This window comes from Diadema setosum, chromosome 19 (assembly GCF_964275005.1).
Source record: "Diadema setosum chromosome 19, eeDiaSeto1, whole genome shotgun sequence".
NCBI classification, from domain to species: domain Eukaryota; kingdom Metazoa; phylum Echinodermata; class Echinoidea; order Diadematoida; family Diadematidae; genus Diadema; species Diadema setosum.
In genome coordinates, this window is record NC_092703.1 from 2,663,899 (window position 1) to 2,882,642 (window position 218,744).

The 218,744-nt window shown below is 39.0% G+C and overlaps 4 protein-coding genes and 1 long non-coding RNA gene across 5 annotated transcripts in view; 1 reads left to right on the plus strand and 4 right to left on the minus strand.

The window, feature by feature from the left end:
* LOC140243025 (uncharacterized) overlaps positions 1–2,472 on the minus strand; it is a 4,373-nt gene extending 1,901 nt beyond the window's left edge. Inside the window, exon 1 of the long non-coding RNA XR_011902158.1 lies at positions 2,129–2,472. This is a non-coding gene — a long non-coding RNA (uncharacterized lncRNA). The remainder of the gene's footprint in view (positions 1–2,128) is intronic.
* Positions 2,473–6,433: 3,961 nt separating this feature from the next.
* On the plus strand, positions 6,434–17,172 carry LOC140242890 (uncharacterized). Its single transcript, XM_072322637.1, has 3 exons — positions 6,434–6,455; positions 8,460–9,664; positions 17,092–17,172. The coding sequence occupies exons 1-3, from the start codon at positions 6,434–6,436 to the stop codon at positions 17,170–17,172; spliced, it is 1,308 nt and encodes a 435-aa protein (XP_072178738.1).
* A 10,402-nt stretch (positions 17,173–27,574) lies between these two features.
* On the minus strand, positions 27,575–51,511 carry LOC140242891 (uncharacterized). Its single transcript, XM_072322638.1, has 23 exons — positions 51,263–51,511; positions 44,866–45,037; positions 43,382–43,461; positions 42,489–42,704; positions 41,801–42,010; positions 41,505–41,598; positions 40,434–40,698; positions 39,625–39,826; positions 38,927–39,018; positions 37,821–37,967; positions 37,060–37,180; positions 36,446–36,585; positions 35,527–35,648; positions 35,014–35,154; positions 34,368–34,723; positions 33,365–33,685; positions 32,486–32,623; positions 31,333–31,441; positions 30,522–30,613; positions 30,012–30,239; positions 29,346–29,414; positions 28,505–28,693; positions 27,575–27,832 (listed from the first exon to the last, which is right to left on the minus strand). The coding sequence occupies exons 1-23, from the start codon at positions 51,509–51,511 to the stop codon at positions 27,575–27,577; spliced, it is 4,011 nt and encodes a 1,336-aa protein (XP_072178739.1).
* An 8,512-nt stretch (positions 51,512–60,023) lies between these two features.
* LOC140242892 (transient receptor potential cation channel subfamily A member 1-like) lies at positions 60,024–155,767 on the minus strand. Its single transcript, XM_072322639.1, has 23 exons — positions 155,256–155,767; positions 142,920–143,091; positions 142,105–142,184; positions 141,156–141,380; positions 140,571–140,780; positions 125,458–125,551; positions 124,687–124,894; positions 124,079–124,280; positions 123,628–123,719; positions 123,026–123,172; positions 119,868–119,988; positions 118,913–119,078; positions 117,474–117,674; positions 106,613–106,756; positions 106,103–106,320; positions 83,384–83,704; positions 77,357–77,494; positions 72,147–72,255; positions 67,950–68,041; positions 66,404–66,631; positions 65,213–65,281; positions 62,034–62,222; positions 60,024–61,297 (listed from the first exon to the last, which is right to left on the minus strand). The coding sequence occupies exons 1-23, from the start codon at positions 155,445–155,447 to the stop codon at positions 61,040–61,042; spliced, it is 3,876 nt and encodes a 1,291-aa protein (XP_072178740.1). The 5' UTR covers positions 155,448–155,767; the 3' UTR covers positions 60,024–61,039.
* A 172-nt stretch (positions 155,768–155,939) lies between these two features.
* On the minus strand, positions 155,940–213,928 carry LOC140242893 (transient receptor potential cation channel subfamily A member 1-like). The gene is made up of 23 exons (XM_072322640.1): positions 213,740–213,928; positions 198,933–199,104; positions 194,984–195,063; positions 193,544–193,726; positions 189,647–189,856; positions 189,102–189,219; positions 186,840–187,065; positions 184,797–184,998; positions 183,527–183,618; positions 182,920–183,066; positions 179,104–179,224; positions 177,272–177,411; positions 169,163–169,284; positions 168,645–168,800; positions 167,561–167,865; positions 166,717–167,037; positions 165,222–165,362; positions 162,430–162,538; positions 161,300–161,391; positions 159,798–160,025; positions 159,000–159,068; positions 157,808–157,981; positions 155,940–156,575 (listed from the first exon to the last, which is right to left on the minus strand). Exons 1-23 carry the CDS (start codon positions 213,926–213,928, stop codon positions 155,940–155,942), a joined length of 4,233 nt encoding a protein of 1,410 aa, XP_072178741.1.
* Between the last annotated feature and the right edge of the window lie 4,816 nt (positions 213,929–218,744).

Sequence of the window (218,744 nt, forward strand, 5' to 3'; positions counted from 1 at the left end):
TGCTGTTCGTACTTGATGCATATTCAAATTGTCTCTTCATTTACACATTTTACTGATGTAAGATATTATGTTTAGCACTTGGTATGTCTCATGTAGAAATTGAATCATCATTCACATGAATATAAATCTACATGTATTTGTAAACAAGGCATTGCATTGAAATAGCTGAATATTACTACATGTACCTGCATTTGGGAACAGTCTATGACAATCAAACCTGTTTCTTATCAGAGACTGTAACATCTTAATTAGACCTAGACTCTACATTATCATTCAGCTTTTAAAGGTATTAACCATTCATCTATAAAACACTGGCATTGTCATGTGCATCATATTTCTTTGATACTGCACATATTTTCATGAAGTCTGCACAAGAATGCAAATGAAACACGTCTGCTGTTTGGTATTTATGAAAAAAAAAATCACTAACCTGGAAGTCCTTGGCCTTAGAAATAACACGTGGCGAGTTAGTAGGAATTGACGTTAAAATAGAATAAGAATAGATCTACTAAATAGGCCTTTGCCTCATGAATGTCTGGTCTAATTATAGACTAAGTGAAGTCTAGACCTTTCACTTTTAAGTTACCAGTGGTTCACAAAATTTATATCATAGATCTAGACTACATCTAGATCTAGACATCTAATACTATTAGATCTTGGCAACTTTTGTCTTTGTGACACGAAATTAACACGTCACGGATGATATTGCGGCGATATCCAACAGGATGACAGTACCACTATTACTGACTCAGTAAGTTGACATAGATAACTAACATCAACTTGTTAACGTACGTTAGAGATGGCACCATATACAAAAGCCGGTGACACTGACACTGACAGATCGAACGACTACGTTTAGACTAACGTTAAAGAGTTAGACTCGCCATCTCAGTAAGTCGGCCAAAGACAAAGTCAATACAGGGCTAAGTCAGTGTTACTGTTATGTTAGGCCTAACAAATGTTAACGGTTACTCGGTTAGGTTAGGTTTACCAGAACTCAAGAGTCCTGGTTAAATCAGTCGAGGGACATTTCTTAGAAGTCCTTCGATTCCAAGAATAAAAAGTGTGAAAGAACAAAGGGAAATAAGGAAAGAAGAAAGGACAAAAGATTATGTATGGCTGCTGTGGAAATCGACAGCGCCACTGTATCACTATCAATCAAGCGTAAATATATAAACGCCATTTGGTTGGGCCACATTCACAAGTTTTAGGGGAAAAAAGCCCCACCGCTGTGCTTAGGTACTCCACTCGAACTAACGTTAGACATACACTACACACAGTACGGTACTAGGGCTGAATTCACAAGTATACTTTAACACTGCACTGTACAGGAAAGCCACCTAACCTGTAGAGTACTCGTAGTGTTTAGGTAGTATCACTAGACCACATACTGTCATAGATGACATCTACACCAACGCTGCACACTGGCACTGGTCCGACGGTCCCTGACCAGGAAAAATCACTGTTGGACACTGACCAGTAACTTTTTCAGGAATGGACCAGTAAAGATTGGGGGAAAAAATGGGTGGACTCTACCTACTATTACCACTAGTCTAGATGTAGATCTAGAGCTAGACTACCGTGTACCGGTATGGCTCTGAACTGTGTTAATTTGACTTGGTCTTAGACTTCAGCTGATCTTAGTTTTAGTAACTGGTACCGGTATTACAAGTAAAGTCTTAACTTAGACTTAATAGTTAGACTTGAAAGTAAAAGTCTAACATGTCTAACTTTATTCTTTACTCTTCCTTTGAGTTTTACTGTTAGACTTTTTTTTTTTTTTTGTTTAGTACGCCTACTTTGTCAATCTCATGATTTCATTTTCAACTCAAAAGTCAAGGCTTTAAATAGTGTCTTCGAGACTTTGAAATCTTGCAATCTGCATGTCTTGCACACAGACGTTACGACTACAGTACTCATTAGTCTCAGAAGTAACGACATAAGTTGAAAAGAAACAATAAATAATATGATTTGGGATCTAATTTGAAATTGTATGGCGTTTACAGACTAGGCTTCATAAGCATCACGCGATTGAATACATGGGACTACACACTACCGCAATTAATGGTTATGGTAGTCCAACTGAAACTGTTATTTTGAGCATGATTTTAATAGGATTACAGCTTACCATTCACTTCACTCGTGGACAGTGGGCTGGCTTAGGCCGTCATTCATCTTTCAGAAGGTTTGGTTCTCACTCTGAGATCTGGATTAGGGCCAAAACCTAATTCTAGGCCAGTAAGTTGAACAAAGCTCAAAGTAACGCAACTGCGACAGTTCGTGAAACCCGCATTGCTCTTCACCGTAGCAATTCGGGTTTTACGAACCGGCGTATCTTTCGTGCGTCGGTTCGTGAAACTCCTTTTTCTCAATTTCTCGATATTTCGAGTACCGTCGTTTTTTTCTTTCTTTGATAAAATTAAGAATAATTAATTTTGTGATCTAAAATTTTGGGATTCGGTAGAGTTTTGAAAGCACTTTCATTTGGTACCAATATCTCGATTTTGAAAATTTTGACCAAAATCGAAATAGCGTCAGTTCGTGAAAACGCCGACGACTTATGAAAATTCACACCACTCGTCAAAATACATAGGGCTTCATCTATGCTTGTAACATTTCAGAAGAAAGATTAATGAAACAGGATTTTTAGCTTTAGAAAAATGGGTTTCTTCAGCGCTTACACGACACATGTTGTTTTGCAAGCGAGTATACGTGAGTCGGGCTTCAGTGCACTGGTACAAGGCTCACACGGGTTATATAAACCCCATAGAGACTTGTGTTAAAATTCAAAATTCAAAAAAAAAAAAGAATATGTAAAATAGCTGGGAGAAATGAGGTGTTTCATCTTCACTCCGGATAAATTTGTTTTACCCTGTCATCCATCAAATTTCCAAGGCGGGTTCTTCAGCTCAAACTCTGTCCAAGGGTCCGCAAAGCCAGACTACGAGTTCTTTTCACTCAAAAATCACTTATTTTCTGTACATGCACCCAATGAAATACAGTCCCTTTAGATTCCAAGAGAATAGCTTTCATCTTCAAACCAAAGTGCAGTTTGTACAGGAATTCATACTCAATATCTGTAGCTATTCAGTTTTATTTGAAAGTGCATTATTGATTTTTGATTATTTTTTTTTCTTCATTTATTTTGGTAAATTTGGTACGATGTTTGTGACGGGGTCTGGGGCATTCCATTTTATTTACAGGTGTGAGCCCTTTAATGGAGGTCATAATTTTTTATTGAGTTTTTACTATCATAAATGTGTTTTTGATGATATTTTCAACTACATCATATGAGAAATTTGACATTGAAGGGTTGTAAAGCTTCTCAAAGGGACACTTTTGAATATGACCCCGTTTACAGTGCGAGGCGAGGCCGCGGCTCGGCCGCGGCCGAGCCCGCCTTCATTTCAGCGTAAACGCGCGAAAGGCCAAATGCGGGGCCAAAATTGGCCGCGCATTTGGCCACGCTCTGGAGGTGGTCTCGGCCGCGGCCGAGCAGCGGCCGAGCCCGGCCTTTTCCCAGTGTAAACGCAAACTGGGCCAAATGCGCGGCCAATTTTAGTCTGGCTTCCAAACCCTCTGCCCGTACTATTTCGCTATTCAGGATATTAACCCCCTCAACGTCGAAAACTAGTATAGTTTAAGGTGGTTTTGTCCTGCAAAGGATTTTTCCTTCGGCAAAGGCCTTTGCACGAACGGCGACTTCGTCGCCACGGAATCCAGTTGGCAAAGGGTCTGAAAACCAGACTATACCAAAGTGCGTTTGTTTACGAGCAGAGCGCCACTACGTCATAATATTGAAAGGTTTTAATTAAAAGCGCGGCCGAGGCCGGCAGCGAATATTTTTTCCGTACATGGAAACGCTACAGGACATGAATTATTCATAAGTTGAGCTGAAAGAATGAAATGCGCATGCGCACGGACTTGCGACAATGAACGCCACATGCACATGATGCTGCAGCGAGCTAGCTAGCTGCTACTAGTACATGTGTATGAGTGTGTGTGTGTGTGTGTGTGTGTGTTGCGCACAATGGTTGCGCATGTATTGACGTATACGCTCGTGCGTAAACATGTCACTGCACTCACGAGGTGCGTACGATCGACCAATATCTGCTGCAGCTGCAGAAGGAAACTGCACTGTCGCTTGGTATTGCGATCCAACTCATAAGTGTGTCATTTTAATTGCACACACGTAGCACTCTGTACATTGGATACAATCACGCTCACATATAACTTCTAATTGACTAATATTGGTTTGAAAACGTAGACCTAGACTCTACTCAAGTTCGATCTACTATTATTAGTTTACATATGGATTGGTCATGATCTTATCGTTGTACATGAATTTCGAAAGTACACTCGCGATGCTCGAGTCACTGGCATGGCATCACTGAGAAGTCGATTGTGAATGCACATTCGCTTCATAGGCAAGTACGATCTAGGCTTACTGTTCTGTGGTAGCGGTTTATTTATCGACAAAAAAGGCGTGCGAAAGATTTCGGAAGAACTCTTATTTGGCCATTTATGCATGTACGAATAGTGGTAATGTGGCATCAATTCCAAGCCTATGGCTGTAGTTTAGGTTGTAGCTTGTAAAGCTGTTCATTTCACGCGAGCTGCGTATTGGGTGTACCTGCTTCCAACAATCGACTGCGCTTTCTTCGAACCCTGCATGCTCGCTCATGCTCGCCACGCCGGCTGCCCTGGCTGCGCTGACAATCACGATGCTGTCCGCTCCCCGCATATTTACCAGCGGGGTTACGTAGGGCGCTCATAAGATTTGCGTTTCTTCTTTTTTAGTGTTTTCATAGCAAATGGCACTTAATCCCACGCGTACATTTCGTTCTTTACGCAAACAGCCATGATACGCAGGGTGCCGATGTCAAGGTACCCTGCCGATAGGTGATACCCTTACCATACTCAGTACACTGTATGTATGTACAGTATGCGAGTCCGTTCATTCGTGTACAAATTGGCCGAGCTATGCGAGTCCGTTCATTCGTGTACAAATTGGCCGAGCTATGCGAGTCCGTTCATTCGTGTACAAATTGGCCGAGCTATGCGAGTCCGTTCATTCGTGTACAAATTGGCCGAGCTATAGAATTGTGAAGTCCACGCGCTTGCGCACTTCAAAATTTCAGCTCAACTTATGAATAATTCATGTCCTGTAGCGTTTCCATGTACGGAAAAAATATTCGCAGCCCGGCAGTGTAAACGACAAAATTGCGCGGCTCGGCCCAGCCCCGCACTGTAAACGGGGTCATGGATGCCCTTTGGGTGTTTGGTGTTTTTTGTTGTTTTTTCGGAAAAAAATAAATCTTGGAGTTTTTATTAGTTTTTGATAAGATGATAACATAGATGCAGGCAGTAATCCTCGACAAAGGGGGTGTCATCATCACCTTATTGCTTACAATGTACTGTAAAACACTGATTTATCAAACAGATTAACATTTTATGTGTTTCGAGCTGTTTTATTGGTAGTCCAAGCAAAGAAATACGTTAAGATGCCACAACAATTCAAGTTTATGTGATACTGATGACTATTAACTATCTACCAAGATCTATAGTACCACAAGAGCATAAAAAGAAAACAAATTGTAGTTACACACAGTTAGGGGGTAGATGGAGGAAGGGGGTAGAGGATGGGGGTATATAGTGGGGAGGGGGTGAGGGAGGGAGGGATTTGACATAATAGATGAACATAAACTTGCAGAGCTTGTATGGGATGAATACTTCCCATAGACTTGTGCGCATTGCGTGCATTCTCTATAGGGCTCACACGTGTAAATAATTCCCCATAGAGACGTGTGTTAAAATTCAAATTTCAAAAAATTCTGTAAAATAGCTGGGAGAAATGAGGTGTTTCTTCACTAACCCGGATAAATGGGCTATACCCTGTCATCCATCAAATTTCCAAGGCGGGTTCTTCAGCTCAAACTCTGTCCAAGGGTCCGCAAAGCCAGTCAACAAATTCTTTTCACTTAAAAAATCACCTATTTTCTGTACATGCACCCAATAAAATATAGTCCCTTCAAATTCCATGAAAAATGCTTTCATCTTCAAACCAAAATGCAGTTTGTAGAGGAATTCATACTCAATATCTGTAGCTATTCAGTTTCATTTGAAAGTGCATTATTGATTTTTATTTAATTTTTTCTTCATTTATTTTGGTATCTTTGGTACGAATTTGTGACGGGGTCTGGGACATTTACAGGTGTGAGCCTTACAATGCGGGGTACAAAAGCGGCTGCGTCGGTTTCAAAAACACAACGGCCGCGCCATTGGCCTAGCGATGGCCAAGCGATGAGTGGCCTATCTGTCAATCCCTGGTCCACTGCCTGGACTGTCTTCGCCCTGCTTTTTCCACACAGTACAGTCGATAAGAAACCAAAACAATAATAATAATTATTTCGTCGTTGTTGGTGTTGTAGGGATGCCGGCCTATGGAGGCAGCGGTTTGTCGACTCGCCATGCGAAGGCTTCGATCTACCGGTCAATGCGGGCGAAAATCAAGGGAAAATTGAAAAAAATACAAATAAAAAGAGGAGTTCCGAATCGGAACTAGTATATCACCAATAAGGACCATAACCCGATTACGGAATCGATCAACCGATTGCATTATCTGAGGCCCCTTTCCACGATACATCACCATGAAAGTGTCTGAAGATTTGGACGCCCGGTTCTCAACTTCTCTTATTATCATAAATAATAATTATGCCCTCACTGCGCTTCGGAAAATTGCGGGCAGTTTTTTTTTTTTTTTCCAACATGTAGCACATGTTGTAGCACATCGTTTAAATAGATGCAACTGGAAAATCTCAGGAGGTGCAGCTCTTAAAATGTTTGAATTAGTTTCTTTTCCTATACAATGACAACAGTCTTCGCAAATCGAAAAAGTACACATGTCGCTGTTTTGCAATTTCTCGCATAATTCCTACTAATAAAATTCAACAAAACATCACGAGTTAGAAATAATAATTGGAATTCCCAAACATAAAGGTTTCGCAGTCATGTTTGGAAAATGGGTCAACTTCAAATACGATATCTCGAAATGTCATTCTTACTTGTAAATTGCATACTGTATACAACGGTACGAATGAACGCCGACGAAATATCGGAATAAGTTTACAACTAAGCAATGAGTATATCATGCTTTGAATTTGCACCACATGCCCATTTTTATGCAAGAGCCAAACTTCTTTTTTTATTCTTTTACTTAGTGGACTCTTCAGTGTCGATGGAATATGGGAATAGTTACTTCAAGCTAGAGGGGTGCATCAATTTTGACCTTGGTGTTTGAATGGCTATTATCTTAAAGGCGACTATTGATGTCGGTCAAATTGATTCCAATATCGTCAATATTGACTGAAGTCTGAAAAGTTACTACCTTGAATCGAATGTTGGAATATGCTTCATCTGAAGGCTCGAGAATTTCTTCCTGCAGAGTTAATCCCACTAGGTTAAAGGACAAGTCCACCTATAATACATTTGTATTTGGAATATTTTGGGTTGCGTGCGCCTTGTGGATGCCCGCCCACACTGCTCTTGCTTTTGTCTTATATTTTGCTGATTTTGTATTATGTTTGTGCTTGTGCTGTGTACCATCTGGTTTCTGTTCGTGTAGAGAATCAACTAGAAAAATTTGTGGCTCTGGTAAGCTGATTTTGTTACAGTCCTCACTGAATTATTTGAGGGTTGCCTTACTCTACATGCATAGCTTGTACAGCCATGTTGTGTGCATTGCACATGTAGCTACTGGTGCCTTGCTGTTCAGTCAAGCTCGAAGTATTTTCACTGATCCTGTCACTGTTCAGTGTTATTGTTAATTTACTGAGTACCAGCTGTATGCCATTCACAATGAAGCCAGTCACCTCTATAGCCTTTGTACTTACTGTGATCCTGTTGTGCTATTGCTGTCAAGGGTACTGCTTTAATAGATGCATGTACGCCTAATATCTGCCTTCATAATGTTAGTGTACATTATGCACAAGCCTATCCATCAAAGGGGAAATATGTTGGTACCCCTGTACGCTATTATGCCAACTCAGCGGCCACATTTCAGAGTATGTTGTTGATATCTGGAGATATAAATCCGAATCCTAGCCCTGAGAGTGGTGGACTGCATTTGTCGACAATCGAAAACTCATCGAATTCAAGACATTATCATATGACACACAAACCCTTCGTTTATTTGATTCAAACCATAGTTCAACTAGATGGCGCGATGATAACCCCACTGTCTGGAGTCGGATTGTCTCTCTCTCTGTATTAACAGAAGGCGGAAGACACATAGGGGAAAACGAGGTGGTCACTTTTGTTTTGATAACAATCTAAGTTAGGTGTTTTAAATGCCCGTTCCCTACGTAATGAATCTTCGGTATCCCAAGATTTTGTTACCGATCACCGTTTAGACTTCACATGTATCTGCGAAACCTGGTTGTCCTCGTCTGGTGATGCAGCTATTGCCGATCTTCGTCCGAGCGGCTATACCTTCCATCACTGTCCCAGGGTCTCCAAGCGCGGAGGCGGAGTTGGGTTTCTCTACAAGGACAATCTTCAAGTTGTCATAAACCCATCACGGAAATACACTACCTTCGAGTCAATGCATGGAACTGTTTCAAATGCACACTCCTGTGTGGACATCGTCGTTGTGTATAGACCTCCTGGAAATCACTCTTTCTCAACATTTCTCGACGAGTTCTCACAGTTTCTTGATGAGACTATGTACAGACCATCACCTTTGGTGATCACGGGGGATCTGAACATCTATTTTGACAATACTTCATCCCCAAATACGCTGAGGTTTAATGATCTCATCAGTGGTCATGGCATTTCCCAGCTCGTCTCATCTCCTACCCATGATAAGGGTCATATTCTTGATATCATCATGGTGCGAAACTCCGATGATGTTGTCTACTCCAGCCCCAAGGTCTTTTCCGGTATCTCAGACCATTCTGCAGTTTCCTGCTTGCTCAAGTTTGTAAAGCCTTCTCGTGTCATGTCTGAATTCACCTGCCGCAATATCAAGAAAATCAACAGGACAGCATTCGCCGAGGATATTGTCAGCTGCAAATTGATGCCTTCCCCAACTGACAGTGTGGACTGCGTTGAAGAAAATTACAACTCAGCGCTTAGCAGACTCCTCAATATACATGCTCCTGCGAAGACTCGAAAGATCAGGAAACGCACTGACTGTCCTTGGTACAACTCTGTCATTGCGGCGGCGAAGCGGAAACGTAGGAGACTCGAGCGCAAATGGCTTTCCAACGGTAAAAGTGAAATTGACAGGAAATTATTGTGTGCTCAGAAGAATGTGGTAAACTCCCTGCTGAAGAAGGCCAAACGAGCTTATTACGTGGGCCTCATCGAAGACTGTGGCGAAGATTCCAAACGGCTCTTCTCCGTTGCCAACCGCCTTCTCAATCGAAAGCAATCTTCACCATTACCATCCCACACGGACAGTTCTGCAATGGCCGAGACTTTCATTGATTACTTTCGGAAGAAGGTAGAGACTATCAGTAACAGTCTCTGTCCAGACGAATCGGCGCAGGAGCCCCTCACGACAGCTTCCCTTGAAACCCTGAAGCCCACTGATCCCGACGAGGTCCAATCTCTTCTTCGCAGATTACCTCCCAAGTCATGTTCTTTAGATCCAGTCCCCACTGTATTGATAAAAGATTGTTCATCCATTTTCGCTCCTATTATTTCAATGATTGTGAACCTAAGTATTGATCAGTGTTACGTCCCCTCATGTTTGAAATGTGCATATATAACACCCAGTATAACCTTCCTTAGACACAGATTCACTCCTAAATTACCGCCCCGTGTGTAACCTTCCATTTTTGTTTAGAATTCTTGAAAGGATTGTTTTCTCCAAACTTACAGATTATCTCTTGGTTAATAATTTATTCGATCCTTTTCAATCCGCACATCGTCCTTACCACAGCGTAACACCCTTCTCCTTATTGTGTCAAATTTTATTCTACAGGAAATTGATCGTGGAAATGTTACTGCTTTGATTTTACTTGATTTGTCCTCCGCCTTCGATACTGTTAACCATGCAATTTTGTTAAACACCCTCCAGTCTCTTGGTGTAAAAGGTGAGGCATACGAATGGTTTAAATCTTACCTTTCATGCCATTCACAGGCAGTGTGTGTCAACAGTTGTAAATCAAATGCTATGCCTCTCAAATGCGGTGTTCCACAGGGCTCTGTGGGCGGGCCCACCTTGTTTTCCATTTATCTTATTAGCCTGGGACACATATTGCGTCAGCACAAAATTAATTATCACATAATATACGCTGATGACATCCAATTTTATTTGTCTTTCAAACTTAACCAGGCCGATGCCTTACATGCTTTGAGTCAGCTTGAGAATGCAATGAACGATGTTTATTCATGGCTGAACTCACATTCTTTGAAATTGAATACGGATAAATCTGAGTTTTTAATGTTTGGCTCGAAGACACAATTAGGTAAACTTGACATAAATTTCATCTCCTTTTCCGGCATGTCAATTAGTGTGTCCCAAACCTGTCGCAACATGGTTGTAATGCTAGATTGTAATATGACTATGTCTCATCAAGTTTTTAGCATTTGTAGATCTGTAAGATACCAACTTCGCAATATCGGCTTCATTAGAAAATATTTGAACCGATCTTCTACCGAAAAATTAGTCCATGCTTTGATATCCTCTAGGCTCGATTTTGGAAACTCTGTCTTATTTAACTTACCACAAACTCAGCTCTCCATGCTAAAGAGGCTTCAAAATGCGGCAGCACGCATCATTACACTATCCAAGAAGCACACTCACATCACCCCTATTTTGAGATCACTTCATTGGTTACCAGTCAGAGATCGCATTATTTTTAAGATTTTACTTCTGACTTTTCATTGCATTCAGGGCGCTGCTCCTCAGTATAACATTGACTTACTCCATAATTACATCCCTGCTAGATCTCTACGCTCATCCAACTCCGGTTCTCTAATAATTCCAAGATTCACTACAATATGGGGCACACGTGCCTTTGGCCATGCTGCGCCCACCTTATGGAATAACTTACCTTCAGCCGTAAAAAATTGTTCTTCATCAGACTCCTTTAAAAGCAGTCTAAAAACTCACTTGTTTAAAGCCTCACTTTGATTACTCATTACATGTATTTGACATTTGTATGTCCTTTATCTCCTTCACTTTCTCTTCCTTCCGCGCCTAGAGCACTCTGCAGAGTGGATTTGGCGCTATATAGATCATATCAATTATTAATTATTATTATTTGTATGAATGAATGCAGCCATATTGGTACAACGCAGGCAGTGAAATCTTGGGGAAAATCAGACAATCAATTCGAAAGATATGATTTTTTAAAGTATCTGCTGGACGAGAAGACTACTACAGTGTATGATGTCACATGCTTAGAACGATGCACAAAATATAGAGAATTTCACTTTTTTTTTTTGAAAAAAAAAATAAAATGCACATTTCCTCGACTTGTCACGGACGTATATTAAGGGTAATGTAGTTCCCCTTCCTTCAAAAAGAGGCAAGTCAAGTGTTCTTTTATAAAGCGAGGAAAATAAGAATATGTTGGATTTTCTTCTTCCTTTTTTTTTTCTTCTTCGTATCGTTCTACACATATGACATCACAAGCTGCAGTAGTCTTGTCATCCAGAACGACTGAGCAGAAAGTAACTTTTGAACGGATTGTCCGATTTTCCTCAAACTCTCACTGATGTGCTCTACTAACATTACTGCATTCACTCAATGCACATGTCTATGTTTTATATTGTTTTTACCGCTTAAGTTGCGACCTATGAACAGAAGTTATTACTGTAAAACGAAGAGTCTTTGCATGCATTTTAATTTTACGAATTTGGCGCCAGCCAAATTTCGCAGAATTACTAAGCAAGCAGAAGTTCTTGCCTATACTATAATATAGTAATTTTGCAATGAATGGCAGCGGCAATTAGAAAATTTTTCACGCCCTGAAGAAGGCTGCCGGCTCCAATACGCGAAAATTTCATGCAGCGAAGATATCGTGTTTCTCAGTAGGCCTACCCCAAATTACTTCCATGATCCATCGGGAATAAAAAATGAATCCATATTCAAAAACACAAAGTGTCAAGGGCATTCATACCAAGTATAAAGTCATACAAGTACAGTACTCCTTAATACTTCACTCAACGTCTCGACACAAAATGTTTTTATTCATGTATCGTGTGTGAGAGTTTACATACATTAAGATTTGAAGATATTTAGACCGACTTCACATGACACTTTTATTTTCATAAATACAATGTTAAATAGAAGAAGGACGAATTTTAAAAGACTAAATGAAGCCAATTGCCGTGTAAAGTCATTACAAAAATGTCGGAACTCGGTAATTTGACTATTAGTATGACCTTCGGACTTAAAGTTATCATTTGGCGATGTAATGGTAAAATTCTGAAATCAAAATCGTCATTAAGCCGTTGGTGCCTATTTGCGATGTAACGAGGCTTGAATAAGGAAGTCTTGTAGATGGTACATCACGCACTCTCCTGGTGTGCATTTCTGATATACGACAAAAGTAGCTTTCACATCGTTTTCAAAAGTAAATATCAATTTGATGATTTTAGTATGCAAAGGTGAAACCATCTACCATATGCTTTTGGTGATCTATGGAATAATACACTCAGTGACATTTTTGCCATGGCTGGATTGCTGGAAATCTGTCATGTTTACGTTGGCTACACTACAATAGATTATTACCTTATAGGCTGCAGTGCGACGTAGAAAAAAAAAATGCTTAAACTTCATCAAGTAATTAATGAACACGTGATCACTTCTGCTTTTTGTCCCCGCCGAACGAGTTCGAGCAGGGGACTATGAAACGGGCTCCGTACGTGTGTGTGTCCGTGTGTCCGTCCGTGCGTCCGTCCGTGCGTCCGTGTGTGATCAAAATGTTCAAAATGCTACTCCTTCGCCATTTCTAACCCGATTTTGATTCTGATTGCTTTATATGATAGCACTACATGGGAGCTTTGAAACTTCTATAAAGAATTTCAGTTGTGACCTTTGACCTTGACCTTTGACCTATATTGTACATTTTGCTTCAAAATGCTACTCCTTCGCCATTTCTAACCCGATTTTGATTCCGTTTGCTTTATATGATGGCACTAGGTGAGGGCTTCAAAACTTCTACACAGAATTTTGACCTTTGACTTCTTTGACCTTTGACCTTGATTTTTTGCCTATATTGTACATTGGCTACAAAATGCTACTCCTTCGCCATTTCTAACCCGATTTCGATTCCGTTTGCTTTATATGATGGCACTAGGTGAGGGCTTCAAAACTTCTACACAGAATTTTGACCTTTGACTTCTTTGACCTTTGACCTTGATTTTTGACCTAAATTGTACATTTTGCTACAAAATGCTACTCCTTCGCCATTTGTAACCCGATTTCAATTCCGTTTGCTTTAAGTGATGGCACTTGGTGAGGGCTTCAAAACTTCTACACAGAATTTTGACCTTTGACTTCTTTGACCTCTGACCTTGATTTTTGACCTGTATTGTACATTTTGCTATTAAATGCTACTCCTTCGCCATTTCTAACCCGATTTCGATTCCGTTTGCTTTATGTGATGGCACTAGGTGAGGGCTTCAAAACTTCTACACAGAATTTTGTCCTTTGACTTCTCTGGCCTTTGACCTTGATTTTTTACCTATATTGTACATTGGCTACAAAATGCTACTCCTTCGCCATTTCTAACCCGATTTCGATTCCGTTTGCTTTATGTGATGGCACTAGGTGAGGGCTTCAAAACTTCTACATAGAATTTTGACCTTTGACTTCTTTGACCTTTGACCTTGATCTTTTTACCTATATTGTACATTTTGCTACTAAATGCTACTTCTGGCGGGGACATATATTACGCACCGCGTAATTTCTACTTTTCCTTGTTCATGTGTGAAATAAAGATATTTTGTGGGGATTGAACACAACATCCAAATATTTGGATTTCACTTTATCCAAACATTGCAGTAATGTCGGGAAGATAACTTCACAAGAAGAATGACAAGTGTTTGAGACAGTAAAAAAAAAGAGATTCGGGGAAATTGCTGAATTTTTTTATCATTGGGTAATAGGGTTCCGCAGAATCTTTTGGTCAGCGAGATCTAGCATTGCGAGGTGGCGAACGCTCTAGCTTAGTCGGGAATCGTATATGATAGAACAGCAACGATTCGTTTACCTCTCTGTACTTCAAAACTCTCTTTTGAAATCTGTAGCCTTAATTGACTGTAGAAATGTTGCATCTATTAAATTGTCACCAAAAAAAAAGGTTTAAATCAAGACAGTACTGGCTACTTTAGGGTCTTTAGAAAAAAAAATTGTTTATGATATTTCTTGCTTTGAACTACCGCGTATGGAGAAATAGACACTTTGTTCTTTATAACAAGACGAGCGCAAATGTGATGATGGCACAATACCTACAATGTATATTCCTGCAGATGAAGGATCATTTCTACTCGCATAAAGGCGTAATGTGAAGCTTCAGTTTCGTACAGAGTCAGTCACATTCAGGATGTCCGTTCAGTTCGAGACAATGCAACCCCCACCCTGTGCATTATATAAAAACGTTCATGACCCTGAGATACAAAAGTGTTGTGGATCCTTCGGGGTCATCCAACGAGACCGACATCGAAAATAGGTGTATTAGTCATACAGCCCATGAGTCATACGGCTCACGAGTCATACAGCCCCGACACTACACATATAAAGCTCACGAGACCGACACTAAGCATAGAAAGCCCACGAGACCGACACTACACAACAAATGCTCACGAGACCGGCAATACGCAAAAGAGGCTTACGAGACCGATATTAGACAAGTAAGGCCTACAAGACCGACATTAGGCAAAGAAGGCTCACGAGACCGACACTAAGCAAAGGAAACCCACGAGACCGACACTAGGCAAAGAAGACTCACGAGACCGACACTAGGCAAAGAAAGCCCACGAGACCGACACAATGTAAAGAAGGCTCACGAGACCGACAGGATAAACAGCGCCATCTACATTGTCAATTACAAATATGTACCCTTACAGGGTGTTCCATTAAGGGGAAAATATATTACATACTGGCGGGTGCAATTTTGTCACGCTGCCGAGCGAGAGATTTTAATTAATTGAACAGCACCAACTAGGTATCAACAACATTAAGTATGTATTTCTACACGTGTGGCTTTTAGGGGGCAGTTTTGTCACGTCACGGGGAGCAACATTGTTATAAATACTTTCTTTTTTTAATAAGATTGTCCTCATGGGACCCCTCCCCCCCCCCCCAGAAAAGTATGAAAATAGTAGACAAGAACGATGTATGGTTTGATTTTCGATGCCATCATGCTACTTTTAAAAGGCTTTCCTAATTTCTAGCTAGACGGTGGACAGGATCTAAGTTGTTTTTTTTTTTTCGTCCTCTTCTCTCTCACTTTACAAGTTATGTAGGCCTTATGAGATATCCTATCGGCCTGCCCACACCCACCTGATTACAGTAATACATTTGCGATTTTCTCTGTAACGATAATGTATGAAATTCAAGGGATGAAAACGTTTTATATCGCAGCGATTTACCTCGATTTGTGGCTTGTCTTTGTGAAATTATTCTCAAAAAGATACATATTTTCATGAAATATAATAGTATTTTTCATGGATGCATCTTCTTTTTTTCCGAGTTCTTCACGCTACCATAATAGACGATTACATTATTTTCTGTGAATTTATACTAAATCAACACCTTCGCATATGACTACCCTCCCCCCCCCCCCCCATAATCATGTAAAGCCGGTGTGCAATGCAACATTGACCATTTTGTGAATTTTTTTCTTGTAGTGAACTAACTTCATTTCATACCTGGGTAATTTTCTAGTTGGTTGATCTGAATGCCCACATCAGTTTTCTTTCTTTTTCTAAGTAGGTGTATACCGGTATGGGCTTTGCGGTAAGGGAAACGGAGGTGCATTCGCATTTTCGAAGTTAATGTTGAAACATCTTGTGCACTTTTATTGAATTTTGTTTATAATTTCACAAACATTCAAATACGCAAACACAGTCAAAGATCTTGAACCGTTCAGGACGTGAAGGAGGGCAATTGACGAGGTAATACCCTAGCAACTCTCCTTTTCCATCTCGTATATCGTCCTTATGCCATTATCTGGACACCCTATTCAATTAATTGGTCTATAGGTGGCGCTGTTCGTCCTGTCGGTCTCGTGGGCCTTCCTTGCTTAGTGTCGGTCTCGTGACCCTTTTATGCGTAGCGTCGAACTCATGGGATGTATAACTCGTGGGCTTATTTTCCTTGATGTCGAACTCGTGGGCTTTATTTACTCAGTGTCGAACTCATGGGCTGTATTGATGGGCTGTATGACTTGTGAGCTGTGTGACTCGTGGGCTGTATGACTTGTGGGCTGTATGACCCTTGGGTGTCGGTCTCGTGACGCGCACCCGATCCTTCTACACCCATGTATAAATACAAAAGCTATTTAAACCCTCTGGGAACCCTTTGGGGAACCCTGCAACAAAATTCATCATACATTTGTAGTCCCCTCAAATTAGGTGGTGACTCATCATGACCTTTCCTTTTGTTTCATGATGTTCATTTTGGAATGAAAATAGGATGTAGGCCTATGTGTACACTTTCTACTCTGCTTGTGCACACTGCTTATTAATCCAACATATACAATTTTCAGATTTGTGCCTGTAACATTGGGAAGTGAGAAAGAGTCTATTCTGCCGAGCAAATCTTCATTCTTTACTTTGTATGGAAACAAAGCTTAATCCTTTCGAGTGGAAAAGCTCGGGCTTGAGCTCAAGTCTATAGCCATTCACAGTTTGTAGTATTGTAGGATCTGAAGTTAACTATTCCCAATTACGAGCATGAAGCCTCAGTTGACCTCCAACTGGATGGTCATTTACACATGTATTGGTTAGTCTAGATTATCTATAATGGAGAGGCAGCTCTATGTTCTAGAGTGGAGCTAAGTGCATCATGGTCAGTTACTGGCATGTCAAAGAAGCAATCTGTTGAATCATTGTCTCCTACCTCTTCAGAGGAGAGCTGCTGGGTTACTTGGTGTGCAGAGTCTTGCCTCTGACCTGTGGATGAACTGTGCTCTACGGCCTCCTGGCTGATGTTTGGAAAAGCGACTAACTGCGAGGGAACGATTGAACGCAAGGCTGAGCGGCGCAGCTAGGAGGCATTTTGGAACCTGATATGAATTTCTCATCTTGAACCTTGTTTCTTGTCGATTGTGCAACCAAAAAGGTAGCGGCAAATCAGCGACCGCATTGCTCGCAATAACGTCGCATCTAAACATGCATGTCGGCGGCTTGCTCATCCGCAACGCTCCGTAAATCCTGCATGCGTTGGCGAGTGATTCATTAGCATGCCAACTACGGGTTGACTCATGAGGCGTTTTCACATCAGCCCGATAAAAATCCAAGCTCGAAATATTTTCCGCGACTGCGAATTAGAGCGCTTTTTCATTTCTTATTCACATCAGCCCGAAGAGGGGGTAGCCCGAATAGTTAGAAATTTTAAAATCGCTCATTCGACAGCTGAGTATGTGCAAACAGCATCAGTAATGTGTGTGCCCTCTCAAAAATTCCTCATGATTTGTGTCACTGTGCAGTGTGTCTCGATCGATCGGGTCACACATGCTATGCATGATGGGATTCATCGCGCTAATTTCTCGAGTCGTTTTCACATTATCAAATAGCGCCCTACTATCCCGCTATTTCAGAAAATTCCCGAGTTGGAGTCTAGAAATTTTCTCGATCAGAGCGATACATTTAGCGCGCTAATTTGTGTTCACATTATCAAATAGCACGCTATTTCGAAACATCGGGCTGATGTGAAAACGCCTATGAATACATAAATGATAATTCATGTTCGAGTGCGTCGCGAAACATTGAACGTATTTCAAATATAATGCATTTTTTATTATTATTTTTCAAGAACATTAAGGCTTACAATCAGCAGGTTTTAACAAGTAAAATTTCATATACAGCAGCCTGATGACAGAATAGATAGGTATGTTGATTTGAACAATTCAGAATAGAGGAATAAACGTTGATCTAACTGATTTAGGGTAGAATGATTTTGGCGGGACTGGAACGCAGGAAGCTGTCGTTATAAATATAATAGGCAAATGACTTGAAGAGACGACAGCCTGAAGAAAAGAAAAAAATGAAGCAAGGGTATCAGATATTCCGGAGTTGCATTGCCTTGTGATAATGTTAAAATTGGTGGAGTGAGAGAAGTGAATGCTGATGCTGTATAGATAAACTTCTCTTTAGCATGTGAGATAAATGAATTGAATGAGTGCGTTACGACATGCCCTATTCTGACTAAAGGCGTGGAGTTTGCTGCATGGTTTGATTTTGCATACATTCATTGAATGTGACCCGAAATATCAAATGCATCAAGCATTTGATACATGAGATAATCGGGTGTTGCCTAATCCTTCCAGTTTGATATGCTTCTTCATGGTAGCTTTGAAAGAAAAACAAAAGTGTTGTTTTGATTTGTTCCGGCAGGGTTTTCCATAACTGGTTCGTGTATCGGTTAGATTTATGGATGAGGAGTAGCTTCGGATTATTTAAATGAAAGTCTTTGCAATGACATGCGGGACAGGAGTGAGATATTGCAATTTGGGATGAATGTATATCGTGGAAGAAAGGTAGTAATATGTTGATATGTTTCAACATAGCAGACTGGTAGGTACGGAGGTCATGCATTTTCAAGGTTCTTAGATGTTTGAATAAAGGAGTGGCATGAACTAAATAGACAGAATGTGTACACATTCCAATGACCTCTTCTGCAAGTAGAATAACAAATAATTCTGGATTTTTTTTCAGTTACCCCATACAATATCACAAAAGTTGGGGCAGGATGAAGCAAAAGAGTAATACATCATTAGGAGGATTTTTTTTTTTTTTTGTCAATGTACTACAATGTTTCAATTTTAATTGATTGAAAATTGCCCTATACATCGACGTAATTAATCAGTGTTTAGTAAATCAATCGAATTAATCAGTGTTTAGTAAAAGCCATGATTAAAAAAGAAATAGTCAAAGATATACATACTTGAGCAGGATTCGAACTTACAACCTCCTTATCACCGGGCAGGCATCTTTCCACTAGCATTGACTAGACCATCGAGTGCTGGTTCTAATCACTTTAATACCAAGAGGCCAAATATATTTGCACCTGTGCCTACAAAAGTAACATCACTACATTTCTCCCCAGCTGCCAAATCTTCTGGAGATCACATTTGGAGTTTTTGTCAGTAAAGATTCGGGGGACGTTAACAGCTCGGACTCGGATTGTGAGGAAATCGAGAAGAAAAAAAAAATGTCAATAGAAGAGTCTCCACCATTCGCAAGCAATCTCACTCGATAATTTGTGAGACTTTTCTCTGCATCGTGGTTCGCTGCAAGTACTATCGTACATCTTGTGATATTCCATTCATATAACTAGTAAATCAGATTACAAGTGTATTAGGATGTCGAAAGCTTAATCTATTTACAGTTTTTACGCCCTCGCCAGAAAGTGGTGCCGGAGGCATTATGTTTCTGGTTGTCCGTCCTTCCGTCTTTCCGTCCGTCCGTCCGTCCTTCCGTCCTTCCGTCCTTCCGTCCGTAATCAATTTTGTGGACAGCATAACAAAAAAAAAAAAACCTTTCGAGGCATCCTAATGAAACTTGTATTGAAGCATGTATGAGGGGAAGAAGTTGTGCCTATCAACTTTTGGGTGCACATGCTCAAGGTCAAAGGTCAAAAGGTCAATGTCAAATGCTCAAAATTTCACTATTTTCCCCATATACATGCATTGCATCAAGGTATTTTCTTCAAACTTAGTGTATACATGTACTACCGAAATAGATTTTCCAGAGAGTGTTTTGGGTCGTGTGGTCAAAGATCAAAGATCAAAGGTCAAAGGTAAAGTGAAAATGTTAAAATTTCTCTTTTTCCTCCATATCTCACATGGTTCATGGTATCTTCATTGAACTTAGTACATATTTACTGACAGCTAACATGTATACAGCAGTGATTATTTAGGGAATTTAGGGGTCGTGGTTAAAGGTCAGGGTCAACTCCTCAAAATTTCGCTACTTCCCTCTTACCTATGCAATACCTGCAGGATTTTTCTTGAAACTTAGTGCATGCATGTATTAACCAATAGTGATTCTCTTTGAAGTTTCTTGCCAAAAGGTCAAAGGTCAAAAGGTAAACAGTCACGTGAAAGGGCTATTAAAATTCCACTTCTTCCTTAAACTAATAAAAGAGTGAAAAGTCAAGTACAAATCCTCAAATCCCCTAATACCTGCACTCTTAGACAATTTAGTCATTCATCTAATTAAACCTAGTTCAAGGAAAGTGGTAAACATGCAACACATTTGTTACAAACCTGTCGTTTTGATAGTTTGTTTATTATGTGAAAATGTCATTACATATTGTCAGGACATCGTAGTGTAGATCTATTAGGAGAACCATGGATTATGGCGGAGGCATACCAGTCGCCATAGCGACATTTCTAGTTTTTCTTTTCTTCATTGAACTAAAATTCCCTTTGTCATCTTTGGATCCTCTTTTTGTGTTATTTTTTCTTTTCAATACTGAGATATGTTTGTCAAAATAACAGAGATATAGTATTTCAGAATGTTTAAAAAAAAACAATATTTTTGTCCGTGAAAAATGATAAATTATCTCATGTGTCGGTGATTAAATCACCCTTCAATAATGATTGATTATGTTATATAACGTCAATAAGATTTGCGCTTTATCTCATGTTTTGTTAGTTTAGTAAAGGAATATTGCAGTCGTCATAAATTGAAAATAGGTAGATGATCAGAAAAGTTAGTTAAAACATAATCATTCAATGTTGGTGAGTGGATTCTCGATGGGTCATCAATATCATAGCGGTGCAAAAATGTACTTGCTCAATATTCGCATAGTTAATTCTTATAAATATTTCATATATTCCAAAGTTCAATATTAGAATCGTTCATCAATTATACATCTTTTTTTTTTTTCTCAAGTGATTGGGACAAATTTAACGGGCCTGTAAGCTAGAGGACAATTTATTCAGCAAATATATATGCGTAGTGCAAACATCCAGCTTGATGAACGATGCTAACCACACAGTTCAACAGCTACTGTAAACAAGAAGGGATTAAGGGTAAGAGTGACTTCTCACGTGCTTGGGTTCAGAATGTGTGTGAGTTGGTCTATATAGCGGTGTGCATGAAGGCCTTATATGATCGAGATCACATTGACTACACACAGTACCCTGTATCAAGAATTATAGTAGTTCATCGACAAGTGCCATGAACATGGCACACACACCGGATGGTTGCAAATTTTGACAAGATGTGTAGTACAGTTTTGCTTCGATCCTATGCTATCAAAATCCACGTGAGATTACCTAGTACAGAATCTCTTCCACTGCTGTGGCACATTCGGTCCTACACCAGGATATTTGATCTGTCATTCCGAGGAGGTATTACAAGGCAGTTTCAAGAATGGAATATAAAAACGATATTTTATTCCCTTTGATCCCATGTTCGATACCGCTAATCAAAAACATTATGAAACATGTGCCAAACTGGAGCACCGCACAGATAAAAAGACAATAACACTTTGACTCATGTGTCATGGCGTAATGAACAGCCACTTTCTAAGATATGTCTTTGTGATGGAAATAAGTTTTCACCGTTCCTTCGTAAGATATATGAGTTGTATATTACTGGTACAGACACGGGAATGCGCGAAGAAATGCGCAAAAATTGTTTAAATAGAACAATTAATATCAGACATGATAATTATGGTGTTGGAACGCGTTTTGGCGGTGATGGCCAACCATACACGGCTAGTGGTCTGATCGTGCGAATGGGAAGGTATTTAACCACTTCGGCTAAGAGGTTTTCGAGCTTGTCTAAGCGCGAATTAACGTTCTGGGAGCTTGAAGCACGATCCTCAGAAGGTTCTTTAGAGGCCGTATAGCGTATTTTCTTCGGAATTTTCTTCATCTTCTTCCTGAATCTGGAGACGCGACCCACGTGTTGTACGTATATACGGATCGTGCTGGTCTTTCGAGCTCATCTTATCAAAGTATAGCTTGAAACTTGATCCAAACAGTCCCCAGAATGGTAGTTGACCATATAAAAAAAAAAAAAAAAAGATGCAAGGAAAGTACAAATCCGCCAAATGAAAACAATCCAGAAAAGGGAAACCGCGTAGCTCAAAAGAGTTACACTCTTAAAATATTGGGTAAATTTGGTTGGGTAATTGTTGGTTGGTTAAAAAAAAAGCAAACAAACAAACAAACAAACAAAAACATAATTCTGGGCAATTATCGCCCAATTGAGCTTTTAGGTGATTAAACCAACACTGGGCAATTGTTTTTACTTAAATATTGGGCAAATATTTACCAACAAAATTGGTAATGTAGAGCTGGGTACTTTTTGCCCCGCTGTTGTACAAGTGACGCATTCCCTTTGCGTGTTGGGTAATTTTTGGGGGGCAACTGATACTTGGGTAGAAATTCGCCTTATATAATTTAGCAACATTATTTTGCATATTAAGCCTGGGTATTTCTTACCAGTACTTGGGTAATTTTGTTACGTTTCATTCTAAGTTGGTAAATTTTCATGGGCCAGTAAAAAGAGTCTGTGCGTGTACGCGTGTATGTGTGTATGTATGTGACGGTGTGTGTGTGTGTGGTATAGGCCTACGTATGGAAGGATGGCCGAACCTTACGATTTTGTAGGGGGTACCAAAAATTACTATAGGGTGTTCTCCGTTTTAGGAATGGGGGGAGGGGGGAGGACAACACACACACACAGACACGGTATTGTCTCTCTCTCTCTATATATATATATATATATATATATATATAAGCAAGAGCTACATTGTGGACGTATTTTGACATAATTTCCTTACGTTTCCCTTTATGCCGTCAACACCGGAGGGGTTAACAAAATCAACATTTTGGGAGTATCTGTCCGTGGGAGCGAACTACAGGATACTCCTACAATATTGCTAGTTTGTGTTTTTAGTGTGTTTGTGTGTGTGTGTATGTGTGTGTGTGTGTGTGTGTACATGCATGTGTGTGTCGGTTTAAATAATAATAATAGTAGGCATTTTTAGAGCGCCTTTCCCACTGGATACAAAGCGCTATGAGATGTCATCCCTGGTCGCCATAGGAGATAAAATATATACAAATTACCAGGCAGCGACAGTACAAGTCCAGTGCACATATAGGGACATCAAAATAAGTAAGTCTTCATGTTTTGTTTGAAATGATCAAGTGTTGGTGATGATTTGAAAAGAGGAGGGAGCTTATTCCACAGCCTAGGAGCAGAAGAAGAGAAAGCTGCATCGCCAGCTAGTTTTTTTCGTTTGTGTTTGAGTGAAGGTAACGGATGATGAAAGACGAGTGCGCCTAGAGTGAGAGTGTCGTACCAGATACTCCCCAATGTACACTGGAGCTCTATTGTTGACTACTTTGTAGACCAGTAGGAATAGCTTGAAGGATATTCTTGCTTTGACTGGCAGCCGTGGGTGGAGTTGACGTATGAGAGGAGTGGCATGAGAACGTGAACGAACATGGTACACCAGTCTAGAGGCAGCATTCTGAACTCTCTGTAAGCGATCCACATCAGCCTGACTGATTCCGCCAAGAAGAGCAATACAGTAGTCGAGTCGCGATAAGAATGCACCGACTGCTGTGTGACAAGTAGAAGCATCAATAAATGTTCTGATCCTCCACAGATTTCTGATGTAGTAGTTAGCTAACTTACAGATCTGTGAAACATGCGTGCTCATCTTTGCATCAGAGGAAAAGATAACTCCAAGTTTGTGTGCAAATAGTTAGATGACACAATTTGAAACCCATTTACCTGACTGGACTTGCTTACCACTTCATTCCACATTAAAACCCAGTAACTAAAACATTGAAATTTTCATACCAGCTGATACCAGTTGGTTTCTATTGGTTTCTACTGTTTGTTTGTTTGTTTGTTGTTGTTTTTTTTTTTGCTTATGAATATTCCTAAGCTATTCAAATTCTCTTTGTGAAAAAGATAAAATATTGTTCAATTTAATGGTTTTTTTTAATGATTTCGATAAACTCTGAAACGTCTGAAATGTATAAGAAATTTATTGAATATTATTGCCGTGATATTCCCAATTTCAACTTGTACCTTTGATGAGGCATTTTCATATTTTTATAATAAAAGTGTAATCAACATGTTAACCAATGTCTTAAAGCCTTACAACTAAATGGCCCTATATATATGAATGAAATATCCCTAGTACTAACTAGGTCTAGGATGTAGGCTAAGCCTAGATGTACTTGTAGGTATAGGCTTTACGACTAACTGTAGGATTATGATAGGCTAGATATGAACAATGTCGTGACATACACATGTTCTGGTAAACACCCATACATCAAATAATTCAACACAAAATTTTTGATGAACTAAAATTCAACTTACTAAACAGTTGGACAAATGGAAGTTGGGCAATATCTAATTGGGTAAATTTGGTTGGGCAAATGATTACCCGACTCAAAATATAACCAACAGTTGGGAAATTGCAAAGTTGGGTAAAGTCTGATTGGTAAACAGCTGATGGGCAATTCAATTTGCCCACCCACATAGCAAACTCATAACCCAACATCAGTTGGGCAGATTTTAACCAATAGTTGCGTGGACAGTATTTTGCCCAGTGTTGGTTAAAAGTTGGGCATTTTTTTTTTTGCCCGACTATTTTAAGAGTGTACTCATACCCCTTTCAGTAACCCTCTTGGCTCGGACCAGGACTGCAAAGTCTAAAAGTTTTGAGTTTATGAATGGGTCGGGCCAAAGTGACCCGCGTCAGGAGCGGGCCAGGAGCGGGCTATATTAGCGCTGCTGCAGCTAGCACCAGGCGCGGACCAGGCGCGGATCAGGCGCGGGCCTGGCGCTGATCGAAGAGTTTATGAACGATAGCAGCGCCAGGCGCGGGCCAAAATTCCTTACACGGCCTAAGGTCACAGATTCCGCTGCTTAGCATAAGCGCGCTTCACGCACATCAAATATCGCGCGAAAATGCACTTCCGCTCTGTCCATGACGTGTTCAGTTACCATGACAGTTATCCCTTACGTTACCGAGTTTATGAATGTATCATCGTTAAAGTAGCGCGGCTCTGCTAAATAGTTACTGAAAGCAATTTTTACTGCTTGGCGCGGGCTAATTTAGCTCGGACAAGGAGCGGGCCAAAATGTATGAGTTACTGAAAGCGGTATCAGACCTGATGGTTGGAACGAACGCGAACGCATTGCTTGATCACGCGTGCGGACTCTCCTATTATTACTCATTATGCAATGTACATCGTAGTCTCTTTCGAGACTTTCGAAATAAGATAAAACATTCTTAGCCCAAATTTTATCAAAAGGTGTCAAGAATTAAAGAATTAAAACATCTTTGTCTTTCTCCTGAAATGTGAAATTAGATGACATATGTCAGTGATACATCTAGATTGCAGTCCCACATTATTCCGTCTTTCAGTAATGATTTGAAAGCACAAAGCCTCCATTCACACACACACACACACACACACACACACACATAATAATAAAGAGGTAATTCAGAATAAAGCAATACACTTATATGATCATGACTACATTTTCACAGGTAGCCAAGTATCATCAAATTAGATGCACGACCACATTGAAAATAAGGTCATTTTCTTTGTCAAGATGAACTCGATTTTAATCCAATTTCGTTTTTCCTCTGAATATCTGCCCCTGCTTTACTTTTGACCATAGCGCGGTACGAGGATAATTCGAACCGAAACCAAATATAACACTCCGTATTGATGTAATGCAGTTAGAATTTCGGGGAAATATAAAACTGTATGACAGCTCGGTGTAAACTGCATTTGTTCTCATGTACATGATTACCGATGTTTGTCTCAGGATATGCATACAATGAAATAAGAAACAGCATTCAGGCAGTAGAGAAGAAAGATATAACAGAGAAAAAAAAAAATACATATTCCCTGTCAGAAAAACGTAATTTGATGATCGTGAAGATATAGTAAATGGCATAGAAAATGATAAAGTTCTTACTAGGCATAAGCTTTGAATTTCTGCTCCGTAAGTGCTTTACTGTCACAAAACTTCATCAATGTAACATAACTTGCAAAATTACAAAATTGCAAAATTCTAGCGCCCGGTTAACTTTCACTAAAAGGTTTGATTCCATATCATCAATTCTTCCTTCTTTACATTGGCTGCCAGTTGGAAAAAAAAAAGATTATTTTTTAAGATTCTGTTATTAATACATCATTCAGTTGACTCTCTTTCCCCTGCATACCTGCGAGACTCTATTCCCTAGTACAACCCGACACGAGGTCTACGTTCGTCATCAGATACACTGTTACTTCAAACGACAAAATAAAAACATGGAAACATTAAGCTTTCTCAGTTATAGGACCAAAACTCTGGAATCAATTACCTATTCAGTTGCGCCAACTGTCATCTACAGAAACATTCAAATCCAAATTGCAAACGTATTTGTTCCTCTCACATTGAGGATTGCATAACTGCAATCCATAACGTTGTGTTTCTTATCTGGTATGTGTTTGCTTGTTGTTTCTTCTTTTCTTCCCTCTAATCATTTTTTTTTTTGTACACGTAATTATTATTATGTATATAATTTTTTTTCGCATATATGCACCAAAAGGTTGACCAGTGTGCTATACAAGTATCCACTGTAATTATTTTTTTTATGTAACTATAATTATCATTCTCATTACTGCACACCGACATTTTCTCTACAGATAGTTTTGCAAATGAGCAACAGAACTTCAACATTATAAAGGGAGAAATGATATAACCAAAAGTATTTACCCAGTTACATCGTATGGTGGCTAGCAAAAATTGCACAATGTAGCCAATAATTATATTATTTCGTTCCTATTGTTTATTCAAAACATTATAAGATTATGTACTCGAAATGTACCTAGTACTCGAAATAAGTAAATCTTTTACTTGTTCATAACGAGTATATAAAATTGTTAAGGGCATTTGATACCACAGTTACTGATACAACTTTATACACAATTGTCATACAAGTCTACAGTGATCGAATAGATAACTTTTGCGTGCACTCCCTTTATAACAAACAGGTTTATATCGACATTTTGTTCTAAACAAGTAATAAGTCATGTCCTATAATTATCATGTATATCTTTATCCACTTCATTTTGTTCGGCTGTAAAGAAATTAGATATAACGAAAGAAAACTGCATGTCCCGAGGACTTCGTTATAACGGGGGCGGCCTGGAGTTATTGTGATAAGCAGATTTTAATTACATCAACTTAAATCAAGCGCACGCTCAAAAAGACACACATGCACACGCACACGCGCATGCGCGCACACAAACACACACACACACACACACATACGTACACAAAGCATGCACATAGTAATGGAACTCATTAAGATTGGACGCAGTGATCGAGTCAATTTAAATCGATCTTACGATTCTTCGTCTAACTTTACCCCGCCATGTTTAAGCAACGCGTCTATCTTCTTCTCCATCCGATCAAATCGATCCTTCAAACTCTTCTGTTCCGATCGCACGTGCGATATCTCTGCGTCTCTGCCGGCCTGCTTTGCGATCTCATCGTTCACAGTACCGCCAATGGCTTCTACTTTGCTATCGATCCGCTTCAGACGATATTTCAGATTAGTGAAGAGCTGATCAGTCGTAACCGTTTCATGCATGACGTCGCCCTGGATGAGAAATGTAATTTTGACGATGGTTTGTAGAATCCCACAATCGTGAAATATTCTGTAGTCTGCGTTATTATTCTGTGAAATTGAAGATTTTAAATAGTCCTTGTATAGTTTAATTTACTAATGTAAATGAATATGGAATGAATGACGTATTAAGACATATGTTCTTTCGTACTTTATAATTTTGCTTTGTCATCCGTTTTAACATTTGAAAGCATACTTGTCTCTCTTATATGTATTAACAAAACGGAATAAAAACAAAAGGTCAGTTCTACAATAGTGCTGTAAGACACGTTATATTAGTGATTACACTCCAATGAGTTGGTTTCAACGAATAAAATGTGATCAAATTATACCATGCTAATAATGAAAAATGCATAATAACCCAACAACAACAACAACAAATGGGAAACCTGGAATGTCAAAACTTGAGATATTTCTCAAGAAAGTGATACCGTCCAAGATTGAATATGCATATCTATTGGGTGTCGATGTCAGTCAACACAAGATTCTTTTAGCCCACACCTATTTCTTTTTTAAGATAAAATCTTTCACTTCAAATTGTTATAAATATGCTGGGATACTTTCTTTGCCATCTGGGATGATTGTTATGCTTTCAACATAGAGCCTACAAACCAATGACAGTGTTAACCGCCCAGCTCGACTCACCCGTGCTTGGTTCTTGATGCAGATCTTGGAAGCCTGACGTAACACATGTTTGTCACCGGTGAGGGCGCGGTACCACTTCTCTAACCAAGCGAGGCGCGCTCGATTCACGTAGAAACGTTGACGCCGGATAACGGCCGACCGCCAAATAAAGATTGGGAGAGCTTGCTGGACTTCCATCACCAATTCCACCTGTTGACGAAACCATGAATAATTACAGAAGCTCTACCGTTATAGTCTCGAATCAAGCTTTATTCATGCCACATATCTTGACATTTGCAAAAGGGATATGCTATGACCTTTAAAGCTTGGCTTTTACAATTGCTCTATAGCCATTATAGCAGAAATAGAAATCTGATGATGGCAGTCCGTTTCAGGTTTTGTATACTTCAAAGATTCTTCTTATTTTGTAAATTATCTATAGCCTTTCAAATTACTCATTACCACGATAAAAGTCATTCTTTTAGATACTCCTTTCCGCCAACAAAACCTGGCAAGTGCCGCACTTTTGGCAAAAGGGTGTATCTGCAGGTACACTATACAAAATCCCTTCTGTTGCCTGTTTTCTATAATGATTATGGCAGAAGGGTGTATCTACATATGCATCCTCTTGCCATCAAATTTTACCCCACAGTGTGAAAATGGCTCAAGATGGCTACTTTTATGTAAGAAACAATAACAGCAACAACAAAATATAAAACATATTTGAAAGATGACACTGGCCTTTGCCATGATTATCATGGTCAAGTTGTAGCGCCCGGTTCAAGTTTGAAATTCACGATGCGACTGTTTGAAAAATCAGTGACTGACGAGCAACTTTAGAAAGGAAAATGAGTATACATACCTGCATCGCAAGACGATGTAACTTGGCCTTCTCTTGGATGGCATGAATATCATCTACCGCCAGACCGACCTGAAAGATCACGTGCGTACATAATGATAACATGTTTTATCTAAAAACTAAGTAGTGTTATAATGATACTTCGAACTATACCGCCACCTGCCAGTCATGTCAGTTGTCCTGAAAACGTGACAGGGGAGAGTTGCTCTGGTTGAGACCAGGCTCGTTTTGCTCAAAACGCTTGAATTTACTCGCTCGCTCATCTCATGTGCAGTAGGGCCTATTTCTTTGCCCATCTACAGACAGACATATATGGTCAAGTGGATAAGGCTCTAGAGCCTCAGAAATGAGATCAGTGGTTAGAATCTTGCCAAGTGCTTACATCTTTGGACAAGACGTTTCACCCATGATTGCTTGTCTTAACGTAAGTGCACAATAGGTATCACTTAACTTCGGATATTAGTATAATACAAGACTCCTTGGAAAAACTGCTATCACTGAAGAGGCAACATTCAAATCCACGAAATAGTACAAAAAATAATAATCAATGTATCTGTATAATTATGTTTGAGCAGTCATTAATTTTCAGAGGATGAATAGAAACGGATTTATACGTATTATAGATGCCGTCTCCATGCAGCAATATCATTTTTTTTTCTCCAAACTTACCAGAAGATTCATGATGAGGATTGACATGATAACAAGAAAGAGAGTGAAAATGACGTAGGTGATGCTCTGGTAGAAGACGGAAGTCAAGAAGAAGTCTTCCTCGCCATCCGCTAACGTGTTTTCCGTGTTCAGGTAGTTCTGACTGTGGAAGATGTTCCCAAAATCCAGCTCGCCAATCATCATGACGAAAGTCTTGGCGAAAGAATATTCGATCCGATGGAATGGTTGCTACAGCGGGAGAGAAAAAAAAAAGGTTTTTATGTAGCATGTATATACAATTCTATTCTGGGCAGATGGGTATACGGACCCTGTGGGGAAGATACTTTGATAAATCTAGTGAGCACAAACAAAAAATAGGTGAAGCAAAGTACATGTAATCGTTTTATTTTGAAAACGTAAAGGCCTACATGTCCCTGTATAATGATATGGCAGGTGACATGGCATACGAGAAACATATAAAAATAATTTCGAGCGTTATTTGTCGCTGGCATATTGCCTCTCATTGGTTACCTGGTTCATCAGAAGGGTGTAAAAGGCGAGAGCGAAAGCCACGACGAAGAGAATTAGCACCAGAACGAACTTCATGAAGGTACGGACAATATCTGAAAAGAAAAAAAAAAATATCGTCTGTCATTAACAATCATAAAACATTATGATAGACTGGAAATTGAAAATATAACGCTGGTCTGAGGCATGCATTATATAAGTGATGTTCTCCAGGTTCATCTCTTCTTATTGTTATCATTTTCAAACCAAACATATTGAAAAAAAAATAACTTCATAAATCACGTCATATATATTTCGCATTGAAAGATAAATTTCACACACACACACACACACACACACACACAAATAGAGCTGTTTCGCGCAGATATGAGGAATGTTCCTTGATGTAAGAGTTTGCCGTTTTCCATGATATTCATGATGCATGAAGCTGTGTACAGAAAATGTATGTTTAATATGAATACGTATAAACAAATAAAGAATTATATGTATATGTATGTATATATATATATATATATATGTGTGTGTGTGTGTGCGCGCGCTTATATTATAGACAAAATATATGTAAAACTTTATTCATAGATAAGACCTGCTATACTTTTTGCACAAGACCTATTATGTGAGACTATTCTCTTGCCACAAAGATGCCTCTTCCGCTAAGGTCGATATTCATAGAATGATATCATGATGTAAATGCTGAGCTATCGCACGAACACTACTACTACTTCTACTATTATAACCTTACAGAAGACGAGAGTGCCAACATGCATCTTCTAAATGAATTATAATAGTACTCAATTGAGTTTCTCTTTCTCACCTATGAACATGATCACGTAGATTCCGAGCACCGAGAACCGCCGTATGAAGAGAATGAGGTTGATCCACGCAAGGAACACGGCTACCGCCCCACACTGCCACTGCCAGTCCTGTAACGTCAGAGTTGAAAATCAGAAATTATTATACTAAGTAGGACAAAGTTATGGGTGATAGCACTCAACATGGGGCTTTACTAGCACAGAAGAAGAGACACACTGTGAAATGCTTAGTTGTTCTATTTTTTTTTTTAATGCCTATAATATGCGGTATTGGATATGTAACAGTTGTGTCCTCTCTTAACCATTAACCATTAACGTGAGCATAACTGTCAGCTATCTTAAACTCTCCCGCAAGAACACATCCCCCTTTAAAGGCCCCCTGAAATCCAAATGCAAGTTGATTTGTGTTGATTTATGATACCGTCAACATTACTTTTGCGGTGAAACGAATATCTAGAAACATTCCATATATTTTAACGATTTTTTCTTCTATTTTTCTTTAAGTTATTTGGGAACTCTCACAAAAAAATCCTTCCAAACCAATATTCCTAAGATGACCTCATCTGTCAATCATTGCTAAAGTACTGAAATGTTCAACAAAAGACATTGGAATGCACCTTCCCCTCGACTCAGCATAACTTGCATGTTTCTGTGATATAAATGTGACAAACAAAAGGCATGGCGAGGAAACATGCAAGTTATACTGAGTCGAGGGGAAGGTGCATTCCAATGTCTTTTGTTAAACATTTCAGTAACTTTAGCAATGATTGACAGATAAGGTCATCTGAGGAATATTGATTTGGAAGGCTTTTTCGAGGGCGTTCCTAAGTAATCTGAAGAAAAATAGAAGACAAAATCGTTAAATATATATGGAATGTTTCTAGATATTCGTTTCACCGCAAAAGTGATGTTCAGGGTATCATAAATCAACACAAATCAACATGCATTTGGATTTCAGGGGCCCTTTAATCTTTCGTCGCTTTAGGAAAATAAAACCTTGTCGAAGTGGAAATGAATACAATCCAGATATCTGCTTCTTGATCTAAGAGCTGTTGTGACAGACAGGGTTTGTGCATGACTTTTTAAGATGTCGTTTGCCACTCTGTTTCGCCCAAAAAATCTGAAAAACGGGTACGGATTGGGAAACCCCCCTACCAGTCGTATGCTTATTCCGTTGTAGTATTGAACCCGGCTCAGAGGAAGGACGAGTAGAATGGCAAGAATGTAGAGGGACCATTCTATCAGATTACCAAAGCCAAAGTACGATCTGCGTTGAAGGAACAACTGGAAAAGCTGTTTAAAGAAGGACAAGAGAGAAAGAAATAAACTTTTTGATTTATCAAAAAAAAAAGGAAAAAATCATTACAAGGGGAAATGACGACTGGAAACATTGATATTCTCCTGCACAGAATCAAAGATCCAAGTACATTTCGAAATGATCCGATATGAAGAAAAAAGAGCAGTACTAGAACTTGACTTGTCTACGCCAATAAATGTTTGAAATGAGAGGATGTATGAACAGTCATACCATGTTCATATCTCGCAGAATGAAAACTATAAAAGTTATCGGTGCTGAACACTCCAAACGTCATTGCATTCTGCGATAACCCTCTAAAGACCAAGACCTAAAAATATCAATATCACCTTACTGTAATATAGCTCTACTCAGACAGGATGAGTTAAGCAAGGTCAGCAATCAGTGATTAGTGTATGTTCTGTGCCCACTGATTTATGTTAAAATGTTATTTCGTCAAAACACTTTCAAACAGATGCTACACACATTGCTGCGTTGTTTATGCAAGGAATCTGTATCACAACTATCCCCACAATTATGAATAACTGGTTACTGACCAGCGACTAACAATTCAACCGTTTTAATAATTTTTTTTTTAATGCGAAGCAATGTCTTTTCTTTAATATGGTACTACCGTAAAGTATAAAGGACGCTTGCACTGATGTAGCATCCAGTCATGTTTAATTCTTTGTTTTTGTAAGAGCATGGAAACGATACGATGAATCTTTTCACAAGCTTACTTCGCGAATGACATTGATGATGGCAAGTATAAGTATAATCCAGTCGCCAATACGGCCGAAAAAGAAGAGTGTGGCCTCGGAAAACTCTCCCACCCAGCGCTCCTCGCCGTTTGTGAACCACGTCACACCATCGGTGGCGTTGGCGAAGCGCACATAGTAACTTGGCGGAACGACGAGGACGTAACCCGTGAGCATGGCCACGAAGAGAAAGTAGAACACCAGAGAGGCCCAGAAGAAGAATCGTCCCACTTTGCTCCACTTGTGATTGAGGAGGCTAGCCACCAATGGGTGAGATAGCAGATTAGTCCGCTGGGCAGAGACCTGTGACGAAACATCTAAAACTTTTTAGTAAACCGATTTTAATAGCTTATGACTATTCAAAAATGTCACAGACATACACTTTTCCGAAGTACATGATATAAGATAACACCACCTTTAAAAGTGACTATGTGATGACTTTCACTCTCTGTTGATTTTGACTCTTCTTACCTGTAGCTTCAAAACACATAATATCGACATCCGTGCAATATTGTGTCGAATGGCTGTAGATCAGAGTTACCTTTAAGCTAAACAACAAATAAGCTAATAAATGTTACAACATTTAAAATGAAATCCTGAACTTTCTTAATGTGAATCGAACTGAATAGGCTAAAACAAAGTGACAAGAAATAAATCGAGCTGGGCTGCCTTGAAAAAAAATTAAACCAAACTGAACTGATCTTATAACTTGATTTAAAGTGTCCGGAATTGATATGACTGAACTAGAAGGAACCAAACTATCAAATTATATGGACAGACAGAAACTAATCAAGGCTGATTTGACGCTTGACATATTCTGTGTGACCATGAACACTCAAATTGCCCAATGTAAATTGGAACTTAGCCTGAATTTTCAGGAATTTTCGACGACTGGACGAGTTTTCATCGCAAGCTTTATCGTCATTCTGAGTCTGACGGTAGCCTGACGGCAGCCTGTCATAAACTGAGGCTTTTGATATCTCACCATAATATTGAGAGGATGACTGAGTGCAATGTCCTTGGAGATTGTCGTATACGGTGTCGCGTCGACCTTCAGATGTCCTCTGGAGTCATACTGGTCTGTCGTTGTCGACTCCTCCTTGTCATCAGATACCGAGGTGGTCTTCTTGACGTCGTCATCTGTATCGTTCGTAGTCGTTTTGCCGTTCGGTTCAGAGATAAAGGATGTCTCCGCTTGTTTAAGTTCGCCGCTGCCGATAGAATCGTCAGGGTCTACAACGAAAGCGTCGTTCTGGTGTTTCGCATCTTCCTTGTTTTCCTCATCGTCCTTTTCTTCTTCCTCTTCATCATCATCATCATCATCATCTTCGTCCTCTTCGTCTAATGGAAGATACATAATTACTGACAATGTCGACTGCGTTATCATAAGACAGTATCATCCACAGTGGGTATTTCATACGGCATGTAAGAAATAATGCTTTGTATTACTGGTCGGCATCGTTGTATAGCTGTTTCTAGAAACCTTCTAGAAGTTGGCTTGTTGGAAGTTATTGAAGTATCAAATACCATAATTATATTATTGATTTTCAGGAAATGGACATTTTGAATTTTGAAAATAATAGCCAGGAGCGTGAAGGTTCAACCAACTTGACAACATATATGTTTCTCACCGTCAGAATCCTTTGGTCTCTCCCACTTGGAGAACGAATCCTCCAGGAGCTCGTAGTAGAACTCCACCCAGTAATCGGCATCGTTCGGCCGCACCTCGGGATTTCGCCGAACGCAACGGTCCATCACTCGCTCGGCTATTTCTGTTACATTTATTTTTTGAAAGAGATAGACAAGAAAACAGATAAGACAAGTGGAACTCTACTCTCAAATAATAATTAAATTTTCTGTGGTTGAATGTCTTCAATAAATTATCACTTCTACAATATAGCACTCACTCAACAAGGTAATCGATTGTGACGTACATTATCATTGTTCAATCAGCAGCTCAGCCATTCAGCTAATTACTTTAATCGGACGTCAGTATGGTCAGTGTGAAAGGTAGCCAGCAGAATCTAGATGAAACAGGAGCAACAATTTGCATGGAAAGTCGATGGAAACCACAAGTCGCAAACTACGCCTGTCAGAATGATCATGCAACTATGAGGTAGTTTTCGATAAGGAAGAGCGTATACCTGGCATTGTTTTAATGAGTTTTCTCATAGGCGTTGTCCTCTCGCCCGTTTCCTGGTCTGAGCTGCAGACGGACATCACCTCTTGCCATTTGTCGTGACTAATCAACAGGTTGGCAATGTCCCTGATCCATGACAATAAGGGAGAAATTAGAAATACGATTTCAACGATGCTAATGATAATGGTACCTTAAATAACAATCGTGATAGAGAGAATTACCACGATAATCATCTTAAAACATTCACACATTCAATGGTTGATGTATTGAAAAAAAAACACAGCAATCACTGATACCAATTTCCTGTTATTATCCCCTCACATGTCCCTTTGTTCACCGTGGGTATGATGAACCTGTATGTTCTTAGTAGAGTCGGTCTGGGCGACCATCAGTATAACTGCTCTGAACTAGTCGAGGCCCCAGCATTACCAAAGTATCTATCTAAACCTTTTTTTGCTAATAAGACTATAGTGAGATCTACAAGACTATTATCAGGTATAATATCTTTCTTTCATTTAAGACTATTATCATACATAAGTATGATGAGTTATAGATAGCATAACACACTTTCCGAAAATTGAGAACAAGAATGTAATCTTATGAGCTGTTCAAAATTAATACCAAATTGCTCAGCGAAAGGTTGAGTAGATAATAATTTGACAATAGAAATGGCTATAGTATGAGTCCAGGGCCCGTTTAATCAAAAGATATAATCGATTGTAAATTCCCTTACAACACAGGCTGCCATAGACTTATGATAGAAATCAATAACTAATTATAACTCTTCATAAAACAGGGCCCAGGCAAGTCAGCCTACGTTTCATTACAAAGAGAATATGCCAAATTGGACAGCGATTCCGTGGTCCCGGTTAGATTGATATTTGTTACATTTGATCAAATATTATTGCTTTTCCTACACGTACTCATGCCCGTTGTCGATGGCGTGGTCGAGGCAGTTCAGCCCATGTTTGTCTCGGAGAAGAATGTCGGCATTTTCGCTGTAGACGAGGAGTTTGACCATGTCGGTGTGACCGTTTTTACACGCGAGATGAAGAGGTGTCATCTATGAAAAATATTGTAGTTCTTAGCACGTAATCATTTTCACATCAACAATTAACATATGATTTCAATTTCTTGATTATGATGACACATTTGAATGTACATTTTTTCGTAATATACAAGATATAACACGACGATTTTACACCCTCCAAATAAACAGAAAATGTAAATACAATCGCCTCACGATACCATTAGCAAAACACGAACGATTTTTTTTTAAATTAATTTCCAAAATCTCTCCTTTGTCACAGTTTTGGTACACTGAACAATACTCTGCTGAAGTTGACCTTTTCCCTGTTCCCTGAGTTAAAGGTATTCGTTAGCTAACGTCGTCAATTTTGTGCAAATTCTAATTCATAATGAAATCTGTAATTATTCAATTGATAATATAGTCGAGTGTCCTCACTTCTCTCACCTCCCCCCCCCCTCAAAAAAAAAGAGAGAAAAGAATAAAGAGGAGACAGGAAGAGTAAAATACCTTTAACATGTCGTCAGCGTTGATGTTAGCTTTTGACTTTAGGAGCAGATTTACTGTACGGATCCAGCCGTTGGCGGCAGCATAGTGAAGAGGTGTTCGTTCGTTTCCACTCTCAAAATTCCTGCAGTGAAAGATAGAATCGTGTTTAAAAACATCTGAAGCTGCAAAAGAAGTCGGATATCATCATGATATTGACTATTATTGGTAGAAGTTGCCTCCAATCCATTTTATCAGGCCGAACTTCGAGGTGGGTGAGATCGAGCATGTACGAAATGGTAAGCAGTTAATGATGCAAATAGACTATGTCATAGATTCAGTGTGTAAGATCTTGAATTTGAATCGCCACAACCCCATCTGTCAACTGAAGTTATAGTCATCTCATCTCACGATTAAAATAATGAAAAAAAAGATGACCTCATGTTCCAACAGATGCAAATCCTTGCTAAATTTAAGTTCCTCATGTTTTCTTGAAATCAGTAACTAACAATCCCGATTCGATCAAACTTGAAAGGTTAACTTTGACTACTCCCGAGGAAAATAGACATAAAATGAATCAGAATCCCGTTTCAATAACAAGGTACGGTAGTTGTTATAAGGTACTGAAATCATCGCATCTGATTGGCTGAAAGTGAATTTGTCAAACAAATGTGGCAGTACTATAACTGACAACAACTTATATGAAACGGGAATGGCAGCGTTTTTTGTTCTGTTCCTTGTTTCGAGGCTTGTATGACATTGGCATCTTGCATCTTGTCACTCACTCGTCGTTCACTCTGGCCTTTGCCTTGATGAGCTCCTGGACCGTGATGTCGTGTCCGGCTTCTGCGGCGTGATGGAGCGGAGTGTTGCCGTCATCGTCGCAGTCATCGACCACCTCCCGTTTCCATCGAATGAGAGCTACCACGGTTCTGCAGCAGAGAACGGGGAAAGAAGAATGAGGGAGGAAAAAGTGGGAAATTAGGGGTGAAGGTGATAGGCGGAGTTAGAGACACAGGAGACAGAGGAAAGATATAGAAACGGAGAGTGATGTTTAGGAGAGGGGGGGGGGAGATGGAGTGATAGATGGGAATATATAATTTATGTAGGAGAATAAAAGGTGTCCCATTAGATGATGTATAGGCGATTATACGTTAAAACTTTAACGCCTCCCTTAGGACGAGTAACGAGCATTTATTTATTTTTTCTTTTCATTTCATGTATTGGTTTCTGCAACTTTTTCATGGACGAAATCTCAGAAAGAAAATACATTTCCAAAATATGATACTAAACATGCAAAATGTACGTTTTAGATTTGTGATACAAACGATGGGATAGGCATAAAAAGAAAAAAAACGTGAAAGCAAAAAAAAAAAAAGGAAAAAATGTAGATAATCTGTGTTTACTTTCTTAATACATGAGGCGTAGGTGCATGTACATGAGGGGCTAGAGACGGGGGAGGGCGGATGGAGATTGCTTGATAATAAAGTGAGTTTTAAAGCTTTTATACTATGCTTAGGGTAAAATGTATTCAATTCGTTACATATTGATTTTATTCATAGGCTAAAGTAATATATATATTTTTTTATTTTTATTTTAAAGAAGTTAGGAGGCTTATATGCCTGAGGAAATTCTGCAAGGAGTTCAATTTGCCGGAACCGTGAAGTCTGAGGACTGTTGATGCGCTAGCAATATCCTGTGATGATTGAAGTGGATATTGTTGCATGTATGTGTTGGGTGTATATGCAAGTGATCTTTGAGTGACGAAAAATTGTAAAATGCTGAGGGAAGCATTTTTTAATGATAATAAACATAGCATAACTTTTGCTGTTTTAGTGAGCACTTATGATAATATACATTTGGTAGTAAATTTGATTCCAGTTGGACTCACTCAGTGTGTCCGTTCTTCGATGCGCCTTGGATGAATTTTGTGATGTCGTCATCGCTCATGCCATGTAGTTTGCGGCCTTGGTGAAGAAGTAGCTAAATCAAAGAGAGAAAAACGAATGCAAAGCATCTACGATTAAAGTTTTTGCCCTTTACTGCCAGAATTCGTGGAACTTTACGTATTCCAAGCGATCGAGGTATTAAAAGTATCCCAATGAAGGTCATATGCCTTATATATATCTTTTGCTGATCAGATGGATATCCTATCAATTTCTCTTCGAAGTGGCACAGAATAAAATAATAAACAAATAAGAATCCCTAAAATTGTGCAATCCCCATCTAGTACAGGGCAAATCTAAATGAAGAAAACGGAAGGAGAGTGGACTGGTGGAAAAGAAAAGAGAAAAGGAAGGCGTGATAGCGAGAGAAAAGGAGGACGGGGACAAGGGAAAAGGAAGAAAACACGGGAAAGGAAAGAAGAGGAATGTAAACAAGAACAAAGAAAAAAAAGACTTGAAATGAAGAGGCATGAGAAGAAGAAGATGTGCACGATGAAACAGAGGCAACTGTAAAGATATAGGAAAAAGAATGGGTAGAGGGGAAGTATCAGGAAAGGCACCATTGATTTGGTGAGAAAAAGTAACGAAGAAATACAATTAAGGTATTACGCTAGAAAAGCACGACAGATAACACACGACCTACCTGCAAAGTATCGGCCTTGTTCTCTTCTGCCGCCCACTTGAGTAGCTCGGCGGCGGCGTCCTGGTTGTCTTTGGCGTTCGTGCTCGTGTCCAGGTTGCGCTGGTAATCGAGCAGGGCGATAATGGTGTCAAAGCTTTTGGAGTTGGCCGCCGTCTGGAGAGGTGTCAGACCCTCGTCGTCTGCTAGGCTCATGATTGCCCCCCTGAGAGAAAGAGAGAGAAGAAAAAAATCCAAGTTACGTAATGTGTTCAAATTTTTCATAGTTCAAACGATTTTGCAATATTTGAAAGAATAAATACAATACGTCCAAAAGAATACAATCGATTTTCGCATTGATAACTTTCAAAATGATTGATTCGTCTAAATGCTATTTCAGGGAACGAAACTTCTTTCCAACATTTTGCAGTAAGCCCCAGTCAATTCGGTTAAGTAAAAGAGAATTATGGATTGTTGTAAAGCATGTCATGGGCCTGTTTCTTCCAAGTTCAGCACTCGGATGCTCTTGGAACTGTGAACACAATGGACAGAACTTGGAGGGAAGGGATTCCCGACTCGCTGTACAAATATCCTCATTCCTCTTCGACCACTGAAGCAAATCGGATGGTGTTTTGTGTAGGATGTGGGTAATAAGTTACATTGTCATACCCTGAAATTGTATTTGGATTGACGCACTATTTTCATAGTTATTGTTACAGACGATCCCGTTGTATTTTTTTAGACTTACGGTAGAAGAAAGTAAGCTTTGTTTTGCTGAAGAATGATGGACAGCATAAATCTTTCACACCTTTGGGCGGATATTCGACACTTACTTTTCGATCAAATATTCAGCAACTTGTTGATGGTTGTTTGCGCATGCAAAATGCAGTGGGGATAGATAGTCCCAGTTTTGGACGTTAATTTTCGCGCCCTTTTCACATAACATCTTGACCATTTCCAGACGGCCGACAATACAGGCTTCGTGGAGGGGAGTGTTGTCGTTTTCGCCGCCGTAGTTGAGCACATCTTCGTCATCGGAATCGGAATCGTCATCGTCCTTTTCTTCATTGTCTATTTCGTCACGCTGCCCAGTTCCCACTGTACAAAAAAAAAAGACTAACAGTTCTATTTTTTTTTTTTTTTGCTTTAGCTTTAGGAAAACATACATCGAAGCACACTCCATACGCGCATGTGCACACGCACAGATATATATATTCAACAGATATATACCTATTACATTATTATATATACCTATTCATCTTAATTGAAATGATAGGAAAGCGTCTTTCGGTCATGTCTCCGCCTGCTCTATATAGCATTAGATCAATAAGATCACATATTATTCCTTAGCAATACCGGATGCACTGCATGAGTGAAGAATGTCAGCACTGCCAGTATAAGGAAGAGAGAGGGAGATCGGATTTTTTTTTTTATTTATTCTTTAACATTTCATGTTTCACCAAATTAAATCGCTGTTTATTTATTTATTTTTTTTTTGTTCTGTCACTTAAGCTATTTTTGTAACATTGATTCGCTTTGTGCATATATTTCCCTTATTGGTTTATTATGCTTTTTTTTTTTTCAAAGTATCCCTTGCGGTTATCCAACAGCCTTCCAACATAATCCACTGAACAATATTTACTACAAACAACATAACAGCATGATAATTAAAGACACATACACATAATTAAAAAACAAGATATGAAAAGATAAAAACTAGGCCTCAATACAATCATTATAATTTTTCCCGGTGGGGAGGCAATAATTATTACTCACAGAGATATCATTTTCTATTCATATTCAAAAAAAAAATTGGCAGCAGTAACCACTGCATTTCAATTCAGAAAGAAAGAAATGAAAGGAAGAAAAAGACCTAGGGCCTGTGCCTAGTCTGTCGACCTCACCGTGTTCCAGAGCGAGTTGGACTAGGTCCTTGTGCCCATATCTCACTGCCTCGTGAATCGGCGCTACAACGTTCTGGTTGGTTTCTACCAGCAGCTGGGAGTGAAAGATAGCATGAAATTTTTCTGCTTGCAGTTATCCATGTAATTCAACAGTAGTAACCATTCTATTAATATGTTTCATACTTTAGATGTAACATACACAATGATAAATACATACATGCATATACATATATCATATATCATAAGAGATGGGGAGGGATAGAGAGTAAGAGATACAGAATTAATGACAATCTCACCTCGGACAAGCATTTTTCCTGCTTCCCCTTCTCGATGATTCTGCGAGCGACCTTTTTGTTGCCCTCCCTGAGGGCGAAATGGAGCGGGGTGTCGAAGTTGTCGTCCCACACGTTCAGTTTGGCGCCTTTGTTGATGAGCATGAGTGCGACGTCCGTCTTCCCGTAGAAGCAGGCGGCAAGGAGGGCCGTAATGCCGCGTTGGTCCTCGCACTATGATGGTGCACCGTGAGCCAGGTCGTGTGTAGAACACGTTGCAAAGTAAAAGTAAAGCTTAAGTGATAACAGAATTACTGGACAGTTATTTTTCGCAGCTTTAGCAGAGACAACGAGAGTGTTATATTTGTTGACACAAAAGCTGCTGTGGTTGTATTCGTAATGGCAGCTGAATTTACAAAACAACGTCAAAACAACGTTTGACATTGATGGTGAACACCGGAGCTTAAGAAAATTCTGAAGTAATGATGGCATTTCCGAACAGCTAAATTGTCTTTTTCTTTATCAAGGACCATGGGAATGTTAGCTATCGACACATATGCTGGACATGTGGTTGCATTCTGATAGCAGCATTCAGGCAAATCAATGCTTATTATTGTTAGGGCCTACGTTGTACACATCAAAGCTAATGTTTTATTCCTTTTTGATGTTACAGGAGGGAAAAAATTTATTAGCAAGGTTATGGCCTACATACCTCAATATCTATAGCTTCACTCTCCAGCAGATGACTCGCCGTTTCGGAGTTCCCGAGCGAAGCGGCTATATAAAGTGGAGTGCGCCCTCTGTTGTCTTGGGCATTTACTTCTGCCCCACCGTTCACGAGGATCCTCGTAACACTGTCGCTTGGCGCTTTTGACATCCTCCGCTTTGCCCCTTCTGGAAGCTTCGAGAGCCTCTTCCCGACTTCAGACTGCGAAGAGGAATGATTTTGTTAGCATAATAGTTACAGATTCGAAGTATACTTCCGGGCCTTAGATCATACGAATCATAGCTATCATCACTATTCTTATCATTAATACATCACTGGTTAGAAGCATTTTCGTTGCAATGATGATAGCAGAAGTATCATTTTCATCATCATCCCCCAAAACAACAACAACAACAACAACAACAAAACAACAACAACAACAAAACAAAAAAGCACATACGCACACACACACACAAACACACAAGAAACTGAATTTGGATATTTTTTATTATGTTTTTTTCTTTCGTGAAGAATAAGCATGTATCGATGGTCCATCACTAATGTATATTTTCGTTCCCTTTTCGTGAACAACTTTACTGCTCGCTTGCGAATGGCACAATAAGTCATTATGTGCCTTTTCGCGTCGTAATGGGAATGTAACCATAAGTGGAAATTCCTTAACGGACCAGAACGTCACACCCGTCAAAGACGTTGTGTGAATTGTAAACAGAAATTATGGTTATTCTATATATGTTTATTATTATGATAACTATAATATTGTAATTCGATGAGAAGGTACAGACTCAAAATGATAACTATGTGATGTGTTTCAAAATATAACCTAAAAACAAAATGATTAAACGAATATGTAGCTCGTACAGATCCCCCTTTAAGATTACCTTGGTTTGGTCTTTCTCCTTTCTGGCTGCTGCGGCGAAATGAAGCGGTCGTCTAGAAGCCTCGCCGATGTCATTCACGTCTAGTTTTACGAAATCATTGTTAGGATGAGTTTACTAGGTTGGCAAACAAAATCAATATTGTCATGACAAGTCAAGATATCATTGTTGATTTATAAAGACATACAGAACACGGGATCGGGACGTACAGACTACAGAGGTACAATGTACTAGTTATACTGCGACTTTTATGACCACACAAAAGCAAAGTTGTTGGAATAGGAGGACTGCTGTAACAGAAGGACTTAGAATTGGGGCTTACAGAGGTATAAATATTTTGCTATATACTGATTTATGAAATGAATAATCTTTAATTGAAAAAATATATATATATTGCTAACAGTATACGTAAAAGTGTAAGATACAGTTCAAGAAAAAGTTAAGATATTGTTTTTGCTCATCATCGCTCCAGAATAAAGACTGATGTGAACCTTGACACAAGCCATGTAGATATCATTCGTTATCTACAGAATGTAATCTAAAGAAAATGGGAAGTGTATGAAAAAATGGCAGCAACCTCAAGCTATAAGATAAACGATTTGCTCCATCTCCAAATTGGAATTGACAGATTGTGTACGAATCTGACAGACAGGATCGTAGACATCTTATATAAAAATTGGCCATAAATCTATGACAACCATGTCTTCACATGCCTGTACGAAAATTAGATAATACAGTTATTACCCTATACATGTTACTGTCCTATCGGCTCATAAGCCAAAATACTACAATACATTAAGATAGTGCCTAACTGGCAGACCAATAACATGATCGCATCGTCAACTACCGGTGATATAGACTTTGTGCACTAATGATTGTGTATTTCGTGAAATTATATTTTTATGAAATATGACCACTCTCCAACTATGTTGCTCTGTGTTCATGTGAAACTTCGTCAGATATCTTTGTTGGAAATCCATATTTTCAACAGAATCAGCCTGATCATAGAGTGCTATTTTTTAACGCATCTCTGGACTCTGACCACTTTATCTGTAGGCCCTAATTATGTATTCAAGACAAAGACTAGATGGACATGCTTAGATTCATGAAAGTTGCACAAAGTGAAATAAAAAGCACAATCATTGCACGCTAGCCAGAGAAATGTGTAACACATCTGAAAGTCAGAAATACTGTTTGGTAACAAAGAGACTCTAAAACTCTTTGACAGAAACAAAAAACAACCTACTGATCAATAACAAAAAAATCTAAAGGAATAAGAATACACTACTCATTGTAAATTATTATTGTTATTATTATTATTATTATTATTACTATTATTTTTATTACTATCATTATTATTATTATTATCATTATTATTATTATTATTATTATCATCATCATCATTATTACCATTGGAATACTAGCAATAAACGATGATTTGAGAGAATAACAAAGAGCTTAAATAGGAAAATGGGACATATAGTTACCTGCTCCCCGGTTAACCAGAAGTCTGACCATCTCCACGTTATCACTCTGAGCGGCGTAATGGAGGGCGCTGTAGTTTTTTCCGTCGTGCTCATTGATCTCGTTGTTGACATCATTGTCGTCGAGTTCATTTAGCAGGGCCTGGAGGTTTGCTAGCTGTCCAGAGCGGGCAATCTGCGGATAGGACAATGATCATGATGATGGTGCAATCAGCGAGTGCTTGGGTTTCAAGTGCAAATCTTGTACTGTATAGGCATGGAAGAAAGCCTTACATCTTATTATACTAGTATTATACATCATTACGTTCCTTTTACGTATGCCTACCTCTAACCATTGGGATTACCATTCAATTCAGGGGCAGATTCAGAAATTCCATAGAGGGGGGGGGGGGGCTTCTTTACAAAATTAAAGGGGGCAAAATAGACACTGACGCGATAGGTTATCTTGCCTCATTTCCATTATTGTGCTTCTCAAATTGTTACCCTTTGAGGGTTAGACTATGAATTGTTCTGAAAATTAAAAATATTATACGTATATTACTAGTGAGCAATCTGAATAGGCCTACTACAAGACAATTTCTTGCGTGTATGAGTGATCAATATTTTCATCAGTGGAAAACTTTCACCTTGTAGTGGTGACATCAATCTAAAGATGCATTTCAAAGTAGCTGCAGCATGCATCGTTTCTTCGTTTCATGCAGCACATGAATCATAGCATACTGTTCCGTTTGGGTGTTACTTGAAAGGGGATGCCCCGTCACTGTACAGGCATGCTAACCTGGAAACATTAAACTACACATTACTTGAATATGAGCCCATTCTGAAGCAAATAATTTTCACACAATAATAGACATATAATGTACTCTTAAATGAACCCCACAAGGATTGCAACAATCATCCCCCAGCTTCCCACTGATTCCCACTGATCATTACTAGCCATCCCCTTTAAATGTTAAGGTCTACTTCAGTCATAAGGGGGGGGGGTTCGGTAAGCCTAACAATAGTTGATTTATGAGTTGATATACAATGTAGCTTTACAGCATACTTATTTCAAAACCTATGCCTATTGAATAGTCTGTTCTTCTTATGTTGAAAGCCACCCAGTTATGCTCGGCACAAGTCACAGTGTTTTAAACAGAATGGGTCTCGGCCCCTTGATATAATAAACATGTAACTACGGTGGAGCACTGTTTCCACTGCCGAGGATTGTTATACATGCAAAATTTACACCTCTATGTTGACTTTCACCAATGGCCATAGTTATGCCCTGTGTACATTAAGTTTACGTAGGTGCAGGCCTGCCAGTATTTTGGTGAACAATGATTGTATCCGTTGCTGCATTGTGAATCAAGGGCGTCAAAAACTTTGTCCTTTCGTGCGCAACAAATGACTATACCAGGTATGCAACGGATGACACAGTTCCTTTTTTCCCCTCTCTCTCTCATTCCCACAAAAACCAACGTATATCAAATGCACATAACAATAATTATGATAATGCATTACAAAAAAAAAAAAAAAAAAACACTGGTAGTGAAGGACAAACTCAAAACACTTTGTAAGTTAAAAGTGAAACTGAAAACGCTTTGATTGAAGACCAGGCTGTGTAAAAGAAAACGAAATTTGAACTCCTCGAAGCACTAGTCAATCCCTGTCTCCGTTGTTATCTATAGATTTACACTGACCATTTTCCTTCTCTTTCCTAGAACTCACATCCTGTTTTGGTTTTGTTTTTCTGTTTTGTTTGTTCGTTCGTGTTTTTTTTTTTGTGTGTGGTCTTGTTCCAATGTCCTTTTCATCGTCACCCTCTCTTGACCATCAGCTAAACCTAGGGTGCGTTCGAGCGCTCTAAAGCGAACCAAAGCGTACTGTACCAAACCGTGCCAGTTTTGGAGCGTTCGAGCGCTCTATGTAATAAACGTAACTCACGAGTTTTTTTTAGAAAAGTTCACGCATGTTTGTAGCAAGAATGTCATCCACCTGGCGCTTGAACTACTTACACCTGTCCCGAACAAAGAGAATGATGTCTTTGCATTGTGACGTATGCGCATGCTTTACAACGAACTTTTGATACGCTTTGGTACGCTTTTGGAGCACATCAGGGGGGTGTTTCATCAACGTTTGTCAGCGCTGACAACTTGAATCACCATAGTAACAGTCAGTGACCAGAGCATCTCAGCCAATCAAAACCAAGGATTTTGCTGAAATTGGTCAGCACCGACAGTTGTCAGCGCTGACAAGCGTTGATGAAACACCCCCCTGGGGGGTGTTTCATCAACGTTTGTCAGCGCTAAAAGTTGTCATCGCTGACAATCACCATAGTAACAGTCAGTGACCAGAGCATCTCATCCAATCAAAACCGAGGATTTTGCTGAAATTGTCAGCGCTGACACTTGTCAGCGCTGACAAACGTTGATGAAACACCCCTCGGAAGTGGTCCCTTTTGGCTCGGTACAGTACGGTTCGGTGCACTTTAGGACCGTTCGACTGTTCCTCTGGCGCGGGTACGGTACGGTACGGTACAGTTCGCTTTAGGAGAGCGCTCGAACGCACCCCTAGTGTACCTGTGTTGAGCAAACCATTCCTCGGTAGGCCTATAATAGTACAGTGGAGGTTCATTGATATTGCAATGAAACCGGAACAATAACACAGTCACATGTCGCTTAAAATTAGGCCCCGTAATATACAAATTTAATGTCATTATCAAGTCTTTAGAGGAGACTTTGAGTCACGCGTAAGGAGAGTCACACCCGTTGAGTTTAGCCACTGCAATGAACTTCTCGTGAAGAACAGTATGGCGAAACTAATAGGTGCACGTCACGAGACCGACACCCACGAGTCATACAGCCCACGAGTCATACAGCTCACAAGTCATACAGCCCATGAGTTCGACACTACGCAAAGCCAACAAGGCCCACGAGACCGACACATTGCGCGCCGTGTTGTACCTGTCGAACTCGTGAGCCGTTTTACCTAGTGTCGAACTCATGGGCTTTATTTGCCTAGTGTCGAACTCGTAGGCTGTATGACTCGTGGGTGTCGGTCTAGTGGGATGACTCCAAACTAATCCTGATGAAGTGGTCACATACAGAATATAGCAAAGGCTCACTTTGATAATGTGATATTGTCGCGACCCTGGCAGACTAGGAGATTGTTGAAGAATCAATAACAATCATAATGATACAACATTAACAATAGCAGTAATATTGATGACAAAACTTTACCTGTAATATAAAAAAAAAAAACACTTCTTATTTAAACAAATATCGACATGGCTTTGGCACACTATACAATCCTTGGTTGAAAAACTCATAACATCAAAGATTCTGACATAAACACTTTGCAGGTAGAAATTCTGTACTGCAATGGGTTATTTTCAGTGGCGTTTTAAAACCTGTCACCTTCAGAAAGTAGAATTCAGTCTCAAAATTTTATTTGACTGATCAAAGTTAATGATGGAAGATAGGCTCCTACAGATCCATCCGATATACCGTCCTTACCTATAGGACAATCCTTCAATTTCTATTTAATCATGTACCACTATTCATTCTTGCAAAGTTGCCTTGAAAATAAACCTAATATTATCAACATAAAAATCACAGATCAATATTGTGTGAAATTAACGATCTCTATCATAATGAAGCATTGCTTTCGTCGGTATTGTAATATTCATTAAAAAAAAAAATGTTATAGGAAACTAATACTGGAAGCGCAAACACATTTTAACAGAGTAACTATCAAGAACGCTGTTATCTTATTTACCGGAGACTCCAAGTTCCTGGTTTCACAGACATATCAACATTCCCTGTTCGCTAGTCAGACTTGACAAAACATTTGTGTTACTCTCAATTGTCGCCCCACCCCCCCCCCATAGTCTTTTCAAAGACCGTCACGCTTTTATTTCTGATAATAATTATATTTAGGGGAGAGAGCCGCAGCCTACCACTGGGCTTCCCTCCGTCTTGCCCGTGCTGGCTTGACTGTTAGGCTGCGTTCACATAGAAGTATACTATTCGGGTATTCGGTGCTCGTTTTCGAGGGCACGCGCATAGCTTATATCGAACGACAGGATTTCCTAACACCGGTTCACATTGAAGGGCACTATTCGAAAATGCCGAATAGCATAGAATAGTATAGCATAGCGGGAATCGCGCTTGTTCGATTTTCTTGCAGCATATACCATCTCTCGTTTATGAAATAATGACAATTTGGTCTGGATTTGCCCTTTAGCAAAAATAAGCATGTACATAGACTGACATTCTGATGCAGTTTTAGAAATTATTAATAAGATTGCTGGGATGTAGGAGGAAGAAATCCTCATTGCATGGGATATGGGGAGTTGAAGATGCGGGTGATGGTGTACTGGGTGCCCGAATGGCGAATAGCGAATAACGAATAACGAATAGCGAATACCGTATACTTCTATGTGAACGCAGCCTAACGAACCTCTGCTCCCTTCACTTGCGATTACTCAGTATTACAGAGAAAGGGTCTTTGAAAAAGGCTACTCTCTCCTCTGCTGTTTATGGTGTTGCCTATGTTTAGATACCCATATACTAGTATCGGCGGTGAAATATATACAAAAGTGAGCATTAAGTTACCTTGTTTGTTTGAAAATATACAGAAATCCAATCTAATTTACCTTTTCATCTTGTTTGTTTGAAAATATGCGGTGATCGAATCAAATCAAATCAACCAGTACCAGCGTAGCGGGAAAGGAGTTACAATTGTATAAATCTTGTTTGATGTTATTACTATCGTTGTTGAGTTTTTTTTTTTTTTCTCTCTCTCTCTCTCTTCTGGGGAGGGGGACGGTGGGGTAAGCCTAGACATAAGAATTTATAATTCCGAACTTATTGAACGTCCATGTCCGAAGTTCACATATCAGTTATACGGTTTCTTGTTACATTATTGGCCATAGGTAGGGTGTAAAAAAAAATCAAAAGATACTTAGTACATCATAGGGAAAAATGGTATTCAGTAATACACACAGGAAAATAGAGCATTGTGTGGGCTGTTGTCTTTCTAACTGTATAACATGCCTACGCATACTATAACACGGATGTATACTGAGTAACAAAGGACACGAATTTTTCTTCCTTTCCGCTTGGGTGCATTTCTGATTTCAGTGAGGCCACTTTTTGGGAACTTGTAGCTAGCTGTGCTTGAGTGACCAGTGTTATACAATAATGGTGTTGTTGTATATTACGCCTCCACAACCTGCATGGCCTTCACTTCTAAGGACGAAACGAACGTAAAGGAAGTTGTGGTATCAAAACCCTTTATACACCCTACTATACGCTGTTGTTTTCGCGTACAGATATTTTCGCGAATGAGAAGGTCATAGGCATTTTCACGAGATATTTTCGCGAATTGACACCGACGCTAACGTAAATGCACTATATTATTATGCATTAAGCATACCCATCAGGCATTCTGTGCATTGGCATTGCATGGCTAGCTCAGTTCATATTGCATTACATGCACTTTGTATCTGCTATTAAAAGAGAGGGAACTATTAAAATGTAAAAAGAGCGTACAGACACATACAGATTAACTACAAAGATTGATAGACTGATAGAAAGATAGATGAAAATAACTGAATGAGAGAATCAAAAGACAGAGAGGTAGTGGGTAAATGAGTAAAAACCGATAGAGAGGTATATAGATAGTTAGATATAGATAGTTATATAGAGATAGATAGATAGAGATAGATAGATAGATAGATAGATAGATAGTATAGATAGATAAATTGAACAAAACAGTGCACGAGTTGATATTTTGATAGATGAATAATAGACAGACAGATAGACAGGCAGATTTGTAAATACGTAGGAAAACAGATAAATAAAAGAATAGATGGAAATATACTTCAAGCAGAAGACAGTTACTGAAGGTATGTAGAGAAGTGGATAGCTATACACACACTAGTCACTATATTTCCTCGTATCTTTTACAGACAAATCTCTCTTTCTTTTTTCCGAACAAATTCCAGGGGTTAATGTTCTTTATATAGGACTGAAGCGCAAAGCTGCTCAAAAATGTAAGCATCCTTCACTTCTGTTTGATTCTTTTCTTTTCTTTTTTCGTCACACCTAACCGGGAGCTGACAATAAAGGCATGCTGATACTCTGTCGGTCAAGAATTGGTTGAGTGCAAGCGATCCGCAGTTGCAGTGGCACACCCTTTTACATTATAGAATGATCAGTAAGTTTGGTGAATTTGCTGAAGACAATTCAGAATAAAGTAAAGAAACTTGACTAAAGCCTTGTATACACTTTAATCATCCATGAATATACATTTTGCATATCGCATGAAAAAGAAAAAAATCTACACGCAAAACCCGGCGTGTAATCATTCCAAAGAATAAAACGTGTGAAGATGTAATAATCTCTCAGTTTACCTGCACAATCGATTTTCGCGGTTTCGCCTTCTCTTTCTTCTTGACCGATTTCGCACGACTTGGCGTACTGTCTGCTTCTAAATCATCGCTCCAATCGGACAGATCGATGTCGGAAAGATCGCTGTCCAGCCAGCTATCGTCCAAACTATCGTCCCAGCTATCGTAGTCGTCTGCTCCCTGCGTCAGAGCAGATGTCGGTTGGGACGCTACTTTCATTGACGCCGTCTTCCATTTCGTGGTCGCTGCCATTGCGATCTCGACGTTAACCGATACTGCTGTAGGCTTCGAAAGGAAATCAGTTGCACATTTTGTAGTGCAGGTCTAATGAACAGAAGGAACTTAGTCCAGAGTAGCAGTTCCTGTCCGCCAGCAAGAGGAGCTCCTGCTCGAACAGGATTTGGGACACTTTCCGCATATCACTCCAGGCCTTTAATCGATACAGTCAGGCGAATTCAGCTGTGACGTACTTCCGACATGCCGAATTCTCCACATTTGGTCACCACAAAAATGAGGCAAAGGGAGAATTGGAACTTGTTTATTTTGTGCAGAGTGCCAGAAACGATGTGTTTGCTTGTCTGTTGTATAGTTTTTGTCTATCAAATTGTGAATTGTAGGTTTCACAGCCATACGTAAGGGGTGCTTTAGTTTGGATCGGGTTTGCTTCCCTGTACACGTCCTGCGCCAAAAAGTTTGTACTCTTTTAGGTGCGACATGCCAATGTGGATTAGTGTGTGTTCGAGTTCACATATTCTTCTCTGTAAGATTGAATGCATGTGTAATGAAGGACCTTTGCAAAAAGGTTCTGTAAAGTGACTGTATTAAGTGGCAAGCAAATGTTGTCTAACTTAGAAAGTACAATTAAAACATTTTGTTTAAAAATCTGTGTGTGTGTGTGTGTGTGTGGTTGTTAAGATATCATCAGGGCATGTTTTCTATATTGTGTTTTCGTATTCATTGACTACATTGAAGGTGGGGTGGGAGTAACGGACCGAAAAAAAAAAAAACTTCCGAGCCCACTCCCCCCCCCCCAAAAAAAAAGACGACTTTCTGCCCTGCACTTAAAGCTTTGAAATGTTAGAAGCGCATGTTCAGTGATAAATAAAGTGATGTACCCTCTCTTTCTGCTTCGCCTCCCCCTTCAAAAATTTCAAAACCCTGTCAGTGATGAAGGACTAACCACTCGTGAGGAAAATATAGAGAGGAATGAAAACAGTGAAATAAGTTTGAGGTACAAGATCATCAAAATGTGTATCATTGTTGTAATGTTGATTTCCCACAGCCATTGGACTGCGTGCAGCCTGAGAATATTCTCGACATTAGTCTTCAATTATTCGTTATGCCTCAAAGCTTATTCTAAATAAAATAATGACAACTAAGGGTTTTCCGTCTCATACAGCATTCTCTGTAAATACCTCCCCATCCCCCGAACAAGATTCACCGTAGCACAGCGGTTGTTTTTTTTTTTTTTTTGTGAATTCAATGATGCAGATGAGCCCATTTTCTAGTGCTAAGTCGGGAGAGCTGAATGCTTGCTTTCGATTATCCGTAGAATCGGTAGAAATGAAGCATAATTTCATGCAAATTTTTTCTCAGGCATGCCTTATTCATATTTGACGGGTGAGGTCCCATATGAAAGAAAAAAATATGAGTATTTGGGCTATGACCTTTGTTTTTCGAAAACATAACGTTGAAAGTCTGAAAAATTCATTTAAAGTTACCATTTGCGCGTGCAAATGAAAATTTGGTAGCACCACTGTTCATTGTTCTAGCTCAGTCATGCATAAACGATGAACATTAAGTTGTACATCAAATGAAAGAAGAAAAGTTTATCTTTCCATTGGTGTATATCTCATAAAGAAAATATACGATTTCGATAGTAAAAAGTTGCATGGAAACCCGGTTTCGGTTTTTTTTTTCTGGGACACGCTGTAGAGGCTATGTTCAATGACGTCGTGATAAGGGTGCTGTCAAAGGCATGGTATAGTTCCGTTTGAGACTTGGCTTCAGGTTTCTTACTTTTTTATGAGATAATAAGAAACCTACTTATGAAATGTGAAAGAGCATGTAGGCCTAATTTCAAGAAGAATTAAATGTTTATTTGGTGAAAATCGGTTTAAAAATGATCGAGATATCCAAATCAAAGCGATCAGAATAAATGGTGGAACCCTTCTTTTATTAGGATCATTTCGTTTTACTTTGTTTTCAGATAATATGTCAGGCATCTCAAAGCCGATTATCATCGAATAAACTTTTAATTCCTCTCAGAATCGTATGCTCTGTTACATTTCATAAGCGGTTTCTTAATATCTTTCAAAAAGTTAAAAGCTCAATCATCATCTCCATCAATACTATCTATCATAAAAGCCTTATCGATAATAAATTAATCCAACGAGTGTGTGTGGTGTATTATCACAGCCTACACTTCACTGTAGTTGTGAATGGTGTAGTCTATAACATAGACTACAGGCACTGCATAATACCAATGCCCCAACACATTTAACGTAATAAGTCAACATGCATTTGCATTCATATAATCTGCATTCACATAACTGTTGATGACTGTAGGCAATATTCAAATCCCTCCACTATAATCGTTGGCGTAATCGCTAAATCGTGGTATAGCTCGTGGACGTATTTTACTAAAGTGTTGATGTCGAGCCTTGTCCGCTATGTCTATAGCTCGTGGGCTATATAACTCGTGAGCTGAATAACTGGGGCTGTATGACTCATGCACAAGAATGACTCGTGGGTTGTATGAATCGTGGGCCGTATGACTCGATTGTATGCAGCTGTGTTTGTGTGTGTGTGGGGGGGGGGGAGGTGGGGTAGGGGTGGAGGAGTGGCTTTTTTTGCCCTTATTTACATTTCTCTCGTTATCATTGTGATACATGACCTTATCGTGATATTTCTCACCACCCCATTCTCTGCACTTTGTTATGTTTTTTGCCAGAGAGCGCTATACGTACTGATAAACTTAATCAATAGACAGCGGAGCCACACACACAGAACAAGACATAACAGATAGGATGGTATAGTAATTCAAATTTTCCCTCATTAGATACTGTTTAATGAGTTTTTGTTTTACTTCACCGGAACTGTCCAGCATATAGTACAATTTCAATTCAAAAAATTCAAGAATGCTCCCTCGTGTGAGAGGGGTCCCACCCTCCTTCCACCTGCATTTTAATACAGTACATCTAAAAAGAAAAACTATCTGGTGATTCGAACTGTCCTGAATATCAATTTTAAATGCTCAATATTGATTGAGCGTGTTTTTGTTTTGTTTTTTTTTATATTTCACCCCACACCAAAAAAAAAAAAAAGTGTGCACAAGATCGTTGATTCTTCTCTTCTAAAAATGCAATCGAAAATGAAATTGTGATCCCATTTCGTTGTCGGATTAACAAACACTCGGAATAAGAAACTTCCTTCTGGAACTTTTGAATTCCTTATAATGTTCTTACATATTGCACAATCATGATTATCCATATAATGTTATGCCAATGCAACAATCAACGTTCAAAATGTTTCCAAAGATTTTGTTTTGGTAATATATGTATATATATATATATATATATATATATAGATATATATGTATATATATAGGAATAACAATTTGACTTCATTTTTCGTTTTTATGTGAGGCTAATTTCTATTATTCAAGGACAGTATAAATGGTTCCTGTTTATTGTTCTCGTCAATATAGTACAATGGTTTCATTAGCATTGCCGTGAATAATGGTAGGCTACTAGAATCCACCTTGCACACAGTCTGTTTACGTTTGTGAAAGAATTTCATGCGCTCTTGTTCAACATTTCAAACAATTATTAATAAAAATCTTTTACTTCTGTTAGCCCAATGATATCATTGGGTGACAATAATCAACAAGTTCAACATCTTTTTTTTTTTCCTGAGGTGTGAAATATTAAACATGATTTATCTCGTTGATGGCTAGATTACCGTCACACAAGATGTCATCTTTCTTTTGCTCTTAAAGCGCTTCCATTAAAAAAATGATAAATGTTTGTTTTTACACTCATGTGACCATTATAACAGGTTTTTTTTCAGGTTACATGATGCATGCATGAGTACAAATTAAAAATGTGCTCAATTTCGTTCTCTGCTTCTGCCACACTGCATTCATCATCTTTACACCTGGTCATAAGAGCTGATGGATTTTCTTTCTTTTTTTTAAAAGAGTTGATACAGCATTAAGTTCTTCGCTTACGTTCTATTCCAGTGCACGTTTAAAGGAACACCACGACGTAAAAAATGCCTTTCAGTTCATATGAAAGAACTTAAAATTTCTTTAAAATCTGGGGAAGGATTTATCTTGAAATACTCGTAAACGTGACCATCAAATCAAGGCACATGGGTGGAAATGTTGTTAAACAAGCACCACAGCAGGCAACTATAAAACAGTATGGACAAACCGAAAGACCACTTTCTGAAAGGTAGGTTTCACTCCGCAAAGCTAGGGTTAGTAAATAAGGGAAGAGGAAAATGTATTCATATATATGTTTTAATGTATAAATATATACTGTAGTGTTAAGTTTTCCAAAGTGCAATGCTTCTCTGCTCTTCGAAAGATTACATATCAAAACAAACAAACAAAATGATTCCAGGACAAATATGTTTCATAATAGGTACATAGATATACACGGTAAGACCACCTTGATATTTGAGGATAATTTGAACAAAAACAAAATTTAACACTACACTCTGTATTGATACACAGCAAATAAACTTAATTATAGAACATTCTGTAATTACACAATTGTAACGGTGTAAACTTTGTTCCCGTCTACATGATTTAGCATGTGTGTTACAGGATATACTCACAGTATAAAAAATGCGAAATAAATCTGTCCGGACAACAGAGAAGCAAAATGTGAAAAAGGTGCACTAGAAATCAATTGTTCTTCTCTAAAATGTATCAGTTTATGGTCTTTAAGGCACGGTAAATAACAGCAGAATGAGATTTAAGAGTTTTTATATGACATACGCTTTTTTCCTCGGCGTACAACAAATTCTTAAGTACATACTTATATCATTTCAGAAAGTTCAGTTCAGTTTAGTTCATTTTTTTTTCATATTTCTATTTTCTCTAAGAAACTACATAGAATCATTGACAATATGATAATACAATTAAGAATACAAAATGTAAACAATTATGATTTTTTATTACAGCAAAACACATACACACACAACAGAACACACTGAACACACATGTTAATGCTCATATCGTGGTAATAAAGGTGTCGCAAGGACATAATAAAAATATGATGGGGCCTACAAGTTATGCACACGTCGATTAAAATTTATAGCATAAAGCAATAGAAGTGTTCGGTAAATATACTGAATCTGTTAAGTAATTTAGTCAATAGATGTATAGATTGATACTGAAGTCAAGTTTCAAGTATCAAGTACCTTGATACTTGAACTGATACTTTAAAGATTGATGTATCTGTCATTTTAATGACTAGGAGAACAATGAGACAATCAACAAAGTTTATACCAGTATTTGCTGCATAAACAAGTGTCATACAAAACAAATGGACTTGCATAGGTATAAGCCAAAAAGGCCTCTCAACAAAGCTCATGCGATGTATATTACAAACTTGTGCTATGAAGCTAGAACCTAGCTGTTATTTCGCAGTTATACAGTATTTTGTTAAGTTCTTTTACAATACCTGCGTTTTACTTCAGCTTGAATAATGGCACTTAAAAACAAACATGGACACTCATGGGGACACACACACACACCACGCACCCTCACACACACATTCTCACACATAAAGCATGCACAAAGTGATAGGGACCAAGTATAAATGGAAACTAACTTTTATACCTTAAGATCATTCGTCCAACTCAACCCCACTATGTTTAAGCAGTGCGTCTATCTTTTTCTCCTTCCGATCAAATCGATCCTTCAAACTCTTTTGTTCGCGGGATAGCTCTGCGTCTCTTTCAGCCTGCTTTGCCAGTTCGTCAGTCTGCTTCGACAGCTCGTCAGCCTGCTTTGTAAGTTCGTCGGACTGCTTTGCCAATTCGTCACCCTGCTTTGTTTGTTGGTCGGACTGTTTTGTAAGTTCGTCGTACTGTTTTTCCTGCTTGTCAGCTTGCTCGGCCAGTTCGTCAGCCTGCTTAGCCAGTTCATCAGAATGCTTTGTCAGTTTGTCGGAATGCTTTGCCATCTCATCGTTCACGGTACCACCAAAGGTTTACTTTGCTATCGATCTGCTTCAGACGATATTTCATGTCGGGGAGGAGCTGACGTGATTTATTTGCCTCCTGCTCAATGCCCCAAAGTGATTCTTTTTTCTCTATTTGTTTCTTCCTATATGTCACATGCTTATCTTTAATACCAATAATAACCTTTTCAAACTTATCATACAATATCTCCATATCAGTTTCTGCCATCATATAATCCCATAACAAAGCCGATACATCATTTTGCAGCAAATCAATATCGACCTGCTTTAAATTACGAGAAACTTTATACAGATGTCTTACATTATCGAGCATCTTTTGGAGTGCGTCTTTTCCCAAGGATACAATACACAAGATAATGATCACTGCCAATACATCCACCATGCCATCGTGGAAGATGTAGCAGATGATGTATAGATGAAGTAGGATGTGAATAAACTTGTGGATAAATGTAAGGGATCTCTGAAGTTATGGAACATTTTAAATATCTTTATATCTTTTTGGTAAGTTAAAAAGTGACGACATTATGATGTGGGCTTAAAGTATTTGCAAGTACGTTTTCCAATGTATCCTCCATAGACTGATTTCATTTCCTGAATTATTCCTTAATTCATGTATTTGATGCGAAATCATTTTGGTCTGTGATAAAAAAAAAAAAAAATCTATAAGTGGATAAACAAGAAATGAATGAAATAAAATCAAGGGAAAAGAAATACATGGGGACATAAAAGGACACCTTTTTTTTTTAATAGAAATTTCATCATGAACTTAACTATCATCAATTTGTCGTTGCCCTATCATATTAGTCACATTTATACCAAACTTGAATTCCCAAAACGAAATACCCCCTCAGAAATAAAGTAAACTGAAAGAAAAAAAGTAGAACGTAAAATCTCATCCATACATGTTTCTCCTGTACTCACAGAGGGGAAGGGACTTCCAACCCCGTCCCCGTTTTCCCTCTTGTCAAATTTTTATTCATTGTTAACGAAGCTAGTTTGAGCATAAAGAGCTCATTTCTGCAGCTGTCTAATTTCTGCAAACCCTCATTAAAACTTTAAAACAGTAAAACCAGAAAGTAGAAAAATCAAAAGACCGTCTAACCTGCAGGCAATTACGTAGAATGGACTTTCACGTTTTTAGTGCCGATGCAAAGTCAAAATTTCTTCATGTTCGTGTATTGCGAAATCAATATAGTCATTGTTATAGCCCGAATGAAATCATTATTCACATGTTTCCAAAGATTTTTCATTTTCGATATTTATTTCTATGAAATACTCATCATGGATCATTAAAATGACTTTCATTCAAAGTTAAGAATATCTCCACTTTTGATTTCTTGGAAAGTACAACTGTAAAAATTTAGAGAAGGAATATCCATGGGACCGGAAACTCAAGTTTATTTTTCACACAAGTTTGTCATATCAGTAACACACAGAGACACAGAAATTCGTTCCAATCAGTCCAAGAAGCAGTGTTCATTTTACTACGTATAACGTGTTTATTCATTCCTCTACTTTTTAGTCTTACTACCAGCTGACTACCTTATTACTTGAAAGTATTGAAATCATGATATCACTAGTGTAATAACTCTTTCTTTCTTTTTTCATGGAAAGCATTTCTACAAAGCTATATGAAAACACAAACAGCAAAATGAATTTGCAAACGTCTAAACGAAAACTGCTCGGCAACACGCTATTTATATTCACTATAAAAGAAGCATAGTCAAAACAAGCGAAATACAAATCTGATTGACATCTTGTGAATCTGCGTAATCTTCTGTTTTAACGTTCTTACCTTACTTTTAATAATGGTTCATCAGTACGAGAGTTATTATCCTATATATATATATATATATATATATATATATATATATATATTTCATGATGCACAATGGCATTCCGTTGAACAAAGCAGCAAACTCTAATTCTTTTCCTTCTAGATTTATTTTTTCTTCAGTGCATGAAATCTCACAGATGCTAATATCAGAAATTATATTGTGCATCTGTATGTAACTCCATACACTTCAGATCATATGACCAGGTCAAATGTTTATGTATTAGGAAGAGTTTGCTCGCAAAACGAGTTATTTGCATTCTTTGCATATAATTTGAGAGTAAAGAAGGTAAAAACGAAGAACAAACTAAAATGTGACTGGTTTATCATAACTTCAAAATTGTTCCTTGTTATGTAACGAGAGCTATCACTCTACAAATGTTCGATTTTGCTCTATCTGATAACTGAGTTTTGTTTGTGGAAATAATAAAAAATGGTACTTAATCCATTTTGCGATTAAAAACATTATATATTACACGTATATTTTGTTCTTTTGCAGGGCATGTGAACAAACATGAAATTTCCATCAAACTTTAAGAAGAAATCAACTTGAAATACAATGATTGTAAAAGTAAGGCACACTAAGATAAAGATTAACGATTATTGTAATGTCAAAAAAAAAAGGCTTAGTAAGCAAAGAAAGGAAAGAAAGAAGACAAGACTATGTACATAGTTACGTATCTTCAGTATTCTATGAGTATTTTGCTGCTGAATTCATATAATTAGACTATAAAATTAAAAGTTTGAAAAGTTGCTTCGTAAATCTTTTGTTTTAGTCTAAACATAACAAACACATATAAAAAAAAATCAGAAATTTAATATATTGCATGTGGTGCACAAATAGTATATCGTTAGAACACTATAATTATATGAGGATACATGAACTTATACCGCGCTTGTTGTCAACTACGTCATTATCGATGTTTGTTCAAGGAAATACACATAATATAGACGTTATAACAATGAAAAAATGAACATCAGGGAAACAGAGGAACAGAGAATAACAGAGAGCGCAAGAAAAGAATAATACTTCTTAGAAATACAGTCAACCAAGCATACCTCAAATTTGTCAAATATCATACAAAGGCAAACAATTCCCCATTTTTTTTTTCATTTGTATGTCCTCTTCTTGAAAAAAAAGAAAGAAAAAGTCGAAGTAACCCAGTCGAAGTTCAGTAATCTCGATGAGAAAGAATGCTGAACCATTTGCCATATACATGTATATCGTCATCTATTACCTACAGAAAAACCAATATGTTGTTAGCGTCCATTGATACCTGGAACTCTGGTCGTCATCAAAAAAGTAATTCAGGTAAAATATATATACTCGAAATGATCGATACCCATACGTCTTTAGCAATTACTAAATCCTCCACAGGTTGTCCTGAGTATTATCAGACTTTCTCTAGACATAATAACCCAGAGTTACCAAATATGAATTTACATTTGTGACATACAGAACAAAACAAAAAAGGAAGGATTTCTGGCAAAAATGTTAACCTCTAATAAATGGGGCCTAGAAACAATGCATAAGATAATACACATAGCAATAACCATGTGCATGTCTTGTGTGAATTTCTGTGTGTGAGTGTGCGTGCGTGTGCGTGTATTTGTGCTTAAGAAGTATCATTCAAGCTGCAGTAAAGTACAGATGTTTTAACCTAGGTTATCAAACCCAGTGATGGAGCCACCAATGTGAAGTCTGTCCTAAGACTTTCGTTACAACTTTCATTTACTTTCGTGACTATATTTAAGCAGTTCGTCTATCTTCTTCTCTATGCGATCGAATCGGTCCTTCAAGCCAGACAACTCGTCAGCCTGCTTCGCCAGTGTATCTGAATGCTTTGCCAGTTCGTCGGACTGCTTTGCCATTCCTTTGTTCACAGTACCGCCAATAGTTACTACTTTTTTTTCGATCTGCATTAGACGATACTTCATGTTGGTGAGGCGTTGATCGGTCGTTGCTGTTTCGTGCATGAGGTCGCCCTGGAACAGAAATGTCATTGTGGCAATGTTTTTAGGAACAAAAAATAGACAATTTACCACTTTCCAGTAGTCCGTTGAGAGCTTCCAGAAAATAGAAAAGTTAAGTTTATTCTTGAAATATCTCATTCGTGCTACATCAATGTCAATAACAACAATTGACGATGGAACATGTTTGTTTCCATTGTCAAAATCAATGAGCATAATAGTCTTTTCTGATTTCGAAAATGGTTAAAAACACAAAGCCGGTTTGACAATAGTGTTGATAGTGGTATCACGGTATGATTGTATCCACATTACTTGACTTCACACATGGAGTACTATCAAATAACGTGAGAATACAATACAGACAAAGAATATGAGAGCTCTTGAAAGTTAACATCTGACGTGACACCTCATGAAGGTGATATTGCTCGCAAGCAAATAATGTTCAGATGGTATGTACTAGGAATTTCGTGTCAGCTCAAAACTTTTTGAGCTTGCACGATTCTTTTTTTTTTTTTTTTTTTAGGGGGTTCCCTGTAACACTATATAAAACTAATTGCAAAACTATATATAAGAACTTAAAGAAATCTCGATCCAATTCAATTCAAATGACTCTTTCACATCAAATCACCTCAAAGTTGTAATGATTTAGCAATATTAGTTGTGCAAGCTGAGGTTCCTAGTGGGTAATTCTACTACTGCAGTGATTTTTGTAATGTTTGTGCTCAGAGACTAAAAACTAAGCTCGACTCACTCCTTCTCGGTTTTTCATACAGATTTTTACAGCCTGACGCATTCTCTCCTCGTCCCCGTTGAGGGCGCGGTACCATTTCCTCAACCACGACGTGCTTGCTTGATTCATGTAGAAATGTTTCTTCCGGATGACGGATGACCGCCATATACAAATCGGAAGACCCTGCTGGACTTCCATCACTAATTGTACCTTTCAATGACATTGAAACAAAAAAGAATGATGACAATAATAATAATAAAGATATCAAGTAAAAGATATTCCACGTCACAGTCCAATTTGTGTGTCTAAATGTTTTAATATATTATAGGGTCTAGGCCTATTCTGAATTTAAAGATTCCGAACACAAAACCAATAGTTTTGTGTTACTGTGGATGAAACGGAATTAAACATCCCTTATCTTTGACATGTTCCAGAATAGACTGGTGATTCTTTTTATGATTCGTTTACATCATGTTCCCGGCGGCATCAGCAGCCCCGTTTGGCCCGAAACATGTTGGTGCCTTGGGTTTATGGGATATTTTCCTATTTTCCCCCTCCATATTCTAGTCCTGTTACTTCCGGTCCTCGCTCTGGTGAAAATGTAACTATCAAACTATATTATGGTCAGGATAGAATATAAAATGATATTTTCCGTCCCAACTGACCACCAACCGCCGCCAAGTTTTGATGAAGCCTTTTATATGATGTCACACTTGGCTGCGTTCACCCTGTTTTATTAGGCCTACAATGTTTCTCTTTATCACCAGGACTGCCATAGCAAATGTTTTGACAGTTTAAGAATCCGACACGACATCTACGGCAATCACAGCCTCTCACATTTTCCCATCCCGTCCCAACGTCCATCCCATTTTGTCCCCGGTGGCCTGAAACATCAGTGCCGTTGAGCCGGGATGTAAACTTAACATAATTTATCTTTGGATACTCTACCGCCCATACTGTACTTAGTGGACACAAGATTTTTTTTTCTGTCATCAATTGTGCCAAATGCAGAACTTTTACAGGACAGACAGCAAAATTTGGCGATTTCTGGTTAGAAAAAAAACCCTCAATTTAGGCCATGTGTTGTTTGAATGTTTGCATGGTGTACATGGTGAAGTAAATGAGGGAGAAAGATTTACGGTGACACCATGTGTATGTAGTCCTTAACCGGATCGTTGTTTGGCAGAAGAGCCTAGAAAGAGGAGAATTGAAGAGGGAAGCGACATATGGGGGTTGTAAGGAGGGCAAAAAGTGAAGAGTGGGGAGACATTGTTAATGGGCTAGAAGTTGAAGTTGCACTAGTCAACGGTGCGAGTGGAGACGGTAGAAAAAGGAACAGAGAGAGTGGTAAGGAAGAATAGAGTGAGAATCAAGTAAGATGTTCGGACATCGTACGTTAGAAGGAGAAAGGTGAAATAGAAGGGGAGAGGAAGAGGGAGGAGTTGAATATTGGAAAATCATGGAGATATGAGAGAGAAGTGAAGATTCATGAAACCATGAAGACCGAAGTCAGCGAACAATGCGGACTATGGAATGCGGAATCAATGGAGAAATGACGAATAATCCCGCGAAGGAAAGGTAAGTCGAAGAGAGATGAAACTATGTTGAGAGAAGGGAGAGGGAGAGAGAGAGAGAGAGATAGAGGTGGGGGGGGGGAGGTGGTAGAAAACGAAGCAAAGAAGAAGAAAAAAGAAAAAATTTCTTTTTTTTTTCTTTTTCCTCCTCTTTTCTTTTTCTCCCTCTCAACATAGTTTCATCTCTCCTCGACTTACCTTTCCTTCGCGGGACTATTCGTCCTTTCTCCATTGATTCCGCATTCCATAGTCCACATTGTTCGCCGACTTCGTTCTTCTCTTAGTTTCATGAATCTTCACTTCTCTCTCGTATCTCCATGATTTTCCAACATTCAACTCCTCCATCTTCCTCTTCCCTTCTATTTCATCTTTCTCCATCTAACGATATCCGAACATCTTACTTGATTCTCACTCTATTCTTCCTTACCACTCTCTCTGTTCCTTTTTCTACCGTCTCCACTAGTGCGACTTCAACTTCTAGCCCATTAGTAATGTCCCCCACTCTTCACTTTTTGCCCTCCTTACTACCCCCATGTGTCGCTTCCCTCTTCAATTCTCCTCTTTCTAGGCTCTTCTGCCAAACAACGATCCGGTTAAAGGACAAGTTCACCTTCATTAACATAAGGATTTAGAGAATGTAGCAAAATTAGTAGAACACATCATTGAAAGTTTGAGGAAAATGGGACAATCCGTTCAAAAGTTATGAAATTTTGAAGTTTTTGAGCAGTAACCGCTGGATGAGAAGACTACTGCAATGTATGATGTCACATGCGTACAACAATATAAGGAAGATATAAAGAGAATTTCACAAAATTTCATCTTTTGAAAAAAAGTACACATTCCCTTGACTCGTTACTGACATATGTTATGGGTAATATTATTCCCATTGCCTTAAGAGGCAAGTCAAGTGCTCTTTTATTATGCGGAAAAAGTGAAAATATGTTGAATTTTCCTTACATTTTCTTTATACTGTTGTACTCATATGACATCACAAGCCTTAGTAGTCTCAGAGCTGCCAACTTTTGTAAAAGCCTTTCAGTACTATGATGGCTGAAAATCAGTAATTTGCACCTTTTTTGAGTGAAAATCAGTAATCCTTAACAGTGTTATAGAATTTATCACAGACAATGATTTCTAAAATCAGTAATTTGCTTGTAACCTTCAGTATTCTTGTCCAATTTCAGTAGAAATTACTGAAAATCAGTACTAGTTGGCAGCTCTGTAGTCTCCTCATCCAGCGGTTCCAACACAAAAATTGTAAAAATTCATAACTTTTACATCAATTGTCAAATTTTCCTCAAACTTTCACTGATGTGTTCTACTAATATTGCTGCATTCTCTCAATCCTTATGTTTATGAGGGTGAACTTGTCCTTTAAGGACTACATACACATGGTGTCACCGCAAATCTTTCTCCCTCTATTTAGGCCATTGATACAAAAGAAAGTTGAAATACGATGAATTGGCAATAAGCAGATATGGGGGGAGGGACAAACTTCACGGCTACGTTATGATAAAATATAACGTGCACTTTATTAAAAGCAAAGTGAATCAATAATTTAACGACGATGAAAGTTAAATGAGTTATTAGTGACCGGATGGCAAAGAGAGAGGAATGAATACATACCTGCATCGCGAGACTGTGTAACTTGGCCTTTTCCGTGATAGCATGAACATCATGTACAGCCAGACCGACCTGAAAGACCACGTTATATTTAAATCTAAGTGGTGTTATTCAATTTAATTCAATTCAAGTAAATAACGATAAGGTCCAACTCTTTCGTCTTGTCATTTGACATGCATGGAAACTTCCTGTGTGAGGATGCAAGGGAGAGGTCTGCCATTTGGATCAGGCTGGCTTTATTCAAAACGTTTCGATTATACCACCACGAATGTATCCATTCTTTAAATCTTTACATCTATGAAGACATCCTATCCAAAAGTTGCTGAATGTCATTTTGATGGTAAGGAGAAAAGCCTGGATTTTTATTTCACATGCTTGTTTGTTTGTTTGTTTTTTGATGAGTTCATGTCCCAAAATAGTACCCAAATATGTCATGAAAAATATGCCTCAATAAAATCTATGTGTCTCCGCCGATTTTGATTAAATAGTATTATTTTTTTCTTTTATTTCGCAGATCTATTTTAGCACGACGATGTAAAACAAGTTGTATTTTCTTGGATGACATTGTTATCTCTTTACATTTTTTCCTGTTTCTTCCATCTCTCAAAAGAATTTGTATTATATACAAGTGAAACATTTCACAGCTAATAATCAATTGATTCGAGGATCGTCTGGAAAGATTACTACTTTGAAGAATTCACTGTATGGGACTACTAAAAATGAATAGATTGCAGACACTGTCGAAAAGTCAGATTTGATAAGCAAATGATCTTTATCTGTCTATCTCTCTCTCTCTCTCTCTCTCTCTCTCTCTCACAGACACACACTCTCTCTATCTATACCTATCACAAAGACAGACATACTACGCAAAAGTGAAGAGGCTATAGATCCTCTTATATACACTAACCTGCCAAAACATCCATCCTTGGATAAAACGCTTAACCGATGATGTTTCTCTTTACGTAGATGAACAATGGGTTTCACTCAACATAAGGTAATAGTAAACCCAAGACCATTTGGAAAAACTTTAGAAAAACAAAAGGTTATATCATGCAGAAGCAGCGAGGTCAGTGAACCTATGTTAGAATCGTCCGTTTCATAAGTTTATCTAAGGGGTACGTTGTATCAATGCCTCTTTTATGCTACAATCTCTCTCTCTCTTTCTCTCTCTCTCTCTTCTTTTTTTTTTTTCACCAGAAGATTCATGATGAGGATGGACATAACAACGATGAAGAGTGTGAAAATGACGTAGGTGATGTTCTGGTAGAAGACTGAAGTCAAGAAGAAGTCTTCCTCGCCATCCGGTAGCGAGTTTTCGGTGTTCAGGTAGTTCTGACTGTGGAAGATACTGCCGAAATCCAGCTCACCAACCATCATAACGAAGGTCTTGGCGAGAGAATATTCAATTCGATGAAATGGTTCCTACAGCATGAGAAAAATGTATGCATTATTTCTATGTAATCATGTTTTGAGCAGAGGTCATATGGGGGAGTACGGATGTCGCTTGTATTACACCTCTCAGAGCCGCATTCACACGTAACAAAAAAAAATAGGGATTTACGATCCAATCCATATCTATATTTTTTTTTCTTCAAGCGTTCACACGGACAGAAATATCCCTCTAATTGGCACAGACTGCCTTTTGTCCATGCGCGTAGCAGTTGTGTAGTGAGCACGCTGTTTTGATGTGCGCTTTGAATGATTGGATTTAAAATCTCGAGATTATTTCGTCCAGCGTTTACACGGTCACAGTGGGGTAAATTATATGGATAATTCAGAAATACGCGATGCTGATCGCGATTATTGGTGGGATTATCAGTGGGATGCACGCGTACCTGAATTAGCGGTGTACAGCTTTCTAGATTTACATTGCATTCAAAATCTCGAAATTTTTGCCCCTGTGGATTCAAATTCCCACTAATCATCGCAAACCGCATCTAGAGATGTAAATCGAGAATTAAATCTCGAGAAATCTCGCGCTTATTTCTGAATTATCGCGATAATCGCGGGCAAATTATCTTAAGATTTTACATCCCAACATTCAAAGCGCACTTTTAAAACAGTATGCGCAGATTCGTTGGCAAATCATTGCGATTGCCAATTAGCGAGATATAATTATCTGTACGTGTGAACGCTTGCAAAAAGAAAAAAAAATCTCGATCTAGACTGCAATCGTTACTCTGCTTTTTTTTTTTTTTTTTTTTGTACGCGTGAATGCGGCTTTTGTGTGCACACACGGGGGAAAAAAAAATCGATAGCGATGCCAGTATAGAAATTTGTATCCTGCTAATTCGAGTAGGCCCTACGTGTCTGTTAATACAACTACATGTAATTAAATTCATAATTGACACTCAGAAATACGCTCATTACTGGGTAGGACCCTTTTCGGCTTTAGCTGAGTTTTCTGATGTTCAAATTTCTTCCGAAAAGCTTTCTATTTACGAAATATTCCTCAACTATCATGATTGCTTAAAGAGTGATATTCCTTTATACTAAGACTTCAGACTTTGCAGTAGATATAAGGCCTCAATATCTATTTGAGGAGCTTACCTGCTACGTCATCGTCGTTAATTTACTTGAAAAGTCTCCTTCAAGCATAATCAAGAAACTTATCATTAGTAGCTACGTCTCTGAATCCAAGAAGGAATCAGGAAAGCCCTCTACCCCTTTTCACTCTTCTTCTTCTTTTGTGTGTGTGCTTCTTGTACTACGTCACTTCGCAATCGTTTACATACTGTACCTGGTTCATAAGAAGGGTGTGAAAGGCGAGAGCGAAAGCCACAATGAAGAGAATTAGCACCAGCACGAACTTCATGAAAGCACGGGAAATGTCTGAAAAAAGGGATTTTTTTTTCATCATTAACAATAATTAGAACAAGGCTGCAATTACAAAACAGCTGTAGTCTGAGGCACATATTATCTTGGTTACTTTCTTTTGGAACTTCACTTTCTTGTTATGTAGTCTTTGAAAGCCGAGATATAAAAAAGAAAAAAAAACTAGCATAAATTTAATGTACTCACTGAAACGTTTCTTATGATTAGTTTGATAACATCTCAATAAACTAACAACAAAGGTAAAATTCTGAAAAAAAAAAACACTTTTCCCAGAGGAGGTTAAGCAGGGAGGTCCTGGTGAAACCTACTTGTATAATGTACAAATATACCATGCCTGAGAGGTTCTGGTTAAAATTACTGTATGTGCATGATTTCTCAATATTTTTTTTTTTTCCAGAGGGGCGCAGTCCCGAAGAAAATAGTGTTTATGAATAAATAAAGTTTAACCAGGGAGGTGGAATTCTTCAACCGGTGCTTTGAACACTGGCCTATTATCATTATTTTTTGGAGTCAAAAGGGGCATGGGCTTTCGATCCTAGCAGAATCTTCGTCAGAGGCAAAACGACAAAAAGGCAATGAAAGCAATCACACATCAACAAAGAGCTCAACAGGTAAATGGAGAGGAATTAGAGCAGGAGGGTGGACAGACAAAAGGCAGAGGAGGGTCAGTGATGATCCCGAGGACCAAGGGGGGCAACCTGTGAAGGATAAGTAGGGGCACATCAAACAAGGAACAACAGAGGGATAAAGAAAGGAAAAGAGTGAAATAGCAACAGCATGGGGGGGGGGGGGGGCTGAGGAAGCAGCGAGCCCTATGTACCAAGAGGAGGCAACAAAATGAAAGTGAGAGTCAACCAACAAATGCAAATTATCAAACACATCAAAGTATATATACAATAATAATAATAATAATAATAATAATAATAATAATAATAATAATAATAACATGACAATAATGATATTGATAATAGTAATGAAAATGATAATAAAATATTAAGAAAAAGGGGGGAAAAGCACAAAACCCAAGGGAAAGAAAAACATATTGGTATGCAAACATGAATATACATAGTAAGCACATACATGTATAAACACAAACAAATAATACAAGTGTGTGTATGTGTAGGTGGAAAAAGGCTGTATAAAAGAGACTCTGCCAAGAGGAAGGAGTCAAATGGGAATAAAAGGGTGTGCAATAGGAAAAAGCGCAAAAGAGAACCAATTTAAAAAAAAAAAAATATCAAAATTAGAAATATATATATATATATATCCGTTGGGTATATATCCGTCGGGAATATTGTTGAGGGTCGAAACCACAGGTACAGTTTTCGAAATACGTAGCGGAACAATCATCTATATATAGTCTCTGCATGGGCAATGAACGCTTCACATCACTGTGTGTTCACTCCGTGTGCCATGCACAATGTCCGAGGGGAACTTGCGTTATTGTAGTATACTAATCTGAAATTAGATAAGGTTCGTTATCAATAGATAAGGTTCGTTAATCCGACAATGAAATGTGGTTCTTATTACAACGGTTCGTTAGTCCGAAAATGATAGGAATTCCAAAAGTTCGTTAATCGGAACATTGAAAAAAAAAAGTTCCGTTAATCAAAAAGTGGAAAAGAAGAGTCCACTAATAAAACTAAGGAATTACAAACCTTATAATCGTCTTAATATAACCGAACCCTCGAAATAACTAACCTTTCTCATTTTTTTCTTTGATTTACAAACCTTCGGAATAACGAACATTGTTTCATTTTCGGATCAACAAACCTCAGTGTAGAAAACGAACAATATATTTTTATCAAAATTATGAACTTTCGGAATAACGAGTCTTTGGAAGAGCAAAGCTTCAGATGAACAAACCTTCAGAATCCCGGGAATGGTGAAACTTTGGAATAAGGAGCCTTTGGAGTATACAAACTTTAGGAAGAAACGAACTTTTGAAATATCGAACTGAACAGAATCCTAAACCATCATTTTCTATACAAGTGTGACAATGCAAACAACTGTATGCTCTCTTTTAAAGGGGATGGCTAGTAACTGATCAGTGGGAATGCTGGGGGATGATATTTAAGTGATGTGCGGTTTAATGCCCCGTCACATACAGGCATGCTAACCTGGAAACATTAAACTGCACATTACTTGAATATGAGACCATTCTGAAGCAAATAATTTCCACACAACAATAGATATATAATGTACTCTTAAATGAATCCCACAAGGATTGGAACACTCATCCCCAAGCATTCCCACCGATCAGTTACTAGCCATCCCCTTTAAATGTAATATTTAAATGAAATTAAAAAGTTACCATTCCATTTCACAAAGATTTCCAGTGTATGATGAGTATTCAAGAAACAGAATATGATATATACGTGGTTTCCTTGTTTTCGTTATATATTGCATTTGTTCGGTTATAACGAAATTTCGTTATAACGAAAGAAAACTGCCGGTCCCGAGCATTTTGTTATAACGGGAGTGCACTGTAAATATGATAAAGGGTGGTTAGTAATTTCCCTCCTTGACATTGAGGCCATGGGGTTGGATTGTGTGAAGTCGTTTCATCCAGAGCTTCTCTCTGCTGGTTCGGACTGTGTCTGGACGAGTGCCTAAAGATTCACCCTTACAAAAAAAAAAAAGTCATGAGGTACTCCTGTGGTAATTACCACAGGACAGTACCACAGGACAGTACCACAGGACGGTACCACAAGACAGTACCACAGGACAGTACCACAGGAAATGTCCTGTGGTATTTTGGGACGTACCACAGGGCAGTACCACAGGACAGTACCACAGGACAGTACCACAGGACCAGTACCACAGAACAGTACCAGTACCACAGAACAGTACCACAGGAACTGTCCTGTGGTATTTTAGGACATTACCACAGGACAGTACCACAGGTCATTACCACACAGCATTACTACAGGGCAGTACCACACAGCATTATCATGGTGCCACAGGGCAGTACCACACAGCATTTTCATGGTACCACAGGAGAGTACCACAAAGGATGGATTGAAAAAAAAAAATCTGAGAGAATCAATAGCCACATATCCAGGAATATTCGTGATAGGCGAGTAATGGATTTCAGGAAAACATGGCCCTACTTTATAACTTGTCCTACTCTTAACATATAGCCTCAAACAACAGTCTCATAACGCCTAGTGCCATTCTAGTCCTATATAGATCTATAATATAGTCATCCTATTCCTAGTTAGTCATCGATCGTATCAGTACATATATAAATTATATGGCCATCTGTCTGTAATGCATTAAGGCATGGTTACTAACTAGATAATACTTTATTATCAAGATATGAAATTACACTTTCATAACAATATTTATGATGTTGGGAATTACATGAGATTATTAGACAATCTTTAGTAAATTTCAAAGTAAATCCCATCATTAATACTTTGAATTTTTAGGTCCCGATATTATTCTCATATAAAATATGTTCTTTTGACGTATTATTGGTACGTTTACCAAATCGTCAGCGACATTTTAAATCAGTAGGCATGACAGGTGTGATTCCATTATCTTCGATGAGAATCCCACAAATCATTTGTATATCGGATCACCTAATTTGTCAGTCATGACAAATTCTCGAATCTAGTTCTCATATAAGATATGCTCTTTTGACGTATTATTGGTACGTTTGGCAAATCGTCAGCGATATATATATATATAATATAGTTCTTTTTATGTATAGTCCGACTCTGACGGGTAAAGGATTTCATGGCTGAGATATGTTTGACTCTTTTAAAATCCAATGCTCTCGACTAATCAGTGATACGCGAAAATGAAACAGAACTATGTGTAGAAAATACATCGATGCATGAATACACGTGTATGCAAAGCTACATTAATAGGACCTGCACACATATGAGTATAGCCTTTTTGTTCACAAAACTGTGAGACTAGTTCCTATTAAATTGCCATCAAAATGCATCTTAAGCTGCGGTCGATGTGGTGGAATGATAAGGTGTAACCGTTGAGGTATCACATCCATATTTCACCAATACGTATTATAATTTGTTGTTATTCGTCGCAGCATAATAATGTACTACAACTGTCGAGGGTTTTTTTTTCCCACCTATGATCATGATCACATAGATCCCGAGTACCGAGAACCGCCGTATGAAGAGAATGAGGTTGATCCACGCAAGGAACACGGCAACCGCCCCACACTGCCACTGCCAGTCCTGCAAAGTCAATATTGACAAATTGAAACGAAGTTCAAAACGGGATAGGAGTGTAAGGGGAATTTCTCGAAGTGGGAGCTTTATTTCAAACAAAAGAAGAAACCGTTATAGCACCAAGGGGTAAATGGCAAAGCAAAGTCGGAAAAGTGAACGGGTCCTTTTAAACACGTGGTTCCAGAGTAGCTGAAGGAGACTATATAAGCCACAAGCAGAGTAGCTCCAACATCAATGCTCATAGAGTAACGTCATATTTTGTCATATCTATATCCCCCTCCCCCCCCCCCCAAAAAAAAAAAAAATAAATAAATAAATAAAACCAACAGTATGTGACATTTCTGTCGACTGTCACTTTCCTCCATAAAACACACACACACACTGCACATACAATGCGAAATCCAGTTTTCTGGAAAAAAAAAAATGTAGGAAACCCATTTTCCATAACTTTAAATGCAGTATCTACTATCTCAAGTCAACTTTGAGTTTCAAGAAATTATTCAATTGCAATTATTAGAGTCCTGGTCATTCTCTGACTTGTTTTGCCGTTGCAGTGTTTAAAAAAAATTGTGAGAATGACGACAAATATTATCAATATTATCAATAAAAATCATATCAAACGAGACAAAACTGAGTATATTTATAAACATCGAGATTCCCCTTCAATGCAATTGAAATCATAGTCGTTGAAGGTCATGACAATGATGTAAATGTCCGTTGCTATGGTAACACTTGAAGTTAAAGAAACTAACGTATGGATTAGTAGTTCATTGATTTCATACTGATCTATTTAAAAAAACATAAGTGTCTACGAATGTCTTATCAAAGTTAAAACAACAGCTCGCCATCAAACTCTTTGGTCATTTAAAGTACATTTTCTCTTTAACACAGTGTTTATGGAAACGTTTTTGCAGAAATTGCGGTTGGAATAATGAGAGCATTTCAATATCAAAGCATAACACACATTACTAAGCACACATAGTTCCAACGTTGGCTGTTTACAGCAAAATTCTATGTTTTCGAGATAAAGAACATGCATGATAAGAAGTTGCTATCTCAACACGATGGACCTTTAAAGTACGTGTGCTTGGCTTACAAATAAGTGAGAATTGCATGTCCTCTAGAGTCCTTTCAGAACATCTAAAATTCAAGTTGATTATAACCCGGTATAGCTTAGCATTATCATCAAACCTAGTAGAAACTTCAATATTTGACCTCATTTGACCTTTGACCTACTTACGTTCCCAGACCCAAAGTTTTATTGAGAACTCTACAGACTTCTAAGAACCTAGTTCAATTGCCAACAAGCTTATGATTACACAGTTATTCAAGTGATTTTGTAAGCGTTCAGGATTGACGGACAAATAATGGACAGACGACGGACAGACGAAAATATCTACATTTTTTTTAATCAAAAGCTAATAAAGATATGAGAAAAAAAAATGAATTTCCTGTGTATGCCAGAATATATACACCTAGATGGACTGGACTTTACTTGGGAAAATCACAGAGAGAACATTTCATAACTCGTCCGAGTCATTTCTTCAGCTCTGACTGGTTAGTGAGCATGCACCCGTGATGGCCGGTGAATGGACAACGTTACTGCCCCTATAGTTTGTAGATCGAGCACTGTCTTTCCGGATCAACACCGATTTGTATGATGGTGAAAGGTTGTGTTGAAGTCTCCCTCCCCTGTTCAGTGAAGGATTTTCCCGTTCACATACACAGCTTCACGGACTCCTCTTTCAAAAATGGTGTCCTTGTCAATGATGTCGACTTCTTTGCCCTCAAAATGGTGAACCGTTTTCTTTAAGTTGGTGACCACGTACAACAGACTCGTTCCCACCTGATCCGGATCTGCGATGCTGGTAAAGACGTTTGTAGAGAGGTTGTTTAGTTTCACAACTGTAATTGTCTGGAAGTCTTTTTCTTGGCACTGAATCCTATATATCACCGTTTGTGTTTTGGAATTTGGTCTATATGATGTACCATTGTGTCTGTGGAAGAGTGTTGGCAGGCTTAAAGTACATAGGAATTGGTATGAGTTCAAAATCCGTTGAATTTTCTCTAACATCCCTTGGCAGAATGGATCCGAAGCTCTGTCTCCTTTGTCTCCTTGTTATGGGACAGTCCTGGTCTGGCTTCCAGACCCTTTGCTCGTACTATTTCGCTATTCAAGATATTGACGCCCACAACGTCGAAAACTAGAGTAGGTTTAGTTGATTTTGTCCTGCAGAGGCGTCGCGGAGTCCAGTTGGCAAAGGGTCTGGAAACCAGACATGTGGGGGATGTACGTGCTATCAAAGATCCTGCTGGTGCACGCAATATTGGATGTAGTGTCTCTGACGTCCCTTTTGTGAGGATGAAGGGCTTTCCCTGTGCTCCAGTTTCTGTATCCATGTATTTTCAAAATGGTGCACAGTTGTTGGTGTTCCATTCCCTTCGTCTCTTCAGAAGAAGGAAGGTAGGATGCTCTGTGAAACAGTTCTCACAACTCCAGGTTTGTGGATAAATGGGTGGTGAGAGTCAAAGAGTACTGGTCTCTCTGTGTATGGTTCTGCGGTAAAGAACGTTCAAAGTGCTGTCCCTGTTGATTGACGTGATAAAATAATGAAGGAAGGGAAGGATGAACTTGATGAACGGATCACAGTTGTCGGTGTGCTGACAGAAGCTACCCACTTCTGCAGACTATTTCTTGACCCATGTGTCGTTAACGTACCTATATATACCAGTGTTCCATGAAAGGTTAGCCAGAGCTGGATATATGAGTGAGCACATGGCACAGACTTGATTCTGTTTGGAGAAAGAATTACTGGACACAAAATACGCTTGAGGACATAGAAGTCGACATCATTGACAAGTAACCCAAATGGTGTGATAGAGGAGTTCATGATACTGTGCAAAGTGACCATGGAAAATCCTTCACTGAACATGGGAGTCATGAGAACTCCATGGAAGCCCGTGCTCAGCACCAAGGATCCGTCCTTGTTCCGCACCTGTTCATCCTCTACATATACGACACCATACAGTTTATCACATCAACAACCAGGCTGTTCGCGGATGAATGTGTTATCTACAGGTCAATCTTCAGTCCAGAAGATGAAAATGCTCTCCTGACTAATCTTAAAAATCTCTTAGAATGGTCTGACAAGTAAGGCATGAAGTTCAACCCGTCAAAGTGCAAAGTGATGAGAGTTTCCAGAAAACGTAATCCTGGTAAGACTGACTACCAGATGATGGATAGCCCTTGGAAGAAGTTAACGAGATCAAATATCTGGGAATCATCATCCAAAACATTTTAAAACGGGGTAAACAGACTAACAGTGCTGCTACCAAAGCAACTAAGATGGTCAACTTCCTGAAAAGGAATTTCTCCTCCTGCGTATAAACCGAGAAAGAAAATTTCTACAACTCCATACTTCAACCCCACCTGGAATACGCCAGCCCAGCATGGAACCCCACGTCTAAGAAACTAGGGAGCTCCTGCAGAAAGTACAGCTGAGGGCAGCAAGGTTCGTGATCGGAGACTTCACTCCTCAGTCCAATGTAACCAGAATGCTTGCAACACTCTAATGTGACAGAAAAGAGAAAAGACACCTAATCCAAAGGCTAACCACACTCCATAAGATACTCAATGCAGAACTTTACCACCAGGAGACCGTCTTTAGAAGAAGAGTCTAAGTAGTAGTCGAACACACAAGCAATTTGTTGTGTTGCAATGCTCATCAACACCATTCGCAGAATCCTTTTTTCCTGAAGCCGTGAAACTCTGGATTGATCTCCCCCAGCATACCGTGGACATCAAACGCATCTCGACCTTCAAATCTGCACTCAAAAATTAATTCAGTTTTGTCATTACATTAACTTCAATCCAGTCCATTCTCGTCGTACCCCAAGTTACAAATACTTCCAGCTATAGTCCCTAGAGGACCTTTCGGAAGTGCCGAACACAAGGTACAAAGTACTGCGATACAACTTTTTACCAACAAACAAGTCATTGGCCCGAAAAATTCCTCGACGTACAGACAATAGAGGTAGTAACATCGCCCATTCACCCATCACGGGTGAATGTTCGTCAGCCAGACAGAGCTGAAGAAGTGACTCTGACGAGTCACGAAACTGTTCTCTCCGTGATTTTCACAAGTCCAGTAGAACAGATTTGATTTGCATGTTTTTATCATACTACCCGGATGAATCAAAATCTCCATCGATATAAGCCGGCATGTATTTGACAGGATCATTCATCTGCGAATCAATGAGCATTTTTCGGACTTTTCCGTAATTGGGAATTACCTGATACCCACAGACATGACACAGGATGATTTTTATTTCCAAGTCCATTAGTTTACTGTAAATGTTATTGTTTCAAAACCGCTTGACCCTGCAGTCATCTTTTTTTTCTTGCGATCGTTTTCAGTGCGACTGGTACAAACATGCTTGGAGCTGGAACGGTTGTGTTCTCTGACTAAATATCCCTCACCAAAATATGAGCAGGATAAATGTCGTTTACCTGACACTTTGTCGCAAGAGCACTTCCCAAGTGACCTTGGAAAGCCAAAATGATTCAGAAATTATTTACATGGCGTCTGCCACGGCAGGCAGAGTTTGCGTATCACGGCTGAGACGTAATTTGTTGTTCGGTTTCCATGGTTTCGCAAAAGTAAATGGATGGATAAATGAATTTTTATTATGTATTTAAATAAGTGTATATATATATATATATATATATATATATACATATATATATTTGTATTATATATATATGAAGAGTTTGTTCGCAAAAACCGATAAGTCCATATTTGCCAAATTGAGATATTTGCGATTAAAGGTCAAGAAAAATGTAGAGAATAATAAGAAAAATTTTGCTTCTTCTGACCATAACTTCAAAAATGTACCTTTATATGTAGTGACCAATGTATCATTTAAAATGTATTATTTTGTACTTAATGACAGAGACCGTACTTCAAAATCTTCAAAAATGGACTTATCGGTTTTTGCGAACAAACTCTTCATATGTATATATATATATATATATGTATATATATGCGTGAATAAATCAATGAATGAATAAATGAATAAATAGGTACTGTGGATAAAACCCTCCTACCAGTCTAATGTATATTCCGTTGTAGTATTGAATCCGGCTCAAAGGGAGAACGAGTAGAATGGCGAGAACGTAGAGGGTCCACTCCATCAGATTGCCAAAATTGAAATATGATCTGCGTTGATAGTACATCTGGAAACCCTGTTCAGTGAAAGAAAACAGAAATGATAAAGAATACTAGCTAGTTTTTTATCAAGCGTCTTCCAGACTTGTGAAGAATTTCGAGGAGCTTCACAGACTATTATTTCCCAGTCACTGGATACAGTATTTCCAACCAGCACTGGAAAATTGCAAAGGTAATACCTCTTCATAAAAAGGGAGACAAATTAAGCCCAGATAATTATAGACCAATTTCCTTGTTACCCTGTATATCAAAATTGATGGAACGTATTATTCAATTCCAACCGGTAACCATCAATTCCAACTCATCTTTTTATTCTTCAACTTTTTAATGTCATTCATTATATCTCTTGCAGACACAAAAGTAAAAATCAATTCATTTTGAGCAGGTTATAATATTTTAGTTCTTGGTGTAGTGTTGTCAACTTGGGGTCGTTTTTGCAACAAATTTACAGCAGCGCTAGCAAAATGATTATTGAATTGTGTCCCCCCTCCCACGGTGAGAACTTTTTGCATTTTGATGTTGCAAATGGTGCAGTTTTATGCATGTTTTTGCGTGTTTTAACGAGTTGAAACAGTCCCACTTGTTTAAGGTTGCAGTATGTTTTGATGTAGATTATCATTGAACAATTTGCCTACAATATGGTATAATTAAAATACACTTCTTGTATTAATTCTTTTCACTAAATATCATGAACGAGACTGAACCCGAGCGAGCGGTCGCCCCCCCCCCCACCCCCCCCCCCCAAAAAAAAAAAAAAAAAAAAAAAGATTTGGACCGGGGATTTGGAGGTGGAAAAAAAAATGCGTGTATACTGTATGCATGCACATGAAGCGGGTCTCCTTTGCAACCTTTCATCAAATAAGATCATATTTTTTTTTGAAACTTTCGCTCAAAGTGTGTACCAGATCGTTGAATTTCAATTCAAAATATGCAAAATCTCTCGTGCAATATTCAACACTTCACAAGTATTCTTACAAACTTGCACCTCTTTTGAAAGATTTAGAAAATTATGCCGTCAGTTGAGTTATACATTTTAAACAAGTACGTATTATGATACAATGGTTATTTATTGATTGTTTGAAATTTTTAAAACTGTTTATATTGTTTTTATTTTTTCTCTTTTTTTGTCCCACTAGCCCCTTTTACGATATTTTAAACTCAGTTTTTATTTTGTTGCGTCATTACAGTAATAACACAGTTTTTTGTTTTAATAATTCACTTTGTCTATGTCGTATACTTTTATGTCAGTCTCAATGGTCTAGTATCTTTTCAAGCGTGCATTGTTTTGTGTATATGTGTTATACTTGTACGATAATTTTTTTTAATGAAGTCTATTGTACTCCAGTGTTTATCATGTATATGTACACAGGGCTCCCCTGGAAATCAGTTGAGAAACTGTTTAAATTTGACGAAATAGATAAATATATAAATTAACGCACTCAGAACAAACACTTCAGGATCGCTGATGTGCCTTTTTCAGGCGGAAATGTCTTTGAATGAACACAGATGATGAGGAGCAGCAAACCTGAGATCATGACAAATTTTGTGTCAAAAGATGGGTAATTGCTGATGCGCACATTTTCCATTTTCGCACACGCATAAGACCTTGCCTAATGGCAAGATATACCTTATCTCAATTATTACCGTCCCTTTTTGCTCTGGAATAAGCTGCGGAAAAGTGAAATATTGAGATCACAAATTACAATCACTCTGCCAAAATGTTAGCTTTCTTTTAAAAACTGCCTGCTTCTCCCAAGCGAAATTGTTCGAGGTATGATTTCCTAACATAAACCACAACTGCACATTCACTTTACTTGATTTTTGTGAGTTATTTTCTTCCATCTGCGCATATATAGTTTTAGATTTCTCGAATCTCCGTCTTGTTCTTCTCCCGGCTTGCTGGCGGTGACTCTAGTGGGATCAAAGCAGTGAAGCATGCTAAAAATGTCTCTGTGGCGCTTTTGAGATGTACGGGTGCATGAATTAATCAACGATACGATAAATATCCATGTGTATTAGGTCCATGGTCTAGCAAACGGTCTAGCTCAAGCAATTGCTTTAAAGGAGACCTCCGGATGATTTTCTGATTTTTACATTTGAACAACTATAAATCAGTTATACTGAGGACAGAGTTTCAGAATTTGTGATAATTGGGATGAAGAATAAGAATATTATCAAAATTTAGAACAATTTGCAATGAACAAGGATGATGACATGGCAGAGTCACCATAAGAATGCATGAGTTGGGGCTCATGGAAGCAGAACAAAAGGCATGCATAGATTATACACAGGTGAACTCGCAAGCAAGCGGTATTGTAATGAAATGACACTGCTACATTTCTGAAATATGTGAACCTCCTATGTCATCATCCTTGTTCAGTGTAATTTGTTTGAGGTTTTTCAAAGTATTTTTTCTCTGCTCAAGAACCACAATAAATTCCACAAATCTATACATGGAGTTGTCAATTTATGTACTACATGATGTGAAATTATGAAAATCGTCTGGAATGTCCCTTTAAGTATGGTGAACGAGAAAAAAAGGACGATATTCATAAACAAAGTGATTTATACATTTCTGGAAAGCGTAAGTCTCTAGGAATATGAATAATTAACTTTCAGAACGTAGAAACGTCTCCAGAACGATGGAGAGATGGTGTTTTGAGACCCTTTTTAGACCACCTGAACCCGATCTGACGGCGAAATTTTGGTGACCAAAATTATGATGTCACGAAATGTGCGCTGTGCTACGCACTCCATCCACACAGTGGGCTCCGTCTATGGAGGGCCGTTGCAGACGTGGTTCGTTTGGGGCATACGCAGGCCTATGGAAAGGCAGTTGTATACGTATGCCCGTTTCCATGTATGCCCCAAACGAGTTGTGTCCGAAGCGGCCTTCTTCTACCTCGCTTCTTCTACCACCCCGACTTTGTCACTGTCAATATCAGTGTTATTGCCACTGTCATCACTCAATTCACTCTCAATGTCAAACTCAAAGTCTTTCCGTACAATATAAGGTAAAAAATGGACGTTTAATTGTCTCAGCCGAGAAAGCAGAGGCGACTAAAGACAGGCCATAGTAATTTGTTAATTTTTTTTTTTTAACAGGGCAAAGATGCGGCCATGTTGGGTCCATGCCACTTTCACTGTCTGCGAAGATTTGACTTTCCAAAAGAAGTTTCACTCCTCCTTTTTGTTAGACTTTCATGAATGTACACAGAGGTCCCAGAACAATTTCGAAGAACTTAACGTGCACGTTAGATCCTGTCGCGGCAGTTGTAATTGGCGAACTTTGCAAAGATTCCCCTCGGTTTGCCGCCATTGCTGCTACCGAGCCTATGACTTCTATGAGAAAGGTGAAATCACGTGGAACTGATAAAGTCATCAATGTCCATTCAATGATACGTGCGTTCCACTTACCCCAACCCCATAGGTATAGTGGACAGGAAGTGCTTTAATGCCGCAATTGATGGAATGTAATATTCATCTCCCCTAATTTTGACAGTTAATTGAATAAACAGTTCCCTGCAAGAAGTTTTGATGAAAAAAAAGTAGCACCATAAACACGATAAGTAATTTTAAATCAATTTTCAGTTGCGTGTGTATCATTTCGATTTTCAAATTTACCGCGCTGACGTCATAATCTTATACAGGCCAACAAGATGCCATTTCTATGAGTAATTTAGCCCACAAAATTATCATTTTTTACTTAAAAAATAATCTTCTAAAGGCTATCAAAACGACTCTTTTTAAGAGTTTTCGGACCTGTAAACTTGTTAATGAAATATTTTGAAGAAAAATAAGCTTAAAATGAGTCTGAATAAAACAAAGCACTGACAGGAAGCTGTATCATTTCGATGATGACGTCGTTCTCAGCACGCTGTCAATCAATTCATCTGAGGAGAAAATGCCCGAAATTAAACTAAAAGATAAAGAAAGAAACAATCTCCTTACGTTTTGTCGAACGTCTAGCTACCTGTTGTACAATCTTTCAATCACGACACAAAAAAATTAAATAGGACACCAAACACTACCACGTCTTATCCACTGTTGTTTATGAAATAGCTACGACGCAAAATCTTCCGAGTGAGGCTGCATGTGGGATGTTCAGGGTTTTTGACGATTTTAGCTCTGATAACATTCTAATTTTTGTCACAATGAAGGCATCCATTCTGTTTCTTTGTAATTGTTTGTTCGTACAAAACTTTTACTCCACTAGTGCCTTCTCTTAAACAACGTACGTACCCATAATCCTTCAAGTGTTCCACTTACCCCAGTGTCCCAGTTACCCCACTTTACCCTATAGGCCCTACGATTTTAATTGAGTAGTGCCTAGTAAGATTTCGGGACCTAACAAAGGAGCTTAGGACCTACATGTGTAGTACTAGTAGACATAGGCTCTTGATAGATAGAGAACCTCAGTTTAGGCAGGCCCAGTCCTACACGGAGCACAGCTGTCTTATGTATGGTCCGAAAGTCGAGATGTTCTACAGAGACTCTTCCTGACAGAAGAAAAGTGCAAAGGCCCGACATTAACAAGGGAAATCCAATTGAGAATGAAAGCGTAATTCTGTTACAGTTTGAGTTACAGTGTTAGTCACTGTACATAGGATATGGATATTGATTTCCTTTGATAGTGTACAGGTTATTTGTTTACTCTAAACCTTGCTGTACGTGTTATACCAATGTGTGGTAGGCCTTTGTGGACAAACATTTTGTTTCTGCTTGTACATGAGCAATCCCTTTTTGTTGTTGTTGTTTCCTGTTCATACTGGCTGATTGAATGATAATGTATAAACTTCACATTTCACCTTTCCTAATTTAAAATAGGTCCACAAACTTTGGAGTACACATACAACTTTGTCAACTATAGGGTCTAATTCATTCAGTAAAGGGACCGGTCCAAAGGATGTTTCCAGATCGTAAATGATACCCTCCCTTGTCGAAAACCTGCTCGGTGCTGCTGATATGCAGAATGGAAGTCGTAGTGAAATATCAGATACCGCAGTTTTGCCAACTTACCGAACCCCGAGAGCTACGGTAAAGTTACCGCTATTTTAGAAGTCTCACCGTTAAAAAAAAAAAAAAAAAAAAAAAAAAATCACCGATAAATTTTCATGCAACAGAAAGTTACCGCTGATTTCCTATCTACCGCTGAAATTTTAGACTACCGCAGTGGTAAATGTTTTATGCAACGGAGCCCTGGATAGAGAGCAGCAATGAGGATAAAGTGCCTTGCTGAAGGGCAAACATATGGGCTTCTTTGGCTGTTTGGGTTCGAACCACGAATCTATACCACGCTCGTGTGAGTTAGAGACAAACGCTCTTATCCACTCGGCCACAACACCTCCATGAATAAGAGAGAATAATTAAGCAAATTTATCATGTCATGAAATAGCATATAAAGACGGAAACATTAAGGGGGTATGTTACTGAGCTGCCAGTGTTTGCTAACGTAGCAAATAATAAATTTATAGCTTTCATCCGGAATTGTATGTTCCTTAACAGTTGAAGTCAAGATTGCGAACAATTTTCATTGTTGCAGATTTTCTTGCCGCAGAGAAATTTTGAACATGTTCCAAATGTCTCTGCGACACATTGCGACAGCTGACGAGAAAACTGTTTGCGATGATAAAATGGTTCGCGAATGTGATTGCAACTCTTATGAACGCGATTGCAACTCTTTACAAATCCTAACGAAAGATTCGTTTCGTTCAAAAACATTTGCCTCTCTGTGGATATCCCCTTGTTTTCTTGCATAGATAATCAAAACTTGGGCATTACTTGAATTTTCTTACATGCCCAAAGATAGTTTGATAAGATGATGCACTATAGCATCGAGGAAAGTCTCATTTTTGTGCTTGTAAAATGTACTGCAGAATGATATGAAAGTGTTTCTACAAACTTACCTCGCGAATCACATTGATGACAGCAAGTGTAAGTATGATCCAGTTGCCAAGGCGGCCGAAAAAAAAAAGTGCGGCCTCGGAGAATTCCCCCAACCAGCGATCCTCGCCGTTCGTAAACCACGTCACACCATCGGTTGCGTTGGCAGAGCGCACATAGTAACTTGGCGGAACGATGAGGACATAGCCCGTAAGCATGATCACGAAGAGGAGGTAGAAGACCAGGGAGGTCCAGAAGAAGAATCGTCCCACTTTGTTCCACTTGTGATTGAGGAGGCTGCCCACCAGGGGGTGGGATAGGAGATTGGTCTTCTCGGCGGAGACCTGTGAAGGGACATCTTGAACTGTTTGTTGTTGTTTTTTTATTGCCTCCCCCATCGTATAACCTAATAAAAAAAAAGCTGTCACAACTAACAAATTAGTTGACCCGTCTGATTTGTGGTCGGGGGCAATTGACCACGCAATTTCGAATGAATCATGGGTATCAGAAAACAGATATTTGAACTTGGTATCTTGCGGAAGATAAGCTTGAGATTCTGCTCATACCCGTTGATTACTGCACAAAATATTGGTAAAATAGAAGCACGAGTTTCAAATTCAACGACATCATTAGATATGATTTTTAAAAATTAACAAACAATTGCAACGTGAAGATAGCCCAGACAGCTAGCTACAGCATATCAAAATCTGGGAGAAATCTGACCACGAATAAGACTTAGTGAGCTACTGTTCAACGAATACAGTCATGTCAATTTGCGTTTCGGAAAAACAAAAACAAAAAATGTACTGCCATAGAAGTAAAACGTACAATGGTCTCATTTGATAAATTAGACTACCCAGTCTACCCAAAACTGCTGGCTCTGGGAAGTTGTACAACCTGTACAAAACTAACCACGGAAATTTGAGTCTTTGACATTCATGGTTTGCCGTCGTCAACATTGTGAACTTCCTTAATTTCAAGCTTTTGTTTCTCATCAAATATCATATTCAAGTTATTATCTAGATACTTATGTATGTGATACATTTTTTGGATACTAGCAGCCTTATGAACAACAACCGTCCTGTTTTGTTTTTGTTTGTTTGTTTGTTTTGTTTTGTTTTGTTTGTTTGTTTTTTTGATAGCTTTATAAGAAGCCGGACTGGTGCATTTACTTCGTAGTTGGTAATAAAGTACATGTAAATGGTTGCAGCGGTCGCTTGCCACCTGCTGTTTGCCTTCATGCGCTTATACTCGTGTTTTACACATGTAATCATCTGGTTAATAGTGATTAAATAATGTTGTAAAGCGATGATAATGTCGCAGACTATCACAACTGCGGATTTAACCCGATTTCTGTCGCCTATACACACAATACACTTAGCGGGAAATCAAATTAAAGGCCGTGTCACACCTTTCCGGGCAAGCTACTCGGGCTTGTTGCGAGGAGGGTTTTTCCGGCACGCCGTGCTACTTATCTTCTACTTTCAGATGACTTTCGTGCATTCCGTGTGACCTGCCTGAGAGCTTTAAAACCGATCCGTTTTCTGATACGAGCTACTTACAGGTACTGAGAAGTACCTGCGTTGGAGTTGCCGGAGAGGTGCTGCCGGTAAGGGTCTTCTACTGGTGTTCTGCGTGTACCTCTGCGAGCGTACTCCCACGACTCACTCGGAACACGTTTTGAGCATGCTCAAGGTCTTGTCATACCGTACCTGGGGAAGTTTTGCGGCTTGACTTGCGGAGAAACAAATTTTCTACCCGGAGCTCTCCGCAGTTGGTCCGCGCCTGACAGTACCTAGTTGCCCGGAAGTGCTCACGCAAGTCCCATTTAACCGCAGCCAAGTTTTGAGCATGACCAAAACTTTTCCGAGTGAGTCGCGGGGATGCCCGGAGAGGTCCACGCAGTTCAGGCCACGCCAGTAGGAGGCCCTTAGCGGCAGCACCTCGCAGGCAACTCCCATGCATGTACCTCGCAGTCCCCGTATGCAGCCAAGATAATGACATTCTGTGGAACTTCTGCCATTTCTTCAGAGGAATTCCTTCACTGAGTTGTAAGCAACCACGCGACTGCTACACAGGTCACACAATATACACGCAAGTGGAATTTAAGTAGAAAGCGTTCACATGCTCTGACTCGCCCAAATCTGTGTCCGTCCTCAAAGAATGCCCGGTATGCTGGAAAATCTCCACACACAACAAGCCCGCGTAGCATGCCAAGGAAGGTGTGACAGGGCCAAAACGTGGTTGCGGGTAAACAGATTTCCATGCGCACCTCCGGGCGACTACGAGTGAGATACGTGCTAGGTACTGTCATGCGCGGGTCATCAGCGGGGACTTCCGGGTAATAAAAATTGTTCTTCACAAGTCGCACGCAAGGCTTGTCCGGAAAGGTGTGACACTGCCTTAAAACTATGTGCCGCGTTACAACCCCCATTGTAACGTGCCAAGCGTCACACACGCATTAATTCGCCCTTGCGAAATTTCCGATTGTCTGCGTGAATTAGGGCAAAAGTTTTCAATATACACATTTGCGATTATATAGACAATTTAACCTGTTCCATACCGGAACCTGGTGGAGTATGCAGTAAGTCAACTGGGATTTCGGAATTCAGTATGGAAAGGGTTAATAAGCTGCAACATAGTGAAATTTGTACGTGAAGGATAAGAAAGATACGCTTGAATGAATTTGATATCTGACGACGTCATTATGAAATAAAATTTCATGACTTTCATTTCATGCAGAAATTTAGATGTGTTTACAGATCACGACCGTGTACGTGTACTCCATGTGCACGAAGTACATTAGTAATCACAAAAGACACTTTGTATAGGCCTAGCTATATACATATATACATATATATATATATATATATATATATGTATAACCACACACCAATTGGACGAGATCGTCAATAGCGATAAAAGCCGTCATATCAGACTTGATATAATGATTTCAACATGGCTTTCCTGCAAATTGAAATAATTTCGCAAGAATGATTGTCTCAGCATAAACTTCTTGCATAATATGTGCAATACCGTATATCCCCACCTACTCAAAAAAAAAGATACAGTCGGACTTTCTATAATATAACTTTAAAAATAATGAATCAAACAAGATGCAATTTCATTGCAAACTCATTACCTACATTTTGCAGAAAACCTCATTCGATTTGAAGAGAAAGAGGGGTCTTTGTAAGTCATGTTAGAAGTCCATTTCCTCCAAGTTCGTATAAGGAGGTACGTTGTTTACTGTTATATTCACCTACTTCCGAAGCATAATAATGTTCAACACTACTAGATATTTAAAGATATGAATGTAGTGTATGCTATTTCATGAAAAAAAAAAAAATGTGACTGTGCTCGGTAATGATGTTACATAAGCCGGAGCAAAGTGTTATAATTATAAACGAAATCCAAAATTCCCAGGGGTTCGAAGTCGTTATATTGCGTTCAATAAACATTAGACCCAAAAGAATTTACATTGCGTTTATCAGGCCAAACAAACACAATAATCACATAACAAGCATACGAGGTAAGACATTGTATGTGCTGTTATAGGATACAATAATATTATATATTATTGTTATATTATTATTATTTAATATATTATAAGAATTTACTGTGTTAAAAAAAAACAATTTCCGTATTATCAAATATAGTTGATCTAAGGAAAAGAGTTACGTATGACAGCAGAAATGTATCTTCCATGAAAAAAAAGAACATAAAATGCTTCTAAGCACGCTCATACTGATGAGTTGATTTTAGAGCGTAATACAAATGTATCTTGAAAGTCAGGGATTCGTTTAAACATCATTTGAGCTCATTTCTGTTTAGCTTCCGCCATAATTTTCAAGTGTCCTATAATTACAGATGGAAAATGATTGTTATCAAATATAATACTTTGTATGATATATATATATATATATATATATATGTATATATATATATATATATATATATATATGAATAGTTTGTTCGCAAAAACCGCTAAGTCCATTTTTGAAGATTTTGAAGTACGATCTCTGTCATAAAGTACAAAATAATACCTTTTAAATAATATATTGGTCACTACATATAAAGGTACAGTTTTGAAGTTATGGTCAAAAGAAGCAAAAATTTTCTTATTTTTCTCTTTATTTTTCTTGACCTTTAATCGCAAATATCTCCATTAATTTGGCAAATATGGACTTATCGGTTTTTGCGAACAAACTCTTCATATATATATTTATATACACAGTATGTAACTTAGATATTTCAGTTCTGCTATTTCGACCTCATTCCACGTGATTTGTGCTTCCAAGAAACATTGAAGAATCCGAGGCAATAAGCAATTACCTGGGGTCTCATATTAGTGAAATCTAAACTGAAATGGATATATTATAGCTTCCTTTCTCCGAGACCACTGAAGCAAATCGAAGGATTTTTTTTTTTGTGCAAGATGTAAGTTATAAGTTATAGCTTCTCATACCCTTAAGTTGCATTTTTATTGTATTTTGGGAATATACGGTACCGCATGCACATTATGCAGGAAGTTAATGGGTAAACGACCATATACCTGCGACCATTATATCAAGTTATTTTTTGAAAATAAGATTTTAAAAGTAAGTGATCTTTATAATTATTATCTTGGTCAATTTATGTATAAATTTAGTAACAATTTATTACCTCCCATTTTTACGGGGACGTTTGTGAAGAATAATTCTTTCCACAGATACCTAACTAGTCATTCTAACGAATTTCATTTGCCTTTAACCAGGACCATATTTACTCAATCCACATTTACTTTTGTAGGACCAAAATTTTGGAATAACCTTAGTAATAATATTAAAAATAATATAAAAAAAAAGTCCCCAAGTTTGAATTGTTTTAAAGTTAAGTTGAAGAATTTCTTTTTAGATAATTACAAGAATTCATTTGAACGTCATCATTAAGAATATATTGACTTCCACTTTATGCGTATGACTTAGCGGCTCCGTTCACTCATCACTTTTCGTCTTCTCAATCGACATTTTTTTCCTTCCTATTTTCTAACCAAGTTATCAGTTCTTCTTCATCTTTCTGTCTTACTTTTCCTGTTCTATTTTCTGCGTTTCTGCATAACAGTGACCTAGTGGATTTGTCTGGGTCTTTGTCTAGGGGTAGTTAAGTTTTTATCTGTAGTTTGTGTAATTCTTTTTGTAAATTTAATCTCATTTGTTAAGTAGAAGATCAGTGATATAAGATGTTATTATATGTTTGGGGGGAATGCACCCTACAAGCATTCCTCCCCCATCTCCTGCATTTTCGCAATTTAAGAATGTTTTTGTTTTGTGTGTGTGTGTGTGTGTGTGTATGTGTGCTGTAATATTTCTTTTTCACTTTGTTATTTGTATATCTATAAACTCCACTTATCACACTTTGTAATATTCACATATATATGTATTTATATTTCATGTGGAAGGAAAAATGTACTTACAAGTTCTGTTGGAGATGGAAAAAATAAATGAAATGAAATGAAAAAAAAATGAAAAGTCTTAATAACAAGGCTCTCATCTTTTGTCGATCTCGTCCATTTGATTCTTTTTTTTTTCGTAGTTATACAAAAGTATATTTTAGTTTACTAGTCTATACTTCATGCACTGTCATGTAGTACGTACGGTCGCCGAGTCACGCTAGACATAATGTGTACATACAGCTAAATTGACAACACATTGTTTGATTCTTCGTGCGGCTTTATTAGTACCAAACACGACGATTTCTTCAAATCCTTTGACTGTATTACAAGATATTTGCGGAAGCGACTGTCTCGGGAAGGTTGGTGACTTTCATTGGCGTTTTCATGTTTAAATAAAGCAGATAGTCGTGTAAAGTATCGTCTGAACGCAACACAGTTTAGTTTTGTTTTTGTTTTTGTTTTTGTTTTTGTTGTTTTTGTTTTTGTTTTTTTTTGTTTTGTGTTTTTTTTTTACAAGGTATTCGCGTTGTGGATCGCCTCGCTGTAGCGTGGTACATTACATACATGACAGTGCACCGTATACCGTACTGTATACATCGCCTGCGCGTGTATTACTAGTAGCTGTGTGTGTGTGTGTGTGTGTATGCACCATTAACCCCGGGTCGCTCCTTGTACACAGCTTTACTGTGGGAGCTTCGCGTTTGGGCTGGTCGCAGTTACGGTGTGCCTCGAACGAATACTCAAAAGCGTGGAGTATACTTGTATTACTTGCAAGACTTAAACGTGGGTCAAAAAATCATTTCCTAATTGATGTATTTCTGCGCTATTTTTCAATGCATGGGAACAGTATCATGTGAAAGTGCTACGAATATAAAAAACTACGCGTCTTTTCGTCGCTCGGCCCGCAACGTACCTATTTAGAAATGTACTGCATGATGGATAACCCTGATAAAAGAGACTGGTAAATATCACGTTAAATTTACGTCATTTTATGTCACGAGAGACGTCATATTCACGTCATATATTTACGTCTTATAGTCGACAGTTTGCAACAGCACTAGACGTAAAATTAGACGTCATATTTTGATGTTATTATGACGTATTCGTAGACTTCATATTCACGTTATATATTTACGTGTAATTAGTCGACAGTTTGCACCAGTACAAGACGTATAATAATATTCTGAGGTCTTTATTACGTCTTATTGGTTAAAAAATGATGTTATTATGACGTCCTTACGACCAGAATTTTGCGTGCACACCGGTAAAAATCACGTCATAATCACGTCTTTTTTGGTAGTGTTGCTGTCTTGACGTCGTATATTGACTTTTTTACGTCTTCATGAACGTTATTTTCACGTCATATTCACGTGTTTTTGACGACAGTTTGCACCAGCGCAAGACGTTAAATAACAGTCTCATTCCTATCAACAACAACAACAACACCAAAAAAAAAAAAGAAAAAACACTGGTAAGTGCCACACGTCCGTTACGACTAAGTTCATATCGTTCTCCTTAGCTAGATCTATAGTGCACAACCAGTGATAACGTAATGTGACGTAAGAACTGTTGTACGTTTACTGAGTTCATCCATGAGTTCTCAGTTTTGTTAGATAGACATTCCTTGTTCACTGGGAAATTGTTCATTCTTGGTGACTTTAACATCCACTGGGAAAACCAACAATCCAATGACACTAAAGCTTTCCAGAGACTTCTCCTAGATCATAATCTGAAGCAGATTGTGGATGAGCCTACTCACGAGTCAGATCACATTTTAGATCTGATCATCACCCATATTGATGTGGAAGGCATAAATTCAGTACGTATCCAGGACTCGATATCAGATCACAGCTCTGTCCACTGTCTCCTCCAACTCGAGAAACCCAAGCCTGTGAAGAAGAAGATCACCTACCGCAAGTTGAAGACTATTGATTCGACTCAGCTTAGGTTCGACCTGAAACATTCCGGTCTGTTCTCTAACACCTGTGGTGCCGTGAATGACTCAGTCCATCAGTATAATGTGGTTCTCAGGGAATTGTTGGACAAACATGCTCCTTAAAAGACATGTGTAGTTGTGGAACAGCCGGCTGTCCCCTGGCACAGTGAGGTTATCGCTACTGCGAAACGCACGCGGCGACAGCTTGAACGCCGATGGAGGCAAACTCGTGCCCTATCTGATAAACAACTCTTCAAAGAGCAGAGAAATTGAGTCAAGCAGTTGTTCATGTGTGCCAAAGCTGCCTACTACAATAAACTAATAGTTGATTGTGGATCTGACCAAAAAGCACTCTATGCCATCATCAACAAGCTTCTGTACAGAAAGACAGAATCAGCTGTGGCACTAGGGCATCATTCCTCTCCTGGTCGTGTAGCCTCTAAATTCTCAAGGTACTTTATTGGTAAGATTGCGTCTATAAGATGCAATCTACAGTCGAACATGTCTCTTACTGTAGAGCCAGAGTCAGACAGTGATACAACAGTGATGAACATCTTACTACACTCGCTCCCACAACTCCGGCAGAAATACAGAGAGTTATCCGCAGCTCTCCTGCCAAGTCATGCTCCCTGGATCCAATCCCAACCTCAATTGTGAAAGAGAGTTATGAACTAATGACCGTTCCTATCTCAGGATAATCAATGCTTCCTTACAGGAAGGAATGTTTCCAGATGAGCTGAAGCTCGCCCATGTCACTCCTGTACTTAAGAAGACACCCTTAGATCCAGATAAGATGAGCAGCTACCGACCTATATCTAACTTGCCGTTCCTTGCCAAAGTCCTCGAGAAAGTAGTTGCCGAAAGACTAATGTCACATCTCCAGGTCTGCAAACTCTATGAGCCAATGCAGTCTGCTTATAAGAGACACTACAGCGTAGAGACAGCCCTTCTGAAAATAGCTGATGACATCTTGCGAGCAGTTGACAACAAGAAAGCAGCCATGGTACTTCTCTTGGATTTGTCAGCTGCATTTGACACAATTGATCACAAAGTCCTCATCCACAGGCTGCAGCAGGATTTCAAAGTTGGCGCCACTGCCCTTTAATGGTTCAGATCTTATCTCCATTGCCGAAGACAGTCTGTGAACATCAATGGAACTCTGTCAGAGGAGGCCTTCCTGACCTGTGGCATCCCACAAGGTTCAGTCCTCGGACCATTACTCTTTACACTATGCACTTCCCCCCTTGGGAACATAGCACGTCAGCATGGTTTAGAACCCCACTTCTATGCAGATAACACTCAACTTAATGTGACATTCGATCCAAGAGTGGCAGCTGAAGAAACAGCAGCAGCTACAAGGATGACTGAATGCCTGTCAGATATCCGACAATGGATGGTGAAGAACTTCATGAAACTCAATGACGACAAGACTGAATGCCTCATCATATCTTCTCCACAAATGAGAAACAAGATTGTCTCCATGGATTTTCAGGTCGGTGATGTGTCTGTCTCTCCTGTAGATAACGTCTGTAACCTTGGGGTCTACTTTGACCAGTCTATGAGGATGGATAGGCATGTTTCGCAGGTATGCCAGACTGCTTACTTCCAGCTTCGTAGCATCGCAGCTATTAGACCTCTGCTCACAAGGCTAGCAGCAGAAAGCATCATTCATTCACTCATAACATCAAGACTGGATTTTTGTAACAGTCTTCTAGCTGGCCTTCCATCTGCAACCTTGAACAGACTTCAAGCAGTACAGAATGCAGCAGCACGCTTGCTCACCGGGCTGAGGAAGTATGATCACATTACCTCTGTCCTGGCTGAGCTGCATTGGCTTCCCATCAACAAGAGAATTAATTGATTTCAAGATCTTACTGCTCACTTTTTAAGGCCATTCATGGTCTGGCCCCAGGATACCTGTCTTCCTTAATTGAGCGACGGCAGTCTCGCCCTGGCCTTCGTTCATCTGGCCTTACTCTCCAGGTGCCCATCACACATCTCAAGGGATACGGAGACCGGGCGTTTTACTCTCTCCTCGCCTATGGAACTCCATCCCATCTTTCCTCCGTGAAATTGACAAACTGGATCACTTCAAAGCCTCACTTAAGACTCACATTTTTAACCAGACATTTAATTGCTAACTGTCTTGGAGGAGTCTGCGCCTTTGAATGTTTCTATGACAGATATATGGCGCCATACAAATGCTGTGGATCATCCTACACATCCTAGTAATTTAGACTCTATGTCTACGTCCTATTTCTAACTACAATCAGAATGAATCAGATGGTTTATATACCACAAAAAGGGTAATGCTTGAAGGCATGTTTACTATTAAAACAAGATTCCATTATTATCAGACCAGCTGAAATATGAAAATATAACCTGAAACACTAATTGAAGTTTGAACATTGAATATCACAATAAAGTATAAATTTCTTACACATTTTAAGTTTTAAGTCAATACGAATACCTTTTAGGTTAAAGGACTTTTTTTCCCTCTACAGAGGTACTTTATTCTTTTATTTCCAAAACAATACATCGAGCGATTTCTCTTTTGAAACAATTGAATGGGCACATACTAAAAAAATACAGATTCTTCATTGGTTACTAAGTAAATAATCTCATCATGTTTGATACAATCTCAGAAACATTATCTAACAGTATTTCATTTCTAAAACTAATCCATATTTCCAAACTATTGTATGAATGTCATTGAACTAAATGCATCATGTATTGTTTATAAATTGCATACTGAGCATATATCAATATTTTATTTGTATTCGTTACATTTGGAGTCTTTAAATCCACTCCAATAATCAATAATTTCTGATTTTTTAAAAAAAAAATTTCTCTAAAAGCGAACTGAATAAAATCAGCGATCTTTTTCCAAAACAAAGGCACTTTGGGAGACTCCAGGAGAACATGACTACAGGTTTCTGTTTCAAAACAAAATGTACACAAATTGTCACTTACAACTTTCCATCTGAAAAGATTATATCTATTAAGGTAAAATACAATGTAATGTCTTGAAGAAGCATTGCTTAAAGGGGATGGCTAGTAACTGGTCAGTGGGAATGCTGGGGGTGATTGTTCCAATCCTTGTGGGATGCATTTAAGAGTACATTATTATATTGTTGTGTTGAAATTATTTGCTTCAGAATGGTATCATATTCAAATAATGTGCAGTTCAATGTTTCAAGGTTAACATGCTTGAACAGTGATGGGCGATCATTAACGGGCCATTAACGATCGCCCGTCACTGTACAAGCATGCTAACCTGGTTTATGCTAACCTTTTCAATATATGTGGACTTGGACCGATTTTCTCTTCCCAAGATTTGAACATAAACTTCCATGGCGAGTCTGGATGACAATTTTGATAATTTGCGAACCACGACAAACACAACGATTGAAATCCCAGCATGTAAATTAAACATATTCATACCACTTTTTTTTTCATTAGGATAAAGTAAAATAGATCGCTTCACTCATTCTCTCCTAGAATTCCAAAGAAAATTATAAATCAGTTTATTCAATTGCACAATGAACTTCTCTGGGAATGGTGATACTAAAGCTACATACACAAATTGTGAAATTGTCAATGGTTTGATAATTACCACTTTACCATACAATGTTAAATTTCTCATTCTCCAGAACTTTAAAATAGTTTTGACCTTTTCTAATTTTGAAAGGCAATTTAATTGTTCAGATTCGTTTCTGTTCTTTGTTAAAAATACACCCAAATATTTCACAGGGTCACTAGTCCAATTCAAATCATTTACATTATTATCTTGAAATTTCATTGTTACTGTTTTTGTTTTCATAAAATTCAAAACTGGTCCAGCAATTTACCCAAAACATTTAACTTCCCCGAGTGCTATATCAGCAGGCTCTATCGAATTAACAAAAATAACAGTATCATCAGCCAGTTGTGAGGTTTTGAATTCTTTTTGTTGGGCTGTGTTGCCGGAAATGACAGTGATACCTTTTATATGACTGTTCTGCTTAATTCTCAAAGCCATTACTTCAGCTACAAGTATAAATAATAAAGCGGAAAATGGGCAGCCCTGCCTTATTCCCCGTTTTAATTCAAACTTCTCTGTTACCCATCCACTATTTACAACACTACCTTTAACAGCAAAATAATGCTTTAATCCAAACCAATGAAATATTCTTTGAAATTCATTTTACGCAATAAATGAAAAACAAATTCATGACGAACGCAATCGAAGGCTTTTTGAAAAGGGATACCTGGTAAATCACAGCAATCACAGTATTCAGTAATGTCTTGAACTAAACGTAAATTCTGCATAGCCGAACGACGTTTGATATAACATGTCTGATCAAAAGAAACCAACTTTTCCACTACTTTCTTCAATCTTTTACACAATACCTTTGCTATAATCTTATAATCTATGTTTAATAAGGATATATTGGTATCCAATTGTCCAAACATTGTTTGTCCCCCTTCTTATACAATATTATCAAAATCGCCAGCTTCTGAGATTCAGATCATTCTTGTTTCCGAAAACCTTCATTCAAACTCTCGGTTAAAAAAGACTTGACATCATCCCTAAAACACATATAAAACTCAGTCGACAGTCCATCAGTACCTGGTGACTTATTATTTCTATAGTTAAAAGGGCTTCGTGACATTCTTTTTCAGTAATCGGTCCTTCACATAACATTGCCTCGTCATCATCAAGAGTGGGGACTTCGATTGAGGTTAGATACTCATCACACTCATCAACATCAAATTCAGACTTCTGAGAGTACAGCTCCTTATAACAAGATATTTCTTTGAGTATACTTTCTTGATTTGTAACATACTTTCCACCTCTTTTTATACAGTCTATTTGTTTTTTGTGAGCATTCCTTTTTTCAACTTGAAGGAATTATCTAGTGGATTTTTCACCATTTTGCATCCATTGCTGTCTTGACCTTATAAACGCGCCTTTACATTTTGTTTTAAAACATCATCATATTTCTTCTGAATTTCTGCTAATTTCCTTACATTTTCCTCAGACGGATTTTTATCAGTCTTCACAAAAAACTTCTCATACTCATTTTGTAACTTTCTCCCCATTTTTCCTTTTTCTCCACATCTTTGTTTCGCATAGTTTATTGCTTAATCGTGTATTCTTTAATTCGTATTTTGCACATATCCCATTTAACTTGTGCATTCATTTGACTATTTTCTAAGTTTGGCAATTACACGCGTTACATTTTCTTTATATTCATCATCTTTCAACAAAGAGTTGTTCATCTTCCATACTCCACTTCCTCTCTTATTATGCGAGGTTGTTATTCGTAAGGTAATGGCACAATGATCACTCTTTACAACTGTTTTTTTTTTTCTGTATTTGTGTATTACTTTCTGAGTGGAAAAAAAAAATGTCTCCATACATCTAGCAGCTGAAATCGCTTAAGCAATTTCTGAAACCAGTTCACTTGTTTCTATGCGTATTGATATACGCCACGAGTATCACGCGAAGGGTTCTGCACCCAATTCCAATCCCCTCCTAATATCAATAGGTCACTTTTATGTTTCACCTTCTTTAGCCATTTGAACAATTTTCTATAAAACTGCTCTTTGTCGTTACGTCTCGTAGGTGGATAAACATTAAAAACAAGATAAAAGAATTCACAACTATACAGTCGTAATGCTACAGCTCTTCCATAAAAAATAGTTTAGCATTCGAGTAGCTTGGCAAATACATTTTTACGAATAAAGACGGCTACACCTTTTGAGTGGTTTGAACCATGATTGAAATAATAATGGTAACGACTTTCTACCCTGATAACTGCTTCCAGTTCCGGTGTTAGGAATGTTTCTTGTAACGTAACAACATCTGATTTGTTATGATTTATTCAGGAAAATATTTTCTTTCTTTTGAACTTATCTCTGATTCCCCGTACATTGAGAGATTAAAAGGATATGTATTAAGTTTTTGAAAACGTCATACTATGTACTTCTTTCAAATTTCTTTTCGATTTATCATCACTACCATGGGTTTCATTATCATCATTCACTTGTTTGCTTGTTTGTTTTGTATGTTTTTCTAGTTTCGTTGACTCCCTCATTTCCCTCTGGATTTCTTGTCTTTTTTCACTTTTTTCTTTGACTTTGGAGATTTAGGTGTGGCAATTTGTTGATCGTCATCAGTGCAGGTGTCATCTGAGGAGTTTTTTTTTTTTTTTTTTTTTTTTTTCGAGTCGTCGCTTGCTTGCTCTCTCGTGCTTTCTCCAGTAGTGCGTGTTTAGGACGCAAGAAGTAGGATATATTCTGCTGGTGTGGGGTCTTCGAGCGAATCATCGCTTCGCTTGGCATCCAGCGTTGGGCCCGTCTGTACTTGTGAGTTGCTTTTATTTCCACATTCCTTGTTGTTTGTTTGTCTGGAAGAGGATTCGCGAGCTGTCATCAGGGCGTCGTTGATGACATCATTCCATTGTTGAGAAGCATGTGTGTCATTCGCGTCGGTTGCCACCGCGGTTTGGTCATGTGACTTCGATGGATTCCTCACACTGTCACGTGAGCTGCGATCAGCTGGGAAGTTACGCGACGATGTATTGGGCGTGGCAGTGTTTGTGTTTTCCATGCAGCTTGTGCTTTTGTGGCTAGTTTTGTTGCAAATTTTGCATTTGATAATGTTCGAGCACTGTGAAGGAAGGTGCCCCCTCTCTAGACATCTTGAACATGTTATGACTTTTTGTTTGTTTGTTTGTTTGTTTGTTTATTTGTTTTTTGATTGAGGGCGCTGCAAGGGAAACGGACGCGATTTTATTTGAGCTCCCACATCGTGCCAGAATTGTCTGTTGTATGCCTGTGCAGTGAACCTTTTTTTTTTAACCCGGATTCGACATTTCCAGATGCTGTTTCGTGATTATTATCATCTTTTGTGCAATTCCAGGACTAGTCTGTGGACCCGTTTGTGAAATTCTGACATTAAACTTGTATGACTCTCAGTCCAGATGTATGTCTCCAAGCCCAGATGCATGACTCTTATCTGCGACGTTACTAAACTCATCTCCAACCTAAAAGATCTACCTTATGAAATCAGACTCAGAAGACTCAACCTTACCACTCTGGAAGTCAGAAGGAAGAGGGGCGACCTCATTCAAGCGTACGGCATCATAACACAGTTAGACAACATCGACCCAAATCCCATCTTCCAGAAAACAACATATCAAGGTACTCGAGGACATTCCCAGAAACTTGCAAAGACATGCCCTAGACGGGACGTAAGAAAACACTTCTACAGCCAACGAGTGGTGGACAGCTGGAATAAACTCCCAGAAGATGTCATCCAGTCACAGACACTCCTCACCTTCAAAATGAAATTGTCTAAATTGGGTTATTAATGGGCTAAAAAGCTCCCTAAACCCTGCCCCACTTGCAATCTATCTACGTGAAGATGGAGGTGTGGCACTTCAAGGTAAATTCAATGTAAAATTCAAGATAAGATTGTGAGACCCATGTAATGATCTCGTCCTAAACAAGTGTTAAGTGTATACTGTTTGACCCATTCTGCCGTATTACTTTCACCTACATAATAACTGTGCATTTGATATGAAGTCAGAGATGGCAAAACTGAAAACGAACTCCTGGGCGAGCAGCCCAGACCTGAGGAGGGACAAACTTCAACAACTACACGACTACAGAGAAAAGCACAGCGCCTCCATGAACACCAAATCCCAGGAGTCTGATCAACGCCCGGAAATCGTCGATGTGCTTATAATTGGTGATTCCATGATGAAAGCAATCAAGCCGTCAAAACTCTCCAAAACACGCAGGATCCGGTGTAAAACCATCCCGGGAGCTAAGATCGAGAGCGCTTCAGATGTCGTTCTGTCTAATGCTTAGGTCCTAAGGAGATGATTCTGCACCTAGGGACGAACAACATCATGGACGACGGAGCCGACGAGATCATTGCCAAAATCTCGTCCCTGCCAAATGAAGTCGTCGAAAATAGTCCCTCGACGAAAATCACGGTGTCAACCATCATTCATCGCAAGAATGAATCACGAGAGATGTCTCAGAAAGTCAACGCCGTCAACAATGAGCTCAAAATTTTAGCCAATCAGCGCAAATGAGCTATCACGCAAACGACAACATCAGCCCCGATCCACATATCAACAGAGATGGCGTCCACCTGAATGCTGTTGGAACCCGCGTCTTTGCCACAAACATCATCGCGCACCTCCGGAATGAAACGCATCGGTGGAATATCACCAACACAAGGTCGCACCAACAACAGCAACAACAGCAATTCCAGCAGGATTAAATTGGCAACAGCGCCTCTCCTACGCCAACGCCGCTAGAGACCAGGATTCACATTGTCCCATCACGGGCCGTCAGTGGACGCGACCAAGAGGACGGGTATTCCCCCAGACTGGATAGACAGTTTACAAACCACTCACAGGCTGCTGAACCAAAGACCAATGCAGAAAATACCCATGGAATCTTTTCCACTGAAACAAAAGCAGAATCTGGGTCTTTATGTAAATATTTTGAGCTTGAGGAAGGATCCTTCCCTCGTATTCCTGGTTGTGGCCTTAAAATAGGACATACTAATATTAACTCTCTTCCGGCAAAGATTGATGAACTAAGACTCATTCTAAAAAAAATAAACCATTTGATATTATTGCCATAAGTGAGTCCAAATGTGATAGAACAGTTGCTGACTTTGAGATTGATATAAATGATTACACAATTATCCGTAAAGGCCGCAACTGTCGGAGGAGTAGCCATATACGTTAGTAATACTTTGGTTATTAAAAGTGTTAACAATGATGAAAGTGATATTCAAGCATTCTGTATACAAATGGTAATAAAAGGTGGTAAGCCATTGGCTGTATGTGTTGTCTATAGACCGCCAAATTCATATCCAGATCTTTTTGATTCATTGTAACTCAAATGCATAATGATGTTATTATAGTTGGTGATTTCAACTTTGATATGACCCCATCCTGGAATGATAGTACCTCAAATAATTTGCACTTGATAATGTCAGGATTTTTATTTCCTCAGTTGGTCGACATCCCAACTCGAATAACACATTCCTCTAAATCTATTATTGATTTTGATATTTTGTACTGATCCAGATAATCACAGTACAACTTCAGGAGTATTTACTATGTCATTTAGTGATCATTACTTAGTGTTCACTGTGTATGGGGACGAGAGCCCCAAATCAGTTGAAAATACCATTGTATGGAGAGATTATGAAAACTTAAACAGTGAAGAATTTCATAAGGCTCTGTCTGAGGAAAACTTCAGTATTATTTATAGTATGTGTGAAACAAATGAAGCATGGAAACTCTGGTATACCTTATTATGAGCACATTCCATATAAGAGGAAACGATTGAAAAACAATCCATGCCCTTGGATTACCGGAGAAATCATTGCCTTAATGAACCGTCGTGATCATTTTCATAAAAAATCTAGGAAAATAATCTTCCCAATCTCACTGGATTGAGTACAAATCACTGAAAAATGTAGTGAAAGGTGAACTAAAAAAGCAAATTTTCATTATACACTTGTTATATGGAAGCTCTTATAAATAGTGATCAAATTCTAACGCAATGTGGAAAGTGCTAAAGAGTATCACCAATAAACAAGGAAGCAAAAATATAACTCTGACGGTAAATGGAAAACATCTCTCCGAACCCAACGATGTTGCAGAATGTTTTAATAATCATTTTATTGATTCTGTTAATTATTTAGTACAAGAAACTAATGATGATGAAACCTCTCCATCAGTAAACTGTTGTATCATCACATCACGACAATTATGCAGAGAAAGATATCAAGTATGATTTACCCGTTGTTTCACAAGACTTTGTTGTAAAAATGATAAGTGAACATCCGTGTAAGAAAGTTACAGGATATGATGACATATCGGCCAAACTCCTGAAACAATTAATCGATGCCCCTAATGTTAGGTACACTGGTGTATAATCTATACACATTTGTACATCAAACAGCAGGAGAACCTATGAAAAATTTGATGTAACTGGGGCCAATTAAGTTTTCTAAAGACCTCCTCAGAGCAGGCTTCCCATGAACAATTCGCTATCATATATGCTGATCTTTTGTGCAGCCTGTTTAAAATATCATAGTTAGATTCTGATCTGGCAGACCATACATTGCAGCAATATAATATATGGGGTATTATGTAACCCCAGTATAATCTCATCAATTGAGAATCATTGAATCAATGTTTAATTTCACACTGTGTGTAGTACAACCGCATGTTTTAAGTTTAGCTAACAAAATAGAGTGATCTACGGTGTCAAATGCACGGCGTAAATCAATGAAAGCAATTCCGTTCATGTTCCCTTGGTCTACGTGGCGGGACCATTCGTCACCCATACAAAGTAAAGCAATCTCACAGGAGTGGTTTGGACGAAATCCAAACTGATTTGGTAATAATATATCATATTTTATCAAATATTCAAGGAAGCTCGAAGCAACACCTTTTTCAATAATTTTTGAGAGCACGGAACGAATTGCTATTGGTCTATAGTTTTCCACACAATATTTATCAGCTGACTTTGGAATGGGTTGAACTCTTGCTATATTCCATTCTGATGGATACACTCCTACGGTGAGTGATAGGTTTAATATACTGTCTCCTGCTATACTTTATGAGAAATTCTCATTCGTCGACGATGTGTCGTTAAGAGTAACCGTAGCTCAGATAAACTCCTTTTAAGACTTCCAAAGTGTCGTACAGCCTTTTATCAAAAATCCTTTGTTTATGCAGGCTCAGAAAACTAGAATAAGCTCCCCGAACCTGCCCGCTTTATAAATAGCATAGAATCATTTAAATACTACCTTAAACACACATAAAGGGGGTGCTTAATCCCCGTCCCTGGCCAATTGTCGAGCACCCACTTTTTTAGTATCTCATCACCTCTCTTCTCCCATCTCTTCTCTAAAGTACATGCGCTTCGGCCACAATATTGAAAGGAAACAAACATTAACCCTGAAAGGAGCAGATGTTGCACGATTGAATGAACGGATTCTAAAATGTGTTGAGGGCAATTAAAAGCATTGCACTAACAACTAAGGGGACCCCTGTTTATAAGGAAGGAAGACCGGCAGCTAGTCTATTTTATGCTAGTCTATTCTATGTATGATATTATTTTATTTAAAATCTTGATGTGTGTGACTACTTTATATCGTTTTGAAATGTATTTGTCTATTTTATGCTGTTTATACATTTTATGCTGATCAGGCTACCCTGGATAAAGAATTGCAATAAATAAACCCAAGTAGAAATTTCCGGCAGAGACCGGCGGGCGGCCGCCGGTACGCCTATACGGGACACCGGTAGATGACCTATCGATCACCCGTCGGTCGCTGAGCGATTTCGTAAAAATCGACCGATGGCCGGTGGGAGATCATCCAGTTGCCTATGGGGCATCGCTCGGTAACTGCTTAGTCGCTGCGCGGAGAAATCCTCCATATTTCGCAAATTTTTAACCTAAAATCTGCCGGTGACCGACGGGAAATCGACAGGGCATCGCTCCGATATCGCTGGGATTTTACAGCCTGCTCGTCATCTCCAAAAACTGCTGGGCGGTGCCAAAATTTCAGCGGCGACCGAGCAGGCTACAAATCGGTCGGTCGCCGCTCTGAGTTGTGACCGCAGCCAAAGCTACTGTAGCTTAAAGAAATACATTTTAACCAAAAATATTTAATGAAATGAAGTATAATGATTGAAATGATTTTGTTAATGTTTTGGTCTAAATTTATTAGTATTATTGTACTGATATACTGAAGAATAATTATTATTATAAAATGGCCCCAACAAACATTCAACTCACCTATTGCACTCAAACAACACTCACTCAGATCTACTTTTCCCTCTAAAGCATAGTTTTGTAATGTAGAAAAAAAATAGTACTTTTGGTGAGAGGCAAACCTGAGTTATATTTCCCAATAAGACCATCAACCCAGTCGAGCTATGCTTATGCTGACGGTCTCCTGCTTCCTTATTGAATCAAGCACTGCCTTTTTTGTATTACATATGTAACTATAATTGTTATGCATGTAGGATAAACTGCACTTTTGTGTTGCTCCTTTGTCATTTGGTTATGTTTTTTTTTTGAAGTTTGTAACATGGCAGTAATTCATTCTTTGTCTTATTTGATTTGAGAAGCAAAATAAATACGAACGAACGAAAGAGCACTGACCCAGGTCCCCTTTGAATGTGTGAGGATGGTCATCATCAAACAAGTTAAATAATTTTCAAGCTTATAACATTTTTCCTTTTTTTTTATATGTTTTATTAATTTCAACCATTGGCATACAAACATAAAATCAAGCTTATAACATAATAATTTGTATAGTATATATGTCTAAGTATATATGCCTAATATATATATATATATATATATATATATATATATACATATACTGTATATATACATACATAATTTATATAATGACCTAGTTCCACTTTTGTGGGGCTTGAGTTGGGCGGTCACATTTAAAGCGAACTGAACGATGCACTATGTATACGATGTAATGGCAACTATGAAAAATCCCTCAAATGAAAACGACTTCTGAAACAACAACAAAAATGTTTACTGGGAGCAGAGGGCGCTGCTTTCTCTTTTTCCTAGTTACTGTTGGCAAAATATCTACTGCCTTCTGATATTTACGTTTTCCTAATCAGTGGAAGAGTGGTTTGGCTGTGGGGCTTGCATGGGAACCTCACCTCCCTTATTTGTCTTTTTGCATTTCATTGACATGATGCTGCAATGACCTATTTCTATAACTTTCAAAATTCTTTCGCTGATAGATTGTGTTGACTCTTTCATGTCTTGACCACAAAATGTCCGCATCGGCTCCGCGCTGTCCTAAAACATTCCTGATGTCTTCCGCTTTCATTCGCGAAGCTTCCCCACACCGCGGGACTCTTTCAGGAGCATTTGCGGAAGGAACGGAAGGGTTCCGGACAGGCGGGATGTCCTGAGGACATCGTCAGGACAAGTTGCCGAAGGTGTTAGGTTGTTCATTTCCGCGTCCAAATTTTGGTCTCGATCAAAATTTTTCTCACTCCGGAAGTTGCGGAAACGCCTGGACATGTTTAGGACAGCGAGCGGACACTTTCAGGAACGTGCGGACAGGTTGCTGAACGAGTGCGGAATACCAAATTTGCTTTCCGGGTCTTGTCCGCGTCTTGTCCGCGCCCTAGTGGACGCCTGGTATTAGCAAACAAATTCGTTTTGTATGATGATGTAGCGCAACGCATAACACGTAACTCCTATCATTTTAAACTTGAGCCTTCTGGATGTAATAAAATGTTTCCCGGTCAATTTCATACTTTTGTCATTTAAGTTCCTATTCGGAACATTCGATTTCACGCATTCCACGCTCGCAGCACTGAATCATCAATCAAATTCAAAATCCGGTCAGTCGAATTCACTATCCGAGCATTCAAATTCCCTGTCGGAGCATCCAAATTTCAGAGAGGAGCACGCATTTCATCAATGAGCATTTAGATTTATGTCAAGCTGGCGACGGAGTCTCGTCGGTCATTCAAATTCGTGAATAGGCAAGCATGTTCCAAATAACTGCATTCAATTTAAAAGAAGTCCTGAATTTAGTTAGTTTGGGGCCGTGTATATGCATGTGTTCTTCATTTGGCTTTGAATATATTGAAATTTATGATGATCATGTATTTTGCAGTAAAGTTCACTTGTTCATTGAAAATTTTGAACTCACGCTTAGCGAAAAGGAATATACAGGCACATGTCCCTCTGATTGGACATACAATGGAGGTCCATGTGTGAGAGAGTCACAACTCATGCACGTAAAAGACCCCACTTCATTTATTCATCGCAAAGAGCAGGGCGTTTAAAGTTTGTATCCAACTATACCCCATAATTATGAAAGACCAGGTATTGCAACCTAGTATGGGTTATCCTGCCATCTTCTTTGATGGAAAATGAAACAAAGAAACAAACATTAGGCACTGTATAGGCCTACAGACGAGTATGATACGGAGGATTGGTTGACACTTTCGAGGAAACAAAAACCAATTTCTACTGTATTGAAACTGATACATGAACATCTTACACGTCTTGTTTGTTGTGTATTGCTATCTACTTGGTTTAATTTTGCGAGACTATGTGAGATCATTGTGTGTCAGCTTGTCTTTAAATTGATGAATTGTAATTATGTGGTTGGTGTTGGGGCCTTATCAGCAAGCAGTATCACCAAGAAATATGAATAAATTGTCGTTGCGTTGTTTGGATGCACTGCTGATTGGACCTTACAATTTGAAATTTATTGAGATGAAAAACAAAGAATACATGAACAGAGAACAATGTAGAACCTGTAAACAACCATAATTACACTACATGCAAGCCTTCATTGGTTGTGTTGGCCCTTTTTCCTTTCTTAAAAAAGTCTACTCCATTTTCCAAATTGATTGCACGAAGTAGGAACTTGATCGCCTAAAAATTAAATTGAACGCTCCAAACAAGCTCACCGGGACTATCGAATGACTATCGCATGAATTTGAATGCACGAGTAGGAAAGTCGGTGCTCACATTTGGAAATTGAATGCCCAATCGTGAATTTGATTTTATGAAAACGAAATAGAACGCCCATAAATGAAATTGATCGCTCGGATTCTGAATTTGAATGCCCGAATATTTTTGAGTGCCTGCGCTGTGTGAATTTGAATGCACATTAATGCATTTGAATGACAAAACTATGAGATTGACCGGGAAAACCTAAACTAAATTTTATAGGTGCTCATTTGTACACTCAGCAATATCTTATTGGAATGATTTGCATTGTTCCCCTACTTAGGATTGTTTAAAAGTAGATTATGGTATGTGTGCTTTCTATATCAGCAAATATTTTTACTCAATGATTAATACCCACACAGTGATTCAGTCGTTTAATTTGTGCAATGAACGTTATTGTTCATCGATTCCCCAAATCATTTCGGGGTTGTTGGTTTTTGTGGGTTTTTTTTTTTTTTGGTTTTGTTTATTCAGAAATTGTTGTAGTATTTACATGTCTTTTAACTTGTATCACTGTTATGTTTGGATGGTTTTTTTTTTCATATCTATGTTTTTGTGTTAGTAAATGTAAATCTGCAATGTTTTATGTGCTGTGTTGTAAAGGACCCCGATGAAAACAAGGTAATAATAACTTAGGTCACCCTTTTCGAAGATATGAAATGAATAAATAGATAGATAAATGAATAGATAGACAGATAAATAAATAAATAAATAAATAAATAAATAAATAAATAAATAAATAAAAAGACCTGCCGTGGTTTCTTCAATAGCTCTATTGCCATTCCACGGATATAAACTGTAGATAGTTTGATATCTCACCATGATATTGAGAGGATGGTTGAGAGCAATGTCCTTGGAGCTTGTCGTGTACGGTTTTGCGTCTACTTTCAGATGTCCTTTGGCGTCATACGGGCCTGTCGTCGATGTCAACTTTTCGTCATCCGCCGTGTTGTTCGAAGTCATTTCGCCGTTAAATCTTGTGACAAACGATGTCTCAGTCTCGATGTCTTCACATTCGTCGACATAAATGGCATGGTCTGTGACAAAGTCATCGTTTTATTGTTCTTCTTCATTATCATCATAATTTTCCTCTATGTTAAATGAAAGGAAAGGTTACTTACAGAGTTATCCACAGTGGTTAATTCATAAGAAGTAGCATCAATGCCCTATATTATTGTTCAGCATTGTTGAAGTTGCAATAGAAATCAACTAAAAGTTGGGTAAATGGAAGTCCTTCAACAACATGTAAAAATAAAATATTATGTAATTGATTTTCAGGAAATTGATTATCCATAATTGATGATAAAGCTTAACAGATAAACTTCTCACCATCAGAGTTATGATATGAAACCGTCCACTTGGAGAACGAGTCCTCGAGGAACTCGTAGTAGAACTCCACCCAGTAATCGGGATCGTTCGGGTTCACCTTGGTATTATGCTGCACGCAACGGTCCATCACTTGCTCGGCTATTTCTGCATTTTTTTCAACGAGAAAGCCGAACAGGCTAATTAGAAAAATAATACTCTAAACGCAATTTCAAGCGTATTGGTCTTTCTATGGTCACACTGCTGGTTTAATGTGTTCCATTATTTATCAATCGTGTATCATAGCACTCATTGTAAACGGATGGATCAATATTATTGTAATTAATAATAGTAATAATAATAATAATTATAATAATAATAATAATAATATTAATAATAATAATAATAATGATGATGATAATGAAAATAACAACAATATTCATAAAGCGCTTATTACTGAAGTTTCTACGCGCTAAGCGTCTCGTAATGGAGAAAAAAATAATATTAGAAAGGAGAAATGCAATCATGAAGGAAATAGTAAGAGAGTAAGCAAATAATCAGCGTTGGTGAAGGTGATGGGACAAACTATCACTTCCGAGGCGATCTGGATGTAGCTATCTTTCCGAAGCGCAGCTGAGGAAAGATAGAGTACACATTCAGATCGCCGAGGAAGTGATAGTTTGTCTCATTGCCTGAAACTAAAAGTTTATTATTTGCTTTATATTCCACATCTAGGGTTCTAGAAATTCCCATTTTATTCCACATCTGAAACCGTTTTAGCTGTCTTTAGGCATCCTTAGGGCTTTTAGACGTGTGCGCGTACTTATGACAAAACAATGAATTTGCTGCGCGCATCGCGCGGCACCGAAGTGAAAGTGCGTTGCACTGTGGACTATCAAGTGACCAAAGAGATTTTCCCCAGTGACTGCTAGGGTGCGGGGTCTTCATACGCCCTGTACCACTGTTTTGTGAGCGCAAGGGGAGCATTGGATGACAACGAGGCAGTAGGCTCACCCCTCGTGCTAACACATTTCGAGGTTTTGTAAGGTAATAATGTCCTTTTTTAGTTAGTTACTGCACTTTATTATTTCGTTGGATTTAGTTTATTTTATATACCCTTTGCGTGATTATTTGTTTGTTTGTTTGTTTGTTTGTTTGCTTTTATTTCTGCATTCAATCAAATGCAATTTGAATGCAAACTTCAAAAAGTACAAAGACAAAGAATAACAAGTGCAGTGAAATAAATCGATAACAGTACATAAATAGATTCACATAGGTGATTGCATTGAGCAATGTTGATACACAGAAACGTGAAATAAAATATACAGTATTTTTCAGTAAACAACAGAGATAATTGAATGCAGGAGACCACCATCATAAGCGATTAAACTTGAAATGGATGGAGGCCTCATAAAATGACTATCCAACGACATAACTCTCTTGGAGGAAGGTGATCAGGTGAGTGCAGTGCAGTTGCAGGTGAGAGTGCAAGATGCAGTTGAAGGAAGAAAATAGAGATTGACAATAAGATGACAATCTATACTATAAATATTTGTTAGCTCAATTGGTTTGGAGAATATAATTGTATCAAATATCGTTTAAGTGAAGCTTTCAAAGAATAAATACTTGAACAAGACTTTATATTATCCGGGAGATTATTCCAAATATCCGGACCCGAATATCTTATAGATTTATGTGTCACTAATAATTTGGGATTCAAAAGGTGGAAATTTCTACATATACGAGTAGGGTACGAATGGACAGAAGTATTGAACCTAAACATGTTATCAAACGATGATGGAAGTTGATGATGTATATATTTGAACATAATTACTGCTACTTGAATAATATTCAAATCAAAAACCTTCAATGTTTTAAGCTCATGAAATAAAGAATCAGTATGAGCCAGAAAATGCGATCCTGTACAAATACGTATAACTTTCTTTTGTAATTTAAATATAGAATTTATTTTGGTAGAGCCGCAAGTACCCCATACAACATTGCAATAACTTATATATGGGAGAATTAAGGAATTATATAATAGAAATAAAGTTGAACGAGGAAGAAAGAACTTCAGCTTGGAAATTATCCCTATATTTCTAGAAATACACGTTGTAACATGATGTAAATGCTCATTCCAAGTCAAACTTTCATCTATATATACTCCTAGAAATTTTGAATTCATTTTCTTTTCTAATGGGATATCATCAATGTTAATATGTATCAACGTATCTTCATTATGAGAATGAAGTTTGAAATGAATAAAATGAGTCTTTTTTATATTCAAAGAAAGTTTATTAGACTTAAACCAATTTGATACTTTACTAATTTCAATATTTAGAGTGTCATTTAAAATCTTAAGATCTTTATGGGAATAAAATATATTCGTATCGTCAGCAAATAGAACAAAAGAGAGAAGAGAGGATGTATTTATAATATCATTAACATAAAGAAGGAATAATAATGGGCCTAGAATTGAGCCTTGAGGAACACCACATTTAATTAAAAGGGGGTCAGATTCACAACCATTAAAAATAACATATTGTCTTCTATTAGTTAGATAATCTTTAAGCCATAAATGTGCTTGTCCTCGAATACCATAATGACTAAGTTTCGTGAGTAAAATAGAATGATCAAGAGTATCGAATGCTTTACTCAAATCACAAAATATACCTGCAACATGTTCTTTGTTTGCAAAAGCACTCGTAATTTTGTCATAAATTTGTGTTAGTGCTAAATCAGTTGAATAATTTTTTCTGAAACCATATTGATTGGGAATAAGTAAATCATACTTATTAATAAATTTAAGAAGTCTATTATAAACAATTTTTTCTAAGATTTTGGATATACTAGGCAATAAAGAAATAGGACGATAATTGCTAATTTCATGAGGATCATCTTTTTTATGTACAGGATTAACTTTCGCTATTTTCAGCAGATCAGGGAAAATACCTTGTGATAAAGAAAGATTAAATATATAACTTAACGGTTCTGCGAGTGGATAAACTATTTCTTTCAATAACATCATACTTATTTTATCAGAGCCACAAGATTTAGAGCTATTTAAAGATTTAGTGATACTAATGATTTCACTGGGACTTGTTGGATTAAGATAAATAGACTCTTGATTTTGGTCAAAAAGATAATCTGTAAAATGAGCAGAAGTATTGCTAATTTTAGTAGCAAGTTCCGGACCGATATTAACGAAAAATGAGTTAAATGAATTAGCATACATATTGGGATCATTTATTTTAATACCGTTTAATGTGATATCATCCGTTGGCGGAGAATCAGACTTTTTACCTAGGACCTCTTTAATAATTTTCCATGTTGCATTAATATTCGAAGAAACCTTTTTCATTCTGTCAGAAAAATATAATCTGCGGGATAAACGAATCAATTTTGTCAATTTATTTCGATAAACTTTATACATATTCAAATTAAATTCAGTTGGGTTACGAATGTGTAACTTATACAAAAAAATACGAGTTTTTATGGATTTCAAAATACCTTTTGTAATCCAAGGATTTCTTGGTTTATTTCGGTTAATTTTTATTCTGCATAAAGGAATATTATTTTCATAATAATATAATAATTTATCATTAAAACATTTATATGCCAAATTAACATTGTTAATACTATAAATATCTGTCCATTCCTCTAAAAATAAATTCTGTTTCAATAATTCCACATTACGTTTTGACTCTTTATAATACCATATTTTATCATGTAATTTATTACGACCCACTTTACATTCACAAATTGAAAATATTGGTAAATGATCAGAAACTTCAGAACATAATATACCCCCCATAATTGTATTATTATACACATTCGAAAATATATTATCAATCTGAGTTGACGAGTGTGGATTTATCCTGGTGGGTTTATTGATAATTGACATAAACCCATATGAATACATTAAATGCATAAAATTAAGGGAATTATTGTTATCGGATGTGGGCGAAAAGTTAATGTTGAAATCACCAAAAATAAAAACATGTTGCATCAGGCAGTGCCTGCATTGTGCGTAATTCATGTGATAGATTTACATTTGTATAGTATATTATTTATAACATACTTTTATGCAAATTTTATTTGAAAAGTATGTTGATATCTTGTATATATTTGTATTATATTTGTATATAATTGTGTTCATTCTTGTTTGAAATTTTCTATTTTGTGTATTTTCAATTGACATTGTACTCCCATACCCCATGAGGGTCGTTGAGTAATAAATCAAACTTCAAACTTCAAACTTCAAGCAACCAAGTGCGTACTCGCGTAAAAGTTCAGAAGTTCGCGTAATACGCGCTGTAGAAATGAATACTTAGTACGCAAAGTCCGCCATTACTAAGTGGTACAATGGCGGCCCCCATGAAATCACCGACTCCATTGTAGAGTCCGCCCTCTAGTAGTGGGGAGGAGAAAAATCTCTTTGCAAGTGACCTAGTTAAATGATAGTCCACAGTACAACCACAAGTACAACGCACATTTATTTCGCGCCTACTCATCTCGCGTTAGGACTGTATGGACTGAAGAGATCAACGAAACAAAAGGGACTATCAACATAAAGTAACGAATGGTTCTTCTCAGGTGATGTGATGGGCAAAACTACGTTTTATCACGTGATCAGCTCTTGACCAATCCTATAGCAAGATTCTTAGTATGTGGAATATAATACATATTACACACACTGTAAATTATAACGTAAGGAACTAACATAACATAATACACAATAAGTCAATACATATTACAGGTCACGAGTGAAGAGATGGTAGGAGCTTCACGGACGTGGATGGATAAATTGTTCCAGAGTGTAGGTTCGATAACGCTGAAAGCGCGGTCGCCGTAACGAGTACGCGTGCGTGGTGCCGATGTAAGTTGAAGGTGTGCAGTGGAGTGAGAACGAAGGCGTCTGGTTGTTGAAGAAGAAGATATAGTCCGGAGGGAAACCAGATAATGAAGGTAGGATGGTGCTAGGTTGTGGCAATCTTGTAGGAAATAAATAGATAACTCAGTTTTGGCTCATTCAGTTTGAGATGGTTACGGGAAGAACATGACCTAGCTAATGTACAGGAAACAGTGATGAAGTTTCTGCATGGAAGCAGCCCGATGATTCTCATCTGCATTCAATATGACATAATATAACGGAGTGTCGTCCGCGTAGATTGTGTGCTGCACTCCATGGTGTGAGTCAATGATGTGGCTCAACGGACCAGTGTAAAGGGAGAACAACAATATGTCCTACGACGGAACCCTGCGGGACGCAGAAGAGGAAATGACCTGGATTCCGCTCCGTTCACAAGGATCTTCTGACTACGATCAGCGAGGTAAGATTCGATCCAGCGAAGCACAGATCCATCTATCTCATAATACTCTCTCGGGCAGTTGGTGAGGTTGGTGTGGTCAATAGTATCGAAAGTCGACGAGTAATCCAAAGAATGAGGGCGGCTTCACGACCCTTGTTAATAGCAAGCAGAATATCATTTATTACCTTTATGAAGGCAATCTCAGTAGAGTGGCACTTCCGGTACGCAGACTGATGTTCAGGAAACAGATTGTTTTTTGTTTTTTTTTTTTCAAGGTATGATTTGAGTTGATCTGACACAATCTTCTCGAGAACCTTGCTAATAAATGGCAGGATTGCTACCGGTCTATAATTTTTAAAGTCATTTTCATCAAGTGCACACTTTGAGGCGGAGCGGTGTGATGAGTGATGTCTTGAATGAACCTATGGAACTTCCCCGGATGATAAGGAAAGGTTAATAATCCTTGTTATTATGATGAAAGGAATGAGTTAATCGATACATTACTTCACGAGTCCAGAAGTATATCTTCGATTTAATACTTGTGATGACCTGTTTGACTTGATTCTCGTGACCTGAGGCAGTGACCGTGGTTCCACGCTGGATGACAACTCGTCAGTTGATGAGGCATTTATTGCGGAAACAGTTCTACAAACCATGTTACTGAAGTATTGCCCAAAATCAGCAAGATAAGCATCAGACAAATAATCTGGAAAAACAGATTTGTGATTAGAGCTGCTAAGTCTCAAGACGATTCTGAACAGCTCCTCGCAATCAGCTGAAGCAATCACACCAGTCCAAGGTTTTTGACTTAACCCTCATCAGGCCGGGCCTTTCTGGCTATGCTAAAACCGGAGGAGCGGATTCCTCTTCCCCCCCCCCCCCCCCGAGATCTCGGCCATCGGTGGTGCGATCGGGACGAAATTTGGTATGCATAAAATACAAGATTGCGTCATAATTTTTTTTTGAAACTATCAATTTCTCATCGTAATTAATGAATTATGCAAATTAAGCTCAAGATCATATTTTAGCCTAATTAAAAGCATTGAGAGTCTACTTTTTGGTCAGTAAATCTGTTTTAGCATATTCAACAATTGTACATCACAAAAACTTCTGAAACTCATTTCAATTCTTATGTATCTTATTGTTTTCAGAATTCCTTATGTATTTCTTTGTTTTTTTAATTTTGTTTTTTCTTGGTTTTTTTAATGGAAATTGTCACTGACCACTTTTCTACCATAATTAGCATAAAATTAATCAATAAAAATGATTAATTGTAAAAATAATCAGGTTTTTATGACTTTCATGACAGAGCACTGTTTTCCATAGAGGCACACAAAATTACAAAATTGTGCCCGTTTTGGGGCAACATGCCATTACAAAAATAGCCGTGGCTTCGACAAAGTATGCGCGGACGTTGCAAATTTGGTCTCAACAGTCGCGCGAGACTTGAACAAAGAAAGTCAAGAAGCCTCGCGACGAGGCCTTCTCGCGTTACAGAATTATAGCGCGAAACGTTTTAACCCTTTTAGGGTTAAAATCATTCAGGGCAGCATAGTATGATTTACATTGCTGGCGATAGATGTCTTTATCAACTGAAAGGCCAGATTTTCGGATCTTACGCTCGGCGTGCCGTCTTGGCTTTTCATAAAGACGCTCAATCGTCGCAGGCGATTTGCAGCTCAGTAGAAAAGCACGACACGCTGCTCCTCCCGTTACTGTATCCCCCGTACGTACCGAAAGTCGAACATGACGCTATACGTACGCAACGCACCAGCGAACACCCAGCTAGACTACAAGAGCCGTGCGAGCCGTCCATCCTAATTTCAACATGGACGCCCGAATACCTACCGAATGGGGCCGAATGGGTGCACGCACAAAACTGCACAACAGCCATGCGCATGAAAATCTCTCCTACGGGCCCCGGTCATGACAACTGAGAGAGCTGTGTGTGTACGTACCTGGCTCCAGTCTCTGTTTATTTGCACTGTGGTGCCAATTTCAGCAATCTAAGCAATAATATTTTAAAATTTCTGAATACAGGTGTATATCCTTTAATAATATTATAGATTATCTAGGCCTATATATTACGTTATTAAATATTTAGTTTTGTAAATATGGTTTAATGAAGAAATATTAAAACTCTAAGCTTCATATATATATCAAGTTGCAATGCATATGGCAGGTTGTTTTGTTGTTTTGATCATTGTGCAATATCGTCTGCTGCATATCCCATGTCAGCTGTGATACGTTCGGCCGGATCGTAACATACAAATCTATGTCGATATAAAGTCATCGGTATGTCAATATCAGTTCGGGAAACCCACTCACAAGGGGGGCCCCTCCTTATAAGTAACCCGTCCCCCTTATAAGTAACCCCGTCCCCCTTATAAGTAACCCCCGGGGCACCCCTTATAAGGAGTCTCCACGCTTTTTTGCAATGCAACGCGAAAATGAAAGGACTGCGGCAATTCGCTTGATTATGTCCATAAAGCTTCACAAGTTTCCTAGTTACTCACGAAACTTGAGTAAAATCGGTTCGAGGCATCATATCTAAAATCATGGATTTAAATGCGATGTCAAACGACCCAAGCGAATGCTGAAATGCTAGCGATTACTGGCGTGAGTGTCGCCAGGCGCGGTGGGGCGGCAATGCTCGAGTGCAGACGTGGCGACTGAGTACGGAGACTTTCGTTCATTCAGTCGCCACGTCTGCACTCAAGCATTGCCGCGTAGTCTGATCTAATCTGACGAGTATAGTTGACGAGTGACGACGATCGACGATATGCGATGATGAGAGGAGGCTACAATAGAAGGTGCGCATACGTATGTACGTAATTATGTAAAGGCAGCTCAGGCGCTATGACTACGGCCGGCGATATTGCGATCGCTACCGTATAACATGCATGCAATTCACATGTACAGTACGTACACATCTCAGCTGAACTCAGCGCTCAAGCAAAGAATCGAGATACTATAGCGCGATACAATACATTGCAGCAGGGATGTCTTGCGCACACACACATTTCGCTTCGTAGTAACTTCGGAAGCGAGTTTACGTGGCGCCACCCGCGGCTGAAATATGTCCATATACCCTCCCGATTGAGCGTCTTTAAATGCCTGCGTGTATCATGGTGCCGATGACCTAGTTGTCACAGTCCTATTCTGTAAGGGAACATGTTTGTCTATGAGTGTAGTCATTGTATGATTGTAAAGATCCGCCGCAATCAAACGGACACGTAGCTGCCGAAGATGATCATCTTAGGCGGAATCTCGAGTATCCTGCTTGAATGATGATATTATATCAATATCTCGAAGCTTTCTGAAAGATACGTGTGTTGCGACATAAATTGTCGCCCCCTGAAACAGGCGACAATTCATGATGAGGGCTGGCGGCAAAGATTGTCGCCCGCCCTCGAAGCACATTTTGCTGGGTAATATCATTCTTGACATAGTCATTGAAATATCAAAACATAACTTACATGGCTACATTCATGCAAACATGCCATGAAAAAAGTTACGGTGAGGTTTCAAGGAAGTGTGTATGTGCGCTCGCACATGAAAATTGAGTGTCCGTTTGTGCGTGTGTGTGCGTGTGTGTGTGTGTGTGTGTGTGTGTGTGTGTGTGATGGAGCGCTGTGCGTGTTGTGGGAATTGTGTCGCTTGAATGTTTCGTTCCTTTTATCTCCTGCGTGCTTATGTAGACACACGAACGCTCGCACACAACACACATACGTAAAGTAGCCAACGAACACCAAACCCCTCAGATATAGGCCGCGTTCATGCGAGTTTCGTAGCCAGAATCACAAACATGAATCATGATTCAAAACGGCGTTTCAAATCACGGTCTCAGCGGAAGAGCGTTCATGCGGGCTTTCGCAACGCCGATTCTGGCTCTGCTCATCCTCTGCCATTGCGCGGCGCACTGCGCAGTTTGACCATGTCTCTGCAACTCGAGCCAGTAGACTACTTATGCCAACTGATCAGTCAGTTTATTATAGGCCTTTACGTTTTTATTTCGGTGAATACTTTCCAATAAGCTGTGGCATTCAGGCTCTGCCCACAGATCGAGGAATAATCTTAATTCTTCGTCTCTCCAATATTGTTTTCCCTTGGTAGACACAGCGCTGCAGCCACTACTATTATCAACTCAATCGGAGAGTAATTACATGTATTATTATACTAAACAGCTAGATACTATAGAATCGGTGTATGGCGTTGATGTAAACAAACAAGTGCAAGTATGGTACCGAAACACACGATTCATAAGACGTACACAAGCACGCCAACAGAACAAGAAGCTGTGGGATACTCCATGAGACACGGATGCACACAGCGCACAATGACGTCATAGAATCATGATTGAAATCACGGTTGCGTTGATGCGGTTTCGGCGATCGTGATTCTGGCAGAATCATGATTCAAAACGCCCTTTTTTTCTGCGTTTCAGATCGGCGTTTTGAAACGCGTTTAAATGGAAAAATCGCATGAACGCAACGCAACTAAACACGTTTGGTCGCTAAACGTGTTTAGAAACGCAATTCTAGTTTCGCATGAACGCAGCCTACACTCATGCAGGCACAAAACTGCGCCCACAAACACCCATCACCACACACCCTATACACATACGCCACATACCCACATACACACGTACACATACAGGCACACGTATACACACAGACAAACAAACCACTACCACTATACAACCACCACACATGCACAGTTTCCACATATTGTATTATTATACTCCAAACACACACACACACACACACACACACACACACACATACGCATAACTTACCAGTCATACCCACCCCATCAAAGCATAACACCGGAGCAACCACCCCAACCACATAATTCACAGTGCATGGCCGGCGACATTTGTGTAGCTAAGCTTCATTTTGCCATCACAAATTGTCGCCATTGAGGTTAAAAATGGGAACTGCACAAGCATCACAAATTGTCGCCAGACGACAATTTATGACGGGGAGACAATTTGTGTAGCCAACTCCGTCACAAATTGTCACCCCGAGCCGGGGCGACAATATTTATGTCGCAGCAATTGTTTTTGCCATCACGAATTGTCGCCATCGAGGTCAAAAATTGGGAACTGCACAAGCGTCAAAAATTGTCGCCAGACGACAATTTTTGACGGGGCGACAATTTATGTCGCAACATACGTGTTTCGTACTGTTACGATGCCATATCAGGTTGACAGTGATGACAATCGCAGAATGATCCAAAGGGAGACCAGTTTGAAGGGCAAGACTGAAGACAATATCATCCACCTTCCTGGTCATCACTAAGTTCAGTGTGTGCCCCGCGATGTGGGTAGGGCCTGCTACATGTTGACGGAAGCCAAGCGAGTCACTGGAAGACATGAATGACTGAACTTGGACATCCCTGTCATCATCTGTGTGTAGATTGATCCATCATCACTGGGAACGCAGAGCAGAATCTAGGGTGACAGGGACAACTTCGTGTATGGAATGCCGAGTAATGGAACAATATTCACATACCACGCCTGCCAAATACCCAGGCGAAATCTGGTATTAGATTAAATTAAATGAGATTACCTGGCATATTTTCGATTAGCATTCTCATAGGCGTTGTCATTTCCCCCGTCCCCCGGTCTGAGCTGCAGGTGCACATCAACGTCCGCCATTTTGTGTGGTTCAAGACAAAGTTGATGACGTCTCTGACACATGACGATAATGGGAAATGAAAAGAAAACACAATTTCAGCGATCATAACGATCATGGGAAATAGAATAACAGCTATCGCGATAATGAAAGTTACTTAGTATCATGATTATCATAATAGCAATACATACACATTCACTGATTTTGCAGCGCCTGCTAAAGGGCACTGCCGCTATTGATGCGACAGCAATAGCAAATAATCATTTATTCACCCTGAGCAAGATTCACCCGCGTAGCCAAGGTGGGAGGGCGAATAAGGTGGTCGCCCCCCCCCCCCAAAAAAAAAAAAAAAAATGGAGGGCGAAAAAAGAAAGGACATAAAGTTTCGTGTATATGCATGTGAAGACATTCCCTTTATATTGTCAACCTTTTCTGAAGTAGGATTATACTGTCTAAAAATTTCACCTAAAGTTTGCACCAGACCGCTGAATTTCAATTCTGAGTAATGCAAAGCCTCTTGCTTGGGAGTGGGATACGCGCTTCCACACCCACCCCGTCTTTGCCCGTTTTCCTAGCCTTAGTACACTTTTCAGATTGACCAAAAAAAAAAATCAAAATAATTGTCAGTGAGCACGACTTATCCTCATGTACAAGGGAAATGTCTCCTTTTAATTAACCCTTTCCTCCCTTTCCTCCTTTTTTTTTTTTTTTTGTGGACAATTTCCTGAATATTCCATCAAATATGCGTATACGAGATGCATCACTTTCAATTTTGCAAAAGCGAAAGCTACCTTGTATTAAGGGAAGGTTGGGGAAAGCCCTTTGCCCCATTTGCGATCCTGCTTGGTTTCCTTCTCCAAAGTTGCTACACTATTCTGTGATTGACAAATTTCCAGATATGTCACCAAAAGTGTGCGCCATAATATCGTAGAATTTCAATCCTACGCATGAAAAAGCTCCCTCGATTACGGGAGGAGTACCCCCCCCCCCCTCCATTGCTCGGTCTCCTCTAAAGACTTTGTATACTTTGGGGAATTACAATTTTCGAATTTTCCCCCAAAAAAGTGTGCATCAGATCGCTTTACATCAATTCTAAAAATGCAAAAGACCCGTTGAGTGGTGTATCCCCCTCCCACACCCTGCCCTCTATACCTCATTAGACCTAGTACACAGTGATGACGTACGCGCAAAATAAGAGCTGAAATTCCGTTCTTTAGTTATTACCACTTCCCTGAAAATGCCCTATTTATTTCCTTACTTTTTTGCTAAAGAAAATCAAAGATTTCACCCAAAGTTTGAAATTCACATAAGATTGTGATTTGGTGATCAGAGATTTATTAATGTTTGCTATATTACATTTTATCAAATATCACTAATGTTTTGTTCTTCCCACACGTACACATGCCTGTTGTCTATGGCGTGACCGAGGCAGTTTAGACCATCTATGTCTCGGATAAGAATGTTGGTCTGCTTGTCGTAGACGAGGAGTTTGACCACGTCGATGTGGCCGTTCTGGCAAGCGAGATGTAGAGGTGTCATCTATGGAAGATATTGTACTTCTTATCACATCATTGCTTTGACGTCAGCACATTATTTCATTTTCCTTAAAGTCATTATTTACCATTTGCAGATGAAATAATAACCCAGCTCAGTGCTTCAAAATAGCTCTAAAAATGTGAGTTAGGGATAGAAACAACCAATGAAAAAAAATTAATCAGAATAATCAATGCTAAGTATTGTTAAATATACAAAATGTGAACAATAGTAGCAATAAAACTGTACCTAGAATAAACCGTCTACATGCAGTTACTGTTTATTCATAGAATAGTGATGTCTCTTTATATTCTAGACTTTATTGTGAAATCTTTATATATAGGATGTTTTGTGTTAAGACTAACCGACACATACTAGTAAGCATCAAATGTGATATCTCGAAGATTTTTACATCACTGTTCTCAATGGTGAACAATACCTTTGATGATGCTGAAAAATCTAACACAAATATTTAAAAAACGAATGACGAAACCCATTCTTTTATAACCTCGAACAAACGAAAAACAAAAAGAAATACAATCGTCTCAAAAGACTATTAGCAAAGCCAATAGATTTATTAAACCATTTAATAATCCTCCACACGCCCTTGTTTTTGACAGGTTTTTTTTTTCCAAATGTAAAGTTAGTCTTTTTCCCTGTTTCCTGCGTTCACAGTATAAGTTTGTAAGTAATGATGTTTGTCAGCAATATAGGAAATCCATCTTTCATTCATAATTACGCCGAATGCTCCATCGTTCTCCCCCTGAAAATATGGAAAAGAAATAGTCAAAATACCTGTAACAAGTCAACAGCGTTGATGTCAGCTTTTGACTTTAGGAGCAGATTTACTGTACGGATCCAGCCGTTGGCGGCAGCATAGTGAAGAGGTGTTCTTTCGTTTCCACTCTTAAAATTCCTGCAGTGGAAGTTAGAATCGTGTCTAAGAGCAGCAGGAGCTGCTAAACAAATGGGATATTATCCTCGTCATTTTTATGAACAGATTTTGGCACACTTAATGGGGTGTGGGGTAGAAGACCTGCGGGTCATGGCTACATAAGTTTGCCTTTTCTTACCCCTGGCAGCCCTGTTTTCTATGTCACAATCTAGGTTGTGTGTTGTTGTTTTTTTCTCATTCAAATCAATTGTGTTCGGTGTTTACCAATGTACACATGTTTGAAATACCGAATAAATAACAGTAATAGAAATAATGATGATTAATGGTAGAAGTGAAGTGTCACCAAGTCCATATTATTTGGCCCAACTTCGTGGTTGGCTGTTGAAAAGGAAATATGTAGCGAACAACAAATGATAAAAACTAGAAAAGCACTTTGAGTACGCAGACCTCCGCAATTTATTATCATCCATACGCGCATACAATGTCCTAATTCATACCTTTATAAGCCTTTTGATTACGTCATAAATTAGCTTCCAAAAAAATTAAATTAGCAGATCACGCGCTTCAGGACCGTATGTAAACCTCCAATATGCGCAGATTGAACTGTCAAGTTCATTGACCTTATATGCCAAAAGATTGAAAATCCTTGAAAAATACATTAAAAATCTTGGAGCACATCCAAAATTTAATTATCTGTTCCTTGTGTCGTCACCGACTTTTCCAGCAGGATTCATTCAAATCTGTTTACAACTATTTGAGTAATTTTGCAAAAAGACAAACCAACGTCGATGATTACACAACCTTCTTTATTAGGGGGGTGTAATTATGGCATGCATTTAGTGTGTAAACGTGAAGTACTATATACATGATATACTCATCTTTTGCTCTAATTCATAGTCTGCATCTCATTCTATTTCCTCCGCCAAAGAGATTATTGAATCATAATTTGTTCGGTGTGTTCTGTTTGTAAAATAACTCAAAAACCTATAATAAATGGATTTGACTGAAACTCGCAGGAAAAGTCGATAATGACACAAGGAGCAGATTATTGAATTTGGATATTGATTTTACGGAATTTTTTTTTTATCTTTTGTCATTAAAGGTAGGGAATCCAATTTGCGTGCCTTAAATGAAGAGTTGTATAAATACAGTGGTATGTTGAAGAGAATATCATTTAGAAACTCCCAGTAGTGGAAGGTAACATTTAGTACATTTTTATTGACCGTTAGATTTTGAATTGAATTTTTTTCGGGGATCGCCGTAAATTCCAGTACATTACTAGGCTACCTTTGCAGACCCATGCACTGCATGTGTGTCCATCATGTATATTTTGTGAAGAAAGTTCATCAAAACTTACAAACACATTCTTGCCACACACTCTATATGTTATAACATCAGCTCTTATACTTTTAGATTTGTGTTTATAGATAAAAGATACAGAAGACTGCAACAAAGAGGCTTAAGTGTGGCTGACACGCAGAACTACTGAGTAGTTGAATTTTGTGCATTATTCAAATTGTAGATAACTGTTGACTTCCAATTTTCTCAGCAGTGGCCTAAACAAGTCCCCTGAGGTTCATATTTAATGTTTTGCTGCATTTTTGGAGGTCTGTAAAAGGTATCCCCTACTTTTAAGGTCTGTGAGCTTGGGAGTTCAAGGTGCGCGTACTGGAGGTTTACAAACGCGCACTGAAGCGCGTGCTCTACTCGGGCGAGTCGCAGGCGCAGCGCTGATGGAAGCTGATGACGAAATCAAAAGGCTTCTATATGAATCGAGAAATTGCTTTTCTAGTTGAATAACAGGTCATGTTTTGCCAGCGTTAGTTTGTGTTTTTTTGCTTGTTTGTTAGCCTGTATGCAAGTTGTGAACGGATTTGGATGAAACTTACAGGAAGTTAATCATCAGACAAGGAAGGGGCCGTATTCTGAGAGCTAATTAAGTGTCTGATTAGCACTTAATTACCGAATTGGTATTCTGAGAGCATGATTAAGTAGGGGGTATATTAACTACCATAGCAACAAGCGTTTTGGCGGGAAGGACCTACGCGTTTGCGCGTATCAATGCGCGTGCACCTCTGAGAGGACTTAATCACAGAGTTAATTACGAATCGGTATTCTGAGGGTGTAATTAAGTATGAAAGTTAATGGAAAACTTAATGATACCAAAGAGTGTCATTAACTACTCCGATATCACGCATTACATCGTGTTTTCTCGGCCACAACGATGCTTACCGTCTTCGGTAACCGAGGAGCGGTTGAATCGTGTTATCATGGTATCCGTAGAATTCAGAGAAAAAAAGAAATATAGTCGATCTTCGAGGAATTTTGTCATTTTATGTGAGCAAAGAGGTTGAGATCTTCGCGTGCGTAGGTGAGGGGTTGTAATCAAATACCGGAGTGTGCGCACGGAGCTCTTGGGTTGTGATTACAGGGAGCGCGCATTGAGGGCATATTTGCGCGTGTAATCATCATTTTGGCTTCTAACAACGCGTCTGATTGGATGGAATAACAATTAGATGGGAGGGACCTAAGATAATTACAGGGGACTTAATCATACCTTAATTACGTCCTCAGAATACCGATTTTGCTCATGATTAAGGGCCTATTAACTTCACGACTTAATCACGAAGTTAATTACAGACTTAATTACGACCTCAGAATACCACCCCAGATGAATAAAACTCGTTACTGATCCGGGAATTGTTGTGAGTTCTTGAATGGTTTTGATTTTGATCTTTTATTTATTTTTTTTTTTTTTTGTGGGAATGAACGTGGGAGTTCAAGCTGCGCGAGGTTTGCATACACTTACTTAAGTGCGTGCTCTGCTCGGGTGAGGCGCCGCCAGCTGGAAGCTAATGGCGTAAGTTAAATGCTTCTATATTGGAAAAATCGGCGATTTTCTGCATGCATGTAATATGAGTGGAAATTAAAGAAAAGGATGACTTGTTGACATGATCGGCTCGGCTGAGATCTGCGCTCTCGAAGTGCTTTTCTATTTTTCAAATTTTATTTAGGACATTTACTAGCAATTATCATAGTATTGGATGTTGTTGCTCACGGTTGGTTGACGTTGGCAGATGCCTTAATGAGCTCATGGGCGATGGCGTCATGCCCGGCTTCGGCGGCGTGGTGGAGCGCCGTGTTGCCGTCATGGTCTTCGTCGAATACCACAGCCTTCTTCCACTGAATGAGAACCAACACGGTTCTGCAGGGAAACGGAACAGGGAGAATGAGGGGGGGGGGGGGAAAAACAAGCGAAAGACATCGAGGGAGGGTGATAGCGGGACTGGGATGGTCATTGGAGAGACTGAGACAGAGAGAGAGAGACAGAGACAGAGGAAGAACATAAAAGAAAGATGTTTGGGAGTGAGGGATAGAGACGAGGATATGTGAAAGAATAATCGTAGCCCAGTCAGGAAATGTACATGTAGAATATTTTGTGGAAAAAGAATAAAAAACATAACATAATAAACGAAACATAATATGCCTCTGTGGCCAAGTAATATACAAACACAATTTGTCTGTTCTGGACATAATCATTAGACTGCTTGGAATCCAATTTTACAGACACTGCCTGTTGCCTAGTAGGGCAGAGAACTCTGATAAGGGTTCGGATTGTCAGGCACAACTTTTGGAAGATATTAAAAAAAAAATACTTACTCTATATGTCCTCTCTTTGACGCGCCATGGATGAATTTGGTAATGTTCTTGTCACTTACTCCATGTAGTTTGTTGCCTTGGCGAAGAAGTACCTCAGTTATGAAGGGAAAACAAAATCATAGCATTCAGAATATGTATATGCAGAGGATCAAAAATTTCCATTGACCGTTCACCTACATTGTGCTCTACACCAGCTACACCAAAGAAACACAAAACAGAAAAGAACAAGAACGAGTACGAAATCCCCCCCCCCCCCCCGAAAAAAAAGACAGGAAAATCGGAGAGACATAAGAAAAGTGAGGAGAAATGAACGAAAGTATGAAAATGTACAGGGAAAGATGAATGGAATGTATCAGAAAAGTACTAATCACTGAGAAAATTAATGGATAAAACCAATGTATACATTACCTTTCAGGGAGGATAAAAAAACTAAATATATAAAGATATTTACCTCCAGAGTATCGGCCTTGTTCTCCTTAGCCGCCCATCTCAGTATCTGGGCGGCGGAGTTCTGGTTGTCTCTGTCCATTATGCTCGCGTCAAGTTTGCGCTGGTAATCGAGCAGGGCAATGAGGGTGTCAAAGCTCTTGGAGTTGGCCGCCGTCTGTAGAGGTGTCAGACCCTCGTAGTCTGCAAGGCTTATATCTGCCCCTCTGAAAAAAGCAATGCAGTATAAACCCAAGCTACCAATATATCCAAAATCACAGGACACAGGTACTTCTCTCATTACGAGTTAAGATACCCAAACCCTAAATTGTACGTTCGGTGTTTAATATTACTTCCGACAATCTCAGCCAAATTGTGATGTAATGTATGGATTCCTTACTATTACTGGCCTGTGATTTCCCATTTCTTCTTACACCTCTAATGATAGTAAGAAATCATGTAGGTGTGTTATTTTTTATTTGATTAAGATGCTTTTTAAATGATTCTGTGTAATCTTTTTCATAGTCTGTTTTATCTAATTTCATTTTGTATCATCTTTTTTTCATTTCATTTCAGACATCGGTTGAGAAGCACGGTTCTACACTCATGATGGGGCTGACACGTGACACTTACTGTTCCATCAAATATTCGGCCACTTTTTGATGGCCCTTAAAGCACGCGAAGTGCAGTGGGGATAATTTGTTCCAGTTTGGGACGTTGATTTTTGCGTCCTTTTCACACAGCATCTTGACCATTTGCAGATGGCCTTTAATGCAGGCTTCATGGAGGGGAGTATTCTCGTCATCGCCGCCGTAGTTGATCACGTATTCGTCGTTCTGCACTGTGAAAAAAAAAAAACTTTTTGATTCTTTGCATTTAGATTTAACACATTGATTATGAAACAACTTTACGTGGCAATGCTGTGAGACGTCGCATTCATTATAAAGAAAATAACAACGTATTACTCGAAGACATACTCACGACATGAAAGCTATATATAAGAAAGAGGACTAAATAAATTGCCTACCATTTTTTTTTTTGTGTGTGTGTGTGGGGGGGTATGTTTCATATGAATACTTACATAGACGTCATTCTTTATTCACACTTGAATGAACGAGAGAAGTCGAGGGAAGTGGGGGAGCTGTGGCATAGTGGATAAGACTCCCGACTCCCAATCGGAGGACACGAGTTCGAATCCCGCCCAGTGCTGACGTCCTAATTGGACAAGATGTTTTACTCACCATATCCCTCTCAACCCAGGTGTATAAATGGGTACCTGGCAACGCTAGGGCAACACTGAAGAGGCTACCCTGGGTAAATAAGACCCTCTCTTATCTCAGACAGAAAGACATGAATGAAGAACACGAAAAGAGGAAGCGAGGACCTGTGCCCAGTGGGCCTCACCTTGCTCCAGGGCGAGTTGAAGTAAGTCTTGGTGCCCATATCTCACCATCTCGTGAATCGGTGCTACAACGTTCCGGTTGATTTCAGTCAGCAGCTGGAAGTGTACAAGAGAATGCAATTTTGATCGTGCCTCCCGTTAAAACGTTTTAATAAAAAGTTTACCACTAAATAAATTATCATACGGCATATTTTCGTACTCTTGCTTTTACTCTCGGGTGGTCACTGGTGGTCTTGCAGATATCAAGGTCAAAATCAATAATCCCAAAGATACTCTATCATTAGTATACATACACGAAGAGTTTTCTTTCAAAAGGCCAGTTCAGTTCAATTTATGTTATCCTCGCACAGGGACCTGCTTCAGCAAATGGCTGTTCTTCACCTGGTCAGTGCCGATAAAAAAACGCATACATTTAAACAGGAAAAACACCGCAGAGAACGCTGACCTCCGCCAAGCAGCTCATTTCCACCCACACAGGCATGCTGAAAAACGCTCAATTTCCCCCAAAGAAGTATTTTGTTTACGACATCAGATTTAAGCTTCGAGGCTCCTCGCCCGGGCAGAGCACACGCTTTGTTTAGATGGAGAGGCAACCCCTACCCAGAAAGCTAAGATCAGCAAGATGACAACTTCATTTAGTGAAGAAGAAAAGGGGGAATATATTTTGATGCCTTTGCCTCAGGAGGTTCCGTAGAACCACTGCTGTCTCCACTATACCCCGCAGTGTTGGGCTTCTGCTTTAGAGTTCTGAGGAGACAACTGAACTAGCTGGCTAGATCCCGTCACTCTCCTCCCCCATGAGAGTCTGTTGTTGAAGATCCTCTCTTCCCTGGTCGTTCTTCTTCTGCTGTACGGCTTCATGAGCTACTTCATGAGTGCAAAGGCGTCATCACCCGGAATGAGTAAGGCATGTCATGGAGATCATCAGGGCTTGCAGTCAGTGGGCAGGCTGGGGGGGGGGGGAGCCCTAGGACTTCTCGTTCTAAGAAGTTGAACAACCCAGAGTCGCAAAATATCTGAGCATCTGACATGTGTCCTTTTCCACCAAGTTCGATCCACACAAACGTGTAATATGCGTCTACAAGAGCGAGCAATGATATTTAAAGCCCAAAGAAAGTTCTGGTACGCCTGCAAAAGTTGTCAAATTTTGCTCCAAAATGTGAACGTATGCCTAGGAAATGTGCGGAATAACGCTGTAATAACACGATATTCGATGGGTAACGACGAAAATGGGAAATATTAACCAAAAACGTTCAGTCTCAGAACTTACCCGAACGGGGTCAGGCTAGACTCGGACTCGGGGATAACTCGGCCTCGCTTTGCTTGACGGCGGGATGAGTTTATAATTGTATTGGTTGTCCCTCTGGATTGTACAGCGTTGTAGGGTTGGACCTACTACTAATCGACCGCCTAATGTTTATTTGCTTGATAAGAATATTTAACACTGAAATTCACGTAAAAAACTTGACCTACGTGATTGAGAAAATCCAGCTCTATCAAATGCCGTTGTTCCCTTTTCGATTCGAAGTTTCAGTGCAAAAATATCGCCGACGAACTTGCGTGGCCTCGTTTCAGCTCCCCGCGGTAAATCGCGTTTTTAGGATCGACCGCTGATTTTGCATTGACAATGCACGTAAACCGAGTTGTATTGAACACCGTGTTGTACGAAGCTTTTTAGAAGCCTTTTAGAAACTTCCATAGACATTACATTGTGCTGTCATTACGATTCGGTGAAAATATTCATTCGAAATTTTGTCCTTGATTAAAACCATTAATGAAGAGTGAATTATCGCGTTTTCCCACACCATCCTAATCTACATTCAAAGCCAATCCATTTTTATGTGCTTTGCGCGCAGAGAAGTGCGTATTAAGTGTTCAGTGCGCGAATTATACGCGGTCGGTTTCAATAAGGGTGGTCGATATGTAGTAGGGCTACCATACTATGCATATATGGGAGCAGCCTGTATAAACTACATTGTAGCGTTCTGGCTACTCGCAGTAATGGTCCGAGTTGTTACAACGCGCGCATCAAAAACCTCTTTGGCGCGCATGCAAAATTAGTGTGCGCCTCTCAAGCACCTCTAAAAACAATCAAAGACGCTTGATAAACAACAACAAAAACTTCAAAGACCGCGCGTCTCAGCAACTGAGGTGATGTGCGTATTGCTATATAGGCTTGAGGACCGCGCGCTGTCCATTTGTTTTGTACAGGATTAGCACGCACTTTCCCGTCTGCTCATCAAGGCCTCGTTTGGTACCCGTAGTATAGAGTACTGATGAACATGGCGATCACGAACTGTGTGTAAATTGTCTGAAATCGGGTCGAGTTTTCCCTGAGACCGAGTTAGTCTGGAGCCTTCTGGAATAAAAGTCGGTCTACCGACTTTTATTATTTTTCTCAAAATACTCCAAAACGACTCATCATTCCGGCAAACCGCGTCAGCCAGGTAAGTTTCTTTGTAGACTCTTTCGATATATTGCAAGCAAATATGAAATGGTGCCAGACGGGTTCTCAGGCCCTTACCAGAACTTAGTTTTCACTTTAAAAGAAGCATTTGTAATTGTAGAAGAGGCTGCCAGAGTGGGGTGGCTTCTTGATAACAGTGTGTTTGCCATCAAGAGCTCAAACTGCGTGAGGGATATTTCATCTCTGCTCAAACTGGCTAGCTGCGGCTCTCAAGGCGTCAGGAGTCATGGGTGGGCTGAACACCTCATCTTTGTACGCTTGCACAATAGCCTGGCACACTCCCGGCATCATCTTCGAGATGCTGGATACTCCACACCTGAAGGCATACGCATAAGACCGATAGCTGTCACCTGTTGCAAGGTGCCTCAGTGTCACTGTCAGTTTCAGTCCAGGTGCAAGAGGTTGCATGAAAACGGTGTGTTTCCACTCTCTTGCTGCGATTTAATTACCCTGTACAAGACTTCATTGAAGAGCGGAGGTGTAAGCCTTGTGTAGTTTTGGAAAGTGACTGGATCATCCAGTCTCAACTGGGTGTCTAGAAGGCTGGAAAATTGAGCAAACTGTTGTCTCGTTCTCTCTGTGATCCTTGGTTGTACCCAGAACTGCCTTGCTGCAGATCTCCTGACCTTTCGTGGTTGGGGCCGTGTCTGGTCTAACTGCTCATCTTCTTCCTCCCTGGCGGTGATGTAAGCAAAAAGTAACACTACAAGTGAACGTTGCCTTCCTCAAGTTCTGTCATTTTCAGCGTCTGTTGGTTGGAATGTTAACTCCGTAAGTTCAAGAAGCAATGAAGTCCGTGGTTTGAGGGCTCCAGCCACAAGCATAAATTTGCTTCTTAGGAGTCCTGGCATGTATTTGTTTCTTGTTGCATATTGTACATTGTTTTATATTCTGCCAAATAAATGAAATGAAATGAAATGGTCAGTGGGGCTGCATTTATACCCGTCAGTGTCCAATCGTGGCTCAAATTGTCTTTACTCCCGATCCTGATTGCCAAAGACATCATATCCTATCGCAACAGAGCTCATTGGATCGTGATGATCGTACTGGAATGTATCCGGACGTATCAGGACGTGACAGATTGGGAACCCGGATTGATATGATTGTGTGAGATCGGGACCAAATCGTCGAGTCAATCGGGATAATCGTACTGTGTCGTATCTAAGCGCGAAACCAGATCGTGGCAGATCGTATTGCTTGAGATGAACCAATCGTGACCGTATCGCATCAAAGCGCACCAACTCGTATCGACTCGCATTATCTCGTCTCCAAACGTGAAATTTGACGAGTTGAACGAAACTTCCACGATCACTTAGGATTGGGCAATCGTACCTTTCGTAACCGATCGCACGATAGCGAGAACCCCGCTTTTATCTCCCAAGTTCATTAATTTTATTCTATCTGCCAAATGATCAAATTCTTTCAAACATCCATGAAAATTCCACAATTTTTTACATTGTTTTAAGTATCATGCATTTTTAAGTATCATTCTGTTCCTTGTGTCGTTATCAACTTTTCCTACAAGTCTTGTTCAAATCCATGTACAACTTGTTGAGTTGTTTTACAAACAGACAGTCAGACAAACAAACTTACAAACGCCAATGAAAACATAACCCCTTTCAAATGCCCTTCCTTGGCGGAAGTGATACTACAAGAACATTATGCAGTAATAACTGCACTTTATGAATGCACGTAAGGTAATTAATGTTACATTAAGGTTTTTTATTTCACCCAATTCTATGTTTCCATCCATGAAGTTAACGTATGTATCCAAGAATCGTCACCATTGATTAAATAAAAGACTATAAAAAAACTGGCAGGTACTAGTATCTTGCATTTTATATGATTACAAAATTTGAGCTGCAATAACCACGTTTGTTGCAAGTACGTTATCAACATGTACTCCACTGTTTGAAGTAGGTGTTACAAAAAAAATCCCACTTTTGATCCTAAAGTTCGAAAACTCAATGTCAGATAACACTGTCATTGATAAGTGTATTTTTCTTTTTGTTTCATCTGCACATATGTGATGCGCTCCGTCGGAATGAGTCAAAAGTCGCAAAGAATGAAATCGTAGTTATGCCTATATGTGAATTCTACAGACTCTAAGCTTTACACTGATATGTAATACAACTCATTTCGATATCCCTATATATCATAAAAACGAATATAAACTACGTTTATGATGTCAGTCCATTTTCTAAATAACGGAGAAAATCGCTCTCAAAGTTCAGGCTACGTTCAAGCTCACAACCTGTTTCTTTCACGGGACGAAACAATACAGCAGTCCTGCTTAGCGACGGCGTTTACGCTCCATCGCACGCACTACCGTATAAGGCGATAGCTTGGGTATGTAAGATAATTAACCAATCGCAGGACAGGTCTGTCATTAACGATTCTGACCAATACGGCAGCCCGAATGTAAACTTCGGCGCGTTTGTGTCCGTGCCGCTGCCGCCGCATGAATGAGTCGGTACGCGTTGTGTGTCGGCTGCGTTGTGGTTTGCCGCAAGTTTTTAACTCACAAACAATAGGAAACAGTAAAAAGAAAAAAAAAGGCACGCAATGCGTCTTACGAGAAGCGTCCTTTAGCGAGGGCGTTGATCGCTTCCATTCTCCTCCCATGTTGTTGTCAATGGAAACTAAAGAGGATGCGTTTAGCAAGTACCAATACCTAAATAGAACCTGAGAACCTATTGTAGGCGGGCACGCAATGTGTCTTACGAGAAGCGTCTTGTAGCGAGGGCGTTCATCGCTTCCATTCTCCTCCGATGTTGTTGTCAATGGAAACTAAAGAGGATGCGTTTAGTATGCAAGTACCAATACCTAAGTAGAACCTGAGAACCTATTGTAGGCGGGGGTTCAAAAGACAGCATCGGTAGAAAAAGTAAATGAAGTTAATTAACGATAGTCGTCTTTTGAGATCGTGTTCTTTGCGTGTACTAAAAACCCTCAAATTACGCACATGGTCGTAATGTTGCAGAGCATCAAAGACTGCTTTCGCGTCTGTTCTGCCGCAGCTGTATACAGCCGTAACATTCTGAATTCCCGCCATATTAGGCACATTTCCTTTTATAGGCGTTGCGTGCACAGTAATTATCGCTTATCACGCTTGCCAATGCTGCACATATTATACGTATCAGAAGCAAAGGTTGATGTAGGCTTGACAGCTTCACGTTGGGTTTACAATGATTGTATCATGAATATACTTCTTATTCTCAGTCACTTTTGTAATACCATAGGATATAAAAAAACCATTAACTTGTAGCTTAAGCTGAATGTTTTTTTTTTTAACATCACATTTGCAGTTACAATCTTTCTGCATTTGAGAAGTGGAGTATAGATAATAATACTGACAAATATTAGGAATTAATACTTAAGCCTTCTTCATTTCGTTTTGTATTCACAAACCTTATTAGAAAAAATAATTGTTTGATTACTTCGGGTAAAGGAACCACCGGCAATGACCGGGAAGGAACCGCATTTAATTTTCTTGTTAACGAACCTAAGCTAATAGTGAACCTTATTTCATTGTGTGATTAACGATCCTTCAGAATAATCAATTGTATTACCCCCCCCCCCCCCAGGAAAAAAAAAAACAGTTCAATGTCATGCGTTGTCAATAGTGATAACAGGCCCGTTTTTATTTCGTAGTGTGTCTCAGTACTCCTGTGCTTATTTTTAAGGGTGTGCCTCTCTCAATGATTGCGATTGATGTTCAACTACTTCTTTCACGCAAGCTTGAACAGGAAAAAGCTAAAATTCAGGCAAGGAGACAAGTTTTCTTCCATGAGATACAATCATTAAGACACACATCTATTCCCGAAAGTTGTGTGATAGCTTATGTGCTAAAGAATTGTGTCCATTACATGAATCAGGCACTATACAAAACGGTTGAAATCTACTGAAAGTCGAACTTCATTTTTTTTTTATTTCATTTCCATTTCAAGCGGGGATAGACTAGAAATTAGTTTGTCTATACTGGCAGGAGACATTACAGTTTTCCAGTACATGCTCCGCATTTAAACAGTCGCCATATTTTCATGGTCAGAATCAGATAATGGACACATGATATATTATAAAAATACAAATACAAAACAACGAATACGCCATATGTACAAACATTATGAACTTCAATGAATTAAACTTACCTGTGACATTCTGCATGAAAAACAAGCACGCCGATTAAATAATATTTTAATAGAATTAATAGAACACACAGCGATCATGCGTGGCAGATCAAATCAAGTTCAATTGGTGAGAAAGCTAAATGAAGTTAAAAAGTTGACTTCTTTTCGTTTCTCTTTCAATTCATGAAAACAGAATTACATTGTATATCTATTGAAGAGGATTGTCTCTGTTGCGAACGATCGCCATATATAGCACTGTTAGTCTTCTGCGCTAATCCGAATCCCTAAATACTTTAATTTTTGCTTGATAATGTAACCCTGCTTATAACTTTATAAAGGACTCGCAAATTAAAAGTTTCAAACCGTATAATAAAACATTAGTACACGGTGTATTTCAAAAAAACATTTTGAATGCGTTGTGTGTTAGCATGTTAATAGCATCAATCTGCCCATGGGCGTAAATCCCGGGGGGGGATGGGGGGATATATCCCCCCCTGAAATGGAGGAGGGGGGGATGGCCTGTACAATCATCCCCCCCTGAATTTTCAGGAAAAAAATGGAGGAAGCAGAAATGTGATTGTAACAATTTTGACATAATTATTGCATGACGTTTGTACGCCGGCCTTCAGACAGGTAACATAGCTGAACAGTATTCTATCTTGTAGGAAAATGTATACATAATTTCCTCAAGCGCTCGCTCGCTTCGCTCGCTCGCGAAGAAAGTAACATCGACATACAGTCACTGTATTAAGGTATGGCTCAGACGTTGACAACGTCAAATAGTATAGGCCTACATGTAAACATGCTATGACGCGAGTAACTGGGGACCATCTGCAAAATATGTACGAAAACAAACAAACAAACAAACAAACAAACAATAACAAAAACTATATCGTCATAATTGAACCCCCTCCATTTCCTGAATCATTCCTGAGAAACGCAGTGACTGATTACTCAGTCAGGATACATCTATGGGCATTCCCAGGGAAGATCAGGGGCGTCAAATCTATCTCGGGGGAGGGGGTGGGGGGGGGGCAAAGGGGCATTTGCCCCGCCCCTTTGGAAGTGTTTAGGCAGACAAATCATTTATCCCCCAGCAATTCCCGAGATGAGGACAAATCTCGAACTTTCTTAATGGAAAATTGTCCAAATATCCCCAGAACTATGCACCAGATCGTTGTATTGCAATCATAAGCATGCAAAAGCTCCGCTATATACAGGATCCCTTTCGATAAACTTTGTACACTTTTGACATTGACGAATATATCCCTAATTCATCAAAGAGTGCGCAGCAGATCTTTCACTTAACAAAAGCACCCTCATATGCAGTAGTCTGGCTTCCAGACCCTCTGCCCATACTATTTCGCTATCCATGATATTAACGCCCTCAACGTCGAAAACTAATATAGTTTAAGTTGATTTTTTGCCTTCGGCAAAGGCGGCGACTTCGTCGCGGGGCGGCGACTTCGTCGCCGCGGAGTCCAGTTGGCAAAGGGTCTGGAAACCAGACTACATATGCAGAGGCGTCGATCGGGGGGGGGGGGATGGTTCTCCCATAAAAGTGGGACAAACAAAAGCGAAAAATATAGCTACAAACGGCAGTTTTTGGAGTGTAAAATATCAAAATTTTTAAAGCTCGCTCGCTCCGTTCGCTCGCATTCAACCATGATGCCATTCTCCTGATGTTGCTGCCAATGACTGACAGCAGTTTTCAGCCGGTGCGCCCCCCTCAATTTCCAAAGCGAAAAATATAGCTACGAACGGTAGTTTTTGGACTGTAAAATGTGAAAATTTTGAAGCTCGCTCGCATTCAATCATTATGCCATTCTCCTGATGTTGCTGCCAGTGATTGACAGCAGTTGCGCCCGGTGCGCCCCCCTTAATTTCCAAAGCGAAATATATAGCTACGAACGGTAGTTTTTGGACTGTGAAATGTGAAAATTTTGAAGCTCGCTCGCTTCGCTCGCTCGCATTTAATCATTATGCCATTCTCCTGATGTTGCTGCCAGTAATTGCAAGCAGTTTTCGCCCGGTGCGCTCCCCTTTATTTCCAAAGTGAAATAATACAGCCACAAACGGCAGTCTTTGGACTGTAAAATGTCAAAATTTTCAAGCTCGCTCGCTCCGCTCGCTCGCATTTAACCGCTATGCTATTCTCCTGATGTTGCTGCCAGTGACTGACAGCAGTTTTCAGCCGGTGCGCCCCCCTCAATTTCCAAAGCGAAAAAAATATAACTACGAACGGCAGTTTTGGGACTGTAAAATGTGAAAATTTTGAAGCTCGCTCGCATTCAATCATTATGCCATTCTCCTGATGTTGCTGCCAGTGATTGACAGCAGTTGCGCCCGGTGCGCCCCCCTTAATTTCCAAAGCGAAAAATATAGCTACGAACGGTAGTTTTTGGACTGTAAAATGTGAAAATTTTGAAGCTCGCTCGCTTCGCTCGCTCGCATTTAATCATTATGCCATTCTCCTGATGTTGCTGCCAGTAATTGCAAGCAGTTTTCGCCCGGTGCGCTCCCCTTTATTTCCAAAGTGAAATAATACAGCCACAAACGGCAGTCTTTGGACTGTAAAATGTCAAAATTTTCAAGCTCGCTCGCTCCGCTCGCTCGCATTTAACCGCTATGCTATTCTCCTGATGTTGCTGCCAGTGATTGCCAGCAGTTGCGCCCGGTGCGGCTCCCCTTAATTTTCAAAGCGAAAAAGTATAGCTACAAACGGCAGTTTTTATACTCTAAAATGTGAAAATTTTGAAGCTCGCTCGCTTCGCTCGCTCGCATTTAATCATTATGCCATTCTCCTGATGTTGCTGCCAGTAATTGCCAGCAGTTTTCGCCCGGTGCTCTCCCCTTTATTTCCAAAGTGAAATAATACAGCCACAAACGGCAGTCTTTGGACTGTAAAATATCAAAATTTTAAAGCTCGCTCGCTCCGTTCGCTCGCATTCAACCATAATGCCATTCTCCTGATGTTGCTGCCAGTGACTGACAGCAGTTTTCAGCCGGTGCGCCCCCCTCAATTTCCAAAGCGAAAAAATATAGCTACGAACGGCAGTTTTTGGACTGTAAAATGTGAAAATTTTGAAGCTCGCTCGCATTCGATCATTATGCCATTCTCCTGATGTTGCTGCCAGTGATTGACAGCAGTTGCGCCCGATGCGCCCCCTTAATTTCCAAAGCGAAAAATATAGCTACGAACGGTAGTTTTTGGACTGTAAAATGTGAAAATTTTGAAGCTCGCTCGCTTCGCTCGCTCGCATTTAATCATTATGCCATTCTCCTGATGTTGCTGCCACTGATTGACAGCAGTTGCGCCCGGTGCGCCCCCTTTAATTTCCAAAGCGAAAAATATAGCTACGAACGGTAGTTTTGGGACTGTAAAATGTGAAAATTTTGAAGCTTGCTCGTTCGCTTCGCTCGCTCGCATTTAATCATTATGCCATTCTCCTGATGTTGCTGCCAGTAATTGCCAGCAGTTTTCGCCCGGTGCGCTCCCCTTTATTTCCAAAGTGAAATAATACAGCCACAAACGGCAGTCTTTGGACTGTAAAATGTCAAAATTTTCAAGCTCGCTCGCATTTAACCGCTATGCCATTCTCCTGATGTTGCTGCCAGTGATTGCGGCTCCCCTTAATTTTCAAAGCGAAAAAGTATAGCTACAAACGGCAGTTTTAAGACTCTAAAATGTCAGAATTTTCAAGCTCGCTCGCTCCGCTCGCTCGCATTTAATTGCTATGCCATTCTCCTGATGTTGCTGCCAGTGATTGACAGCAGTTGCGCCCGGTGCGGTCCCCCTTAATTTCCAAAGCGAAAAATATAACTACGAACGGTAGTTTTTGGACTGTAAAACGTGAAAATTTTGAAGCTCGCTCGCTTCGCTCGCTCGCATTTAATCATTATGCCATTCTCCTGATGTTGCTGCCAGTAATTGCCAGCAGTTTTCGCCCTGTGCGCCCCCTTTATTTCCCAAGCGATAAAATACAGCCACAAAGGATCAGTTTGGGGGACTGTAAAATATCAAAATTTTCAAGCTCACTCGCTTCGCTCGCTCGCATTTATTCGTTATGCTATTTTCCTGATGTTGCTGCCAGTAATTGCCGGCAGTTTTGCCCGGTGTGTCCCCCTTAATTTCCAAAGCGAAAAAATACAGCCACAAACGGCAGTCTTTGGACTGTAAAATGTCAAAATTTTCAAGCTCGCTCGCTCCGCTCGCTCGCATTTGACCGCTATGCCATTCTCCTGATGTTGCTGCCAGTGATTGACAGCAGTTGCGCCCGGCGCGGTCCCCCTTAATTTCCAAAGCGAAAAAGTATAGCGACAAACGGCAGTTTGTAGACTGTAGAATGTCAAAATTTTCAAGCTCGCTCGCATTTAATCGCTATCAAATAGCGGCCATTCTCCTGATGTTGCTGCCAGTGATTGACAGCAGTTGCACCCGGTGTGCCCCCCTTAATTTCCAAAGCGAAAATATAGCTACAAACGGCAGTTTCTGGACTGTAAAATGTCAAAATTTTCAATGCAAAAAGATTTATACCCCCCCCCCCGTTTGCTTCGCTCCCTCACATAACCGCTCCTCCTATAGGTCAAATCCTGTCTACGCCGGTGATAGGCCCCATTATTTAGCAGGCAGTGATGTCGCACAGGCGGAACAAGAGCTGAAATACCACGATTTAGTCTTTCAATAATATATTGTGAATATTTCATTTTCTTATTTTTCTTTTAAGAAAAGAAAAGAAAATTTTCACCAAAAGTGTGCACCAGATCGCTGAATTTCAGGTCTGAAATCTTCCTCGTGTGGGAGAGGGATACCCCCCCCCCCCGTTCGGTCGCTCCGCTCCCTCTCACAGATATTTAAAAAACAAAAAAATGTCTTCATACTTTTAAGGTCTGATTTTCCGCCGAAAGTCATCTGACAAGCAAAAAAAAAAAAAGCAACAAGAACAAAAAGTCTTCATATTTTTGCTGCCACTTTCCTCCCACTTTATATTTCATGCAAAAGAGTGGGACATCCGGTCCCTGTAAAGTGTGTGTGTGTGTGTGGGGGGGGGGGGGGCACCAAGCTTCTTCCCCCCCCCCCCCCCCCCCGGTCCGGTTATGGGCTTGTAATCGTGGTGATGGTGACCATCCCCCCCACTCCTCAGTACGGATTTACGCCGTTGAATCTGCCTCTTATTTTCCGTACTTAAAGCGCACAGAAACGTAACCAAACGTTACCAAATACAGTGAAATGCATTGAACGGCGTGGTACTATCATTAGAAGTATATCCCATTCCCCCCCCCCCCCTTTTTTTAATTTGCTTGAAGCAGTCGTCAAACCATGTGTCATTTTCGTAGCGACATCACTTAGGAATTAGAATGTATGAAGATAATCATTACTCATTTATTTTGCGCTGCTATTATAGCATTTACATTTTTCAACTTGTATTGACATGAAGTATTACGTTACTGTATGGTTACGATTACGAATGTTGGTTATGAATTCAAAAGACTGGTTTATTAATCGAACTATAAAGGTAATAGCTGTTTTGAAAGTAGTTCGATACAAGTTCAAAACGCAATCGAAGTCATCGTCATAGGGGGAACTGATAGCTCTAGAAAACTTGTTTAGGCTAGTAAAGATTGCCGTATGCAATCTTTGTAGAAAGTTTTGACTTAGGCCATCTTTTGAGTATTTTGAGAAATTTTATAAAGAATTATTTGTTTTGATAATGTCAAAAATTAGTTTGAACTATGAGAATAAAAAGGCGCGGTTACCTTAACAATGTCGTAGGTCGATTAGACATGATGGGTAAAGTGAATTCATGACTTGACTAATTTTTACTGAATTGATGATCTCTTCTGTAAACCATCAGTTATGTCTTGTAGATGATACCTCTGTAATCGTAGTCAAAATTCTTTTGAGCGATGAGACGACGACCAACAAACAAAATGCCGTGTATCATCGCTCGAGATTCCACCATTTGGCGTCACCCGACCAACAATAAGTGGCAAATCAAATGGAATGTTATGTTGTGGGACAGCAGACTGTGTTACGATCTTTAAGTGTTTCGAGCAATTGTTTTTAAAAAAAAGAGAAAATGAGGCAAAGTTCAAGAAATTAGAAAAAAGCACGTAAATGCAGGCGATCATGTTTGATAACCAAAGTAAGAGATTACACTCGGCCGTGCGAATGTATCATGATTGCCTTATTTACATGTCTGATTTCTGTAAACTATGTTATATTTAAATTTAAGTTCCCTTCCCTCCTTGATAAAAGTTGTGTTGGGTTTTCGCTATAGGCATTTATTAAGAAACGCTGTAAAAACGACAACAAATGCCTACTATACATCAAGAGATGACCTATACATACATGAAACAAAAATTCTGTACGTTCTGATATAATGCAACTGCTTGTGTGTTTGTTTGTTTGTTTTTAACTACTATGGTCTTTGTCGGGGGAAAGATGAAGAAAAGTAGTAGAGTGTATCACTCTCAAATCCGGATGATTGCGATAAGTGTGTATCCCCGCCCTTTCTATACAGGTAAGCTTGGTATCCTATTACAAAAGCCTGCATGTGCCACGCAGAAGAACTGATTCCGCGATCACTTTTAACCTTTCATAAAATTCACGTTTTAAGATAGTAACGATAGCTTGTAGGAGATAGGGAAGTTAGCGTCCCTAACTGTGGTTCTGAACACAAAAGGGGACTGAAAAATTCTTTTACAAATTAGCAGACATAATGCTGATCCTCCAACACTGTTGCTCCATTCCGTCACTGATTCTGCTATCAATGGCGAAGAAAGAATTCTGGTTGCGTGATTATCCACCCCTTGATAGCAGGAAGTTTACCTTTCATTGTTTAAGGCTTCGTTGATGCGGGGTTTACTCGGATACAAAGCGTGAACAGTGTCGTCCGAGTTCTTTCATTCGAAATTCCTCAGAATACGAAATTCAATGGGCAATTAGCGCTGCTACTTCGCAAAGCTGTTTATAGCCAAATTCTTTGCAGACTTGACCTCTCACATGACATTGTCAGCTACACGCAATACACGACAAACAGCTATCACTACAAACATTCTGATTAAAAAACAAAACAAAATGAAGAAGCACACTTTTGAGTAGCGACACAGCTTTCTGTCCCTTTCTCAAATAGGTCCTACTTCTGATAAATACACAGATGACAAGGGTAAGAATATCCTCCAAAGTGAACACGAGCTATTTGGGCATTAATAATGTTTGTCTTCCGATTTCTCTCCATGCCGTCACGGCCCAAACCATCATAAGAAATAGGGCAATAAGTTTTATTAACCAGGGAAATAATAGTACGCATTACATACATTTGGCGAATTATCATACGCATTGTCGACTTTATAAAAACGAGAATAATTGACAACTTAGGCCTTACTATATCTCCAGAGATGAACTTAAAACAGCAAGTCACATACCAGGGAATGAAAGTTATGATTATTTGAATGAATTCATTAATGAGGCCAATTAATAACCGTTGTAAGAGTACACACACGCATAAAGAGGTTTCAAGTTCGATATGTGATAATTGTATTAGCTCATAGATAAAGTATCATAAATTTTGCCGCGATTTGTGCGTCACATCAATCGCCACTTCATGAAATGGAGTGCATGTATCGAACGAAACTCGCTGGTCATGCAATCGATAGCCTTGGTTGTCAGCTCACTATTATTGCGTAATTCTAAAGTCCTCGCCGCTTGGCCGCCGACGCCGCCGCGCGCACCATGCTTTGTTTTGTCTTTAATGGGGTCAAGAGCAATGGCTCATTAGCATACACCCTGGCAACGGAGGCGGAGTCTCGATCGGGCAAGAACAATAGGTGCGAAACGTAACGCAATGGCGAGCGTTAGAAAAAAATGTAACCGAAAAAAATTGTCTCAGAAAAACTGTGATTTGGGACACTTGTACTCATTTTTACACGCTGAAATTTTCTGTACAAACAGATAAAACATCAAGGAATCAAAATCCGTCATAAAAAAATTTCGACCCGAGCAGTGCTTCCCCTTCATTTTCGGCTCATTACGGGAAAACTCCCCGTGCGACTTATGACTCATTTTGTCGGAGCGCCACACATATTGTACGTGCTCCATAGTATAGGATTATGAGCTATGATAGGGACAAATCTGAAGCCTAACGTAGAAATAAATCTTAAATGTAGTCGAACTGATTTATCCTTTCATATTTGAATTACCTCCAACAAAATTGTATACTATTCAGCTATTGCTCATACCACTTTCAGCGTTATCTGATGGCTTTGGAAATATTAAGGGAATCAAAAGTGGGATTTTTTGTGTAGCAACTAATATTACCAGGGAACAGCCGTAGCAGCAAAACGATAAAATGAAATAATGCATTGAGGCCCTTTCACAAATAAATCAAATAGATAAATTAATATAATGTTATATGTATAACTGATATGTGTGTGTTTGTGTGTGTGTGTGTGTGTGTGCGTGTGTTCGTGTGTGTATGAAGAAGGGGGGAGGGGAGGAGGGAGAGTAGCATCTTACCTTGACCAAGCGCCCTTCTTGTTTCCCCTTCTCCATGATTTTGCTGGCGAGCATTTTGTTGCCTTCCCTGACAGCGAAGTGGAGCGGGGTGTCGAAATTTTCATCCCACACATGTAGTTTTGCGCCTTTGTCGATGAGCATGATAGCAATGTCGATCTTCCCGTAGAAGCAGGCGGCAATGAGAGCTGCCATGTCGCTCTGGTCCTCGCACTATGAATGAGGCCAAACCGAGCCCAAACCGTAGAAAAAGGAAAGGGAAAGTTTAAGTGATAATAACGCACGATGACACAAAAGTTGCTGTGCAAAGTGTAATGTAGTATTTGTATCATGTAGCACAGCTGTTCTACCTACATAAGTGGCAAAATAAATATTTATCGTTGGTCGTGAACACCAAACTTAATCCATAATCCATGGCTAGTTTGAATTCTTTTTCAAAATTTTGTGTTGACGGAGATAGAACGGCTTTACAGTTGCTTTACACTGTCCTGAGAATTGGACAGGATGTCCATTTTTGTTTGCTTGTACAGTTTGTCCATTTTCGCTCAATTTCGAGACAGTATGACGCCTGAATTAGGGCCTACATACCTCAATATCCACATCTTCGCTTTCCAGTAGATGACTCGCCGTTTCGGAGTTCCCGTGAGAAGCGGCTATATGAAGTGGAGTGCGCCCTCTGCTGTCTTGGGCATTTACTTCTGCCCCAGCGTTCAAAAGGATCATCGTCACGCTTTCAGGCTGGCTGTCGCTTGGCGTTTCCGACATCCTCTTTGCCCCTTCGGACAGTTTCGATAGCCTCGTCCCCACTTCAGACTGCGAAGAAGAACAGCTAGAGAATAGTTATGTTCAATTCCGGACCTTTAATCATTACTGTTAGTGCTTTCACCCATAACTATTGTATATAATACTATAGTGATATAATATGATAGTGATTATACTTGATTTTGAAGTAATCGTCATCACCATCATCATTAATAAAGTCGCCGAATTCACAGAAGGTTTCCTCAAGTCTTTCCCCGTGTTATTTCTTTCTTGAAGGATCATCACAAATCAATGATCCATCTGTGCGTCACTTTTTGTTCTCTTCTTGTGAACAACTTCTATGCCCATCTTCAAATAGCATGGTAACTTTTTTTGTTCAAATGTTTTACAATGTCATGAGGCGGACGGGGAAGAACATGGGAAGCAACAAACACACTTAGTTGACGAGATAGAACATCACACTTGTCAAAGACGTTCCTGTACAGATTGTAAGAAGAAAATGTTAGCATTCCATGAACCACCGTTGTACGGCATCCAAAGTCAAGTTCAGCACACACACGCGCACACACACACGCACACGCACTCTCACAAGCTCATACACACACAGACACAAATGCACACAAACACACACACTAACACACACACACACACACACACAACACACACACACATAGACGCAATGATGACTATGTAATAATTTGTGAAACGTCACTGCAAACAGTTGAAAAGGAAAGGTGAAATAATGTTCTCCTGAATCTTTTTCTACAGAAATTACCTTGGGCTGGACTTTTTCCTTTTTGACTGCTGCGGCGAAGTGAAGTGGTCGTCTTGAAGCCTTTCCGATGTTGTTCACGTCTTTGTTTCAAATAAAATTGACGTAGAAGCGTTTTAGGATGCATTTGAATGGTTAGCATGGAAACAATATCATTAGGGGAGAGGTATATTTTTTGCGTCAGTGGACGATTTAGAACAGAACCTTAAATCTCCATAATCTCCATAATGTTAACGAGTTTTTTTTTCCTCCAATTTGAATAAGATAGCGAGGACTTTTTTTTTAATAAGATCAGCCCATTTTTGTGTAAGTTTGGAATTTGTTGAGTCAACTTTTTACACTGTCTCATTCAAAACGGTATTTTAAGACATTGTCTTTACTCATCAAAGCACTTGGAGAAAGATGATATTAGCTTTGAGACGAGCCGTTTTGATATTACCCACGAGCCACCTACAAAGAGATGTAATAAGGAAAAATTGACAAGTAAAAAAGTAATGACAACAATCTTAAGCTTGGTGTTTAAGTGTCTCCATCACATTTCCAAATCGTCATGGGTGAATAGAAGATAAATCGAGCAGATAGAGTGCCTATGATTGTTTTCACTTTTTCTAGATGTGTGTTTGTGTCTTTGGTACTATCAATACATTTGGAACAGCAAGATAAACAACACATTAAAAAAAGATACATTAAACATAAGAAATAAGGGACCTTGGACTTTATGTTCTTATTTTCTTAATGTCTTCTCGACACTATTAAACGCAGGTTTAAGTCTATAGTAAATTTCGGAGAGTATATATAGGAGAATAAGACGTGACTACCTGCTCCCCGGTTAACCAGAAGTCTGACCATGTCCATGTTATCACTTTGAGCGGCATAATGGAGGGCGCTGTAACCTTCCTCGTCGTGTTCATTAATCCTATTGATGACATCATCGGCATGGAGTTCAGCAAACAGGGCCTGGAGGTTGGCTACCTGTCCGGAGATGGCGATCTAAGGACAGGACAATCAGTGCCGTATGAGGTGTGTACATATTCAGAGAGTACCTGTATTCCTTGACAAGATACAAATGAAATGTGTGGATTGGGTGAATGCAGCAATATTAATTAAAATATCGGCAATGTTTGGAAATCGAACAATTTGTTCAATTTGTAAAGTTTCGGTGCCATCATCGCTAGATGAGAAGACTGCTTCAGTTCGTTACGTCATGTATGTGCAACGATATCTATCCTAAAAGACTAATCTGGGCGTCTTGTGTGGGACGAGACGGGGCGCTAATCCACCTAGATGAGTACTAACGTTTCACTTCAGCCTATTTCAAACATTGCTAAGCAGTCACTAGTGATTCTATTATGCAACAGCTTACCGTTAGATTTAGGGTACTTAGGCTACAGACGAGAGAAACACAGCACCAATGACCACTGCAAGATTGAGTACAATTGTAGTTGTAAACCAGAATGACTACAATAGTAGCCGGACTGACCATACCGAGACAGCTAGCAATGATGGTAGAGTTTCGGGTGAGATGGATTTCCAAAGTTTTTTGATGATGAATATTGTTTAAGAAAATGAGATATCTATTATGAATTACGGCAGAGCATAATAATTCTAAGAGAAATTCAAAGTTTAGTTGATAAAAATGGGTTTTGTGTGAAATGGTTGAGGTATCCAAAACAAAGCGATCTTGATAAAGAATGGGACCTACCTTTTATCATTAAGGTACCTCCATGCTTTTAATAACAATTTTGTTTTTGGACATCACAGCCATTTCAAAACATATTCATCAAATAAACTTTGAATTCCTGATAGAATTGTATGCTCTTGGACATTTCAGGAAGTGGTTTCTAAACACCTGGCCAAAAAATAAATAAATAAATAAATAAATAAATAAATAAAGCTGAATCCTCACTTAATCTGATATTATATACTATACCATTCCTTTAATCGATCGCCGGCTCCTGTTCAGAGAAATTTCACTCATGTAAAGTTTAATGCTTATACGGATGGACTTCCACCTGCGTGGCAATAGTTGTGCCCTACGTACATTTTGTTTGCTTAATAGGTGTAGTCTTGACTATACCAAGGAGCTTCACATGAAGCTCCTTGATTATACCAGTAGGCCTATACCGGTAGTCCTTTCGTGTGCAACGAATCACAGTACCTGGTATGAAACAAGCGACCGAGTTCCGGTTTCTTTCTCTCTCTATCTCCCTCTCTCTTCCTTTTCCTCTTCCGCTCTCTATGGCCCGAATTCACGAAGGTGGTACTAATGAAACCATGGTTTAAACCATGGTTTAAACCATGGACAAAAACCATGGAGCGCCAAGTGTCGCATGGAATATTTCGTTACGAAATCAGTCATTTCGTCGATGAAATGATTACTTTGTAACGAAATGACATTTTGTAACTAAACGAACATTTCGTCCACGAAATGATAACTTCGTTAACGAAACGGTCATTTTGTCGACGAAATTACCAATTTTGTAACGAAATAGTCCGTGTGACACTTGGCGCTCCATGGTTTTTGTCCATGGTTTAAACCATGGTTTCATTTGTACCACCTTCGTGAATTCTGGCCTTTCTGTCTATCTCATTGCCATTAAAAAAGCGAAGTCAATGTCTGATGCAGGCGCACATTATGGGTATTATTAATTTTCTTTAACGTAGTGCGCCACCTGAAAACAAATCCGCATTTCTGGTTTACTTCTATACGTACAGTCACTATCTCTGCATCTCCACTCCCCATTACTATTTTCCCAATACCATTCATTCACTTCTACGCAAATAATGAATAAATAAAATCAATGTGGTTTCTGGTACAGTATTAATGAAAATAGCTCTTTTATATTACGTGTCATTTCTGCTCTTGGAATAAAAGAAGAACGAGGTAATAAGTAAAGCACGCCTTTAATTTTCCATTGAAACAAATGAAATAAAGACGTTGAAGCACAAATTCTAATATAAGACATGGAAGTGTACATGTAAAAATATGTAAAACTATTAATGTAAAACTAATTTAACCCTTCACCCTGGGTCTGGGGTAATTGCCCTACAATCTACATGCCTATACCTTTACAATGTCCACAACAAAAACCATCCTTACTCACTTTTCTCAACTCCCCCTTTTTAATCCGTCCATTGCCAGACATTTATGCCAGACGTCTGTCATATATATATATATATATATATATATATATAATTTTTTTTTTTTGGGGGGGGGGGTAGAAGGCTTAAAGGTGCACCACGTATTCTTTCTTGGTTATGTTTGTGGCCCTGGAAAAGGGGCTGCCCACTCCCGACGTTTCGACGAGCATGCTCTTGCCGTTTTCAAGAGAATTAAAACGGTAAGAACGTATAAGAGGCAGTCAGTCAGCCTCCTTCTAGTGAAATGCTCGCAGGAAACAGTTTACAACTAGTATCAAAAACTAAAACAGAAACTTATAGCACACACAGCAAAGTTCGACCGAAATAGACTTGACTCAAGGCCGTACTTGAAAAAGAAAATAAACGAGAAATTTTGTGTTTTTGCAATTATTACAAATATGTTATGCTCATACATTGTACAGTTGTATATAATTTTCTCTGTTTATTTGATTGAAATGAAAATAAATTTGAACGTGAACTTAAATTCTCTTTCACTGGCCCTATAATTTTTTGAATTGTCTTGATAATGAAAGTAAAGGGTTTTTTTTTCCCCAGAAATCTTTATGCAGCTATGCTCTTGTAAGTCTAAATTTCAAGTCGTTTCTGTTATATCGTGTATCGTTCTTTAGTACAATCTATTTACTATAATCCCGTGTCTTGGTTTTTGATCCTTCGAACCCTCTTCCTTCCTTTGTACTTGTCCACGTCCTCTTTAGTCTCTTCCTGTCTTTTTTTCCTGAACGCTTATATTTTCCTCTTTTTTCAAAGGAAACCTGCCTTGTGCTTGTTTGGATTGTGTGTGTGTGTGTGTGTGTATGTATTACCTCTTGTTTGTCTTTCTCTTAAAAGCAGGGTTTTTTTTTAGCAGTTCAGTGTTAGTCGTCTTTTATGAGATTACGAAATATACGTTTTGCTGTTTAGCAGTTTCTTCCATTTACAGTTACGTCTGATTTTGTGCTTTAATAAATCACATGACAGTTAGATTGTATTGAATTGCAGTTTACACAGTATTTTCCTTGATGACAATGCCGTACTGCTTTGTAAAAATATGTGTATTCAAATGTCTATTCAAATTACTGTTTTGGTGTAAAAAGGAGGAAATCACATAAAATGAAAAAAGTTTGATCATTGCTCGAGAAACCTCAAACATCATAACCCACGGATAATGAACCACAGCCCATGAGACAGTTGACAGCCCGTGAGTTAGTCACAAAGCGAATAAGGCACACGAGTCCAACACCTAGGCGAAAAAGGTCCACGAGACCGTTAATTTTAAGTCGAACTCGTAGGACTTTTTTAACCTAATGTCGAAGTTGTTGGCCATTTTTGCTCAGTGTCGAACTTGTGTGCCTTGTTAAGTAGCTAGTGTCGGACTCTATGACCTTTGGTTAGTGTCAAGCTCATTTGCTGTGGACTCGCGGGTTGTATGACTCATGGACCTTTATTCAATGTCGATCGAACTCGTGGTTCGTGTGACTCGTGGGTGTCCGTATCGTGGGATGACCCCTGAAAAGCAGGTCTTTGTGACTCTGAATTGGACCACAATGATAGAATAAATGTCACCCTACATCACAAAACCAGCAAAAAGTCGACACACAGGGAATTTTAGTTAAGGACAGATTCTGATGTCTAACTCAATACAAATGGCCTCCCCTAACATATCTAAATACTTGAAAGAAAGCACACACTCTAGAAAAGTGTGAACTTAGAAAAGAGACTCTGAAGTACAGGGTCTATTCAAGCGCTTAATCTTTAGCAAGCCATGCTAGCTGTGCAATGAAAGGGACAAGACACATAATGTAAATCACTGGAGAAACAACGATGAAGGAATTATCAAATTAAGCTGAAATTGCTATTAACACAGTATGACCATGACCAATACCAATTTTCAAAGTAGTAGAAGTATCCTTTCAAAAGCTATTAGACTTGAAAGTCAACAGTGTGTAAAGGATTTCAAGAAATGAAAAGGGGACTCTAAGACATACTATTATTATCATTTATTCGGCTTTCATTCACAAATATCATTATACATATTTCAAAATCAAAACATACACTAGAGTGCTAAGTGAGCACCAGGTTGGGCAGCCTGGGTCTCGAAAAAACATCGAATAGCGAATAGCAAAAGAAAATGATACAAAGGAAAGGGAGGGGAAAAATAATAAATCATAACTTTCAATAATCAGTACTAATTCAAATAATTCTATAATAACTCTTTTCATCAACAAAAAGAAAAAAAATAAATCAACGGGGCAGTGACCTTAAACATACTTATTTTAGATTTAAATATATGAACACTGGGGGAAATTTTGATATCCATGATAACTCATGTAATCCTTACAAATGGTGCTTGCCAGCATATCCGCCTGACAACGTGATAGGAAGTCTGGCATTTGACAATATCAAAAGAAAAGGTTGATAATGCATTCAGCACAATCAATAAAATGAATGCCAGCCTGTTGATTTGTCAAGTGAAAGACCTTCTGACATGTCTGATCACCTGGGGGTGTTTCATCAACGTTTGTCAGCGCTGACAATTTCAGCAAAATCCTTGGTTTTGATTGGCTGAGATGCGCTGGTCACTGACTGTTACTATGGTGATTGTCAGCGATGACAACTTTTTGCGCTGACAAACGTTGATGAAACACCCCCTGGTCTACACACAACAAGATCTATAATATTGTTAGTTCCACGAACTTATGCATTATTCAAGTAAGCCGAAAAAAAAAAAATTACTAACAAAAGATAAGGATCATTTTAACCAATGTACGCAATGAAGGAAACTGAGACCACAAGAGAAATGTATATTAAGTGAAGCAGCAACATTAGTACAACACATCAGTGAAAGTTTGAAGAAAATCGGATAATCGATGCAAACGTTATGAATTTTCAAAGTTTTGGTGTTGGAACCGCTGGATAAGGAGACTACTAGCACCACTAGAGGTTATGTTGTCATGTGCGGACAACAATATAAAGATAATAGAAAGGGAAATCTACCACAAAAAAAAGATCACTTTCTAGCATAATGAAAAAGCACTTGCATTACCGCTTTCAGAAAACAGGGGGAATGATAAGCTTCCCTAAACCTATATATTATGTCACTATCATATTGATGGGATGTGTAATTTTCTGTCATCTAAACTGAAGTAGTATATTGATAGGAGGATATCAGTAGCTTCAACCATCGGCAGGAGGATTGGGTTTCCACCCGGGATGAGTGACAGTGATCTGCTTGATGCTTCCTTTATAGTGGAATCCCAACACTGCACCGGTCAGCAAGGGGGATGTATCATGTCCTTCAATAACTGAAACACTAGCAATATTTGATGTGCTGCTGACAACCCATTGGAATTGGAGGTATTAACTTCTACTCGTTAGTTTATCGTGTTTTGTGACGCTTGGGAGAGGACATGACGGGTGACGAGTGCGAATAGAGCACTGACACCCCGGACAAGTGGGACATCAGGGAAGGTTTTACCCTGATATGGCTACCAATAACCGGGCCCTCAGAGTTACCGGTTCTATAAGTGCGGCCCATTTGGTACAAAGGGGTTAAGATCTGGCATTTTGACTCACAGTTATGAGTGCAGACAAAGAGGGTTTGCATGTGAGAGGGGTGCGGGAGGAGGTTTAAGGGGAGGAGAAGAAGGGCGGTTCACAGGGCAAGGACTAAATAATGCGGAGCACCCGGGTGGAGCAATGGCAGTAGCCATGACTGCACCTGCGCTGATCTTGGTGAGACAGTGGGAGATCCCAGTCAGGTTTCAGACCACAAAGCCGGAGACCCTGAGGGTGCTCTATGGTGGGTTGGGGCGTAAGAATTCAGCCAGTTACATGGCGGCCAACGAGGTGTTAAGATTTCAAGCTTGCAGGAGTTTTGGAGGTGGAATTATATGGATACGTGGTGACAGATGCCAGTAATGGCACATACTTGGAGTGGAGGCATCAAACTAATTATAGGACGAAAGGGAAGAGACTGAAATGGTGACTTCATCTCCTAAATCTCCTTAAATTCTCGAATTTAAATTCCTGATAACATTCAATTGTAACCGCATGGTGCAACAGGCACACTTCCATATTACACACACATCACAACACATAATACAGGGCCGGCGCAGTGTTTTCAAAAGTGTGGGGCCCACTTCCGGGTTTCATGAGCTAACAAGTAAAAAAAAAAAAGAAAAAAAAAGGTCCTCAGCTCATCTTTCCCCGTCCACTTCCGGGTTTCTTCCGCTGACAAGCAAAAAATCGCTTTCAGATGAGCTCACATTCACCCCTTCACTCCCATTGAATCATACCATCGTTAGTCGGTGACATTTTACTGGGGTTACAAAGCAAACCATGACTTCTTTCAAACTCTCACTTGCAACACCTTTTCTCTATCTCTTCTCTCGTTAAACACGTGATGATAACGAGAGAAATGTTCCTCTCGTTATCACATGTTTAACGTGAAGTGCTTCATTGAATATGCTAAAGTAGAAGCTGAGGTTATACATATCTTTTGGCCAGCTGTTGCTCCTTATTTCCAATTATACTCTTGAATTTCCTTAAAGTTAATTGGGCTGTGATCCAAGTCAAATACTGTACACTACTGCTTATTGATGATGGTTTCCTACAGCACTTGCACTTTGAAAACCGTTAGTATGTAACCCGATTATATCTATTATTCCATATACCAACAATGTGTCTATATTGTTTGTTTGTTTGTTTGGTTGGTTTATTTTTGCATTTTCTTTCTCCGAATACAATTGCAAATGAAAACAGAATGATACAGATAACATACAAATCAATAAAAATATATATTATATATATAAATCATTTGCGTAACAACATTAGTCTGAAGTGACATATGAATCAAAATAACATATTAAGGCATACTATCTATTAACAAAGGAGAAATCAATACAGGGGACCGTCATCATAAGCCGAGCTTGACGTGGATGAGGCCCTATCTGAATATGTGATACCAATATAATACAACACCAATTATATATGTACTCATAAAACTCTTAATCTTAATACACGAAACACATTTTGCTAGAGAAAAAAGAAAAGAAAAAAAGAAAAAACATATGTGTTTTTATATAAGATTGGATATCTAACTGCTGCTATTCTTTTGCGTATATTTCTTCTATATTTTAAAAGTGGACAAATATAATGAAATAAAACACAAGGAATAATAATAAACTATTATTGGTTCAAGGGCCAATTTCTCTAGCACTTCCCAACTAAAACTTTGATCTTCAACTTGCAATACAGTACCTTGGAAGTTAGGATGTGATTTCACGGAACGATTTGCGAAGGACGCGAATGGCAAAATGCAGCATTCGTATTTTAGTCCGCAAAAGATCGCCAAACAAACTGAGGGTTCGGAAACATCGCAATTGTTCGCGAACGTTGTTTTTACTTCGGCGAGAATTTCAAAAAAGTTTTAATTTTTTTGCGAATATTTTCCGCACACTTGGTAGTGATTTGCTCGTGAATTGTTATCGGAAGTATATCTTTAAAGCCTCGTCATATGCGCAAGACCTTCGGAAGACACGCGCGATGTTTGCAAAATGTTCGTGAAACTCCAAACAGACTCCGAAACTTTGGAGAATGTCTCGCGTATGTTACGCGAAATCTGCGAAGTTTTTCCGATCATTTTACGACGTAATCGCAAACTGTTCGCGTACCTTTTGAGACATTCTCGTGAACGTTTAGCGCATGTTTGGGGGATGTATGACCTACGTTTTCTACAAATCAAAATCGTAGCATACATCTTAACATCAAACAATCATTAACAACTATATAGTAAAAAAGAAATTAAAGACTAGCAAAGAGAAAGAAACGTTTGATTAAAAAGAAATCGCAGAATCTGAAGTATGTCAAAATTATATTTGACACTAGAGATTATGTGTTGAAGAAACTGATAAAAAAAATCAAATGCTTTACTAGTGGATACAGGTCCTAAGACAAAACTGTTGGCACACACACAATAGTGAAATGAGAGAAAAAGAAAGGAGAAATACAGGAAAGAAAAAAAAACTTCAACTCAAGAGAGCTTCCACTTCTCCTTGAGTACATTTCTCCCATGATAATTGAAATTTTCTTTGTTCGCGTTTCCGTCGCGTGTTCTTCGTGTACATAACATGCTGAATGATACACAAGTTGCGCAAGAATAGTTTTCGGCTCCATTGTAGGAACACATTCGGAGAAAAAACTTTTCCTAATATTGAATTTTGTCATTCGCGTCCTTCGCAAATCGTTCGCGTGCTCCGTGAAATCACACCCTATTAGAGGCTCTTGTAATCAGTGACAGCCATTCAAATCTGAATATATTAAAACTTCACTTTCACTCTCATCTCTACTGTGTAAAAATTGTGCGGATCTCGTGTGCGGATAACCGCAACATAATACTCCAGTTCACCTAGGGCATACCAGCATAATAGGACCATAGTACCCTTGAACGCTATCAGTCTTACTTTCTGTTTATCTTGGAATTACAACTCATTGATGTCCTTCCGTTCCTTTCTGTTTTCATTCTTTGCAGTTCATTCTGCCACACTTGTTCACAATTATTTTCGAAACAAATCATAATCTAGAATAAACTGTATATTTTTTGGACCTACTGATATCAATAATCTTACCTGCTTGTTTGATTTCTCTCATGACTTTGAGTTATTTCTTCTCTGCTAGTCCATACAATAACACAATTCAGCCGAGAGATGAAACATTTCGGACGACACTGCCACACGTGTTCACAATCACTTTTCGAAACAAATCATAATCTAGAATATATATTTTTTGGACCTACTGATATCAATAATCTTACTTGCTTGTTTGATTTCTCTCATGACTTTGAGTTAGTTCTTCCCTACAATTCCATACAATCACTCAATTGAGCCGAGAGATGAAACATTTTGGACGACACTGATAAAATCAACACGTGGTCTGGCTTCTATTATGAAAAAGCTTCAGTTTCCGAAGGAAATAAGACGTTGGTTTCCTTTGGCCTGCATTTTTGTTGTCCACACCTACAACTTCACCTTGTCATCCAATACATTTTCAAAATACTACTAGACACTTTGACAATGGCCGAAATGAATCACATTTCCTGCGTTTTCTTGGTGTGTTATATACCAATGAGAATGTTCACTCAATCCTATTTTCAAAATCTTCCATAGATGTTCCTTAAACACTGTTTTCTCCGTTATTATCAAACCTGTAATACATGTGTTCTCATGAAGCGTATTCTATGATATGACAAGACATGGGAGATGAGCATTTCACACCACTCGTCAAGGTAGTAAACAGAACTGGAGACAAAGTGCAAAGGAAAATTTCTGTGTGACCAATGCTTCACAATAGAAACTGTTCTCATTATTCTTCTTTACGTTATATTCCAAGTCGGAGCACGAATCATCAATTGCTAAATCACTTCAACACAATTCAATTATACTGTATGTTCATTCTACAAAAGATAGTACATTATCGAGTATACAGTTAACAATCTGTCCAACAACTTAATGATTTGTAAGATATAAAAGTCATAAACTATAGCATTATAGTACAAAATACACGAACTATTTCATATTGAGAGAAACAATAATTTCTCTGCAGTCTTGATAAAATAATAAAAAAGAAATTACAGCGATGGATATGAGTGATGTATTGTAAATGAATTTTACGAGACCTTTATCACGTGAAATACAATACTGCAATATACATATGCTTATGATTAATCGCAAATTACGCACGCGCAGGCACAGTTTTTGATAAATGTAACATTCAAAGTCAGCGATATGCAGTGTGCTGCCCTGCTGGTTATAACTTTCAGAAGGTTCAGAAGGTTCTATATAATAATACGCATACTGTGAGCAGTAATTGCTTTAAAGCACACTGTACACAGAATGTGCGAACTTGAAATAAGATATCAATGTTACAAAACACCCAAAATACATTAGTTGTGTGTTCCAGAAAATATATACTGACAGAGTATATTGAAGCACATGTATACACACAGTTGGTGGCGCATATTAAAAGTGCACATTGGATGAACGTAAGATAATAAGGAAGTAATGGTATCAAAACCGAAACCCCGCATTACTGCCTAGGTATTTGGGGACCTTTACTTTCCATTGGCTTGCTGATTTCATTTTAAACAAAAGTTACACCATAATGGCCTCGTGTTGAAACCATACATGAGGAAATGACAGGAAATTTCGTAAGTGGAGTATCTCTGAAGAAAAATAGTGCAATTCCTGTCACCGAGCAAACTATGATTTTACTCAGACTAAAGACCCTTGAAATAGCGTACCACTATATTCATTTCATGTCCTCAAATACATCTTTCATGTCTTAAAAACTGCCTAGGTATTTGGGGACCTTTACTTTCCATTGGCTTGCTGATTTCATTTTAAACAAAAGTTACACCATAATGGCCTCGTGTTGAAACCATACATGAGGAAATGACAGGAAATTTCGTAAGTGGAGTATCTCTGAAGAAAAATAGTGCAATTCCTGTCACCGAGCAAACTATGATTTTACTCAGACTAAAGACCCTTGAAATAGCGTACCACTATATTCATTTCATGTCCTCAAATACATCTTTCATGTCTTAAAAAGATGCAGAATGTTTTCATTTACAATCAATGTTCCTCTATACACTCACACATAATATACACTTTTTCATGGTATTCTTTATTTCATTTCAATTCAATACCTGGCTCATTTTCACAATGAAAGCAGTATGAACAAAAGTAAGCACAAATACACACACATGCACACAAGCTTTAGATAGTCCAATAACTTGTAACACGTTTTTTTTTCTTTTCTTGTTACACACACATGCTCAGTTATTTGACTTAATGAAAGCAAAGCGCTTCAAGCATGAAGCTGCTTGATAAAAATCAAATTAATTGCTTTGAATATAACACTATTGAATATAATACTAAATAGGAATATTAGGTAACAACCATATTTAGATTACATTTTACACATCAAATATACATCTATAATTACGTGTCTAATATCACAAATGCTTGAAGGATTTGTGACCCATTCATTATCCCCTTCTTTATCCACCAACTCCATATACCCCATCCCCCGATAATACTTGCCACAGCAAACTGAATGGGTTTTTTAAAGTGTAAATGGATGTACGCAGAAATTTATCAAAATTGAAAAAAAAAGAACTGACAAATTTACACTGTTTCTTGAAATATTCAAAAGCCATATACGTTTGGACAGGAACAGGTAGGCTATCAAAACACGATGTTTCTTGATACGAAAATGTATGAATGTATCCGTGCAGTGACCGGGATAATACAAGTGGTCTGTAGAGTTCAGTGACATTCTTAACAGGTCTGAAACACGCTGCATAAAACTTGCTATCATTATCATTATTATTATCATTATTACTACTACTGCTATTACTATTATTACAGTTAAAAAGTTTGACTTCATTATTTTGATCGACAGAGAGTCATTAGGATAGGAAGAATACGTGGTAAGAGGGAAGATTGGTAGAAAAAGTGGATATCAAATTAGATAGATTAATAGATAGATGATAGATAAATAGATAAATGAAAGTATTTTTGAAAATAAGTTACTTACTGTGCACTAATTTGGCCTTGATAACGGGGACAATCATTTATAGACCGTATCGTATTTGTATCTCACCAGATATGTAGCTGGATATACGGCAAATTGAATCTCTGTCTGTTAGCAAATGATCGTGTGCACGTGATCCGGAATGGTAGTGGAACACGATACATTGGTCATCAACAGTTAACTGATATGCTACAGACAATTTCTGGGGGTTTGCATCCTTCTTTCCATCTTTTCTTTAACATGATTTAAACTTTCCAAAATGTAAAGAAACTTTAACCAAATCTTGCATTTGCTTTTAATAGTACGCATCTATGACTAGATGTTTCACTTCTCATCATGAAAATAAACAAAATCCTGCATGTAATCATTAAGAAGAATGAAATGTGCAAAGATCCCCAGACCTACCCGTAGTTTCAAATTACCTGGACAATCGATTGCTGTGGTTCCGCCTGCTCTTCCTCCCCAGTGCTGTCTCCTTCCGTATCTTCACTGCCATCGGACGGCTCGCTGCGGGAAGGACCTGCATCGTTGTCGTCTGCTCGCTGTATCGGAGCAGAAGTTTGTTCGGGAGCTGCTTCCATAGAGAACGTCTTCAATTCCGTGGCCTCCGCCATTGCGATCTCGACCCCCAAACTAACACGATTACTTCTAAAAGCAAATTACTAACACCGCTTGTAGTACAGATCCAATAGATAGACAGAAAGGTGTAAGTCTCACGTAGTCAGTGCGCACTGTAAGCCAGTGTTGCCAGTAAGAGCTGTATTTACCTTGAGCATGGTATATGTAGCGGATATTTCGCAAGGTATATATGAACTGAACTAAGGAATCCTTGCGATCTGATTGGTCAAACTCCATGTGTCCTTACGCACTTACTGCCTGTGAGATCAATACGATATCCGCAATAACTCAAAACAGAGCGATCCTAATAATAAAAGGTGGGATGTCTCAGTCATTCCAAAACCGATTTCCATCATGTAAACTTGGAATTCCTCTTAGAATGGTATGCTCTGTATTATAGTTTAAGTGACTTTTTTGTATCTCGCAAAAATGTTAAAAGTCCAAAATTCATCTTCACCAATACTATACCAACCCTTTAGAGTAGGATATCAAACCCAGTCATCGGGCCGTTTGAAATCTGTCTTAAAATCAAATTGTTCTTCTGATTTTAATCTGCTGTCTTGAATATATTTAAGCAGTTCGTCTATCTTGTTCTCTATGCGATCAAATCGATCCTTTATGCCAGACAACTCATTGGCCTGCTTTGCAAGCTCGTAGGACTGTTTTGCCAGTTCGTCGGACTGTTTCGCCAGCTCATCGGAATGCTTTGTTAGTTCGTCAGACTGCTTCGCCAGTTCGTTGGATTGCTTTGTCAGTTCGTCGGAATGCTTTCCAAGTTCGTTGGACTGCTTTGTCAGCACGTCGGACTGCTTCGCCAGTTCGTTGGACTGGTTTGTTAGTTCGTCGGAATGCTTTCCAAGTTCGTTGGACTGCTTTGTCAGTTCGTTTGACTGCTTTGTCAGTTCGTCGGACTGCTTTGTCAGTTCGTTTGACTGCTTTGTCAGTTCGTCGGACTGTTTTTCCTGCTTGTCGGCTTGTTTGGCCAGTTCGTCAGCCTGCTTCGCCAGCTCGTCGTTCACGGTACCACCAATGGTTTCTACTTTGCTATCGATCTGCTTCAGGCGATATTTCATGTCGGGGAGGAGCTGATCGGTCGTAGCTGTAGCTTTAGGTCGTAGCTCGCCCTAGGATACAAATGTCAACGCAAAAAAAAAAATGGCTTTATTCAATTCAATTCAACTTTATTTTCATTTCCATTAGATAAACAGGGAAAATTTTGATATATACAATGCATGAAGAGAACATATTTGTAATAATTTCAAAAACGTACATTAACAAAATACATGTGATCATGAGTCACAACATAATATTGCATTTATAAGGTATATACATATGCATAGTACATACAAGGATAGGAATGGAAATGGAGAGTCCCACAAAAAAAAAAAAAAAAAAAAACAAGCTTGTACGATATGGGACCCTCGGAATACATAAGAAAACGAATAATGACTTCATGAAACTACAAACAAATATATTAAACAAAATCAAAGGAACCAATGTCAACTTACATAAAATGAAATAACAGGAAGGAACGAAAAAAAAAGGAAAAAAGAAAAATATGAAAATGTAACACACGCCATGTAGAGTCCCCGCAACACAATTCACACCCAATACTCCATGTTCATCTGGCATATGTTTTAATCTTAACAATTATCTTGATAACAATATTCAGTGAAAAAAAAGGTCAGGTACAGAATGTTTATTTCTTATTTCATTTGTTGCTGTTTTTGTTGTTGTTGCTGCTGCTGCTGCTGCTGCTGCTGTTGTTGTTGGCAAATGCAACCAGCATAACATTTTTCAAGCAATATAATATGTCTTTCTGTTTCCTAATTTTCGATGGATTAAAAACAAAATCAGATTCATGTTAGTGTTATAAACAGCCGTAAAATTTTGTAGTTGGGCTCATGTGAGTTAGCTTTAAAGTATAGAGTACGGTGGATTGAACTACCTAACAATACAAGAAGTCCATTTGAAATTTAGGAAAAAACTTGTGGGAGTTCTTCAAAGTTAGAATTGGACTTGAATTCTCATGACGGTGATATTCTTCGCAAGCCAATGTTCAAATGGTATGAGGTACTACATGTATGTAATAATGTGAACTTAGCAAAGACTCAATGAAACTTGCGCAAGATTTTTTTTTTTCTAAACTGTTTTCCTTAATACAATGCATATTTACATATAAGTATTACTAAGAACAACGTTTGCCTCTTTCACATAAACGTGCTCCCTAACTGTAATAATTTAGCAATATTGGCTTTGTAAACTGGGATTTTTGGTTGGTAAATCCAATGATACAATGACTTTTGCAATGTTTGAACGTAGTCCACAGACCAATGACAGTTTTAGCTCGACTCACTCGTGCTTGGTCATGTTGGTTCTTGATGCAGATCTTGGAAGCCCGACACAATACATTTTTGTCACCGGTGAGGGCGCGGTACCACTTCTGCAAAAAGAAACGTTTGCGCCGTCTGACGGCAGACCGCCAAAAAACTAACGGGAGAGTCTCCAGGATTTCCATCACAAATTCCACCTGTTGACGGCACCAGCGAAATTATGAATTAGGATGTTTTGATATAGGGCACTTTCGTGCACGTAGAATGTCTCCTGTATGGTGTACCCCTCGAAGTGAAAATACCTTCTTCTTTTTTCAAATAATGTTTATTCACATTTCAAACAACAGAGATAACATCAAGAATTTCATTTACATGCATTAATTTAAGAGAAATTGAAACATAATCAAATAAATCATTTGGAAGATTATGCAAAGGTTTGCACAATGTGTTTTGTTTACTTCAAGTCTTTTTCGTAATTCTGACCGAAACATATACAGTGTATCGCAATCTACGTTCTCTATTATCAATCCCTTTGTGAATACAATCACCAAAAAGCTATATTGATAAATTCATCTACATCCTCTTCTTCATTGCTCTTTGACAAAAATACAATATTGGTGTCAACAGAAACATAAAAAACTTGCTGAATTAACCAAGAAATATAATTCCAAGATTTCCTGTTCAGTTTAAATGTAATAAAAGCGTGACATTCGTGTTATATCCTCATCTACCTGACAAACATCACACTTATAAATTATAACTTATTTTCCATTTGAACAAATTCGTCTTCACTGGTAATAAATTATAGAACACTTTAAAATTAAATTCTTTCAACTTATTGATGCTGCTCTCAACAATAAGGCATGTCGCATAGGCTGGTTCATCACCACTACGATGTCCGACGTTTATTTATTCTTGCCACTCTACCTCTACTTCAAACGTGACGGAGGTAAACCAGATGGGTAGGATCATCACACTCTCCACAAAACAATTAGTAATACATCTGCTAGAGCGGATCGAAGGCTCTGGAGTCTTTACATATCATTTATTGACCAACCAGTGCTACCATGCAGGCCTATATAACAGGTGGTACAAAATATCTGTGTCCCTGTTATGTCTGTGCACAGCTCCATTATTGTTTGAGACCCCCAATAATGTCATCTGAGTTACCAGTGATCAACGAACAAAGTTGAGAAGAGAAGAGTGAGTTCATACCTGCATCTCAAGACGTGTAAACTCGGCCTTCTCCTGAATGGCTTGAATATCACCAACCGCCAGACCGATCTGAGAGACCATTGTATCTAAAACTATTAGTAGTGTTTATCATAATGACAGATCCAACGGTTACAATAGTAACCGTCATGTTACTTTGAAACTGCCTATGTAAAAATGTCTCAAATTCAGTGTCAGGTTCGGATTTTTTTTTTTCAAAGCGTTTCGAGTATATCATGTATCGAACGACCTGTACATCTACGATTATGTCTATATCCGTCTATCAGGGAGACAAGGAATAATCATGAATTTGAAGCCAGATTTCTTTTGCTCAAATCTTCGATTACATCAGTCATCAATTTATCAATCTGTCTACCTATCAGAGAGAAAGAGACAGCTCAACTGAAATCTTTGAAGGCTTACATGGAGTGGTAAAATAAAGGCTTAATGGTGCACCTCGTTGTATGTTGCCCTGACTGCCTGAAATGCGACTACCCACTCCCGACTTTTCGGCACGCATGTTTTGTCATTTTAAGAGAATGTCATATCAATATATCAAGTGTAAGGCTGATATAAGGCTCTCCAGCCTTGTAATTGTGTTTTAATCGTAAGGGCAGGATCCTTCAAGTGAACAGTGCTATCACTGAAGAGAAAAAAATCAACATAAATATGGTTATGGCAGTCGTACCAATCCCATAGGTTTACATGTTCATAACTTCAGAGGTTGATGGGTCAATGGGTCAATGCCTTTTCCAATCAACCTATTTTTTTCAAACAATCTTTTTTTTTTCCAGAACTTACCAGAAGATTCATGATGAGGATTGGCATGACAACGAGGAAGAGTGTAAAAATGACGTAGGTGATGCTCTGATAGAAAACCGCAGTCAAGAAGTAGTCTTCCTCGCCATCCGCTGGAGTGTTTTCCGTGTTCAGGTAGTTTTGACTGTGGAAGATATCCCCGAAATCCAGCTCACCGATCATCATAACAAAGGTCTTGGCAAGAGAATATTCAATACGGTGGAATGGTTCCTACGGCATGAGAAAATAAAAAACGAAACAAATATATTGCAAGTTCAGGAGCTCGCGCTCTATGGGAAGATATTTCTAGGGCCTATATGCAAAATAACGTATGTGAAAACGAACGAGAGATAATGTTTTATGAAAGGACCTATGTAATATAAACGCATGTTAACTTGTGTTGATTAAGATAACCTTAACATCACTTGTGTTGCGAAAGGAATATCTAAATGCGTTCAACATCGTAAATTAATTTCTGATACTTTACTTCAGATTGCTTGGATGCGCAAATAAAAATCTTCCGAACGGAAATTCTACTCATTGCTGAAGACTAATGTGATTAACAAAAGGACATTAGAATGGACCTTCCTCTTGCAAGACTGAGCATAACTTGCACATTTCCATGTCACTAACATTAACCGACAAAATAAATGGCAGGGAGCAAGGTATGTTATCCTTGGTCTTGGGGAAGGTGCATTCCACTGATGATATTACTATTTTAGCGATAATTGACAGATGTTAAGTTACAAGCACAGCCTTTTGTTTGGAAAGCTGCGTGTGTGGGCGTAGCTAAATAACTAAATAAAACCAGTAGAAAAAAATCAAACAAGTAAAATAGTGTGGGACGAATTTACAAAATATTCGCCTCGCCCTTTAAGTGATATAAAGGCTATCATAATTGAATACTAGTAAAGATGCATTTGCATCTTTAGTCCTACAGCAAGATTATGGTCCTGGAAACATGCGACCTTTTAGATAATACTAAGAAAGCGAGCTTAGTATTTATTTTATTAGCAATTGAACGTTATTTTGAGCAATTTGCTAACGCGTCTCAAAACTTTGTTTTAGTGGTATGATACGTTTCCGTTAGTGATTTATCGTTCTGAATCCCATCAATTTTCTCTAAAAGTGACCCTTTTATTCATCCACGAGCAGTTTTAGAAATAGCGAGGAGATATTCAGGACTACGATTCTAATTTCAGCTATCAGGTTTCACTCTCAATCTCAACAAACCAGGCTCATTTTTCCTTTTTTTAAGCACGTGATGGTTATTTTAAATATTTGAAGAAAAAAAAATCAGTTGTGTGAAATACACACCAAAATTCTGATAACAAACACTTTTTTTTTTTGCAACAGTCAGTTGAATCATATTTTGCCATTATTAGTGGCTACATTCTGGAATCTTTCAAAACCGAGCCAAAGTCTGAATCAGGAGCGCCCTGCACTTTCTCTTTTACTCATTTCAATGTGCTGTACCAACAAGTTTGACCCAGCGCTCGCAGTACCTGGTTCATCAGAAGGGTGTAAAAAGCGAGGGCGAAAGCCACAAGGACGAGGACTAGTATCAGGACGAACTGAATGAAGGTGCGAAGAATTTCTGAAAGGAAGAACATAATCGTCTGCCATGAACAATTTACAAAAACCTGTAGATTCACTTGACATTACGGTATGCTGAAAAATAAAACATAAAACTAGTATGAGGCGATTACTCTGGGAAATGTAACCCTTGTTTTTAACTCCATTCTATTCATTTTAGTATTTTCAGACGTGTGTCGCCGATATATTTTGCACAGTAAGGTATCATCCATAAATCTGCATTTATATACACGGTGTATTTCACTGTATATAGTATAGTGGATAAAGGTATTGTTAACGTTTGGGAGCAGCGATTTAAAATATGTTCGAGTTATCACATTGTTAGTGCATACGTGGAGGTCATACACAGATGTATCACAAAACATCCTACATAACAATTTCGCAATAAAGCCTAGAATATAAGGAGATATCACGATCTCTTCTCAAGAAACAATACCTGAGGATGGCTTATTCTAGAAGCAAATTTATCATAACTCTTGTTCACATTTTCTACATCATATTTAACAATACTTAACAATGATTATACTAATTAACATTTCAACATTGGTTGTTTCTATCCTTAACTCACATTTTAGAACTATCTTGAAGTACTAAAGCTGGGTTTTATTTCGTGTGAAATGTAAAATTTCACACCCGAACCCCCTTCCTATCAAAACAAAAATAATAAAGATAAAAATAAAAAATAATCACCCTGATTTACATGTATTAGAAAATGTTCTTGAAGCACAAGTATGTAATTGATAACTGAAATCTTATATGACTGGCGAACTGCATCCGCCTGTTCTAACTATATACATTGGAGTATAGCCTCCTTGAACATCTCCCAAGAGTGAGGATGTTTACTTAGCACCAACAAGATGCGTCTTTAGCTGCTGTTTGTGATCGTTGAATGGTAAGGTGTAAACGCTGAGATATCGCACTTTTCGTACCATTCCTACCATAATAAGGTATAAAGAGAATGCCCAACATCTGTCTTCAGTAGGAATCAGATTTCACGTAATTCATTGGAGGACTAATGTACTTAAGTTCTACTTCCCACCTGTGAACATAATCACGTAGATTCCGAGTACCGAGAACCGCCGTATGTAGAGAATGAGGTTGATCCAAGCAAGGAACACGGCAACCGCCCCACACTGCCACTGCCAGGCCTGCAACGAAAAGGAAAAATGAAATGAAAACCGAGACAAGGCTGAAGGTGAAATGGCGAAGTCGTATTGAGCGAATGTTTTCTACGCCGCTTGATTGTAACTGAATCATTAAATCAGCTTTATAATGTTATAATAATATTGTTTTGTTCGAAAATGCGTTCATCTTAATATTTTCTAAGGAAAAATCACTATCCTAAACGCGTTTGAGGCATTTTCAGGGGTTAGATAAACTCAACCGTGTTTTCAAACACATTTAGGCCTATATAGTCTTCAACCCTTGATTACGACGAGTCGTCCTTACTCAGAAGAAAGTAATTTTTCATTTAAAAAAATACAAGATTCGACACTACAAGCAAACAAGGCCCACGAGACGGACACATTAGCTCCGTGGTGTAGTGTCGAACTCGTCCGTCGGTTTTTCTTATTAGTGTCGAAGTCATGGGCTTTTTTAATAGATAGTGTCAAACTCGTGGGCCTTGTTTGCCTAGTGTCCCACTCACAGGCCTTATTTGCTAGTGTCAAACTCTTGGGCTGTATGACTCGTGGGTTGTATGACTTATGTACCTTAATTGAATGGGAGCTCGTGGACCGTTTTGACAGAAACGCTGATTTAGGCTGCGTATAACAACTTGATTGGGATTCACGCTTGAAATGGTGTTTGCGAGTGTGGTTTGAAGCGCGATTGGGCAGCGTTCATCTATCCATCATGCAATTGCGATTCGGGTGTTGTCACTGCTCAGCTCAGTATTGTGCCGCTCGACACAGGAAGTAAAGGTCAACTACATACTAGGTGTTTCAAAAAACATTTCCCCCTTTTGATCATTAGTTAAAGTAGTTCAGAAACTATTCATCCAATAAAACTGTCATTGATATGAGTAATAGCTGAAAAGTGTACAATTTTGTTGAAGGTGATTTCAATATGAAAGCATAAATCAGTTTCATTAAATCTAAGATTGAATTTGAAGTAAGGTTTCAGCTTTTGGTCAAATTTTAACTCTCTGTACAAAAATTGAACTTTGCACAGGAAACAATGATGTGTATGTGAGTGTATGCTGACAATAGCCCTGAACAATGGACATGCCTGAACCACCTGTTGACTAGGCGTCAGTCTCGCGCTCCCAGGCACATGGATGCTTAATCAATAATTCATGTGGATTGCCCTGGGCACTGCTAGTCTGAATTCATGCACGGTAAAGGGTAAAATGCACGCACATGGAAAAAGTAAGCACATGTTTCCATGTGCTTTCAAACACCACATTTCATTCCAGCTGGTAAAAATTTTCAAATTTTGTTTCTCATATCACTAAATTTGGGATATAAATAAGCATAAATGATCTAAAGTTCTTCATTCTAATACAACTGTCTCCTAATAGTCTGACAAATTTGTCGCTTTTTCGGTGAAAACATTAATTTTGGTAGAGAGTTCAGAAGCATTTCTTATTGGGGCGATTTGTTTCACAGTAGATTTATTTAAGGCTCCATAAACACAAGCGTATATACTCTAATCGATTTTCTTTGCTTCCTGTCACCATGTTTACGACAGAACAGAAGGTATTCATTGTAATTTCGTTTCGCAGAAGTAGGGACAGCACTGTCGCAACTCAACGACACTATCAGTAGGCATTTGACTTTACACAGATACTGCCAGAGGCTGAATGAAAACTAGTTGTGATAGTGGAATTTATCATGAATCAAAAAAGAAGCATTCAAACCCTGGTCATTGTTCAAGGACCATTGTCGGGGTGTTAATCACAGACTCCCATACACATCCATTGACCCCTGCGCAAAGTGAAAGTTTTGTACAAAGGGTTGCAAATAGAGAAAAATCTGGAACCTATAACTGTGAAATTAATCATGGATTTCATGAAACTGATTTGTGCTTTCATATTCAAACCACCTCCAACAAAATTGTACACTATTCAGCTATCACTCATATCAATGGCAGTGTTATCTGATATATAGTTTTTGAATTATTAAGAATCAAAAGTGGGAAATAATTTTTGAAACACCTAGTACCACCAAACATGCCTCGTCCATTCACACACAAACAATGGGTAGAAAACACAACCGGAAACAGCTGGGAGTTGACCTTGAGATATGAACACGTTTAAAAACGGCGTTACGTTTGTCTACTCGCAAAAAGGCTTTCGTGGGCTGCGTTTATCCAACTTGAGAGAGAGTATCACCCGCACATGACAGTACCTAGCACGTATCTCACCCGTAGTTTGATTCCATTCCTTAGTTCCCCGTGTCCATATTTTACTTTGCCGCAATCAGATCAGCTGTAGATAGACCTATTTCACCAAAGGGTTATATCGCCAGTTTTGCTAGTTGTCACGGTCATGCTTCATCCACTAATTCTGTCCGTATTCAAGATGTTCACGCATAATCTGTAACGTAGCAGCGGCTAAAATCGTGCATTTACAAAGTGTAAATGTATGTGTTTGAAAGTGAGGTTATACGAGTAACCATCTATTATGAGTAAAAAAATCACATTTCAAGGTATTTTAAGTTTGCATTATTTTTATTCAAACAGATGAGTAACTACAAAGTGGTTTTTAAGTATCTTGCAAAAAGTTAAAGGCTGAATCCTCTCCGCAACCATTACTAAATCATCCCTTTAACGCTATTTTAGAGAAATCCAAAATCTAAGATTATCTGAGAATCTTGGAAATTCACCTACCAGTGGTATGCGTATTCCATTGTGATATCGAATCTGGCTTAGAGGGAGAACGAGTAGAATGGCGAGAACGTAGAGGGCCCACTCTATCAAATTGCAAAAACTGGCAAAGTACGACCTGCGTTGAAAGTACAACTGGAAAAGCTGTTCAAGGAAAGAGAAGACAGAAACGGCTTGATTTAAGCAAAAATTTACCACAACGGGATAAGAAAATTGAAAACGCTATGGCCGGAACTCAAATGAAACCATGGTTTAAACCATGGACAAAAACCATGGAGCGCCAAGTGTCGCTTGGAATATTTCGTTAAGAATTTAGTCATTTCGTCGATGAAATGATTATTTTGAAACGTAATGACATTTTGTAACTAAATTAACATTTCGTCCACGACATGATAATTTCGTTAACGAAACGGTCATTTTGTCGACGAAATGACCAATTTCGTAACGAAATATTTCGTGCGACACTTGGCGCTCCATGGTTTTTGTCCATAGTTAAAACAATGGTTTCATTTGTATCACCTTCGTGAATTCGGGCCTATAAATGCAGTCCTGCTCGGATAAATCAGTGCTTCAAGGATGTTTTATAATGATTTGCCACTAAACAAATAAATAAAAAGAAATGGGAACTACAACAACGTGTCCGGCCAACCGAAAGGGAACTCCAAACCAGTCAAAAAGTTAATCCTAAAAGGAAAGGTAAAACTGTAACTATACACAGCCCAGTCGCTGTATAAATCGGCGTCTGGTCGGGCTAGTAAAACTATAAAGAAGTATATTAAATAGTATAAGAAGTATATTAAGAAAGTAAGAAAGTAAAGTATGTTTTAATTCTCTTCATCTGTTTATTATTATTATTATCATTATTATTATTATTATTATTTGGAGGGCGATAACAGTTCTTCAACAGCAGCGAACATCCAATATAAACATGCAATAAAGAGTGAGCTTGTAGCTTCACAACTTGCCATATAGCTTGTGAATAAAGTCTTGAAATTTCCAGATTTTGTTGTTGTTAAAAAGTAATTATGTCACACTCTTAGATCTTAATAATTTTTATATCAAATTGTTTATTATTTCGAAGTTATTTAGCCAGAAATAGCATAATATTTTCGCTCTCGTGGTATACAAAAAGTTCTTTTTCTTTATTTTTGTACATGGTCACGGGGAAAACTGTGAGGTGATGACTTCATCAGTTTATTCATTTCTAAGGTTACAATTGTGTACGAACTTTTTTTGTATTTTTGGTTCAACGACCTTCTTTTTAAGGATTAACGAATCTTCGGAATAACGCCACAAAATAATGTTGGAATTAATACACCCTATTTCATTTCGGGATTGACAAACATCTAAACTGTAGGTGAAGGGAATTTGTGTGTTGCGGAATTACGAACCTTCGGAATAGCGAAGTTTATTTCATTTTTGGATAAATAAACCTTCGGAAAAAAAAAGAATACATTCCTTTAATACTATACGGTTTTTTTTCTCCTTACACACTTACTTCACGAATGAGATTGAAGACAGCAAGTACAAGTATGACCCAGTTGCCAATACGGCCGAAAAAGAAGAGAGTGGCCTCGGAGAATTCTCCAACCCATCGATCCTCGCCGTTTGCGAACCACGTTACGCCATCGGTGCCGTTGGCGAAGCGCACGTAGTAAGTTGGTGGAATGACGAGGACGTAGCCCGTGAGCATGACCACGAGGGGGATGCAGAAGACTAGGGAGACCACCACGAGCAATCGTCCCGCCTTGATCCATTTTAGATTGATGAGGCTGGTCACAAGGGGGTGTGTAAGGAGATTGGTCCGCTCTGCGGATACCTGTGGTGGAACATCTGAAACTTTTTAGAGACACGCCTAACCCAGATCAGTTTCATGAAAGAAAAAAGCCAAAGACAGACACATTATCAACAATAACGAAATAATATCGAAATCCGTGCACTTTCTTAATCTGCAGGGATGGGAATTATGAATAACTTAGCATCTATACCTTTATTGCAATTCTGTTGGTACACTACAATAAATTGAGATAATCTGAAAAGATAGATGAGATCTTCTTTAACCTGCGTTACTACTGCGAGACCAGAGGGCCCTGTCATTTCAATTCAGTTCACTTCGATTATACTCATAATCCAATCACACATTGCTATTACACTCGCCACGTAATAGCGCTGCCAGGTACCGTTTATCATGCTTATACCCCTGAGTCTACAGAGACAAGGTGGGTGAAAAAAAAATGTTCAAGGACGCAGGCACTTGCCATGATTTGATTTCGGAACTTCTTGAAATCAAGAGTTTATCCAGTATATGCGATAGTGCTCTCCACCCAAGTTTGTTATCTTACCATGATACTGAGAGGATGGTTGCGTGCAATGTCATTGAAATCTGTTGTGTACGGCGTCGCGTCGTCTCTCAGGTGTCCTTCGGAGTCATATTGATCTGTCGTTGTCGGGGTCGAATCCTTGTCATCAGGCACTGAATCGGTCTTCTTGACCTCGTCATCGGTCTCTTTCGAAGTAGTTCTGTCGTTTGATTGGAAGGTAAATGATGCCTCCCTGTGTTCGCCGTTGCCGATAGCATCATCAGCTTCTATACCGTAAGCGTCGCATTGGTCGATCTCCTCTTTTTCTTCCTCGTTTCCATCTTCGCCTACAGGTCGGATTGACATATCAATGACTGTCATTGTTCACTTCATCAATGGCGTTATGACTTCGCCGACAATCTTACCTCTATTTTTTGTGGGCGTTGCATGAACATTCTTTTCACAAATCAATATTTTGATGATGATTAATCATTCCCAAGTACATTGTACATCTATACTGATATCTATGTCAAAATCACTACCGAGATTACAAGTCCTTCCGTCACTGTTCGTCGAATACAGTGTTGTATCTGCCTGTGCATCACTAGGAGTTTATCTTATGAATCCTACAAGAAAAAAGAAAAAAACATGGGCCTTTATCAATCCCATGCTAAAGATGTATCAAAGAAATGGTTTAGAGTTGGTTGAGATGTGGCTTCATATTTTTTAGCCTATTTTGCAAGATAGTGAGAAACCACTTAATATGGCATATGAACATTGATGAAAGAGCATACTTACTGAATATCAGTATCCAGGCATTTCATTTTAGGCTGCTATATATTTCATAATTATGTAGTTTCTCATTATCTCACACACAAAAAAATATAAAGATCTGAAGCACCATCCAACCGAAACTTTGCTATCCCCATAAGCAAAAAAAAAAAAAAAAAAAAAAGAACTTGAGCTCACTATTACTACTACTACATTCTAATACCGATACCAAATGAGTAGAAGAGTTGAATCGGAGGGGCTTTGAGAGTGTCTATGTTGAAAGGAAGTCATCCGCCAAAGATATACGTCAATTGACAAGGTAATGATAATCTATGACGATAAATAACTTGACAACAGACATAGTCTTCACCGTCGAGATTATCTGGTTTCTCCCAGTTGGAGAATGAGTCTTCCAGGAGCTCGTAGTCGAACTCCACCCAGTAATCGGGGTGATTCGGTTCCACCTCGGGATTGTGCGTAATGCAACGGTCCATCACTTGCTTGGCTATTTCTGCAACATTGTTTTTAAGAGGGATAAAGACAAACAAACGAATTAGAAAAATGACACTCTAATCGCAAAGTCGACAAAGTTTTCTGCATCAGAAAGGAATTCAATAATCATTCAATCACATACCATCATCATAGCACTCAATCATGTAATCAATAATATTGTCAAGTAACATTATCATGAGTAAACAAACAACTTCATCATTTGGCCAGTAGTTGATCAGCCGTCAGTATCAGAATCTAGAGGTGACATGATCAACCTCTTGTATTGAACGCAGAGGGATAATAACGCTGTTCACATACCTAGCCTGCCATAACCTAGAGAACCGGTAAAGTCTGGATAGTTTAAAGGTAAGAAGAGATTACCTGGCATATGCTTGATTAGCTGCCTCATTGGCGTTTTCCTTTTCTTCTTTTCACTATCCCACGTGCAGACGGACATCAGCTCCTTCCACTTGTCATGGCTCACGAAGAAGTTCGCGATGTCGCTATAACCCATGGCAAGAAGAGGTTAATTAAACATAAGATTTTGACAATACTGACGATAATGGTAACTGGAAAAAGGTGCACTATATTGGGGATTATGATCACAACACTGAGGAGGGTGCTGCCATCACTGTCACGACAGCAATGCCAGATATATTATACCCGTATTTTTTTTTCAACTTGGACGAGATGGACAGAGTAATAATCTCAATCATCCCAGGGTGGTCATAAAACTCTAATCTCTTTCAGACGCCAGCTTTGCCAAGTTTGATCGCAAGTGTAAGAGGAACTCATAACGCCATTGTGTCATCTCTCCTCTTGAGAGTGTTTATAGATTTTTTTTTTATTTGTCTGAGGAAATTGTTCTACATTAAAATATCGACACCCTTTCTTTTCTTTTCAAACGATGAGAATAGTTAATCATATTGTCCCCTGCACCCGGGGATTCAACAATTCGAAGCGAACCTCCTCAATAGTCGTCGTGAGCATGCAATGCTCGCTTCAGTCCCCACATACCCTCATTCGGGTACCATTTTCTATACGCGAATACACACATACACATACACACACACACACTCACACGGGGCTTCGCCACCCCCTTTTTTTGCACCATACAAAGGAATACATAAGGTATCACCATTTTTGGTCCCCCCCCCCCACTTTTTTTTTTAACCCGGAAGTGCGTAAGTGGCATTAGAAAGAAAAAGATAGAGACCGTGAATTGTCCCCCTCCCACTTTTTTTTTAACCCGGAAGTGCGTAAGTGGCATTAGAAAGAAAAAGATAGAGACCGTGAATTGTGAGCGCGGTAGGGTTATATTTTTGCGCTGAAAACATTTTTTGTTTGTTTAGTTTTTGTTTTTGTTTTGTTTTTATTTTTGTTGCTTTTTTTGTAAACTTGTAACTGTTTGTTTGGTTATTTGCTGTGCAGAAATTAGAGGTGTAAAATTATCTTTTCGTCTGCGAAAAAGGAAGCGATAAAAAAAGGAAGATAAAAAGGAAGCATTTTTCTTTTGAGACACCGATGGAGACGGACGTGGATCGCTAACTCTCCGATAGTGGCCACCGCCCCATTTCTGCTTACCCAAAGCCCTGATGAAACTGTACCGCTTGACCCTAGGTTTTTCTCATTTTGATAGACTTTCAAAAACCGTTGACTCTCGCAGAAACCAAATTTCCAAGGAAAGCGGAAAATTCCCCAGTTTGAACTGTTTTATCGTTCTCAAAGAACTGTACTGCAAAATGGCGAGCCGCACTACGCGACAAAGTAGTAAGGATCGAGTGCCCACTACCCAACACGCTCGTGGAGAGGTGAGCCAGCGACTCCAAGACAGCGGTAATGCCGAACCTACCGAGTTAACGCTGGCGGATATTCAGCGAAGCATAAATAGCTCATCATCAACTGTGTGTGCTAAGCTTGATGCACTTTCACAGGAGATTGCCACTATCAACAAAAAACTTTCTGAACTGGAAGACTCTACATCGATGAACTCCGCCAGGCTCGACGAAATTGAGAAAAAAAAAGCTTCCAGTTGTAGAGAAAAAAATGGCAGAAGAAATCTCTCGGCTGAGGAGAGTCTGACATTGATGGAAATCTACTGTCGTCGCATGAATCTACTGTTCTACGGAATAAAGGAAACCCCCGACGAAAATGTGGAGAAGCTGCTCAGAGATACCTTTGCCTACCTAGGGCTAAGCCACGAAGAAGCCGCCACCATCGCCCTGGTCAATGCGCATCGACTTCCCCGACGCAATGCATCCACCCAGCCCAACGAGCTCCAGCCCCTCGCGCCATCATCGCGAAATTTGTCTACATGAAGGACAGAAATAAAGTCCTCGCTGCGTTTGATGAGCGCCAACGCCAGCGCCAGCCACGGTCATCCAACGCCTCAACTGCGACTGACCCGCAGGAAACCCGCAGAATAACAGTTCGCACGGACCTCCCACCCGCCCTTAAAGCCACGAGAAGTTCCCTCGCGAAAATCGCGTACAACATGAGGAAGGAAAGAAATGTCTCTACCAAAATATTAGTGGCTGGTACCAGAGTGCTGCTCTACTGGAAGGAAAGAGGCACAGCAGTGTGGAACCAATACAGAGATTAAATCTTCATTCCAATCTTCGGCCAAATCATTTACTGCGTTCGCTTGCTTTCTGCTTTTTTTTTTCTCTGACCCAAGGATTTACCAGTAAAAAACCACAGCGTCTACGGTAAGCGACGAATCCTATTGCAAACTCTTAGCGCAACTTAACTGGTTAGCTCACTATTCCACATTAATTTTGAAGAATTTTGAATTTTTGGTGCCCTTTTAAACTTCATTTACTACACAACTGAACTTTGATGCTAATTCACATTATTATCCTTTTTGCGAGAAGGCTGAACTTGATGTCTAAGGTGCTGATATAACCTGTGACTGTGTAATCGAATGCTCTGTATACTAAATTAGTTGCTTTTGTCACATACGAACACCGTCTACAGTGTGTTTCCAAATCAGTTTGTTAACCAACTTTGAATTGACATTTTTAACCGGTTTGGACACGAATGAACGTCGTCCATGATACACTTCCCAGCAAAATCGTTTCACATTAATTGAACCAAAGTCCATCTGAAATATGTCATTTTATTTGATATCACACAAACGAACGTCGTCCATAATAGATCTCTCAGGTAATTCGTATTTCAAACTTCAATCAGATTCAGTTTGAAATACGTAGCGACAAACAGTACAATCAACAATACTTGTGCAGTGTTTTATGCACTGTAACCCAGTGTTAATATTACCAAGGCGGTCGTTGTAACCGGATAATTGTCAATTATTTTCCCCCTGTTAAATCATGCTCAACGACTTGCCTAAATTGCTGTGAAATAATGTTATATTTGTTTTTCTACACAATTTCACGGATTGGTCATTGGTATGTACGTAAGCGGCCTGACATGATTCCTGTTGCATTTAAAATTTAACTGTAGATTATATCAAACCCAACTTGATTGATTTTAATACATTACCTACAGCTTTTATCGCTATTGTTTTTTTTCTCTCAACAACAACAACAACCAAAAAGTAATAACATGGGTACATTGTACCACTACTTTGTGATCAGAAACTTCTTTTTCCTTGTTTACAATAGAAAAGGGTTGACCGAAGGAAAAAAGAAAAATGTCATCTCTGCTCGTCATTCTGTTCACATGTTTAGGGAGGAGTGGTGGCCACAAATTGTCTCTATTGGAATCGGTTAAAGAAATGTGTAATTCAGTTCTCGTGTTAATGGTATTCCTGCTTCTGTTCTCAAAGGTTGAGACAGTTGCGTTTACCTTGTTTGATAGTTTTGATCTATGCACATTATGTTCAACGTCATTTTTTCCTTCTGTTTTTTATGGACGGTGTAATTTTGTTGAAATGCCAAATGCAAGCTCCATAAAGATTTTTTATTTCTTTCATAAATGTGCCAAGCTTGGACTTTTAAATGCTTATAATAATAGCACTAAGTGTATAAACACAATTTTTATTTGTGACCACGTGAACTTGATCCTTCTCTTTCTGGTATGCAGATATTCTAGTAGCCAAATTCAAACCCCCTGTCATTATTCCTTACCCAGTGAACACAAGCTGTTAACATGTGTCAAGTGTTTCTTATTTTCTGGTCGTAACCGTTCAACCGACATTTTTGCTGTCAATGCCGTCTGTACGTACGTGGCTACTCAAATGTGTCACATTTTTTCAAAGGGAAAATTAGTCATTCCAATGTCTCTGCCTGCTTTTGATACAGTTCTCTTGCTGCTTGTACCCACAAACACAGGTATTTTTGTTTGTAAATCATTCTGTGAAATTTCTACCTCAAGACAAAAATTGTACTCGAACGTCAAGTTTGGTCTACGCATAATGCTTGATCATGTTTTGTGTACAGACATTCCTTTGCCAGGTATTCAAGCATCTTACATAACTCAACCAGGTGAATGTCTTCTTCTCTCTAGACAGCAAGCAGCAAACAAATTCAAAAGCAGAATTTTGTGTCAACAAGTTTATGTAATACCCACTGTTATGATACTTTTTCACAATGGCTAAGTCAAATAGTGTGAATGATATGAATAATGAAATTGTTGTTATGTCTGCTCACGCACCAGACAAAGAGGATGTACCTGTACATGCCACAAATAGCGAAGAAGGTGATAACCCTGATATGATTAGTTTTTTGAACTCACAAGCTCACGAACTGATACTTGACGTTGATGTAAACGACACCAGTCCTCAAATGCCACCCACAGAATACCACATCGAAGACGATATAATTTCATTATCTCAGTCAAATCCAAACCAATTTTTTATTTCACACTTTAACGTAAGGAGCATAAACAAAAACTTTGATCAATTCAATATGTTCGTGAATCAAGTTAAATTTGATAGTCAAGTTATCGGAATCAGTGAAACCTGGTTAAAGGAAACATCACCTTCTTCGCTATTTACCATTGATGGCTTCACACTTTTGACTAACAACAGGGCAGGCAAAAAAGGCGGCGTAGTTGGGCTTTAACGTCACTCAAAATTTGAATTATCAACTCTTAGACGAATTTAGTTTAATGTCTGAAGTTATTGAGAGTATTTTTATTGAAATTAGGGTTCCAAATAGAAAAAGTATTGTTGTAGGTGAAATATACAGACCTCCAAATACAAACCCCACTGAATTTACTGAATCATTATCCGTGCTTCTAGCTGATACATATTTTGTGAACAAGAATTGTTTTATCATGGGTGACTTTAATTTCAACCTTTTAGATTGTCATACCAACTCCACATGCCAAGATTTCCTCAATGTGATGCTATCCGAGTCTTTTTCACCTCTTATAAAGAAGCCCACTCGAATTTCTGATGTCACAGCAACTCTAATTGACAATATTTTTGTTAATAGTCCCCTTTCTAATATCACGTTTGGTATAATAGTGTCTGATGTATCCGATCATTTTCCGATTTTCGCTGTTATGCCCAATTCTAACATAAGTAATGCTTCTTTTCATTCGCCCAGTTCTGGTTTTCGAGAAATGTCAGAAACTAATCTTAGTAGACTTAGGGAGAGATTAAGATCCGTTGATTGGTCAATTGTTAATAACCAAAGCGATGCAAACTTAGCTTTTGAACACTTTTCACAAATACTGTCATCTGCATATGATTCCAGTATACCCGTTGAGCCATTTACTCGTTCAAACCGTAAAAAAGTTCCCCAAAAACCTTGGATTACAAAATCTCTCCTTAGGTCTATTAACCGTAAAAATACCCTTTTCTATAAATACAGAAGTGATCCTAACAGTCGAACTCGGTCTCGGTATGTGCATTATCGCAACGTTCTTACATCATCCATACGTTTAGCCAAAAGAATGCATTTTTCAAAGCAATTTATCACGTATAAAAATGACATCAAGAGTACGTGGAAGGTGATAAATGAAGCGCTGAACACTAAAAAGAACATTGAACCCCCTAGGCATATTATCTATAATGATAAGTACATTGAAGATCAAGCTGATGTGGCAGAAGTATTCAATGAATTCTTTGTAAGCATAGAACCTAATCTTGCCAGCAGTATTCCACACTCAAACACTGATTTTTATTACTTTTTAAAAGACCAGAATCAGCAGTCTCTTTTTTTCGAACCAGTCATTGAAGAAGAAATCAAAGATATCGTGCAAAATTTGAACAATAAGAAAAGCTCTGGATGTGACGGAATCACCAATTTCCTCCTTAAAAACATCATTAATGAAGTAGTTACACCATTAACACACATTTTTAATTTATCGTTATCTACTGGCATAGTTCCACAAAAAATGAAAATAGCTAAAGTTGTACCAATTTTTAAAAAAGGACAAAAAGAATCTGTGATAAATTATCGCCCTATTTCTTTGTTAACTTCCTTTTCAAAACTTCTTGAAAGGTTGGTATATACGCGCACACACAAATTTCTCGAAAAGTGTTAAGTTTTTTGTAACTCCCAGTTTGGTTTTAGGAAAAACCACAGTACGACCCATGCCTTACTCACTTTTATCCATAAAGTTGCTCATGCTATAGATGATGTCTCCCACACTATTGGAGTTTTTCTTGATTTTTCAAAGGCCTTCGACACAATTGACCATGATATTCTGATTTACAAGCTACGACATTATGGTATACGTGGGAAGGCTTTGGACTGGTTTCGAGATTATTTATCAAACAGAAAACAATTTATGAGTATAAATGGTCATGATTCTCAGTTAAAGTTATTTTCATGTGGTGTTCCACAGGGCTCCTTACTAGGCCCACTATTGTTTATTTTGTACATTAACGATCTTCCTAGTTCCTCGCCAATTCTTTCCTTTATATGTTTTGCTGACGACTCCAATCTGTTTTTTACACACAGAGATCCTCATACTCTTGTTAACACAATGAATAAAGAACTTAAATCTGTGCAATCTTGGATATATGCCAATAAATTGTCACTTAATATCGATAAAACTCATTGTATGCTTTTTAGCAACAGTCTTAAAACTCTTCCTTGTAACATTAAGTTTAATGAAATTGAATTAAATCAAGTTAGTAGTATAAAATTTCTAGGGCTTTTTATTGACAGTGATTTGTCTTGGAAATCCCACGTCAGTTACTTAAGTAATATTCTTTCCAAAAATACGGGTGTTCTTAATAAACTGAAGAATGTTTTTCCAAGTCAAATCCTGCTTAATCTTTATTCTACTTTGATTGCTCCGTACCTTAATTATGGTATTCTTGTTTGGGGGAATGCACCTAGAAATCTTCTTGACATACTGTTCCGTGTTCAAAAACGCGCCATCAGAAATATCAACCATGTTGGATATTTGTCTCACACGAACGATCTATTTTTCAAAAATAAGATACTGAAAACATCAGATTTATTTAGTTACAACGTCGGCATATTTATGTATAAATTTTCTGCCAAGGAGTTACCGGATGTTTTCACTCGCATGTTCAGGAAAAACTATTTGATTCATAATTATCCTACCCGCCAAAGTGACGCATTTCACCTTCCACGTACTCGAACAATTTTCGCTAAAAAAACGATAATGTATACGGGCCCCAGATATTGGAATGACCTCTCCCCCGAAATAACAAGCTGCTTGTCTTTATATTCCTTTAAACGCAAATTAAAAGAGTCTTTATTGAGTGCATATCTTGCAGAAACTGAATTGTAATGTATTATGTAATATTGTGGTATGTTATTGTCCGATCAAACATTCTTGTCAACACGCTGCAGATTCCATTTTAGGTCTTGCTGTCAGGCTCTCCGAATTCATCATTATCAATTCCACTTTCTACTTCGCTTCCCTCTCCTCCTCTTTCCCTCTTTCTCTCTCTAGCTTTCTATACAGAGCTTGACGGCGGACACCAAATGGCTTGATAGCTGTACATGTTACTTCTTGTGTCTTACTGATCATATCCTGGCGATAACTTTAATCCACCAACAGTTTATAGTGTACATTATGTATATACCTAGGTAGGCTTCATGATTATGCAAATCATGTTGTCCTCCTGAAACCAATGATATCTCGGTCACAGTAATAGTTCACATTTTAGTTTTTTGTATTTTTTTTTTTCTTATTTGGCACTCTTACATCATCTGGTCTTATCTACTATCCGTTCTCCGTTTCTTTTTCACAAACACTGATTACTCGGGGCTTACAGCCAAACAAGCTTGCTTTCATGTAGGTCCCGCCATACTTTTCTTTGATCAACCCCATCTCGATTTCGAATTTGACCAGTTATTACATATAATTACTGTGTTATCACCATGTATATTGTTGTGTTTTGCACATTGTTTACAAGGTGAAAGAACTTGTTTGATTTCTATTATAATGTCCACAAATGAGAAGTATGGAAATAAAATGAATTGAATTGAATTGATATATGATTTCCATTAGCACACAGGACTTAGTCATACAAGCCGCCGCTAGAAGATCACGTAATCATTTTCAATGGTTGATATTGAATTGAGTACGTACTCATGTCTGTTGTCGATGGCGTGGTCGAGGCAGTTTAGACCATCTATGTCTCGGAGAAGAATGTCGGTCTGCTCGTTGTAGACGAGGAGTTTGACCATGTCGATGTAACCGGTTTTGCACGCGAGGTGCAGAGGTGTCATCTATGATATGGAGAATATCGCATTTTTTATGACGTCAAATTATTCAAGAAAAGTTGGTACAGAACGCTGCTACACCAATGCCCAACTAAGAAACCATCACTGGAAAGGCATATACATTTTTAGAAGGCGAGGTCCGTCGCATTTTCGAGTAAAAGAAGTCCGTCTAAACATGGTGAATGTAAAATGAACAGCAAACGAACCATGCACCTGCATGCATAACTAAAACAGTAGTAGGGCCAAGTGAATGCTGACGATGACTTTTTACCAATGTGTTCTGATCGGGCAAGTGATATGAAAGACGTAGAATTCTATCTTTCGTTTGATAGGTTGTCGTTACTGTTTTTGTTTTACAGCAGATTATTCAAATATGACACTGAAAATCGTTAGATTCATTTTGCATTATTATGGCAGTTATACCGACTAAAATATCAATACAAACGCTAAACTAGAAAAACGGATACACCTTTGATTATGTACGTTTGTCTATAGAACTTAGTCTGCTTTTGCTTGCCGTCAGTGACGTCACGCATATCGTGTGTGTTCGGCGAGTTTCGGTAGGTTTTCAAAATAGAAAGAAGAATGGTATTCTTCTCGCTTTATGTTGCACAAATATATCTATCACAAGGTTTCGTTCCATTGATCAGAAAGATGTGCTCTTGCATTGATATCTTCTTATCTGTGTTTTTGACCGTTCGCAAGCAGTTACGATGTTCCGATCAATGAATGCATGTCGTTCTCTGGTAAAGTTTTGTATGGTGTCCCTAGAGGACTGTTTCAATGTACAATCTGTATCAAGTTTAAGGAACCTTGGAGTTTACTTTGACCCTTAAAGTCAATGGCGACACATACCACGTGTACCATATGTCTATCTATATTTGCAATTACGAAATATTCAAATATGAGAAAATTATTGTTACACAAAGTTGCAGCCTCTTCTATTCAGTCATACACTGATTATATCCTGTCTTGTATTGATTATTAAAATGCATTATTGATTCATTCTACCAGCTGGCCAAACTACAGCAAGCTCAAAATTCTGCTGCTCGGGCCCTCAGTGGAACGTCTCGCTTCTCCAGCATTACCCCAGTTCTTATAAAATCTTCACCTGCAAAATTCTGCTCCACGCCTGGAAAGCAGTATATTCTTCATCTCCATTGGTCTCCGAAATATTTGCAAAACCTGGCAGCATAAAATGTTCCTAGCAGAAGTGTCCGCTCATGTAATAGTGAACAATTAAAAGTCAAAAGAGCATCTCTAGACTCGGAAAGGGCCTTTTATCATGCAGTCCCATGCTCCTTGGAATGATCTTCCACCGACGATCCGAGCAGCAGAGCAGAAGCATCTACGTAGCGTCTAAAGCCGCTACATGTTCGCATTTTGTTTTGGTTGAATATTAATTTTTTTGAATAGCTTATATGTTACATATTTCTATCCTTTCCTTGTTCTTTACACTTTCATAATGTGCAACTGTACAATGTATCGATGGCACCAGGTGTTGCACTCATTATTTACTGCATTCATCATATTTGATACATGTAGTTAGTGAATCTAGTTTACTTTATACTGCAGGCAGTCAGTTTTACAAAATCCTAATTATGAAATCAATTTTCCATCCACAAGTGAGCTGAATGTTATGTTCCCCCTCCCCTATCTAATTGAGATTAGAAAGTTAACATCAAGAAATATAAATACCTGTAGCTTGTCAATAGCGTTGATATCAGCTTCTGCCTCTAGAAGCAGATTAACAGTACGGATCCAGCCGTTGGCGGCAGCATAGTGAAGAGGTGTTCGTTCGTACTCTTCTTTACCATTCCTGCAATGCAAGTTTGAATCGCACTATTATAGGTGCTACATGTTAACAAGTTGAGCAGGGTAATTAATGGAAAAACGTTGCTTTCACCAATGCCAATGGGTCGTCAGCTGAACACCAGGGATCACCAGTGTTTCGGCTATTTAGCCTAAGTACTGGACACCTCCCCCTAGCTGACTGTTGGTGCGTTGGGATTTCCTAGACAGCACCCCAATGGCATCTCAAAACACTCGGCATTAATAACCCCTCTTTTATTTCAAATTGGCACCAATCTCTCTACACCCCCTATTTCCACCACCCATGCCTTTCCAACAATCCATGCAGATCCTTTCTCCATTGCTGCACAAATCCTCTTAATCCACCTTCTCCCTCCCTACCACCTACCTCAACACTCTGACCCAGCTCCTCGTCGATCGTCCAGCGAATCCCCAGCACTCCACCTCCATAGTATGCACCTCTGCTCTCCACTCCCTTCTCTCACACTACTCTCTCCACTCAGCACACATATCCAACTTTCTTTCTCTTGCCTCATCCATCCTCGTTTCCCATGGCACTGTCAGCTCCACCATTACTGCCCTAGACCTAGCCACCCAACAACATGTCCGGCCGCAAGGCAGTCACCACCATCTCCTCGGATCACCACCATCCCCTCGTCTACCCGCACCTCCCATTCACCCCAGCATCCCTCCAACGTCATCACCTTGGCCCTTCCTTCTCGCACTGCATCTCACCCTCCTTCACAAAACAGATTCTTCTCACCTAGGGGACCCATTCTTCCTTCTCGCCTCCACTGCCACCCTTGCTACTTCCGCAGTCTCCTTCAACACCTGATTGTGCCTCCATGACAGTATAGGCCTGCAATAATCCTCCACACACTGACAGAATGACCTGTGCTCTAGCGAAACCCTTCGCATTCTTGCAAACCCTACATCCATCGTCCCACGGCCCACCTCTTCAGATTTAATGGCGAATGCAAAACATTAAAGGTGCAACTGCTCATGTAGCGCACAGCTCCAAAGGACATTGACCTGGGGTTATTTCATGACACCTTTCCTCTGCTCCACCTCTTCCCATCGAGTCAAAGTCCCCTGTACTTCCTGCTGTACAGCCTTGGCAAACCGGTACTTCTCCTCCTCCCCCTCCTCCTTCACGCCTCCACCGCCAACTCCCTCCTACCCTTCCTGCCTCGCTTGCTGTACCATCTCACACCCTGATGAAACCCGACCCCATTCCGCCCCTCCTGAACAACACCCCTCATCTCCTTCCACTCTGCCATTGCTACTGCCTCATTAGCAGCCTCCTCTGCCCTCCACTTTCTTCCCGTGCGTATCGGTGGCCTATTTCCTGCTATGGTCTGGTCGCCGTGGCTCCTTCTTATCATCATCACTATCCTGACCTTGACAGCTTTAAACTCCTCTACCACTGACGTCACAGGCAATTGCAGCTTACGTGATCTGCAAAAGAATGCCAGATCTGTAAACATTCGAGGAACGCCTAACGACTTCCGGTAGTTCGAGTTTATCTTCTGATGCATCCTCTAAACCCTGGTCACTGCCATCTCGTACACCTGCAGTTGCCACATGATCCGTGGTAGCAAGCCAAACTGGCAGCACCGTACCCATCCTAATCAGCCACTCCACCGCTTTGTCGTAGATCTGAACACCTCGATTCCTATCATTCAAATTGCCCTCATATCATCGTCTAAGGCTTTTCACCTCCGCTCAGAAACCTGCGGAATATCCTCTCTCCCCAATCTGAAACCTCCTTACGACTACCTTTCCATTTCGCATTGGCACTGAAAGGCTTTTCCTGACCTTGAACTTCATCCGTGTCCAGGCCACCAACTCCTGTAACCTGTATGGAGACCGTCTCCAACCTGGGTCTCATTGCCAGACACGATGGTGAGATCATCCATGAAAGCCCTTACTAAAGGCACAACTACTTCTGCAGCCCGCGTCAACCCCTCAATTCTCGAAGCAACACACTGGGTTAATAACTTCATCGCTACAATAAACAGCAGCGGTGAGACTGGGCACCCCACGGGGATGCCAATCTCTAACGACTGCCATTCTGTCGTGTAAGTCTGGATTGTGAACTTCACCCTAAACTGGTTGTAGTAGTTCTGCACCAATTCCTGGATCATCCTAGGCACCCGGAAAAACTCCACAGCAAAACTGAGGTAACTGTGAGGCACTGATTCAAATGCCATCGCAAAGTCCAATCAGATAACATCCACATCCTCCTTCTCATGATTGCACCTCTTAATTTACTCCCAAATCTTCTGGACTTGCTCCGGGTACCCAGGGAAACCCGGGATTCCTGCCTCCTGGACAGAGGTGTCTATAAGTGGTTCTTCATCACAAACTCTATGAACCCCCTCGCTATGACACTAAAAGGATCTTAACGTCAACGTTGAGAAGCGCAAATTGGTCCATGAAATGACCAATGCCCTTGGCGTCCTTTTCCTCTCGGGATATACACCCTTTCTGCCACACACCAGCTGGCTGAAACAATACCACCCTATAAGGATCCGCCACAACACCCTTCGGACACGAGGACAATACTTGAACATCTTGTAGGAAAAGCCATTCTGCCAAGCTGCACTCCCACCTTGGGCCCTGCCACCCCAGCAAAAGGCTTCTCTCTCCTTCCATCACAATAATGATGAAGCCTTCAGATGCTTCTCGAGCTCTTCCTTCAACACCTCCAAACTTCCTGATACCCCTTCCTCGAACAGTCTCTTTTTGAACTTGTGCGGATTACTATAAAACTATAAAAGCCCAGGGTATCTTTCTACTCGCATGCTTCTTACGCTGATAAAGCTCTCCTCACATCCGCATACCTCTTCTTCAGATCCTCATACAGGCCCTACAGACTAGCTCTCTCACCTTCTGCCTGCCTCCACCTACGGCGCAAGCTCTTCTCCTCCGCCCTCAATTTGGTCATCAAACGTTCTCTCCTTGACTCTCACTCTACAACACCCCCTCCACACTCCGCACACCTCCACCACCCGCAGACTTTATCTCAAACTCTTCTGCTCACGCAGAATCATGTTACTGGCAATGTTATCCGTAGGATTCGACAGAGTGTGTTATGAGGTAACATGACATTTGTTTTGGGTTTTTTTGTTTGTTTTTTTAGTGGAATGGAAACCTTGAATTGGCTTTAAAAATACCATTAAACTAAACGATCAGAGCATCAAAAATGTGCTATCAACGGGACAAAAGGCTACACCATGTCTTGGCATTAGCCCAAAGTTAACTTTCACGCCGTTTTTTTTTTTTCTCTCTCTCTCTCTCTCTCTGTCGGCACGAGGAGAAATGAGAGAGAAATTATGTTTTCCCAGAAAGAAAACCGAAATTTTACCGAATGGCAAATGATGAAAACAGATTGTAAGTCATAGATTCTGTTGCTAATTTTTGAAGTGACACGCACCAGCTTTCAATCAAACTCATAATAGCAGATGACTGTCATGTTCAAAATTGATGAAGCCCTGTACTGACAGGTGTATTCATTCTCTTGCTAATCTTCACCATTTTAACAATATTTTTGTTTCACAATATAATAGTCGTTTTACATTAAATTAAATTACATATAACTAAACCAGGCATAGCACTGTCCGATTTTCATTCTGTTTCGTGTGTTATTGTTTTTTAGTACACTGCCCAGGCTCCTCAATTGGATCTATGGTCACTCACGGGGTGTTGACCTCGACCTTTGCCTTAATGAGCGCATCGACGGTCTCGTCGTGCCCGGCTTTGGCGGCGTGATGGAGTGGCGTGTTGTCGTCAACGTCACAGACTTCGACCACATCCCGTTTCCAACGATAGAGAACCGACACCGTTCTGCAGGGACGGAAAGGGAGAATGAGGGAGGAAAAACATAAGTGAGAGAAAGCGAAGGAGGATGATAGATGGTGGGTTGGAGGCAGGGGAGACAGAGGGAAAGAGAGAGATGTTTGGGAGAGAGAGAGAGAAAGGGGAAGGAGAGATGGGAAGAGGTTTTGGGAAGAGAGGGTGAGGGGAGAAAGAGAAAAAAAAAGGGAATATGTGAGCGAATAAAACGGTTCCCCATTAGAAAATGTACACGCACGAATATTTCGGTGAAATTTTTTTTACACGATTATATCCCTTCCTATAAGCCGCATTTCGAGAAGGCAATTCAATTTATCTATTCTGAATGAACATATTTACATATGTTGCTATTTTGTGAGGCAATCTTCGAATTTCTTTCTGGTTGCTAGGCAAGATCTTTTTTTTTTTCCGTTAGTTCGGTTCGCACTATTATGATTTACATACGACTCACTCAGTGTGTCCATTCTTCGACGCGTGGTGGATGTATTCGGCAATACACTCGTCGCTTATACCATGTAGACTGCGGCATTGGTGGAGTATTAGCTAAGTCATGAAGGGAGAAAAAAATAAAGCATTAATATACATGATCAAAGTTTCCGCCCTTTGCTGGAAGAATCCGTGGAACTTCATATGCTCCAGGCTGAGCCATAATCATGATAACAGTATCATTAGCTTTGCCTTTCCCGCATCTTCCGGGTTAGATGGAAATCCTTTCCCTTTTATGTTTTTATAGAGGGAAAATTTGTTTTCACGCCTTTGATTGGTGCAGCAACAACAAACATCAATAAGAGGGAGGATTTGAACTCATCAGTCGTTGCATATGATAAATAAAATGGTACATTCAAAAGAATGAAGAAGAGTCGACTTGGTGAGAAAAGGAAGAAGAAGATGATGATGAAAACATGGAGGAGATTAATAAATTTATCAAAAGATAAAAGGAGGAGGAGGAGGAAGCATATAAGAAGAATAAGAAAGGAAAAACAAGAAAGAAATAGAAGAACAAGAAAACAGAGTAGCACAGAGCAGGAAAACAACGGAGGAGACGATTAAGAACATTAAGGCATTGTGTCAGTTTCTGTTTGTTTTCTTTATCAATTTGCAGAAATAAATACGTTCATAGATCAATGAATAATTAATATTCATTGATCACCGATCAAGGTTTCCACCCTTTGCTGGAAGAATCACCGGGTTTTTTTTTTTCACATTATTAACAATGTTTGTAAATAATGTGAAAAAAAAAATCGATGATTACTAGATTCACAAATGGTATGCACATACAAGTACATGAAAGAAATAACGTTGACGTGTACACATCTTGAGGTACCAATTTGAGAAGACCGTCAGCAGTGTGCTTTACTGGGATGACGGTCAAGGAGTAACATAGAAATATCAGACTCAAACTGGAACTGAAGGAACAACTACTGACAAGATATTTTGATAATCCATAGTACGTAAAGATGTACCATCAAATGTAGCGCTCCGGTTAAGCATAAGACTGTACAGAGACGAATACGTCGGACAGAATGGAAAGCCTAAAGGAAGAGTGGAGAGAACAAAGTTAGACGATGTCAGACATGTTGGACGAAACGGAGGAAAGTTTGAAAATGAAGGAAAAAGGATTATTGGAAAGAATACCGTTATTAGTGAGAAAATGAAAATAAAGAAAAGGAATAATACCGCGTAACTTGCGCAGTAGAACAAGAATGACAAGCGCTACTTACCTGCAAAGTATCGGCCTTGTTCTGCTCTGCAGCCCATGTGAGTAGCTTTTCGGCGGCGTTGTGGCTGTCTTGGTCAAGTGTGGTCATGTTCAGGTTGTGCAGGTAATAGAGAAGGGCGACGAGGGTGTCGAAGTTATTTGAGTTGGCCGCCGTCTGTAAAGGCGTCAGGTCCTCGTAGTCTGTGAGGCTTATGTCTGCCCCCCTGAGAAATTAACACAGTCAGCCCAGTTACTAATGCTTTCAGGTTATCATGGGCACATGTGATTCAGTAACATATTACCAAATTCTGTAGTCCAGCTGCCCTTGCCAAATATAATCGATACTCAAAATCTAGGAGCTGCCCATTGCGCAAGTTGGTTTTTGCTACTTGGTGCAATATTCAAATTCAAATTCAAGTTCAAATTTACTTCGTTTTCCACAATAAAATAATATAGTTGAAAAACTCGCAGTAGTGATACATTGCAGTACTTGCTGGGGTAACGAAAGTGAAATGATTGTCAATATGCACTGTGTGAAAAAACGGAGGGACCCACTTGAATATCCATGCAATATGCAGGTAACCTTCGCTGTATAATTTGAAAACGTCAAGAAACGTGTCTATCTGTTCCATGTTTTTCAATGGTCCAGGGTGTCTCACAATTGTTTTTTTGTTGTTGTTGTTTTGTTGTTTTTTTGCAAACGTTCGTTCCTTTGCACGTCATGTTATTTCATTTTAATGTATTTTATCTTTTATCATCTGATCTCCGTGATTGTACTTTCATCGAGTCAAATCAATAAACAAATGGTGTGAAAGAAGACAGTCAATATGCAATTCTGCATAAACTTTATTGTTTAAATAGGGAATTCATGCGTATAACAACGTGATAATTCAATCACAATATAATTTTGATTTTATATACATGTGAGATAATATATGGATTATTACCGTGAGGTTACCTTATTAGTACGATAAAACAAAAAGAAAATATTTCCAAAGAGCAAGTGTTTTTCATTGGTGGGCCTTGTTGGCAGTGACATTGATAGACGACTAATTTCGCTATTGTGAATTCCCCTAACATACACGAATCGCATATAGTTTACGATAAGTGACTTCATCAACTATGTAAATTTGTTTATTCTGTTAAGAGCTAGTTCCTTGGCAAGAGCAATCGACAAAAGTGAGCAACAAATACTCACTGTATTAGGATTTCCTACAAGTTACAACATTAGAAGAACATGGGGATGCACGGCTCCATGATTCCATAGTCGGAAGGAAGCATGTCATGTATGTGATACACTTGTACCTCCATGGGGTCAGGCAAAAACTTTTTTCTCCCATTAAAGAGGAAATCCAGTCCAAATAAGTTAGTCCTATAAAAAAGAGAAAAATCTTACAAGTTCAACGGTAAAAATTTGACTGAAATTGGATGAAAAATAAGGAAGTTATAATGCCTTTTTTAAGTTTTGCTAATTTCTGCAAAACAGTTCATGTACAGTGGATATGAATATGCAAATGAGTGAGCCAACCATGTCATACCCTCACAATCTTCCATTGATCGTGTAAAAAAAAAATAACGAAAATTCATTGTTTATGTCACTGACATCTGAAACATTACGTTATTCCTGGTTGAATATCTTCAGAATAGTGTTCAAATACATATACAAGGATTTGAGCCTCGATCCGGCCTCATTGCGTTTTCATGACAAACTGGAAATTTCAATACTTTAGCGCACAAACTATATGGTAAGACAGTTGTGAGGGAATGGCATGCTCACTTTGCCATTTGAATATTCATGATATTGACTGTTCAAGAACTGTCCCCCCCCCCCCAAAAAAAAAAAAAAAAAATGCGAAACTTAAAAATGTCATAATTTCCTATTTTTCATCCCATTCTACCATATTTATACCCTTGAACTCGTAACATTTTTACTATTTCTTATCAGACTAACTTATATTTGGACTGGATTTCACCTTTTGTTTGGTGATCACTTGACGTGTATTGCTGAAGTATGATGGACAGCTTTCGTCTTTTACACCACGGGGCTTGACACTCCCTCACTCACTTTCCAATCAGATAGTCGGCCACTTTTCGATGGTTGTTTGCGCACGCGTAGTGCAGTGGGGATAAACCGTCCCAGTCCTGGACATTTATTCTCGCACCCTTTTCACACAGCATCTCGACCATTTCCAGACGGCCGAAACGGCAGGCTTCGTGGAGGGGAGTGACTTCGTTCTCCCCGCAGAATTTGATCAATTTTTTGTCTATTTCATTATGCTCGTCAGTTTTCACTGCAAGGAGAAATAGAAAGGACAGTCGGTTTCCGAATCTTTGTTTCCCTGCATCTCACTTTTGCGAAACCGACGCTTAAATGAAGTCGTATAAAGACACACATACACCCCCCCACACACACACGAATATAGTATTATATTCAAAAGCAGGCCTTGATAGTGATGATTAGAAAAAATAAATCAGAAGAATTACAACAATGCTGATTTGATACGCTCTCCAACAAAAACGATAATTAAAAAGTCTAAAGGAGATAAGAAGGATAACAACATGAATACATACAGGCATAAAGCTTATTCGTTTTGTTTTGAGTTTTTTCATCGAATGAAATAATCACACCGACGTCATTCTGTACTCATATTTGAAAAGAACAACTGCAGCTATGGGGCAAGTATGTTGGCGTGAGTTGGTAGAAATTGAAATGATAGAGATTAAATATGCCTCCGCCCTAAGAGTGCCGGAGGAATTATGTTTTCAGGTTGTCCGTCCGTCCCCATTTGTCTACCCGATAACTTGAGTAATATTGAGTGGAATTTTACCAAACTTTGTTAAGGTATAAAGTATGATAGGGCAATTACTTGATTAGATTTTGGGTGAAATCGACCAGAGGTCAAAGGTTGTATGTCGTATGTCATGAATTTGTATCTATTTAGGCAATAACTCAAGACTGGTTTACGCAAATTTCACCAAACTTTGTCCTATGATGAAGTATGCATGATGGGGCAAATACTGATAAGTTTTGTTTTTTTTTTTTTGAGTGAAATCGATCAGACGTCAAAGGTCAAGGTCATATTCTAAAATTTATCCGTTTACGCGATAACTCATTTTTCAACATGTGAAATATGAGGAATCTACATAGAAGTGTTGCTTGTGGCATGACTGAATTAAGCAAACTTCACCAAACCTTGTCCAATGATGACGGATGATTATTAGTAAACTAGTTTTTGAGTGAAACGGTAAGAGGTCAAATATTAAAGATCAAGGTCAAATGCTCAAAATGTCACTATGTCCCCCATATCTATGCAATGCCTGAAGGTATTTTCTTGAAACTTAGTGTGTATATGCACTACCAAATTAAAAAAAAAAAAACTCTCCCAAGAGAGATTCAGATCATTAGGTAATAGGTCAAAAGGTCAAAGGACAGGTGAAAATGTTGACATTTCACTTTTGTCTCCATATCAAGCAAATGGTTTAAGGTATCTTTATGGAACTTGGTCATATGCATGTACTGGCTAGCAGGGATTATCTAGGAAATTTAGGGGTCACAGATCAAAGGTCAATGTCAGCTCCTCAAAATGCCACTTTTCCCGTCATAAGATTATTTATGCAATGCATGGATGATTTTTCTTGAATCTTAATAGATACATGTATTACCTAATGGAGATTCTCTGGGAAATTTCATGTCAAAAAGTCAAATGTCAAAAGGTCAATGCTCAAGTGAAAGTGCTATATTTCACTTTTTCCTCAATATATTGAAAGTGACTCAAGGTATCATGCAACTTAGTACATATTTATGCATGTTCATATACCTGACAGTGATTCTCGTGGGAATCTTAGAGTCATAGGGTCAAGAGTCAAAGGTCAGGCTAAAATGCAAACTTGATATTGAAATTGCACTTTTTCTTCATACCTTAGAAATTTCTCAATGCATAAACTTATGAAAGGGTCAAAAGTCAAGTGAAAATCCTGAAATCCCCAAACCTATGGTTCAGGGAAAGTGAACATTCAACACATTTGTGACTAACCGGTCATTTCATAATTTTGTCAGTTATGTGAAACTGTCATCACATATTGTCAAGACATTGTACTATAGACCTATTTGGAGAACCATGCATTATGCAAGGCAAAGTAGTCACAATAGCGACATTAGTAGTTTTTATTGCGATGCACTGCCTTTGTGATTCATTTTTAAGAGTTTGGTGAATCTCCCAAGCTTTTCTTGTTTGTAGCAAAGCGACTAACGAAGTTTTGGCAAAAAATCTCAATCAAATTCATAGAAAAAGAAATGAAAAAGAACAAGAAAAGAGTAAGAGGGTACGGTTCTGTGCCTGGTAGACCTCACCGAGTTCCAGAGCGAGTAGGACCAGGTCCTCGTGGCCATATCTCACCGCCTCGTGGATTGGCGCAACAATGTCCTGGTTGGTTTCCGTCAGCAGCTGGGAATAAAAGAGAACATGGAATATATTCATAGTACTTCTCGCTAGAATTGTTAGGCGAGATGCTGTTTAAAGCTGACACAGAGTTCCGCATGCGTGTTTAGTGTGTCAAAAAATGTCTCCGCGGGTGCGTTCTAAATGAAGGGTTGTCTGGGTAACGTCGGGGTTATTACCCTGGCTGGCTGTCTGATTAGAGGGTAGTGTGACAGATGGGTGTCGATCCCGGAGAGTGCGCCGAGACTTACACAGTCATAGCAATTTTTGCACTCATTTTTATCAAAACGTTAGCAATATAATCCAAGAATCATTACATCTATATAATTTCATACTTACACACAAACACACACACACACACACACACACATTATTATCATTATTATTATTGAGAACGAACAAAAATTATGTATTATACCAGTGACAATCTCACCTTGTACAGGCAATTTTCCTGCTTTCCCTTCTCGATAATTCTGTGGGCGACCTTTTTGTTGCCCTCCCTGAAGGCAAAGTGGAGCGGCGTGTCATAGTTTTCGTCCCACACGTTCAGTTTGGCGTCTTTGTCGATGAGCATGAGGGCGACGTCCGTCTTCCCGTCGATACAGGCAGTAAGAAGAGGTGTGATGCTGCGCTGGTCCTTAGCCTAGGACGGTATCCGCAAACCAGATCGTTGCCGCACATGTTGCAAAGTTAAAATGGGACGCTTTCAAGTAAAATTTGCTGGGCAGTTAGAGAAAATCTGCGGACGGTTTTCAAACTTTTACTATAATTGAACAACTTTAACTTGGTTATGTAAACACCACTGTACACGGGCTCAGAGTTTCAGAATTCCATAGTGATTGGGATGAGGGATAACCACGTTTTCAAAATTTATAACAACCAAAACGGACAAGGATAATGACATGGCAGTTCATGAACATGATTGATGGTTGTAGGAACATGCCAGTGGGCCCTGGTGCATAAAAGTTACGATCAAATGCAAGTCAAGAAGATCAAACGTATAAGTCCCGAATACTCCATCCTGCTTGGTTGAAAATCAAGTTGCGTATGGTTTTCCTGACTGGCTTGTGCCGAAAGGGTGGGTTGGGTGGTGGCGCGTCGCGTTAATGGGAACGCCACCCTTCATCCAAAGCCCCCCCCCCCCCCTGTTTTGCCGAAAGGGTGCGTTGGGAGCGTTGGGTCGCGTCGCGTTGACTGGAATCCCACCCTTCGTCCAAAGCCCCCCCCCCCCCCCCGGTTTTGCCGAAAGGGTGCGTTGGTACTTTCTGAATTTATATTTAACCTTCAAACAACCATTTCAAAGAGGCTATCGTCCGGATCGGTTTACACTCTATTACCACTTGGTCTACAGCCAGTTGGTCTGGCACCATGGGGGAGGGGCGAGGGACCTTAAACTTTACCCTAATCTTATTTCATGTGTATGAACATGAGGGTAGTCCGTAGTCGTAGAAAAAGCCCCCCCCCCCCCCCCAGGAAAAAAAAATAGCCCAGTTGGTCATATAGACGAAACGATGATTGGACCAAATGGTAAACTGATTAGACCAGGAGGCTGGCTATTAGACCAAATGACAATAAGATCATGGTTATTAGACTAAATGGGTGTAGACTAAAATTTGATGATAAAAAGAGGCTAGATTGATGTGTACACCAAATTTATATTGGACAAATTTGGTTTTATTTTAGACCATTTGATAATTACACGAAATGGAATTAGACCAACTCATAATAGACCAAATCGGTACCAGGTATTTGATGATATAAATTGGTGTTAGACCAAAAATATACCAAATGGCTATTATAAGACGAATTGACTGTAGACCAAATAGTAATTAAACCAAATAACAATTAGACCAAACAGTAATAGGACAAAATGATGACTAGACCAACTGGTTATTAGACCAACTGATATTAAACAGTCTATTAGCCCAACTGGCTGTAGACCAAAGTGGTAATAGAGTGTAAACCGATCCGGACGATAGCCTCTTTGAAATGGTTGTTTGAAGGTTAAATATAAATTAAAAACTCGTCTTTTAATATTACATGAGGGGCTTTGGACGAAGGGTGGGGTTCCAGTCAACGCGACGCGACCCAACGCTCCCAACGCACCCTTTCGGCAAAACCGGGGGGGGGGGGGGGCTCTGGACGAAGGGTGGTGTTCCCATTAACGCGACGCGCCACCACCCAACCCACCCTTTCGGCACAAGCCTTCTTGACTTGCGTTTGATCATAACTTTTATGCAAGAGGGCCCTGACTAAAATAACTAAAATAAGAATGCACGCATAAATTCTGCATATATAATGTGAACTTCTTAAAGGCCGTGTCACACCAGCCTTGCGTGCGACTTGTAAAGAACAATTTTAACTACCCGGAGGTCCCCGTAGATAATCCCGCACATGACAGTACCTAGCATGTATCTCAAATATAGTCGCCCGGAGGTGCGCACGCATATTTTTTTTTACCCGCAACCGTGTTTAGGCCCTGTCACACCTTTCCGGGCAAGCTACTCGGGCTTGTTACGTGAAGGGATTTTCTAGCATACCGGACATTCCTGAGGGCGGAAGAGGATTTGTGCGAGTCAGCGCATGTGTCTTACTTGCTGGACGCGTTATACTTGCGAGTATACTGTGTGACCTTTGTACCAGTCGCGTGGGGGCTGACAACTCGGTGAAGGAATTCCTCTAATGGAATGGCTGAAATCTCACAGAATTTCATTATCTTGGATGCATACGGGACTGCGAAGTACCTGCGTGGGAATTGCCTGGGAAGTACTGCCGTTAAGGGTCTCCTACTGGCGTTCTGCGTGGACCTCTACGGGCATTCCCGCGACTCACCCGGAAAAAGTTTTGGTCATGCTCAAAACTTGGCTGCGGTTGAATCGGACTTGCGTGAGCACCTCCGGGCAACTACGCGCTAGATACTGTCAGGTGCGGACTAACTGCGGAGAGCTCCGGGGAGTAAATTTGTTTCCACGCAAGTCAAGCCGCAGAAGTTCCCCGTACGGTATGACAAGGCATGAATGAAAATTGCAAACATTCTTGTTCGCCCGCTGAAAATCTTCTACGTGCTGGAAACTACCTCCTCGCCACAAGCCCACGTAGCTTGCCCGGAATGGTGTGACACGGCCTTAAAGGACAAGTTCACCTTCATTAACATAAGGATTGAGAGAATGTAGCAATATTAGTAGGATACATCATTGAAAGTTTGAGGAAAATCGGACAATCCGTTCAAAAGTTATGAATTTTTGAAGTTTTTGTGCAGTCACCGCTGGATGAGAAGACTACTGCAGTGTATGATGCCACATGCGTACAACAATATAAGGAAAATATAAAGAGAATTTCACAAAATTTCATCTTTTGAAAAAAGTATACATTCTCTTGACTCGTTACTGATATAATTTATGTTATGGGTAATATTATTCCCATTGCCTTTAGAAAGAGGCAAGTCAAGTGCTCTTTTGTTATGCGAAAAAAAAAAAGTGAAAATATGTTGAATTTTCTTTACATTTTCTTTATACTGTTGTACTCATATGACATCACGAGGCTTAGTAGTCTCCTCATCAAGCGGTTCCAACACAAAAGTTTTAAAAATTCATAACTTTTGCATCAATTGTCCAATTTTCCTCAAACTTTCAGTGATATGTGTTCTACTAATATTGCTGCATTCTCGTAATCCTTACGTTAATGAAGGTGAACTTGTCCTTTAAGCAAATGGTATTGAAAATACATGAATTGAATTGTAATGATATTGCACTGCTACATTTTCTGAGATAAAATTGTGAGAGTCCTGCGTCACCATCCTCAGTCAAAGCAATTTGTTCGTTTTTGTATTTTTGAAGAGTATAGGTTTCTCTGCTAGTAAGAAGTCCACAATAAATTCCATAACTCTCTAATAGAGCTGTCGATTCATGCACTACGTGATGTAAATTATGAAAATCGGGAAGCATTTTCCTTTAATTCTTTGGAGCTTTAGTCGAGATGATGGACGTGTCAGAGGACTGGTTAAACCAATTGTCTTCTAAATCGTCGTAGCAGAATTTATAATAAATGCAGAATCAACTTCTCGTCATGAGTGGTGCGTGTCATTGCTGAGGAGAAAGCTAAAGTAACAATAGACTAATTAAACAGTTGATTATGTCTAGGGGAGACAGAGATATTGTGAGAGGTTGATGTTGATGCAGTTGTGCTGGTCAAAATAGCATTTACACAATCAACATGCCATATCATTGATCATGCAAATGACCTATATTCCTTTTTGAATTTGTACTTGGCATCCCATTTCGATGGCTACTATGTTGCAGCGGAGGACTGGGTTAGACCTAGATATACATACCTCAATATCTATATCTTCACTCTCCAGCAGACGACTTGCCGTTTCGACGTTTCCATGGAAAGCGGCTATATGAAGTGGGGTGCGCCCTTTTTTGTCTTCGGCATTGACCTTTGCACCACCGTTCAGGAGGATACTTATCACGTTATCGCCAGGAGTTTTCGGCAGCCTATCCCCCTCTCCGGACTGTGAGGAGGAACAATTTCACTTGTATTACGATGAAAGTATAGTGATGAAAAGCCGTTCAAATTCAAGCGATTTTGGTCATGTTGGTCACTGTTCTATTCTCATGGTTCATCTTAATTCATTGATTGTTCAATTTCATTTCATGTCATTCCTTTTAGATTTTGTTTTATTCAATTTAGAGATAAATTAATTTAACTTATGACTCAAAGTTGGCATTCAATTTCGCGCCAGCTGGATAGATTTTCAAATTCGTGCCAAATGCCAGTTTCAATTTCATTTATAGGAACATAACTTCGCACTTTGAATTTGAAATTCGATGAACATACACAACTTCTACGGGCTGTTTTACTGTCATAATAGATGATATAATTTTATTTTCATTTTTTAATTCCATTGTATGTAATTCCTTCTTGCCGACCTTTCTTTGTGACTGCGTGCCATGTCGGGACGAGAATTTTGAAATGTGCAAAATTTTGGTCACGACAAAATTTCGCGACCGGGTTGTGAACTGTGCGCAAACTATTCGTTAACTCGTCGTGAACTCGTCAGGTCGATACGGGAGGATGCGTGCCAGTGCGTGCCAGTGCGCGCCAGTGCGCGCCATGCCACGACTGTCACGAACTACCACGAATGGTTCACGAACAGGTCACGTCGAGTTCACGAATAGTTCACAACATTATCACGAATTGGTACGGATCGCAGCGTGGCCGTTCCTTCCCACTGACACGGTCACGTGTACTCACGCATTGATGGCACGAACAGTTCACGACTAGTTCACACACTTCACGAACAATTTGCGCATGGCACAAGCAGTTCACGACGAGTTCACGAGCAGTTCACGAGCAGTTCACGACTACTGCGCGACAGTGGCGCTCACGTCGGTGCCGTGGTATATATAGGGCAAGAAAAGCAAGAAAGTCCCCTCACCCAACCCCTCAAAAAACGAAATCCTTCGTTTCTTGCGTTTCTTTTCCGTTTCTCTTTCTTTTCGCGTCTCTTTTCGTTTACATCCATTTCTTCGTTTCTTTTTTTCTGCTTTTTTTTGGGGGGGAGGGTGAGTGAGGAAGGGACTTCTTTTCTTTTATTATTCGTTTTCATTTCTCCTTTTATTCTTATTTTTTCCTTTTCTTTTCCGTTTCTTTTTCGGGGTTTTTTTTTTTGTTTGTTTGTTTCATTTTTCTAATTAAAAACAAACAAACAAACAAAGCAAAATGAAAACAATGTGGTCGGTCTTATGAATCCCTGCATCAAAATTACCTCGGTCTGATCTCTTCCCTTCCAGGCTGCTGCGGCGAAGTGAAGAGGTCTTCTAGAAGCTTTGCCAATGTCATTTGCATCTTCGCATCACCAGATCATTATAATAGGAAGCGTTTAAATTGACGATCAAACAGGGTGAACATAGGGACAAGAATATTAGATTCAATGACATTTGCTTCTGCGACAATAATTGCTCCTGTGACATATCTGCACGCTAAGTCTAACATTATTCTGTCGACAAACATACCGTTACCTTAATCAAAATCTTCACACAATGACTAAACCTAAGAACATCATAACTAAACCTAAATCCCTATCCCAACCCTTATACGCTAATCCTATAGTCCTTGGAGAAAATAAGCCTTGAGCAATTGTCGGAGGGGGAAATGTCGTTTCACAGAGTGGATACTGTTGGAGTCAGTGCATAATTTATAAGAAGAGAACGTTACTGTCTCACGATGATCCATCTTTTCAGCCACCAAATTACACGAAATATAACGTCTTACTGGAAAACCTGTGACGTGTGAGTATCATTACTTCACCTAATTTTCATAAAGGGCGGTGGCTGATGACGATAGTGATTACTGATCGTGAAAACAAGTAGATGTAAAACATTAACATTCTGCCATGTAACTATTTTTGCTTTATGCGAATCTCTAATGAAACGTCTGCAATTGGCTTTGTTTGATATTCCTCTATTTATGTGAATCAGCTTGAGCATGATGGGGAGATATTTTCTCTTTTTTTCACCCATTGAATTGAATCTTGGGACTGCAAATGTTACCAGCTTAAGTTGTGATTGCAAAATTGGCACCTCTTAACCTAAACGTTTATTATTATCTTTATGTTTATTACTTCATTTGTTTATTAAGCAGGATAGTCCAATTCAGTGCCACAAAGGTCTGCTTTACAAGGGAGCCCTGCGTTGATATACATTACATTACATATGCACACAATAAAAAACAAGAACAAAACGAACATAGATTTGGTACAGCTAAAGAACAATCGGTTCGTTAGAGCATAAAACACATAAGAACATATTTAAACGAGCGGAGAAAATAGATACCTGAATAATGCATAGCTAGTGCAAAGGGTTCATATACTAATATTATCAAATGAGAGATTGATGTTGGCGTACACTGTTCTTAAATTTTTGCAATGAGGAGGCTGTCTGAATAAAAATTTGGCAACTCATTAAATGATTTGCTTGCAGCATAATTATGATGAGAGGGAGCATTTCTTATATTCAGTTGTAGGTTTGGGTATATGTAATTGACAAGAAAGAACATATCGAGTGGCACAAGTAGTAGGGCGTTTGGTCACAAGTTTGACTATGTATACATACGGTTGGGTAAATTGTGTAACAATTTATACACCAGGACACAGGTTAATAGTATTGAATTCTTTGCTCAATTTACTGCCATTTGAATGCATGAGCAAGAGTTTGCGCTGACATCTGATAACCCCCATTCAATACCACACGAGCATACTTATTTTGACACGTTACAATCTGTTTAAATTTGTGTTTGTCAGTGACCCCCATACAGCGAAATTACAGTAATCAATATGTGTATGGAAGTATGAAAGAAAAATACAACTGATTCATGATTTTACGTGTCAAACACGATTTGATTCTTCGTATACACACAATAGAACGAGAAATTTTCATGACTACTTCACCGACATGGGGAGACCAGTCAAGAGTTTGTTCAAAGATTACCCCATCGTGTTTGAGTCTCGTGACAGTTTCTAAAGGCCTGCCATTCATTAAAAAGAAATGAAAATAATGTCTCTGTTTTCCTCGACGAGGTCTGAATAACATGACTTTCGTATTTTTCTAAATTAACAATCACACCATTATCTAAAAACCCATTTACTGATGAGTAGAGTGTCTGCTTGGAGTTGTTCCTGTACTTTGTAAGCATATCGCGTCCTGGGTGAAATATGGTCATGTCGTCTGCATAAAGAGATACTTTAGTCCAAGGACTAAAGTTTAAGTTACGAACATCATTGATGAACATACAAAAGAGCCACGGCCTTTGTATTGAATCATGTTGGACTTCTGCTTGAAAGGGGAAGAATTCGGATCTCTTGCCTCGGATAGGACATAAAATGGAGGTCCCGTGTATGAGAGAGTCACAGCTCATGCACGTAAAAGATCCCGCTTCATTCATTCATCGCAAAGAGCAGGGTGTCTAACCCGGTTAAGTGGTCCCACCCCACATCCAACTGGACCCCATGGAAGACCAGCTTAGTGTAGCTGAATATGGGCTATCCAGCCATCTTCACAGATGGAAAATGAACAACAACAACAACAACAACAACAACAAAAACAACAACAACAACAACAAAGAAACGCATTGCTCTCTCCCTGATGTCACATAAGATTTAAACCACTTTAGTTCAGTTTTGTCGATGACGAAGTAAAAAGCTCAGCAAAAGCAGGTCATGGGGTATGGCATCGAAGGCATTTTTTAAGTCTAAAAAGACTGCCCAAACCACATTGCCCTTTGTCAAGGCTATCAGACAAAGAATCACCAATCTCTGTTAAACACGTTATGGTTGAGTGAATGGGTCTAAAACCCGAATGGCGTTCCGTCAACAGCTCGCCTTCATCCAAGTAACAAAGGAGTTGCAAGTGGACCGCTTTTTCGATTTTTTTTTTCTTGCTACAGTGGATAATAGTGAGATAGAACAATAACTGCGTGTATCTCAAACTTATAACAGATATAACTTTAGCAAGCTGAAATGAACGGGGGAACAATCCCATTTCTAACGATTGATTAAAAATATGCGTTAAGGGTGAGGCTATCAATGAGCGCTTATTTTCAAAAGTTTTATAAGATGAAGTTCACACAACCGAACAGATTTTGTACAGACTAGCTTCTGTAATTCTCCTTGAACAAAATATGCACTTATTTTATCACAGGAAAAGGAAGATCGTGCACGGTTGACATAATTCAAACACCTTTGTCATTGATGAGTTTTAAAACTGATAATTATCAGTCTTGTCATTATTACTACAATATAATTTGCTAACATTGCCGAACATAATATGGAACTCTGTTGCAATCCTATGGAAATCTTCAGTTGGTTCACCATCAATACATACATTGACAAAGATTAGATGGAACTGGTTATTATTCATTGAAGACGGGTAAAATAGTTGTAAATATAATAAAAACTAAGAATCAATGTTAAATGAGCAATACAATAAAAGACTCGTTAGCAATGGCGGATCCAGAGAGGGGCGCAACCGGCGCACACCCCCCCCCCTTATTTTTCGTTAAAAACAAAAGAGATAAAAAGAAAAAAATTAAATGAAACCAGGAAGTGGCACCAGAAATATTAGTTGCGCCCCCCCCCCCCCCCTTTACAGAATTCCTGGGTCCTCCCCTGCATTAGGGTGGGGACACCATGGAGTGGGAAGGCTGACCCTATACCTCGGATATATTCGAGAATCCTCGGAGTGAGTTGTGTATAGCTTTATCACTGATTTCAATGTTAGTAGACACACAGTCGAAGGATCCCGACTAGAGTCGGCCCTTACCGATGAACCTGAGGCACATATTCGCTGACACATGACTGACGAGCGATATACGTGATTTTCGAATGCCCCTATAGTGGACAGCGAATTCAGTCGGACTGATATGAAATGTTCCCCCACGCCACAGGGGCTTTACGAGGCTCTTTATTATTCTTTGACCGAAATTGAAAAAAAGCAATGTCTCAATGTGAAGAAAATAGTATAATATGTTACTGTATACTAAATGATATTGATAGCAACAAAAGGATACAGCACCAAACTACACAGCTTTGGTTCTTGGACTTCTTCTTGTTCGTGGTGTTTTTGTTTTTCGACTTATCTTCCTCATGTTCTTAACATTAAACGCAATGTGGACTTGGAATAAACCTGAATTGCGCAGGAAAATGGGACATATAGTTATACCTGCTCCCCGGTTGACCAGAAGCCTGACCATCTCCACGTTATCACTCTCGGCTGCATAATGGAGGGCGCCGTAGTTTTCCCCGTCGTGTTCATTGATCTCTCTGTTGACGTCATCGTTGTCGAGTTCATCCAGTAGGGCCTTGAGTTTGACCAGTTGTCCAGCACTGGCGAGCTGTGAACAGGGCAATGATGGTGGCATTTATTCGGAGAGTTACACCAGAGTTGCTTGAAAGAATTCCAAGAGTGCAAGAATCAAACCCTATACACACTACCCACTTACCCGGATCCATAAATTGCCTTATACAAAGATCAGCATCAATCCCCGTGATGACTGAACCAAATTAAATGAAGTTTTCTGCAAGATGTATATAGGTAAAAAGCAACATTTTCATCCCGAGAGTTATATTCTGAAATAACTTTAGATTGTTTGATTAAGTTATAAATGCGGAAATACGATTGTATTTCTTTTTTGTTTGGGGGGGGGGATACTTTCCGTCGAGTAAATGCAGCCAGGGAATGGCTGGGTCCTACCTTTCATTAAAATTAAAATAAAAATGTGGAATTCTCTTAAAATTTTTCTATCGATCATTACCCTGCGATGACGTCATGAAATTTTAGAGCATTTTTCATCTAGCGATAACATTGAAACTACAAGAATTTATAACTTTGTTTAACGGATCATCCAAGTTTCTAATCTATTCTACCAGTATTTCTGCATTCAAGCAATACACATTGTACATTAATTTGAGTTTCACTTCTCTTTAAGCGAATGAACTTTGTGCAGCAATACATACAAATGATATCAAGAATAGTGTTACCGTAGTCCTCTCCGATGTTGCGTGCAAATGAATATCATGCACACATGCACGTTTACAGGCGGACGTGCAGGCATTTTCCACCATTTTCCGCGTGGACGCGCATTTTGAATTTCATTGAGGCCACTTTTTTAAAATCCTGGTTATGGATGGGTGACCGAGCTTCACAATATGGGGTCCGGATATAAGGCATTGTCATATTACCTCCATATGACCTTCACCTCGAAACACAATGAAATGTAGGTCTAATTCATAATAATAAACAGTATTGAAACTTTATATTGCATAATACTTGCATCGCAGATATATCTGCGATGTATAGAATATTCTATAGAATATGAATAAGAAAATTAGCGTGTGGACACCAACCATGAAAGGACTGATATAATATAGAGAAACAAAAAAAAAAAGGTTTGAAAAAAGTGCAGACTAAAATAAAACTACATGGGTACAGGGGAAAAGGTAAATAGCCCGATAGATGTAGATGACAGGACAGATTAGAGATATAGAGATACAGACATAGTAATGGAATAGAAAAAAAAAACAAGAAAGCTTGAAACGTGACAGGATGGAGATAGATAGACAATTAGAGAGACAGAAAGAGGTATACATCATAATAATTACGTCATAAAAGGGAAGGTTAGATAAATTAAAAGGGATGGCTAGTAACTGATCAGTGGGAATCAGTGGGAATGCTGGGGGATGACTGTTCCAATCCTTGTGGGATTCATTTAAGAATACATTATATATCTATATGTTGTGTGAAAATCATTTGCTTCAGAATGGTCTCATATTCAAGTAATGTGCAGTTTAATGGTCCCAGGCTAACATGCCTGTGTACAGTGACGGGGCATAAAACTGCACATTACTTGAATATCGGACCGTTCTGAAGCAAATGATTTTCACACAACATATAGATATATAATGTATTCTTAAATGAATCTCACAAGAATTTGAACAATCGTTACCCAGCATTCCCACTGATTCCCACTGATCAGTTACTAGTGACACAAATGTACACACAAGTAGTTATGTACATGTATCAAGGCTGTATGCATGGCTGTTTTAATGTGTATGTACACGGGGTGACCAGATTAATGGAGAACATTCTATATGATATAGATAGAGTACATACAGGCTGACCAGATCAGTGGAGAATTTTCTAGGTGGTATACAATGTAGCTACAGTCAACGGACATTGCTACGGCAAAGCTGTGACGGGCTGGATTCCTAGCTGGGCAATGTATAAAGTGATGCAACGCCTCGACTGGACGACACGTGGTCGTTATAACGTTGGATTCTGCACATTTCGCTGTGAACATTATACCGTGGACATATATCGTGGATTTTACCCCGGATCTATACCGTGGACTATCGTAACCTGCGCCTCTGGATTTACGTCGGAGGAATCATTCATTAGTGCATCAAGGATCATTCATCTGTGCATCGAACATCGCATCTGGACACTTCAAGGACTGTGATTTAAGACTTAGCTGTAATGCATGTAAGTGATTCCATTACCGATTTATAATTGTTTTATTGATCATTATTGTACTGATGTGAAAATCGATTACGAGTCTGTACCCACAATATCACTGTTAATAAACCGCCTGAACATTAGTTGATTGTTTCTTTTGTGCGATCATTCTCAGAGTGATTTTGGTCGTAACAAAATTGGGGGCTTGTGTCCGGGAAGTGAATTTAAAGCCAAACCTTAGAATTTGGAACGTTCCGGAATCCAGAATATTGGTACAGACAAAATACCAGTGAGTTGATTGTGCAATTGTATATTGTGTGTAATACATTGTGACAATGTCAATCAGTACCATGGATGTTCAGGCATTTGTTCAGAGGACAGAGGACAAAGGTTACGCAAATGTGATTTGACTGCTATTGCACAGCATTTAAATGTTGATGTTCCACAAGGTGTAAGAAAGGCAGAGATTCTTGACTTGGTAGCTGGTCACATGGATCTCAAAGAAGAAATTGACACTTCAGATCAAGCTCAAATTTCAGATCAAACACGACTTGAGCTTGCTAAATTGGAAATGAAGGAGAGAGAAAGAGCAAGGGAATTAGAACTGGAGAAAGAGAAGATGAGATTAGGAATAGAAAGAGAGCAAAGGGCTAGAGAATGGAAATGAAGGAAAGAGAAAAACAAAGAGAAATGGAAATGAAAGAAAGGGAAAAAGAAAGAGAAATGGAAATGAAGAAACTTGAAGTGGAGCAACAATTGAAATTGCGTGAGATGGAACTGGCTCATGCACAGACTGTTGGAAATCGTGAAAGGGCTCCCTCTGAATTTGATTTGGCCAGGAACATTCGATTGGTGCCAAAATTTGAAGAAAATAGAGTTGATGCATATTTTGTGTCATTTGAGAAGGTGGCTAACAGTTTGAAATGGCCACAGGAATTTTGGCCCATGCTCCTTCAAAGTGTTTTTGTCGGCAAAGCAGCTGATGTGTACTCATCTCTCTCTGAAGAGCAATCACGTGACTATGCTACAGTCAAGAAGGCAGTGTTGAATGCTTATGAGTTGGTGCCAGAGGCATACAGACACAAATTCAGAAATTCGTACCGCAAACCAGGCCAGACACGTTGAGTTTGCTCGTGAAAAAGAAATGGTGTTTGATAGGTGGTACAGATCCCTGAAAGTGGATCAGGACTTTGATAACCTACGTGAGGTTGTTCTCTAGGAAGAATTCAAAAAGAGTGTTGCTTTCAGTGTGAGGTCGCATTTGGATGATCACAAAGTGACAAGTTTGCATAAAGCAGCCTTGATGGCTGATGAGTATGAGCTGACCCACAGAAATGACAACAGACCACCTTTCAGGAATTTCTCTGGAAACAAGAGAGACAAAATTCTGTCGAGCAATCCAAAGAATGCTGGCTCTGAAAAAGGCACGAGTTCTGAAGCTTCATCGGCACCAAAGCCTCAATCTGACAAAGGGTCAAGTACAAGTGCAAATGTCATCAAATGTTTTCACTGTAACAAGACAGGGCATGTAAAGTCACAATGTTGGAAGTTGCAAAACAAAACAAAGAAGGACATGGGATTTGTCATGTTGTCACAAATGTACACACAAGTAGTTATGTACATGTATCAAGGCTGTATGCATGGTTGTTTTAATGTGTATGTACACGGGGTGACCAGATTAATGGAGAACATTCTATACAGGCTGACCAGATCAGTGGAGAATTTTCTACGTGGTATACAATGTAGCTAAAGTATATGTATGCATGTGACAGGAAATACATTATAGCTCACTCAATCTAGAATGATTTAACCCATTCCAGAAAATTCTAGGAAGTGCTTAAATATTTGGCTGAGTGAGGCACTGTCCCTGTAGCCCAATGTGATTGGTAGTTAATTTTGGCAATGATGTTATGCACATAGTTAGGCAGTGAGTCATCCAGGATTCCTGGAACCTGGACTTGCTAGTATGTTCAGGTATGTGGCCTCAGGTTGGAGAAAATTACAGAATGTTCAAGAAAGGGGTGAATGGATAGTTTATAAGCCGGAGAAATTCTGAGGTAGGCAGAGTACCTAACACCTCTGCTCTGAGAGTTACGTCACTTCTGGCTCTGAAGCGACTTGTTATAGTCAGTCCTGTGTTACCTGCTGACCTGCTATACAAACTGTGTTTGTGGAGATAAGGCCTGGGAGACATTTTGCCTGCAGAGAATTAATTTGCCTACATTGGAGATAGACTCCATATTTTTATGTCAACGGACATTATTACGGCAAAGCTGTGACGGGCTGGATTCCTTGCTGGACATTATAAAGTGAATCATCATTCAACGCATCAACGGGATGTGGTCGTCATAACATTTGGATTCTGCACGTTTCGCCGTGGACATATTTCGTGGACTTTACCCCGGATTTATACCGTGGATTATTACAACCAGCGCCTCTGGATTTACGTCGGAGGAATCATTCATCGGTGCGTCGCGGATCATTCATCTGTGCATCGAACATCGTATCTGGACACTACCAGGGAACTGTAGGGACTTTGTTCTTTAAGATTTGGATGCATGTAAGTGATTCCATGACCAATTTGTAATTGTTTCTATTGATCATTATTGTACTGAAGTGAAAACCGATTACGAGTCTGTACCCACAATATCACTGTTAATAAACCGCCTGAACATTAGTTGATTGTTTCTTTTGTGCGATCATTCTCAGAGTGATTGTGGTCGTAACAATGTCAAAAAGTGTCCTACCCGAAAACATTGTCCCGTTCAGTGAAACACAGGCCATTGAAAGTCGATCTCCCAAGTTCAAAGATATAGGACTAAGCAGGTGGATGAGAGCTATCGTAGCTTTTTGTTTGATGGTGAGGTGACCCCATGTACTTCTGGTGAGGCAGGTAAGCCAGTAGTCATCCTGCGGGATACGGGGGCCTCTCAATCATTGATGGTGGATGGTGGTATGACTTTTCCACCAGATAGTGCAGTGAATGCAAAAGTCTTGATTCAGACTGTTGATGGCAGTTATATGTCAGTTCCACTGTATAGAGCGGATTTGAAGTGTGACCTAGTTTCTGGTCCTGTGACTGTTGGAGTTGTTCGTGAGTTGCCCATGGCAGGGATTGATTTCCTGTTGGGGAATGACTTGGCTGGGGACAAGGTGGTTGCGTCTCCAGTTGTTTCGCATAAACCAATGGTGGTTGCTGAAACTGAGCAGTTGCAGGAGGAGTTTCCTGGGATTTTCCCAGATTGTGTTGTGACTAGGTCTCAGGCTCGTAGAGCTGTTCAAGATGATGCGGATTCTGTTGATGCGGAGGAGAATTCCGGTGTTTGGTTGGCAGAAACCTTTTTCAAGGATTTGAATGATGGGGTTGCTGTATTAGGCTCCGAGGCTAACAGTGATGGGCTGTTTAGCAAGTCTTCCTTGGTTGAAGCACAGCAGGCATACTTTGAGTTAAAGGGCTTGTCTCAGACGGCGTGTTCTGAGGCTGAGGCTGAGAAGGTCCCTGAGTGCTATTATGTCAAAGATGGCATTTTGATGAGGAAGTGGATACCTCCCCATAGGCCAGCTAATGAGGATTGGACGGTGGTCCGTCAAGTTGTTGTCCCTCCCTGTTACCGTGGTGAGATCTTGAGGATTGCTCACGAGTTACCTGTTGGCGACCATTTAGGCGTCAGAAAGACAAAGGATCGGATCATGAGGCATTTTTATTGGCCAGGGTTGAATGTGGATGTGGCTGAGTTTTGCAAGACTTGTCACACATGTCAGGTGGCTGGTAAACCACAGCATTCAGTGAAGCCGGCGCCATTGATTCCGATACCTGCGTTTGAAGAACCATTCAGTCGGGTTCTAGTTGATTGTGTTAGACCTTTGCCTAGGACTAGGTCGGGTCATAAGTACCTCTTGACAATCATGGATATGTCTACACGGTTTCCAGAGGCTATCCCATTGCGAAATATCACTGCCAAGACTGTTGTATATGCTCTAGTGCAGTTTTTCACTAGGTATGGGTTGCCCAAGGAAGTGTAGTCTGACCAAGGGTCACATTTCATGTCAGGCATATTTCAAGAGGTGATGTATCGTTTGGGTATGAAGCAGCTGAAGTCGTCAGCTTATCATTCCCAATCCCAAGGTGCGTTGGAGCGCTACCACCAGATCCTAAAGACAATGATTAGGGCATTTTGTGAGGAGTATCCCGAGGATTGGGATAAGGGCATCCCTTTCCCGCTGTTCGCAACGAGGGACTCCCCAAATGAGTCGACGGGTTTCAGCCCATTTGAGTTGGTGTACGGTCATGAAGTTAGGGGCCCATTGAAGCTCATCAAAGAGAAATTCATGACTGAGGATGATGAGGTCCACCTACTTGACTATGTGTCAAAGTTTCGTGAAAGGCTTTCAAAGGCTTGTGAGGTAGCTAGGGAACACTTGTTTAATCTATTCTACCAGTATTTCTGCATTCAAGCAATACACATTGTACATTAATTTGAGTTTCACTTCTCTTTAAGCGAATGAACTTTGTGCAGCAATACATACAAATGATATCAAGAATAGTGTTACCGTAGTCCTCTCCGATGTTGCGTGCAAATGAATATCATGCACACATGAACGGTTCCAGGCGGACGTGCAGGCATTTTCCACCATTTTCCGCGTGGACGCGCATTTTGAATTTCATTGAGGCCACTTTTTTAAAATCCTGGTTATGGATGGGTGACCGAGCTTCACAATATGGGGTCCGGATATAAGGCATTGTCATATTACCTCCATATGACCTTCACCTCGAAACACAATGAAATGTAGGTCTAATTCATAATAATAAACAGTATTGAAACTTTATATTGCATAATACTTGCATCGCAGATATATCTGCGATGTATAGAATATTCTATAGAATATGAATAAGAAAATTAGCGTGTGGACACCAACCATGAAAGGACTGATATAATATAGAGAAACAAAAAAAAAGGTTTGAAAAAAGTGCAGACTAAAATAAAACTACATGGGTACAGGGGAAAAGGTAAATAGCCCGATAGATGTAGATGACAGGACAGATTAGAGATATAGAGATACAGACATAGTAATGGAATAGAAAAAAAAAAACAAGAAAGCTTGAAACGTGACAGGATGGAGATAGATAGAAAATTAGAGAGACAGAAAGAGGTATACATCATAATAATTACGTCATAAAAGGGAAGGTTAGATAACTTAAAAGGGATGGCTAGTAACTGATCAGTGGGAATCAGTGGGAATGCTGGGGGATGACTATTCCAATCCTTGTGGGATTCATTTAAGAATACATTATGTATCTATATGTTGTGTGAAAATCATTTGCTTCAGAATGGTCTCATATTCAAGTAATGTGCAGTTTAGTGGTCCCAGGCTAACATGCCTGTGTACAGTGACGGGGCATAAAACTGCACATTACTTGAATATCGGACCGTTCTGAAGCAAATGATTTTCACACAACATATAGATATATAATGTATTCTTAAATGAATCTCACAAGAATTTGAACAATCGTTACCCAGCATTCCCACTGATTCCCACTGATCAGTTACTAGTGACACAAATGTACACACAAGTAGTTATGTACATGTATCAAGGCTGTATGCATGGCTGTTTTAATGTGTATGTACACGGGGTGACCAGATTAATGGAGAACATTCTATATGATATAGATAGAGTACATACAGGCTGACCAGATCAGTGGAGAATTTTCTAGGTGTTATACAATGTAGCTACAGTACATGCATGTGACAGGAAATACATTATAGCTCACTCAATCTAGAATGATTTAACCCATTCCAGAATATTCTAGGAAGTGCTTAAATATTTGGCTGAGTAAGGCACTGTCCCTGTAGCCCAATGTGATTGGTAGTTAATTTTGGCAATGATGTTATGCACATAGTTAGGCAGTGAGTCATCCAGGATTCCTGGAACTTGGACTTGCTAGAATATTCAAGTGTGTAGCCCCAGGTTGGAGAAAATTATAGAATGTACTAGAAAGGGGTGAATGGATAGTATATAAGCCGGAGAAATTCTGAGGTAGGCAGAGTATCCAACACCTCTGCTCTGAGAGTTACGTCACTTCTGGCTCTGAAGCGACTTGTTATAGTCAGTCCTGTGTTACCTGCTGACCTGTTATGTTTGTGGAGATAAGCCTGGGAGACATTTTGCCTGCAGAGAATTAATTTGCCTACGTTGGAGACAGACTCCATATTTTAATGTCAACGGCAAAGCTGTGACGGGCTGGATTCCTAGCTGGACAATATAAAGTGAATCATCATTCAACGCCTCGACTGGACGTGGTCGTTATAACGTTGGATTCTGCACATTTCGCCGTGAACATTATATACCGTGGACATAGTATCGTGGATTTTACCCCGGACCTATACCGTGGACTATCGTAACCTGGGCCTCTGGATTTACGTCGGCAGAATCATTCATTAGTGCATCAGGGATCATTCATCTGTGCATCGAACATCGCATCTGGACACTTCAAGGACTGTGATTTAAGACTTAGCTGTAATGCATGTAAGTGATTCCATTACCGATTTATAATTAGGTGATCCGAGTATCCTCTCGGATCACCTTCTGTATCTGTACGGATTCTTTCTTCTTCTTCTTCTTCTTCTTTCTCCTCAAAAGTTGTGGACAGGTTAGCTCAGAAAGTGCTCTTCCTATCAATGTCAAAATTATACCATACATGTATCATCTCCCAAAGACGGCAATCAAACTAAAATCAAAGTGATCAGTCGACCGTGACGTCACTATGACGTCATTATATGAAAACACATTCTCAATCATATCTCTTTAGTGGAATGAAAATTTTCAATGAAATTTACGTCACATATATTTCAAGTCAAGCGCATTCTACTCATATAATCAAAATTCATATTTACGCTTAAGACGCGCGCGTACGCGCGCGTTGAAATATTTGTATGCTCAAATCGAGCTCAAATTTTTTTTGCACACGTTTCAGACCAATTGGAGCATTTTTTGGAAAATTAAAAAAATTGGACGGACGCGTACGCGCGCGCACATATACGCACGCACAGCTCATACGCAATAGAAATTTCCCGTTTTTTCACATTTATCGGATGCCTGAAATGTTAAGGCATATTTCTAACAAGTTTCAAGTCAATCCGACTCAATATGACGTCACACGGGCCCGTCAAAGTTGAAATTCCGTGCGCGCGTCAATGGCGATATACAGGGCAACAATGCAAAAAAACCGCCAATTTTGAATCCGATTTTACTCGTCAGGATGGACGGTGACCCCACATTTTCTTTACATATTCTGAAAGCTGATGAGTTGTACATGTCATTTCATGGGTTGGCGATGCTGGAAAAATGATGAAAAGATATCAAATTTCTTAATAAAGTAAAAAAAGTAAATTTTCAAAATGACGTCATCAAATTTTAAGTTCACTCAAGCGTATCTCACTTATTCTTCTGTTAATTTTCGTCCAAATTTCAATATGTTGTAGCTTATTTAATGGTCTTTTAGTCACATAATAACAACATTTTGATTGGATGACGGCATCACCTCGTAAAAAGGGATTAAAAGTAACATTGTCAAATTTGACCAGTTTACGTGTTATCTCTATGGGAGTGCAGTTTTTCTGGAAATGAAAACTGACATGACTATCTTTATCGAGCACTAGCTCACTTATGCTTCGGTGAATTTCTCCCATATTTTAATATGTTGTAGCTGAGACTTTGGGCTATCGTAAGTGCTCCTTTGTTTTTTTCATACGGAGTCGGCATCACGTCCAAAAACTTGGTTGAAATTAAAGCTTATCTTCGATGTATTGAAATATTTCTTCCTTTCTGCAACTTTGTTTGCAATAACTCAAGAAAAACATACCCTATCACCACCATATTTTGCACATGTTTAGTTCATGTCACGTACATTATTTCACAAAATAACAACTACTTAATCAGACACCATCTTGGGTATGTAAATTAGGGTCAAAGGTCATAAATGTTTTATCCTATATCTTGGTGAATACATGTCCTATCTTTCCCATATTTTGCACACGTAAAGACCATGTTACAAGGATCATTTGACAAAATAACCATTTTTGGCTCAGAGGCCATCTTGTCTGTGCAAAGTGGGGTCAAAGGTCATATGTACTTCTTCCTGTATCTTCGTTATGACGTGTTATCTCTATGGGAGGGAATTTTTCTAGATGTGAAAATTGACCTGATTGTCTTTATCGACGACTAGCTCACTTACCCTTCGGTGAATTTCTTCCAGATTTTAGTATGTTGTAGCCAATTTAATACTCTTTAAGTTTTGTTCAACCAAAGTTTTAATCGGATGATATCATCACCTCGTGAAAATGGATATAATGTAACCTTGTCAAATTTAACCAGTTTACGTGTTATCTCTATGGGAGGGAATTTTTCTGGAAATGAAAATTGACATGACGGTCTTTATCGAGTACTAGCTCACTTACTCTTCAGTGACTTTCTCCCAGATTTTAATATGTCGTAGATGAGACTTTAGGCTATCGTCACTGTTTCACCATTTTTTCATACGACGCCGAGATCACGTCAAAAAACTTGGTTGAAATCAAACTTATCTTCGATGTATTGAGATATTTCTTTCTTTCTGCATTTTTCTTTGCAATAACTCAAGGAAAACAGCCCCTATCATCCCCATATTTTGCACATGTTTAGTTTATGTCACGTACATTATTTCATAAAATGACAAATACTTCATCAGACGCCATCTTGGATATGTAAATTAGGGTCAAAGGTCATATATTTTTCATCCTGTATCTTTGTAAATACATGTCTTATCTTTCCCATATTTTGCACACGCAAAGACCATGTTACAAGAATCATTTCACAAAATAACCACTTTTTGCTCAGAAGCCATCTTGTCTGTGCAAAGTGGGGTCAAAGGTCATATGTACTTTTTTCTCTATCTTCGTTATGACGTGTTATCTCTATGGGAGGAAATTTTTCTAGATGTGACAATTGACATGATTGTCTTTATCGAACAGTAGCTCACTTATGCTTCGGTGACTTTCTCCTAGATTTTAATATGTTGTAGCTGAGACTTTCGGCTAACGTTGTGTACCCTCATTTTTTTCATACGACGTCGACATCACGTCAAGAAACTTGGTTGAAATTAAAGCTCATCTTCGATGTACAGAGATATTTCTTTCTCTCTGCAACTTTCTTTGCAATAACTCAAGAAAAACAGCCCCTATCACCTTCATATTTTGCACATGTTTAGTTCATGTCACGTACATTATTTCACAAAATAACAACTACTTAATCAGACACCATCTTGGGTATGTAAATTAGGGTCAAAGGTCATAAATGTTTCATCCTGTATCTTGGTAAGTACATGTCCTATCTTTCCCATATTTTGCACACGCAAAGACCATGTTACAAGAATCATTTCACAAAATAACCACTTTTTGCTCAGAGGCCATCTTCGGTGTCCAAAGTGGGGTCAAAGGTCAAATATACTTCATTCTGTATATTCGTTAGTGTATACGGAATTCGGTACCAAAGATGGCAGGTCTGACTCCCTTTTCTAAATGAGAATCCAAACATAACACGACCAATGTCCCTAATCTCAGGTGAAAACTGTATGGTCATGCCTTTTGGGAGCAGGATTCAAATCATTGATTTCCAAAAAGATCGGATCACCTAATTTGTCAGTCTTGACAAATTCCAAGTCTAGTTGTTTTATTGATCATTATTGTACTGATGTGAAAACCGATTACGAGTCTGTACCCACAATATCACTGTTAATAAACCGCCTGAACATTAGTTGATTGTTTCTTTTGTGCGATCATTCTCAGAGTGATTTTGGTCGTAACACTAGCCATCCCCTTTAACTATCGATACAGTGTAAATGAAAATAAATCAACGAAAGGCTGATGTGAAGACCAGTAGATAGCTTCCAATACCTGTATAGGTAAATATAAGTAAAGTAACTCTTTACTTTACCTTTGCAATTCTTCACATCATTCCCCGCCTAAACCTGTGGGCCCTATACACGTCACAACTTTTACTAAAGCCATTTTCAGTTTATAGCAAAGTTCCCCGTACATTTTGTGTATCAATAGCTTAAACTTAAGGGGATGGTATAGTATTGATTCAGATGAGGTTTGAGCTTTTAATATTTTGCGAGATACTATGAAAACACTTATGAAATGTTAAAGAGCATATTCTAAGAGGTATTCAAAGTTTATTATGAAAATCTGTCTTGAAACGGCTGAGATATCCTAAAACAAAGTAAAACAAAGGGATTCTAGTATAGGTGGGTGGCACTATAGTTTATTACGATCGCTTTCTTTTAGATAACTCAGCCATTTCAAAACGAATTTTCATCACATTAAATTTAAATACCTCTTAGAATTATACATGCTCTTTTGTATTTCGTAACTATAGGTTTTCCCGGCCAATTTCGCACTTTTGTCAGTCCATTTATAAAAGGTTCATTCAATTTAGCAAAAATCCTCGTCACTGCACATTTTGTCATTAAAAATTGCAATTTGTTCATTCAATTTAGCATTTATTTTTGATCAATGAATTCGCACAAGTGCCTTTCGAATTCGTAAAACGGGCATTCAAATTGGCACGTGCTCTTCAGTCATTCAAATTCGCCAGCACTGGCGGAAAATGGTTTTTCAGTCATTCAGTTTCGCGTATGGACAGTCAAATTCCAAACATGTTGATTCAAATTTGCTTAATGTTATTTCTATTTCGAATAGGTGAGAACCGTGATTTATACGTATCTAAATGTGAATTTTTGTTTCATCCACACACTGTTAAATATATAGCAAAGGTATCTTTGGCCCTAGATAATTCAAGTTTGTTGTTCTGTATAATGCCCCTCTTCTTTTATACATGTCATCAGAACTATACGTGCACCAGTACCATAGATTCACTTCACTTTATTATGCAGTCATGGTATTACGAGTTAGATACAGGCATATATCTCTCAAGAAGACAGGGAAAGAATCATAGAAGCCTTTGAGGGTAATAACCTTGACAAATTGATGGTTAGATCTGATCCAAGAACTTTATTCTTAATGATGATTAACGCATCATAGCACCCACCAAATGAAAATAATGAAACATGCAGATGAAAGAAATAATCGCGATGTATTAGGTTGGAACCGCCTTCTCCCAATAATGTCGAAACAAACTATATATTATAAAGATTGATGAATTTGTGAATAAAATATTGCTATCGAACATTATAAATATTTTTGAAAGTACTGTTGCAAAGGTGAAATCAGATTAGAGAATGAATACTAAATATGAATTGTTAAGGTGCTTGCAAACAATACCTATGTTGAATGAAAATGAAAAAAGGAATAAAAGCATTAACGTGTCTGCTAAATTGACTGCAGTAACTGCGAAATTGGATGCCCAAGAATGAATAGAGCGCAGCATATACGTGATCATGTGACTATAGGTCTATATCATGCTAAATTTATTGAATGAACGATTTGCGAAATGGTGCTTGTCTCACGAATTTGAACTGAAAAAAGTGCTGATTTGAATGATGTTAAAGGTAAAGTGAATGTTCCAAAATGAATTTGCATGAAAAGATTGCAAAATCGAAATACCGAACATGCCATCTATATAGGTTAAATTGTGCTAAATTGAATGCACGAATTAGGAATTAGACTGAAAAAAAAAGAGCAAAATTGGCCGGGAAAACTTATATTTTCTCGTTATCTCCCTGAAGCCCCATCTCAACAAAAACTATACCATCCCTTTAACATTTCAACAAGAGCAAAACTGCTACAAGAAACAAATCAATCATACGTGATTCACGTAATGGTCTCTTGAAATTTGAAACAAGTTTTATTCTCATCTTCTATTTTAGAACTATTCCCACAATTAACAGATATCGGGTCGAAACTAATTGATGTACTTCTGACTTCTGCGCCGCGATACATACAGCTGTCTCTGGCAACCTGAAACTAGCAAATTTGTTCCAGATGTTCTCTGCAGAGCACAATCATTCTACCGATGCGTTGCTCTTCTCTGCAGGTGAATCATCAAAACGTCTGACAGCGACGTTAATTGATTATTTTAACTTGTTTGATGTCGAGACCTTTTCGGTGAGGACAGTGACAACGATACTAATGGAAACAGAAGTGAAGTCGGGGAGGTGAAGGGGAGGGGAGAGGAGAGCAGGGCAACCTCAAGTATCCGCTCCGTGCCTGGTCTAAAACCTCCTTTCATCATTTAATACCCAGTTCTGGGGATACAAAACAAATTCGCTACCCAAGGTCAAAGGTGACTATACGAAACTTCAAAAATAATACAGGAACAATGTACATGTACCATAGTCTGTGAAGTATTTGATCCGACTTCAAAAATCAGAATAATGGCAAGAAACTCGCACCAAATTTTGTATGAACAGATATTTCGAGTTTCGCCATGAAAATCTACACGAAAAAAAAAGGCATGTAATCATTAAAAAAGTATAAGATGTGGCGAAGATCTATTCATTGCGCTCTACAAGGATATACCTGAACAATTGATTTTCGTGCTTTCTCCTTCTTTTTCTTATTTGGTGATGATGATCTCGCCTGACCTGGTGTACTGTCTCCTTCTAAACCAGCAAGCCACACAGACTGGTCGATGTTGGAAAGACCACTGTGCAACCAGCTTTCGTTCCAGTTATCCTCTGCTCCCAGAGGCTGCTCCCGAGCAGCCATGGCGCAATCTCGATCTTAACCGATACCGGAAGGCGTCGAGAAGCAAAGTATACATACAGGGTATTAGCACTCTTTCACCCTTGGCAGTACAGGTCCTAAATGCAACGGGAACACAGGTGTCTAGTGGTATAATCAAGCCGCGTTTGCTTTCCTTGTAAACAGGATTTGATACAATATATTTCTGTGTAATCACGCATCGTGCTGTGAACTATAGTCGAGCGAATTCAACCGTGACATGCTTCCTACGTCGGGTTTTCGACATGCATTGCACCACAAAAAAACAAAAAAAAGGCAAAGAGGGATATTTTGAACATGTTTACCCTATTCAGTCTACCTGAAATATTTTTTTTTTGCTTTTCATTTGTTGTTGTTTTCTAAATCAGTGACTTTATGGCAAAATCCTGGTTTTAATTTCGTATCGCCTTGCAGATCCTGTAGCAGCCGTACAGAATATTTCAGTTTCATTTTAAGTTTAACTTTCAGTTTCAGTTTCAGTCTCATTTTTCAGTTTAGTTTGATATTTCTAAAAAAATGGACAATACTTTGTTGTAACACAAAATGCATAACATGCACAGGTATGTCTCGTATACAGTAAAAATTGAATGCATTCTATATTGACAGTCACTATGCCGATATTGAGATGTATAAGAAGGGAGACAGAGAAACGTGAAGGAATACCCACGAAAAGCTGTCAAACTTGTGATAGGAATTGTAACTTTCTAGGGAAATGTGAATTCATTGCATTATCAGCATTGGTTATACAGGTCTGAAATGATTTGATTCTGACTGAAACGAATATTCAGATCGTAGCAAAACAACTCTAAGCAAAACTTGGGCAATTTCTGTATTGAGACACAGCCATGCTGTAGAAGTAGTACAGTGCAGTGTGTTAACTCACTACAGTGCACTCCCGTTATAACGAAATGCTCGGGACCGGCAGTTTTCTTTCGTTATAACCGAACAAAAAAGATATATAACGAAAACAAGGAACCACGCATATATCAAATTCTGTATGTTGAATACTTGTCATACACTGGAAAGCTACGTGAACAAGAAAACAAGTAGTTATTCATATACAATAACGCAAGTTCCCTTCGGAAACTCTGCGTGACACACCAAGCGAACACACAGTGATGTGACGCGTTTTCCCATGTAGAGACGCTATAAATGCTTGTTCCGCTACGTATTTTCGAAGGCGATCCTCATTTCGTTATAACGGAGCACATTTCTTTTGTTTTTCTTTGTCAGTGGCGCTCGGAAAAGACTTCGTTATAACGGAAATTTCGTTATAACCGTGTTCGTTATAAGCGAATTTTGTACCATAGACTTTAATGGCGATAATTTTGGGACCAGAAGTTTTACTTCGTTATAACGAAATTTCGTTATAACCGTGTTCGTTGTAACGGGAGTGCCCTGTATTATACACTGTATTATTCCCTATATATAGGCATAGTATTTCAAACAGTGTACGCAAATCAAGAGTTAAGAGTGTATGTTCTTTGTTATTCGTGCATGCATGAATGAGCAGGAAAATCGGCCTATGCTAACTGTGTGTATAATCAAGGAGGTTCATAGAGATGGAGTAACGACAGTGCTATTCCTCTTGATCCCATGTTTGATGCCGCCACTAAGAAATATTTGAAGCATGTGCCAAATTGGATCTGCTGCCCAGACACGAAGACAATTGACTCGCGTCTCATCCACTTTTTTGGTAAAGGAAGATATATGTCTTTGTGATGGTAATTACTTTTCGTTATCCCTTCTTATGAAAGGTAGGTGGTACTGACACGAGGATGCGCGAATAGAAATTGAGCAACAGCAAAAAAAAAAAAAAATGCTGAAATAAAGATGAAAATTACTCGACTGGGCATACCCGGGCACTAATCTGATATATCTATTTATAAAGAATTATACTTAAAGATTATTCCATGTTAGTTTCATTTGTGGAAATTAAGCGGAAAAGTGATAAAACCAGCTTTCCAAGATGGTGCAGTTTTAAACATTTTCACATGATACAGCTCTGATTTACACTTTTGCGCAAATTTCTGGACGGAATTGACTTTCGTTTTACATGCTTTATCATTAAAAGAAATTTCATCTCATTGAATAAATAAATTAGCAAAACATGGCCAACATTATGATAACGTCCAAAATGAATCTTCTGATTGCTCAGCAAGACGGCGGCGTCGAACATCGATCATCAAATGCACAAGTGCACCTGTGGAATTCTTTTGTACATCAATAGAAATCTGACAACTGTTTGAATAATACATCCAGTTGGAACTCATGTATAAAATCTCCTTGGTATGATAATCCCGTTCTGTATTATTTACAAATAAACGTCTTACTTAAAACTTGATAACAAACATATTTGCTTTATTAATCTTATTTTTTCAAGTTTCAGGAATGGCTTTTAGGACAACATTGCTTTCAGGTTTTGATGAACAGGGCTGCACTTGAGTATATCATTGTGCATACAATTTCCATTTACTTACAACCAACTCTCAAGGAGTTTATCGAGATGAAAATAAGAAGATGATTTTTTAGCCGTCTTGTATTTGATACTAATGCCGTTGTAAGAGTATTGATCATAGATATGATATACAGAATTATACTACAAGGCATGCGTGCCCTGCTTGAATATGAGTTCACTTCGTTTAACGTAATATTCAGTCAACATGCATTTGCATTCACACGACTTGCAGACAGTTGATTTTTATCCAACTATATATAATTGTATGTTGGCGCCCTTTGTCGATTACCTCCTCCACCAAACAACCCGTCTGGCTGTGGATACGCTGCTCATTTCAGTTTTCCCAATTCAATATACTGCTGCATGACCGCGATTGTCCTTGTAATGTACTTATTGACCTGTATCAAATTATCAGTTTTCTTATACGAGACATGACTGATTATCAGGATACTATTGGTATATTATAAATTCATGAGCTGTTATTCCAAACTGTTTTTAAACCTGGTTATTACCATACTCCGACCCTGGGTAAGCTTGCCTCTACCCTTTGTCCTTCTATTAATGAAACAGTAAGTTTTTCATTGCAACTGATTGACAAATTGCCATACATCGACGTAAATAAGCACTGAATTGATCAGTGTTTTAGTAGTAGTCATGATTAAAAGAAATCATGGGCGTACGTATTCGAGCAGGATTCGAACCTACGACCTCCTGATCACCGGACAGGCGTCATCTCCACGAGATCACTAAGCTTCGACCCAACAGCAAGTGTTGGTTCTAATCCTTATAGCATGAAGCGGGTACTGCGTAATTATTCAAGTTCATGAAATTCTTTCGTCAAGATGTTTTCCATTGCAACTGATTGACAAATTGCCCTACAACATCTCGACGGAAGAATTTCATGAATTAAAACAGTAAGTTTTATCCTCATTTCAGCATAATCATGTGTGTTATATCATCACTAAATTACATAATAAACTCTATTCGCCTGACTCCCCACTTGATTCTTCCTAACACTAAGACTTAGTATCCCGAGATTAGCACACGTGTGATTTATGATGTTGGATATCATAATAAATTTGATATTTTTATGTCCAGCTTTCGTCCGAAAAGTCCTCCTATCAATATTATGTCCTCATCATACAAAACGGTGTCGTTATTTCTCACTCACTTGATTTCCGCTGGCCATTAAATTCTAAACGTTTTACTTGAAGTTGATTAATTTTTTAATATTTAGTCAAAAAATATTATTCGTGAAATAATACTCGTTCGTTTTTTATTTTGTTTTTGTCACAACGCATCATTTTTTTTTTTTTAATGAGAATATTTTCTTCCATGCCTTCTTGTCAGTATTTGGTATTATTAATGTCGTCAATCCACATTTTGTTCCTGCAAAAATTTTACAGCAATCATCTGCACTACTGTTTATGTTTTTATTGCAATTAGTGTGCGTTATTATATTCCATTCTTATTAAAGCCAATGGAAAACCATTTTTAATGTATCCATGATTGATCAATGAAGATTATAATACCTAAAATTTTAATCTGAGATATACTATTCATGCGTGCGTGCAGGATGTGGACCACTGCAAGAGTATCAGAAATTTTGCGCTATTTATCGAGGCAAGCGATAAGAGTAAGATAGTGAACTATAGAAGTCTTCGTATAGATATGATACACACACACTTATATATATATGTTGTCACAAATGTACACACAAGTAGTTATGTACATGTATCAAGGCTGTATGCATGGTTGTTTAATGTGTACATTGTATGTACACAGGGTGACCAGATTAATGGAGAACATTCTATATGATATAGATATAGTACATACAGGCTGACCAGATCAGTGGAGAATTTTCTACATGGTACCATGGTATACAATGTAGCTACAGTACATGTATGCATGTGACAGGAAATACATTATAGCTCACTCAATCTAGAATGATTTAACCCATTCCAGAAAATTCTAGGAAGTGCTGGCTGAGTGAGGCACTGCCCTTGTAACCCAATGTGATTGGTAGTTAATTTTGGCAATGATGTTATGCACATATTAGGCAGTGAGTCATCCAGGATTCCTGGAATTTGGACTTGCTAGTATGTTCAGGTATGTGGCCCCAGGTTGGAGAAAATTACAGAATGTACTAGAAAGGGGTGAATGGATAGTATATAAGCAGGAGAAATTCTGAGGTAGGCAGAGTACCCAACACCTCTGCTCTGAGAGTTACGTCACTTCTGGCTCTGAAGCGACTAGTTATAGTCAGTCCTGTGTTACCTGCTGACCTGCTATACAAACTGTGTTTGTGGAGATAAGGCCTGGGAGACATTTTGCCTGCAGAGA

Bases quoted from the DNA above. Each gene is read 5' to 3' on its own strand.
- LOC140242890 (XM_072322637.1), top strand. From the start codon at position 6,434: ATGCCGGCCTATGGAGGCAGCG. The intron at 6,456-8,459 runs GTTTGTCGACTC...CTGGTGATGCAG, and splicing joins GCCGGCCTATGGAGGCAGCG to CTATTGCCGATCTTCGTCCG. The intron at 9,665-17,091 runs GTATTGATAAAA...CTACCTCTTCAG, and splicing joins CTTTAGATCCAGTCCCCACT to AGGAGAGCTGCTGGGTTACT.
- LOC140242891 (XM_072322638.1), bottom strand. From the start codon at position 51,511: ATGGCAGCGACCACGAAATGGAAGACGGCGTCAATGAAAGTAGCGTCC. The intron at 45,038-51,262 runs GTAAACTGAGAG...TCCTATCCGCAG, and splicing joins CGCGAAAATCGATTGTGCAG to ATTGCCCGCTCTGGACAGCT. The intron at 37,968-38,926 runs GTGAGTCCAACT...TCTCTGCTGCAG, and splicing joins TCGAAGAACGGACACACTGA to AACCGTGGTAGCTCTCATTC.
- LOC140242893 (XM_072322640.1), bottom strand. From the start codon at position 213,928: ATGGCTGCTCGGGAGCAGCCTCTGGGAGCAGAGGATAACTGGAACGAA. The intron at 183,619-184,796 runs GTAAGTAGCGCT...TTCATGACTTAG, and splicing joins ACAAGGCCGATACTTTGCAG to CTAATACTCCACCAATGCCG. The intron at 161,392-162,429 runs GTGGGAAGTAGA...TCTTCCTTTCAG, and splicing joins CTACGTGATTATGTTCACAG to AAATTCTTCGCACCTTCATT.
- LOC140242892 (XM_072322639.1), bottom strand. From the start codon at position 155,447: ATGGCGGAGGCCACGGAATTGAAGACGTTCTCTATGGAAGCAGCTCCC. The intron at 123,720-124,078 runs GTAAATATCTTT...TTCATAACTGAG, and splicing joins ACAAGGCCGATACTCTGGAG to GTACTTCTTCGCCAAGGCAA. The intron at 72,256-77,356 runs GTAGGAGGGTTT...TTGACTTTGCAG, and splicing joins ACGGAATATACATTAGACTG to GACTGGCAGTGGCAGTGTGG.